Raw genomic sequence first — 284,416 nt, forward strand, 5'->3', positions numbered from 1 at the left:
AGTTGACTTGTCGTTGTCGATGGGGCAGTCGCTTTTGTTTTCAGTTGAATTGTGGTGGTCGGTGGGGCAGTAGTGTTTGTTTTCAGTTGACTTGTCGTTGTCGATGGGGCAGTCGCTTTTGTTTTCAGTTGAATTGTGGTGGTCGGTGGGGCAGTAGTGTTTGTTTTCAGTTGACTTGTGGTTGTCGATGGGGCAGTAGTTTTCGTTTTCAGTTGACTTGTGGTTGTCGGTGGTGCAGTCGTTTTTGTATTCAGTTGACTTGTGGTTGTCGGTGGTGCAGTCGTTTTCGTTTTCAGTTGACTTGTGGTTGTCGGTGGTGCAGTCGTTTCCGTTTTCTGTTGACTTGCGGTTGTCGGTGGTGCAGTCGTTTTTGTTATCAGTTGACTTGTGGTTGTCGGTGGGGCAGTAGTGTTTGTTTTCAGTTGACTTGTGGTTGTCGATGGGGCAGTAGTTTTCGTTTTCAGTTGACTTGTGGTTGTCGGTGGTGCAGTCGTTTTTGTTTTCAGTTGACTTGTGGTTGTCGGTGGTGCAGTCGTTTTCGTTTTCAGTTGACTTGTGGTTGTCGGTGGTGCAGTCGTTTCCGTTTTCAGTTGACTTGCGGTTGTCGGTGGTGCAGTCGTTTTTGTTATCAGTTGACTTGTGGTTGTCGATGGGGCAGACGCTTTTGTTTTCAGTTGAATTGTGGTGGTCGGTGGGGCAGTAGTGTTTGTTTTCAGTTGACTTGTCGTTGTCGGTGGTGCAGTCGTTTTTGTTTTCAGTTGACCTGTGGTTGTCGGTGGAGCAGTAGTGTTTGTTTTCAGTTGACTTGTCGATGTCGATGGGGCAGTCGCTTTTGTTTTCAGTTGAATTGTGGTTGTCGGTGGGGCAGTAGTTTTTGTTTTCAGTTGACTTGTGGTTGTCGATGGGGCAGTCGTTTTCGTTTTCAGTTGACTTGTGCTTGTCGGTGGTGCAGTCGTTTTCGTTTTCAGTTGACTTCTGGTTGTCGATGGGACAGTCGTTGTCGTTTTCAGTTGAATTGTGGTTGTCGGTGCGGCAGTAGTGTTTGTTTTCAGTTGACTTGTGGTTGTCGGTGGTGCAGTCGTTTCCGTTTTCAGTTGACTTGTGGTGGTCGGTGGTGCAGTCGTTTTTGTTATCAGTTGACTTGTGGTTGTCGATGGGGCAGTCGCTTTTGTTTTCAGTTGAATTGTGGTGGTCGGTGGGGCAGTAGTGTTTGTTTTCAGTTGACTTGTCGTTGTCGATGGGGCAGTCGCTTTTGTTTTCAGTTGAATTGTGGTGGTCGGTGGGGAAGTAGTGTTTGTTTTCAGTTGACTTGTGGTTGTCGATGGGGCAGTCGTTTTCGTTTTCAGTTGACTTGTGGTTGTCGGTGGTGCAGTCGTTTTTGTTTTCAGTTGACTTGTGGTTGTCGGTGGGGCAGTAGTGTTTGTTTTCAGTTGACTTGTCGTTGTCGATGGGACAGTAGTTACTGTTTTCGGTTGGCTCGTGTTTGTCGGTAGTGTAGTCGTTTTTGTTTTCAGTTGACTTGTGGTTGTCGGTGGTGCTGTCGTTTTCGTTTTCAGTTGACTTGTGGTTGTCGGTGGTGCAGTCGTTTTCGTTTTCAGTTGACTTGTGGTTGTCGGTGGTGCAGTCGTTTTTGTTTTCAGTTGACTTGTGGTTGTCGGTGGAGCAGTAGTGTTTGTTTTCAGTTGACTTGTCGATGTCAATGGGGCAGTCGCTTTTGTTTTCAGTTGAATTGTGGTTGACGGTGGTGCAGTCGTTTTTGTTTTCAGTTGTATTGTGGTGGTCGGTGGGGCAGTAGTGTTTGTTTTCAGTTGACTTGTGGTTGTCGATGGGGCAGTAGTTTTCGTTTTCAGTTGACTTGTGGTTGTCGGTGGTGCAGTCGTTTTTGTTTTCAGTTGACTTGTGGTTGTCGGTGGTGCAGTCGTTTTCGTTTTCAGTTGACTTGTGGTTGTCGGTGGTGCAGTCGTTTTCGTTTTCAGTTGACTTGTGGTTGTCGGTGGTGCAGTCGTTTTTGTTTTCAGTTGACTTGTGGTTGTCGGTGGAGCAGTAGTGTTTGTTTTCAGTTGACTTGTCGATGTCGATGGGGCAGTCGCTTTTGTTTTCAGTTGAATTGTGGTTGTCGGTGGGGCAGTAGTATTTGTTTTCAGTTGACTTGTGGTTGTCGATGGGGCAGTCGTTTTCGTTTTCAGTTGACTTGTGCTTGTCGGTGGTGCAGTCGTTTTCGTTTTCAGTTGACTTGTGGTTGTCGGTGGTGCAGTCGTTTTCGTTTTCAGTTGACTTCTGGTTGTCGATGGGGCAGTCGTTGCCGTTTTCAGTTGAATTGTGGTTGTCGGTGGGGCAGTAGTGTTTGTTTTCAGTTGACTTGTCGTTGTCGATGGGGCAGTCGCTTTTGTTTTCAGTTGAATTGTGGTTGTCGGTGGGGCAGTAGTGTTTGTTTTCAGTTGACTTGTGGTTGTCGATGGGGCAGTCGTTTTCGTTTTCAGTTGACTTGTGGTTGTCGGTGGGGCAGTAGTGTTTGTTTTCAGTTGACTTGTCGTTGTCGATGGGGCAGTAGTGTTTGTTTTCAGTTGACTTGTCGTTGTCGATGGGGCAGTCGCTTTTGTTTTCAGTTGAATTGTGGTGGTCGGTGGGGCAGTAGTGTTTGTTTTCAGTTGACTTGTGGTTGTCGATGGGGCAGTAGTTTTCGTTTTCAGTTGACTTGTGGTGGTCGGTGGTGCAGTCGTTTTTGTTTTCAGTTGACTTGTGGTTGTCGGTGGTGCAGTCGTTTTCGTTTTCAGTTGACTTGTGGTTGTCGGTGGTGCAGTCGTTTCCGTTTTCAGTTGACTTGTGGTTGTCGGTGGTGCAGTCGTTTTTGTTTTCAGTTGACTTGTGGTTGTCGGTGGTGCAGTCGTTTTCGTTTTCAGTTGACTTGTGGTTGTCGGTGGTGCAGTCGTTTTTGTTTTCAGTTGACTTGTGGTTGTCGGTGGGGCAGTAGTGTTTGTTTTCAGTTGACTTGTGGTTGTCGATGGGGCATTCGTTTTTGTTTTCAGTTGAATTGTGGTTGTCGGTGGGGCAGTAGTGTTTGTTTTCAGTTGACTTGTCGTTGTCGATGGGGCAGTCGCTTTTGTTTTCAGTTGAATTGTGGTTGTCGGTGTGGCAGTAGTGTTTGTTTTCAGTTGACTTGTGGTTGTCGATGGGGCAGTCGTTTTCGTTTTCAGTTGACTTGTGGTTGTCGCTGATGCAGTCGTTTTTGTTTTCAGTTGACTTGTGGTTGTCGGTGGGGCAGTAGTATTTGTTTTCAGTTGACTTGTCGTTGTCGATGGGGCAGTCGCTTTTGTTTTCAGTTGAATTGTGGTTGTCGGTGTGGCAGTAGTGTTTGTTTTCAGTTGACTTGTGGTTGTCGATGGGGCAGTCGTTTTCGTTTTCAGTTGACTTGTGGTGGTCGGTGGGGCAGTCGTTTTTGTTTTCAGTTGACTTGTGGTTGTCGGTGGGGCAGTAGTGTTTGTTTTCAGTTGACTTGTCGTTGTCGATGGGACAGTAGTTACTGTTTTCGGTTGGCTCGTGGTTGTCGGTAGTGTAGTCGTTTTTGTTTTCAGTTGACTTGTGGTTGTCGGTGGTGCAGTCGTTTTCGTTTTCAGTTGACTTGTGGTTGTCGGTGGTGCAGTCGTTTTCGTTTTCAGTTGACTTGTGGTTGTCGGTGGTGCAGTGGCTTTTGTTTTCAGTTGACTTGTGGTTGTCGGTGGAGCAGTAGTGTTTGTTTTCAGTTGACTTTTCGATGTCGATGGGGCAGTCGCTTTTGTTTTCAGTTGAATTGTGGTTGTCGGTGGGGCAGTAGTGTTTGTTTTCAGTTGACTTGTGGTTGTCGATGGGGCAGTCGCTTTCGTTTTCAGTTGACTTGTGGTTGTCGGTGGTGCAGTCGTTTTCGTTTTCAGTTGACTTGTGGTTGTCGGTGGTGCAGTCGTTTTCGTTTTCAGTTGACTTGTGGTTGTCGATGGGGCAGTCGTTGTCGTTTTCAGTTGAATTGTGGTTGTCGGTGGGGCAGTAGTGTTTGTTTTCAGTTGACTTGTCGTTGTCGATGGGGCAGTCGCTACTGTTTTTAGTTGAATTGTGGTTGTTGGTGGGGCAGTAGTGTTTGTTTTCAGTTGACTTGTGGTTGTCGATGGGGCAGTCGTTTTCATTTTCAGTTGACTTGTGGTTGTCGGTGGTGCAGTCGTTTTTGTTTTCAGTTGACTTGTGGTTGTCGGTGGGGCAGTAGTGTTTGTTTTCAGTTGACTTGTAGTTGTCGGTGGGGCAGTAGTGTTTGTTTTCAGTTGAGCTGTCGTTGTCGGTGGGACAGTAGTTACTGTTTTCGGTTGGCTCGTGGTTGTCGGAGGTACAGCAGTGTTCGTTTTCAGTTGACTTGTGGTTGTCGATGGTGCAGTCGTTATTGTTTTAGGTAGACTTGTGGTTGTCGGTGGGGCAGTCGTTTTCGTTTTCAGTTGACTTGTGGTTGTCGATGGGGCAGTCGTTTTCGTTTTCAGTTGACTTGTGGTTGTCGGTGGGGCAGTAGTGTTTGTTTTCAGTTGACTTGTGGTTGTCGATGGGGCAGTCGTTTTCGTTTTCAGTTGACTTGTGGTTGTCGGTGGGGCAGTAGTGTTTGTTTTCAGTTGACTTGTGGTTGTCGATGGGGCAGTCGTTTTCGTTTTCAGTTGACTTGTGGTTGTCGGTGGGGCAGTAGTGTTTGTTTTCAGTTGACTTGTGGTTGTCGATGGGGCAGTCGTTTTCGTTTTCAGTTGACTTGTGGTTGTCGGTGGTGCAGTCGTTTTCGTTTTCAGTTGACTTGTGGTTGTCAGTGGTGCAGTCGTTTTCGTTTTCAGTTGACTTGTGGTTGTCGATGGGGCAGTGGTTTTCGTTTTCAGTTGACTTGTGTTTGTCGGTGGGGCAGTCGTTTTCGTTTTCAATTGACTTGTGGTTGTCGATGGGGCAGTAGTGTTTGATTTCAGGGGACTTGTGGTTGTTGGTGGGGCAGTCGTTTTTGTTTTCAGTTGACTTGTGGTTGTCGGTGGGGCAGAAGTGTTTGTTTTCAGTGGACTTGTGGTTGTTGGTGGTGCAGTCGTTTTTGTTTTTAGTTGGCTTGTGGTTGTCGGTGGTGCAGTCGTTTTCGTTTTCAGTTGACTTGTGGTTGTCGGTGGTGCAGTCGTTTTCGTTTTCAGTTGACTTGTGGTTGTCGGTGGTGCAGTCGTTTTTGTTTTCAGTTGACTTGTGGTTGTCGGTGGGGCAGTAGTGTTTGTTTTCAGTTGACTTGTGGTTGTCGATGAGGCAGTCGTTTTTGTTTTCAGTTGAATTGTGGTTGTCGGTGGGGCAGTAGTGTTTGTTTTCAGTTGACTTGTCGTTGTCGATGGGGCAGTAGTTTTCGTTTTCAGTTGACTTGTGGTTGTCGGTGGTGCAGTCGTTTTTGTTTTCAGTTTACTTGTGGTTGTCGGTGGTGCAGTCGTTTTCGTTTTCAGTTGACTTGTGGTTGTCGGTGGTGCAGTCGATTCCGTTTTCAGTTGACTTGTGGTTGTCGGTGGTGCAGTCGTTTTTGTTTTCAGTTGACTTGTGGTTGTCGGTGGGGCAGTCGTTTTTGTTTTCAGTTGACTTGTGGTTGTCGGTGGTGCAGTCGTTTCCGTTTTCAGTTGACTTGTGGTTGTCGGTGGTGCAGTCGTTGTCGCTTTCAGTTGACTTGTGGTTGTCGGTGGTGCAGTCGTTTTTGTTTTCATTTGACTTGTGGTTGTCGGTGGGGCAGTAGTGTTTGTTTTCAGTTGACTTGTGTTTGTCGATGGGGCAGTAGTGTTTGTTTTCAGTTGACTTGTCGTTGTCGATGGGACAGTAGTTACTGTTTTCGGTTGGCTTGTGGTTGTCGGTAGTGTAGTCGTTTTTGTTTTCAGTTGACTTGTGGTTGTCGGTGGTGCAGTCGTTTTCGTTTTCAGTTGACTTGTGGTTGTCGGTGGTGCAGTCGCTTTTGTTTTCAGTTGACTTGTGGTTGTCGGTGGTGCAGTCGTTTTCGTTTTCAGTTGACTTGTGGTTGTCGGTGGTGCAGTCGTTTTCGTTTTCAGTTGACTTGTGGTTGTCGGTGGTGCAGTCGCTTTTGTTTTCAGTTGACTTGTGGTTGTCGGTGGAGCAGTAGTGTTTGTTTTCAGTTGACTTTTCGATGTCGATGGGGCAGTCGCTTTTGTTTTCAGTTGAATTGTGGTTGTCGGTGGGGCAGTAGTGTTTGTTTTCAGTTGACTTGTGGTTGTCGATGGGGCAGTCGCTTTCGTTTTCAGTTGACTTGTGGTTGTCGGTGGTGCAGTCGTTTTCGTTTTCAGTTGACTTGTGGTTGTCTGTGGTGCAGTCGTTTTCGTTTTCAGTTGACTTGTGGTTGTCGATGGGGCAGTCGTTGTCGTTTTCAGTTGAATTGTGGTTGTCGGTGGGGCAGTAGTGTTTGTTTTCAGTTGACTTGTCGTTGTCGATGGGGCAGTCGCTACTGTTTTCAGTTGAATTGTGGTTGTCGGTGGGGCAGTAGTGTTTGTTTTCAGTTGACTTGTGGTTGTCGATGGGGCAGTCGTTTTCATTTTCAGTTGACTTGTGGTTGTCGGTGGTGCAGTCGTTTTTGTTTTCAGTTGACTTGTGGTTGTCGGTGGGGCAGTAGTGTTTGTTTTCAGTTGACTTGTAGTTGTCGGTGGGGCAGTAGTGTTTGTTTTCAGTTGAGCTGCCATTGTCGGTGGGACAGTAGTTACTGTTTTCGGTTGGCTCGTGGTTGTCGGAGGTACAGCAGTGTTCGTTTTCAGTTGACTTGTGGTTGTCGATGGTGCAGTCGTTATTGTTTTAGGTAGATTTGTGGTTGTCGGTGGGGCAGTCGTTTTCGTTTTCAGTTGACTTGTGGTTGTCGATGGGGCAGTCGTTTTCGTTTTCAGTTGACTTGTGGTTGTCGGTGGGGCAGTAGTGTTTGTTTTCAGTTGACTTGTGGTTGTCGATGGGGCAGTCGTTTTCGTTTTCAGTTGACTTGTGGTTGTCGGTGGTGCAGTCGTTTTCGTTTTCAGTTGACTTGTGGTTGTCGGTGGTGCAGTCGTTTTCGTTTTCAGTTGACTTGTGGTTGTCGATGGGGCAGTGGTTTTCGTTTTCAGTTGACTTGTGGTTGTCGGTGGGGCAGTCGTTTTCGTTTTCAATTGACTTGTGGTTGTCGATGGGGCAGTAGTGTTTGATTTCAGGGGACTTGTGGTTGTTGGTGGTGCAGTCGTTTTTGTTTTCAGTTGACTTGTGGTTGTCGGTGGGGCAGAAGTGTTTGTTTTCAGTGGACTTGTGGTTGTTGGTGGTGCAGTCGTTTTTGTTTTCAGTTGGCTTGTGGTTGTCGGTGGTGCAGTCGTTTTCGTTTTCAGTTGACTTGTGGTTGTCGGTGGTGCAGTCGTTTTCGTTTTCAGTTGACTTGTGGTTGTCGGTGGTGCAGTCGTTTTTGTTTTCAGTTGACTTGTGGTTGTCGGTGGGGCAGTAGTGTTTGTTTTCAGTTGACTTGTGGTTGTCGATGAGGCAGTCGTTTTTGTTTTCAGTTGAATTGTGGTTGTCGGTGGGGCAGTAGTGTTTGTTTTCAGTTGACTTGTCGTTGTCGATGGGGCAGTAGTTTTCGTTTTCAGTTGACTTGTGGTTGTCGGTGGTGCAGTCGTTTTTGTTTTCAGTTGACTTGTGGTTGTCGGTGGTGCAGTCGTTTTCGTTTTCAGTTGACATGTGGTTGTCGGTGGTGCAGTCGTTTCCGTTTTCAGTTGACTTGTGGTTGTCGGTGGTGCAGTCGTTTTTGTTTTCAGTTGACTTGTGGTTGTCGGTGGGGCAGTCGTTTTTGTTTTCAGTTGACTTGTGGTTGTCGGTGGTGCAGTCGTTTCCGTTTTCAGTTGACTTGTGGTTGTCGGTGGTGCAGTCGTTTTCGCTTTCAGTTGACTTGTGGTTGTCGGTGGTGCAGTCGTTTTTGTTTTCATTTGACTTTTGGTTGTCGGTGGGGCAGTAGTGTTTGTTTTCAGTTGACTTGTGTTTGTCGATGGGGCAGTCGTTTTTGTTTTCAGTTGAATTGTAGTTGTCGGTGGGGCAGTAGTGTTTGTTTTCAGTTGACTTGTCGTTGTCGATGGGGCAGTCGCTTTTGTTTTCAGTTGAATTGTGGTTGTCGGTGTGGCAGTAGTGTTTGTTTTCAGTTGACTTGTGGTTGTCGATGGGGCAGTCGTTTTCGTTTTCAGTTGACTTGTGGTTGTCGGTGGTGCAGTCGTTTTTGTTTTCAGTTGACTTGTGGTTGTCGGTGGGGCAGTAGTGTTTGTTTTCAGTTGACTTGTCGTTGTCGATGGGACAGTAGTTACTGTTTTCGGTTGGCTCGTGGTTGTCGGTAGTGTAGTCGTTTTTGTTTTCAGTTGACTTGTGGTTGTCGGTGGTGCAGTCGTTTTCGTTTTCAGTTGACTTGTGGTTGTCGGTGGTGCAGTCGTTTTCGTTTTCAGTTGACTTGTGGTTGTCGGTGGTGCAGTCGTTTTTGTTTTCAGTTGACTTGTGGTTGTCGGTGGAGCAGTAGTGTTTGTTTTCAGTTGACTTGTCGATGTCGATGGGGCAGTCGCCTTTGTTTTCAGTTGAATTGTGGTTGTCGGTGGTGCAGTCGCTTTTGTTTTCAGTTGAATTGTGGTTGTCGGTGGTGCAGTCGTTTTCGTTTTCAGTTGACTTGTGGTTGTCGATGGTGCAGTCGTTGTCGTTTTCAGTTGAATTGTGGTTGTCGGTGGGGCAGTAGTGTTTGTTTTCAGTTGACTTGTCGTTGTCGATGGGGCAGTCGCTTTTGTTTTCAGTTGAATTGTGGTTGTCGGTGGTGCAGTCGTTTTTGTTTTCAGTTGACTTGTGGTTGTCGGTGGGGCAGTAGTGTTTGTTCTCAGTTGACTTGTCGTTGTCGATGGGGCAGTCGCTTTTGTTTTCAGTTGAATTGTGGTGGTCGGTGGGGCAGTAGTGTTTGTTTTTAGTTGACTTGTCGTTGTCGATGGGGCAGTCGCTTTTGTTTTCAGTTGAATTGTGGTGGTCGGTGGGGCAGTAGTGTTTGTTTTCAGTTGACTTGTCGTTGTCGATGGGGCAGTCGCTTTTGTTTTCAGTTGAATTGTGGCGGTCGGTGGGGCAGTAGTGTTTGTTTTCAGTTGACTTGTCGTTGTCGATGGGGCAGTCGCTTTTGTTTTCAGTTGAATTGTGGTGGTCGGTGGGGCAGTAGTGTTTGTTTTCAGTTGACTTGTCGTTGTCGATGGGGCAGTCGCTTTTGTTTTCAGTTGAATTGTCGTTGTCGATGGGACAGTAGTTACTGTTTTCGGTTGGCTCGTGGTTGTCGGTAGTGTAGTCGTTTTTGTTTTCAGTTGACTTGTGGTTGTCGGTGGTGCAGTCGTTTTCGTTTTCAGTTGACTTGTGGTTGTCGGTGGTGCAGTCGTTTTCGTTTTCAGTTGACTTGTGGTTGTCGGTGGTGCAGTCGTTTTTGTTTTCAGTTGACTTGTGGTTGTCGGTGGAGCAGTAGTGTTTGTTTTCAGTTGACTTGTCGATGTCGATGGGGCAGTCGCCTTTGTTTTCAGTTGAATTGTGGTTGTCGGTGGTGCAGTCGCTTTTGTTTTCAGTTGAATTGTGGTTGTCGGTGGTGCAGTCGTTTTCGTTTTCAGTTGACTTGTGGTTGTCGATGGTGCAGTCGTTGTCGTTTTCAGTTGAATTGTGGTTGTCGGTGGGGCAGTAGTGTTTGTTTTCAGTTGACTTGTCGTTGTCGATGGGGCAGTCGCTTTTGTTTTCAGTTGAATTGTGGTTGTCGGTGGTGCAGTCGTTTTTGTTTTCAGTTGACTTGTGGTTGTCGGTGGGGCAGTAGTGTTTGTTCTCAGTTGACTTGTCGTTGTCGATGGGGCAGTCGCTTTTGTTTTCAGTTGAATTGTGGTGGTCGGTGGGGCAGTAGTGTTTGTTTTTAGTTGACTTGTCGTTGTCGATGGGGCAGTCGCTTTTGTTTTCAGTTGAATTGTGGTGGTCGGTGGGGCAGTAGTGTTTGTTTTCAGTTGACTTGTCGTTGTCGATGGGGCAGTCGCTTTTGTTTTCAGTTGAATTGTGGCGGTCGGTGGGGCAGTAGTGTTTGTTTTCAGTTGACTTGTCGTTGTCGATGGGGCAGTCGCTTTTGTTTTCAGTTGAATTGTGGTGGTCGGTGGGGCAGTAGTGTTTGTTTTCAGTTGACTTGTCGTTGTCGATGGGGCAGTCGCTTTTGTTTTCAGTTGAATTGTGGTGGTCGGTGGGGCAGTAGTGTTTGTTTTCAGTTGACTCGTGGTTGTCGATGGGGCAGTAGTTTTCGTTTTCAGTTGACTTTTGGTTGTCGGTGGTGCAGTCGTTTTTGTTTTCAGTTGACTTGTGGTTGTCGGTGGTGCAGTCGTTTTCGTTTTCAGTTGACTTGTGGTTGTCGGTGGTGCAGTCGTTTCCGTTTTCAGTTGACTTGTGGTTGTCGGTGGTGCAGTCGTTTTTGTTTTCAGTTGACTTGTGGTTGTCGATGGGGCAGTCGCTTTTGTTTTCAGTTGAATTGTGGTGGTCGGTGGGGCAGTAGTGTTTGTTTTCAGTTGACTTGTCGTTGTCGATGGGGCAGTCGCTTTTGTTTTCAGTTGAATTGTGGTGGTCGGTGGGGCAGTAGTGTTTGTTTTCAGTTGACTTGTCGTTGTCGATGGGGCAGTCGCTTTTGTTTTCAGTTGAATTGTGGTTGTCGGTGGGGCAGTAGTGTTTGTTTTCAGTTGACTTGTGGTTGTCGATGGGGCAGTCGTTTTCGTTTTCAGTTGACTTGTGATTGTCGGTGATGCAGTCGTTTTCGTTTTCAGTTGACTTGTGGTTGTCGCTGGGGTAGTAGTGTTTGTTTTCAGTTGACTTGTGGTTGTCGGTGGGGCAGTAGTGTTTGTTTTCAGTTGACTTGTGGATGTCGATGGGGCAGTCGTTTTCGTTTTCAGTTGACTTGTGGTTGTCGGTGGTGCAGTCGTTTTTGTTTTCAGTTGACTTGTGGTTGTCGGTGGGGCAGTAGTGTTTGTTCTCAGTTGACTTGTCGTTGTCGATGGGGCAGTCGCTTTTGTTTTCAGTTGAATTGTGGTGGTCGTTGGGGCAGTAGTGTTTGTTTTTAGTTGACTTGTCGTTGTCGATGGGGCAGTCGCTTTTGTTTTCAGTTGAATTGTGGTGGTCGGTGGGGCAGTAGTGTTTGTTTTCAGTTGACTTGTCGTTGTCGATGGGGCAGTCGCTTTTGTTTTCAGTTGAATTGTGGCGGTCGGTGGGGCAGTAGTGTTTGTTTTCAGTTGACTTGTCGTTGTCGATGGGGCAGTCGCTTTTGTTTTCAGTTGAATTGTGGTGGTCGGTGGGGCAGTAGTGTTTGTTTTCAGTTGACTGGTCGTTGTCGATGGGGCAGTCGCTTTTGTTTTCAGTTGAATTGTGGTTGTCGGTGGGGCAGTAGTGTTTGTTTTCAGTTGACTCGTGGTTGTCGATGGGGCAGTAGTTTTCGTTTTCAGTTGACTTGTGGTTGTCGGTGGTGCAGTCGTTTTTGTTTTCAGTTGACTTGTGGTTGTCGGTGGTGCAGTCGTTTTCGTTTTCAGTTGACTTGTGGTTGTCGGTGGTGCAGTCGTTTCCGTTTTCAGTTGACTTGTGGTTGTCGGTGGTGCAGTCGTTTTTGTTTTCAGTTGACTTGTGGTTGTCGATGGGGCAGTCGCTTTTGTTTTCAGTTGAATTGTGGTGGTCGGTGGGGCAGTAGTGTTTGTTTTCAGTTGACTTGTCGTTGTCGATGGGGCAGTCGCTTTTGTTTTCAGTTGAATTGTGGTGGTCGGTGGGGCAGTAGTGTTTGTTTTCAGTTGACTTGTCGTTGTCGATGGGGCAGTCGCTTTTGTTTTCAGGTGAATTGTGGTGGTCGGTGGGGCAGTAGTGTTTGTTTTCAGTTGACTTGTGGTTGTCGATGGGGCAGTCGTTTTCGTTTTCAGTTGACTTGTGATTGTCGGTGATGCAGTCGTTTTCGTTTTCAGTTGACTTGTGGTTGTCGGTGGTGCAGTCGTTTCCGTTTTCAGTTGACTTGTGGTTGTCGGTGGTGCAGTCGTTTTTGTTTTCAGTTGACTTGTGGTTGTCGATGGGGCAGTCGCTTTTGTTTTCAGTTGAATTGTTGTGGTCGGTGGGGCAGTAGTGTTTGTTTTCAGTTGACTTGTCGTTGTCGATGGGGCAGTCGCTTTTGTTTTCAGTTGAATTGTGGTGGTCGGTGGGGCAGTAGTGTTTGTTTTCAGTTGACTTGTGGTTGTCGATGGGGCATTCGCTTTTGTTTTCAGTTGAATTGTGGTGGTCGGTGGGGCAGTAGTGTTTGTTTTCAGTTGACTTGTGGTTGTCGCTGGGGTAGTAGTGTTTGTTTTCATTTGACTTGTGGTTGTCGGTGGGGCAGTAGTGTTTGTTTTCAGTTGACTTGTGGATGTCGATGGGGCAGTCGTTTTCGTTTTCAGTTGAATTGTGGTTGTCGGTGGTGCAGTCGCTTTTGTTTTCAGTTGAATTGTGGTTGTCGGTGGTGCAGTCGTTTTCGTTTTCAGTTGACTTGTGGTTGTCGATGGTGCAGTCGTTGTCGTTTTCAGTTGAATTGTGGTTGTCGGTGGGGCAGTAGTGTTTGTTTTCAGTTGACTTGTCGTTGTCGATGGGGCAGTCGCTTTTGTTTTCAGTTGAATTGTGGTTGTCGGTGGTGCAGTCGTTTTTGTTTTCAGTTGACTTGTGGTTGTCGGTGGGGCAGTAGTGTTTGTTCTCAGTTGACTTGTCGTTGTCGATGGGGCAGTCGCTTTTGTTTTCAGTTGAATTGTGGTGGTCGGTGGGGCAGTAGTGTTTGTTTTTAGTTGACTTGTCGTTGTCGATGGGGCAGTCGCTTTTGTTTTCAGTTGAATTGTGGTGGTCGGTGGGGCAGTAGTGTTTGTTTTCAGTTGACTTGTCGTTGTCGATGGGGCAGTCGCTTTTGTTTTCAGTTGAATTGTGGCGGTCGGTGGGGCAGTAGTGTTTGTTTTCAGTTGACTTGTCGTTGTCGATGGGGCAGTCGCTTTTGTTTTCAGTTGAATTGTGGTGGTCGGTGGGGCAGTAGTGTTTGTTTTCAGTTGACTTGTCGTTGTCGATGGGGCAGTCGCTTTTGTTTTCAGTTGAATTGTGGTGGTCGGTGGGGCAGTAGTGTTTGTTTTCAGTTGACTCGTGGTTGTCGATGGGGCAGTAGTTTTCGTTTTCAGTTGACTTTTGGTTGTCGGTGGTGCAGTCGTTTTTGTTTTCAGTTGACTTGTGGTTGTCGGTGGTGCAGTCGTTTTCGTTTTCAGTTGACTTGTGGTTGTCGGTGGTGCAGTCGTTTCCGTTTTCAGTTGACTTGTGGTTGTCGGTGGTGCAGTCGTTTTTGTTTTCAGTTGACTTGTGGTTGTCGATGGGGCAGTCGCTTTTGTTTTCAGTTGAATTGTGGTGGTCGGTGGGGCAGTAGTGTTTGTTTTCAGTTGACTTGTCGTTGTCGATGGGGCAGTCGCTTTTGTTTTCAGTTGAATTGTGGTGGTCGGTGGGGCAGTAGTGTTTGTTTTCAGTTGACTTGTCGTTGTCGATGGGGCAGTCGCTTTTGTTTTCAGTTGAATTGTGGTTGTCGGTGGGGCAGTAGTGTTTGTTTTCAGTTGACTTGTGGTTGTCGATGGGGCAGTCGTTTTCGTTTTCAGTTGACTTGTGATTGTCGGTGATGCAGTCGTTTTCGTTTTCAGTTGACTTGTGGTTGTCGCTGGGGTAGTAGTGTTTGTTTTCAGTTGACTTGTGGTTGTCGGTGGGGCAGTAGTGTTTGTTTTCAGTTGACTTGTGGATGTCGATGGGGCAGTCGTTTTCGTTTTCAGTTGACTTGTGGTTGTCGGTGGTGCAGTCGTTTTTGTTTTCAGTTGACTTGTGGTTGTCGGTGGGGCAGTAGTGTTTGTTCTCAGTTGACTTGTCGTTGTCGATGGGGCAGTCGCTTTTGTTTTCAGTTGAATTGTGGTGGTCGTTGGGGCAGTAGTGTTTGTTTTTAGTTGACTTGTCGTTGTCGATGGGGCAGTCGCTTTTGTTTTCAGTTGAATTGTGGTGGTCGGTGGGGCAGTAGTGTTTGTTTTCAGTTGACTTGTCGTTGTCGATGGGGCAGTCGCTTTTGTTTTCAGTTGAATTGTGGCGGTCGGTGGGGCAGTAGTGTTTGTTTTCAGTTGACTTGTCGTTGTCGATGGGGCAGTCGCTTTTGTTTTCAGTTGAATTGTGGTGGTCGGTGGGGCAGTAGTGTTTGTTTTCAGTTGACTGGTCGTTGTCGATGGGGCAGTCGCTTTTGTTTTCAGTTGAATTGTGGTTGTCGGTGGGGCAGTAGTGTTTGTTTTCAGTTGACTCGTGGTTGTCGATGGGGCAGTAGTTTTCGTTTTCAGTTGACTTGTGGTTGTCGGTGGTGCAGTCGTTTTTGTTTTCAGTTGACTTGTGGTTGTCGGTGGTGCAGTCGTTTTCGTTTTCAGTTGACTTGTGGTTGTCGGTGGTGCAGTCGTTTCCGTTTTCAGTTGACTTGTGGTTGTCGGTGGTGCAGTCGTTTTTGTTTTCAGTTGACTTGTGGTTGTCGATGGGGCAGTCGCTTTTGTTTTCAGTTGAATTGTGGTGGTCGGTGGGGCAGTAGTGTTTGTTTTCAGTTGACTTGTCGTTGTCGATGGGGCAGTCGCTTTTGTTTTCAGTTGAATTGTGGTGGTCGGTGGGGCAGTAGTGTTTGTTTTCAGTTGACTTGTCGTTGTCGATGGGGCAGTCGCTTTTGTTTTCAGTTGAATTGTGGTGGTCGGTGGGGCAGTAGTGTTTGTTTTCAGTTGACTTGTGGTTGTCGATGGGGCAGTCCTTTTCGTTTTCAGTTGACTTGTGATTGTCGGTGATGCAGTCGTTTTCGTTTTCAGTTGACTTGTGGTTGTCGGTGGTGCAGTCGTTTCCGTTTTCAGTTGACTTGTGGTTGTCGGTGGTGCAGTCGTTTTTGTTTTCAGTTGACTTGTGGTTGTCGATGGGGCAGTCGCTTTTGTTTTCAGTTGAATTGTGGTGGTCGGTGGGGCAGTAGTGTTTGTTTTCAGTTGACTTGTCGTTGTCGATGGGGCAGTCGCTTTTGTTTTCAGTTGAATTGTGGTGGTCGGTGGGGCAGTAGTGTTTGTTTTCAGTTGACTTGTGGTTGTCGATGGGGCATTCGCTTTTGTTTTCAGTTGAATTGTGGTGGTCGGTGGGGCAGTAGTGTTTGTTTTCAGTTGACTTGTGGTTGTCGCTGGGGTAGTAGTGTTTGTTTTCATTTGACTTGTGGTTGTCGGTGGGGCAGTAGTGTTTGTTTTCAGTTGACTTGTGGATGTCGATGGGGCAGTCGTTTTCGTTTTCAGTTGACTTGTGGTTGTCGGTGGTGCAGTCGCTTTTGTTTTCAGTTGAATTGTGGTTGTCGGTGGGGCAGTAGTGTTTGTTTTCAGTTGACTTGTGGTTGTCGATAGGGCAGTCGTTTTCGTTTTCAGTTGACTTGTGGTTGTCGGTGGTGCAGTCGTTTTCGTTTTCAGTTGACTTGTGGTTGTCGGTGGTGCAGTCGTTTTTGTTTTCGTTTGACTTGTGGTTGTCGGTGGGGCAGTAGTTTTTGTTTTCAGTTGACTTGTGGTTGTCGATGGGGCATTCGCTTTTGTTTTCAGTTGAATTGTGGTTGTCGGTGGGGCAGTAGTGTTTGTTTTCAGTTGACTTGTCGTTGTCGATGGGGCAGTCGCTTTTGTTTTCAGTTGAATTGTGGTGGTCGGTGGGGCAGTAGTGTTTGTTTTCAGTTGACTTGTGGTTGTCGATGGGGCAGTCGTTTTCGTTTTCAGTTGACTTGTGATTGTCGGTGATGCAGTCGTTTTCGTTTTCAGTTGACTTGTGGTTGTCGGTGGTGCAGTCGTTTCCGTTTTCAGTTGACTTGTGGTTGTCGGTGGTGCAGTCGTTTTTGTTTTCAGTTGACTTGTGGTTGTCGATGGGGCAGTCGCTTTTGTTTTCAGTTGAATTGTGGTGGTCGGTGGGGCAGTAGTGTTTGTTTTCAGTTGACTTGTCGTTGTCGATGGGGCAGTCGCTTTTGTTTTCAGTTGAATTGTGGTGGTCGGTGGGGCAGTAGTGTTTGTTTTCAGTTGACTTGTGGTTGTCGATGGGGCATTCGCTTTTGTTTTCAGTTGAATTGTGGTGGTCGGTGGGGCAGTAGTGTTTGTTTTCAGTTGACTTGTGGTTGTCGCTGGGGTAGTAGTGTTTGTTTTCAGTTGACTTGTGGTTGTCGGTGGGGCAGTAGTGTTTGTTTTCAGTTGACTTGTGGATGTCGATGGGGCAGTCGTTTTCGTTTTCAGTTGACTTGTGGTTGTCGGTGGTGCAGTCGCTTTTGTTTTCAGTTGAATTGTGGTTGTCGGTGGGGCAGTAGTGTTTGTTTTCAGTTGACTTGTGGTTGTCGATAGGGCAGTCGTTTTCGTTTTCAGTTGACTTGTGGTTGTCGGTGGTGCAGTCGTTTTCGTTTTCAGTTGACTTGTGGTTGTCGGTGGTGCAGTCGTTTTTGTTTTCGGTTGACTTGTGGTTGTCGGTGGGGCAGTAGTGTTTGTTTTCAGTTGACTTGTGGTTGTCGATGGGGCATTCGCTTTTGTTTTCAGTTGAATTGTGGTTGTCGGTGGGGCAGTAGTGTTTGTTTTCAGTTGACTTGTGGTTGTCGATGGGGCAGTCGTTTTCGTTTTCAGTTGACTTGTGATTGTCGGTGGTGCAGTCGTTTTCGTTTTCAGTTGACTTGTGGTTGTCGCTGGGGTAGTAGTGTTTGTTTTCAGTTGACTTGTGGTTCTCGGTGGGGCAGTAGTGTTTGTTTTCAGTTGACTTGTGGATGTCGATGGGGCAGTCGTTTTCGTTTTCAGTTGACTTGTGGTTGTCGGTGGTGCAGTCGTTTTCGTTTTCAGTTGACTTGTGGTTGTCGGAGGGGCAGTAGTGTTTGTTTTCAGTTGACTTGTGGTTGTCGGTGGGGCAGTAGTGTTTGTTTTCAGTTGACTTGTGGTTGTCGGTGGTGCAGTCGTTTTCGTTTTCAGTTGACTTTTGGTTGTCGGTGGTGCAGTCGTTTTCGTTTTCAGTTGACTTGTGGTTGTCGGTGGTGCAGTCGTTTTTGTTTTCAGTTGACTTGTGGTTGTCGGTGGGGCAGTCGTTTTCGTTTTCAGTTGACTTGTGGTTGTCGGTGGTGCAGTCGTTTTTGTTTTCAGTTGACTTGTGGTTGTCGGTGGGGCAGTAGTGTTTGTTCTCAGTTGACTTGTGGATGTCGATGGGGCAGTCGTTTTCGTTTTCAGTTGACTTGTGGTTGTCGGTGGTGCAGTCGTTTTTGTTTTCAGTTGACTTGTGGTTGTCGGTGGGGCAGTAGTGTTTGTTTTCAGTTGACTTGTGGATGTCGATGGGGCAGTCGTTTTCGTTTTCAGTTGACTTGTGGTTGTCGGTGGTGCAGTCGTTTTTGTTTTCAGTTGACTTGTGGTTGTCGGTGGGGCAGTAGTGTTTGTTCTCAGTTGACTTGTCGTTGTCGATGGGGCAGTCGCTTTTGTTTTCAGTTGAATTGTGGTGGTCGTTGGGGCAGTAGTTTTTGTTTTTAGTTGACTTGTCGTTGTCGATGGGGCAGTCGCTTTTGTTTTCAGTTGAATTGTGGCGGTCGGTGTGGCAGTAGTGTTTGTTTTCAGTTGACTTGTCGTTGTCGATGGGGCAGTCGCTTTTGTTTTCAGTTGAATTGTGGTAGTCGGTGGGGCAGTAGTGTTTGTTTTCAGTTGACTTGTCGTTGTCGATGGGGCAGTCGCTTTTGTTTTCAGTTGAATTGTGGTGGTCGGTGGGGCAGTAGTGTTTGTTTTCAGTTGACTCGTGGTTGTCGATGGGGCAGTAGTTTTCGTTTTCAGTTGACTTGTGGTTGTCGGTGGTGCAGTCGTTTTTGTTTTCAGTTGACTTGTGGTTGTCGGTGGTGCAGTCGTTTTCGTTTTCAGTTGACTTGTGGTTGTCGGTGGTGCAGTCGTTTCCGTTTTCAGTTGACTTGTGGTTGTCGGTGGTGCAGTCGTTTTTGTTTTCAGTTGACTTGTGGTTGTCGATGGGGCAGTCGCTTTTGTTTTCAGTTGAATTGTGGTGGTCGGTGGGGCAGTAGTGTTTGTTTTCAGTTGACTTGTCGTTGTCGATGGGGCAGTCGCTTTTGTTTTCAGTTGAATTGTGGTGGTCGGTGGGGCAGTAGTGTTTGTTTTCAGTTGACTTGTCGTTGTCGATGGGGCAGTCGCTTTTGTTTTCAGTTGAATTGTGGTGGTCGGTGGGGCAGTAGTGTTTGTTTTCAGTTGACTTGTGGTTGTCGATGGGGCAGTCGTTTTCGTTTTCAGTTGACTTGTGATTGTCGGTGATGCAGTCGTTTTCGTTTTCAGTTGACTTGTGGTTGTCGGTGGTGCAGTCGTTTCCGTTTTCAGTTGACTTGTGGTTGTCGGTGGTGCAGTCGTTTTTGTTTTCAGTTGACTTGTGGTTGTCGATGGGGCAGTCGCTTTTGTTTTCAGTTGAATTGTGGTGGTCGGTGGGGCAGTAGTGTTTGTTTTCAGTTGACTTGTCGTTGTCGATGGGGCAGTCGCTTTTGTTTTCAGTTGAATTGTGGTGGTCGGTGGGGCAGTAGTGTTTGTTTTCAGTTGACTTGTGGTTGTCGATGGGGCATTCGCTTTTGTTTTCAGTTGAATTGTGGTTGTCGGTGTGGCAGTAGTGTTTGTTTTCAGTTGACTTGTGGTTGTCGATGGGGCAGTCGTTTTCGTTTTCAGTTGACTTGTGATTGTCGGTGATGCAGTCGTTTTCGTTTTCAGTTGACTTGTGGTTGTCGCTGGGGTAGTAGTGTTTGTTTTCAGTTGACTTGTGGTTGTCGGTGGGGCAGTAGTGTTTGTTTTCAGTTGACTTGTGGATGTCGATGGGGCAGTCGTTTTCGTTTTCAGTTGACTTGTGGTTGTCGGTGGTGCAGTCGCTTTTGTTTTCAGTTGAATTGTGGTTGTCGGTGGGGCAGTAGTGTTTGTTTTCAGTTGACTTGTGGTTGTCGATAGGGCAGTCGTTTTCGTTTTCAGTTGACTTGTGGTTGTCGGTGGTGCAGTCGTTTTCGTTTTCAGTTGACTTGTGGTTGTCGGTGGTGCAGTCGTTTTTGTTTTCGGTTGACTTGTGGTTGTCGGTGGGGCAGTAGTGTTTGTTTTCAGTTGACTTGTGGTTGTCGATGGGGCATTCGCTTTTGTTTTCAGTTGAATTGTGGTTGTCGGTTGGGCAGTAGTGTTTGTTTTCAGTTGACTTGTGGTTGTCGATGGGGCAGTCGTTTTCGTTTTCAGTTGACTTGTGATTGTCGGTGGTGCAGTCGTTTTCGTTTTCAGTTGACTTGTGGTTGTCGCTGGGGTAGTAGTGTTTGTTTTCAGTTGACTTGTGGTTCTCGGTGGGGCAGTAGTGTTTGTTTTCAGTTGACTTGTGGATGTCGGTGGGGCAGTCGTTTTCGTTTTCAGTTGACTTGTGGTTGTCGGTGGTGCAGTCGTTTTCGTTTTCAGTTGACTTGTGGTTGTCGGAGGGGCAGTAGTGTTTGTTTTCAGTTGACTTGTGGTTGTCGGTGGGGCAGTAGTGTTTGTTTTCAGTTGACTTGTGGTTGTCGGTGGTGCAGTCGTTTTCGTTTTCAGTTGACTTTTGGTTGTCGGTGGTGCAGTCGTTTTCGTTTTCAGTTGACTTGTGGTTGTCGGTGGTGCAGTCGTTTTTTTTTTTTCAGTTGACTTGTGGTTGTCGGTGGGGCAGTAGCGTTTGTTTTCAGTTGACTTGTCGTTGTCGATGGGGCAGTCGCTTTTGTTTTCAGTTGACTTGTGGTTGTCGGTGGGGCAGTAGTGTTTGTTTTCAGTTGACTTGTTGTTGTCGATGGGGCAGTAGTGTTTGTTTTCAGTTGACTTGTGGTTGTCGATGGGGCAGTCGTTTTCGTTTTCAGTTGACTTGTGGTTGTCGGTGGTGCAGTCGTTTTCGTTTTCAGTTGACTTGTGGTTGTCGGTGGTGCAGTCGTTTTCGTTTTCAGTTGAATTGTGGTTGTCGGTGGGGCAGTAGTGTTTGTTTTCAGTTGACTTGTGGTTGTCGATGGGGCAATCGTTTTCGTTTTCAGTTTACTTGTGGTTGTCGGTGGGGCAGTAGTGTTTGTTTTCAGTTTACTTGTGGTTGTCGGTGGTGCAGTCGTTTTCGTTTTCAGTTGACTTGTGGTTGTCGGTGGTGCAGTCGTTTTCGTTTTCAGTTGACTTGTGGTTGTCGATGGTGCAGTCGTTTTCGTTTTCAGTTGACTTGTGGTTGTCGATGGGGCAGTAGTGTTTGTTTTCAGTTGACCTGTGGTTGTTGGTTTTGCAGTCGTTTTTGTTTTCACTTGACTTGTGGTTGTCGGTGGTGCAATCGTTTTCGTTTTCAGTTGACTTGTGGTTGTCGATGGGGCAGTAGTGTTTGTTTTCAGTTGACCTGTGGTTGTTGGTTTTGCAGTCGTTTTCGTTTTCAGTTGACTTGTGGTTGTCGGTGTGGCAATCGTTTTCGTTTTCAGTTGACTTGTGGTTGTCGGTGGTGCAGTCGTTTTCGTTTTCAGTTGACTTGTGGTTGTCGGTGGTGCAGTCGTTTTTGTTTTCGGTTGTCTCGTGGTTGTCGATGGGGCAGTAGTTTTTGTTTTCAGTTGACTTGTGGTTGTCGGAGGTGCAGTAGTTTTTGTTTTCAGTTGACTTGTGGTTGTCGGTTGAGCAGTAATTGTTGTTTTCCGTTGACTTGTCGTTGTCGGTTGTGCAGTAGTTTTTGTTTTTAGTTGACTTGTGGTTGTCGGTGGTGCAGTAATTGTTGTTTTCCGTTGACTTGTGGTGGTCGGTGGGGCAGTAGTTTTTGTTTTTGGTTGACTTGTGGATGTCGGTTGTGCAGTAGTGGTTTTTTGTGGTTGTCTTGTGGTTGTTTTCGATTGACTTTTGGTTGTCGGTGTTGCAGTAGTAGTTGTTTTTGTTTGTTTTGTAGTTGTTTTCAGTTGACTTGTGGATGTCTGTTGTGCGGATGTGGTTATTTTTTGTTGATTTGTGGTTGTCGGTGTTGCAGTAGTAGTTGTTTGTTTTGTAGTTGTTTTCAGTTGACTTGTGGATGTCTGTTGTGCGGTAGTGGTTATTTTTTTTTGACTTGTGGATGTTGGTGGTGCAGTAGTAGTTGTTTTCAGATGTCTTGTAGTTGTTTGTGGTGGACTTTTTGTTGTTTTCTGCTGACTAGTGGTTGTCGGTGGTGCGGTAGTAGTTGTTTTCGGTTGTCTTGTGGTTGTTGATGTTGCATTAATGGTTGTTTGCAGTTGGCCTGTGGTTGTTGGCGGTTCGGTGGTGGTTGTTGTTGAACGACTTGTGGTTGATGTTTTTGTCGCTTCTGCCGATGCAAAACAAATCAAGTAAAAATACTCGATGAAAAGTATCTCCAACAGAATAAATGTCAAAAATAAAGCAATGTATTAAAAGTAAACCTGATTGTTTGCATCTTTTTGCTTCTTGCATGGAAAATATAAAATCTTGCATTATTCGGAACTTACCCGTCACAATCTCTTTTAGAACAGTTTGCAAAACGCCTTCAAATGCTGCAAAGGTGGTTGTATAAACTCTCGAAGGTGAATGCGCGATCGCCTGTAGTTGAACCAAGCTCACATTTGGTCCAATTCCAATCGTGTACACCCTAATTTTGTTTTGTAGGGTCAGCGCGTTGCTGTAAACAACAGATTTGGTTTCATATCAGCAATAATTTTGAAAACGTTTCGTCAAATCGAATGGGAATATTTGTTAAAGAAATGGTGCAAGTTATTCTGGCAAAAATCCAAAGGACCCCAGCTACGACAACACCAAAATACGTTTACTTTTTTTTTGGTCGCCAATGCGTCGCGACTTCCTTATTTTACGAGTTTTAATGAGTAAATTCATAGAACACTGGGTTTTAGTTAAATCAGTCCATATGCCACATTAGAGATAACCAAATCTATCTAAGGTAGCATTGTGTTCCTCCTTGATACGACGTTCTCGAGTCGTTGTAAAAAGTACTCACCTAGCATCAAGGTTTATAGTGTCAGTCACTGGATCGTCTGTCACTAAAACTACAAACTTCTCAACTGAATTTGGTTCAGACCAAAAGTAAACCTGTAAACACAAAACAATCCACGCTTTAACGAGATTACATTATTTTTAAAGTGCTCTAAAAGTAAATTATTCAGTTTTTACAAGAGTCATTGGTAAATAAAAATAGCCAACAGAAATGGATAAGCTATACTAGTTACATTTAGGCTACCCACGTTCACAGCTCGGTTAAGAACGGCTGCAGCGAATGAGTCTTTCGCCAACAGATGCGGCATGTTCGTGTTCACGGCATTGCGAACGCATGCAGTCGTATTGCAATCTCCGAACAGAAACGGTTCTTGGTAGAAAGCGTTGTTGAAAGGATTAATACTGCATAAAAATAGCTCTTTTTAAAACCCTTGAACCATTAGTTTCTAGATATACTTATTTAAATGTGGGTAAGTTTGTAAAGTACTTGTGTGAAGTTGGGTGGTAGACTGTAATTAATCAATGAAATCAGTAACATCGTAAACAGTACAGCAGAAAATCATTGTTAATATTGGGTTCAGAATTTCAAATTGCTTATTTATATGAATTTGTTTGTTCGTAAAGCAACGTTTTATTTTGAATGCACTAAGCGGGGTTGTGTTTAACTGATTAACAACAAAACATCAGGCAAACAGAATGTTCAAATTAATTTAACTCGACTCGTGTTGTTGTTGACGTTACCAAACATTTCAGCAGTTTATCAGTGGGAACAATGATGCCCCTAACCACGCACGTCACATTTTACCGAAACATAACAACAACATTAAAATACATAATAAATCGTTTCCCTATTACAACCACAAAAACTTATTCATCTACTTCCACCATTCCGAAGCCAAACAAAAGTTGGTTCGTATTCGCAATGGTTGGTTCATTGAACTTAAAAAGATCTCAATATTATTTTCACATTGCAATTGTGTGCATATAGTGTGTAACGACTTGTATGGGTTTCTGTGGAAGTTGGCTGCATAAATCATTCCTACTTGTTTAATTGTTTCCTTGTTTTTCTTTTCTATGTTACTATCACCTTAACTATCATTTGGGTGGATCCTGCTTATTTCCTGAATCCTGCGGTCAAAATTTAAGAACTGAGCTCGCCAAAGTGCCGGCTCAGTGGGGCGGTCATGCCTTGTCATGAGAATCAAATGCTGCGTAGTTTGCATTATCGTTATGATATGTATTTATTTTACGCCAATCTATGGTTTTCCAAATCGACAGTTTTAGCCAGGGGGGCCCAAACTTTTTTCAGTGAGGGTCAATTTTTTTCAGTAAAGTCGCCTACGGGCCAGTGGTTTTCTTAGTTTAAGGCAAAAAATTAATATGCAAATACACGACTACATAAAAAAACGTTTGTTTCCCAAACTGCTAAGGAGGACAGTGAACTTTCATTTCCGAAGAACTTTTATTTGTAGCAAAATGCCCAATCCGAACTCTGGCGGGACATGTGCAACACAACTTAAAGCCACAGTCGCGGGTCACTATTAATACCGCGGCGGGCCACTTTCGGCCCACGGGACACACTTTGGACTCCTTGGTATAAATGTTGTAGTTGCACATGTCCCGCCAGAGTTCGGATTGGGCATTTTGCTACAAATAAAAGTTCTTCGGAAATGAAAGTTCAAACGTAAAAGTTGCCGCTTTTACAAATTTTGTTGAACTCACTTTTGAAAGTCCTGATTTCCAAACTGAGCCATGGCTGCTTGTGTTAACCCAGATTCTAGTTGTAGAGACGGAGCCGCGTTGAAAAAAGCTTTCTTAAAAGTCGCGAATTCTGTGTCAGATATGGATGACATACTATCCACCAAGAACAAGACGTACTTGGTCGCTTCCTGGCCTGCAAAAAAAGCGAATGAAAACATAAGTTAGCGGGGTATTGTATAAAACTTCATAAACTGTGGACCCCTAAGTTTGTGGTTCTCCAAGATTTGTGGTAAGATTTATAAACAAAGGGGTGACATGGATTATTTTTCGTTTGAAATCGGTTCACAGAACAATAAAGTTTAAGAAGTCTTCGTATAAGGTATTTGGCTATAACAGAGGAATGACTGCTTATGTCAAAAACCTTTAAGTTATATATTTCCCTATGTCTTGTTCACGAATTTTCTTACAATTATCTACGTTATAAAGTGCACCGACCTGTAGATGGAGCTCCGACCAAGGGCTTAGCGGAGGATACACTTATTGCAATAAGTAAGTATGTCATAACAATTACGAGAATCAGCAAGATTGACCTCATCATCTCGGCGAGCACACAATACTGTCCCTATCCAGGAAAATATATGAATTAATTAGCTGCGGCACTTCAGAGGTCTTAGTTCTGAACAATCAACTTTTTAACTCAAAAATGTGTAGTTTTCATTGTTAAAAGATTTTTTGTGAACAGTTTTTACAATAGGCACGCCTTGTCGTTTTCTGCTAGTCAGGCGATGTTTAACACAAATAACGTTTACTGGTTTAAGCCCGCAAAACATTTGTTCCACGTAAAAAATTGGGCCAGCCGTAACGAGTACTACCGCATTAAAGCACAATCCCCACTGGGTATACGAAGCTATGAATCAGACAAGTGCAAACGGTAGCCCGCGGGTAAAATTCACGTTAGATGTTTCAAACTGGCCTGCCAGGAGTTGACATAAATTGGTTTTATTCAAGAAAACTATTCAAACTGCAGTTGTTGTCCACTCCAATTCCTGTTGTCCAAATTTTCACAATTTCTGACTCAACTTTTAGCTAAACGCTTTACAAAGTCACTTTATCACGCAAGCCCATATAAACTATGCTTCGTTGTAATACCACACTATGGGAAAAACATATTTACCAATGCAGTGTTGCCAAAAGTGAATGTGCAGCAAACAGACATTGACAAAACAATAACAAGAGCAAGGTGATTTGTTATGTTATATCATGAAAAACGGGAAAAAATCGAATGCGCTCTACACGCCAGTACAAACTACCTTACGTGCTAGACGAGCAAGTCCAACATTTTCCAATCAACATCGATCAGAACATGATGTAAATTTTTAAATACTTGCATTTCAACCGTTATTTAGTTGTCTTGCCTTCACCATTACCACAAGTAACAGAACACGGGCAATTCAGTGCAGACAAACGACCACAACAACTGGCAATGTGGACTATTAGGGGAAGGTTTCCATGCCTGGCAAGGATAGCGTCTATTGCTTTGGTATTGGATTACGTTTCTAAAAGTTCGTACAAAACATAGTGTGGCGTTCACCTTGGTAACTGCTGTGTTCGCTAAAAACTTGCTGGCTTTATTCCGCACTTAGTTCTACTGAAATGATACATTATGTGAAGATCGGCGCAACAAACAACGATAAAAATAATAACCGACATTTACAACAGTATATTGACTTAGTCCATGTTCACCAATGGTCTTTGGTATCTAATAGCAAACTATTTTCCTGGACGCAAGTGAAAGTTTGTATACGTTGAATCCGCTGGCCAACAAAGACTCAGTAACTCAGTAACAAGTCGTTTGTTTAACGTTGTTCATGATATATGTATATTTCGCCTGTGTTTACAGGCATCATCGGTATCGCTAAAAACGCAAACAACACATTTTTTGTGCGTGGAGTATAGTATTTTCATTCATTCATTCGTGCTCAACTGTGCGTCAACCGCAAAAATATGAGCCGTGATATGGTTTTGTGCACGGTCTAATATTTACACTGGCACTCCGCGTAGGCGCGGAGCTGGCGAAGTTGTGTCTAGACACGTTCCTAACCGCTGTTGTAACTGCAGATAAGGATTGGGTAGAGGGCATTGACAGGTTTGACCGCAACCACGTGGTAGTAAACCTCTATGTATGCGATTCCTGTTGTAAATGGTTTGCTGTGATGTTGTGGAACAATAGTAAACTATACTTCATTCGATCATGCGTGTCGTATTTTGTGCTATATCACGCTTGCCTGTAGCCGTGCTGGAAATTGTGCAGCAGTCCGTAACGAATATTGAACCATCCAAAATTCAAGCGAAAATAAGACCGGTGTCTGTTTTAGGTAATGATTTTGTTTATATTGATAAGTTTTGTGCAATGAATAATTGAATATACAGGTGGAAAAATAACAATCGTCGCCTTCGCAAATTAATGTCAACAAGGAATACTACTCACGGATTTGCTCATAATTCTGAGAAAAAAAAGACTGGCCCACACTGTTGTTAACATTGTCATGTTTGAAAAAAACATTTTATTTAAGAAAACTTTAAACTGCAGTTGTTGTCCACTCCAATTCCCGTTGTCCAAATTTTTACAATTTCTGACTAAACTCTGAGCTAAACGCTTTACAAAGTTACTTTAATACACGAGCCCATATAACTATGCTTCGTTGTAATACCGCACAGTGGAAAAAACACATCTACCAATGTGTTTTCAATCATGACAATGTTAACAACATTATGGGCCCGTCTTTTTATTTTCAGAATATTAACAAGTTACGGAAAAAAACTAAAAATGTTATATGTCCTCGACACAGCAAAATTTACTACACCATCGACTATTGCGGTTACAAAGCTTGAATATATTATCAACGGTACACAGAAACGACCTAAAACCAATTGAAGCTATTCCGCATTTAATTACACCGTACGAAACAATTTCTCCGTGACTTACATGAACATTATATGAAATAAAAACTAAAATTTTCACGATACAACTCTACGCAAAGCTCCCGGTGAAGTTGGTCTGCTAATTAATGTCTTTAATGTCGTTGTTGCAACTATTTCTTTTCTTCCAGCATTCGAATTCCACTTTCCATTCGTCGAAGTACTTGTTCCAGTCTTCTAACACCTTCGCATATGCACGAGAACAGGACTCTATTTGAACAAAACAAATTATTTAAACTTATTAGAACAGCAACAAAAAAGATTAAGGGTCACAGCTAGGGGTGCTGGATGACCTTAAATAGCAGAAGGTCTTAACCAAAATTTATATCTTACAGTTTCGCACTCGCTTCAGGTTCGTGGTTGTAGTAAACTACATATCCGACCATAATGATTCAGTATCTACGCACCCTAGGAGCAAAAGTTTTAGGGTTTGTTAAGTTGCAAAATTTAGATAACGCAATTTACTTTTTCAGTTGTTAAATAACTCAAGTGAGCTGTGTACAGTGTACACTGGTTAGCTAGGAAGACCCTCATGTTTTAGTCACTAGATGCGCGGAAAAGGCGCAACGTTTCAGTGTTATTGGAGCGCCGCAAGCTCACTTTAGTATTTCATTACATTTAATTCAATGTTAAACTGCGTGACCTTGCAATAGAGAATTATCGTCATAGGTCACCACAATACTCTGTCACAGGTGTAAGTGCGTTATCAGCTCGTGAAATTTAGGAACCACACAAGGTTATAATCTGTAAGACCAATGAAAACAACCTACAACTAAATCCAGCCCAACAACACGTTGAAATATTCTTAGATTTCAAAAATACCACCAGGCAGGGCCTTTCATATCATTGCTCTCAAACGAACTGACCCAAGGTATTTCAGTCAACACCAGCAATGACAAAAGCCTGGCCCATCCCTATTGGTCATAATGTTCAAAGGGGTTATTGACATGATATCCTATGCCTTTGATGGGAATTTTGTCATAAAGACACTGAGCTGCAGACAGGGCACTGTTTCGACCTAATGGTTTTAATCAGCTTTTGGTGTGATTTACTACGATCTTGTCAGCAAACTAGCTAAGCAAGACTTCCACTTTGTGGTGGTCACATAATTGGCTTGTTTCCGGCAGGTTGCACCTAGTTAAGATACTCAATGGTTGACGGCGACTGAATAGTATTTACGGTCGGTGGACCTGTCGGCAGCTCACTACAAAACCATTATTGGCTATGACACAATATTGACAGAATTTCGCAAGGCCAGCATAAAAAGTTTTACTTTAAAATGTCGCCCCACTTTAACAGAAATATATTTTTTTAAATATAGCTGCCTATTTTTCGATAAACACAAACCTACACTATTTATCTTATAGGAGGGGCCAGTGCGTTGTTATTTCCCCATCCTTTGTACGCCAATAATTCTGACAACTTCATTTAACTTTAGCGAACTAAACCAAAGCAACACAAATAGAAATCCTACCGCTGACGAGCAACCTGAAAACACTTTTTATATTTCAGGTGACTTTTATATTTCTGATTAAAATAAATAAATGGGTGGATGTCAGACACAAATACGTTTACCCATGCAAAAAAAGTAATAATTCTGTAACCAAGGAGGATAATAGGATGAGCACTCACGAATGAAACGTATTCTGACTAATATTTGTGCGAAATGAATAAAAGGTAGCACTTCCTGAAGCTCCATTGCCTTAATGTGCTTTTGGCTTTGAGTAAAGGCGTAGCAATTATGCGCTTTTCACTGCTTAATTTTACAGCTTTGTGAACAAAATTACCATTTATCTTGCATGGGACTTGTGTTATATCGCGATATTAAAAACAAACACGTTTCCCCAATTTTTTTATGCATCTTGAAGTAGCCTAGTCGAAAAGGCTGGGAGTTCGACTGTACGAAATAACTACAAGATGCGCTAACATGGCGCAAATCTGAAACGTAAATGCGACGTGTTGTGTGTAAAGGAGTTAATAATGACGAAATTGTGAACAGGCTTGTTGCTATCCTAACAGACTATGGCTTGTAACACGAACCAAAGTGTTGCACTGGAGGTTGCTCGCTTGTTGTTGCGGTGGATCTAGAGGATGTCGTTGGTGGAGAGGTTGTCGTTGGTGAAGGGGTTGTCGTTGGTGAAGGGGTTGTGGTTGGTGAAGGGGTTGTCGTTGGTGAAGGGGTTGTGGTTGGTTCTGTAATATTACGATTCGCAAACTGAAAATGCCATCAATTAAAAACTATAAACTTCATTTAGAAAACTTCCATGTTTTCATTATTTCAGAAAACTCAAACAGGGCAAAAAAAAATCAACGCCGGTGATTTATTAGTTTGTAGATTCGGTTATGTAACATTACGAAAGATCATTATGCTGGCATTGATTATCTGTTACTCGTTTTTTAGTTCCCAAAGTATATACTGATACGAAAAAGTCTACTGCAATCTTTTATCACCTTTTCTGCTGTGTTTGCGAAAACTTCGTACACGATTTTCACACGTATAGATTAGATTCATATTTAGAGGCAAAAGCTACATCATTGAGCGGCAGAGAGTAGTTTGGGTGGCACCCGAGCCTTAAGAACCGTTGGATACCGAGCAGTTTTTTGTCCATAGTGCGCTTAAAAAAGGCTCGCCTCGGTTTTTTGGTACTTAGTTGGGGGCCCAACTAAAATTGACGTTGAGTGAAGTATCACAGAGTGAAAAAGTATGCGCTTGCTAGTTTTACCTGCTAGTTTTTATCAGTGCTATACAGTTACCAGGCGCACTGGTGAGACTTTATAGGTCGAAACAGTGTGCACTGCTGTCTGCAGCTCATATGTTCATATAAATGGCAAAATATTACTTAAAAATGCATGTTTTTCATAGCGACAATCTTCAAGCTGGCTTACCCGGAATAATCTCCATTACAACTGATTGCAAAACGCCTTCAAATGCTGCAAAGGTGGTTGTATTAACTCTCGAATTGGAATGCGCGATCGCCTGTAGTTGAGCCAAGTCCACATTTGGTCCAATTCCAATCGCGTACACCGTAATGTTGTTTTCTAGGGTCAGCGCGTTGCTGAAAAAGTAAATTTGGATGTCAGGAACAAGACTTGTGATGTCCCTGATGACGTAAACGTTCCCAACTATGTCGTCACATAGTTATTTTGTTGTTAAATAAATTAACATTCGAGTTAGCTTGGAGTTATCCAATTCTGCTTAAAGTCTCCAATTAATTTTTCCAGCATTTCATACCTCGTCCATAAGTCGTTGTGAAAATACTCACCTAGCAGCCAGGTTTCCAGAGTCGATCGCCGGATCATCTGTGACCAAAACTAGAAACTTCTCAACAGAATTTGGAACCGACGAAAAGTAAACCTGTAAACACAAAACAAGCCACGCTTTGCCGACATTACATGATAGTGGGTGCTTAATGACAGAGGGTAACAGGATGTCCTGCATTAGGCGACTAATGCTGTTTGATGCGGCCACAAAACGAAACAGATAAATCATTAAATTCCGCAAAAACATATGTATGATATGAGTTCATGACAACTTGAATGTAAATAAAAATCTGGTACAAAATTAGTAACTGCAAGCGAGTAACCAATGCTGGATTAAGGGCCTGCTGAACCTAAGGCAAATGGTGCCATGTGGCCTTAATATACACGTATTGCGCTCACCTAGAATAAGGGTGAAACACGGTAACAAATTCGTGTATTTGTGAATGGCGCTATGTGCGGCACCATATAAGTACTGATAAAATACCTCTATCGTAGTCTTTCACCTAGTTACAACTAGCACACTCACGTTCACAACTCGGTTGATTGCAGTGGCAGTAAAGGTACTCGCAGCCAACAGATGCGGCATGTTCGTGTTCACGGCATTGCGAACGCATGCAGTCGTATTGCAATCTCCGAACAGAAACGGTTCTTGGTAGAAAGCGTCGTTCAGTGGGTTGATGCTGCAATAAAACAAACTTATTTAAGGTGGTGCATCGCTTTCCTTAACTCTAAACGACGTACCGCGAAAAGTCATACATAAGAAAAAAACATCATTTTTCACAGGCGATGTTTAATTATAGGCGAAATATCAGAAAAAAAAACACGGCAATGAAGACGAATGACTTAGGGTTTTTTCTTATACGACTTGTCGACAAAATCAGATACCCAGTCTTTGTTGCCCATAAGACTGTTTGTTGATTCAGATACTTCATGAATGAATGCTATCCCATTTACCACGAGCCATGCTTCTCAAAATGTTCGCACCCAATGCGACCAGGTGACAAGGTGTCAATATAAAATGTGCCATTCAATGTAATGACTTCAGTCATGTAAAAGGACCTGACCGGATGTTATTCGTCGTACTTGAGGGGCTGCACCATGTGTGAGAATCCTTTTATGCTTTCTATGTCGCCGATATTTTTGTTGCTGTGACGCATGGACGCCAACAACCCTTTTTGAAAAACTGATATAACTTAACTGACCATAGTAAACGCTCTTGCCCAAGCGATCGTTTCGATGTTAAGTGAAGGCGACGACCGATTTCAAAGTAGTTTTTCAAAGGTCTCCAAACATCAATTTAACGATCCTCGGCAATTTACTGGCGCAGTGAATTCCTCAACCACATTTCAGACAAATTAAATACTCGACAATAAACTTTTCCTATTCATAGTAAAGTTTACTCAGATTTCATGGGTGCGCGCGCTTGGGCTTTCAGCCCACAGGAATTGCGCAAACACAGAAATATTTTATAGATCACTGCAACTTTGTTTTTCCTGTGGTTATGTCGTCACAAAGGCCAAGTGGGGTGGGGGTGGGCTTCCACTGTAAACACATTGAAATCCGCGGCATCGGTTAACGGTCCGTCGTCGCGTCTCCAGCACGCGATGTAATACGGGTAATAAACGATGCGTTGATTCGGGATTTTCTGACTATTGAATAAGTTAAACCGCATGAAATTGAAAATCTTTTTGTAATACCCAACCGTCAGTGCCCACACAACTACATGCACCAAAGATTGCAATCCACAGTTGTTGCAAGTTCTTCTACGTAACCATTCCTTTACATCGCAGCCGACTTATGTAAAACGCCCTTGATCAAATTCAACTAGTTAACACTAATGGGGTTTAATTGATTGCGATATCGGTGAACCTCATAGTTAACGATGCATCTCTACATGTTGACTTACTTTCGGACGTCCTGATTTCCAAACTGAACCATGGCTGCTTGTGTTGACCCAGATTCAAGTTGTAGAGACGGAGCCGCGTTGATAAAAGCGTTCTTGTATGTCACGAAATCTGCGTTGGATATGGATGACGTACTATCCACCAAGAACAACACGTATCTGGTCGCTTCCTGGCCTGACGATAAAGCGAATGATAAAAGATACGATGGAATGGTTTTGTGTTGGACAAGGGTGTTAAACTTCAGGTGCTGTTGGCTTTATTTACCTGCCAAATTATTGCGCCGTTTGGATACCTTTTTATTTTATGATATAACGGTCATTTTTAGCTATATTTATTTGTAGCACTGTAGCATTAGTCATAATATTACGTTACGACGTCTTCGTAAACCTTTAAGTTAGTCACAATCAAATTTATTATTTCTTTGTCCCAACAAGCGCAACACCAACGAAACGCGGGTTTTGTTGTGCTTCGTATTGGCATCACAGCATAGCAACATCGGTATGGACGAGGAATTTTGATAGAAGGGTAAAAAAGTACCATTTGATCTCGTTAGTACAGCCAGGCCCATGAAGAGAATCAAGGCCAACTTCATTTTCACGGTAACAAAATATGCACAGCGTCCAGGTGAATCACAAAAATTACAATGGAATCCTGCAAAACCTTACAAATCTGTGCTGGGTTCTAGAGAAATGAAGTGGGCAAATGTTAAACCATCTAAGATATCTTTTCATACAACACCATGTACAAATCACACAGAACTTTTGTGTTAACAACAAACTTTAAACAATCCAGGCAACAGAAAATCTTAAATGCATTCTTGCGGACAACGCGCGTTTTCTTTTAAAATCAAAATTGTTGGAACTTTATCTTCGGCTGATTCTAACTCGACCTGCGCAGCTGTGACACAACAATATGCTGAATACGAACGCCGAGGTCCCATATTATCCAAAGCGTTGTGCTGCATTCATGTTCGTAAACGTGACCGCAAATTAAGGTGTAGTTTTTTTGAAAGGTTTTTCGTGTGAAGAAGGCTTTTCTCCTTTTCTGTCCGGTTAACATCATCTTATTCTGTGCACACAATGTTCCTTGTAGCGTTTTCTTGCTGTGTATTTACCCGATAGATCTTGTGGACTATACCAGGGCTAGCCAAACGAGAATTTTATGGTTACGATTACATTAATGTCACATAAACATAGCATTTGACTGCAAATGTCACAAGCCCCGCATCTGTACAGGCATACTGGGTGACTATATAAGTTCGTGAATTTTCTTAGTCGGTGCATTAAAATTGCTTTACAAGGAATGTCGAGAACCATATGACTGTCAAACATAATGGGTGCCGACATTTCATTCAACTGCAAGGGGTCTCGAGCGAATTAATGTTCTTCAATACACCGATCACAATTCGTTTTCTTAGAAGTTAGTCCCAACTCATACGAAGCTAAACTAAACCAGGTTTTACGCTTTCCGGAGATATAAGGCGCATCTCGTCGAAATGAAACCGCACCGTGTTTACCGCGTAATTCATTCACCCTGCCCCCAGGTCACACACCTGGCTGATAGCGGTTGTAACACCCTGCTCTCAACGCCGAAAAACGTCATTTATTCGCTCTAAACATCATTTTCAGTTGCAACATCCGGTTGGAAGGCAAAATATTATCATCGCTCAGACGCTGTAATGCTCTTAGCCTTCGCAGATTTTCGTCTGTGTTTATTTAACAAAAGCGAACGACACTTTGCGAGGTCGAGAACAATGAGCTCTCCAAAGTTCAAAATCGAGTTCAAAGGAAAGTTACGATAACAATTGTCCACAATTGACGTCACAATGTATTTTTCCTTACTTCTATGATGGTGTGAATTTTGCGATGTCAAATCTAATGTCAATCTGAATTCATGGCCCTCGCAATGCGGCCGTAATTTATGTTAACTTAAAAATGTTAAAGGCTGCTTCCCCCCACGCGAAACAAGCTGATTAAAGTCTAGAATTTAGCAAAAAATCACGTCACTGTCATCTTGTATCCTTTAGTATTAATATCCTGCAACATTGAACCCTCAGGGCCATACGTTTTGTACAGCCGACACGGTCCTCGAGCAAGGGTCATGGTATTATAATCCCTGGCAAGCGCCTTGACAAAAACTGAGTTGTGCAACGCCTTAACACCGAAACCTCCCGTTGGGTCGCAGTTATAAGATGGTGCAGGTTGTAGCGTTTTGTGACAAAAGTATCCAAAAACTGCACAAATGTCAGTGGAAAACACTAAAGAAGAAAGCGACTAATCCATGTATTTGTAAGGGAATTAACGTTTAATTGTTGATCGTTTAACTTCTTAATCCTGAACTTTTATCATAAAGTTATTTATATCGTGTTTCCAAAACCTTTTGTCTGGGGAACCTTGCAAAGTCATTTCACGTGACTAAAGACTTGACGAACAAACAAGATAATGGAACACTTTATATATATATTATTTTGATAATCCTGTCAGTCCTCTGGTGATCTGGGAAATACACAATACACCGGCTATACGCCCTCACGTGAAATGTCGTTTTGCAAACACGTATCTTCCCCTGTTTGCAATTGCGGTTAAAACCAAGGGACACAATCACTAGAGCATGTCATAGCACTGAAGAACACGATGTAACGACAGACGAAAACGGCTGTCTTCAAGTGGATTGGTGCGTGGCCGATTCCCCGTCTAGCGTCCAATTCAATGCGCCATTATAAGTTTTGAATCGCAACCGCCACCAAAGTTTATGGATCCGCCTTTGGATGAAACTGCATTGTTAATCGGATTTAATCAAAAGCATATTCCTACTCTGCCACCCCGTTCACCAAGTGTATTGCTGCACGCCAATTGCTATTCTTGCATTTTACTCAAAACCGAGACATATTTAAAACATAAACGTTGCCTTGAAATGTCGGTAAGCTGATTTACAAACATGAAGTGACATTATCGCAATACTGCAATACAACATTCTGTCGAACAACCACGCAGAAGTTTCATTGCTATCTAGTCTACAGTCTACACATGATATGCACTAAACGCTATTTAACTTCATACTAAACCCCACTCCATGGTCACGCCATGTTTTGATGTACTGTACTAGGCGATAAACGAACGATTAACAATGCAGTGTTCCAATACACGCCGCGTAACAAACAGGCATTGATAAAAACAATAGCAAAACCCGGAGATTTGCCACGTCATTCTGCGCAAAACAGGAAGAATAGATTGCGCTCTATTTGCCAGTACGCATCTCCTATATCCTTAACGTTGTCTCCCGCAGTCCGATTGTTTACCACATGCATATTTAGCACTCGGTGGCAACTAACCTGTACTCACGGTTTCTTTTCAGACATAAAATATAGTTAAAACCATATTAATGTAACGTAACGTTTTCAACAACTACAGCCGATAAATTGTCATGAGTAAGAACAGATTCTACAGCGTCTGCTGTGTCTCTTTGACACAAGGCCTGGATTCTATTTCAATAAGCGATACTGACGATGCCCACAAGTATAGCCCAATTACAGAACCCTGTGAAACAATTGGTTTCAAACAACTTTAAACTGATTTAATACAAGACTTGTCAAAAAATCTGCTGCTATATATGTCTTTATTGACTATAAAGCTATCAGGATAGTCTGACAATATGAACTCTGCAGGACTGGAACGTGTTAATAGTCCTGACTTTATCGCAAATCGACCGCGACGAATGATCCTATGACGACGATTTTTACGTCACAGCAGGCTTTGTTGACTACTGTGGAGAAAATGTTTCTTAACTTTGGCAAAGTTGGACTGAAAAACAAGTCCGTATGTCACCTTGCAATATAAAAAAGATATTCGGCACGCAGTGGAGCTCAGCCAACCCTTGTAGAAATGCACGGTTCCCGCTAAACCTCAACTTCGCCTCCAATTAAAAGCGTTCAGTTCAGTGTCCACGGTGGTTGCACTTTGTGTACAGACACCCTTTTTTTCGTTTCGAGGGAAGCAACCGGCTTCATATCCGCCACATTCCAACTGAGTTACTTGATGCGCTTTACGACAGGTGATATTGGCGGGTTCACGGTCACGAGGCGAGAATCAAACCTACTTCTTGTGCCTTAAAATAGATAAATTTCGGTGTATTTTTAAGTATTTGGATTAATTTACAGCGGATCTTTAAGTTTGGCAAAGTAGATGAGGACAAAATTTTGAGCGCGTAATGAATAGTAATCGTAAACCGAACTGCTACAAACAGCTTTGTTAAACTTTATTCGTTTCTCAGAATAACAAGGTCTTCGTTTTCATCGATTACATATTTTGCTTATTCGTGCATGCGCCTTGTCGGCATCAAACTGAGAAATCAGCGCGATACAAAAGATTGGCAAAAGGGCATGTAACCGTTTTGAAGTTTAATTTGAAAGCAGGCAATAACCCACGATGTTGTGATGAGCTTTTGAACGCTCTAATAACAATTTCAATTTAATGGTTTCTGGTTATTTGCTGGTTTTTGGTTATTTGCTGGTTTATGGTTATTAGTTGCATTGCGCCTTTCTCTACCAACAATCCCAAGATACTTGGTTTTAATTCTCTTTCTTTTAATATGCTGACCCTTACCACGAACCAACTTGCATCAACGAGTAAGGTAACATTGTCATACTACTTTAGCAAGTTTAGCGAACTTTTGCGACACATCTAGCATGATGTGACAATACGAAAAAAAAAGTTTTTTACTCAACTTATGAAAGTATAAAGTGCGCATGTGCGAAAGTATCATGTCCTTTATTGCCATATATGCCACAAACAAACTCAGTTACAGAACTCAACACCCACGTAACCCAATAGCTAACCAAAAGACACAAACATTGAAATTAGTTTGATTCTTTTATTAGATGCTTTATCATCCGTAGATTGGTACGTGTTCAAAAACAACAATAAAATGTTGGTAGTTTTAGTTCGCTACTGTTAATCATAGCTGTCTTTCAAATTAAATTAAAGCAAAATTTCTACACTGAAGTGCATCGGTTCGTTATATGGGGGATCGTTACATGTTATAACCCATAACAGGAGATATGAACCTAAGGCTTCAATTCTCCGTCGCTTTTATCTTTCCAAACAAATTCTCCGAATCCGTAACCAGGGCCGTAACCGTAACCGGATCCAGAACCGGATCCGTCATCTCCATCATTGGGATCAACTGGCCTGGGCAAGTTTTCGCTTTTCCACTGTTCAAAGACCGTGTTGTATTCCTTCCAGGCCTATTGCCATTGTTTGGCCAACTTCAGGTATTCTGCACTGCAACTGCTGGTAGCTGTAAAAAGTTAAAAACCAATGTATAAGATTTTTCTGTTGCTTGCAATAAATCAACTGACTTTATTCTTATTCTGAAACATTTTAGAAGTTTGTTTACACACAACACATAAGTACAATGATATTCTGGTGTATGTTTAGGTATAATTGTAGAAACTACCCGTTTCGACTTGACGTATCGCTAGGGCCGGCGTGTCGATTTGGTGAACTATGATATATCGAACCGCAAAACTTAAGTTTATCATCTTATTTTCATTGAATATTTTTAAGTTTTTTGAGGGTCTTTAGAATTAACTAAAGTGATAAAATTAAAACGAATTTAAATTTTCTTTTTATTAAAGATAGCTTTGTTACGTCATAGAAACAATTGAAGGGTGATAAATAGCTTTGCGTCGGCCCAGGGAAACCATCAACATAAAAATCAGTCTCAAAATGAAAAAATCTTGTCTAAAAAATTAGTAATTTCACTTTAATTTTTTATTCGGACCAAATGCAAAAATAATCAAAGCGATATCTCGAAAACCAGAATAAGATTTTGCCAATGAGCAAAATAAATTCGTTACAACCTGGTGTTGAATTTGAATTAAATCTTTCCGGTTGCCTTGCTTGTAGCTGTATGACTTACCCGGCTTGGGATAGTTCTTTATTTCATCCTTGTAGGTTGTTGCAAAGTTGTAGAGATACTCAACATATTCTTTCGGGGGCTTTGGGTAGTTTCCATCGCCGTACGCTAAATAATCGTGTGGAAAATATTGTCAAAAAGGCGAAAATATGAAATTCCACTGAATTTCTATACTATTTATGATATCACAAGTATAAGTGCTTTATTTTGCTGGCTAAAAAGGGTAGCAACAAAGGTAATTCACCGACGGTTTAAAATAGTTGGCTTGGACTGTGGTCTACCCTTTGGAATGCTCATCTCTGGTCGGTTTTTGATCGTAATTTACTGGAATTGGAATTGCGTGTGGTCCTTCATCGCCACCTGCTGGTGAAGGGACATCTGCAAAAAAAGCCGTAGGCCGAAATAATCGTATGGAAAATATTGTTATGATGTGAAATTCCACAGAATTTCTACTATTTACGGCATCGCAATCAAAAGTGCGTTATTCTGTTTGCTAGAAAAGGTAACTACAAGTATTTCACTGACGGTTTAAAATGTTTGCTGGGTTGGAATGTGGGCCACTGTCCGGAGAGCGGCGATTTAGTGCACCGGCTGTGTCAAACTTTAGTGCATCCTTTTCGCCATCTGCTGGTGACGGGGAATCTGCAAAATAAGAGAAAGTTTAACTTTTGCAGAAATGATCAACAAGAATTCCTACCCCTTGCGACAGTCAGGGCCAACAGTGTCGCAAAAGTTGCAAAATTTGTTAAAATAGTCATTGTTAATTCCTATAAGTTGTACCAATTCGATCAAAAACCTTTTAAGAAAAATCTATTAGAGGTTCGTAAAAATAGGAATCTTTTTACGTCGATACTTTATTGTAAACAAATATTGGTCTGCTCCAACTCGGTATTGGAATACACCAAAATCTTCAATATATGCTTCGTTATAATACCGCACAGTGGAAAAAACACATCTACCAATGTGTTTTCAATCATGACAATGTTAACAACAATATGGGCCAGTCTTTTTATTTTCAGAATATTAACAAGTTACGGAAAAAAACTAAAAATGTTATATGTCCTCGATACAGCAAAATTTACTACACCATCGACTATTGCGGTTACAAAGCTTGAATATATTATCAACGGTACACAGAAACGACCTAAAATCAATTGAAGCTGTTCCGCATTTAATTACACCGTACGAAACAATTTCTCCGTGACTTACATGAACTATATATGAAATAAAAACTAAAATTTTCACGATACAACTCTACGCAAAGCTCCCGGTGAAGTTGATCTGCTAATTAATGTCTTTAATGTCGTTGTTGCAACTATTTCTTTTCCTCCAGCATTAGAATTCCACTATCCATTCGTCGAAGTACTTGTACCAGTCTTCTAACATCTTCGCATATGCACGAGAACAGGACTCTATTTGAACAAAACAAATTATTTAAACTTATTAGAACAGCAACAAAAAAGATTAAGGGTCACAACTAGGGGTGCTGGATGACCTTAAATAGCAGAAGGTCTTAACCAACATTTATATCTAACAGGTTCGCACTCGCTTCAGGTTCGTGGTTGTAGTAAACTACATATCCGACCATAATGATTCAGTATCTACGCACCCTAGAAGCAAATCTCGTCAAGTTTTGGGGTTTGTTAAGTTGCAAAATTTAAACAACGCAAATTGGCAATTTACTCTTTCAGTTGTTAAATAACTCAAGTGAGCTGTGTACAGTGTACACTGGTTAGCTAGGAAGACCCTCATGTTTTAGTCAATAGATGCTAGGAAAAGGTGCCACGTTTCAGTGTTATTGGAGCGTCGCAAGCTCACTTTAGTATTTCATTACATTTAATTCAATGTTAAACTGCGTGACCTTGCAACAGAGAATTATCGTCATAGGTCACCATAATACTCTGTCACAGGTGTAAGTGCGTCATCAGCTCGTGAAATTTAGGAACCACACAAGGTTATAGTCTGTACGACCAATGAAAACAACCTACAACTAAATCCAGCCCAACAACACGTTGAAATATTCTTAGATTTCAAAAATACCACCAGGCAGGGCCTTTCATATCATTGCTCTCAAACGAACTGACCCAAGGTCATTCAGTCAACACCAGCAATGACAAAAGCCTGGCCCATCCCTATTGGTCATAATGTTCAAAGAGATTACCGACGTGATATCCTATGCGTTTGATGGGAATTTTGTCATAAAGACACTGAGCTGCAGACAGGACCTAATGGTTTTAATCAGCCTTTGGTGTGATTTACTACGATCTTGTCAGCAAACTAGCTAAGCAAGACTTCCACTTTGTGGTGGTCACACAATTGGCTTGTTTCCGGCAGGTTGCACCTAGTTAAGATACTCAATGGTAGACGGCGACTGTATAGTATTTACGGTCGGTGGACCTGTCGGCAGCTCACAACAAAACCATTATTGGCTATGACACAATATTGACAGAATTTTGCAAAGCCAGCATAAAAAGTTTTACTTTGAAATGTCGCCCCACTAAACAGAAAAAGATTAGCCGTGGTTAACGGCCAAAAAATTTAAAATATATAGCTGCTTATGGGACATTTCGAAAAAAACAAACCCACGCTATTTGTCTTATGGGAGAGGCCAGTGCGCTGTTATTTTCACTTCCTGTGTACGCCAATAATTCTGACAATTTCATTAAACTTTAGCGAACTAAACCAAAGCAACACAAATAGAAATCCTACCGCTGACGAGCAACCTGAAAACACTTTTTATATTTCAGGTGACTTTTATATTTCTGATTAAAATAAATAAATGGGTGGATGTCAGACACAAATACGTTTACCCATGCAAAAAAAGTAATAATTCTGTAGCCAAGGACAATAGGATGAGCACTCACGAATGAAACGTATTTTGACTGATATTTGTGCGAAATGTATAAAAGGTAGCACTTCCTGAAGCTCCATTGCCTTAATGTGCTTTTGGCTTTGAATAAAGGCGTAGCAATTATGCGCTTTTCACTGCTTAATTTTACAGCTTTGTGAACAAAATTACCATTTATCTTGCAAGGGACTTCTGTTATTTCGCGATCTTAAAAACAAACACGTTTCCCCAATTTTTTATGCATCTTGAAGTAGCCTAGTCGAAAAGGCTGGGAGTTCGACTGTACGAAATAACTACAAGATGCGCTAACATGGCGCAAGTCTGAAACGTAAATGCGACGTGTTGTGTGTAAAGGGGGTTAATAATGACGAAATTGTGAACAGGCTTGTTGCTATCCTAACAGACTAGGGATTGTAACACAAACCAAAGTGATGCACTGGAGGTTGCTCACTTGTTGTTGCGGTGGATCTAGAGGTTATCGTTGGTGAAGAGGTCGTTGTTGGTGGAGAGGTTGTCGTTGGTGAAGGGGTTGTCGTTGGTGAAGGGGTTGTGGTTGGTTCTGTAATATTACGATTCGCAAACTGAAAATGCCATCAATTAAAAACTATAAACTTAATTTAGAAAACTTCCATGTTTTCATTATTTCAGGAAACTCAAACAGGGTAACAAAAAATCAACGCCGGTGATTTATTAGTTTGTAGATTCGGTTATGTAACATTACGAAAGATCATTATGCTGGCATTGATTATCTGTTACTCGTTTTGAGTTCCCTAAGTATATACTGATACGAAAAAGACTACTGCAATCTTTTATCACTGCTTCTGTTGTGTTTGCGAAAACTTCATACACGATTTTCACATGTATAGATTAGATTCATATTTAGAGGCAAGAACGACAATCATTGAGCTGCAGAGAGTAGTTTGGGTGGCACCCGAGCCTTAAGAACCGTTGGATACCGAGCAGTTTTTTGTCCATAGTGCGCTTGAAAAAGGTTCGCCTCTGTTTTTTGGTACTTAGTTGGGGGCCCAACTAAAATCCACGTTGAGTGAAGTACCACAGAGTGAAAAAGTATGCGCTTGCTAGTTTTACATCCATCAGTGCTATACAGTTACCGGGCGCACTGGTGAGACTTTATAGGTCGAAACAGTCAGCACTACTGTCTGTAGCTCATATGTTCATATAAATGGCAAAATATTACTTGCATGTTTTTCATAGCGACAATCTTCAAGCTGGCTTACCCGGAATAATCTCCATTACAACTGATTGCAAAACGCCTTCAAATGCTGCAAAGGTGGTTTTATGAACTCTCGAATTGGAATGCGCGATCGTCTGTAGTTGAGCCAAGTCCACATTTGGTCCAATTCCAATCGCGTACACCGTAATGTTGTTTTCTAGGGTCAGCGCGTTGCTGAAAAAGTAAATTTAGATGTCAGGAACAAGACTTGTGATGTCCCTGATGACGTAAACGTTCCCAACTATGTCGTCACAAAGTCATTTTGTTGTTAAATAAATTAACATTGGAGTTAGCTTGGAGTTATCCAATTCTGCTTAAAGTCTCCAATTAATTTTTCCAGCATTTCATACCTCGTCCATCTGTCGTTGTGAAAATACTCACCTAGCAGCAAGGTTTCCAGAGTCGATCGCCGGATCATCTGTGACCAAAACCAGAAACTTCTCAACAGAATTTGGAACCGACGAAAAGTAAACCTGTAAACACAAAACAAGCCACGCTTTGCCGACATTACATGATAGTGGGTGCTTAATGACAGAGGGTAACAGGATGTCCTGCATTAGGCGACTAATGCTGTTTGATGCGGCCACAAAACGAAACAGATAAATCATTAAATTCTGCAAAAACATATGTATGATATGAGTTCATGACAACTTGAATGTAAATAAAAATCTGGTACAAAATTAATAACTGCAAGCGAGTAACCAATGCTGGATTAAGGGCCTGCTGAACCTAAGGCAAATGGTGCAATGTGGCCTTAATATACACGTATTGCGCTCACCTAGAATAAGGGTAAAACACGGTAACAAATTCGTGTATTTGTGAATGGCGCTATGTGCGGCACCATATAAGTACTGATAAAATACCTCTATCGTAGTTTTTGATCTAGTTACAACTAACACACTCACGTTAACAACTCGGTTGAGAGCTGCAGCAGTGAAGGTATTCGCAGCCAACCGATGCGGCATGTTCGTGTTCACGGCATTGCGAACGCATGCAGTCGTATTGCAATCTCCGAACAGAAACGGTTCTTGGTAGAAAGCGTCGTTCAATGGGTTGATGCTGCAATAAAACAAACTTATTTAAGGTGGTGCATCGCTTTCCTTAACCCTAAACGACATACCACGACAAGTCATACACAGGAAAAAAACATGAGTCATTCTTCACAGGCGATGTTTAATTATAGGCGAAATATTAGAAAAAAAAACACGGCAATGAAGACAAATGACTCAGGGTTTTTTCTTGTACGACTTGTCGACAAAATCATCACGAATGACTTAATCATATACCCAGTCTTTGTTGCCCATAGGACTGTTTGTTGATGCAGATACTTATGAATGATTGCTATTCGATTTACCACGAGACATGCTTCTCGAAATGTTCACACCCAATGCGGCCAGGTGACAAGGTGTCAATATAAAATGTGCCACTCAATGTAATGACTTCAGCCATGTAAAAGGACCTGACCGGATGTTATTCGTCGTACTTGAGGGGCTGCACCATGTGTGAGAATCGTTTTATGCTTTCTATGTCACCGATATTTTTGTTGCTGTGACGCATGGACGCCAACAACCCTTTTTGAAAAACTGATATAACTTAACTGACCACAGTAAACGCTCTTGTCAAAGCGATCGTTTCGTTTTTTTTAACGATCCTCGGGCAATTTACTGGCTCGGTGAATTCCTCAACCACATTTCAGACAAATTAAATACTCGACAATAAACTTTTCCCATTCACAGTAAAGTTTACTCAGATTTCATGGGTGCGCGCGCTTGGGCTTTCAGCCCACAGGAATTGCGCAAACACAGAAATATTTTATAGATCACTGCAACTTTGTTTTTCCTGTGGTTATGTCGTCACAAAGGCCAAATGGGGTGGGGGTGGGCTTCCACTGTAAACACATTGAAATCTGCGGCATCGGTTTACGGTCCGTCGTCGCATCTCCAATACGCGATGTAATACGGGTAATAAACGATGCGTTGATTCGGGATTTTCTGACTATTGAATAAGTTAAACCGCATGAAATTGAAAATCTTTTTGTAATACCCAACAGTCAGTGCCCACACAACTACATGCACCAAAGATTGCAATCCACAGTTATTACAAGTTCTTCTACGTTACCATTCCTCTACATCGCAGCCGACTTATGTAAAACGCCCTTGATCAAATTCAACAAAACTCAACACTAATGGGGTTTAATTGATTGCGATATCGGTGAACCTCATAGTTAACGATGCATCTCTCCATGTTGACTTACTTTCGGACGTCCTGATTTCCAAACTGAACCATGGCTGCTTGTGTTGACCCAGATTCAAGTTGTAGAGACGGAGCCGCGTTGATAAAAGCGTTCTTGTATGTCACGAAATCTGCGTTGGATATGGATGACGTACTATCCACCAAGAACAACACGTATCTGGTCGCTTCCTGGCCTGACGATAAAGCGAATGATAAAAGATACGATGGAATGGTTTTGTGTTGGACAAGGGTGTTAAACTTTAGGTGCTGTTGGCTTTATTTACCTGCCAAATTATTGCGCCGTTTGGATACCTTTTCATTTGATGATGTAACGGTCATTCTAAGCTATATTTATTTGTAGCACTGTAGCATTAGTCATATTATTGCGTTATGACGTCTTCGTAAACCTTTAAGTTAGTCACAATCAAATATATTATTTATTTGTCCCAACAAGCGCAACACCCACGAAACGCGGGTTTTGTTGTGCTTTGTATTGGCATCACAGCATAGCAACATCGGTATGGACGAAGAATTTTGATAGAAGGGTAAAAAATTACCATTTGATCCCTTTAGTACAGCCAGGCCCATGAAGAGAATCAAGGCCAACTTCATTTTCACGGTAACAAAATATGCACAGCGTCCAGGTGAATCACAAAAATTACAATGAAATCCTGCAAAACCTTACAAATCTGTGCTGGGTTCTAGAGAAATGAAGTGGGCAAATGTAAAACCATCTAAGATATCTTTTCATACAACACCATGTACAAATCACACAGAACTTTTGTGTTAACAACCAACTTTAAACAATCCAGGCAACAGAAAATCTTAAATGCATTCTTGCGGACAACGCGCGTTTTTTTTTATGAAATCAAAATTGTTGAAACTTTGTCCTTGGCTGATTATAACTCGACCTGCGCAGCTGTGACACAAAAATATGCTGAATACGAACGCCGAGGTCCCATATTATCCAAAGCGTTGTGCTGCATTCATGTTCGTTAACGTGACCGCTAATTTAGGGTGTTGTTTTTTGAAAGGTTTATCGTTTGAAGAAAGCTTTTCTTCTTTTCTGTCCGGCTAATATCATGTAGTTTTGTGCACACAATGTTCCTTGTAGCCTTTTCTATAGCTGTGTATTTACCCGATAGATCTTGTGGACTATACCAGGACTAGCCAAACGAGAATTTTATGGTTACGATTACATTAATGTTACACAAACATAACATTTGACTGCAAATGTCACAAGCCCCGCATTTGTACAGGCATGCTGGGTGACTATATAAGTTCGTGAATTTTCTTAGTCGGTGCATCAAAAATTGCTTTACAAGGAATATCTAGAACCATATGACTGTCAAACATAATGGGTGCCGACATTTCATTCAACTGCAAGGGGTCTCAAGCGAATTAATGTTCTTCGCTACACCGATCACAATTTGTTTTCTTAGAAGTTAGTCCCAACTCATACGAAGCTAAACTAAACCAGGTTTTGCGCTTTCCGGAGATATAAGGCACATCTCGTCGAAATGAAACCGCACCGTGTTTACCGCGTAATTCATTCACCCTGCCCCCAGGGTCACACACCTGGCTGATAGCGGTTATAACACCCTGCTCTCAACGCCGAAAAACGTCATTTATTCGCACTAAACATCATTTTCAGTTGCAACATCCGGTTGGAAGGGCAAAATATTATCATCGCTCAGTCGCTGTAATGCTCTTAGCCTTCGCAGATTTTCGTCTGTGTTTATTTAACAAAAGTGAACGACACTTTGCGAGGTCGAGAACAATGAGCTCTCCAAAGTTCAAAATCGAGTTTAAAAGAAAGTTACGATAACAATTGTCCACAATTGACGTCACAATGTATTTTTCCTTACTTATATGATGGTGTGAATTTTGCGATGTCAAATCTAATGTCAATCTGAATTCATGGCCCTCGAAATGCGGCCGTAATTTATGCTAACTTAAAAATGTTAAAGGCTGCTTCCCCCACGCGAAACAAGCAGATTAAAGTCTAGAATTTAGCAAAAAATCACGTCACTGTCATCTTGTATCCTTTAGTATTAATATCCTGTAACATTGAACCCTCAGGGCCATACGTTTTGTACAGTCGACACGGTCCTTGTCAAAAAACTGAGTTTTGCAACGCCGTAACACCGAAACTTCCCGTTGGGTCGCAGTTATAAGATGGTGCAGGTTGTAGCGTTTTGTGACAAAAGTATCCAAAAACTACACAAATGTTAGTGGAATACACTAAAGAAGAAAGCGACTAATCCATGTACATTTGTGAGGGAATTAACGTTTAATTGTTGATCGTTTAACTTCCTAATCCTGAACTTTTATCATAAAGTTATTTATGTCGTGTTTCCAAAACCTTTTGTCTGGGGAACCTTGCAAAGTCATTTCACGTGACTAAAGTCTTGACGAACAAACAAGATAATGGAACACTTTATATATATATTATTTTGATAATCCTGTCAGTCCTCTGGTGATCTGGGAAATACACAATACACCGGCTACACGCCCTCACGTGAAATGTCGTTTTGCAAACACGTATCTTCGCCTTTTTGCAATTGCGGTTAAAACCAAGAGACACAATCACTAGAGCATGTCATAGCACTGAAGAACACGATGTAACGACAGACGAAAACCGCTGTCTTCAAGTGGATGGGGCGTCTAGCGTCCAATTCAATGCGCAATTACAAGTTTTGAATCGCAACCGCCACCAAAGTTTATGGATCCGCCTTTGGTTGAAACTGCATTGTTTTGGTTGATTGTTAATCGGATTAAATCAAAAGCATATTCCTACTCTGCCACCCCGTTCACCAAGTGTATTGCTGCACGCCAATTGCTATTCTAGCATTTTACTCAAAACCGAGACATATTTAAAACATAAACGTTGCCTTGAAATGTCGGTAAGCTGATTTACAAACATGAAGTGACATTATCGCAATACTGCAATACAACATTCTGTTAAACAACCACGCAGAAGTTTCATTGCTATCTAGTCTATAGTCTACACATGATATGCACTAAACGCTATTTAACTTCATACTAAACCCCACTCCATGGTCACGCCATGTTTTGATATACTGTACTAGGCGATAAACGAACGATTAACAATGCAGTGTTCCAATACACGCCGCGTAACAAACAGGCATTGATAAAAACAATAGCAAAACCTGGAGATTTGCCACGTCATTCTGCGCAAAACAGGAAGAATAGATTGCGCTCTATTTGCCAGTACGCATCTCCTACCCTTAACGTTGTCTCCCGCAGTCCGATTGTTTACCACATGCATATTTAGCACTTGGTGGTAACTAACCTGTACTCACGGTTTCTTTTCAGACATAAAATATAGTTAAAACCATATAAATGTAACGTAACGTTATCAACAACGTTTAAACTACAGCCATTAAATTGTTGTGAGTAAAAACAGATTCTACAGCGTCTGCTGGGTCTCTTTGACACAAGGCCTGGATTCTATTTCAATAAGCGATACTGACGATGCCCACAAGTATAGCCCAATTACAAAACCCTGTGAAACAATTGGTTTCAAACGACTGATTTAATACAAGATTTGTTAAAAATCTGCTACTATGTCTTTATTGACTATAAAGCTATCAGGATAGTCTGACAAATAGACTCTGCAGGCCTGGAACGTGTTAATAGTCCTGACTTTATCACAAATCGACCGCGACGGATGATCCTATGACGACGATTTTTACGTCACAGTAGGCTTTGTTGACTACTATGGAGAAAATGTTTCTCGACTTTGGCGAAGTTGGGCTGAAAAACAAATTCGTATGTCACCTTGCAATATAAAAAAGATACTCGTCACGAATTGGAGCTCAGCCCACCCTTGTAGAACTGCACGGTTCCCGCTAAACCTCAACTTCGCCTCCAATAAAAAGCGTTCAGTTCAGTGTCCACGGTGGTTGCACTTTGTGTACAGACACCTTTTTTTCGTTTCGCGGGGAGCAATCTGCTCCATATACCGCCACATTCCAACTGAGTCACTTCATGCGCTTTACGACAGGTGATATTGGCGGGTTCACGGTCACGAGGCGAGAATTAAACCTACTTCTTGTGCCATAAAATAGATAAATTTCGGTGTATTTAAAGTATTTGGATTAATTTACAGCGGATCTTTAAGTTTGGCGAAGTAGATGATGACAAAATTTTGAATGCGCCTTATGAATAGTAATCGTAAACCGAACTGCTACAAACAGCTTTGTTAACCTTTATTCGTTTCTCAGAATAACAAAGTCTTCGTTTTCACCGATTACATATTTTGCTTATTCGTGCGCCTTGTCGGCATTAAACTGAGAAATCAGCGCGATACAAAAATTGGCAAAAGGGCATGTAACCGTTTTGAAGTTTAATTTGAAAGCAGGCAATAACCCACGATGTTGTGATGAGCTTTTGAACGCTCTAATAACAATTTCAATTTGCTGGTTTCTGGTTATTAGTTGCATTGCGCCTTTCTCTACCAACAATCCCAAGATACTTGGTTTTAATTCTTTTTCTTTTAATATGCTGACCCTTACCACGAACCAACTTGCATCAACGAGTAAGGTAACATTGTCATACTACTTTAGCAAGTTTAGTGAACTTTTGCGACACATCTAGCATGATGTAATAATACAAAAAAAAAGTTTTTTACCCAACTTATGAAAGTATAAAGTGCGCATGTGCGAAAGTATCATGTCCTTCATTGCCATATGCCACGAACAAACTCAGTTACAGAACTCAACACCCGCATAACCCACTGGCTAACCAAACGATTCAAGCATTGAAATTAGTTTGATTCTTTTATTAGATGCTTTATCATCCGTAGATTGGTACGTGTTCAAAAACAACAATAAAATGTTGGTAGTTTTAGTTCGCTACTGTTAATCATAGCTGTCTTTCAAATTAAATTAAAGCAAAATTTCTACACTAAAGTGCATCGGTTCGTTATATGGGGGATCGTTACATGTTATAACCCATAGCAGGAGATATGAACCTAAGGCTTCAATTCTCCGTCGCTTTTATCTTCCCAAACCAATTCTCCGAATCCGTAACCAGGGCCGTAACCGTACCCGGATCCATAACCGGATCCGCCATCTCCATCATTGGGATCAACTGGCCTGGGCAAGTTTTCGCTTTTCCACTGTTCAAAGACCGTGTTGTATTCCTTCCAGGCCTCTTGCCATTGTCTGGCCAACTTCAGGTATTCTGCACTGCAACTGCTGGTAGCTGTAAAAAGTTAAAAACCAATGTATAAGAATTTTCTGTTGCTTGCAATAAATCAACTGACTTTATTCTTATTCTGAAACATTTTAGAAGTTTGTTTACACACAACACATAAGTACAATGATATTCTGGTGTATGTTTAGGTATAATTGTAGAAACTACGATATGCGTTTCGACTTGACGTATCGCTAGGGCCGGCGTGTCGATTTGGCGAACTATGATATATCGAACCGCATATCGTAGCCTATATCGCAGAACTTAAGTTTATCATCATATTTTCAATGAATATTTTTAGTTTTTTGAGGGTCTTTAGAATTAACTAAAGTGATAAAATTAAAACGAATTTGAACTTTCTCTTTGTAAATGATAGCTTTGTTACGTCATAGAAACGATTGAAGGGTGAAAAATAGCATTGCGTCGGCCTTGGAAAACCATTAACATAAAAATCAGTCGCAAAATAGAGATATCTTGTCTAACAAATTAGTTACTTCACTTTCATTTTTTGCGGGCCGAATGAATAAAAAAATAGCTATACGCCTTACCAGGTTTGGGATAGTGCTTTATTTCATCCTTGTAGGTTGTTGCAAAGTTGTAGAGATACTCAACATATTCTTTCGGGGGCTTTGGGTAGTTTCCATCGCCGTACGCTGAATAATCATGTGGAAAATATTGTCAAAACGGCGAAAATATGAAATTCCACTGAATTTCTATACTATTTATGATATCACAAGTATAAGTGCGTTATTATGCTTGCTAAAAAGGGTAGCAACAAAGATAATTCACCGACGGTTTAAAATAGTTGGCTTGGACTGTAGGCTACCGTTCAGAATGCGGCTAGTTAGTGCATTGACTTCATGCTAAACTTTATTGCAGAACTATATCCTCACCATTTTGAATTTCCTCTTTCACTTGTTCCGGGTTGTTTGCGAAATACTTTATCACAGCTTGCAATTCATCTCTGGTCGGTTTTTGATTGTAATTCACTGGAATTGGAATTGCGTGTGGTCCTTCATCGCCACCTGCTGGTAAAGGGACATCTGCAAAAAAAGCCGTAGGCCGAAATAATCGTATGGAAAATATTGTTATAATGTGAAATTCCACAGAATTTCTACTATTTACGGCATCGCAATCAAAAGTGCGTTATTCTGTTTGCTAGAAAAGGTAACTACAAGTATTTCACTGACGGTTTAAAATGTTTGCTGGGTTGGAATGTGGGCCACTGTCCGGAGAGCGGCGATTTAGTGCACCGGCTGTGTCAAACTTTAATGCATCCTTTTCGCCATCTGCTGGTGACGGGTAATCTGCAAAATAAGAGAAAGTTTAACTTTTGCAGAAATGATCAACAAGAATTCCTACCCCTTGCGACAGTCAGGGCCAACAGTGTCGCAAAAGTTGCAAAATTTGTTAAAAAAGTCATTGTTAATTCCTATAAGTTGTACCAATTGGATCAAAAACCTTTTAAGAAAAATCTATTAGAGGTTCGTAAAAATAGGAATCTTTTTACGTCGATACTTTATTGTAAACAAATATTGGTCTGCTCCAACTCGGTATTGGAATACACCAAAATCTTCAATATATGCTTCGTTGTAATACCGCACAGTGGAAAAAACACATCTACCAATGTGTTTTCAATCATGACAATGTTAACAACAATATGGGCCAGTCTTTTTATTTTCAGAATATTAACAAGTTACGGAAAAAAACTAAAAATGTTATATGCCCTCGATACAGCAAAATTTACTACACCATCGACTATTGCGGTTACAAAGCTTGAATATATTATCAACGGTACACAGAAACGACCTAAAACCAACTGAAGCTATTCCGCATTTAATTACACCGTACGAAACAATTTCTCCGTGACTTACATGAACTACTTATGAAGAAAAAACTAAAATTTTCACGATACAACTCTACGCAAAGCTCCCGGTGAAGTTGATCTGCTAATTAATGTCTTTAATGTCGTTGTTGCAACTATTTCTTTTCCTCCAGCATTCGAATTCCACTATCCATTCGTCGAAGTACTTGTACCAGTCTTCTAACATCTTCGCATATGCACGAGAACAGGACTCTATTTGAACAAAACAAATTATTTAAACTTATTAGAACAGCAACAAAAAAGATTAAGGGTCACAACTAGGGGTGCTGGATGACCTTAAATAGCAGAAGGTCTTAACCAACATTTATATCTAACAGGTTCGCACTCGCTTCAGGTTCGTGGTTGTAGTAAACTACATATCCAACCATAATGATTCAGTATCTACGCACCCTAGAAGCAAATCTCGTCAAGTTTTAGGGTTTGTTAAGTTGCAAAATTTAAATAACGCAAATTGGCAATTTACTCTTTCAGTTGTTAAATAACTCAAGTGAGCTGTGTACAGTGTACACTGGTTAGCTAGGAAGACCCTCATGTTTTAGTCAATAGATGCGAGGAAAAGGTGCCACGTTTCAGTGTTATTGGAGCGTCGCAAGCTCACTTTAGTATTTCATTACATTTAATTCAATGTTAAACTACGTGACCTTGCAACAGAGAATTATCGTCATAGGTCACCACAATACTCTGTCACAGGTGTAAGTGCGTCATCAGCTCGTGAAATTTAGGAACCACACAAGGTTATAGTCTGTACGACCAATGAAAACAACCTACAACTAAATCCAGCCCAACAACACGTTGAAATATTCTTAGATTTCAAAAATACCACCTCCCTGCCTTTCATATCATTGCTCTCAAACGAACTGACCCAAGGTCATTCAGTCAACACCAGCAATGACAAAAGCCTGGCCCATCCCTATTGGTCATAATGTTCAAAGAGATTACCGACATGATATCCTATGCGTTTGATGGGAATTTTGTCATAAAGACACTGAGCTGCAGACAGGACCTAATGGTTTTAATCAGCTTTTGGTGTGATTTACTACGATCTTGTCAGCAAACTAGCTAAGCAAGACTTCCACTTTGTGGTGGTAACACAATTGGCTTGTTTCCGGCAGGTTGCACCTAGTTAAGATACTCAATGGTTGACGGCGACTGAATAGTATTTGCGGTCGGTGGACCTGTCGGCAGCTCACAACAAAACCATTATTGGCTATGACACAATATTGACAGAATTTTGCAAAGCCAGCATAAAAAGTTTTACTTTGAAATGTCGCCCCACTAAACAGAAAAAGATTAGCCGTGGTTAACGGACAAAAAATTTAAAATATATAGCTGCTTATGGGACATTTCGAAAAAAACAAACCCACGCTATTTGTCTTATGGGAGAGGCCAGTGCGCTGTTATTTTCACTTCCTGTGTACGCCAATAATTCTGACAATTTCATTTAACTTTAGCGAACTAAACCAAAGCAACACAAATAGAAATCCTACCGCTGACGAGCAACCTGAAAACACTTTTTATATTTCAGGTGACTTTTATATTTCTGATTAAAATAAATAAATGGGTGGATGTCAGACACAAATACGTTTACCCATGCAAAAAAAGTAATAATTCTGTAGCCAAGGACAATAGGATGAGCACTCACGAATGAAACGTATTTTGACTGATATTTGTGCGAAATGTATAAAAGGTAGCACTTCCTGAAGCTCCATTGCCTTAATGTGCTTTTGGCTTTGAATAAAGGCGTAGCAATTATGCGCTTTTCACTGCTTAATTTTACAGCTTTGTGAACAAAATTACCATTTATCTTGCAAGGGACTTCTGTTATATCGCGATCTTAAAAACAAACAAGTTTCCCCAATTTTTTATGCATCTTGAAGTAGCCTAGTCGAAAAGGCTGGGAGTTCGACTGTACGAAATAACTACAAGATGCGCTAACATGGCGCAAGTCTGAAACGTAAATGCGACGTGTTGTGTGTAAAGGGGGTTAATAATGACGAAATTGTGAACAGGCTTGTTGCTATCCTAACAGACTATGGATTGTAACACAAACCAAAGTGTTGCACTGGAGGTTGCTCACTTGTTGTTGCGGTGGATCTAGAGGTTATCGTTGGTGAAGAGGTCGTTGTTGGTGGAGAGGTTGTCGTTGGTGAAGGGGTTGTCGTTGGTGAAGGGGTTGTGGTTGGTTCTGTAATATTACGATTCGCAAACTGAAAATGCCATCAATTAAAAACTATAAACTTAATTTAGAAAACTTCCATGTTTTCATTATTTCAGGAAACTCAAACAGGGTAACAAAAAATCAACGCCGGTGATTTATTAGTTTGTAGATTCGGTTATGTAACATTACGAAAGATCATTATGCTGGCATTGATTATCTGTTACTCGTTTTGAGTTCCCTAAGTATATACTGATACGAAAAAGACTACTGCAATCTTTTATCACTGCTTCTGTTGTGTTTGCGAAAACTTCATACACGATTTTCACATGTATAGATTAGATTCATATTTAGAGGCAAGAACGACAATCATTGAGCTGCAGAGAGTAGTTTGGGTGGCACCCGAGCCTTAAGAACCGTTGGATACCGAGCAGTTTTTTGTCCATAGTGCGCTTGAAAAAGGCTCGCCTCTGTTTTTTGGTACTTAGTTGGGGGCCCAACTAAAATCCACGTTGAGTGAAGTATCACAGAGTGAAAAAGTATGCGCTTGCTAGTTTTACATCTATCAGTGCTATACAGTTACCGGGCGCACTGGTGAGACTTTATAGGTCGAAACAGTGTGCACTGCTGTCTGCAGCTCATATGTTCATATATAAATGGCAAAATATTACTTAAAAATGCATGTTTTTCATAGCGACAATCTTCAAGCTGGCTTACCCGGAATAATCTCCATTACAACTGATTGCAAAACGCCTTCAAATGCTGCAAAGGTGGTTTTATTAACTCTCGAATTGGAATGCGCGATCGCCTGTAGTTGAGCCAAGTCCACATTTGGTCCAATTCCAATCGCGTACACCGTAATATTGTTTTCTAGGGTCAGCGCGTTGCTGAAAAAGTAAATTTAGATGTCAGGAACAAGACTTGTGATGTCCCTGATGACGTAAACGTTCCCAACTATGTCGTCACAAAGTCATTTTGTTGTTAAATAAATTAACATTGGAGTTAGCTTGGAGTTATCCAATTCTGCTTAAAGTCTCCAATTAATTTTTCCAGCATTTCATACCTCGTCCATCTGTCGTTGTGAAAATACTCACCTAGACGCCAGGTTTCCAGAGTCGATCGCCGGATCATCTGTGACCAAAACTAGAAACTTCTCAGCAGAATTTGGAACCGACGAAAAGTAAACCTGTAAACACAAAACAAGCCACGCTTTGCCGACATTACATGATAGTGGGTGCTTAATGACAGAGGGTAACAGGATGTCCTGCATTAGGCGACTAATGCTGTTTGATGCGGCCACAAAACGAAACAGATAAATCATTAAATTCCGCAAAAACATATGTATGATATGAGTTCATGACAACTTGAATGTAAATAAAAATCTGGTACAAAATTAATAACTGCAAGCGAGTAACCAATGCTGGATTAAGGGCCTGCTGAACCTAAGGCAAATGGTGCCATGTGGCCTTAATATACACGTATTGCGCTCACCTAGAATAAGGGTAAAACACGGTAACAAATTCGTGTATTTGTGAATGGCGCTATGTGCGGCACCATATAAGTACTGATAAAATACCTCTATCGTAGTCTTTCATCTAGTTACAACTAACACACTCACGTTAACAACTCGGTTGAGAGCTGCAGCAGTGAAGGTATTCGCAGCCAACCGATGCGGCATGTTCGTGTTCACGGCATTGCGAACGCATGCAGTCGTATTGCAATCTCCGAACAGAAACGGTTCTTGGTAGAAAGCGTCGTTCAATGGGTTGATGCTGCAATAAAACAAACTTATTTAAGGTGGCGCATCGCTTTCCTTAACCCTAAACGACATACCACGACAAGTCATACACAGAAAAAAAACATGAGTCATTCTTCACAGGCGATGTTTAATTATAGGCGAAATATTAGAAAAAAAACACGGCAATGAAGACAAATGACTCAGGGTTTTTTCTTGTACGACTTGTCGACAAAATCATCACGAATGATTTAATCATATACCCAGTCTTTGTTGCCCATAGGACTGTTTGTTGATGCAGATACTTATGAATGATTGCTATTCGATTTACCACGAGACATGCTTCTCGAAATGTTCACACCCAATGCGGCCAGGTGACAAGGTGTCAATATAAAATGTGCCACTCAATGTAATGACTTCAGTCATGCAAAAGGACCTGACCGGATGTTATTCGTCGTACTTGAGTGGCTGCACCATGTGTGAGAATCGTTTTATGCTTTCTATGTCACCGATATTTTTGTTGCTGCGACGCATGGATGCCAACAACCCTTTTTGAAAAACTGATGTAACTTAACTGACCACAGTAAACGCTCTTGTCAAAGCGACCGTTTCGTTTTTTTAACGATCCTCGGCAATTTACTGGCTCGGTGAATTCCTCAACCACATTTCAGACAAATTAAATACTCGACAATAAACTTTTCCCATTCACAGTAAAGTTTACTCAGATTTCATGGGTGCGCGCGCTTGGGCTTTCAGCCCACAGGAATTGCGCAAACACAGAAATATTTTATAGATCACTGCAACTTTGTTTTTCCTGTGGTTATGTCGTCACAAAGGCCAAATGGGGTGGGGGTGGGCTTCCACTGTAAACACATTGAAATCTGCGGCATCGGTTTACGGTCCGTCGTCGCATCTCCAATACGCGATGTAATACGGGTAATAAACGATGCGTTGATTCGGGATTTTCTGACTATTGAATAAGTTAAACCGCATGAAATTGAAAATCTTTTTGTAATACCCAACAGTCAGTGCCCACACAACTACATGCACCAAAGATTGCAATCCACAGTTATTACAAGTTCTTCTACGTTACCATTCCTCTACATCGCAGCCGACTTATGTAAAACGCCCTTGATCAAATTCAACAAAACTCAATACTAATGGGGTTTAATTGATTGCGATATCGGTGAACCTCATAGTTAACGATGCATCTCTCCATGTTGACTTACTTTCGGACGTCCTGATTTCCAAACTGAACCATGGCTGCTTGTGTTGACCCAGATTCAAGTTGTAGAGACGGAGCCGCGTTGATAAAAGCGTTCTTGTATGTCACGAAATCTGCGTTGGATATGGATGACGTACTATCCACCAAGAACAACACGTATCTGGTCGCTTCCTGGCCTGACGATAAAGCGAATGATAAAAGATACAGTGGAATGGTTTTGTGTTGGACAAGGGTGTTAAATCCTTGGGTGCTGTTGGCTTTATTTACCTGCCAAATTATTACCCTGTTTGGATACCTTTTCATTTGATGATATAACGGTCATTCTAAGCTATATTTATTTGTAGCACTGTAGCATTAGTCATATTATTGCGTTATGACGTCTTCGTAAACCTTTAAGTTAGTCACAATCAAATTTATTATTTCTTTGTCCCAACAAGCGCAACACCCACGAAACGCGGGTTTTGTTGTGCTTCGTATTGGCATCACAGCATAGCAACATCGGTATGGACGAAGAATTTTGATAGAAGGGTAAAAAATTACCATTTGATCCCTTTAGTACAGCCAGGCCCATGAAGAGAATCAAGGCCAACTTCATTTTCTCGGTAACACAATATGCACAGCGTCCAGGTGAATCAAAAAATTACAATGAAATCCTGCAAAACCTTACAAATCTTTGCTGGGTTCTAGAGAAATGAAGTGGGCAAATGTAAAACCATCTAAGATATTTTTTATAAGATCAAAATTGTTGAAACTTTGTCCTTGGCTGATTATAACTCGACCTGCGCAGCTGTGACACAAAAATATGCTGAATACGAACGCCGAGGTCCCATATTATCCAAAGCGTTGTGCTGCATTCATGTTCGTTAACGTGACCGCTAATTTAGGGTGTTGTTTTTTTAAAGGTTTATCGTTTGAAGAAAGCTTTTCTTCTTTTCTGTCCGGCTAACATCATGTTGTTCTGTGCACACAATGTTCCTTGTAGCCTTTTCTATAGCTGTGTATTTACCCGATAGATCTTGTGGACTATACCAGGACTAGCCAAACGAGAATTTTATGGTTACGATTACATTAATGTTACACAAACATAACATTTGACTGCAAATGTCACAAGCCCCGCATTTGTACAGGCATGCTGGGTGACTATATAAGTTCGTGAATTTTCTTAGTCGGTACATTAAAAATTGCTTTACAAGGAATATCTAGAACCATATGACTGTCAAACATAATGGGTGCCGACATTTCATTCAACTGCAAGGGGTCTCGAGCGAATTAATGTTCTTCAATACACCGATCCCAATTTGTTTTCTTAGAAGTTAGTCCCAACTCATACGAAGCTAAACTAAACCAGGTTTTGCGCTTTCCGGAGATATAAGGCGCATCTCGTCGAAATGAAACCGCACCGTGTTTACCGCGTAATTCATTCACCCTATGCCCCCAGGTCACACACCTGGCTGATAGCGGTTATAACACCCTGCTCTCAACGCCGAAAAACGTCATTTATTCGCACTAAACATCATTTTCAGTTGCAACATCCGGTTGGAAGGGCAAAATATTATCATCGCTCAGTCGCTGTAATGCTCTTAGCCTTCGCAGATTTTCGTCTGTGTTTATTTAACAAAAGTGAACGACACTTTGCGAGGTCGAGAACAATGAGCTCTCCAAAGTTCAAAATCGAGTTTAAAAGAAAGTTACGATAACAATTGTCCACAATTGACGTCACAATGTATTTTTCCTTACTTATATGATGGTGTGAATTTTGCGATGTCAAATCTAATGTCAATCTGAATTCATGGCCCTCGAAATGCGGCCGTAATTTATGCTAACTCAAAAATGTTAAAGGCTGCTTCCCCCCACGCGAAACAAGCTGATTAAAGTCTAGAATTTAGCAAAAAATCACGTCACTGTCATCTTGTATCCTTTAGTATTAATATCCTGTAACATTGAACCCTCAGGGCCATACGTTTTGTACAGCCGACACGGTCCTTGTCAAAAAACTGAGTTTTGCAACGCCGTAACACCGAAACTTCCCGTTGGGTCGCAGTTATAAGATGGTGCAGGTTGTAGCGTTTTGTGACAAAAGTATCCAAAAACTACACAAATGTTAGTGGAATACACTAAAGAAGAAAGCGACTAATCCATGTACATTTGTGAGGGAATTAACGTTTAATTGTTGATCGTTTAACTTCCTAATCCTGAACTTTTATCATAAAGTTATTTATGTCGTGTTTCCAAAACCTTTTGTCTGGGGAACCTTGCAAAGTCATTTCACGTGACTAAAGTCTTGACGAACAAACAAGATAATGGAACACTTTATATATATATTATTTTGATAATCCTGTCAGTCCTCTGGTGATCTGGGAAATACACAATACACCGGCTACACGCCCTCACGTGAAATGTCGTTTTGCAAACACGTATCTTCGCCTTTTTGCAATTGCGGTTAAAACCAAGAGACACAATCACTAGAGCATGTCATAGCACTGAAGAACACGATGTAACGACAGACGAAAACCGCTGTCTTCAAGTGGATGGGGCGTCTAGCGTCCAATTCAATGCGCAATTACAAGTTTTGAATCGCAACCGCCACCAAAGTTTATGGATCCGCCTTTGGTTGAAACTGCATTGTTTTGGTTGATTGTTAATCGGATTAAATCAAAAGCATATTCCTACTCTGCCACCCCGTTCACCAAGTGTATTGCTGCACGCCAATTGCTATTCTAGCATTTTACTCAAAACCGAGACATATTTAAAACATAAACGTTGCCTTGAAATGTCGGTAAGCTGATTTACAAACATGAAGTGACATTATCGCAATACTGCAATACAACATTCTGTTAAACAACCACGCAGAAGTTTCATTGCTATCTAGTCTATAGTCTACACATGATATGCACTAAACGCTATTTAACTTCATACTAAACCCCACTCCATGGTCACGCCATGTTTTGATATACTGTACTAGGCGATAAACGAACGATTAACAATGCAGTGTTCCAATACACGCCGCGTAACAAACAGGCATTGATAAAAACAATAGCAAAACCTGGAGATTTGCCACGTCATTCTGCGCAAAACAGGAAGAATAGATTGCGCTCTATTTGCCAGTACGCATCTCCTACCCTTAACGTTGTCTCCCGCAGTCCGATTGTTTACCACATGCATATTTAGCACTTGGTGGTAACTAACCTGTACTCACGGTTTCTTTTCAGACATAAAATATAGTTAAAACCATATAAATGTAACGTAACGTTATCAACAACGTTTAAACTACAGCCATTAAATTGTTGTGAGTAAAAACAGATTCTACAGCGTCTGCTGGGTCTCATTGACACAAGGCCTGGATTCTATTTCAATAAGCGATACTGACGATGCCCACAAGTATAGCCCAATTACAAAACCCTGTGAAACAATTGGTTTCAAACGACTGATTTAATACAAGATTTGTTAAAAATCTGCTACTATGTCTTTATTGACTATAAAGCTATCAGGATAGTCTGACAAAATGAACTCTGCAGGCCTGGAACGTGTTAATAGTCCTGACTTTATCACAAATCGACCGCGACGGATGATCCTATGACGACGATTTTTACGTCACAGTAGGCTTTGTTGACTACTATGGAGAAAATGTTTCTCGACTTTGGCGAAGTTGGGCTGAAAAACAAATTCGTATGTCACCTTGCAATATAAAAAAGATACTCGTCACGAATTGGAGCTCAGCCCACCCTTGTAGAACTGCACGGTTCCCGCTAAACCTCAACTTCGCCTCCAATAAAAAGCGTTCAGTTCAGTGTCCACGGTGGTTGCACTTTGTGTACAGACACCTTTTTTTCGTTTCGCGGGGAGCAATCTGCTCCATATACCGCCACATTCCAACTGAGTCACTTCATGCGCTTTACGACAGGTGATATTGGCGGGTTCACGGTCACGAGGCGAGAATTAAACCTACTTCTTGTGCCATAAAATAGATAAATTTCGGTGTATTTAAAGTATTTGGATTAATTTACAGCGGATCTTTAAGTTTGGCGAAGTAGATGATGACAAAATTTTGAATGCGCCTTATGAATAGTAATCGTAAACCGAACTGCTACAAACAGCTTTGTTAACCTTTATTCGTTTCTCAGACTAACAAAGTCTTCGTTTTCACCGATTACATATTTTGCTTATTCGTGCCCCTTGTCGGCATTAAACTGAGAAATCAGCGCGATACAAAAATTGGCAAAAGGGCATGTAACCGTTTTGAAGTTTAATTTGAAAGCAGGCAATAACCCACGATGTTGTGATGAGCTTTTGAACGCTCTAATAACAATTTCAATTTGCTGGTTTCTGGTTATTAGTTGCATTGCGCCTTTCTCTACCAACAATCCCAAGATACTTGGTTTTAATTCTTTTTCTTTTAATATGCTGACCCTTACCACGAACCAACTTGCATCAACGAGTAAGGTAACATTGTCATACTACTTTAGCAAGTTTAGCGAACTTTTGCGACACATCTAGCATGATGTAATAATACAAAAAAAAAAGTTTTTTACCCAACTTATGAAAGTATAAAGTGCGCATGTGCTAAAGTATCATGTCCTTCATTGCCATATGCCACGAACAAACTCAGTTACAGAACTCAACACCCGCATAACCCACTGGCTAACCAAACGATTCAAGCATTGAAATTAGTTTGATTCTTTTATTAGATGCTTTATCATCCGTAGATTGGTACGTGTTCAAAAACAACAATAAAATGTTGGTAGTTTTAGTTCGCTACTGTTAATCATAGCTGTCTTTCAAATTAAATTAAAGCAAAATTTCTACACTAAAGTGCATCGGTTCGTTATATGGGGGATCGTTACATGTTATAACCCATAGCAGGAGATATGAACCTAAGGCTTCATTTCTCCGTCCCTTTTATCTTCCCAAACAAATTCTCCGAATCCGTAACCAGGGCCGTAACCGTACCCGGATCCATAACCGGATCCGCCATCTCCATCATTGGGATCAACTCGCCTGGGCAAGTTTTCGCTTTTCCACTGTTCAAAGACCGTGTTGTATTCCTTCCAGGCCTCTTGCCATTGTCTGGCCAACTTCAGGTATTCTGCACTGCAACTGCTGGTAGCTGTAAAAAGTTAAAAACCAATGTATAAGAATTTTATGTTGCTTGCAATAAATCAACTGACTTTATTCTTATTCTGAAACATTTTAGAAGTTTGTTTACACACAACACATAAGTACAATGATATTCTGGTGTATGTTTAGGTATAATTGTAGAAACTACGATATGCGTTTCGACTTGACGTATCGCTAGGGCCGGCGTGTCGATTTGGCGAACTATGATATATCGAACCGCATATCGTAGCCTATATCGCAGAACTTAAGTTTATCATCATATTTTCAATGAATATTTTTAGTTTTTTGAGGGTCTTTAGAATTAACTAAAGTGATAAAATTAAAACGAATTTGAATTTTCTCTTTGTAAATGATAGCTTTGTTACGTCATAGAAACGATTGAAGGGTGAAAAATAGCATTGCGTCGGCCTTGGAAAACCATTAACATAAAAATCAGTCGCAAAATAGAGATATCTTGTCTAACAAATTAGTTACTTCACTTTCATTTTTTGCGGGCCGAATGAATAAAAAAATAGCTATACGCCTTACCAGGCTTGGGATAGTGCTTTATTTCATCCTTGTAGGTTGTTGCAAAGTTGTAGAGATACTCAACATATTCTTTCGGGGGCTTTGGGTAGTTTCCATCGCCGTACGCTGAATAATCATGTGGAAAATATTGTCAAAACGGCGAAAATATGAAATTCCACTGAATTCCTATACTATTTATGATATCACAAGTATAAGTGCGTTACTATGCTTGCTAAAAAGGGTAGCAACAAAGATAATTCACCGACGGTTTAAAATAGTTGGCTTGGACTGTAGGCTACCGTTCAGAATGCGGCTAGTTAGTGCATTGACTTCATGCTAAACTTTATTGCAGAACTATATCCTCACCATTTTGAATTTCCTCTTTCACTTGTTCCGGGTTGTTTGCGAAATATTTTATCACAGCTTGCAATTCATCTCTGGTCGGTTTTTTATTGTAATTCACTGGAATTGGAATAGCGTGTGGTCCTTCATCGCCACCTGCTGGTGAAGGGACATCTGCAAAAAAAGCCGTAGGCCGAAATAATCGTATGGAAAATATTGTTATAATGTGAAATTTCACAGAATTTCTACTATTTACGACATCGCAATCAAAAGTGCGTTATTCTGTTTGCTAGAAAAGGTAGCTACAAGTATTTCACTGACGGTTTAAAATGTTTGCTGGGTTGGAATGTGGGCCACTGTCCGGAGAGCGGCGATTTAGTGCACCGGCTGTGTCAAACTTTAGTGCATCCTTTTCGCCATCTGCTGGTGACGGGTAATCTGCAAAATAAGAGAAAGTTTAACTTTTGCAGAAATGATCAACAAGAATTCCTACCCCTTGCGACAGTCAGGGCCAACAGTGTCGCAAAAGTTGCAAAAGTTGCAAAATTTGCTAAAAAAGTCATTGTTAATTCCTACAAGTTGTACCAATTGGATCCAAAACCTTTTAAGAAAAATCTATTAGAGGTTCGTAAAAATAGGAATCTTTTTACGTCGATACTTTATTGTAAACAACTGTTGGTCCGCTTGAACTTGGCATTGGCATGGACCAAACTCTTCAATATTTTCTGGCAATGATGGGACACGCATTTCTTCGCGTGCAGTGCAAAGTACGAGATATTTTCAAATCGCAAGGAAATTAAGCCACAAAACTCTATGTTGACCGAGGCCCTTTCTTTGCGGTTACCTGACATATCTGAAACCTTCCGACCACAGAATCGAGCCATAGCCGCAATTTTTACCGCATAGAACCAGTGATCCGTTGACGGAAATTCTTCTTTTTTTGTCTTTATCGTCGACTACATTTCAAAAGGATCTTTAATCCGTAACCACTTAAGTCACACACGGTTGATCGAGCAGCGTAACTGCAAGACTAATTACGCATAGTGTGCAACTCTAAAAAAAGCATCAAAAGAAAAGTTGTTGTGGCAACCCAACAATATCATTACGTCAGCAAAGGAACGATAGCATTTCCAATTAAATATACTATAACAAATCATCAATATACCATAAACAATTTTTATTACAGAACTTTACCTATCTTGTGCAAAAAAAGTCATATTATGGCAAAGCTGCAGACAGGGTGTGTACACGCACTGTTTCGACCTGTATAAGGTCTCATCAGTGCAGCTGTTAAAGTGGCACTGTGCTAGCTTCAACACTTTAACCTATCTTGTTTGTAGTTAGCTGACAAGCTCACCGCCGTCAGCGAACCAGCTGCACCGATGAGACCTATAGGTCGAAACAGGGTTCACATTTGTATGCAGCTTACAGAACAGAAATTCCTAAATGCATTCTTGCAGACAAAGCGCGTTTTTTCATAAAAACAAAAATGTTGAAACTTTGTCTTCGGCAGTTTATAACTCGGCCACGTCGATCAAGGCAAATATTATAATTTATTCTTATATGTTAGTTCTAACGCATACGAAGTTAAACTAAACCAGGTTTTGCGCTTTTCGAAGATATAAGGCGCATCCCGTGGAAACGAAACTGCACCGTGTTTACCGCGTAATTTATTCACCCTGCTGCTCCCAGGGTCACACGCCTGGCTGGTAGTCGCAAAAACACCCTGCTCTCAACGCTGAAAAACGACACTTTATTAGCACTAAACCTCATATTCAGTTGTAACATCCGGTTGAAAGGGCAACATATTATCATCGCTCAGACGCTGTAATGCTCTCAGCATTTGCAGATTTTCGTCTGTGTTTATTTAACGAAAGTGAACGGCACTTTGCGAGGTCGAAAACAATGAGCTCTCCAATGTTTAAAATCGAGTTCAAAGGAAAGTTACGATAACAATTGTCCACAATTGACATCACAATGTATTTTTCTTTGCTTATATGATGGTGTAAATTTTGCGTTGTCAAATCTAAAGTCAATCTGAATTCATGGCCATCGATATGCGATCCGCAATTTATGTTAGTTTAAACTTGTTATAGCCTACTTTAACCCAAGTAAAATAAAGCCGGAATTTTAGAATTTAGCAGAAAAACAGGCCATTATCATCTTAGCATTCATATCATCGAACCTTCTAAAGCGGACCCGGTCCTCGAGCAAGCGTCATGGGATCACCAAATCCTGGCTCGCGGCTTGTCAATTATTTTGTTCAGTGTCCACAGTGGTTGCACATCGTGCACAAACATCCTTTTTATCGTTTCGCGGGGAGCAACCACATTCCTTCATACAAACTGCGTCACTTCATGCGCCTTACGACCGGTGGTATTGGCGGCTTCAGGGTCGCGAGGCGAGAATCAAACCTACTTCTTGTGTCTTGAAACCGATAAATCCCGGTCTATCTTAAGTATTTGGATTAATTTACAGCGGATCTTTAAGTTTGGCAAAGTAAATGATGACAAAATTTTGATTGCGCGTTATGAATAGTAATCGTAAACCGAGCTGCTATAAACAGCTTTGTTAACCTTTATTCGTTTCTCAGAATAACAAGGTCTTCGTTTTCATCGATTACATATTTTGCTTATTCGTGCCCGTTGTCGGCATTAAACTGAAAAATCAGCGCGATACAAAAGATTGGCAAAAGGGCATGCAACCGTTTTGAAGTTTAATTTGAAAGCAGGTAATAACCCACGATGTTGTGATGAGCTTTTGCACGCTCTAATAACAATTTCAATTTAATAACTTTCTATGATTTCGTGATATTCACTTGCGTCTTTCTCTTGCAACAAATCGAGTACTAGATTTTGTTTTTCTTTCTGTTCTCAAAATATACTAACCGTTACCACGAACCAACTTGCATCAACGAGTAAGGTAACATTGTCATACTATGCAATAAGTTTAGCGAGGTAATGCGACACATCTAGCATAATGTAACAATACGAAAAATACTCTTTTACTCAACTTATAAAAGTATAACGTGCGCATGTGCGAAAGTATTGTGTCTTTATTGCCATATGCCACGAACAAACTCAGTTACAGAACTCAACACCCACGTAACCCACTAGCTAACCAAACGATTCAAGCATTGAAATTAGTTTGATTCTTTTATTAGATGCTTTATCATCGGTAGATTGGTACGTGTTCAAAAACAACAATAAAATGTTGGTAGTTTTAGTTCGCTACTGTTAATCATAGCTGTTTTTCAAGTTAAATTAAAGCAAAACCTCTACACTAAAGTGCAACAGGGGGATCGTTACATGTTATAACCCATAGCAGGAGATATGAACCTAAGGCTTTCTTTCTCCGTCGCTTTTATCTTTCCAAACAAATTCTCCGAATCCGTAACCAGGGCCGTAACCGTACCCGGATCCAGAACCGGATCCGTCATCTCCATCATTGGGATCAACTGGCCTGGGCAAGTTTTCGCTTTTCCACTGTTTAAAGACCGTGTTGTATTCCTTCCAGGCCTCTTGCCATTGTTTGGCCAACTTCAGGTATTCTGCACTGCAACTGCTGGTAGCTGTAAAAAGTTAAAAGCCCATGTAAGATTTTTCTGTTGCTTGCAATAAATGAACTGACTTTATTCTGAAACATTTTAGAAGTTTGTTTACACAGAACAATAAGTACAATGATATTGTGGTGTATGTTTAGGTATAATTGTAGAAACTACGATATGCGTTTCGACTTGACGTATCGCTAGGGCCGGCGCGTCGATTTGGCGAACTAGGATATATCGAACCGCATATCGTAGCCTATATCGCAGAACTTAAGTTTATCATCTTATTTTCATTGAATATTTTTAGTTTTTTGGGGGTGTATTTAGAATCAACTAAAGTGATAAAATTAGCCCAAAGATTTATAAACATAAAAATAAGTCGCAAAATAGAGATTTCTTGTCTAACAAATTACTTTCATTTTTATGCGGACAGAATGAAAAATAAATAGCTATACGACTTACCAGGTTTGGGATAGTGCTTTATTTCATCCTTGTAGGTTGTTGCAAAGTTGTAGAGATACTCAACATATTCTTTCGGGGGCTTTGGGTAGTTTCCATCGCCGTACGCTAAATAATCGTGTGGAAAATATTGTCAAAAAGGCAAAAATATGAAATTCCACTGAATTCCTATACTATTTATGATATCACAATTACGTTATTTTGCGTTATTTTGCTTGCTAAAAAGGGTAGCAACAAAGGTAATTCACCGACGGTTTAAAATAGTTGGCTTGGACTGTGGGCTACCGTAGTTAGTGCGTTGACTTCATGCTAAACTTTATTGCAGAACTATATTCTCACCATTTTGAATTTCCTCTTTCACTTGTTCCGGGTTGTTTGCGAAATACTTTATCACAGCTTGCAATTCATCTCTGGTCGGTTTTTGATCGTAATTCACTGCAATCGGAATTGCGTGTGGTCCTTCATCGCCACCTGCTGGTGACGGGGAATCTGCAAAATAAGAGAAAGTTTAACTTTTGTCGATATGATGAACAAGCATTCTTACCCCTTGCGACAGTCAGGGCCAACAATGTCGCAAAAATTACAAAATTTGCTAAAAAAGTCATTGTTAATTCCTATAAGTTGTACCAATTGGATCCAAAACCTTTTAAGAAAAATCTATTAGACGTTCGTAAAAATAAGAATCTTTTTACGTCGACACTTTATTGTAAACAACTGTTGGTCCGCTCCAACTCGGTATTGGCATGGACCAAACTCTTTTTTTGCTGGCAATGATGGGTCACGCATTTCTTCGCGTGCAGTGCAAAGTACAAGATATTTTCAAATCGCAAGGAAATTAAGCCACAAAACTCTATATTGACCCGAGACCCTTTCCTTGCGGGAACCTCACCTATCTGAAACCTCCCGACCAAAGAATCGAGCCATAGTCGCAATATTACGCATAAAACCAGTGACCCGTTGACGGAAATTCTTTGTCAATGCCGTAATAACAGACATTTTCCGTCCTTGTCCGTATTGTCGACTTTATTTCATCCTGCGTTGAAAAGGATCTTTAATCCGTTATCACTAAGTCACACACGGTTGATCGAGCAGCGTAACTGCAAGGGTAATTACGCATAGTGTGCAACCCTAAAAAAAGCATCACAAGAAAAGTTGTTGTGGCAACCCAACAATACGTTACGTCAGCAAAGGAACGATAGCATTTCCGATTAATTTCAAACAACGGTCAATTTTTAGTTAGATCCATTGTTGTACGCAGTGGGCCGATGTCACAATGTCACTAATTTGTGTTATCTTGTTTGATGATTGCTGGTTACGACCCCCAAACTCACGCGACGTTCTTTCTACTTCCATAACGCGCTGGTTTTTCACATTTATTCTCTGTACCTTTGGCCGTTTCTCCTTCTACTGTTGCTATGTGGTTATAGTGGATCACATCGGAGCATCAAGACTGGGAAAACGAGTGTTCTCAGTTATCTATAACAAGTCATTAATATACTTTGCCACAAATATTTTTAATTAGAACTTAACTTGTCTTGTTTCTAGTTAGCTGACAAGACAGCCAGGGCCCATACAGCTGCACCAATGAGACATGATAGATCGAAACAGGATTCACAAATGTATGTAGCTCAATGACCAAACACTGTTGGTCTCCAAGCAGTTGCATGGCCATAGTGTGTTTATCTCATTTTATCATAAACAATTCAAACTCATTTTATCACATGGGTAGCACAACAAAACATCAATGTGTTGTTGCAGGGTCACACACAAATACCACCCCTTCAACCAGAACTACACGGAATAAACAATCCTCTGTTCGCATACTGTTGTTACGTCACAATTTTAATTGTCACTATGAGTCGTCGTTGAAATGTAAATTTAAGATAACCAATGAATGTTGACCATCAAATGTTAACTGCCTGTCGGTTAATGGTGTTTATTGTGTAGGCTAGAATAGACACGAAGAGTAAAATAAATGTTTGTCAAATAATTTAGTGTAAATGGTCATGCCAACGACGGCGATATTATTACGAGCCCTATAGGTTGCTATACAAAAAAAAACGTGAAAAACTATAGGTTTTTATGACTATAAAGATTGTTGCAAGTGCAGCAGCTGTAAACGGCTATTGTAAATTTGAGATTTTGTTTTGTATTGCCCGGCTTGCAGTGTAAAGGTCAAACAAAGTACATCACGTTGTTTGCAAATTATAACTTTTTGCATTGAAAGTTATTAAATTCGTAAACATTGAAAAGCAATAATAACATCCATCATTAATTAAACAGTTGTTTTTTCCACACACGGTATATTCATACGATTTGCGCCGTGGGAAGCTGTGGGAAATGCGACTGATAACAGCATTCGATAAGGCTTGCGCAAACCGACATACTCAACAAATATGTCTTAGGCAGCGCTTGTGTTTAAACACGTGTTCGAGAGCAGAAAGGCAATGAATTTAATTGTAATCGAGGAACAACAGCCTATAATGTTTTATCAAATTTTAGATCAACATGTAATTGCGTAAGACACGTTGCAATGAGCAGCAAAAAGAAGCAAACTTTCTGACATAATTGCTGATTCATATTTGTAGTAAAAGCATCAGTAAATTAGGAAATTTAAAACAGCACTAGACGTTGCTTTTTGCAGACACAACTCGATGAAATGTCAATTACCTATGTTTAAGCTACTTTAATCTAATATGTTATGAAGAACCTTACTGATAGTGCGCGAAGCTTATGGTTTATGTTGATTTACCAACATGCTTGCTGGTAGGCAGTGGTACAAGTAAGCAAAGGAAGTCATAAAGTAATGCTTAGTGAGACGCCCAGCACGCAATATTAATAACAATTATTCATTGTTCAATCTACAATCATTTCATACCAGAATATTTTTTCTGCCCACCTACAGTTTTCGACAGAATTTTAACAAACAAACATATTTATTATTTTTGATAAAGCTTATTTTATAGGTTACCTTATTTCCGCTACGCCTCAGTGCGTAAGTGTTTCTTCGACCTGTCACTGGCAACCTAAATTGCGTAACATGGCGCCGTCATTTGTTTGCTAATATGTGTGTGCTTAACATTTGCAGAACCAACCGAAGTTGGGACACCAGCTGTTTACCTGCAAGAAAGTTTTCACTGGTCTGGTGCATTTTTTTTTGCTCTTTTCAGAATAGGATACAGCGTCGGTGCAGGTTTTATTGCTGAAAATGGCTGTCCATTCTCTAAAATTAAATTGTGGCACACTGATGCCAATCATTGGACTTGGGACGTGGAAGGTTAGTCACAAAGTAAAAGCATTCACAAGTTATGTTAGCGTCGAATTTTGCTTCTCTACACCATGGTGAAAAATATTATTTTAAGTAACATTACTTTTTACGTATAAAGTTTAGGTACAATAGCAAATTAAAGTTTTTGCTTTGACATATTTTTTGCGATAAGGGGATCACAAACTTTAAAGAATTAAATTGTGTTTCTTGTATACCTCCTTAAAACTATGGTATTTGTATATTTAGTCGAAACCCGGACAAGTGGAAGCGGCCGTTGAACGTGCGATCGACATTGGATACCGGCACATTGACTGCGCACTCGTGTACGGGAATGAAAACGAAGTCGGGGCCGCAATTCAGAACAAACTTAAGGAAGGAAAAGTGAAACGCGAAGACCTTTTCATTGTCAGCAAAGTGAGTTGGTGTTAGCATTGCAGGGACGAGAACAAATAAGTCTCACTGTAGACCTAAGCAAAAGTTAATAACTGATATAGGACACGATTAAACCATCACCACCAATCCCTAAAATTCAAGCAAGTATTCAGTTGTTTTAATTTGACCTTTTTTAGGTGATTTGGTACAATTTGCTGACGTAGCAATTTTTGTTGTGCTTGTTGTATTTCTCCTATTCTGTTATTTAATGAGTTTGGTTGTAATGGCTGTCTGTTAATATTTAGCTTTGGAACGTGCATCACGAACCTGAAGATGTCGTTGCAACTTGCAAGCAATCTCTATCCAACCTAAAACTTGATTACCTCGACATGTACCTTATGCATTGGCCGATGGCATATATTGTGAGTTCAACACGATGTACTAAAGTTTGTGATTAATGCAGTAAAGCCTCTGTGTCGGTAGCAACTATTGCTTCGAAGACACTATTTTTGGTAGTACGATATACGTGGTAGCATTGGGTATAGAATAATATGTTTAGTCACGTCCACGTAGCCATTAGTTACCTAGTACAGGGGCTCCCAGATTTGATTTAAGAGAAAGATGCTTGGTCAGAATTAAAAGGAATAATTTGGAACCAAGTGTTCATACTATGTGCTTGCGATTTTTTTTTAATACCTCATAGTATAATTTAGTTTAGTCGCTTTTTTACATTGTTATCAAACATTGTAATGAAATACATATACTCAGCGCATTTAAAAAAACAACTAAACAAATTTACATTGAATTACGGTAATTGCCCCAAAAACTGAAGTGGCACAGACCATACGCAAATGTTTGGAAACTCAAAATACACAGCGGATAAAGGGTTGTCGTATACGGAAATGAGGAATGCTTTTATTATATAGTTTTCTCATGTGCGTGTAACCTTTCAACTGCGTTTCTGGCTTCTTTATTTCCAACAAAGGGGACCTTGATGACATCTGTAGGTTTGTGCATTTCTCGTTTTATAACGTATCTTTTTCCAGAACAACCGCGGTTTGTTCCCAAAAGACGAAAACGGAAAGTTCATTGTGAGCGACACCCATTACGTTGAAACATACAAGGTTCGTAGACGTGAAAGTGTGGAAATTAATACGAAAACGTATGTAAAAGTATTGGAGCCAATAGTAAAAAAGCTGCACACAGCACCATTGTTTATTACCGATGAGACATGACAAATATAGTAACTCTACCACGTGCAAAATACATCTAAAGAGGCTTAAAATTATAGAGATAAAAGTTAATGCTACAAATCTGCTAGTAAGCATGGACGAGGCAAATGCTTCAAACACTATATACTGTGGTCATCATCAGTACAATGCACCATAGTTACTCTCTCTTTATATTAGGTCATGGAACAGTTGGTCGAGCAAGGTTTGGTGAAAAGCATCGGAGTTTCAAACTTTAACCAATACCAACTCGAAAAGTTGATGAAAGAATGTAAAATCAAACCTGCCAACAATCAGATCGAACTTCACCCGTATCTTGTACAAAAAGAGTTGGTTCAATTCTGCCAAAAGAACGGCGTCTCTGTTACTGCTTACAGTCCATTGGGTTCAGGCGACAGACCCTGGTATGTTGATGATACAATTGTGTGAACAGGCCATCATCAATTTAGTGGAAAAGCTCTTATGCTCAAACCGTTAAAAGTGAACAATATCTTGTGCTGATGAATTGATTTCGTGTTTCAAGGGCGAAGGAGGGAGAACCTGTTCTGCTAGAGGATCCAAAACTTCTTGCCATCGCCAAAAGACTGGAAAAAACTCCTGCCCAAATCCTCATCCGCTACCAGATTGAGAGAGGGGTCGTGGTGATTCCAAAGAGCGTCACTCCGTCCAGAATAAAGAGCAACTTCGAGGTATCCGCCATTATTATAAACATTTATTTGTGCTTTTATAGTGAACAACAGACAGGACCATTGTTACTTCCTAGTAGGTGCAGCTTTGTTGTGACTTACAACGATCTTTGCAGCTAAATAGCAAAGCAAGACTTCCACTATGTGGTGTCTACACTGCCACCGTCAACCATAGGGTACCAAACTACATGCAAACGAAGCATCCGCCGAAAACTAAACATTTGTTTGTGTGTAATGAGAAGCATTCAGTTAATAATTTACATTTTGCAAGTGCATGTTAATTTCAGAATTCAAAGCGGCCCTGAACGCTTATAGTAATTTGGCAGGCTTAATTGTGTTAGTACCTTGATTGTATTGTGTTACATCCGACAGACTTATACTTAATCTATATTATATCCCTATATATGATGGTGCAGTATTGATTTGACCTTGGACGCCCTTAGCAATTTTATAAAATTCGAATTTCTTTCCATCGTCCTACATTTGTGTTGGCCATCCACATGCTAAAGCGAATCTTTTTCCAAGGTCTTCGACTTCAAATTGTCGGCCGATGACATGAAAACTATTGAATCTTTCGATCACAATTTCCGTGGCTGCGGGTTGGAATGGTACGTTTGCTAATGAACTGTTACTTTGGTGCGTTTGGAATGTAAAAAGTCGTGCATGAAAATAGAATGATACACCTTGGTCTTCAAACATGCAATGCGATTCCTACTTTTGAAACTAATGCGCATGGTTTTTATACGTGAAGTATTCATAACGAAATGGAAAATTTAGTTTACAAAAGTACTTGTGAACTAGGCGACGGTTATTAAACCCCTTTTGATGTCTTAAAAGTAATAAAATTGTTTTGTTGCAGGGTTACTCATAAATACCACCCTTTCAACGAGAACTACAAGGAATAAACAATAGTCTGTTCGCATACTGTTGTTACGTCACAATGTAAATTGGTAAAAAGTAATTGTTGCCTATGAATTATTCGTGATATTTCGCTGAGATATCAATACAAATCAAGTGGGTCGAAATGTTTACTCCTTGTGGAAGTTGCTGTTTACCAGAGGTTTGGGTGACCTATTTAAACTGTTTGTCATTCCGATGATGCGTATTGTATACCTACAGTTGTAGGCAGAGTTTTTCACCAGCTTATTTTACAGGGTACCTTACATATGTCACGCCTCAGTGGGTTTATGTTCCAACCTGTTATCGACAACGTAAATAAGGCTTTGTTTGCCAATATAAATACACTTGAGGTTTACAACCAACGGACGAACTAAATGGTGGTATTCTTTATGCTTGCTGGAATTTTAAGTGCAATAAACGGAGTTAAAAAAAAAACATCGCAAGTACCAAAAAGAACTTCCAAGTTGACAAAACAACATTAGGATGAAACGACAAACATTCAACACAATACATTCTGCAACGATATTATTTTTGAAATGTTGTGTATAGGCGAAGTCAGTGAGGCAGAACGACCAACAACAGAAATTGAATCATTATTTCGTGCTTCCAAGTTGTGAATGTAAGCCGCTTTTAAAACTAAATTGGTATCACTTTGGCCGAACATGTACTTTAAGCATCATCGAGGAATTACTTGCATGTAAGGCAGTGACGTATTCACTTACATCACGGACTGCAGTCACATGCCTTGTGGCCGTTGAGGAGCGTCAGATACGTTCTTTCATAACTTTGTACGGCGGGTCATTGTTAGGAATCGTACAAGCAAATAGTTGTGTGTCAACGTTTCGGTTGCTGGGCAGCAACCTTCATTAGGATGTGTAAAATGTCTTATTTGAAACATGACGCAGCATTTTGTGTAAGGTTATATCACAGGGCAGAGGGGGCAACTGTGGGCTTCGAGGTCCGCACAGGTCCTGTACGTCATTGGGCATGGTTGTGAATAAAACAATTAAAAAAAAACAGTAAAATTACAAGCGTAAGTGCTACATATATACACAAGCGATTTTTTTCCGAAGAAAGGAGTCAGTAGACGAATATTTCACTCCTGGTACCCCTCTCTGAACGCATAGTACTTTTTGTGTTTCGCCCTGCAAGCAAAACATATTTACATATGAACGTAAAACATACAAAATATATTGATATTGCGCAACAGTTACTCACGAAGTGAAGGTGCAGATTCGAAGATGAGTCGTTATTTCTCCTATAAGCCTCATTTGTTCTTTGGACAGCTCGAAATCAAAAATCTGTTGATTGCACATTTACCGTTTATACATTGAATACTAAACAACATACCCAGTGAGCGGAGTGACGAAATTAACACTTTTATTCACCGAAGTTTCGCCTGACATTCAACCAGTTTCCTGTTCGTTCAAGGTCAAGCGGATCTTAACCAAAATGTGGCAACAAAGAAAAGATTTGATAACATCGATAAATATATGACCGAATCCGAATTTTCATTGCCGTCATAATTTGTTCCATTGCTCGTAAAAGAATAGTTTGTAATTTCACTGCAGCGAAATACTTGCACGCTTACAGTGGCGTATATGTGCGATTAATTTGCTCGTGTTTAATTCGTGCATATTTAATTTAGCAAGAGCTCAAACGTGACTGCAAAACCTCACCAAGAGCTTGATTTTACGATTCGAATAGTAGGGAAAAAAGGCTGTGATTCAGCGTTTTGACTGGGCTGCGATGCCAGTGAACCTTGTGACTTAATACGATAGCTGTGGTTTGCCAAGTAAGGGCTTTTCGCCAAAGGGCGATTCTGCTTTGTCATGCCACAGCATAAAGCACTTCCGCGTAGATAAATCCTAACGGCTAACGTTGTTAAATTTGAATGAAACCATATTGAATGTTGGATTCGCTTGCAATATACAGGTTCGGTCAAGTATTGAAATACGGCCCTTCTTATAATATTACGATTCAGTTTGACACACTCCTATCTAAAACGCTAGTTTAGTTCACTGTTTTAGCTTTGTTATTGTCGACGGTTGTGCATTTTTCGTGAACAATAAACGTATATACCTGGAAGTTACTGGCAATTCTTGATGGAGTAACACTTTTTGGCACAACCACAACCCCCCTTTGAATTTGGAATCGTAAAACGATTTGAGCAGGAGTTTTTTTTAATTCCTCTGCAATTTCCACTATGATGGGTTCTTTCAAAAGCACAGGATTACTTTTGGGTGCACTGATGAAATAAAATTATACCATATAATTTACTTGAATTAACTTGTTTACTTGAAGCCTTACAATGGATTGTCTCCGGATCCAAGAGGGCTGTATGCTGTAACAAACACTCCATTGTCTTTGCAGAATTTCAACAATTCTTCTTGAGCAAAATATGGGTGACACTCAATCTGGTTGTTTGCAGGTATAATTTTGCATTCATTTATAATCCTTTTAAGTTGGTATTGATTGAAGTTTGAAACACCAATACTTTTAACCAAACCCTCATCAACCAGCTTTTCCATTGCCTAAAAAATACTTTAAATATCTGATATGGAAAATTTTGTTGAGGTCAAACCTTCCAAGTTTTGACATAATCAGTATCCTCTTCTCCTTCTGGACTGTCCTGCATAATTATACATGAAAGACATTATACCATACTGCAGTATGGGGTGTAACCTTCAAATTTGATATTGCACAGGAAAGTAAACTTTAAACATGATATTTTGAATTATGCAGGTAAATGTTAATGTTAAAACAATAACACAGACTCATTTTACCACATTTAGTTATTAAGCAAGAGATCTTTTCTCAAGCAACTTCGGTTAGTCAGTCTATCTTGTTATGGAGCAACTTACCCCAAACGGCCAATGAATTAGGTACAAATCAAGGTATTGCAGTTTCAAGTTGGACAGAGTTTCCTTCAAAGCTGGAAGGACATCTTTTGGATGGTGATGAGAATTCCAAAGCTAAAGCCAGAGAGAAAAATGCATTTGAGACATATCGTTATTTAATTTAAGTTATAATTTTCTGCGATGCACTAAAAAGTGTGACATTCACACACAAAGGCACAAGTCTGTCTTAAGGGATTTGTTTGGTAATAATAAAAAATATATAATAAAAACAAACCACAACCGCTTTATGTCGTAAACAGTTTATCATGACAAGGGTTTTCATAGACATATTTAAACCGGCAGTAGAACCAGGGTTTTTAATAAAGTAGCATCACTTCACCTTGCTGACAATAAAAAGATCCTTCCTTTTGACTTTTCCCTGATTTATTTTCACTTGAATGCCGTCACCGACTTCAGTTTCATTTCTGTAGATGTAAGCGCAGTCGATGTGACGGTAACCAACATCTATGGCACATTCAACAGCTGCCTGCACTTGTTCCTTGGGAGACTGTAGAAAACATGAAGAATTCAAATGTATGCATGAGACACACGTACAACACTGGATAAGTTTCACAACAACTTTAAGAGCAACCACTAGCATGTGAAAACGTAGATCCACTGTGAAATAGAGAAATGTTTCGTAAAGCTGCAGAATCAACTCAAATAGTTAGCCACCTCTGTTGACTTATCCGGCCCAATCATAGAAAAGGCGGGGCCTGATTAGAAAAAATTATGGGCATAAGATTCACCGAAAAAAAACTATTCAAAAGTTGATAAATTTAACGTTTTTTTTTGTAAATTTGACGTTTTGATAAACTGTGGCTCCCCACCCAAAAAATAACAAGGGGCCCCATTTGCATTTGGTCAAACAGACAAATGTGCCTTAGTGACAGACATTCAGTAAGAAGGGATACAAAAAAGTATTCTATGTTTATTAGTAGGGTATTGTTTTTTATTTATAAGTTAGAGATATGCTCTATGCAATTGCAAAATTAATATCACATACCTTCCAGGTGCCCAATCCTATCATCGGGCACACATGGCCACTGTTCAGTTTCACCAACTTCACTGTATCAGCAGCCATTTTATCACTGCCTATGTTTTTGTATCTGATTTCGTATCTGAACAAAAATTGTCACAAGAATTGGGTTTTACTGCATTCTGTGCATAAATCGAAATAGTGTAGACCCGTTGAACATCTAACAACAGCCAATAAGACCTCAAATAGTGTTGCTGCAACACCCGTATTTAAACTTGCGACATGCACGAGAAAGGATATTCCTCGTACGCTGAGGATATCCTTAAAATTACTTATTTCTGGCATAACAACCAACAAGCGACATGCAAAGTCACATGTACGGACTACGGTGGCATCAGAGCAACAGGGGTGGCAGCATTTTAAGGCACATGTCACTAATTCTGAGCATGCCAACATGGACCCCGTGTTAACGAACAACTCACAAATGTTGACAACTGGTTAAGGCACAATCGACTTTCTCTCAACATTCGGAAAACAAAGTTCCTATTGTTTTCCCCTTCCACCTCAAGCACTGGCAATTTCACCGTCACCATTGGTCATGAAAAACTTTTGCGATCAGATAATATTAAGTACCTCGGTGTATACATTGATGACAAACTAACCTGGACAACTCACATTCACTATTTAGAAAAGAAATTGTCACAAGCATGCGGCACTTTTTTTCAGTTGCGAAATTATCTTGACGTTAAAACGTTGAGAAACGTTTACTATTCATTTGTATATTCCCATATTCAGTACGCTATCGGTGCTTGGGGTGGAGGATCGGCACTCTCACTGAAAAAACTCAACACCATTCATAATAACATACTCCGCTCCATAACCTTTAGTTCCTTTCAAAGCCATGTCACGCCATTATACAAGAAATTAGATCTCACAAAAATTAGAGACATTTACCAACTCGAACTGGCCAAAGTAATGCACGATTTCCATACCGGCAATCTACCGGCCCCCTACAACTCCTTATTTTCGTTAGTAGGCACAGTGCACGATCATTTCACAAGAAATGCATCGCAAAAGAACTTATTTCACCCAAGAGTTAACACCACCTTCGGCTTACGTATGCTAAAACATAGGGGCCCACAGATATGGGAGGAAATAAACCCTTCCATTAGATCGCTCTCCCGTCCATCATTTAAAAAAAAAATCCGCCAATATTTCACATCTCAGTATTAACTTCCTTTTTCATCCACCCTGTTAGCAGTCCGTTTTTCCCTTTTTTCTTGTAGTCCTCCTGTCGATTATTGCGTTTCTTCTGTCTTTTTTTTATGGTGTTTTTATTTGTGTTTTTATGTATATTCCACTGTACACTCTACGCCTAAATGAACAATTTACTGCCGTAGGATCCGTTGTTGTTTCAGACCTAGGAGCGCTGCACACCAACATCATCATCAGCAAGACCTACGATGATTCAACAAGCGCAACCTCCATACGATCCCGACCATCTCCAACCAAAACCACCACGTTTGGACTGTCCTCGGGACGTTAAGGTCTGTCGATGTGGATCAAAGGAAACGTTCTGAGAACCGAGTTGGCGTTTGCGTTTCGATGGGTTTTGCTTTGGCCAGCACGGCCGGGTGGCCACCTTTTCGTCACATGCAGCTTGTCGCAACCCATCACCTCCCAGTGCGACTGGCTGCGATCCTACGGCAGACGGTGATTCTCCGTGAGGAAATCATCTTTACATGGGTGCCTGACTCGATAACCTTTATGGTTTTATCGGTGCCCATGCCATTTCATTTCCTTGTATATTGTTCGTCGCGTAGTTGCTTTTCTCGCAAAATAAACATGATTTGATTTGATTAGTACCGAGGTTGAGAAGGTCCGCGACAAACTTCATTGGAACATTTGTGTTGCCTAATTTATTTTATTCTAAATTCCAATGGAAACATGATCAATTGTAGCAACACGTATTTATAGCCTTGTAATTAGATAAACCCGAAGGGACCCGCGACTACCTTGACGTTCGGTAAATAACCTATTTGATCAAATTATGTATTTGCGAAAATTCACAGAAGCATTGCAAATATTTCAGTCTTTTATTTATCATCTTTTGACAACAAACGCTAAAGAACAAATTTTTTTTCTGGTTTTTATTTTCAACAATCATGTAAAAACAAAACATATACGCACTGGAACTTAAATGGTCTTAATATTTTATTTTCTTGGTAAATTTTAGGATTTAAATTCTCTCACAGTAACCAAGGTGAAAATGACAAGAAATTTACACAAAGTGAAAGAAAACATGGTAAAAAACATGATATTCAAACACGAATCTATAACAATACACCCAATCCCTAGACATATAGATACAATTCATGCTTGGATGCGTATTATTCTTGATAATGATCCCTAAATGGATAATATTTCAATGATTCAGCCCTACAAAAATAAACATAAACAATTACAGACAAGTATTGTTTGACCTTAAAAATTTTAGTAACTGTTGCTAAATTACAAATTTAGCTATTCTATGTTCAAATTTCAAATCTTGTGAAATCAACTTGGATCACAATATTGCTACAATATATTTTTTTAATTATTGCATTAAAAATGTTTTGCTTGAACAACTTACTCATCGTATGTGCAAAATCTAACACTGACATCAATAGATCGTATCCTTTTCACATCCTCTTCACTTAACTCGAAGTCAAAAATCTAAAAATAGTGTCATCGACTAAGTAAAAATAAGGACAAATTAGGAGAAATTCGAAAGAATTTTATAGTTTTAAACATGCTTTGGCTTTCTGATTTCACATTTTGTTTTAATTTCCATCCTCATTACAAGATTTCAAATAGAGGAAATATTATGATACTAACATGAAGGTTGCTTTTAATTCTTGATGGATTGACACTCTTTGGGACAACATTTATGCCTCTTTCAATTTGAAATCGCAACAGAACTTGAGCTGGGGTTTTCCCAAGTTTCTCTGCAATATTTTTGATTACTGGATCTTCCAGCAGTACAGGAAGTCCCTTTGGAACACTAAAGCAGAAAAACAAATTAAAGTTTATACTGTTTCATGTGCAACAACGTTGAATTTACTATGGATTGTCTCTTGAACCAAGAGGGCTGTATGCAGTCACAGCAATTCCACTATTCTGACAAAACTGAACCAATTCTTCTTGTACAAGGTAGGGGTGGCATTCAATCTGATTGTTGGCAGGTTTTATTTTACATTCCTTCATCAGTCTTCCCAACTGGTACGGGTTAAAATTAGAAACACCAATACTTTTAACCAATCCTTCTTCAACAAGCTTTTCCATTGCCTGCATGGAAACACAATATACACAAATTTAATCACAAATATCTTTTTCAACCAACTACTATATATAAATGATTTTACAAAGTAAATGAACCTTCCATGTGTCTACGTAATCTACATTCTCTTCATAATCAACATTCGTCTGAAAAACAAACACATGATTAATAATGCAAGTTGATATATATACCCGAGAAAACTTGGTTAATGGATAAACCTAAATAACTTCAGCAAAACAACAAAATCGTTTACAGGCCGCATCTCTGTATTTCTATGGAAAAGACTTTCCCGGTTGGGAATTGCCCTTCTCAAACTCCTGCGTAACAGAGTAAAATTGTGTGTAACAATGCAATGGGTCATGCATGGGCGCCAGTGTTTTGGTTGAATGAGCGCAGATGAACAGGCTGTTGCCAGGGCGATTTTCAGCGTGTTTGGGGCAGTTTTAGTTTGTTTTTCAGGGCTATTAGTCAGGCAGTAAATTGGTAGAGGGTGCTGTTGTACATGTAGCTGAAAAACTACCCAAATATTGAGGTTGATTTTGTGAAAAAATGAATCAGAGAAAGTATGTTCAATTTGTGATTTTCTGTTAGTGCGGACCCTTGGCAAGGAATTGTGGCCAAATTTATAATCAAAATAACTACTTAAACTGCTCCCCCGGGGGCATTTTGACCCTCTGTTGGCCATTATTTTGGTCAAAAAAGCAGAAAAAAGTGTAGGTTTGTTTTGTGAAAAAATGAATCAGAGAAAGTTACCTCCATTTGCGATTAAGTGAAGCCACCAACCCTCCTGTACACAATTCATGAAGAATTAGATGTCTTGTAATTGTCTTGGGGCCCCACCGGGGCAGTTTGTACACCCCCTAGGACTGACAATTTAGCAGTTAGCCTTTGCAAAACCCCCCAATGTGCTGTCTTAATGCAGCTGCAATCAATTTTTTTTCTGTTCAGCAATAGTAGTACATTCAACAGCTGCTTTCACCTCTTGTTTAGAAGACTGCAAATTGTGGTAAAATTATTTGCAATGTTACCACAAAAATATGACTGTAAAAAAAATTTACGTAAATTAATGATTAAAGTGTTTATGTGTTTATCAAGAAGGTGCCTATGTATTTGGATGTAGGAGTACAAGTATAGTCAAGCAATTTTGTTTTTATACTTGTAATACATTAGTACAGCAAAAATGTAGCGATGTATGTACCCCAGATTGGAAAGTTTGTTTTATGCGCGGAGGATTTTGTTTCGGCGATCGTTAATTGTGCGGACGATTGCAACGTTTTTTCGTATGTTAATGCATTAGCTAATCAATATTGCCCGGATTATTAGTAAATTTTTGCAAAATTGTGCGGGGGATATATCCTCCGCGCACAACATTTTTTCCAATCTGGGTAGGCTACAGCAAAAATGTAGTGATGTATGTAATGTACCATATTTGCATCAATTCCTTTAAATTAAAAAACACACCTTCCAGGTTCCTAAACCAATCATTGGGCATTCATATCCGCTGTTGAGTTTTGACGTTTTAACAGTAGGTACAGTCGCCATTTTTGCTGTCATTGTTATGCCGAAAAATCGAATTTGCACCGTTCCTATCACTTTCAACACACCACTGCCCAAAGTACATTATAAAAATATGTTACATATTGAACTAAACTTTCTGTTGCTCCCGTAAATGCAACTGAAATTTACAGCAGAGACTACAATTAAAATTTACAGCAGTTGCATTTGCAAATCCTGCTGCAATCCAAACGCACGTGATTCAATCATGCATGACCATCATAGAAACAAATTTCTTCACTCGCACAGTCAAGCATGATATATAATATAAAAAAGAAAATAAACAACTTATTGCAAAAGAATATTTTTGTGACACGCTAGCTGTTAATGGCTGCCAGGACAATAGTGATGAAGTTCAACATGGGTTTGGATTTAAATGTTCTGGATCAACAAGAAAAGGTGTTTATTGTGTTTTACCTCAAACCAACGTATACGATTCAGTTGCTCAATGTTCGGACAGTTCTGATATTTGTTTCCTCAATGGACAGTTTAGATGTTTCCAGTGTTTGGACAGAAAGCTGATAGTTTCAAGGAAGCAAGTTTGTGACGGTGTAGTGGATTGCTTTGATATGTCAGATGAATGTTTGTGTGAAAATCAAATATTGTGTCGCGATATACGAGGAGATTGTCCCCAGAACCAAATGCATTGTAAGAACGATTCTACATGTGTGTATCTGGACAAGGTGCTGTGTAACACAAGTGTACAATGTGTTGACCAAACTAACACAAAACACTGTTCAACTGCTTCAGCATCAGTGCAAAGTGAGTGTGTAGCAGATGATAACATTTTTACACAGAGGAAAATGACGAACGAGTCCGTGTGCGTTTTAACTATGAATTTGTGGTTTGGATTACAAGGAAGAAACTTGGCGAAGCTCTTTTATCCGAGGTGGTGTGATGGAAATGTCAACGACAATATCAGAGTTACCGGAGAGAGTCTGTGTCCAAACAGGCATAAATGTTTTAACAATGATGAAATAAACATAGATAAACAAAAAGTATGTGATGGAATAATTGATTGTGACGACAAATCAGACGAATTTCTACAACTTTGTCGCAATACCCGTTACTACTGCAGAAGCAAAGGAAAGATTTCCATTGATAGAAATCATGTTTGTGACGGAATAATTGACTGCGATGACGCATCTGAAGAAAGCAAGTGTCGTTGTAAAAATACCAGGTTTTATTGCACCAATAAGGAACCTTTGTCAGTTGAAACAAAACTTGTACAGAACGGAATTAACGATTGCTTAGACGGAAGTGACGAATGTGTTGATTTATCTAACTAACGCATTTGCAGACATCAATGAAATGATCGCAAACCCAGTTTATCGAGGTATCTTCTGGGTGACAGGCATCTTAGCACTGGGAGGGAATATTTTTGTATTTGTTACCACCACACGCGAATTGATTAAAGTTAACAAAGACAAGAATTTGTTCATCAATACAAGTACTTTTATTCTTAATCTCTACGTAGCTGACATTCTCATGGGAATATATCTACTGGCAATCATAATAAAAGCGACTTCGTTTTCTGGATCTTATTGTTTGGTTGACAAAGAATGGAGGTCAAGCAGCTTGTGTCATGGACTTGGAGCACTTGCAGTTGTATCATCAGAAGCATCAACCTTTACTATGACAGCAATGACCACATTTCGGCTAATATCGGCCTTCAAACCTTTCCTTGTTCGAAATGTCGGTGTTGGTAAAATTGTGATTGCTGAACTATCTTGTTGGATATTCGCTGTTATGTTGGCGACCGTTCCTTTGCTCAGCGCAACTTCTGGGTACTTTGTTACTGACGTTTGGTTTCCTAATAACTTTTATGAAACAGATTTCGTGTCAAGAGAAAACATGTCGTTACTTGCACAAAGAATTTCCACATCAGAGCCAGAGTCTTGGTACGATGTTAAACGTACAATTGAAAACGCCTTTCCGCGTAACTCCATTAAAGGGGAGTTTGGATATTATGGTGAAACCAGCGTCTGTCTGCCACGTTTATTTGCAACAACCAATGAGTTTGCTTGGGAATATTCAACTTTCCTCGTCACAATCAACTTTCTTATGTTCGTCTACATGGTGGTTGCTTACTTCTTTATTTACAAGCGAAGCAAACGCATGCAAGGATGCAGAAGCACGGATGATAGCTCTAAAATGCAGAAGAGAATCACCAGGTTGATTTTGACCGACTTTTGTTGTTGGATTCCTATTTGTATCATGGGATTTTTGAGTGTTGGAGGAGTGAAGATGCCAGGAGACGCTTATGTGTTGAGTGCTTGTCTGTTGCTTCCGATCAACAGCGCCCTTAACCCCTTGCTCTACTCCAAAGCATTAGAACAACAAATGTCCAAGATGAAGAAATGGCTTGTTTCCAAAAGATCATCATTACATTTATCAAGTCGTTCGTCTCATTTAAGTGTTAGATACAACCCCCGTGTTGAGCAGGATGGTGGAAGGGTGATTGAGATCGTTGAATGAGTTAAATATTCTGGTTCGGTTGTTTTCATTGCGTTTCATTTAAGAATTAACGATTTGAAGATATATACTTGCGTCATATTGTTCTACTGCAAACGAGTTTCAAGCATTATAAAACCTGAAGTTCTGAAAATCCATCGCTCGCTTGTCAGTTTTTTGTTCAAAAGTTTTCGTAAAAAATACTTATTGTCAAAATGTGCAAAAAAGTTTAACGTAACTTCAGGAAATAATGTATCCGTGCTGTAATTTTTAACTTTTTGTCTAAAATGTGTTTATATCGGATGTACGTAGTCTGTGACGTGATTGTGCTTTCTTTAATATAACAGACAGAATATAAATTAAATCCTTCTATTTTTTCAATATTTCAGAAAGTGCGTGCATACAGACAATTGTTTCATCAAATCATAATATAAGCGAGTAAAATTTAGTAATTAAATGCAATTAGAGCTTTATTCTTCATAATGTTTAATATCTATTATGCCTCTCAAAACCACCGATGTTCCCCTCACTGTTTGCATCACTAATTGTAAAAAACATACCGTACTTATAAGTAAATTGAGTATTGAACCACATTTTCTGTTGCCTCTGAAAATTCAAAATTTTACAGCAGAAAAGTCAACGTTTTGCATTTGCAAATCGTGCTGCAATTCAAACGCACGTGATTCAATCATGCATGACCGAATTTTCCGCAATAGAAACAACTTTTTGCACCCATACAGTCAAGCATGACAAGAGGTTTACTTGTTTGTCATAGCGAAAACGAATAGAAACGTTTGCAATCTTGAATTCAATTCAAAATAATACATTGAAAAAAAGTCAAACAAAACGTTGCAGTTCAATTTTTCGATGCAAGTGGGTGAACCTGTGGTAACACGCATGTTTTCCCTGGCCTACTTCAAACCACACAGCTGCTCTAAAATAGTGAAACAATGGTATAATCTGCAATAAGTTCGTTGCAAGCGTTTATAATTTACAACCTAACATTGTGGACGTTCACACATAATTAATAACTCACTGCACATCGTCCCAGCGTAAACAAGTAAATTAAAATCGACCTAAAACAGTTTGAAGCAACTCTACTTCCACCAAACGCACACAGCAAAACTTTAAAAAACTATTTTTGCATAGCAAAGCAATTCTAAGCACCCATCATAGTAAAATTAAAAAGTGTAACACATTATATGAATGAAATTACGCTTATTACACTTTCAATCCAGCTAAGCTGTTTCACTCTCTGTAGTTTTCTGCAAATGGGTAATACTTGGCAGATGAAGATCTAAAAGGGTGTGTTTAGGTTTAGTAATGGCATTTCCTCTTAATAAAACATTACAATACAAAGCAACTTCAGTATTTTCTACAGAATACTAGGAAAAAATTAAGATCATGATTTAGAACAATGGTCAAAGGTTACGCGGTTTACTGAAGCACTTACGTTTTGAAACCGCAAACTCTTAATTTTGTTGTTATTGAACGAATCATCTTCATGTCCTCGTCACTCAAGTCAAAATCAAAAATCTGTCAACAAAAAATGCATTTCTAACAGTAATATACACTTCAATATGCTGGCTACATTGCTTAGATGCAACCAACTGTAGTCAACATGCAGATTTGTCTGTAAAACAGAGGTCTGCGTTCTTTGGTCGAAATTAGAACTTCTGACAGATGTGGATTATTTTACCTGGAAATTGCTCAGAATTCTTGATGGAGTCACACTCTTGGGAATGGAATTTATACCTCTCTGCAGTTGAAATCGTAGCAGTATCTGCGCAGCAGTCTTGCTGTGTTTCTTTGCCAGTTCTGTAATAATTGGATCTTCCAAAAGGACTGGATCTTTTTCTGTTGCCCTAGCAACAACAAAAATTCTTTGTCAAGGTTTCCGTCCATAACAACTCTCTAGTAATTACTTTTATGATTGTTTTTAAGTTTTAGTACTCACAAAATTAATTAATACATTCTACAGGTTTTACCTAAATACAAATAAATTGCATTAAATACAAATTACATGGTGTAACTGACAGACTCATGTCACACTAATAGATTTGTCACATTTTTCATTATAACGTCGTATAATTCAGCTAATTTCTGAGAAACAAACTTACCATGGGCGGCCTCTTGATCCTAAAGGGCTGTAAGCGGTCACAGAAATTTCATTCTTGTGGCAAAGCTGAACCATTTCATCCTGTACAAGGTACGGGTGAGACTCAAACTGATGGTTAGCTGGCTTAACTTTACAATTCTTCAGTAGTCGTTCAAGTTGGTATTGGTTGAAGTTTGAAATCCCAATGCTCCTTACCAAACCCTCCTCAAGCAACTTTTCCATTGCCTGCAGCACAATGGTACTATTTTATCCTCATTACATACACACAACATTATTTATCAAACCATAGATAAATATATATGTATATATATATACCTTCCAAGTCTCGACGTAATCAACTTCAGCATAGAGGAGATTTCCACCATCATCTTTAGGAAAGGTGTTATCACTTTTCTTGATGAATAATTATGAAAAAAAAACATTAAACATGTGAATCTCCACATCAAATGAGGTAAAAACAAATTACTATTGATGTTGCCAGGTATGTTTTATTGCTGCAATATGGCTCTTCTGGCAATAATTTTATTACATTAACATTCGGTTGCTATGCAACAGCCTTTATTAAGATGTGGAAAAGTAAATGTACAGAAAAACACAACATGATGTAAAAACAAGTTAAACCTAATTAAAATGCATTTGTTCTGTATAGTTGTTAAGATCAGATACATACTTTAAATGAAAATGGAGTGTGCATCAGGTAGAGATCAAGGTAATCGAGTTTAAGGTTGGACAATGACTGCATAAGGGCAGGTCGAACATCTTTGGGGTCGTGGTGAGTACTCCAAAGCTGTAACAAATGCTACCCTTAGTTGGGTATTGGAAATGTTTAAATCAGATAATTTAATTATTATACTGGAAAGACTTGTTGAAAATAAACAAGATTCGAATGTTTGGTATTTATGCATTGAATTTTTTATTTATTTATTATTTACATGAGTTTAAAAAAGAGTTGTATCAAATGATGACTCTGTGACCAAAACAACGGTTGATGGTGGTTAAAGTATACACAGTAAATGCATACCTTGCTGACCACAAAGAGATCTTCCCGTTTAATGTTATTTTCTTTTATCTTGTTTTCAATTGCCAAGCCAACATCTATTTCATTTTTGTAAGACATTGCATTGTCCACATGTCGATATCCAACATCTATCGCACACTCCACTGCTTTTTGAGCTTCACCGACTGTAAACTGCAAATGCAGTCATAAAAATATTAGTTGTGAGTTATGTGCACTGGCATATTTCTCACCATACACAAAGAACAACATTTTAATGAAAATTTACCTCAGTGTGCAAATGTTATTAAGATGTTAGTGCCTTCGCATGGTAATATTTTTGTGTTTAGTAGCTAGGTTTGTACCAGCTGGTTTGAATAGCAATTAGAAAGTAGTCACTTGGCCATGAATCATAACCTCATGTACCAACCCGGATACAAACCCCTGATTTAGATACAATTTCTTGTTAACAAGGTTAGATGATTGTGTTTTTTTTATGCAAAGAAAACAAACTTTCATTAACCAGGTTATGAGTAAAACACTTACGATTTAAAAGTATTACATATGTATAATCTTTAATGACCCCTCATTCGGTTAAAGCAATACTATTAGCTCAAAGGTTCAGAAAAAAGCACATACCAAACATGTTCCAAGTCCAATCATGGGCATAGTAAAACCACTGGAGAGTTTTATGCTTTGCAAAACCATGCTTAGTGGTGACAGTGCACTGTAATGTATTAAATTTTGTACTGTGTAACTACAAAGAGTAAGTCAACCTTTTTGAATGTTGTTGCAAAAATGTACACCAAAAATATAGCAATATATGCCAATTCTTGTTAGTGTGTTATTTGCAAGTATCAAAGAAAACAAAACATTTTTTAAAAGATTGTAATATGAACAATATTTTGAGAAAAAATTATCCTGTTACGCCGTAAAACGATTTTATTCGCGTTGAAAGTTTGCTGATATTTAGTTGACCACAATCACTCCGGATTTGTCTTCAAAACTTTTAATATAAACTTGAAAGTGTTTTAATAGGTATCTTATGGAGATTGGGTTAATATTATGGTGTTTACTTGTAAATTTCAGCACCTGCTACACCTAACCTACATAGTTTCCATAACCCGTGCGTTTCAATGCTGGGTTGTTTACAGACGTGACGAAACGCACTGCGCAATGACGCGAAACGACCAAAAAAACTGAAACTTCCTACAACATATTTTTGCCCTGATTTAAATATTGATTTAAATTCATTTCGAGGCATTGGACTTGGAGTTGGTAGTAGGATTCGTGATTATACTTGGACCAAGACGTTGTTGCCCAGGACCGATGTGTTACATATGGTGGCTGGGAGCACGAGGTATGACGAATACTTCCTAGAATGACGTCATACAATTAGTGTAACAGTCGAACTGCAGCGTCGTGCAATTACCACCAAACGGGTTTACACTATATGCTACATGCACGTCACTGTAACGAGTCATTTAAATGAAAAGTCGCCATACGTGTATACATGCTGTCAGTCACCGCCAATGAATGCGATGAGGTAAAGTGAATGTGTGGCTGTAAACGTTCATTAGTGTCGGTGAATCTTCATAAGTTTCAACAAGCTGCAACAAGAAAACCTAGAAATTTTAAGGGAAGTGACCTAAAGACAAAATGAATTTCAGGTGGCTGTTTGGTCTTGTCTTTGTTGCCTGTGTTCTGGAGTGTGCTTCGGGTAATGTTTTTATGCAACAATATGAATAATAAAACTTTTGAATAATACAGTAGAACTGCGTTAATCCGGATTAGGTTTATACTCGGAAATTCGCCAAATGCGTACGAAACTGGATTTGTAATCCGGATCTTCGACTATTTCGGATAAAAATTGTTTTCTGTTACATGTTTTATCATAAAGACCACTTATTACTTCCATTGCAACATCGATGGATTAACCGCCGATTCTTGCGCGTATAACGTAAAAGTCAATTCGCGCAATCCATTCTGGGCAGTCAGTGTGTTAAGGTCATAAATACATACAGTGTTTTATGTATCTACAGGTTACAAAGTTGACTTTAATGTTGAGCTAGAATTAAGGCGATTTTTAACAATAACCTACAAAATAGTCTTTAAGCAAGAGTAATCAGACAGTTCGGTATTCGCTTGATCCGGATAGATTTGTCGGATAAACGAATTGTGATATGAAATATTAAGAGAGAAGATTAAAATAAGGCTTTCAATTAGGCCTTGGTGACGGTTCGCCCAAACTTAATTATTGCTTCGGATTATTTCAAATTACAAACCATGTGATTATTGTTTGTTTTTATCATTCTTAAAACGTGCTTTACGACATTCTTTCAGCACAAATTATGTTGTACACGTACCACAACACGCCAATGACCTATGATGAAGCACAGAAGGTCTGCAGAAGTAGTGGACAGGCAGCACATGGTTTGGCTCGATTAGATTCAAACGATGAATACAAACAACTTTTGGACTGTTTCCGTTTTGGTCGACATGAAAAAACGTTAATTGGTAAGTTTCCATTAATTTGATGGAATATTAACAATTGTCTACTTTTTTTGCATTTTTTCAATCACTTTGTCTTATAGCCAGAAGTTTTTGATTTTTGTGTCGTATACTTTGAACTAATTGAAAAAATAATTGAGGGGCATGAAAAAAAATAATGAATCCTATAATATTACGTTTATAATTTGCATGGCCTAATGCACTTTTTTGCACTAGTACCTCTTTGGTAATTGGATTACAGACCAACCCGCCATATAAGCTATGATAATTTTAGCGCAAAACTAGTGGCCTTTAATTTATAGCCTAGTGTTAGTTGTTTAGTCAGTACTGACAAGTGAAAATATTTACCTGCTGAGATGGCCATACAAAAAATATTTTAGAGTGTGTGTAATACATTTTGTGCATGGAGAACACACCAATACGAGCAAATCCAATTTTTTAGGTCTTAAAGATGAAAAATGGGGCGATGGGTCCAAACCGATTGTTTGGATTCTTGGCCAATTATTCGGCCCTAAAAATATGAAATGTGTGAGGATCTTTAGAGCAGGCGATATCCTTAAATTTCAAAGGACGAACTGCAACCAGAGAAATCCCTTTTTGTGCTACAAAAACGGTAAAAGGTAGACCCTATATACCCGTTTTCTGAAAGTCTCTGTAACGGTTAACTTTAGTTTTCTTTATCCATGTTTTGTGTTGTTAACCGGTGAATCTTACAGAACACTCCACAAGTTTTATACACGACCTTCTTAAAACAGTTTCGAAATATGATTTGCTATTTCATCCTACATAATGGCTGGTATCCAAACGTTAAACAGCAGACTATTATTCCTTTGCAAGCTCAGTCGTATAGGCTTACCGTGTAACTTAATGATATGTTCTGGGGGAATGAAACCTTGGTATCAAAAAACAGTGTAGGGGATCCTGAAAAGGGGATGCTTTTAGTTTTACTGAAAAACACTTTTTCCCGCATGCTGTTTAGTTACCGACCCGGATGTTCAATACAACTCGTGTCATTCTTCTGGTGACCCCGAAGGATCAACCACAGCCCAGACGACCAGCCCAACACCAGCAACATCTACTACTGCACCAGCTTCCACACTGAATACGAACGTGCAAAATTTAGGTAAAGTCCAACGTATTTGTGAGTAAAGCAGGTTTGTTAGTAACAATTTCTAACGCTTTAAAAATAACCGCATTTTTACCGTTATTTGCAAACCACGTAAGGTAAAGACCTCCTTTATCTACATACATGCAAGCACAAAACAGCAAATTTTGTGTAGGACAGTAGATGTTTTACCCAAACCTATGCTAAAGCCAAGAAATATTGTGACTATAAATACTTCTAAACTAAATCTTAAATACTACTATTTACGAATTCGCCTTGATACATTCATGGTTGGTGCGGTCGAAAGTGCCGCGAATCTTTCAAAGAAAAATGTTTGAGAAAATGTTTGAGAACCATCTGGCTGATGAGGTTGTTAATTTCCAGTAAATTAGTTCACCCTTTTAAACCAATCCATAGCTGCTATACGTGCCAAACACGCAAAAAAAATCTATTAAACTAATAAATGCATTTTTCCGCTGGGATGAGAGCTATTTTACTTTTCTTGATCTTTCAGGCAATACAACCAACAAACGTTCGTCCATTGAGCAAGAGCTTTGTGCAATATCAGTTTTTCTATGTAATGCCAACAAGTCGCAGCATTACGTTGTCAACCCCAACCAACGCAACGGAACAGACAGAGCGTTGATCAACTGGGAATCGGCTGACTTACTGGGCGTAGATTCGCCGCACGATGTCAGTGTTCTCTTCCTACATACCGACGAGAGCGGTGAAGATCTCGAAGTGTTTCTCTCGGATGTTGATGCTGGGATTGACGTTTTGGAGTCAATCCAGCTTCAAATGCCGGTACCCCTGCGGTCGCTAATGACAATTAACTCCGTCAATTCAACACCCGTGAATTACACGATGAAAATATCCGATTCAAATCTAGCTTCGAAGCGACTGAGGAAGACGGCAGTGAGTGGAGGTCGTATCCAGGGAGCCAGAATGAAGTGCGTTTTTATCGACGAAACGAACAAAAAGTAAGCAAACTACAGTGATATGGCAACAGTTCGCTACGTGTACCCACGAATGACAATGTGTATGATATGTGTATACACGCAAAACCGGAAGCGAAATTACGAAAAATATACTATAGTGAATAATTAAAAAGCATTTATGAAGGTGAATTTGGCATTCGTGCATTAATACACGTGGAAAAAAATACAAGAATATGTTAACATTGTTCCAGGTTTTCAACTTTCGGTGTCACAACCCTAAATTCGATGGACAAGAATTTTATCTGTGTGTCCAATCATAGCACCGTGTTTGCGGCTTTGCTTATTCTGGATGTTGTTCAAATACCGACTGGTGTGAAGGTAAAGAAACAAACCGTAAAGAATGTTAAAACTATTGCCTTTTTCTATAACACACAAAGCACTATATTTGGAACTGCACGTTTCATAATATAAGTTTGGAAATCTCTCATTTTTTGTGAACTGCTAAAATGCACAATAAGTATAGGATAGAATCTCCAACAAAAAAACAAGAGTGGCAAATTTTTCTGTAATGTTCTTTCATATTTTAGGGAATTATACAAACAACATCATGTTGTAATGTAGGTGCGATTCTGCATACGATTACTGTGTATGATCTATAAACGTTTACAGACAGCGTCGTACGTCTTGGAGACCGCATCACTAGTTTCACTCGTATTGGCCATCGCCTTGTTGCTGCTAGTAAGAAAGAGAGTGAGATCGAACCGAACTGTTGTGCAAATAAACCTATGTGTGGCCTTGATTCTCCTTCACTTGTTAATCCTCATCGGTGATTCGGCTTTAAACTCAAAGCCTGTTTGTGAGATGACGGCTGTGTTGACGCATTACTTTATTCTCTGTTCAGGTGAGATTGACTTTAAACCTAATTTTAACAAATATAAACCTATTTCTCAACACAGCTATGTGGATGTTGCTCGAAGGAGTGACTCTGGCAAGAAAAATGTTTGGAAATTCTCTTAACGCAACCAACTCCAGCAAGGAAAGACTTGTAAAACTTCTTATTGGATGGATTTTGCCTGTAGTCATGGTTACCGTCTTCTCATTGGCTGGATTTCTCACTGGAAATTACATGGACACAAACCCACCCTTGCTCGATGGACTCACTCAAGTCAAACCCTACTCACAATGCTGGATCAAGAAAGACTCGTGGGTCCTGGTTGCAGGAGTGGTGGTTCCCCTTATTCTGGTGGTTGCGACCAACTTGTTGATTGCATTGAAAGTCGGAAAGTTCGTTTACGATATGAGCAAGAAAGCAGAGGATTTCAAAGCAACCAACGATCGACTTCGTGCTAATTCAAATAAGGTGGAAGCCGACTTGGTTCATGTCAAAGCAAGTTTTAGGGCTGTGGTGTTGCTGCTGCCAGTTCTGGGAATACCATGGACTTTCATGCTTGTACAAAGTAAGAATATGGGTTCAAAAACTGTTGATTACGTTACGTAAATTGTTTTTTTTTTCTTCACAGTAAACCACCCAGCCATGATGTACGTGAACGTGATATTGAACGGACTTCAGGGTTTCTTCCTTCTCATCATCTACTGTGTGATGAGCAAGGAGGTGAGAAAAGGTGTCGTGGATTCCTGGAACAGAAGCCAGATGACTGATTCCCTTAAACTTTCATCAATGTCACGTTGAAATTTTGCTAAGAGCGGTTGTATTTGATTGAACTGACAAATTTTACCTACGCTTTTTGTGTTTTTGACGTTTGTTTTGCACAAACATATTTACAAGACTTGTTCGCTTTGAAATAGACAACGAAAAAAAGTTGCCATGATTTAATCCATGCCTGTTTCTATAAAATTGTAAGTTTGTGTTAAAGCTTGTAAAAGGCCATTGCCCGTGTTGGAGGATGCTGTGACCAACCTGGTTGTTTACACTAGTTATGAGGATCATGTTGAAACCAGTTAATGTGATTAATGGGCAGCAAGTTATATTTGATTTGATAACCTTTCTAATGGCATGCGCTTCATTCGCGCTAATGATTACAGAAACCCTCTGACATCACCATGCACGTAGTCAATTGCACAGGTAACAGTTGGTATACCATGCAGACATAACGCAAACAAACACCTTTACGCCACGTAACGACCACTCCCGGAAGTGACGGCATGATCACTATATATTTGAACTGATTGATAAAGCCTCCTTAATTACTATATATTCACGTAGCAAATACAAAAAACATTAATCTTACTGCGTACTAGGAGGCCAAAAATATAATAAATATTTTCGTGACGGGTCATTTAGTCCAGCCAGCAGTCATATTGTGCAAGGTATGTTTATCGAAAGAGCCTTGTCAAATATTCATGTTGAGTTTCAAAAAAAAAATTGGATTTCGCAAGAATATGGACACATTCTGGTTGTTGTTATTGTTGTCGTTTCCTGCCAATGTGCTGATGACTGACTCAGGTAACTGTGCGAACAGAACTTGCTCAAAAAGGATGTGATTTGTGTTGCAACTTTTTCATAAAAGTGGAACGTGTTCAGATGTATTTCACCTAATTGTAAAATGTAACTTTTTGCTACGGAAGTGTAAAGATTATGTTAAATTTCTACAAGCAAGCTAATCTCCCAAATAGCGTACACTGTTTACAAAATATCCGTTGTTGTGAAAGAAACTGATCCGAACGAATAATAATAATGTAAAATGTGATACAAAGGTAATACTAAACGTCACAGAGCTATTAACGATAAACAAGAAGAGTGGTTTCAAGTCAATACTTGTCCGTTATCAGCAGTGCAAAATTAATTGCGTATTTGTGTATTTAGTTCACAAGTTATACACATACCACTGCGAAAAATTGTCCTTTGATGAAGCGCGAACATTTTGCAACAACAGCGGAAAACAATTGGCAAGAATCGACAGCGTAAATGAATTTGTGAATCTACAAACCTTTTTGAGCAGTATCAGGGTCCACCGAACCTACATAGGTATGTTTAAATTCTATGCTAGTTAATCGCAAGGGCTTTTTCTATTGTGACATTTTTTTTGCCACTTTAAAGTAGTAAACGGATTTCATGGGACAAAATTCCTTAATAGTAACATTGATAAATGCAATATTACGCCTTTTCCATCCACAGGTAAGGTTTGTTGTTTTATTCTACAGCGTCATTCAATTAGATTAAAACAATGAATGAGAGTGCTTACAAAGTGTCCAGCAAATGCGCAATGAGAGCCAGACACACAATCAACAGTTAACTCATAATGAACTTACGCACGCAGATGTTCGCAAATGGTGTGTCACAATGCATTACAGTGTCGCTTTAATGTCGTTGCGTCGCAAGCTTACATGGAGGTGTAATTGGAGGGATTTTATTTCCATATTAAAATGCAAAACGTTTAGCTCTTTTTTGGTGAAAAACGTATATTATCGTATTACGCAAGGGAATTCGTCCTATAAGCCGGTCAACATTTTTCGGATGCGCCTTCATCATTTTGTTGGAGATCATTTCGTCACACGGTTCAGAAAAGTTGGGAATCACTGTCTTGACATTCACTGTTTTCAAGTCAGCCTTTTCTGCACGTTTTAGACAATACTGTATTCTTTTAAACGGAGAGGTATAAAATTACTTTTAAATTCCTGACAGACATAAATTCATTTTTTTGCCTTGAATTTAGTCGCCACTTTATACCTACTATACAACGAATCATAGGTCGACAAATATAATTGGACAAATAATAACAACAATTTCATGGTGGGTATATTTGCAGAACGATCGCATAAAGAGAATACAAAAAAACTCAGAAAACGAGAAGTCAGTTTAAAAACTATTAAAGACAGAGTCACAAAATGTAGACGAAAGTACTTCGCCCTTGCGATTTAAATATTAGATGAATTAATGCTACAACTTTCCACACAAAAAACGCTTGTCCACCACATTTTTAGTTTTCTGCATTTTGTGTACTTGGATTAAAATTGAACGCATTGATTTGTTGTCAGGATTGAAAGATGAAACGTGGACGGACGGATCAACAATTGACGGTGCTTTGTTAGGGAAGCTCGCTGATTCCAGCAGTAAATGGGATAACAGGGAATGTTTGATCATCAAAACTAGTGATGACAAAAAACTCAAATATGAGGAATGTGAAAAAGATCATTCCTTTTTATGCTACAAAAATGGTATTTTATAAGTCATTAATTAGGAAAATATAAAACAAACTAATGTATGTTCAAACAAATCAGGCTACAGTAGGGTTTCTCATATTGTGTGCTGTAAAATGTGCTTAAGTGTGTCAAATGGGCAAGGTTTTACTAACTGACAATCATTTATAAAAGAGTTGTGTGTTTCTACTATGATGTTGATGCAAAACAAACTACATTCGAAACTGAAAGCTGTGGATAAGACAGTATGGGTGTCCTTATCGAAAAATACAGACTGGAGTAGGAATTACCGTGTTTGTTTAGTTTCGGATTGCACAGAAGTTTCATTTAGCGACTTACCTTACACTACAACTTGTGGCTCAAATGAATCAACCACAGCCCAGACCATTAATCCCACACAAACCGCTCATCGAGATACGGTCACTTATACCAACGCATTTACAACGGAAATGTCCACGACAAAATTGAGTGAAATTAATGCCACTGGAACCCATCACAACATGGCAGGGACATTTCCAGCAACCAAATCTCTAACAACACATGGTAAAGTTTTATAAAGTAGTTGTGTTTTTTTCCGTTAGTTACCGTACGTTAATCATTGTTCCCAACAAAAAATGCTTCCAAGTTTTGTCAAATAAAATTTTTTCGAGCTTGTCCAAACAGTAAGGGTTATTCCGTTTTGTGTGCAGACACGACATCAATCCCAGATAATTTATTGAAAACTGCTTCCACATCTGCGAAGATCATTGACCGAACGAGCAAGCGTGCAACACAAGTGACGTCACGTAAGCAAGCTTATTGTAAGACAGGAAAGCTTCAAAACGAATAGTCAAACGTTGATCATAGTTTTCTCGACTTTTTGTGCAATGAAAATACGTGAAATTACGTGTAACTCATTATTAAGGTAATAAATTCCTGCTCTATAAATTTCAGTGCATTAAATTTTAATTTTTAGACAGCGCAACCAATAAACTTCCTGCAGTTCTCCAAGAGCTTTGTTCAATTTCCACTGACCTGTGCAACCCCAGAACATTGCATCAGATTTATGCAAACATCCTCCCACACAATAATTCCCGTACATCACACGTCGAAGGGAATTACTCAATCCTTCTCGGAGTCGACTCGTCAAAGCCTCTGGACGTCTTATTCTCGAATGTTGATCCCCAAGACGAAATACTCGAAGCATTCCTTCCTCCAGTTGATCAGATTGTTGGGGTTTCAGGTGAAAACAATATCGCAGAGACGTTGCTTCCGTTGCTCTCACTCATGACGATCAACTCCGTCAATTCTTCGCCGGTGAACTACACGATGAAAATATCCGATTCAAATCTCGCTTCTGAGCGACTGACGGCAATGAGTGGAGATCGCATCCAGGGAGCTAGGATGAAATGCGTTTTCATCAATGTGACGAACAGCAAGTGAGAATGTACCAAAGTGTTGCTATACAAGTTCAAATCAACTTAACAAGTGTAACAAAGCGAAAAAATTTAACAAATTTCAATTAGACTACACAATATATCCCTAAACTTTGAAAAGGAAAGCCAAAGCTATAGGATTTCCTTTTGAAAGTTATCAACTCCAGATATTTTGCATCCAAATATCCCTAAACATTTTCAAAATAATTTTTTTTTTTCTTCGAAGGTTTTCGACTTTTGGAATAAAAACCTTAAGTTCGATGGACAAGAATTTTATCTGTGTGTCCAATCACAGCACCGTATTTGCGGCCTTGCTCATTCTGGATGTTGTGCAAATACCGACTGGTGTGAAGGTAAACAAACAAACCGTAATGTAAATAAAACAAGCATTGTCGTTTTTTCAGCACATAATTTACTGCAGTATTTAAGGCCAGCGTATGTCACTAAAGATTAAATCAATTCACCTTAATCGCATCAGCTCATCAAAGCCATTAATATATACCCCACGGAAGTTACCTGATATTAATTTTTCTTCTGACTCTTTTGACGTGATGTAGATGGATTGATTTCAGTCTGTTGTAATCGGATTTATTTTCAGTTTTGAAAACAGCATAATACTTTGTATTTCTGTATTTCTGATAAGTCTTAAAACCGGTCTTGTTTTTTAAGAACCAAATATTTCAGTAAGAGATTGGGTTGGCAGTACACACTATATTGTGAAAGCAGAAAAATTGTCCCAGCTTTAAACGTGATCTTGCACTGTCGGGTTAAAAAACTACTTTGCAACTGTGGCTCTGGGGTGCCACAGAACGCTTAATTTGATTAACGAGATAAGGACGCTTAATTTGACTAACGAGGTACTGCTATGCTTTTAATTCAAATAGAGTTAAATTAAGCAGTATTACGAACTTTACAGACCACGTCGTACGTATTGGAGACAGTGACGGTGGTTTCACTCGTATTGACGATCACCTTGCTGCTTGTGATCAGAAAGAGGGTGAGGTCAAACCGAACATTTGTGCAAATAAACTTGTGCGTTGCCTTGTTTATTTTTCACTTCTTCATCCTCATCGGTGATTCGGCTTTAAACTCAAAACCTGTTTGTGAGATGACGGCTGTGTTGACGCATTACTTCATTCTATGTTCAGGTAAGATTGACTTTAAACTTAATATTAACGAATGTTACACCATTACTCTACACAGCTATGTGGATGTTGCTCGAAGGAGTGACTCTGGCGAGAAAAACACTGGGAAATTCTCTTCATACATCCAACGCTAAGAAGGAAAGGCTTGTGAAACTTTTCATTGGCTGGATTTTGCCTGTTGTCATGGTTACCGTCTTCTCATTAGCTGGATTTCTCACTGGAAATTATATGGACACAAACCCACCCTTGCTCGATGGAATCACTCAAATCAAACCATACTCACAATGCTGGATCAAGAAAGACTCGTGGGTCCTGGTTGCAGGAGTGGTGGTTCCCCTCATTCTGGTGGTTGCGACCAACTTGTTGATTGCATTAAATGTCGGAAAGTTCGTTTACGATATGAGCAAGAAAGCAGAGGATTTCAAACCGACCAACGATCGAGTTCGTGCTGCCTCAAATGTAGTGGAGGCTAATTTGCTTCATGTCAAAGCAAGTTTTAGGGCTGTGTTGTTGCTGCTGCCAGTTCTGGGAATACCATGGACATTCATGTTCATACAAAGTAAGAAGATGGGTTGAACGACTGTTGATGGCGTTTCTTATAATGTTTTCTCTCTCTACAGTAAACCACCCTGCCATGATGTACGTGAACGTGATATTGAACGGACTTCAGGGCTTCTTCCTTTTCATCATCTACTGTGTGATGAGCAAGGAGGTGAGAAGAGGTGTTGTGGATTCCTGGAACAGAAGCCAGATGACCGATTCATTCAAACTTTCTTCCAGTTTTCGTTGAAATGATGCGAATGCTCTGCAAGTATTTTTAAACTTTGTACAGATTGAACTGTAGATAGGCTAGTATCATCTGTTTTTGTTTATTTATATCAACTTGCATTTCTCGTGATTTTGGCTGTTATACTTGATATTATTTTGAAACTTCTGTGTTTTGTGCTGCCCTCAAAAGTGAAATTAGTAGCATTTTCCTGAAAGGAAACACATAATTTTTATATTGCTTGCCTTGTACATATCCTGTCCCTTCCCATATATACTTCTCCCGAGCCTATGCCAGCTTTGCAAATTTTATTTTTGGAGAATTTTAGCCTTTTACGTGTTCTTTAACCCGGTGTTATTGCGTAATATTGAGGCTTTGTTAAACTTTGTTCAACTGGTGTCTTTTTACCGTCCCGCCAGATAGCCTATCTATTTAAATTAATGTCGGTTAAGAACAGTTTTCGAGCTGCAGTTAAATATAATTTTGTTGCAAGTTGTTTTGCGATTCGGTTTCGGTGTACATTACTTTTGTAAATAAATAAGAAAAAAAAACTGTAGTGCAGATACTCTTTGTCCACGTGTACTTCAGTGTCGCATCTCCTAAATTTGTTGTCCTAGATGCTGCTGACCTCCGCAAATTAATAACACAGTAAACAAATATTGGAATGGTGGGCAAATATATTTGCACCGAAAAGTAACAAACTTGACGACAAAACATTCCTTCATTCAACGCAACACAAAAATCCATTTACAGTCGAAGTTCAAGACCAACAACACTTCAAACGATAGAAGTCAAGAGTCCCGTCGAGCTTTACAGACGCATAAGCACATAAATGTATTGGCTTCTTATTCGTCATGAAACGACATGACCAGGGCATGGAGAAAAAAGTGAACCGTATATGTGGTATGAAAGACAGGGCGTAATTGCGTGGACTTTAAAGGATAGATTGAAATGCAATGGAAACTTACACACAACAATCAGTACCAGTGGCCAGAGGGTTTTTTTGTTGAATAGCTTGATTAATAAAAAGTTGAAAAGTACGGTCAACAACCACAATGCCCTTGTTGGTCCAGTTTACAAAATAATCGCCTTACTCTGTTCCTTCAGACGCTTTTCGTCGTCTTCTTCAAACTTGCAACCCCAAAGATCCAAAACATCGAGGTTGTGCACGCAAGCGATGATCGGATCCACACATCTGCTTGTCAGGTTATTCGAGGTCAAATTTAACTTCTTCATCTGAACGCAATGTACCTCGGTAACGTATGTACGAAATGTCATATTGACTGGCAAGATGGGTTATGGCATTGCTTTTCAATTCCCCCACAATAAAGGAGGGAATTTAGTATTTGCAACTGGAGTGGTTTGTTAATGAAATTGCTCGTAAGCTATCAATTGCGTGAGTTTCTCTGCTTAACGCACGAACATAATGTATTGACAACCTAAACCTCCGGCGGAGGACAGATATATTTTAGTAGCGGCCTCGTGGAACTGGTTCATCGCCTAACTCAAAGGAAAGTTAAGCATTAACAAGCTTTAATGTTTACCAAGCCTATACAACAATGCAATGCCAATATGTTTAAGGTGATAACGGGACAAACACCACCACGGTATATTAAGACATGAGTGTTGATAGCAGCTAAACGCACATGTATGTATCAAATTTAAAAAATATTTCTTTTATTGCCACAATCTTTGTTGTACATAGCCGTTGATAACATATTACTGCAGCCCACATTTGAAGTGTCAACACCATGCGACATGTTTTCACCGTGGCTTACCGGTTGCGGCAAAGTTTCAATTTTCGTCCACAGGAATTTCGCACCATTATCCCCGATTTCGCAACCATTCAGATACAGTTTGTTGGTGTTGTGGATGCAGTCTGCCAAAAACTCTGCTCCGGAATCTCCAATTGGATTGAAGGAGAGTATAAAGCTCCTCAACTTAATGCAACAAAGTTATGAATACAAAAACGAGAAGCTTTAAGCATTCAATCACGACATAGGAAATATAGCATTGCACAGGTCTAATAAATCTACCATGATAAGCTGAAAAGTTTAAAAAAAGTTTTACTGGTGTTTCGAGGGCTTGAATTTCGTCAGTCAGCTTTTGTGTTCCTACGCACGTGATGCCACAACTGTGGAGGTCTATGACTCGCAGCTGGTGAATGCAGCGGGAGAGAAAGGCTGCTCCCTCGTCTCCAAAATTGTTGCAGGATATATCGAGCTCTTTTAACTATGAAAGTGTTAACAGAAACAATAACCTTTGTTTAAAATGTCGTGTCCATTTTCAGGAAACAAAGCAATTGTTCTTATTGTTTGTTATTTTTGTTTGTTTGTAAATCTTCATAAATTTGTGAAAATGTTTTTCATAATTCATTCAGCTTTCAAATAACTTACAGGTGTGCGTGATTCCCTGATGTTTGACGAAATGCATTTTACTCCATCACAACCTATGTCGCAATCCCTGAGAGCTAGTTTGCTGAGGTTGGGGATGAATCTGATACAACGCGCAATGGAGCAAGTTGCAAAATCGCCGAGTTTGTTTTCATCAAGATGGAGTTCCTGAAACTAATCAAATACAAAAGTGTCTTTCGTATGCTTTGCACGATTAAATTGTGTAACGATTTAACATGTTTACACTTATTTAGGCATTTTTTTCTGAAGTAACAGACTTCAAAATTTCATAAAATAGACTCAATTAAAAAGGCGTACCAAAGAACTGCCCCCCTTTTGGATGACATGGGAGAGGTTTGTGATGTCCATGGATCGCAGCGAAGAACGGCCAAAGATTAGTTTTTCCTTAGAAAGTGAAGAAGAGACCTTGCGGGTTATTTGTTTTGAATCTGCTTCGAAAGCCCAACGACAACTCCTAAGAAGTGCTCCTCTTTTCTCCGACTGATCCTCCGAATCTCCTCCGTCTTCTTCTTCTTCTTCTTCTTCTTCTTCTTCTTCTTCTTCTTCTTCTTCCATTTCTTCATCCGAAACGTAATTTCTTAGCTTAATCTTTTTTGCTTTCCAATCTGCACGTGAACACTCTGGAAATACATTTTCCAGGTGGCTGAACACAGAACGATTGCAAATTTCCAAATGCAAATGTGGCAACATATTCGAATTTGTCCTCTTTAAAATGCTCAAGTTGGCGCGTGAACTCCTCAAGTGGCATAAACAGGTGGACAGCAGCAAATAAATTTCGCTTGCTTGCTTTGAGTGTTGCCCGTTCTTTTGCCTTCGTAAATAACTCCGCAGCAACTCATTCTCGTCACTGCGTCGCCTTTTTCCTTGAGTTTTTGCCTTGATTTTCCTCGGTGTACTGGATATGGACAGATCGACAGGGGGAATGGGTCCACCTACAAGTTCCATCAATGATGATGCTTTTCCAGCTATTTCGCGCGCGCGTTCCCTCAAGTCGTGTTTTAATCGGTTGCCTGAAAATAATAAAGTCACTACCTTCATATATGGTCCAAGCAAAGTATGCATATCATTCATCACTGTTTAGGAGTTGGCATATGATCAAGATAGACGCTTATTGTCACTTATGACAGATTGAATCAATCCCGAACTTTGAAAATGGGCTCATGATTTGCTACCTCCGAATTTTAACCATATTTAATTTATTCTGTTTAAATTAACATCATATATAAAAAGTAACACGTTATTGTTTTGTCATTGTATTCTGATCGCTCTGGACAAAAGAGTTAATAGTTTTGAGCGGTGTCAATAACATAAAACCATATTGATGTGTTTAACCAAATTCAAATTTATTTATTTTTAGGCCTTATTTTTTTAGGCCTATACTGATAACTTAATATCAAATTTGACACTAACTTACAGATTGATTCTGTTTCCGTTGGCTGTGGTGCTGGTTCTGTCACGTTCACTGCAGGTGACTCTGGTCCTTCGACTGGTTCTGTTACATGGACAGGGACTGCAGCTTCTTGATCGATGTTATGCTGGATAGGCAGGTGTTGTAATTCTGCCAATGACTGTAAGCTAGATAACAATGAAGATGGTGGTTGTAACTCTTCGTTCGACGTCGACGAGCCAATGATCGACAGGTTTTGAGAAAAGCTCGAATGCTGTGATAATTGCTGGATGCTGATGTTGAACACAGGTCCGCTTGTGTTGATATTGGTATCGCCGATGTGAGTCCCACTGCCTTCACCTTGAGATGAGATCTATTAAAATGGTATACCGTGAAAAGTGATTCTTTCAACACAATTAAACGCAATTTATACCAATTCTAATTCTCGCGTTTCCTCTTGCAAAGCTACTGGGAGGCTTTGTGGATAAGGAACAAGGTCGCTTGGTGGTTGGTTGGAAGTTGTTTCGCCGGGCGTTTGGCTTGAAGTAGGTTGAGATGAAGGCTCATTAAAACCATGATTTTGATTTGCTTGTGGTGGAACGTGATTCAGTGGGTGGGATGTGCACAGTTCCGGTGCAATATCACTGAGTACTTTGGCATTTGCTTGGAGAGCTGCACCCCACAGGCCCTCGGTGGGTCCTTGTTTGTAAGCAGCACCGGCAAGACGTTGGGTTGGACAAGTAAGGTGCGGAATATCACATAATTTGTAGTTTAAGTTTGATTGAGGTGTTTTTATCTCGGACTTATCAGAACTAGATTTATGTGAGCGGCTGCTGCTCATCATACAAGGCACAGATGGATCTGTTCCTGAAAGTGCTGATGACTATCAAAAACGACTGATCTTTAAATACGCACTCCTAACCCATGCTTTTTAGGACCTTTTATGACAATGTAAATAACATAACACCACTACCAGCAGGACCTAGAAATCAGCCTGATTGGTTAAGGATAAATGACTTTGCCTCATCTATCAAACTGTAAGCTTCATTTGAGCTTGATTTTATCTCATACGAAAGAAAAGTTCAGTTTCAAATCGTGCATTCGTTACTATCAATTCAGGAATAAATCGTCACAACACTGAATACGTAGCAAAGAAAAATGATTAATTTCCGCAATAGATTAGGCCTACAACTTTTAAAGATATTAACTATAATTTAAAAGAAGGCAATATAATTATCAGATATAAAGATAAACACATATATTTTTACAACATTCAAATTATCCGCCATATGCAGGTACACACCGGGCACCTAAGCGCGACCGACTTCTCTTTTTTCGTTCCGTAAAGTTTTCGCGGCGAAACAGACAAACAAGTTCGACACGCTTGACGGACGGTGTGACGTAGACGAGATAAAACAAAAGATTTTTTATTTTTAAGAGGTGTTTATATGACGTAGAAAGGTAGGGCAAAACGACATCTTTTTTCTGAGACCTTTAATATTTATGATAATGCATGTAGGCCACATGCTAATATTTATATCCAGACCACCTTCACTTTGTAAGCCCAATCTCACAATTAAATGAATTGTTTGTCAAAACCAAATTGTTGAGACTGACGGTCATTAGGCGGCTTATTTTGAGGGGCGATGGGGCTGACATAAAATCACTAATGCCAACTGAAATTTTGCTGTTTTTTTAAAACAAAATATTGTCCAACCGGCCACTTGGGGGCAGCTAGGTAACTGTAACGGGACCAACAACAAGCACAAAAAGAATTGCAATTCGCTTCAAGGCTGCTCTTTTAGCATCACTTTAACACCACACAGCACAAATTCATTAGCTCCAAAAATTTAATTGCATGAAATCAAATGAAAATCGATCAAAATACGTTAAAAATCGAAATACCATCTGCCTGTACATGTGTGCTCATTCAACATTACCATCCCACACATGGCACAAAATGTGGTGGTGACTATTAATCCAAATCTACTATAACAAGAGAAAAGTACCAAAGTCAACCCCCTACAGGATTTAATTAACATACCTCAGAATTTTTTTTTATATGATAACAGTATACCTGCACTGACCTGTAAGGATTATGTCTATTTTGCAAACCATTGCTACAAATAAACTCATAAAACATATTAAAATTCTTGTGTGGTGGCAAGTAATAGTGAAGTATTAATAGAAGTACAAAAGTTACGGAATGCAACAGCTGGGCTTTCTTCCCATTTGAAAGTGTACAACTTAAAAACATGTGAAAACCTTTTTTCCGGTTAAAAATAGAAACATATGAAGCGTAAGTCCACAAATAGTACACTTCTGTTGAAATAAAATTTCTGTTGAAATACTGATACAAATTTCAAAAGTGCAACAAGAAAAAAACAAGTTCACTTGTTATACAAAACCAATAAAAGTAAATACAAAAACAAAATTTTTGCATACTGGCTGCATATATAAGGTTAAAGCAGTGATTGCATATAAGTTTAATACAAAAGTGTGAACTAGAGGATGAGATTAAGTGCAGAATATAAAAAATGAGAAAAATACACAATACAAAAAAACAGCTGCTCAACAAAATCTTCATTCAGAGCAGCCTTCATCTGATGCTTGAAAAATTTTGTCCAATTAAGTGCTGTTTGTTATTTGGAACTGCATATGTTTGTTTTGTCAAACAAACAAACGTTTGACATTACTTGAAGGTTATGGTACTTTTGGCTTTTAATAACATGCACGCAGCATAACAAGAATTTGCATGCCAGGAATCCTATGCAGTGTCTGAGGATGGGTCAGCTTCTGAAGTAAAACAAAAGCTTACACAAGAAAATACATATTCCAGCATTTAGTTATGGAGAACAAATACAAGATTATTAAATTTTCTATAAAAAGCATGGAGCCAATAATATGAGTTTTGTGAGGTGCAGACAGATGGCGACTGTTTCAACCTATAAGGTCTTATCAGCGCAGCTTGGTGTGTTAATGGACAATCCTATCGGGCAAATGACCAGGCAAAGACTTACATTTACTATTCTTTGTATTAATATTACGCAACCTAATTTTTGAGAATTGTTAAATTTTGTATCTTTGTTATAACAATTACTTTGTACCAATGCTTAAAAGCTTTGCACACTTTATTGCTTACTTGCCTGGTAAATGTTCTGCGCTAGATGGATAACGACCTGAAAAATAGATATATTTGACAGTTTACAAGGAAAATAAAGATACCAACATTTCCACTTACCAATTTGTTGGTGTGATGTGTCTTGTTGGGTGCTGGGCCCTTGATTTACATTGTTACCAGCTGTGTTGAAGTTTGGGTTGGAAAAATTTCCACCATAAAACATGTTACCTAGCCTTTTCGAACCAAAAATCTATGTACCCACAGCACCAAAATAGCATTTGTTCTAAAACTAGCTGCTATTATCGACAAAGATTAAAATAAGAAATATACTTACTGACTGGTTGATTTGGTCTATTCCCCTCGGCAATATCAATCTGTAAAAATGTATAACAATGCCATTGTGCTCTTAAATACAATAGCAAATCTTACACATGGCGGAAAAGGGTTCTCAAAAAAGTTTCCTTCTTCATAGATAGGTGATTCATTCCACAATACCACAACCTCAAACTCAATATCTTCATTAAGAGTGCTTCTTCGCACAAGAAAAAACTGGCTTTCAGAAAATGGCCGTTTAAACATCTTTCTTAGAGTTTTGGATGTAGGTCTACACTGAACTCCAGAAGGCCATTTTTTCATTTTTAATGTTATGTCTTTAAACTTTGACCTAAATGCGGAAAAGCATAAACCAGCATAAAGGCACCTAAACATGTAAATTCTTACTTGATCTCTACGGTGTCGGTGAAGACGTTTTGTAGATCCTCTGGTTTGTCTTGAGAATATTTCCATAAATCAACACCAATGCTATCATAGAGAAAGATTTTCAAGACTCTCATTTTTGACCGTTCATCCTCAAACTTCTTGCGCAAGCGACAACTTAAGACCATGTGTTTTCTGTCATTTTTTTCACTGGATCCTGAATGGCTTTGGCAAATGCAGTTCATTACTAAATAGCATTGTTATTGGTGTAACAGAAACAAGACTTACTATGTAAAATGAGGGACACAAAACTGCAGGGTTTTCTGGTGTTGGTGATAAATGGGCACAACTGTCTCCCATTCCAGCCCATCAATGCTCTGTTTAATCTGAAAAACATATTAATAGCTCTATTTAATTTATTTTCCCCAAAAATATTGTTTAAATTTCATACAGGTACCATTTTTCCACAATACAACCATTTCTAGCAAAAAAATGTTTGAGTATGTGCAAGAACTGGGTTTACCAAAATCTGTTGGGGAACTTTGTAGAAGTAGCAGGTTGGCAAGGTTACTGATACTTCCTTGTTGAATTCTACATGACTTGGCTCACACTTCAACATTGGTGTTATTTGGTGCTGTAGATAGAGTATGTAAATTTTGTGTAGGTAAATGTTTTTCACATAAGTGCATAGTTACCGTTTCACTTTGTTTTCCATAATATGCAGTAACCTTTATTAATGTTGGTTTTTCTACAGCACCACATGGGAAATCAACTCCACATCCCAGAACTTCACATTTTCCACCATTTGGTCCAATAAGAGCTGATGTTTGTTCAATATAGTTATAGTTATCCTAAAAATATACTTTTGAGTATTAAATTGTGTAATAAAAATACAAACGTAACTTTTATGAGTAAAATGGGCCGAAAAAATAAAATTATCCTTTTTCAGGTATAAAATTTTAAGGCTGTGTGCAACATAATTAACTTTGGAACAAAATCAGGATTGTTTTTAAATCAGACCAACCCGATCTCTCAGTTTTTCCACTTGGTCAGCAACAGTTTTGATTCCAAAGTCAGAAGTTTTCCAAGTGTTTGCAGAATTGCCAACTTGCACATAATTTTTAATGTTATGCAAACAGCTGGCAACATGCTTAGCACCGCCATCACTGATGTCATTGTGTGCTAAATTTATAAAAGTCATCTGAAAAACAAATGCAAATTAATTGCTTGCCTACAATCACCTGGCCAAAGCAAATAATCACTGAATATGGCCTCTTTTTAACTGCTTCAGCCAAATGACCAGCACCGTTGCATGATATACCACAATTTCCCACATCAAGATTGTCAAAATTGTTTAAACATGTTGCCAATACTTTTGCACCACCATCTTCAATGTAGTTGCCATTAAGGTCTAATAGGTTGATCTGCAGTTTAAGTATTTGTAATTAACTTCATTTGTCTGGGATATCAGTATTGAACAATAAAACGTACCGGGTTAGCTCTACGCTGCAGCACATAGGCCAGATTTTCTAAGTCACAAAGAGAAACTGATGAATCACTGAGATCTAACTCATCAGGAAGGGATGAGGCAAGAGATGTTGTGATTTCAGCATTATTTGCTTCATGAACCCAACAACAAACTTTCTGTATGGTAGCTTTATTGGGTGGTTTGAGGTATGATTGAAGCAGTTTGGTAAGTAGCAACTTTTTTGAATGATAATCTTTAAAATTAAATCTGAAAGTGGTTGATTCCAAACACTGAATGTCACCCAACAATTTATCATTACATAATCCAAAGCAAAGTCTGGTGAAGTATTTCCATCCATCAGTTGTGAGTTTTGTGTATTTTTTTTGGAACTCATCTAAAGGCATGATCATCATCAGATAGATAACAGCAAAAAACTTTTGCCAGATATCATGCGAGAAACGTGAATGTTGATATGAATAATAGTTTACTCGTTTCCCAAAAAACATGTTATCTGCGCATTTATCAAGTTTGGCTTGTCTTAAATCATCCAAGGAGAAGTATTCCTTTTCATTTTCCGTCCCTGTCCAGGCAAGTTCTGCCAAGTTGTACACCATGATGCCTGGGTCTTCATCAAAATAGATTTGCAAATTCTGGACCAAAATTGCAGCAAGTATTGGTGAAAGCAAAACATTTTTTACTTCACTGTCATAGCGCATCAAGCAGTTCAGCAACAAAATGTAGTTGCATGGTACTTTGCAGCATTCTAATAAGAAAGGGTTTTGTTTTAAAATCTGCCTTATTGAATCATATTTTGCCCCACATATTTGTCGTCCAAGTTCTTCTTGTGAACTTGGAGGTAAACCAACAATTTCAAGAACAAATGTTGGTTTGTATAACTGATAAAGTTTGTTGAATGGACCAGGTCTTGATGTAAAAATCTTTCTGGATATTGGAAGCAAGTTTCCCTCAACCAACTGCCTTAAATAAACATCTGGTGTGTTTTTTGAATGCAAAGAAGGAATGGATTCAACTTTTTTTGATAGAAGATCAACTGCTTTTCCAACTCCATCAAAAATAATGAAAAGATCTGAATCAGTTGTAATTACCTCAAGTATGTCTGCTTCTCCTTTGGGTGTGTATGTTTGGTCAGGCAACAATGTACAAAGAAGAAACTGAAGAAATGTCACTTCCACATCAAAATCAATTTTGCTGACATCAACATAAAAGGAAAAAGACACATTTCCATACAAGTTATGTTTAGTCCATGTTTTTAGTAAAGATGTTTTTCCAATTCCTGATTGGCCAACAATAAAAATCCTATTTCCATGTTTTTGCACATATTCTTCTTCTTCTTCTTCTTCTGCTTTAGCTTGGCCCAACCCAAATCTGCGGGGTATATTTCTCAATACTGCCCTCTTTGCATCCACAAACATTTTGGTAGGAGAAATTCTATCATATTTTTTTTCTCTTTTAGAAGTAAAAGAAAAATTAAACAAATCATCAGGCATGATGTTGCGGACTATGGAAACTTCCACTGGTGTTATGGGACATTTTGATAAAATTGCAAGCGACAACTCTTTCTGGGCAATTTGTAGAACCTTTTCTTTCAACAACAACTTCAGTTGTTCGCCTAATGATTTTTAAAATAAAAATGATGTAATAAAGACTTCTTATACTTCACAACAAAAATATCAACTTCCCAAACAGAATTGTCCACAATAAACTTCATGCAATGTGTTAAATTAGGATTAGCGATATGTATGTTACCAAGGCAGCTGGAAATTGTGAAATAACAAAAAAACATTTTGCAAAGTGACAAAAACAAGTTTCCTTACAATGTTTTTGATCTTGTTTAGATGTGGATGTCAATGAGGCTTTTCCACAGCTTAAAATGACTGAATGCTGTTGTTTATAGGAAAGACCATGTTCCTTTGACAAAACCTTCAAAAATATAAAAGGTTTACAAACGTTCGAATAAACTTTCCATGTATGTGCCCACAGTTCCCGGCAACATTGCCACTTTGTCTGATAGTTCATTAACAGCTTGAATGGTTAGATTGCATCCTTCCAGTTCCAATTCATCAATGTTGTGGATGCAATGTGCCAGTGCATGTCCACCCATATCTCCAATATTGTTGTGGGAGAGGTTGAGTTTCTTCAGCTGATGGCAAAAAAATCTTTGCAATTATTAAAATAGGTTATTTGATACAATTAAAAAACAATCCCGTTTTACAAAAATGTGCAACCAAAGTACGGAAGTTGAAACAAAAAAATAAACCTGCTCGCAAGACAAAATTACATGAAAGCACAAAATAGAATAAAAATTCTATGACACCCGTAATGGCCCATTTCAGTAGTGGGATTCAACAAGTTTTAATGACCTAAATGAATCTGTTGTTAACAACCGAATGTGTGGACCTTTGATTTACTTTGAGCACTGTATTCCCGTGGTTAATATATGGTATGCTGCTAGTGAGATAAATGGTACTAAAATATTTGCATCCCACCACTTGCCCATTTCATCAATCAGCAGTGATTAAAATGTGAGAGAACTAAATTAATGATATTAAAATGTTTTTATAGTTTTTGACAATCAATCTTTTTGAACAGTCTACTTATTACAAAGTTAGTCCTACATACCGATAAAATATTATAAAAACATTATACAAACATTCTAAAATAAAAACTGTTTTGGCCCAAGTTATTATGGGTCAGTGACAGTGTGAAGATGCAATAAAAGCCCTTTTTCATAAAATCCACTGAATCCATGACATAAAACGTACTATAAACATTAGTATGTAAAATATTCAAAATTGTGGACTTATGAAATGCTACTGCTATGTCAAAAAGCTACAAGTTATAATTTGATGTTACAGTCACTGCTTTCATAAAAGCAAACAATATAATAGGCTCTTTGCTATACTCCATACTATCACATCTAATCCAAAACTAACAAAATATTTCAAAGGCATGATAGTTGCACAACATTCAAAGAAAAATTGCTTTACCCATTAGTATAGACAATATTCAAAATTGTGGAATCATGAAATCCTACTGCCATGTCAATAACCTTTAAGTTAAAATTCGATGTTACAGTCATTGCTTCCATAAAAGCAAACAACATAATAGGTTCTTTGCTATACCCCATACTATCGAATCTAAACTAATTCAAAATTTAACTTGTAGGTTTTTAACATCGCAGTTCCCATTCTATCAAATCCAATCCAAAACTACCAAAATAATTCAAAGGCATGATAGTTGCAGCACATCTAAAGCAAAGGGAAAAAATTAGTGCATGAGAAGCATGAGGTTGGCCACACATAATATATAAACAAACTTCGAGGTATTCAGCAAAAAAAACTTGCAAGAAAATAGATAAGTGATTTTTTGAAGTTCTGAGGAATTAGCAAGAAATTTTATAAAGTGTAGACTCTAATCAAATCATGCATTCAATTCCAGCAATCCTATTAGTTGGATTCCTAACAAAGAAATTGGAAAAAACAATTTTGTATCTATAAGAAGGTAAAAGACTTTGAAATGATACAAACATAAACTCAGTTAACAGAAGGACACACAAGCAGCAAAGTATGCAAATAAATCCAAGAACATTTAGATTATATTACATTTATAACACAAACAGTGATCTTACAGGTTCTGGCAACATTGCAATTCTGTGTGATAGATAATAAAGAGTACGGTGAGTTAAGTTGCATCCTTCCACTTCCAATTCTTCAATGTTGTTGATGCAATTTGCCAGTTTATGTCCACCCAGATCACCAATATAGTTGTGGGAGAGGTTGAGTTTCTTCAGCTGAAGGCAAAACAAAACATTGCAATCATTACATTAAGTTATTTGATACAATTAAAAATATTACAGTTTCACAAACACACAAAAATGTGCAACCAAAATATAAAAGTAGAAACAAAAAATATACAAAATATAATCAAAGTGCAAAATATATTGAAAACTAGTTGGTTCTTAGGGCACATTTGGTTGCTAACAACCGGCACCTACATGGACCGGTTGTTAGCAACCAAATGTGCACAGACCTATGTTTCACTGCGAGCACTGTATTATGCAGTTAATATATGACATGCTGCTAGTGAGAGAACAGATGCTATAATATTTGCATCCCATCACTGGCCCATTTTATCAGTCAGCAGTGATTAAAAAGTGGGGGAAACTGAAGTAATAACAACAAAACTTGTTTTTAGTGTTTTAGAAATGACCCTTTTGAACAATCGACTCATTACAAAGTTGGTCCTACATATTGGACAAAAAATAATTAAATCCTAAAAAGAAAACTGTTGTGTCCCAAGTTATTATGGGTCAGTGTGGAAATGTAATAAAGGTCCTTTTTCATAAAATCCACTGAAACCATAACATATAACATACTTTACCCATTAGTATAGACAATATTCAAAATTGTGGAACCATGAAATGCTACTGCTATGTCAAAAACCTGCAAGTTAAAATTTGATGTTACAGTCACTGCTTTCGTAACAGCCAACAATATAATGGGCTCTTTGGTATACCCCACACTATCAAATCTAATCCAAAACTAACAAAATAATTGATAGTTGCAGCATATCTGAAGAAATCGGGGAAAATGATGCATTAGAAGCATAAGGTTGGCCACCCCTGATATATAAAAAAACTTTGAAGTTGTTGGGAAAAAAAAACTTGCAAGAAAAAATGTATGAGAATTTTTTAAGTTATCAGTAATAAAAAGAAATTTGATAGAGTGTAGACTGTAATTAAATCATGTATTCAATTCCAGCATTCCTTTTGGTTGAATCATCAACAAAGAAATTAAAAAGAAAATTTTGTATCTATCAAAAAAGTAAATAGCTTTAAAATGATACAAATATAAACTTAGTTAACAGAAGTAAACACAAGCAGCATAGTCTGCCAATAAATGCAAGAACATTTAGATTATATTACAAACACAACACAAACAGTGATCTTACAGGTTTTGCAAATCTGTGTGATAGATAATGAGGAGTTCGGTGAGTTAAGTTGCATCCTTCCACTTCCAATTTTTCAATGTTGTGGATGCAATTTCCCAGCGCAAAACCACCCATATCTCCAATATTGTTGTGGGAGAGGTTGAGTTTCTTCAGCTGGAAGTAAAAAACATCGCAATTATCTCATTAGATTATTTGATACAATAAAAAATCCAGTTTCACAAACACACAAAAATGTGCAACCAAAGTATGAAAGTTAGAAGAAAAAAATAAACAGTACACATACAAAATAAAATGAAAGTATGAAATACAACAAAACTAAAATAATGACAATAAACCTTTCAAACAATCTACTCATTACAAAGTTAGTCATGCATATTGGACAAAAAAATTAAATCCTAAAAACATCATGTGAAGATCTTGAAAAGAAAATTGTTGTGGCCCAAGTTATTGTGGGTCAGTGTGGAGATGTGATGAAGAAATTTTTATAAAATCCACTAAAACCATTTTATAGAACATACTATAGCCATTAGTATAGATAGTATTAAAAACTGTGGAGTCATGAAATCCTACCATCTTCACATTCACATATTATATGTTTTTTCTAAATAACTGATGCAAAAAGTGACCAGAATATTCTGCTGCACACAAAAGGATGTCATGAACTGGAAAAGGTTAAAAAACACTGCTGAACAGAAAATGAAAAAATAATCGGGAAATGCCAACTAGGTAGTCATTTGCAATAAAATAATTCTAGTCAAAATAAAATAAGAAAAATATGCATTGAATGTTCTTTTGGGGCTCAAGCCTGTTCCGCATTACAAAAACATTGTGCAACAGTTGTGCATTTCTACAACAATACACACAAAGTGAAACCAACCTATGGCATTTTGCAACGCTACAGACAACACACTATAACCCAGAGATGCATTCTAATGAAATATCACTTGTAGCTAGAATTGGGATTACTGAAATTTTTAAATCTAATCTAAAATAAAAAGGGATGAGAGTTAGGACACATCTGAAAAAAAAACATTGGTGCATGAGAAGCATATGGTTGGCCACCCCTGATATACAAATAAACTTAGAGGTTGTCAGCATAAAAACCTTGGAACAAAAAAGTTGTGAATTGTGGCCCAAGTTATATTAGGTCAGTGTGGAGATGTAATAAAGAACTTTTTTCAAAAAAATTCACTGAAACCATAACACAAAACGTACTATAATAACCATCAGTATAGAAAATATTCAAAATTGTGGAATCAAGAAATCCTACTCCAAGTTTGATGTTACAGCCTGCAAGTATGATGTTACAAGTTGATGTCTAAAACCTAAAGTTGAAATTTGATATTGCAGTCACTGCTTTCATTAAAGCCAACAATATAAGCACAACAAAGCAAAATAAATTTAATTATCAAGGATGGAAAAAAGACTACAATATGATAGCTGTGATCAACAAGTATGGACCTGCACAGTGGGGCGATCCTGCCTTGTCATGCGAAAGCTTAAAACACTTCTTTGCTACTACTAGGTTAATGAGTCTTTTAATCCTTTTCTTAAACTTGGCATCACTGTGGTTTTATCAGAAAACCCCTTGACAAAAAGTTAACCAGTTTCAATATGATCAGATTGCTTGGCAATTGTAGTGTAATGGTTGTAACAGTGATTCAACTCTTAAGTTGTAGGTAATACAGAGGCCACAGATTTTGCAATGAAATGGGGAGAAGAGGTTTGTTAAACAACTAACCAAATATTTAGAAATTGGCCATAAACTTACAGAAACCATCTTCACATTAACATATATCTTTTTTCTAAATAAACAATTAAAATAGAGACCAAAATATTATGTTGCACACAAAAGGGTGTCATCAACTAGAGAAGGTTAAAAACACTGCTGAACAGAAAATGAAAAATTCTTTGTATTTTCCACATACGTTGTGCCCAGACAAAACAAAGAATTTAAATATTTTTTTAAAACGCAGACTAGGTAATCATTTACAACAAAAATTTTTACTGATGAGAAAAATTTGAATTGAACGTTCTTTTTTGGCCTTTGCCTATTATCCACTGCGAAAATATTTTGTAACTGTGGTTCAATTTTCTAGCAATATATACCAGGGTTAGCCAACCTATGGCATATTGTATCACTACAAGCAACACACTATACCCAGTGGAGAATAAAAAAACATGCCTCGTCATGACAAAAAATTAAATTCACTGATTTTCAGAAGAAAATTATAAAATAAATACATATCACTAGAACTGGGAATCCTGAAATTTTTTTCAAATCTTATCTAAACTTAAAATTCGAAGGCATGATAGTTGTGGGACATCTGAAAAGTGGGGAAATAATAATGTATGAGAAGCATAAGGTTGGTCACCCCTGATATATAGACAAACTTTGAGCTTGTCAGCACAAAACCTTGCAACAAAAAAAGTTATGTGAATTCTTTAAAAGGCTTTGAAATAATACATGCATGAACATTTAGAATATAATACAATTAAAATACAAACAGTGATCTTACAGGTTTTGGCAACTTTGCAATTTCATCAAATAGACCATTAACACCAAAGCCTTCTAGATCGCATCCTTCCAGTTCCAACTCTTCAATGTTGTGGATGCACTTTGTCAGTGCATACAAATCCCTATCTCCAATATAGTTGTGCGAGAGGTTGAGCTTTTTCAGCTAAAACCAAAAATATGTTACAATTATTACATTAGATTTTTCAAATTAAAATGTCGGAGAACTAAAAAATAACATAAAAAACAAATATATTTAGTGTTTAGACGGTGAACATTTTAAAGAATCTACTCAATACACCGTTAGTCCTGCATACTGGACAAAAAAAATTTAAATCCGAAAAGATTATGCAAAAATCCTAAAAAGAAAACTGTTGTGGCCCAAGTTATAACGGATCAGGGTGGTGATAAAATGATGAACTTTTGTCAGAAAATCCACTGAACCCATAACATAAAATGTACTATAACCATTAGTACAAACAATATTTAAAATTATGGAATCATGAAATCCTACTGCGATGTCCAAAATTTACAAGTTAAATTTGATGTTACAGTCACTGCTTTCATAACAGCCAACAATATAAGCACAACAAAGCAGAATAAATTCAATTATCAAGGATGGTAAAAGATATGTAATTAATACAGGGTGGTCAATGTAATTACTGCGAACCAAATGACTTCAATATGATAGCTGTGATGAACAAGTAAAACCTGCACAGTGGGGCGATTCTGCCTTGTCATGCAAAAGCTTAAAACACTACTTGGCTACTGTAAGGGTAATAAGTAATTTAATCTTGTTCATAAACTTGGCATCACTGTGGTTTTATCAGAAAACCACTCGACAAAAACTTAACCAGTTTCACTATGATCAGATTGCTTGGCGGTTGTAGTGTAATGGTTGTCCAATTAAATGGAGTGAATTTAGTCACAATGAGAATCCGTTGAAACAAACAGGGCCAAACTGATCATTACACATTTTGACAGTGATTCAACTTTATGTTGTTGGTATTGAAGAGGACAAAGATTTTTTAATGTAATGTCGAGAAGAGGTTTGTTAAACAACCAATAACATATTTAGAAGTTGGCCATACGGTTACAGCAACCATTCTCACATAAACATATGTATTTTTTCTAAATAAACGATTAAAAGAGAGACCAAAATATTATGTTGCACACAAAAGGGTGTCATGAACCAGAAAAGGTTAAAAACACTGCTGAACAGATAATTAAAATTTCCTTGTATTTTCCAGATACGTGGAGCCCAGAAAAAACAACAAAGATAGATAGTTTGTAAAATGCCAACTAGGTAATCATTAAAAACAAAATAATTTTACTCAACATTTGAATTGAATGTTCTTTTTGGACTCTTGCCTATTATCCACTGCAAAAATTTTTGGGACTATGGTTTAATTTTCTAACAATATATGCCAGGGTTAGCCAACCTATGGCATATTGTATCACTATAAGCAACACACTATACCCCTTAGATCAGTGGTTCTCAAACTGTGGTACGCGTACCCCTAGAGCTTTTCAAGTGGTACGCGATTTAGTCTACTCTATACAATTTGCCGCACTTTGCAGAAGCCAAAACCACTGCAAATACATGATGTAGGTTTTTTTATTGTGTATTTGTGACGCAATAGTATCAACGTGAAATTGTTGCACTGTTGAAGTAATTCTGACATCGTGTATACAACTGTGAAACAATTTCACGTTGATACTATTGCGTCACAAATACACAATAAAGAAAACCGACATCATGTATTTGCAGCGGTTTTGGCTTCTGCAAAGTGCGGCAAATTGTATAGAGTACACTGATTTTCACAAAAAAAATTATAAAATAAATTTAAATCACTTATAGCTAGAACTGGGAATTCTTTTTTTTTTCAATATAATAGTGTATGAGCAGCATAAGGTTGGTCATCCCTGATACACAAATAAAGTTGGGGTTGTCAGCACAAAACCTTGCAACAAAAAATGTTACGTGAATTCTTCATTAAAGCTATTAGGATAAGAACAGAAATCGATGGAATGTGGATTTTCATTAAATTATGTATTAAATTTCAGCATTCCTATTGGTTGAATTCCTAAGAAAGAAACTGGAAGAAAAGTTTGTACCTGTAAACTAAAAGGCTTTGAAATAATACATGTTTGAACTTAGTCACTAGAAGTAAACACAAGCAGCATAGTCTGCAAATAAAGAACATTTAGATTATATTACAATCACACCACAAACAGTGAACTTACAGGTTTTGGCAAATTTGCAATTCCATGTGATAGATAAAAAAGAACAAAGTGTTTTAGGTTGCATCTTTCCAGCTCCAATTTTTCAATGTTGTGGATGCACCCTGTCAGTGCATATCCACCCCCATATTCAATATTGTTGTGGGAGAGGTTGAGCTTTTTTAGCTGAAAGTAAAAGTTCATTATAATGAAAGGCGGTGTGATACAATTAAACTCAAATTTCACAAACACAAAAAACTGAACAACCAAAGTATCAAAGGTAAAACAATTATTACAACATACAAAATATAATGACATGGCATATGGCACCCAATAATTTTTTTCTTTAAACCAGCAGTCAAAAAAATGTGACAAATCATCACTAATTATTTATACACCTCTCCTATATCCAAATTTTGTGTTATAGATTTTGTTTAACATGCATTAAAAAGTATACTAGAAATATTCAGTTGTTGCGACAGTATGATGATTTTGCCATCACAAAAATAAAGTAATAAGAATAAACCACTACACTAGGAAAAATAACAGAAAATAATGTGTTTTGTGCATAATTAGTGGGGAGTGAATTGAGGAACGCAGAGAAATGTAAAAACCATTTTTTTTTGGGCAGAATTGTAAAAAATAAGTTCTTAGAGAAGAGTGTAAACATTGTGTTTGTTAGTCCCGAATATCGGATCATAGCAGTTAGATTTTGCCTCACTTCTTTGTGTAAACAGTGTGTTTGGAAATTTTGCTTCACTTCTTTGCGTTGTTCAGTTATGATGAGACATAAATTAAACAACTGGAACTCTCACAGGAGTGCAAAATACATAAATTTTACTCAATGAAAATGGGTTGTTCATAGCCAAGAAATGTCTATTAATATCAATCTTGCTTTACAGCTTTCCTTGCATGATAATAATAATTTCAAAGGTAGTCGAGAATGCTTGGAAGGTAAACTAGTGGTGATGTAAAGGCCGTGTGGTAAGAAAAAGATTTAAAAATATTGTAAGTAGGAAATAAACCAACTGTTGGATATCAGACAATTTGGTCAAAAATAAGAATCTGAGGTGTTTTTTTTTTTTAGGTTGATTAATTAGACTTCATCATTCACTGGATTCAATGTAAGAGAGCTGTAAAGATTTAATGGCACCTGCATGGAGGTTTTTCTGCACTTGAAAATAAACATCACGCTTCATAAAAACAGATAGTTCTCACTGGTTTTGGTAATCCAACAATCTTTTCACACAGCTCCTCAATATCCTTCACAGTAAGTTCACAGTTACTCAAATCAACTTCCTCCGTAAGGTTAGAAAAGTTGCTCAATGCTGCTTTTGAATTTATAACTTTGTTGCTGGATGATTTAGGCTTCTGAAAAAAGGTGACACACATAATCTTATATCGGAATGCCTGGGGTGACAAGCCCCTGTCTCGTCCAAAAATCTTTTTTGTAGCAACAAAATTATTTCTCTTAATCTTTCATAAAATAAATTTTGGATTTTTATCTATAATATGGTGACTTGACTATATATTGACTATCTAGGAGATGAACTAATGTAGCTGTGTCGAAGTGAAAGTAGTAGTATATTTCCAATGCAAAATCTGTAAAAATTTTTGTTTACAAGGTGAAAACCACCCCATTTGAAAAAAATTGTTGACAATGGTGCTTCTTAGTAGGGATGCATCGAAAATTCGGTTTGCCAAATTTGTTTTGGACAAAACTATGATTTTTACAATTCAGTTTTGGCTGAACATTTCAGCAAAATTATGCCAAAACTGAAAATGTTACAGCATGCATTGCTGATATGCAAGGTTTAGTATAGGTTAGAATCATTGTTTAACCTGTATAAATGTGTTCGATTTATTTGTTTATTGTCACAGAAATGATGAAAGTCAACTTTGTAGTTGGTATAACATTCGGGGTTATTCTTTAAGTGCCGATAAAAGAGTGGAGGATAGGAGTACATTCCATCCAGTATATACATGTTTTGTTAATGGATACCAAAGTTTTTTCAGCTGAATTTATATGGCATAAAAAATTGCATTTTCGGTGCTTTTCACCACAAATGCCTAAAAAAGTGAAATAAATCAGCAAAATTTTTTTTTTAATAGTTCTAGGACATTATAAATGTTTATCATCTTCAAATACAGCTTTTTTACCTGAAAGTATCCTTTTGACTTGGCATCCTTTCGACTTGAAATTGGCCTTTGTTTACTAAAATCCATAGGTAGCCCTAAAAATTTTCAAATTAAACTTTTTCCAAGGAGTTATAATGTTAACTACTAATGGTTGGCAAAGCGTTTTTAATAGTTTATGAAATGAATTCTCTGGGATAGGAACTCTTTAGGAAGACTGGTTTATTTACACCTAAGAGTGCCAAATCAAAAGAATTCAGTTCCTAGACATAAGACTGATACAGCACATTTAATATTTTAATACTCTATATAATAAGTAATACATTTTTTTTCTGCAGTTGGTTTGAAACTGGTTTTCTCCACTTTCATAAATGGTTTCCTTGAAAGGGTGGTTGGTCCATCTGTGAAAGTCTTTTCAGGAAAACGCCTGTTAATGTAAACATTATACACTGCTGGTTCCAATGTGAGAGATTCTTTAAAATGCTGGGTTTGTTCCTCTATGTCTGGTTGTGATGAAGTTTCCTTAAATCTCCTCTTTAAATTATCTTCAGATGCAAAATCAACAGAATGAGGTGTAGGACGAACAATTTTACTAGTTGTTGTAGTTTGTTGATCAGAATCATCCATTTTTCATATTAACCTGCAAAAATATATATTCAAAAGTTGTAACACCATCTAGTTTGTAATGGTTACCATTATAGTCATTGTTAAGGATGCACCGAAAGTTTGGTTTGCCGAATTTATTCGGCCGAAACAAGGTTTTTGCAAATATTAATAAAACATTTTTCCTGTATTCAATGCTGATACGCAAAGTTTAGAAAAGGTGAGAATTATTTTTTAAAGTGTACGAATGTGTTTGTTTCATTTGTTTATTGTCACAGAAATGATGAAAATCATGGTTATTCTTTAGGTGCCAATAAATGGCTAGATGCTGATAGGATTAGATCCAATGCAGTACATGTTTTGTTTAAATTTATTGTGTTTAGAGATGGATACCAAAATTAGTTTCTGTTTATTTGGTCAAATTATTTTGGCAACTTTTGCCGAATATTCAGTGTTAGCGGAATATAAAAATAGCTGTTTCAGTGCATCACTTATCATTGTGTTTATATCCACACCAAACACTTGGGAACTTGGCCTAAACATGAAGAAACCTGAGTTATTCATGTCCGAGTTTAAACGAAAGTTCACACAGACCCACATTAACAATAATGTATAGAACTCTGGGTTTGAGTGAACAAAAAACTTGCTGTACCCGCTTTCAAGGGCATTTTCTGTTCCTGCGCAGCTTCGGCCTTCATGAACGAATACACCCACTGAACCATAACTTGCAACCTATAGCAACTTGCCCTTCTGGAATCTTTTTTTATGTTTATGTGGGTGGAATGCAGTTCTGACGTTTGTCGCGATTGCATCATCAATATTAGTTGTTGGTCAAAATAACAAAACGCTTCTCCGCTATTAAATGGAGATGCAAATGCAAACATTATTGCAGCTTTTAGTTTATTGTTACTTTGCGCAATAACATGCGATGTAAATCATCAATAAATATTAGGAATAAATGCGCACTGACAAAACCATCCTGGTAGCTAGATCTGGGTTAACACGATACAGATATATTTGCGACTTGTGACTGTGCAAATACAACACGGGCCTAGGTATTTGATGCAACTTTTATTTGCAACATCATTGTTTACAACATTGGTGTTGTTAGGTTTAATAAAAAGAAGATAAAAAGAACAGAAATGTTTGCTAAGCAAAGTTTTAATGATTGCATTTTTATCTAAGCAATAACTATTTTTAATTCAAAATAGGGAAAGTACCCTTACAAAAATTTCAGAATGGTCTCAAACTTCGCAACGATAGTGCACAAAAAAAAGTGGAAAATGACTTCGGCTTTTAGTTCAAACGACGTTGAAGTACTTTCCCGTGGTGTAGAAGTAGATGAAGCCGCACCACTTGCAACGTCTTTGTGGGAAATGTATGAGATTTCACGCTGCGCAAAATATATCAAGGTTTGATTGTTAAACTGCAACTTGTGGAACGCACTGGCGCATAAACCATAAAGTATTGTCTCCGAGCAACTACTGAAATTGAAAATTTTGTCACACAGAGAGTTCATCTTAATTAAAATACAGGGTCTAGTGTACTATTGTACGTACCTATCTTCTAAAAATCGGGGAACCCCCAAATTACGTCACAATGAAGGTGGGGTCAAGTTATGACGTCACACCAAAAATTACGTCACTGTGACGTCACTAACCGAAGATATGCAACGACGAAGTTTCTCGCCCACACACACATACGCGGTTCTCCTGCAGGCACATGAAGGTCGGCAAAAGGCACAACAGCAACGAAGAAATACATTTTTACGCTTCATTGATTACATAATGAAACAAACCTGTGAGAAACTTGAAATTGGGTACGATCAACCACAAGGGTGCGTAAACCAACATATGAAAAAATGAAAGTCGTGGTTAAGGCGCTTTAGCGCCGTTGGCGGTAAACAAGTCCCAAAGTATACATCCATACGTACCAATAAAGGAGACGTCACACAAACTTTAAATTTGGTACAGACAACCACAAGGGTGACTACACCAACATACTAAAAAGTTAACTCGATACCACTTTATTGACCCTTTGTTTATTGACGACAAATATTTGTTTGTGACGTAACAATTACATTTAAAGTCGATTTTAATCCGTTCTCGAATATTATAAACAAGAGTCCCTCCTTGACAATCGAGCCCATTCTCAACACAATCCAACAAGTATTTCTCTCAAAAATCATCAAAACTTTAACCGACGTTAACACGCTTTAGCGACGTTGGCGGTAATAAGGTTCCATAGTGTACAATTCTACGTAACAATGAAAAAGACGTTGTATAAACTTGAAATTAAGCACAAACAACCAGAAGGGTTTCCACACCAACATACTAAAAAATTAACCCGATACCACTTTATTAACCTTCTCTAAATGAACGATAAACTTTTATTTGTGACGTAACAATTACATTTTAGGTCTATTTTATTCGGTTGTTGTATATTATAAATAAGAGCTCCTCCTTGACAATCGAGCTCATTTTCAACGAAATCCAACCAGTATTTCCTTCAGAAATCATCAAAACGTCAACCGAAGTCGACGCGCTTTGGCGACGTTGGCGGTAATAAGGTTCCATAGTGTACAATTGTACGTAACCATGAAGGAGACATTGTACAAACTTGAAATTTGGTACAGACAACCACAAGGGAGTCTACACCGACATACTAAAAAATAAACCGAATACCACCTAATTAACCCTTTCTTAATCGACAACAAACTATTGTTTATGACGTAACAATTACATTTTAAGTCTATTTTAATCGATTGTCAAATATTTTAAAAACGAGCCCCTCCTTGACAATCGAGCCCATTCTCAACAAAAACCAACAAGTATTTCTCTCAAAAATCATCTAAACGTCAACCGAAGTCGACGAGCATTAGCGCCGTTGGCGGTAATAAGGTTCCATAGTGTACAATTGTACGTAACCATGAAGGAGACGTCGTACAAACTTGAAATTTGGCATAAACAACCACAAGGGATCCTACACCAACATACTAAAAAATTAATCCGATACCACTTTATTAACCATCTCTAAATCAACAATAAACTTTCATTTGTGACGTAACAATTACATTTTAGGTCTATTTTATTCGGTTGTTGTATATTATAAATAAGAGCCCCTTCTTGACAATCGAGCCCATTCTAAAGAAAAACCAACCAGTATTTTTCTCAAAAATCATCTAAACGTCAACCGAAGTCGACGCGCTTTGGCGCCGTTGGCGGCAAAAAGATCCCATAGTGTACAATTGTACGTAACCATGAAGGAGACATCGTACAAACTTGAAATTTGGTACAGACAACCACAAGGGTGTCTACACCAACATAGTAAAATCTTAATCCGATACCACTTTATTAACCCTCTCTTAATCGACGACAAACTAGTGTTTATGACGTAACAAACATATTTTAGGTCTATTTTAATCGGTTGTCGAATATGTAAAAGAAGAGCCCCTTCTTGACAATCGAGCCCATTCTCAACAAAAACCAACAAGTATTTGTTTCAAAAATCATTAAATTGTCAACCGACGTTAACACGCTTCAGCGACGTTTACGGTAATAAGGTTCCATAGTGTACAATTCTACGTACCCATGAAGGAGACATTGTAAAAAACTTGAAATTTGGTACAAACAGCCACAAATGTGTCTATACTAACATACTAAAAAATTAACCCGACACCGTTTTATTAACCTTCTCTAAATCAACAATAAACTTTCATTTGTGACGTAACAATTACATTTTAGGTCTATTTTATTCGGTTGTTGTATATTATAAATAAGAGCCCCTTCTTGACAATCGAGCCTATTCTAAAGAAAAACCAACCAGTATTTTTCTCAAAAATCATCTAAACGTCAACCGAAGTCGACGCGCTTTGGCGCCGTTGGCGGCAAAAAGATCCCATAGTGTACAATTGTACGTAACCATGAAGGAGACATCGTACAAACTTGAAATTTGGTACAGACAACCACAAGGGTGTCCACACCAATATAGTAAAATCTTAACCCGATACCACTTTATTAACCCTCTCTTAATCGACGACAAACTAGTGTTTTTGACGTAACAATTACATTTTAAATCGATTTTAATCCGTCCTTAAATTTTATCAAGAAGAGCCCCTCCTTCACAATCGAGAGTACTTTTAATAAAATCCAACGAGTATATCTTTCAAAAATCATTAAAACGTCAACCGACGTTAACACGATTTAGCGACGTTTACGGTAATAAGGTTCCCATAGTGTGGAATTGTACGTAACCATGAAGGAACAACCACAAGGGTGTCTACACCAACATAGTAAAATCTTAACCCGATACCACTTTATTAACCCTCTCTTAATCGACGACAAACTAGTGTTTTTGACGTAACAATTACATTTTAAATCGATTTTAATCCGTCCTTAAATTTTATCAAGAAGAGCCCCTCCTTCACAATCGAGAGTACTTTTAATAAAATCCAACGAGTATATCTTTCAAAAATCATTAAAACGTCAACCGACGTTAACACGATTTAGCGACGTTTACGGTAATAAGGTTCCCATAGTGTGGAATTGTACGTAACCATGAAGGAACAACCACAAGGGTGTCTACACCAACATAGTAAGATCTTAACCCGATACCACTTTATTAACCCTCTCTTAATGGACGACAAACTTTTGTTTGTGATGTAACAATTGCATGTACTCCTCTTCTGGCATAAAATAACGTACTGTATTTCTTCGGCGTTTCGTCTGCCATGCGGCGAGACTTCATCAGGTATAATGCAAAAAGTGAACTGCACTAAAACACGCAGGGACACAAAAGAAAAAAGGACACCTTGACACCGCTTGTCAAATCACGTGCTAGAGGCAAAAACGCCAAACATTGCAGGAGACACAACAGTTACAACAAATTATTATAAACTGTCGGAAAGAAAGCACATTGTTCTTTGTCGTTGACGCACCCACTATTTTTGTGGATGTGAAGCAACTCAAGAAACAGCCGCTTGGAGTGGTCCAACTCCTTCTCCAGAACTTGGGCTTTATCGAAGACAACTTCGTGTCGCAATGTCACCGCACGCTTGGACAACGCAGTCTTGCTGGCATCTTTCGATGCGACATCAACAATTACAGTTTACAACTGTTTTGATCGACTCCTAATTATTATCAAGAAAAACTCCTCTTTGACAATCGAACCTATTTCCGCACTGTAATATTTTTATGTTATTTGAGATTTTCCAACTGCACCCTTGAGGTAATCTCCATGCAGTCGTTAGGGTTTTTTGCAGCAGGACCCTTCGCCATTAGCCATATTTTACCTGCACGAGAGTTAGGTTTTTTGCAGCAGGCCCCTTCGCAATTAGCCATATTTTACCTGCACGAGAGTTAGGTTTTTTGCAGCAGGCCCCTTCGCAATTAGCCCTATTCTACCTGCGCACATGCGTCTTCCGCAACGGGAACGCCAGTCTATCTGAAAAACTACATTCGTATAAACTGTTAAAATGTACCACATTAATCACACTTACATTTACACTTGATATTTTGGATTAGTGCTGATGGCCAGCACCAAATCATGGAAATAGTGCGACTTCGGTCGCCTCTGACGCCACATGAATTCGTCCAGGTACGTCGGAATATAGTCCCGATGGACACCATTTTTTGGCGTAACTGGCGTTTAGCCGCCGACCACAGGCTTTCTATGGTGTTAGTGTGGACGCCTTGAAATTTTCAAGTCATTTGAAGGCAGATACAGCAAATGACAGCCGTGCATCATCTTTTTGCAGAGGGCACGACCAACGCGCCTTCCGCGCGCAAAATGCGCTACGATGGTAACTGTGTGTTTCAATATTTGAAAAACGACAAGACTTAAACAAAAACTGTTTTGACAGGTCATCTCCGTCTGCATTGTAGTTAACTTGTTGAAAATTTCAAGTCATTTGAAGGCAGATACAGCAAATGACAGCCGTGCATCATCTTTTTGCAGAGGGCACGACCAACGCGCCTTCCGCGCGCAAAATGCGCTACGATGGTAACTGTGTGTTTCAATATTTGAAAAACGACAAGACTTAAACAAAAACTGTTTTGACAGGTCATCTCCGTCTGCATTGTAGTTAACTTGTTGAAAATTTCAAGTCATTTGAAGGCAGATACAGCAAATGACAGCCGTGCATCATCTTTTTGCAGAGGGCACGACCAACGCGCCTTCCGCGCGCAAAATGCGCTACGATGGTAACTGTGTGTTTCAATATTTGAAAAACGACAAGACTTAAACAAAAACTGTTTTGACAGGTCATCTCCGTCTGCATTGTAGTTAACTTGTTGAAAATTTCAAGTCATTTGAAGGCAGATACAGCAAATGACAGCCGTGCATCATCTTTTTGCAGAGGGCACGACCAACGCGCCTTCCGCGCGCAAAATGCGCTACGATGGTAACTGTGTGTTTCAATATTTGAAAAACGACAAGACTTAAACAAAAACTGTTTTGACAGGTCATCTCCGTCTGCATTGTAGTTAACTTGTTGAAAATTTCAAGTCATTTGAAGGCAGATACAGCAAATGACAGCCGTGCATCATCTTTTTGCAGAGGGCACGACCAACGCGCCTTCCGCGCGCAAAATGCGCTACGATGGTAACTGTGTGTTTCAATATTTGAAAAACGACAAGACTTAAACAAAAACTGTTTTGACAGGTCATCTCCGTCTGCATTGTAGTTAACTTGTTGAAAATTTCAAGTCATTTGAAGGCAGATACAGCAAATGACAGCCGTGCATCATCTTTTTGCAGAGGGCACGACCAACGCGCCTTCCGCGCGCAAAATGCGCTACGATGGTAACTGTGTGTTTCAATATTTGAAAAACGACAAGACTTAAACAAAAACTGTTTTGACAGGTCATCTCCGTCTGCATTGTAGTTAACTTGTTGAAAATTTCAAGTCATTTGAAGGCAGATACAGCAAATGACAGCCGTGCATCATCTTTTTGCAGAGGGCACGACCAACGCGCCTTCCGCGCGCAAAATGCGCTACGATGGTAACTGTGTGTTTCAATATTTGAAAAACGACAAGACTTAAACAAAAACTGTTTTGACAGGTCATCTCCGTCTGCATTGTAGTTAACTTGTTGAAAATTTCAAGTCATTTGAAGGCAGATACAGCAAATGACAGCCGTGCATCATCTTTTTGCAGAGGGCACGACCAACGCGCCTTCCGCGCGCAAAATGCGCTACGATGGTAACTGTGTGTTTCAATATTTGAAAAACGACAAGACTTAAACAAAAACTGTTTTGACAGGTCATCTCCGTCTGCATTGTAGTTAACTTGTTGAAAATTTCAAGTCATTTGAAGGCAGATACAGCAAATGACAGCCGTGCATCATCTTTTTGCAGAGGGCACGACCAACGCGCCTTCCGCGCGCAAAATGCGCTACGATGGTAACTGTGTGTTTCAATATTTGAAAAACGACAAGACTTAAACAAAAACTGTTTTGACAGGTCATCTCCGTCTGCATTGTAGTTAACTTGTTGAAAATTTCAAGTCATTTGAAGGCAGATACAGCAAATAATATTTAAACATTGTTCATTGCAACGGATTCCTGGGTGTATCAAGCCAGTTTTTGGTAAACTGCCTGTAAACTTATACATATCAGTATTTACTGCGTTATGAAAATGCCACAGCATGGCTTTTTACCTTACCTTATTTGGCCAAACCATAAGTTGAAACTATTACCTTGTTTGGTAATATCAACTTCATTATAAGGACGTTGATAATGGCCTTTGTTTCGCAATATCCCCTACACTTTTTCTCATTCTTTCAATGAAATAGCGAGCAATCTGCCATGTGGTTTTTATTGCAAATTCAACATGAATTCGTTGGTAGGCATAAATGCTCGGCAACTATCGCTCTGCGGAGCTTTGCTTTATGTGGAGGATGCGATTAAATTTGCGCGGCAGTACAGGCTGTTGGCCAACAGTCACTCTTGTGTCTGTGGTACGCTGATGATGGAACAACGCCTACGGGCAAGCAAAGATGGGATAATATGGAGATGCCCGGACCAAGTAAGGGTTAGGGTTGATTTGCATTTCCCGTTGTCTTCTCCAAATTTAGGAAATGCCCAGAAGAAGTTGCGTTAACATACACTTCCTATAGTTGCCTTCATGCTTGCAGGAATGTCGAAAACGAGTCTCCGTTCGGACAGGATCGTTCTTCGAAGGAAGCAACCTGTCCATGGTTCAACTGCTTACAATTCTGTACTATTGGGCTGAGGGACGGAGTCAGGAGGCGATCGAGAAAGAGGCAGAAATCTCTAACAAAATTTCTGTTGATTGGTGTGGATTTCTCCGAGAGGTGATGGTTTTACCATTTAAATAGGTTGTTTAATACTTATTTACAAGGTTTACACTGGCATCATGCAGATATGCACAGAGGACCTTCTGCGGAATCCATGCATCATTGGAGGCCCAGGACATGTCGTCAGCATCGACGAGTCCTTGGTTGCTAAGAGAAAGCCTTGCGCGAACGCCCAGGCTCGCCCGATTCCGCAGCAGTGGGTTTTCGGTGGCATTGATGTGGAAACCAAGTACTTTTTTAAAAGCGTGTTAATTGCATTTTGCACAGAACTATTTTGACAGGGACTGTTTTATGGAATTGGTTCCTTCGAGGGACCAAGTAACCTTGGAGGCAGTTATACGCCGACACATTTTGCCCGGCACAGAAATTTGGTCCGACGAGTGGCGGGCCTATAACAATTTAGGAAGTAACTTCACTTAAGTGACCAGTAGATGTAGTTTTTTTAAACGTGTGTTTTTGCATTTGTAGACATCGGATATACTCACAGAACAGTGAATCACTCTGTGCAGTATGTTACGTCACAAGGCGTCCACACTAACACCATAGAAAGCCTGTGGTCGGCGGCTAAACGCCAGTTACTCCAAAAAAATGGTGTCCATCGGGACTATATTCCGACGTACCTGGACGAATTCATGTGGCGTCAGAGGCGACCGAAGTCGCACTATTTCCATGATTTGGTGCTGGCCATCAGCACTAATCCAAAATATCAAGTGTAAATGTAAGTGTGATTAATGTGGTACATTTTAACAGTTTATACGAATGTAGTTTTTCAGATAGACTGGCGTTCCCGTTGCGGAAGACGCATGTGCGCAGGTAGAATAGGGCTAATTGCGAAGGGGCCTGCTGCAAAAAACCTAACTCTCGTGCAGGTAAAATATGGCTAATTGCGAAGGGGCCTGCTGCAAAAAACCTAACTCTCGTGCAGGTAAAATATGGCTAATGGCGAAGGGTCCTGCTGCAAAAAACCCTAACGACTGCATGGAGATTACCTCAAGGGTGCAGTTGGAAAATCTCAAATAACATAAAAATATTACAGTGCGGAAATAGGTTCGATTGTCAAAGAGGAGTTTTTCTTGATAATAATTAGGAGTCGATCAAAACAGTTGTAAACTGTAATTGTTGATGTCGCATCGAAAGATGCCAGCAAGACTGCGTTGTCCAAGCGTGCGGTGACATTGCGACACGAAGTTGTCTTCGATAAAGCCCAAGTTCTGGAGAAGGAGTTGGACCACTCCAAGCGGCTGTTTCTTGAGTTGCTTCACATCCACAAAAATAGTGGGTGCGTCAACGACAAAGAACAATGTGCTTTCTTTCCGACAGTTTATAATAATTTGTTGTAACTGTTGTGTCTCCTGCAATGTTTGGCGTTTTTGCCTCTAGCACGTGATTTGACAAGCGGTGTCAAGGTGTCCTTTTTTCTTTTGTGTCCCTGCGTGTTTTAGTGCAGTTCACTTTTTGCATTATACCTGATGAAGTCTCGCCGCATGGCAGACGAAACGCCGAAGAAATACAGTACGTTATTTTATGCCAGAAGAGGAGTACATGCAATTGTTACATCACAAACAAAAGTTTGTCGTCCATTAAGAGAGGGTTAATAAAGTGGTATCGGGTTAAGATCTTACTATGTTGGTGTAGACACCCTTGTGGTTGTTCCTTCATGGTTACGTACAATTCCACACTATGGGAACCTTATTACCGTAAACGTCGCTAAATCGTGTTAACGTCGGTTGACGTTTTAATGATTTTTGAAAGATATACTCGTTGGATTTTATTAAAAGTACTCTCGATTGTGAAGGAGGGGCTCTTCTTGATAAAATTTAAGGACGGATTAAAATCGATTTAAAATGTAATTGTTACGTCAAAAACACTAGTTTGTCGTCGATTAAGAGAGGGTTAATAAAGTGGTATCGGGTTAAGATTTTACTATATTGGTGTGGACACCCTTGTGGTTGTCTGTACCAAATTTCAAGTTTGTACGATGTCTCCTTCATGGTTACGTACAATTGTACACTATGGGATCTTTTTGCCGCCAACGGCGCCAAAGCGCGTCGACTTCGGTTGACGTTTAGATGATTTTTGAGAAAAATACTGGTTGGTTTTTCTTTAGAATAGGCTCGATTGTCAAGAAGGGGCTCTTATTTATAATATACAACAACCGAATAAAATAGACCTAAAATGTAATTGTTACGTCACAAATGAAAGTTTATTGTTGATTTAGAGAAGGTTAATAAAACGGTGTCGGGTTAATTTTTTAGTATGTTAGTATAGACACATTTGTGGCTGTTTGTACCAAATTTCAAGTTTTTTACAATGTCTCCTTCATGGGTACGTAGAATTGTACACTATGGAACCTTATTACCGTAAACGTCGCTGAAGCGTGTTAACGTCGGTTGACAATTTAATGATTTTTGAAACAAATACTTGTTGGTTTTTGTTGAGAATGGGCTCGATTGTCAAGAAGGGGCTCTTCTTTTACATATTCGACAACCGATTAAAATAGACCTAAAATATGTTTGTTACGTCATAAACACTAGTTTGTCGTCGATTAAGAGAGGGTTAATAAAGTGGTATCGGATTAAGATTTTACTATGTTGGTGTAGACACCCTTGTGGTTGTCTGTACCAAATTTCAAGTTTGTACGATGTCTCCTTCATGGTTACGTACAATTGTACACTATGGGATCTTTTTGCCGCCAACGGCGCCAAAGCGCGTCGACTTCGGTTGACGTTTAGATGATTTTTGAGAAAAATACTGGTTGGTTTTTCTTTAGAATGGGCTCGATTGTCAAGAAGGGGCTCTTATTTATAATATACAACAACCGAATAAAATAGACCTAAAATGTAATTGTTACGTCACAAATGAAAGTTTATTGTTGATTTAGAGATGGTTAATAAAGTGGTATCGGATTAATTTTTTAGTATGTTGGTGTAGGATCCCTTGTGGTTGTTTATGCCAAATTTCAAGTTTGTACGACGTCTCCTTCATGGTTACGTACAATTGTACACTATGGAACCTTATTACCGCCAACGGCGCTAATGCTCGTCGACTTCGGTTGACGTTTAGATGATTTTTGAGAGAAATACTTGTTGGTTTTTGTTGAGAATGGGCTCGATTGTCAAGGAGGGGCTCGTTTTTAAAATATTTGACAATCGATTAAAATAGACTTAAAATGTAATTGTTACGTCATAAACAATAGTTTGTTGTCGATTAAGAAAGGGTTAATTAGGTGGTATCCGGTTTATTTTTTAGTATGTCGGTGTAGACTCCCTTGTGGTTGTCTGTACCAAATTTCAAGTTTGTACAATGTCTCCTTCATGGTTACGTACAATTGTACACTATGGAACCTTATTACCGCCAACGTCGCCAAAGCGCGTCGACTTCGGTTGACGTTTTGATAATTTCTGAAGGAAATACTGGTTGGATTTCGTTGAAAATGAGCTCGATTGTCAAGGAGGAGCTCTTCTTTATAATATATAACAACCGAATAAAATAGACCTAAAATGTAATTGTTACGTCACAAATAAAAGTTTATCGTTCATTTAGAGAGGGTTAATAAAGTGGTATCGGGTTAATTTTTTAGTATGTTGGTGTAGAAACCCTTCTGGTTGTTTGTGCTTAATTTCAAGTTTATACAACGTCTTTTTCATGGGTACGTAGAATTGTACACTATGGAACCTTATTACCGTAAACGTCGCTGAAGCGTGTTAACGTCGGTTGACGATTTAATGATTTTTGAAACAAATACTGGTTGGATTCCGTTGAGAATGGGCTCGATTGTCAAGAAGGGGCTCTTCTTTTACATATTCGACAACCGATTAAAATAGACCTAAAATATGTTTGTTACGTCATAAACACTATTTTGTCGTCGATTAAGAGAGGGTTAATAAGGTGGTATCGGGTTAAGATTTTACTATATTGGTGTAGACACCCTTGTGGTTGTCTGTACCAAATTTCAAGTTTGTACGATGTCTCCTTCATGGTTACGTACAATTGTACACTATGGAACCTTATTACCGCCAACGGCGCCAAAGCGCGTCGACTTTGGTTGACGTTTTGATGATTTCTGAAGGAAAACTGGTTGGATTTCGTTGAAAATGAGCTCGATTGTCAAGGAGGAGCTCTTATTTATAATATACAACAACCGAATAAAATAGACCTAAAATGTAATTGTTACGTCACAAATAAAAGTTTATCGTTCATTTAGAGAAGGTTAATAAAGTGGTATCGGGTTAATTTTTTAGTATGTTGGTGTGGAAACCCTTCTGGTTGTTTGTGCTTAATTTCAAGTTTATACAACGTCTTTTTCATTGTTACGTAGAATTGTACACTATGGAACCTTATTACCGCCAACGTCGCTAAAGCGTGTTAACGTCGGTTAAAGTTTTGATGATTTTTGAGAGAAATACTTGTTGGATTGTGTTGAGAATGGGCTCGATTGTCAAGGAGGGACTCTTGTTTATAATATTCGAGAACGGATTAAAATCGACTTTAAATGTAATTGTTACGTCACAAACAAATATTTGTTGTCAATAAACAAAGGGTCAATAAAGTGGTATCGAGTTAACTTTTTAGTATGTTGGTGTAGTCACCCTTGTGGTTGTCTGTACCAAATTTAAAGTTTGTGTGACGTCTCCTTTATTGGTACGTATGGATGTATACTTTGGGACTTGTTTACCGCCAACGGCGCTAAAGCGCCTTAACCACGACTTTCATTTTTTCATATGTTGGTTTACGCACCCTTGTGGTTGATCGTACCCAATTTCAAGTTTCTCACAGGTTTGTTTCATTATGTAATCAATGAAGCGTAAAAATGTATTTCTTCGTTGCTGTTGTGCCTTTTGCCGACCTTCATGTGCCTGCAGGAGAACCGCGTATGTGTGTGTGGGCGAGAAACTTCGTCGTTGCATATCTTCGGTTAGTGACGTCACAGTGACGTAATTTTTGGTGTGACGTCATAACTTGACCCCACCTTCATTGTGACGTAATTTGGGGGTTCCCCGATTTTTAGAAGATAGGTACGTACAATAGTACACTAGACCCAAAATATACAGAAAGACATCACTATCCTTTATCCTAATCCAAACCCTGACCACCAACCCTAACTCACTGGATACCCAAACTTTCCCAACATGTGGTAGGTCTATTTAGAGGAACATTTTATTGCATTAAGGTGCTGTCTCATTAGGTACTGTCCAACAGCATGGAATTGGTGATTTAAAATAGCATGAGTATTATCACTCAAAAAGAAAAAACTTTTTGTCTTTTCTGGTGAAGGCCAGATTGGAATTTTTGTTTTTGCACGGAGGATTTTGTTTCAGCGAACGTTAATTGTGCAGACAATCGCAACGTTTTCCGTATGTTAATGTATTAGCTAATTAATATTGCACGGATTATCGGTAAATTTTCACTAAAGTGCACTGAGGATTTATCATGACATTTTTCCAGTCTGGTATAAAGGCACTGTTGAGATTTTTTGTTAAAAATTTTTCAACACTGACTTTTGGAAGTTTTCTCTCATCTAATCATATTTTAGTATTTTAATTCTTTTTTAGATTCGATCAAACCCTGTTATAATTAGCTGTAAATTCTTTTCATAATAACAATCTCTTACAACCTTATACACTTGTTTTGCAGGAAAGCAAGTCTTTGAAAGTTGCCCTTCAGTTTCCTGACTACATGTTAGGAGATGCTGCGAAAGTTGCCACACAACTACAAGATAATACAGATGCTGATGTTTACGTACTGGCTGATACTTCATATGGAAGGTAATAGGTTACATGCTAGGGATGTATTGACATTGCAAGTATTTTACTTTGTTATCATGTTTGAAACACTGTAATATTATGCACATTATTTCAACTATTTCACAAAAATATGATTTTTAAATTTATGCTTGCAAAAAATTGAACCACTTAAAATGAGACAAATGCTATGAAATCGAAGGGTAGTATTGTAATAAACTAACTGGAACATGTTAGAAATTAAAAGAAAATCACACAACTTCATGCTATGAGAACATGTCTTTTTGCAACACACCTATCAGTAGCATGTGAAAAGCAGTGGTCATAATGGTATGGTTTGTATATATAAATCAGCAATCTTTTTATAGTTATGATGTTGACGAAGTGGCAGCTCAGCATGTTAACAGTGACCTCATAATCCACTATGGCAAAGCTTCTGTGTTGGCCAACACAAAAACTCCAACCTTGTATGTATTTGGGAGAGGCAATCTTAATGTGGATCATGTGGCTGATGCATTTTCAAAGTGTTTTGTCGACAGAAATAAGAAAGTAATTTTACTTTCTGCTGTCTCCTATCTCAAGTCTTTAGGTGAGTTATGTACAATTTTGTATCCCTTTTGTTTTTAATGCTGGTAGTACCAAACAATTTGATATGCCATACAATTTATCATAATTTCAGTATTTTTTTATCTTCCTTAATGGATCTAGTATTTAATGAGAATAAAATGGACAAAAAGTAAACCACTAACATTTAGCTATTGTAGTTGCATTAATAATTATTTTAACTCTGTCACTATGTGGACTGTAACAGCCGTAATATTGATTGTACATTGCAAATTTGTCAATTGCTTTGCTTTGTTTTTGTTACAGAAGAATTGTTTGTCAAACTGAGCACAGAATACACCAATTTGTGCACAGCAAAGTTGAAGATTCCTCAACCACCAAAGTCCACCTCACCATCTGCCAAATTGATGAGGATTTTTGTACAAACTCCTGTCCTGATTGTACATGTGCTATCAAAAATCCCTCAAAGTCAACACAAGAAACAACTGACCAATCAGTAATGATTATTTAGTATCATCCTTTAGTTACAACTATACATCACCAATAAAAGAACAGCATTAAAGATGCAATATTAAAGGTGTACTTGAATAAAATAAAGCCTATTTTGTGCCAATGGCTTTCTGTTTGTTTACCATTAAATTTTTGGATTGAAATTTTTCTTTGTACTCCATAGGTCTTCGAGTTTCAGTCATTCAAAATCTCATTAAAGGAAGGTTTTGGTGTCGATGAATATTCACTCTTCTTTGTTGGAAGTGAAAAGAGTGAAATGTTGCGCAACTTCCAACTTCAACATCCAAACTGCCAGGGTTTTGTCTACAATCCCAATTCACTTGAATGCAACACGCTCTCCACCACAACAAACAAGTAAAGATATTTTATTAATGTTACAGATTTGGCTTGGCACTTTTTGTGTAATTTGATGTTTCCATAAATCCCTTTTAACATTAATCATCATTTTTTCATGACAGTTGCCACATATTTTTTGTCAGTTCTTGTGTAAAAGTAACATAATTAGTTGTTAGTATACATCTGTTATGTAGTCGTGGTTACCATAAAAATTTCCAATACATTCCAGGTTTTTGATGAAGCGTTATTTTATCGCCGAGAATATGAAAGATGCACAAACTGTTGGGATCCTTGTCGGTACGATGGGCATGGCTGGGTTTCGAGAGATCATCAAACACCTCAAAGAAATACTAAAGAAATCTGGCAAGAAAACGTACACCTTCGTTGTCGGAAAACTTAACCCACAAAAACTTGCCAACTTTCCTGAAGTGAGTAAGATATTTTGACATATCTTGTGCTGATATTTTGGTTTATTAGATCTTGTTTAAATCCATTGACATCCGGAGAGGGACAAGGGAAAAATTTACCTCTGAAAAAGTAATGCCTACTTATTGAGGTAGTGGTTTGAAAGCACCCAGAAAAAGTTGCCCAAGTTCAAACCATGAGTACATGAATGTAATTCATAAAGGCTTTTGTGGATGTAACTTGAACTGTAACCCCCAAAATAACAACACATAATAGGTCTTTTGAAACCAGGTTAAAAATCGTTGAATGCAGTACAAGCCACAATCAAACTTATTTATTGATAATCTAAACCTGTCACTTTCAAACATTTTGACCATCCCACACTAGAACCTGCTAATCATTGCTTATTGCTTACATGCTTTGCATTCTCAGTTAACTTAAAGGAAAACAGTGTGATAACACAGGGCAAACCAAGAGATTATTTTATTGTGTCTTAAACCTAAACCCACCTTACTGTTTTACCCCTCTACAACCATTGGGCATACCCCCCACTTTAAGAACCCCTACCAAAACCTTCGCTTGCTGACATGTAGCCGGTATATTTCTATAACCTGCTTGTTATAGATTGATATATTTGTGATGGTGGCATGTCCTGACGAAAGTATTGTTGACGCACGAGACTTCTTTAAACCGATAGCTACCCCGTATGAGGTTGAGGTCGCATGCAACGCTAACAGACAATGGGGAGAAACCTACGTCACCAATTTTACCGAACTACTACCTGGTAATTTTTGTTTGTTTATGCAAATAATCAGAGTAGATAATACAATTTAATTAGGTGGAAAACATTATTTTGAGTTCGCTCCGCACGAAGAATCTACCATGTCGCTAGTTTCCGGAAAATTAAGGTCGACTTCTGTGGAAATACCGGAAACCTCATCGGATGACCGACAAGTGGACACGATAAGGGAAAAGGCTCTTAGTGTATTCCATCCTTTTTCATCAGGTAAAACTTAGTGGTTAGATCAACTCGCAAATTTGTGTTGTCATCTGCTAAGCGACATTCGCGTAAAGTTTGCTTTTCAACAAACAACTCTTCCCCACTTGGTCTGCACAGTGCTCTGTTGCCATTTTGCTTCTAACAATAATAAATGCCAATGACATACTCGTAACGTACCGAAGTGACTTTAATCCAGCTTGGCTGCAATGTTCTTATGTCCTTTAATTGATATACGATAGCTGAGAACGCCAATTGAAGGCCTTCGCACTGCGGAAATCCTGCAATGGTGTGCGAGAGCATGCAACGCTTCTGCTCTAAAATCACCTGATGTGTTTGTTTTTAATATATTTCTAACGTCACAACCTGTATTGCATTCTACCCTGTTGTAGTCGAAATAACAGGCCATAACCTCTGAGTTCTAAACCCGCGCCTGTCACTCCTTTGTTGAATGTTATAGTTACAGATTTTGTCGAAAGACAGATTCATAAACAATATAGCCCATATGACTGCTTGGAATTTCATTAGAAAATACAGAGAAGTTATATGGGCCATTATATTTGTCTAAAATATTTTCTCACCTGCCCTAGTTTAAAAATTTGCAAACAATGGTTGCTATAATTAATATAATATATTTCCGCAGCACAATTTTACTCCGACCGAACTTGGCAGGGACTCGAACAAAAACTAGGCGAGACGCCGGTCGGTGACGCCAAAGAGGGTCGAAGCGGTCTGCCTACGACGTATACCCACGAACTGTGACGTCACCTTGCTTCTTGTTTATGGGGTTGTTTTGGATTGTTGAAGCATGATATCGCGGATTAACCTACGTCACGTATGACTTTTAAGTTTTGGCTTTTTTAAAATTTTGACAGGAGCTTACGTAGAAATATAAACTGCCATTTTTTTACCTTCCTTTACATGGATACGGTACAATAATGATTCTACTTGTCAATAGAAAAATAAGGTAAATCGTGTTTTCAGTGAGAAATCACAGGGCCATGTACAACTGTTTTCATCCAGACGCGAGGCTCGAAGAGTAGCGCACGACTGCTTGTCGCTAGGCACAATTACCCCCACTCGCAAGCTATCAAACGTCCAAAAAGACTTGTTTGCTGGACAGAATACCAGGGTTTGGGCTGTAGGTAAATTAAATATACGCAAATTATTTAACGTGCCGTATCAGTCTGATATGTCTACGAACTGAATTCTCTTGATTTGGCACTCTTTTAAGAAAACTGACTTTTGTATTCAAAAATGCACACTAGCTTGCTCGAGTTTCCCTCGCTTCATCAGGTGTAAATAAACACAATGCGATGCAACAAGCAAGCGCAAGATGGTCAAAAAAGGGCACTGCATGTGAAACGATAAGCTGCCGTTAGTTGGCGTCGTCGTGTTGCGGCATCGTTCCTGCGGCGTGCGGCTTCGTCGCGTTGATAATGACTCAAGAACCCCCAATTTCTGTTGAGACCATCTTTGATGGCGTTGAAGCGATTAATATGGCGTTGCTCGGCCGTTTTTTTTTTGAATACAAAAGTCAGTCTTCTTAAAAAAGTGCCAAATCAAGAAAATTTAGTTCGTAAATATACGCAGTGATTGCCTGCAAGTTCAACAGTAGACTACTGGCAGGTTTTAATGAGCGACTTATTTTTTTCAGACCGCAGATTGCATGCAGCACTCTATAAAGACTGCGTGTCAACAAAATGCATTGTGGGAGATTCGCGGTTACGGCCAAGCTGAAAGTCATATTTCACAAACAAATTCCTCTTTTCATGTAGCCCTAAATTCCTCGTGGACCGTTACAATGCCAATTCTGCCCATGCTAGAGACAAGTTTGATTTTTACTCCGGATCTGAGGACCTTGAATTATTTGCATATTATCCACATGTTTGTGTCATCATTGCTATATTTGTGTGTCATCCCAGCGCAACAATAAATTGGCGTAAATAATTGACAATTGTTCTCATGTAAAAACAAACTCAAGCTGTTCTTCACGCGAGAAGTTATAACCTGACAAGTTTCATTAAAATGTATGGAGTCGATTGTAGTTTATGCGTAGGAAATTTTGCTATTGGTTGTTCGCGTACGATTTCAGACCACAACGTAAGCAATTGGATACTACTATCTCCATCGCATTTGAGAATAAATGTTTGTTCCATGCAGACGTTTGAAACAAAACAATCTCCTCGTGCTTGTAAATGACGTACGTACAGTAGCTGACAACTACCCGGAAAGCATCTTCCGCCGTGGGGGTACTGTTGGCATTGACTTCATATCGTTAACTGGTTATTTATTGCGACATTAGTGACTGCAATTAACATGAATGCAATTCATTCTTAGTAGATTGCTTTTGGAGTTAATCATATTCACCCGTAAGTCTTGTTATTTTCTTTGTCGTTTTGATTTCGATTAAAAGGTTGCACAATCAGTACGTTTTTGTAACGATTTTGTAGCTACCAAGCTACAGCCGTTGAGTTCTGCAATATGTTCAATTGCGTGTGTGTGTTAAGCAAACCCTGTGTTAACATTGGGACTGGTAAGTGCCTGTTCATGCTATACCGTAAATTGCTTCTTCGGCTCTGGGCTGCCTGTGTTTGCAGTATAGTGCTTGGAACATTCAATATGATTACATTCTGTACTTATAGACGCAAACCTTGTAACGTAATAACTGTTTGGATTCACAAGGCTCAACAGAATACGCATATTTTAATCGGAAGGAACAACTGAGAATATTGTAGGTAGCAGGAAGCCGGGTATTTTGATCCGGGGAAATATTTGCCGTAAAAATTGAGTTCGCCTACAGCTTCCATCGTTGAAGTTTTAAGTTGCTCGGCAATTTTTTTCAAAAAGTTAATACGGCAGTGTTTTTTTTCACGTGATAGACGTCGGTGTATTATGAATAAATAGGACATTTTTTTTATTATTGCCATTGCAACTTACAAGTGAAAACATTTGCTTTTTCAGAAATGTAACTTGCCAAGGAATTTACTAAGCAAAGCAAACATTTTTTTATTGAAAAGCCATATGGTTGCCAAACCAATAAAACATATATGTGCTATATACACACATAACAAATTAGTTTAAACCCAACAAAAACAGTATAAATTCAATTGATTTTCGTCATCCAAAAATCAACACAAATTGCGAAGACAAATTAAACACCGACGGCGACGAGGGATCAGGAAAACCATACTTGGTTAAAAAAAACAATAACATGTTATTGGAAAGACTACAAGGTGACAATAAACTTTAAAAAAAACTATCTGTGAAGATATAGATTATAAAATGACAGTACATTTTAGACAATTTGCATAAAAAATACAGATAACTCATGAATACTTGCATAACTTGGTGCATAAAAGTTTACTGATGTGAAACTAAAACAACATGTTCACAATGAAATATTCTGCAACATAAACAAGGCACTTGGTTATATATCCCAACAGTAGGAAAGCTTGGAAAAAAAATTGCATGTAAAGTATAAACAGTACGTTCTGCAAAAGTAAGACAACCTCAAAACAAAGCAAACAAAAAGTTTCATCAGTGTGTACACCAGGTAATAAAAAGAGAAAAAAGATAATTCTGAGGGCGATAAAAACAAACTGCATTAACTGCATAGTTTCTTTGATAGAATTGTCATTGCACTATCGATGGTCTCCAAGTGCAGAAGTTAAAACAAAAGCTTAACTTGTAGAGCCTGTTGGTAAACAAATATTGGTTTTTATTAGTGTCAAATCAATTACAAAACTAACAGAAAATCGCCTTTCCATTCAAAGCGGTGGAAAATAATTTTACTTTAAATTTTATTGACAAAGGTTTGCACCTGTTAAAGGATCGGATACAGTTTTTGTCACATCACGACCTGCTGTGTTGACAGTGGAAATGGGACAATTTTCAAATGAATTTTCTGTATTTTGCAAAAAATACTGATTTAGTTTCATCAGATGTTATTTGCTACTTATATACACCAATGCAAAATGTTAGAAATAAGCCAACTTTTTCGGCTACCAACTAACAAAAGTTGTGTTCAGTTCAAAAATCAGAACTCTGTAGATACTTATTGCAGGTCTTGTTTACTTGTATGTGCTTTTAATGAATGTTTAACATACACCAAAAACTTAAGGCCACAAAACAGGCCTTCATGTATAAAAGATTTTTAACCACAGAAGTACAAATTATCAAGAAATGCATGTGTTTCAATTAACTTACTAATCATGGGCTGTGGTTCCTTCTCTTCATCCTATAAAAAATAACGCATATGCTTAAACTTGATGCAACATGTTCGTAATTATATTTATACCACATACAAAAATATTTTTCACAAAGGATTCCTCATATATCTTTTTTGTTTCCCATGTAATTTCAGCTTGAAACTGAAATTTTGTTAAAGGGCACAGAATCGGTTCAAGTTCTTCATTGCTTTGTTCAAGGACATATTGCTTTTGCTTGAACCGGAATTGATAAATGTCTTCTATTGATTGAGATTCTGGGAGACATTTGACACCAGGTGGACATGTGGAGATTGCTAATGATATGTTTTTGTACTTCGACCTGAAAGCAAATAAAAGGGCTTCATGTAAATGATAAAAGCAGAACATGTATTAGTTACTTGACTTTCACTGAATCTTCCAGAAGCATTTCCATGTCATTTTTGTGTTTCCTTTTCTGTTCACTAAGTTCAAAAACTAAAGCCCGAGACTTTGGTTTTTGATTTTTTGATAAATATTTGTGTGGCATCAGCAAGTAGACAAACATAATTTTTCTTCTTAGAAGCCCAGACAATACAAACCTGAATATATGCATATAAGGTTACCAATTTGCCAAAAAAGTGTACATAAGTTAAGTTCTCATGAGAAACATGTCTTACCATGAAAAATGTGACACAGCAAACTGGTGACTTCTCTGCTGTTGGTGGGGTATGGTGTCAACTAATTTCCATTCCAAACCATTTTTACTTTGCTTAATCTGAAATGCAATTCAGCTTGTCAATGTTTGTCTGAATTGATACTTACTCTTTTTTTTCCCACAAAGACAACATACTTCTTTACCAAGGAGGTTATATATTTCAAAATTTTACCATAATTTTTTCAGGGGTTTTTGAATAGTAGCAGGTTGGCAAAGTTATCAAAATGTCCTTGTTAAACTTTGTGTGGCTTGGCTGACATTTCAACATGGGTGAAATCAACATCTGCAAGGACAAAATTACTCATTACAAACACATCAAACAGTGCTAACAAACATGGCTGACCGGATTTTTTCCATAACAAGCAGTAAGTTGTATTAGTGTAGGTTTGTCTAGGGAGCCATTAGGAAATTCAATGATACAACCAAGAATGGAAAGTGTGCCGCCGGTTGGTTCAATAATTGAAGAAACATGTTCGATTGATACACTGTCATCCTAAAAATGTGAATACAAAAAAATCTAAATTTACTATGCATTCGTTAAAATAATTGCAATAACCCTGTTTACATGGCCAAGTTGACTTGATGCTCAAGTTAGCTTATAACGGGGTTATGTGATTTTAAAATAAGATGTACAAAAACGGCGAATTTGTATGGGATTTTAGGTCAGCTTGATTTAGGCTGTTTCCAGTCAGGCAGGCTGTAAGTTCAGACACATCACTAAATAAACAATCAATACTTCTGATATTAGCATGCAGATATAAGTTGTTGGCAGATAGATTACCATAGTATAGTTTTTTGAACCATTCAGCAAATATATCCTTGATTATAAAAAAAATCAATGTAAGTTTACTTTGGGAAATTTAATGCCCAAATGATGGTTTCACTAGAAAACCAACTTCAACATTGTCTTTTTTAATTGCAAAAAGAAATGAAAGACTGAATTTTCTTGTGATATATAGGGTTAAGCAACAACACCATTCTGTAAGCATTTGGTTAGAGTTTAAGTGAAAATTGTATGTTTACTTATATTAATTGTCTGTCTCTACAGAGTCATTTTTTAGGAAAAGCTGTCCTAATCCATAAAAATTAGTGTTCAAAAACAGTGGATGGAATAGTTTCATAGCAACCTAATGTTGAATAATTAAAAAGTAATTTTGAGACCAAATGAGCTATTTAGACAACATAAACTTGTGTTATGGTGTTCTTGTCATATTTGCATTATTCTGCAATAAACAGATTCTTTTTACTCTCATTAAAGATACTGCATTACCATATTTGCGTGTTAAATGCTTGATTGTTGTTCACATGAAACTTACATGATTAACATGCAGTGAAAATGAAAAAAACAACCAGAATGCATTGACCTGATCTGATATTGCACATCCGTCAGCAAAAAAAACAGTATACAGATGTGAAAAGCAAAAAATCTGGTTTGCCATGAAAGTTTCGTAAATTAACAGTTACCATAAAATATTTCATTGTGCATTGTATAAATTCACAAATGCAGAATTCATTTGATAGGGTTCAGTCATCAGTGTCTTCTTGATTCGCACCAAAATGGTGGTAAGAACAGAGGTATAGCAAATTAAACAAATCAGCTGTGCTTCTTTGAAAGCCAATTAAGGAAACGATGTAATTCAGTGACGAAACAACAGCAATTGTTTATGCTTTCCACTAAATAGTATTACAGCTTTTACAACAACTGTATCAAGGGTAATTTTATTGGTTTAGCAAAAAGTGACGTATGTGATCATCAACTTTAACCTGTTTCACGGGCCTCACACAGAGCCCTCGGGCCTCGTGTTTGAGATCCCGGATCTAAACCATCATGTTCAGGAAACTTATTGCAATATTTGTGCACTAGGACTTACCCTGTGTTGGAGTTTTTTGATCTGTTGTTCAATAATATTTTTTCCAACATTAGAAACTTTCCATGTGTTCACTGCCAGACCAATTTGTTCATAATTTTCAATGTTATGCAAACAATCAGCTACATGCTTAGCTCCATCATCATCAATATCATTGTGTGCAAGATTTATGAAATTCATCTAAAGTAAAAACACAATTCTACTAATTTCATTAAACTTTATTTACCCAACCTTTAACCATTAGCACCTTTGATTTATGAAATTCATCTAAAGTAAAAACACAATTCTACTAATTTCATTAAACTTTATTTACCCAACCTTTAACCATTAGCACCTTTGATATCAACACACAATACTAAAACGTATTTTTTTTTTCAGTCAAAGTTAACTTACATGATGCCTTTAAATTGGCTCTTAATTAAAAACTGATAACTTGAAGGATTGTCTAAAATTACCGAATAGAGTCTTTTCATAACCGCTAAGAAAAGGAAACTTGCCCCTTTTGATGTTAAGCCACAACTCTCTAGTTCAAGGGTGTCAAACATATTCATACAGGTGGCTAAAACTTTTGCACCACTGTCACCCACGTTGTTGCCATTGAGATTCAATTTCCTCATCTAAAATTACACTCAACTTTACTTCTTTTAGAAATAAAATAATGACAAAAAAAACTTTTTTAGTGTTTTGAAAATCTACTCATTACAAAGTTAGTCTTGAAAATTAGATAAAAAAAATCCTAAAAACAATACTGTCTTGGTCCAAGTTATTATGGGTCAGTGTAAAAAAATTAATAAAGGCCCTTTTTCATAAAATCCACTGTAACCATAACATAAAACATACTTTACCCATTAGTATAGATAGACACTATTAAAATTGTGGAATCATAAAATCCTACTGCTATGCCAAAAACCTACAAGTTAAAAATTGATGTTACAGTCACTGCTTTCATAAAAGCCAACAATGTAATAGGCTCCTTGCTATGCCCCATACTATTAAAACTAATCCAAAACTAACAAAATAATTCAAAGGCATAATAGTTGCATATCTGAAGGAAAGGGGATAAATTTTTGCATCAGAAGCATAATGTTGGCCACCCCTTCCTGATATATAAACAAACTTTAAGCTTGTCAGCAAAAAAAAACCTTATGTGAAACTTTTATTAAAGATATGTGAAAATTTTATTAAAGTTATGAGGAATTAGCAAGAAGTTTAATAGAGTATAGAATATAATTAAATCATGTATTCAATTCCAGCATTCCTATTGGTTGGATCTTCAACAAAGAAATTAAAAAGAAAATTTTTTATCTGTCAAAAAAGGTAAATGGTTTTAAAATAATACAAATATAAACTTGGTTAACAGAAGTAAACACAGACAGCATAGTCTGCCAATAAACGCAAGATTATATTACAAACAGCCATCTTACAGGTTCTGGCAACTTTGCAATTCCGTGCGATAGAGAATCAATAGTATCGGGAGTTAAGTTGCATCTTTCCATTTCCAATTCTTCGATGTTGTGGATGCAATATGCCAGTTCGCGCACACACCTTGGTCCAACATTGTTGTGGGAGAGGTTGACTTTCTTCAGCTGGAAGTGAAAAATACATTGCAATATTCACATTAGGTTATTTGATACAAATAAAAAAAATACAGTTTCAGTAAAACCTGTGCAGTGGGGTGATCCTGCCTTATCATGCAAAAGCTTAAATCACTTGTTGGCTACTACAAGGGTAATAAATCTTTCAATCTTGTTCTTAAACTTTGCATCACTGTAGTTTTATCAGAAAACCCCTTGACATAAAGTTAACCAGTTTCACTATGATCAGGTTGCAGTGATTGTTTGGCAGTGATAGTGTTATCCAATTAAATAGAGTCAAATTTAATGGTTATCCAATTAAATAGAGTGAGTTGTGTCACAATAAAAACCCGGGGAAACAAACAAGGCCAAACTGATTATTACACATTTTACCAGTGATTCAACTGTTTGTTGTTCATATTAGAGAGGCCACAGACTTTTCAATGCAATGGCGAACAGTTACAGCAACCATCATTACAACAACATATATCATTATTTTAGATAAGATAAAGAGAAACCAAAATGTTACGTTGCATGTGGCAGATCTGAAAAATGGGGAAATAATAGTGTATGTGAACCTAAAACATAAACAAACTTTGAGGTTGTTAGCACAAAACCTTGCTACAAAAAAAAACTTTGTAAATTCTTCTTAAAGCTATAAAGAATAAGAACGGAAATTGATACAATGTGGACTTTCATTAAATCATGCATTCAATTCCAGCATTCCTATTGGTTGAATTCTGGAAGAAAATTTTGTATCTCTAAGCTAAAAGGCTCTACAATAATACATGATTTAACTAAGAGGTAAACACAAGCAGCATAGTCTGCCAATAAAGAACATTGAGATTATATTACAATCATAACACAAACAGTGATCTTACAGGTTTAGGCAACTTTTTAATTCCATATGATAAATGACGAACATCAAAGTCTGTTAGGTTGCATCCTTCCAGTTCTAATACTTCAATGTTGTGGATACAACTTGTCAGCTCATCTCCTCCACAATATCCAATGTTGTTATGGGAGAGGTTGAGCTTTTTCAGCTGAAAGCAAAAGTCCATGACAATTATTGCATTAGGATTTTTCTTACTAAAATGTGGATGAACAAATAACATGATAAAAAACAAATATTTTTAAACAATCTACTAAATACAAAGTTAGTCCTACATAGTTTTACAAACACACAAAAATGAGAAACCAATGTATGAAAGATAAATCAAAAAAGTAAACATGCTCACAATACAAATGAAAGTACGAAATATAATGGAACTATGACACTCAAAAGAGCCGTTTTCAGTGGTGGGAATCAGTTGGTTCTTGGTATGCAATGACCTACACGACCTATGTTACACTTGGGAGCACTATATTCCTGCAGTTACTATATGCCATGCTGTTGGTGAGAGAAACGAATGCTAAAATATTGTATCCCCTGGCCCATTTCATCAATCAGCAATGATTAAAATGCGAGGGAAATTAAAATAATGAAAAATATATATATTTTTTTAGTGTTTTGACAATAAACCTTCCAAATAATCTACTCATTACAGAGTTAGTCTTTGAACCTTTCAGCACAAAACCTTGCAACAAAACATGTTATGTGAATTCTTTGCTGAAGCGATAAAGAATAAGAACGAAAATCGATAGAATGTGGACTTTCATTAAATCATGAATTCAATTCCAGCATTCCTATTGGTTGAATTCCTAAGAAAGAAACTAGAAAAAAGTTTTGTATCTGTGAGCCTAAAGGCTTTGAAATAATACATGCCTGATCTTAGTCACTAGAAGCAATTACACAAGCAGCATAGTTTGCCAATAAAAAACATTTAGATTATGTTGCAATCATAACACAAACAGTGATCTTACCGGTTTTGGCAACTTTGCAATTCCATGTGATAAATGAGCATCTAAGTGATTTAGGTTGCATTCTTCCAGTTCCAATTCTTCAATGTTGTGGATGCACTCTGCCAGTGCGTATCCTATCTCTTTATTTCCAATATTGTTGTGGGAGAGGTTAAGTTTTTTGAGCTAAAAGTAAAAATTCAATTCAATGAAAGGTGGGGTGATAACAGTGTGAATGTTAATCCTGAACAGTGAATCATATCAGTTATTTCTGTGTTAATTTTGCCTCACTTCTTTGTGTGTTCAGTTATGATGAGCCATAAATGGAACTGGAACAACTGGAAATCTCACAGGAATGCGAAAGACATAAATTTTTCACAATGAAAAAAAGTTGTCTGTATCCAACATAGATCTATTATTATCAATCTTGCTATACCCTTGTCTATACATGATAATAATAATTTTAAAAGTAGTCTAGCATGTGGTGATGAATAGGCTCTGTGGCAGGTCAAAAATTTAAAAATATTGTGAGTTCGAAATAAACCAGCTTATGGATGTCATACAATTTGGTCAAAACTAACAATTCTGGGCATTTTTTTTGTTTTTTAGGTTAACTTGTTAATCAATATCACGCTTCATAAAAAAAAATAATGTTTACTGGTTTTGGTAATCCCAAAATCTTTTCACACAGCTCCGTAACATCCTTCACAGTTAGTCCACAGTTACTTAAATCAACTTCTTCAGTAAGGTTAGAAAAGTTGCTCAATGCTGCTGTTGAATTAATAACTTTGTTGCCGGATGATTTTTGCTTCTGAAAAAAAGTGACACACATAATATTATATTGGAATGCCCAGTGTAACCAGCCCCTTTTTTGTCCAAAAATACTTTTTTGTAGCAATATGATTTCACTTATTCCTTTATAAAATAAATTTTGGATTTTTTTCTGTAAATATAAAATAATGTTTTGGTTTAGAAGCACAAACTAAACAAACAAGCTTGAACAACAAATAAGATTATTGACTATTTGGGGGATGAACCATTGTAGCTGTGTCAAAGTGAAAGTAGTATATTTCCCAATTCAAAATCTGCAAAAATTGTTTTTTACAAGGTGAACAACACCACATGTTGCAGTAGGTACCGTATTTACTCGCTTGTAAGCCGCCCTTGATTGTAAGCCGCATGCGACGGTGTTCAAAAATTAATATAAGCCGCCCTCGAATGTAAGCCGCACGGTAATGTTAAAGACAAAGTTTGGTGACCTACCACAATAATTGTCAACAAATCTGTCGTTTAAAATAGTCAGATACGCTGACAACCTTGGGCGATAAAACGTATTGGTACGATAGAGCGAGTTGAAGGTAAATTTCTTTAAAAAACAGAGTGCAGACAAAATATCGGCGTGACATTAAATAATGTAAGCCGCCCTCGATTGTAAGCCGCACAAACGGTAGGTTAAAAAACTTTATAAGCCGCGGCTTACAATCGAGTAAATACGGTATGCACAGAAAGTTCGGTTTGATGATATGCAAGGTTTAGTGTAGGTTAGAATCATTGTTTGAACTGTATAAATGTGTTCGTTTTTTTGTTTATTGTCACAGAAATGATGAAAATCAACTTTGTGGTTGGTGCAGCAGTTGAGGTGATGATAGGAGTGGACCCCATCCAGTACATGTTTTGTTGATGGATACCAAAATTATTACAGTTTATTCGGCTGAATTTATATGGCACAAAAAATTCTTGTTTTGTGCATCACTACTTTTCAGTATAATAGCTTGACAAAGTCAAAAAAACAGCAAAGTTTATTTTTTAATAGTTCTTGGATACTACAATATGTTTATCATCTTTAAACATAGCTTTTTACCTTAAAGTATCCTTTTGACTTGGCATCCTTTTGACTTGAAATTGGCCTTTGTTTACGAAAATCTTTAGATAGCCCTAAAATTTTTAAAATTAAACTTTTTATAAAGGGGTTATAATGTAATTAGTAATGGATGACATAGCATTTTTAGTAGTCTATATAATTAGTAATAACATTTTTTTTCTGCAGTTGGTTTGAAGCTTGTTTCCAATGTGAGAGATTCTTTAAAATCCTGGGTATGTTCTTCTATGTCTGGTTGTGGTAAAATGTTCTTAAATCCCCTCTTTAAAAGAAATTAAAAAGAAATTTTTTTGTCTATCAAAAAGGTAAATAGCTTTAAAATGACACAAATATAAACTTAGTTAACAGAAGTAAACACAAGCAGCATAGTCTGCCAATAAATGCAAGAACATTTAGATTATATTACAATCATAACACAAACAGTGATCTCACAGGTTTTGACAACTCTGCAATTCTGTGTGATAGAGAATCAAGAGTACGGTGAGTTAAGTTGCATCCTTCCAATTCCAATTCTTCAATGTTGTGGATGCAATGTGCCAGTGCATGTCCACCCCTATCTCCAATATTGTTGTGGGAGAAGTTGAGTTTCTTCAGCTGGAAGTAAAAAACATTGCAATTATCTCATCAGTTTATTTGATACAATAAAAAAAATCCAGTTTCACAAACACACAAAAATGTGCAACCAAAGTATGAAAGTTAGAAGAAAAAAATTAACATTACAAATACAAAATAAAATGAAAGTACGAAATACAATAAAACTAAAATAATGACAATAAACCTTTCAAACAATCTACTCATTACAAAGTTAGTCATGCATATTGGACAAAAAAATTAAATCCTTAAAAGATCATGCGAAGATTTTAAAAGGAAAATTGTTGTGGCCCAAGTTATTGTGGGTCAGTGTGGAGATGTGATGAAGAACTTTTTTCATAAAATCCACTGAAACCATTTCATAGAACATACTATAGCCATCACTATAGATAGTATTGAAAACTGTGGAGTTATGAAATCCTACCATGTTCAAATTCACATATTATATGTTTTTTCTAAATAACTGATTCAAAAAGTGACCAGAATATTTTGTTGCACACAAAAGGATTTAATGAATTAGAAAAGTTTAAAAAAACACTGTTAAAAATAAAATTTTGTATCCATCAAAAAAGTAAATAGCTTTAAAATGACACAAATATAAACTTAGTTAACAGAAGTAAACACAAGCAGCATAGTCTGCCAATAAATGCAAGAACATTTAGATTATATTACAATCATAACACAAACAGTGATCTTACAGGTTTTGGCAACATTGCAATTCTGTGTGATAGAGAATCAAGAGTACGGTGGGTTAAGTTGCATCCTTCCACATCCAATTCTTCAATGTTGTGGATGCAATGTGCCAGTGCATGTCCACCCCTATATCCAATATTGTTGTGGGAGAGGTTGAGCTTCTTCAGCTGGAAGTAAAAAACATTGCAATTATCACATTAGATTATTTGATACAATAAAAAAAATCCAGTTTCACAAACACACAAAAATGTGCAACCAAAGTATGAAAGTTAGAACAAAAAAATAAACATTACAAATACAAAATAAAATGAAAGTACAAAATACAATAAAACTAAAATAATGACAATAAACTTTTCAAACAATCTACTCATTACAAAGTTAGTCATGCATATTGGACAGAAAAATTAAATCCTAAAAAGATCATGTGAAGATCTTAAAAAGAAAATTGTTGTGGCCCAAGTTATTGTGGGCCAGTGTGGAGATGTGATGAAAAACTTTTTTCATAAAATCCACTGAAACCATTTCATAGAACATACTATAGCCATTAGTGTAGATAGTATTAAAAACTGTGGAGTTATGAAATCCTACCATCTTCACATTCATATATTATATGTTTTTTCTAAATAACTGATTCAAAAAGTGACCAGAATATTTTGTTGCACACAAAAGGATTTAATGAATTAGAAAAGTTTAAAAAAACACTGCTAAAAATTAAATTTTGTATCTATCAAAAAGGTAAATAGCTTTAAAATGATACAAATATAAACTTAGTTAACAGAAGTAAACACAAGCAGCATAGTCTGCCAATAAATGCAAGAACATTTAGATTATATTACAATAATACCACAAACAGTGATCTTACAGGTTCTGGCAACTTTGCAATTCTGTGTGATAGATAATCAAGAGTATGGTGAGTTAAGTTGCATCCTTCCACTTCCAATTCTTCAATGTTGTGGATGCATGTTGCCAGTTCATATCCACCCATATCTCCAATATTGTTGTGGGAGAGGTTGAGTTTCTTCAGCTGGAAGTAAAAAACATTGCAATTATCACATTAGATTATTTGATACAATAAAAAATCCAGTTTCACAAACACACAAAAATGTGCAACCAAAGTATGAAAGTTGGAAGAAAAAAATAAACATTACAAATACAAAATAAAATGAAAGTACGAAATACAATAAAACTAAAATAATGACAATAAACCTTTGAAACAATCTACTCATTACAAAGTTACTCATGCATATTGGACAAAAAAATTAAATCCTTAAAAGATCATGTGAAGATCTTAAAAGGAAAATTGTTGTGGCCCAAGTTATTGTGGGTCAGTGTGGAGATGTGATGAAGAACTTTTTTCATAAAATCCACTGAAACCATTTCATAGAACATACTATAGCCATTAATATAGATAATATTAAAAACTGTGGAGTTATGAAATCCTACCATGTTCAAATTCACATATTATATGTTTTCTTCTAAATAACTGATTCAAAAAGTAATCAGAATATTCTGTTGCACACAAAAGGATCTCATGAACTAAAAAAGGTTGAAAAAACACTGCTGAACAGAAAATAAAAAAATAATCGGGAAATGCCAACTAGGTAGTCATTTGCAATAAAATAATTCTAGTCAAAATAAAATAAGAAAAATATGCATTGAATGTTCTTTTGGGGCTCAAGCCTGTTCCGCACTACAAAAACATTTTGCAACAGTTGTGCATTTCTGCAACAATACATACAAAGTGAAACCAACCTATGGCATTTTGCATCGTTACAGACAACACACTATAACCCAGAGATGCATTCTAATGAAATATCACTTGTAGCGAGAATTGGGATTACTGAAATTTTTAAATCTAATCTAAAATAAAAAGGGATGAGAGTTGTGACACATCTGAAAAAAAAAACAATGGTGCATGAGAAGCATACAGTTGGCCACCCCTGATATATAAATAAACTTAGAGGTTGTCAGCATGAAAACCTTGGAACAAAAAAGTTGTGAATTGTGGCCAAAGTTATATTAGGTCAGTGTGGAGATGTAATACTTTTTTTTTTTTTCAAAAAATCCACTGAAACCAGAACATAAAATGTACTATAATAACCATCAGTATAGAAAATATTAAAAATTGTGGAATCAAGAAATCCTACTCCAAGTTTGATGTTACAGCCAAGTTGATGTCAAAAACCTAAAGTTAAAATTTGATATTGCAGTCACTGCTTTCATCAACGCCAACAATATAAGTGCACCAAAGCAAAATAAATTTAATTATCAAGGATGGAAAAAAGACTACAATATGATAGCTGTGATCAACAAGTATGGACCTGCACAGTGGGGCGATCCTGCCTTGTCATGCGAAAGCTTAAAACACTTCTTTGCTCCTACTAGGTTAATGAGTCTTTTAATCCTGTTCTTAAACTTGGCATCACTGCGGTCTTATCAGAAAACCCCTTAACAAAAAGTTAACCAGTCTCACTATGATCAGTTTGCAGCAATTGCTTGACAGTTGTAATGTAATGGTTGTAACAGGGATTCAATTCTAAGTTGTAGGTAATAGGGAGGCCACAGATTTTGCAATGAAATGGGGAGAAGAGGTTTGTTAAACAACTAACCAAATATTTAGAAGTTGGCCATAAACTTACAGCAACCATCTTCACATAAACATGTATCTTTTTTCTAAATAAACAATTAAAATAGAGACCAAGATATTATGTTGCACACAAAAGGATGTCATGAACTAGAAAAGGTTAAAAACACTGCTGAACAGAAAATGAAAAATTCTTTGTATTTTCCAGATACGTTAAGCCCAGACAAAACACAAAAGTTAGATAGTTTGTAAAATTCCAACTAGGTAACCATTTGTGATTAAATAATTTTACTCATGAGAAACATTTGAATTGAATATTCCTTTTGGGCTCTTGCCTATTACCAACTGCAAAAATATTTTGCGACTGTGGTTCAATTTTCTAGTAATATATACCAGGGTAAGCCAACCTATGGCATATTGTATCACTACAAGCAACACACTATACCCTTTAGATAATAAAAAAACATGCCTCGTCATGACAAAAAATTAAATTCACTGATTTCCAGAAGAAAATTATAAAATAAAAACATATCACTTATAGCTAGAACAGGGAATCCTGAAATTTTCTTCAAATCTTATCTAAACTTAAAATTCAAAGGCATGATAGTTGTGGCACATCTAAAAAGTGGGGAAATAATAGTGTATGAGAAGCATAAGGTTGGTCACCCCTGATATATAGAAAAACTTTGAGCTTGTAAGCACAAAACCTGGCAACAAAAAAAGTTATGTGAATTCTTCCAAAGGCTTTGAAATAATACATGCATGAACATTTAGAATATAATACAATTAAAATACAAACAGTGATCTTACAGGTTTTGGCAACTTTGCAATTTCATCAAATAGACCATCAAAGCCTGCTAGATCGCATCCTTCCAGTTCCAACTCTTCAATGTTGTGGATGCACTTTGTCAGTGCATCTAAACCCCAATGTCCAATACGGTTGTGCGAGAGGTTGAGCTTTTTCAGCTAAAACCAAAAATATGTTACAATTATTACATTAGATTTTCAAATTAAAATTTCGGAGAACTAAAAAATAACATAAAAAATAAATATACTTAGCGTTTAGACGATGAACATTTTGAAGAATCTACTCAATACACCGTTAGTCCTACATACTGGACAAAAAAATTAAATCCGAAAAGATTATGCAAAAATCCTAAAAAGAAAACTGTTGTGGCGCAAGTTATAATGGATCAGGGTGGTGATAAAATGAAGAACTTTTGTCAGAAAATCCACTGAACCCATAACATAAAATGTATTATAACCATTACTACAGACAATATTTAAAATTATGGAATCATGAAATCCTACTGCGATGTCCAAAATTTACAAGTTAAATTTGATGTTACAGTCACTGCTTTCATAACAGCCAACAATATAAGCACAACAAAGCAGAATAAATTCAATTATCAAGGATGGCAAAAGATATGTAATTACTGCAGGGTGGTTGATGCAATTACTGCGAACCAAATGACTTCAATATGATAGCTGTGATGAACAAGTAAAACCTGCAAAGTGGGGCGATTCTTCCTTGTCATGCAAAAGCTTAAAAACTACCTGGCTACTATAAGTGTAATAAGTCTTTTAATCCTGTTCTTAACCTTGGCATCACTGTGGTTTTATCAGAAAACCACTCGACAAAAACTTAACCAGTTTCACTATGATCAGATTGCTTGGCAGTTGTAGTGTAATGGTTGTCCAATTAAATGGAGTGAATTTAGTCACAATGAGAATCCGTTGAAACAAACAGGGCCAAACTGATCATTACACATTTTGACAGTTTTAACTTTATGTTGTTGGTATTGAAGAGGACAAAGATTTTTAGATGTAATGTCGAGAAGAGGTTTGTTAAACAACCAATAACATATTTAGAAGTTGTCCATACAGTTACAGCAACCATTCTCACATAAACATATGTATTTTTTCTAAATAAACGATTAAAAGAGAGACCAAAATATTATGTTGCACACAAAAGGATGTCATGAACTAGAGAAGGTTAAAATCCTTGTATATTCCAGATACGTTGAGCCCAGACAAAACAAAGAAGTTAGATAGTTTGTAAAATGCCAACTACGTAACCATTTGTAATTAAATAATTTTACTCATGAGAAACATTTCAATTGAATATTCCTTTTGGGATCTTGCCTATTACCAACTGCAAAAATATTTTGCGACTGTGGTTCAATTTTCTAGTAATATATACCAGGGTAAGCCAACCTATGGCATATTGTATCACTATAAGCAACACACTATACCCCTAAGATAATAAAAAACCATGCCTCGTAATGACAAAAAAATAAATTCACTGATTTCCAGAAGAAAATTATAAAATAAATACATATCACTTATAGCTAGAACTGGGAATCCTGAAATTTTTTTCAAATCTTATCTAAACTTAAAATTCAAAGGCATGATAGTTGTGGCACATCTGAAAAGTGGGGAAATAATAGTGTATGAGAAGCATAAGGTTGGTCACCCCTGATATATAGAAAAACTTTGAGCTTGTCAGCACAAAACCTGGCAACAAAAACAGTTATGTGAATTGTTCAAAAGGCTTTGAAATAATACATGCATGAACATTTAGAATATAATACAATTAAAATACAAACAGTGATCTTACAGGTTTTGGCAACTTTGCAATTTCATATAATAGACCATCAACATCAAAGCCTGCTAGATCGCATCCTTCCAGTTCCAACTCTTCAATGTTGTGGATGCACTTTGTCAGTGCATCTACACCCCAATGTCCAATATAGTTGTGCGAGAGGTTGAGCTTTTTCAGCTAAAACCAAAAATATGTTACAATTATTACATTACATTTTTCTATTTAAAATGTCTGAGAACTAAAAAATAACATAAAAAACAAATGTATTTAGCGTTTAGATGATGAACATTTTAAAGAATCTACACAGTACACCGTTAGTCCCACATACTGGACAAAAAAATTAAATCCGAAAAGATTATGCAAAAATCCTAAAAACAAAACTGTTGTGGCCCAAGTTATAATGGATCAGGGTGGTGATAAAATGAAGAACTTTTGTCAGAAAATCCACTGAACCCATAACACAAAATGTACTATAACCATTAGTACAGACAATATTTAAAATTATGGAATCATGAAATCCTACTGCGATGTCCAAAATTTACAAGTTAAATTTGATGTTACAGTCACTGCTTTCATAACAGCCAACAATATAAGCACAACAAAGCAGAATACATTCAATTACCAAAGATGGTTAAAGATGGTTAAAGATATGTAATTACTACAGGGTGATCGATGTAATTACTGCGAACCAAATGACTTCAATATGATAGCTGTGATGAACAAGTAAAACCTGCACAGTGGGGCGATTCTGCCTTGTCATGCAAAAGCTTAAAACACTACTTGGCTAATATAAGGGTAAAAAGTCTGTTAGTGCTGTTCTTAAACTTGGCATCACTGTGGTTTTATCCGAAAACCACTCAACAAAAACTTAACCAGTTTCACTATGATCAGATTGCTTGGCAGTTGTAGTGTAATGGTTGTCCAATTAAATGGACTGAGTTTAGTCACAATGAGAATCCGTTGAAACAAACAGGGCCAAACTGATCATTACACATTTTGACAGTGATTCAACTTTATGTTGTTGGTATTGAAGAGGACAAAGATTTTTTAATGTAATGTCGAGAAGAGGTTTGTTAAACAACCAATAACATATTTAGAAGTTGGCCATACGGTTACAGCAACCATTCTCACATAAACATATGTATTTTTTCTAAATAAACGATTAAAAGAGAGAACAAAATATTATGTTGCACACAAAAGGATGTCATGAACAAGAAAAGGTTAAAAACACTGCTGAACAGAAAATGAAAAATTCCTTGTATTTTCCAGATACGTTGAGCCCAGACAAAACAAAGAAGTTAGATAGTTTGTAAAATGCCAACTAGGTAATCATTAAAAACAAAATAATTTTGCTCAATATTTGAATTGAAATTCCTTTTGGGCTCTTGCCTATTATCCACTGCAAAAATTTTTGGGACTGTGGTTCAATTTTCTAGCAATATATACCAGGGTTAGCCAACATATGGCATATTGTATCACTATAAGCAACACACTATACCCCTTAGATAATAAAAAACCATGCCTCGTCATGACAAAAAAATAAATTCACTGATTTTCACAAAAAAATTATAAAATAAATTCAAATCACTTATAGCTAGAACTGGGAATTCTTAATTTTTTTTCAATATAATAGTGTATGAGCAGTGTATCAGTAAAAAAATGTGACAAATCACCACTAATTATTTATTCCTCTGATATATCCACATTTTATGTTGTGGATTTTGTTTAACATGCATCAAAAAGTATATATACTATAAATATTCAGTTGTTGCCAGTATGACGATTTTGCCATCATAAAAATAAAGTAATAAGAATAAACCACTACACTAGGAAAAATAACAGAAAATAATGTGCTTTGTGCATAATTAGTGGGGAGTGATTTGAGGAACGGAGAGAAATGTAAAAAAGAATTTTTTTTGGCAGAATTGTAAAAAATAAGTTCCCAGAGAAAAGTGTAAACAGTGTGTTTGTTAACTCCGAACACCGAATCATAGCAGTTAGATTTTGCCTCACTTCTTTGTGTAAACAGTGTGTTTGTTAACCCCGAACACCGAATCATAGCAGTTATATTTTGCCTCATTTTTTTGTGTAAACAGTGTGTTTGTTAACCCCGAACACCGAATCATTGCAGTTAGATTTTGCCTCACTTCTTTGTGTAAACAGAATGTTTGGAATTTTGCTTCACTTCTTTGCGTTGTTCAGTTATGATGAGACATAAATTGAACAACTGGAACTCTCACAGGAGTGCAAAATACATAAATTTTACTCAATGAAAAAGAGTTGTTCATAGCCAAGAAAGATCTATTATTATCAATCTTGCTTCACAGTTGTCCTTGCATGATAATAATAATTTCAAAGGTAGTTGAGAATGCTTGGAAGGTAAACTAGTGGCGATGTAAAGGCTGTGTGGTAGGAGAAATATTTAAAAAAATAAGTAAAAAATAAACCAACTGTTGGATGTCAGACAATTTGGTCAAAAATAAGAATCTGAGGTATTTTTTTTGTTTTTTAGGTTAATTAATTAGACTTCATCATTCACTGGATTCAATGTAAGAGAGCTGTAAAGATTTAATGACACCTGCAGGAGGTTTTTCTGCACTTGAAAATAAACATAACGCTTCATAAAAACAGATAATTCTTACTGGTTTTGGTAATCCAACAATCTTTTCACACAGCTTCGTAACATCCTTCAGAGTTAGTCCACAGTTACTTAAATCAACTTCCTCAGTAAGGTTTGAAAAGTTGCTCAATGCTGCTTTTGAATTTACAGCTTTGTTGCTGGATGATTTAGGCTTCTGAAAAAAGGTGACACACTTAATCTTATATCGGAATGCCTGGGGTGACAAGCCCTTGTTTCATCCAAAAATCTTTTATGTAGCAACAAAATTATTTCTTTTAATCTTTCATAAAATAAATTTTGGATTTTTATCTATAATATAGTGACTATTCAGGGGATGAACTATTGTAGCTGTGTAGAAGTGAAAGTAGTAGTATATTCCCAATGCCAAATCTGCAAAAAATTTTGTTTATAAGGTGAAAACCACACCATTTGAAAAAAAAATTTGACAATGGTGCTTCTTAGTAGGGATGCATCGAAAATTCGGTTTGCCGAATTTGTTTTGGACAAAACTATGATTTTTACAATTCAGTTTTGGCTGAACATTCCAGCAAAATTACGCCAAAACTGAAAATGTTACAGCATGCATTGCTGATATGCAAGGTTTAGCATAGGTCAGAATCATTGTTTAAACTGTATAAATGTGTTCGATTTATTTGTTTATTGTCACAGAAATGATGAAAGTCAACTTTGAAGTTGGTATAACATTCAGGGTTATTCTTTAAGTGCCGATAAAAGAGTGGAGGATAGGAGTACATTCCATCAAGTATATACATGTTTTGTTAATGGATACCAAAGTTTTTTCAGCTGAATTTATATGACATAAAAAATTGCATTTTCGGTGCATCACTACTTTTCACCATAAATGCCTAAAAAAGTGAAACAAATCAACAAAATTTATTTTTTTAATAGTTCTAGGACATTATAAATGTTTGTCATCTTCAAATGCAGCTTTTTTACCTGAAAGTATCCTTTTGACTTGGCATCCTTTCGACTTGAAATTGGCCTTTGTTTACTAAAATCCATAGGTAGCCCTGAAAATTTTCAAATTAAACTTTTTCCAAGGAGTTATAATGTAACTACTAATGGATGGCAAAGCGTTTTTAATAGTTTATGAAATGAATTCTCTGGGATAGGAACTCTTTAAGAAGACTGGTTTATTTACACCTAAAAGTGCCAAATCAAAAGAATTCAGTTCGTAGACATAAGACTGATACAGCACATTTAATATTTTAATAGTCTATATAGTAAGTAATACATTTTTTTTCCGCAGTTGGTTTGAAACTGGTTTTCTCCACTTTCATAATTGGTTTCCTTGAAAGGCTGGTTGGTCCATCTGTGAAAGTCTTTTCAGGAAAACGCCTGTTAATGTAAACATTATACACTGGTTCCAATGTGAGAGATTCTTTAAAATGCTGGGTATGTTCCTCTATGTCTGGTTGTGATGAAGTTTCCTTAAATCTCCTCTTTAAATTATCTTTAGATGCAGAATGAGGTGTAGGATGCACAAGTTTATTGGCTGTTGTAGATTTTTGATCAGAATCATCCATTTTTTATATTAACCTGCAAAAATAAATCAAAAGCTGTAACACCACCTAGTTTATAATTGTTACCATAATAATTATTGTGTTTAAATCCACAACAAACACTTGGGAACTTGACCTGAACCCAAAGAAATAGAAGCCTACAACACCAAAAACAATATTAAAATGAAATAAAATAACGTTTTAAACAGCTCTGCGAACTGAGATTTCTGATTTGTTGGCAAATTCAGTCTAACCTGAGTTACTCATGTCATAACTTAAACGAAAGTACACACACACACACACATTTTAACAATAAACCAGCGTTGTAGAACTCTGAGTTTGAGTGGCAAAAACTTGCTGTACCTGCTTTTGTGGGCATTTTCTGTTCCTGTGTACCTTCTGGTTATTGCCTCCATGGGCACATACAGATTCACTGAACCTTAATTTACTTCCTCATTTTGCTTTGTTTTTGTGATGCAGTCCTGACGTTTGTCGCGATTGTGTCATAACAGGAAGCTCTCCTTTTATTTGATTAATTGAGCTCAGTCAAACTAACAAAATGCTTCTACGCTGCTGAATGGAATGTAAACATTATTGTTCATAAAACAACACTACAGCTCAAGCTTTAATTTTACTATTATTTTGCATAATAACATGCGATGTCAATCAACTAGAAATATCAGGAATAAATGCGCATTGACAAAACCATCCTGGTTGCAAAATCTGGGGTAACATGATACATACATATTTTCTTTCAACTGTGCGAATACAACATGGGGGGCCACAAGCCACAGTATTTGATGCAATATTTATGACTGCACTGCATTTACAACATTGATGTTTTAGGTTCAATAAAAATTATGTAAAAAGAACATACATTCTAATTGTATAGGTTATTTGAATAAGCTAAGCTATTTGAATAACTATCACTGAATAGGCTGTTCAGCGACTTGAAATTACAACCAATGTCACCACATATATACTCCAAAAAAGCTGACTGGCACCACTCTAACAGCAAAAGTGAATATTTTACTAGAGCAGTTACAGCAGAACTAGATCTAGGCTACAGGTAAATTTAAATGACACAATTACAAATAATTACGGAAAGCCAAAAACATTCTTACAAAAAAAATTGATGTAATGGAAAGAACATTAAATCACACTCAAGATCAATAGAAGATAGTAAAAAAGGAAATGTGGAACTAGCAGAATACATTGAACACTTCAAAGCTTACATGGCGTCATACTTCTCAATGCACTTGAGCAGTATGGTCAAAGTGATTGCCTTGATATCAAAGGCATTCCCTACAATAAGGAAAAGTTCACAGATGAGATTGCAGTCACTGTAGCAAAAAAAAACTGGTGTACACATTACCAAAAGTGACATACCATATGTCATCACAAACCATATGTCATCACAACATAGCAACACCCATAAATTATAGCCAAAGAAAAAAATGTTATGATCTGTATTGGAATCGAGCAAAGCTACCCAAGACAAACATGGACAGTCTAGCTAGTAAAATATACATCAACTAAGTCTGACAAAAACAAACAGAAAAATCTTAAATACTAGAAGCCTTACATTCCAAAGAAATCAAGGATAAAAAACCAACTGGACCAAAAATGGATCAACATTGTTAAAAAAGGACGAGGTCTCTTCAGCCATTTGGACAAAAACGAAGATCATCTGAGGAAATTCAAGATCACAAACATTAAAAGAAACACTGAATCAAACTGAGTGGCTACCACATATAATCCCAAGGATGTCTTCGACCTCCAAAAAAAAACACTCATTGTTGATATTTTCACAAAACATGCATATTTTTATCTACATAAACAAGCACCCACTGGTATGACTACAAATATCATTGTAAATATTATTCTACACAAGAATTTGTAAAACCATCACTGTGCATGAAGTCAATTAGTTTAGTTGTTGAAACGTTGCCAATATTATACATGTTGAAAACAACTGTTAGCGTTTGCATAGGTACAAAGAGGAATATAAGGCCACAGCTTGGAAGTTTTTATTTGTATGTTTTTTTGATAACGTAAGCCCACATTTCATCCCTTTTAGTTACAAATATATTCAATATATTCAACAAAACTACAGAGCAAGCACTTTCGCAAAAATTCACATTAAGTGTTCCATAGCATTACACAATGGCACAAGCCAGGAAGCCACCGTATATGTAACGATTTGCGCCAACACTGGCATTGGTATTTTGCGATTCTTGACAGCAATTAAACTTAGTTTATACCTGAAAATTGTGTAATTTTTAAAAAAATTTTCACCCCCTCTTTAAAATATCCTGGATACGCCTATGACTAAAACAATACCGAAGGGAAAACATATATCACAAATTACTACAAATGACCCATTGATCATGGCATATACATTCAATACCTTTTTTACCAGCATTGGGAAAGATATGGCACTTCTTGTCCCCCCAACATCTAAATCACTAGCAGAATACCTCATAAATGACCCTTCACCATCATTCTTTGTCACGCTATAGAAATAAATGAATTTTTCAATACAATTGTACAGTTGGATGCAAATAAATCATCTGGTCCCTATGACATGCCTATAAAACTAGCAGCTCAAATTCTTTGCATTTTGTTTAATTGCTGCATTCAAACAGCAACTTAGCCAAGCTGCATCAAACTGTCACTAATACTGTTTTTTTTGTGTCATTTGTCAGACCATTTTCTTATTAGTGACTAATAACACCATTGTTTGAGGGATGGGACCAAGAAAATGTTCACAATTACAGACCAATACCGCTAATACCAATTTTGCTAAAAATTTTAAAATAATCCTACACAAAAGAATAATAGAATCCTTTGACCTAATTTCAAAATGGATTTAGACCCTGCCATTCCACCGACTTGACAGTAGTGCAAATTTATGAACATATAGCCAATTCCACAAATCGTACACAAAAATCCTGTGCAATTTTCCTTGACCTGTCATTGGAAGTCATTGGATACAGTCAACCACCAAACCATCCTGCAAAAATTTGAATTTTATAGAGTTCAGGGAAAAATAAAAAACTTTTCATGAAAACTATCTTACTTGCAGCTAACAATACACTGAAATTGCCAATTCCCACTCCAATGTCTGTGATGTGGTATGCAGAGTGATCCAGGAATCTTCTTTAGCACCCCTTCTGTTTCTCATTGATGTAAATGATTTGCCTTACGCCTCCTTATTCTTCACAGGATTGTTCGCAGATGACACATGCCTCATTATGTTACACAAAAACATAAGGGATTTGGAAAAAGCTGCAAACATTGAAATTGACAAAGTTAATCTGCAATCCAACAAGCTCACAGTTAGTTGCAAAAGAAACAAATTTATGCTCTTCGCAAACAGCAAAAACACAAACAATTTGCATTTCACGTTAAGATCCATGACACCACACTCGAGGAAGTTAACACCATTAAATACACCAAAGTGGCGCTAATCGACAAAACTTCACTCGAAACTTTGGCTACAGTTCCAAGGAAAAGACATTTCTATTACCAATGCATAGATTGCACAATATTTTGTATATCATAGCCAAATGTACAAGTGAAAGACTGAAGGTTTTTTAATCAGCTTTTCTCAGGTGGTTGACTAACTTTCCTGTTAAGCAAAGAAAAAAAGTGATGAGTGAAAAACTGTTTTTTTGGGCCGTGGTTATGAACAATATTCGGCTGGTAAACATATGTCCCTGCGAATCAAAAGACAAATTTGGTATCGTTGGAAAGGTTTTTGTGTAAGCTTAGCAATGGTTGTAGAATTGTCTTTCCCATCGAACTGTAGCCAAAGTTGCAAGTGAAAGACTGACTTTTTTCTTACCGTCTTAATTAATATTTGTTCGGCAAACATATAGCCCCCACGAATGAGAAGACAAACGTGGTATCATTGGAAAGGTTTTTGTTAAAGCTTTGCAATGGTTGTAGAATTTCCCATTGAACTGTAGCCAAAGTTATCAGTGAAAGACTGATTCTTGTCATGGCATTTGTGATTATTATTTGATCAGTAAACATATGGCCCCCACAAGTTAGGTATGGCTGTAAAGGGATCATAAAAAGCTTTCCAATGGTGGTAGAATTGTCTACCTGTCGACCTATAAAAAAGTAATGGCTTTATAGCAAAAATAACCATCACAAAAATCGTTCAAAATTTATAAATTTGAATGCAGCCAGTGCGGATAAACAAAGAAACTGGGAGACGAGCACTTGACCGTAGTGTTTGTTCCTGTGTAGCGGAAAATCAACTGCACTTTCATACCCCCTCAAAACAATGTGCTAAAATGCGGAGGGGGGTGTTCTGACACCAAAACCCCCTAGATCCACCACAGCATGTGAACGATGGTAACAGGCCCAGGAATGTTTTGGTAGATAAGGTGCAATTTACTTTAATCACAATAAAACTTAACTACTTTTTCCCAACAGTTAACTTCACACCACAAGCATGCGCATGGTTGCCAGATTTTTTTCACAAAACGTGCCAAATTTTACTTTTCAACACGCCCAATGTTAGTGTTTACAAATATAGCCTAATGTTTTTGTTGCTGCCAGGCATATTGTAACTTAATAATCTGTTCTTCTGGCATATATAAAAAAGTCAGTGTTTACACATATCATTAGGCGCACAGTTGGGTGCACTAGTCCAACAAAAACATAAAAGCGGAAAATTAAGACCGTGAGTAAGACATACGACTTGTGAAGCTGCATAATATACGATTTGCAAAACGATTATGACGTCATATTTCGTTAGTTGGTCACTTAAAGCGTTGGAAAACATTTTAAATTTGCAAAACACACCCAAATGCGCCCAATGAGCAAGGGGCCAAGGGCCACCCACTAAGCGTGAACACTTAACACAACACGCCCACAACGATCAACAAATCTGCATCGTGGGCTATAAAAAACGAATTCTTGTTGTATGAAAATTTCTTTTGCTTCGTTTTTTTGCAACTGCAAAATAATAGTCATTTTTCTTTTGTGCAATTAGTAAAACAGCCAACATATAAAAATGTCTTTTTGCACCGCACCCAAGAGTCGGTTTAGTATCAGATGACCAATTGCGGTTTTTAACGGCCCATCGTCACAATTCAATCTGTACATTTATCGCATTTACCTCTGCGAAGTTTTAATTGTTGTGGATAACTACGAAAATAATTTGATTTCAAATTGTATACTTGGGCAAAGTTATGAGCATTTTTAATTTGAAAAAGGGAAAGTACCATACAAAAATACAAGTCAGAATGACGTCAAACATTTAATGACGCAACGATAGTGCACAAAAAATAAGTGGAAGATGACTTCGGCTTTCAGTTCAAACGACGTTAAAGTGCTTTCCCGTGGTGTAGAAGTGGATGAAGCCGCACCACTTGGAACGTCTTTGTGGGAAATGTATGAGATTTCACGCTGCGCAAAATATATCAAGGTTTGATTGTTAAATATGTATTTGTACTGCAACTTGTAAACCACACTAACGCATAAACCCTGTATTGTCCCCGAGCACCGTAACTACGGATATTTAAGATTTTTCCACACAGAAAGTTCCTTTTAATATACAGAAAGACATCACTATCCCTTCCCTAATCCTAATCCAAACCTCGACCACCAACCCCAACTCGCTGAAAAAACAAATTTTCCCAGCCTGTTATATTTAGCGGAACCTTTCTAGACTTTGTTGATGCATAAAGCATTGTTTGCTATCTCACTAGGTACGGCCTAACAGCATAAAGAGTGGTGATTTAAAGTTGCATAACTATTTTCACTTCGAAAAAAGAACTTTTGGTCTTTTCTGGTGTAGGAAAGCCAGATTGAAAAATTTGTTTTTTGTATGGAGGACTTTTTTTGGCGATCGTTAATTGCACAGATGTATGCTACTTTTTTCGTATGTTAATGCATTAGCTAATTAATATTGCATGGATTATTGGTAAATTTTTGCAAAAGTGCGCAGAAGATAAATCCATTTTATCCAATATGGTTGGAATGGAAGGCACTGTTGAAATTTTTTTTAAAACCTGATGTATTAAAATTTTTTCAAGACAAAATTTTGCTAGTTTTTCTCCCGCCTTATCAGAAATAATATTTTATTATTTTAATTTATCTGTAGAATTGGTCAAATCCAATTATAATCAGCTGTAAATTCTTTTCATACTAACAATCTCTTACAACTTTATACACATGTTTTGCAGGAAAACAAGTGTTTGAAAGTTGCCCTTCAGTTTCCTGACTACATGTTAGGAGATGCTGCGAAAGTTGCCGCACAACTACAAGACAATACAGATGCTGATTTTTACGTACTGGCTGATACTTCATATGGAAGGTAATAGATTACATGCTCGGATATACTGCAAAAGTTTTATCATTAAATAATAGGTTGTTGACGTTGCAAGTTTCTTTATTGTTTCCATGTTTGAAACACTGTAATATTATGCACGATATTTCAACTATTTCGCAAAAATATTATTTTTTATGTATGCTTGCAAAAAATTGCTCCATTTAAAATGCGACAAATGATATGAAACGAAAATATTGTATTGTAATAAACTAACTGGAAAATGTTGAAAATTTAAAGAAAATCGCACAACTACATGCTATGAACAAATGTCTTTATGCAACATAGCTTTCATATAACGACAATAGCAGCACAGGAAAAGCGGTGGTTATAATGGTATGGTATAATTGGTAACATATACAAATCACCAATTTTTGAATAGTTATGATGTTGACGAAGTGGCAGCTCAGCATATTAACAGTGACCTCATAATCCACTATGGCAAAGCTTCTGTGTTGGCCAACACGAAAACTCCAACCTTGTATGTATTTGAGAGAGGCAATCTTAATGTGGATCATGTGGCTGATGTGTTTTCAAAGTGTTTTGTCGACAAAAATAAGAAAGTAATTTTACTTTCTGCTGTGTCGTATCTCAAGTCATTAGGTGAGTTATGTACAATTTGTTATCGCTGGTAGCACCAAACAATTTGATATGTTGTACAATTGATCACACCAATTTTTTTGGAGGAAAAAAATTCATTATTTTTAATCTTCTTTAATGGATCTAGTATTTAATGAGAATAAAATGGACAAAAAGTAAACCACTAACATTTAGTTATAGTAGTTGCATTAATAATTATTGTAACTACGTCACTATGTGGACTGTAACAGCCGTAATATTGATTCTACAAAAAAAATTTTTCAATTGCTTTGCTTTGTTTTTGTTACAGAAGAATTGTTTGTCAAACTGAGCACAGAATACACCAATTTGTGCACAGCAAAGTTGAAGATTCCCCAACCACCAAAGTCCACCTCACCATCTGACAAAATTGATGAGGATTTTTGTACAAACTCATGTCCCGATTGTACATGTGCTATCAAAAACCCTTAAAGTCAACACAAGAAACAACTGACCAATCAGTAATGATTATTTACTATCATCCTTTGGTTAGAACTATAAATCACCAATAAAAAACAACATAAAAGATGCAATATTAAAGGTGTACTTGAATGAAATGAAACCTATTTTGTGCCAATGGCTTTCTGATTGTTTACCTTTCAATTTTTGGATTGAAATTTTACTTTGTACTCCATAGGTCTTCGAGTTTCAGTCATTCAAAATCTCATTGAAGGAAGGTTTTGGTGTCGATGAATATTCACTCTTCTTTGTTGGAAGTGAAAAGAGTGAAATGTTGCGCAACTTCCAACTGCAACATCCAAATTGCCAGGGTTTTGTTTACCATCCCAATTCACTTGAATGCAACACGCTCTCTACCACAACCAACAAGTAATGTGTGGATATTTTATCAATGACACAGATTTCATTTGGTGCTTTTTGTGCAGATTTATATTTCCAAAAACCCTTTTTGGAAATATAAATCCTGTTTTTAAGGCCCTCAACTGTAATGCATCTAGCGACTGTTCCGCTTGTTTCCCAATGACCGTTGATGGGTCTTGTGACTTACATAGGGACCTAAAATTTTACAAAGTTAAAAAAAAAATTTTGCTCCCGGATTAGACTGTACAGAGCAAGGACTTGTTGGGCCTCCTGGAAGATCATATGACAAACAGGGGGGGTATAAACAGCCCTTGGGGGAGGGCTTTGACACTTTTTCAGCAACTAAATTTGATGCCATTGCATAGAGAAGAGTTGGAACTTACAAACAAATGCAAATGAGTGGGTAGTTGAACAATCCATTTTTCTGCAAAATCCAGTTCCATTTTTTGTTGCTCTTTTAACCAAAATACTAAGTAACCAGGGGGGCAAATGGCCCTAGGGGGGTGGCTAAACCATTTTTTCGGAGACTAATTTTGATCTAAATTTGTAGATATAAGATGGATCTTTCATAAAATCACAAATGATTGGACACTTAAACGATTCATTTTTCCACAAATACAGCCCTTTTTTTTGCTCCATTTTCAACATAATTTTCAGCAGCAGCCACCAGCAAGTAACTGCCTAATTGAAATAGCCCAAAACCCCACTAAAACTTCCCCAAACACCCTTAAATTCGCCATGACAACAGCATGCTCATGTGCGCTCATTCAACCGTAAATTTAACTTAAATATGTCACTGCTTTGCTTGCTGATGCATGTTCAAAATGTTTCTTGTTGATATGATTAATTTAACCCACATTTGAAAAATAAAGTTAATGATTTGTCCTTAAGCTTCAAATAAAAAAAATGCTTTGTGGTTTGGGTGATTTGTCATGAATTATGTACAGTTTCTAAAAATGAAAATTTTCCATATATTCCAGGTTTTTGATGAAGCGTTATTTCATCACAGAGAAAATGAAAGATGCACAAACTGTTGGGATCCTTGTCGGTACGATGGGCATGGCTGGGTTCCGAGAGATCATCAAACACCTCAAAGAAATACTGAAGAAATCTGGCAAGAAAACATACACCTTCGTTGTCGGAAAACTTAACCCACAAAAACTTGCCAACTTTCCTGAAGTGAGTAAGATGTTTTGACATATCTTGTGCTGATATTGTGGTTTATTAAATCTTGTTTAAAACCACTGATATCTGGAGAGGGAAAAGGGGAAAATTTGGCTCTGAAAAAGTAACAAATACTTATTAAGGTAGTGGTTTGAAAGCACCCAGAAAAAGTCGCCCAAGTTCAAATCATGAGTACATGAATGTTATTCATAAAGGCTTTTGTGGTTGTAATTTGAACTGTAACCCCTAAAATAACAACACACAGTTGATATTTGATACCAGGTTAAAAATCGTTTAATGCAGTACAAGCCACGATCAAACTTATTTATTGATAATCTAAACCTGTCATTTTCAAACATTTTGACCATCCCACACTAGAATCTGCTAACTGCTGCTTATTGATTACATGCTTTGCATTCTCAGTTAACTTAAAGGAAAACAGTATGATAACACAAGGCAAGCGATGAGATTATTTTATTGTGTCTTAAACCTAAACCCACCTCACCATTTTACCCATAGGCGCCTAGTTTTCATTTTTCCAGGGGGGGCGGCTATATTATGACGTCATAATTTGTTACCATGACGTCATCAAGTATCGAAAAACTGTGTTTGAATTTCAATGCATGAGGCGTATTAACCAAAAGGGTGACGTTAACGATGAACGCACGAGATCGGTCTACGACACGACCAATAAGTACCTGTTGGCATATCATATTGCGAGACTGACGTTGCAACAACCGATGTCAGTTACGCAAGCGAAACTAGGTCAACATGTTTTGTGTACGTCATGTAAGAAACACATTTTTTAGGTCTTTTTTTCTTAGAACGTTACGAATGCGACGAGTTACATGGTGCGGACAGACGCGCGTAAAGGCCACTCGTTTTTTTTGAAAAACCAGGGGGGGCGCCGCCCCCCCTGCCCCCCCGGACTAGGCGCCCATGATTTTACCCCTCTACCACCATTGGGAATACTCCCCACGAGAACCCCTAACCAAAACCTTCGCTTGCTGACATGTAGCCGGTATATTTGTATAACCTGCTTCTTATAGATTGATATATTTGTGATGGTGGCATGTCCTGACGAAAGCATCGTTGACGCACGAGACTTCTTCAAACCGATAGCTACCCCGTATGAGGTTGAGGTCGCATGCAACGCTAACAGACAATGGGGAGAAACCTACGTCACCAGCTTCACCGAACTACTGTCTGGTAATATTTTGTTTATTTGTGCAAATAATCAGAGTAGATAATACAATATAATTAGGTGGAAAACATTTTGTCGAGTTCGCACCACACGAAGAATCTACAATGTCGCTAGTTTCCGGAAAATTAAGGTCGACTTCCGTGGAAATACCGGAAACCTCATCGGATAACAGACAAGTGGACACGATAAGGGAAAAGGCTCTTAGTGTATTCCATCCTTTTTCATCAGGTAAAACTTAGTGGTTAAACCAGCTCATATGTTTTCCTCCGCTAAGCGACATGCGTTGAAGTTTGCTTTTCAACAAACAGCACTTCCCCACCTTTTCTATACAGTGCTCGGTTGCCATTTTGCTTTGAACAATAATAAATGTCAGTAACATGCTCGTAAGGTACTGAAGTGACTTTAATCCAGCATGGCTGCAATGTCATAATGTCCTTTGATCGATATACGATAGCTGAGAACGCCAATTGATGGCCTTCGCAGTGCGGAAATCCTGCAATGGTATGCGAGAACGTGAAACTCTTCTACTGTAAAATGATCTTGTGTTTTTGTTTTTTAATATATTGCTAACGTCACAACTTGTATTGCATTCTACCCAGTTGAAGTTGAAATAACAGGCCATAACCTCTTGAGTTCTAAACCCACGCCTGTCGCTCCTTTGTTGAGTGTTATGGTTACAGATTTTGTCGAAAGACAGATTCGTAAACAATATAGCCCATATGACTGCTTGGAAATTCATTAGCAAATACAGAGAAGTTATATGGGCCATAATATTTGTCTAACAGATTTTCCCTACCTGCCCTAGTTTAAAAATTTGCAAACAATGGTTGCTATAATTAATATAATATATTTTCGCAGCACAATTTTACGCCGACCGAACTTGGCAGGGACTCGAACAAAAGCTCGGCGAGACGCCGGTTGGTGGCGCCAAGGAGGGTCGAAGCAGTCTGCCGATGACGTATACCCACGAACTGTAACGTCACCTTGCTTCTTGTTAGGGAGTTGTTTTGGATTGTTGAAGCATGATATCGCGGATTAACCTACGTCACGTATGACTTTTGAGTTTTGGCTTTTTTCAAATTTTGACATGAGCTTACGTAGAAATATAAACTGCCATTTTTTTTTAACTTCCTTTACATGGATACGGTACAATAATGATTCTACTTGTCAATAGAAAAATAAGGTAAATCGTGTTTTCTGTGAGAAATCACAGGGCCATGTACAACTGTTTTCATCCAGGAGCGAGGCTCGAAGAGTAGCGCACGACTGCTTGTCGCTAGGCACAATTACCCCCCACTCGCAAGCTATTAAACGTCTAAGAGACTTGTTTGCTGGACAGAATACCAGGGTTTGGGCTGTAGGTAAATTAAATATACGCAAATTATTTAACGTGCCGTATCAGTCTTATATGTCTACGAACTATATTTTCTTGATTTGGCACTCTTTTAACAAAACTGACTTTTGTATTCAAAAATGCACACTAGCTTTCGCGAGTACCTCTCGCTTCATCAGGTGTAAATAAACACAATGCGATACAACAAGCAACCGCAAGATGGTCAAAAAAGGGCACTGCATGTGAAACGATAAGCTGTCGTTAGTTGGCGTCGTCGTGTTGCGGCATCGTTCCTGCGGCGTGCGGCATCGTCGCGTTCATAATAACTCAAGAACCCCCAATCTCTGTTGAGACCATCTTTGATGGCGTTGAAGCGATTAATATGGCGTTGCTCGGCCGTTTTTTTTTTAATACAAAAGTCAGTCTTCTTAAAAGAGTGCCAAATCAAGAAAATTTAGTTTGTAAATATACGCAGTGATTGCCTGCAAGTTCAACAGTAGACTACTAGCAGGTTTTAATGAGCGACTCGTTTTTTTCAGACCGCAGATTGCATGTAGCACTCTGTGAAGACTGCGTGTCAACAAAATGCATTGTGGGAGATTCGCGGATACTGCCAAGCCGAAAGTCATATTTCACATACAAATTCCTCTCCTAATGCAGCCCTAAATACCTCATGAACCGTTACAATGCCAATTCTGCCCATGCTAGAAACAAGTTTGATTTTTACTTCGGGTCTGAAGACCTTGACGTATGACAATACTCAAAGCTATAATTATTTGCATATTATCCACATGTTTGTGTCATCATTGCTATATTTGTATGTCATCCCAGCGTAACAACAAATTGGCGTAAATAATTGGCAGTTGTTCTCATGTAAAAAAAAAACTCAAGCTGTTCTTTACGCGAGAAGTTATACCCGGACCAGTCATGTTAAAATGTATGGAGTCGATTGTAGTTTATGCGTAGGAAATTTTGCTATTGGTTGTTCGCGTATTTATTTCAGACCACAACGTATGCAATTGGATACTACCATCTCCATCGCATTTGAGAATAAATGACGTTTGAAACAAAACAACCTCCCCGTGCATGTAAATGACGCACGCACAGTGGCTGACAACCACCCGGAAAGCATCTTCCACTGTGGGGGACTGTTGGCATCGACTTCATATCGTTAACTGGTTTTTATTGTGGCATTTGTGACTGCAATTAACGCGAATGCAATTCATTCTTTTAAAATTGACATGTAATGCATCTAGCGACTGTTCCGCTTGTTTCCCAATGGCCGTTGATGGGTCTTGTGACTTACATAGGCCCCTAAAATTCTACAAAGTTGAAAAAAAAAATTTTCTTCTGGATGAGACTGTACAGAGCAAGGACTTTTTGGGCCTCGTGGAAGATCATATGACCAACAGGGGGGTATACCCGGCCCTTGGGGGAGGGCTTTGACACTTTTTCAGCAACTAAATTTGATGCCATCGCATAGAGAAGATTTGGAACTTACAAAAAAAAATGCAAATGAGTGGATAGTTGAACGATTCATTTTTCTGCAAAATCCAGTTTCATTTTTTGATGCTCTTTTAACCAAAATATTGAGTAACCAGGGGGGCAAATGGCCCTAGGGGGGTGGCTAAACCATTTTTTTGGAGACTAATTTTGATCAAAATTTGTAGATATAAAATGGATCTTTCATAAAATCACAAATGATTGGACACTTAAACGATTCATTTTGCCACAAACACAGCCTGATTTTTTTGCTCCATTTTCAACATAAATTTTAGCAGCACCCACCAGCAAGTTACTACCTAATTGGAATAGCTCAAAACCCCACTAAAACTGCCCCCAAACACCCTAAAATTCGCCATGACAACAGCACGCACATGTGTGCTCATTCAACCGCAAATTTAACTTAAATGCGTCACTGCTTTGCTTGGTGATGCATGACTTTGCATTGTGACACAGGTTTCCCAGCACCAAAACTAATTTTCATAGAAATACCAATATGTGTACTAAATCGTCAAAACTTTTGGCAAAGAATGGTCCTCTGAGATGCTAAGCGTGTGGTGAAACAATGTACGAAAGGCCCCTTACCGACCACACACCTTGTATATATTCTTTGGCAAATCCCAAGTATGTTGTATGCTTTCACAAAAATAAAGCCTGTTAAAATTTTTTAAATGAAATACCCACTATGAGTAACATGCCCTGAAGGACGCATATTGGCCATGAAAATTAGTTTTGGTGCTGGGAATGCCCACCGTGTGGACCTGTGTCAGTGTCACAATGGAAATTCATGCATCACCAAGCAAAGCAGTGACGGATTTAAGTTAAATTTACGGTTGAATGAGCGCACATGTGCGTGCTGTTGTCATGGCGAATTTTAGGGTGTTTGGGGCAGTTTTAATGGGGTTTTGGGCTATTCCAATTAGGTAGTAACTTGCTGGTGGGTGGTGCTGAAAATTATGTTGAAAATGGAGCAAAAAATCCGGCTGTATTTGTGGAAAAACGAATCGTTTAAGTGTCCAATCATTTGTGATTTTATGAAAGATTCATTCCATATCTACAAATTTTAATCAAAATTAATTTCCGAAAAAATGGTTTAGTTACCCCCCTAGGGCCATTTGCCCCCCTGGTTACTCAGTATTTTAGTTTAAAGAGCATCAAAAAATGGAACTGGATTTTGCAGAAAAATGAATAGTTCAACTACCCACTCATTTGCATTTTTTGTAAGTTCCAACTCTTCTCTATGCAATGGCATCAAATTTAGTTGCTGAAAAATTGTCAAAGCCCTTCCCCAGGGCTGGTTATACCCCCTGTTGGTCATATGATCTTCCAGGAGGCCCAACAAGTCCTTGCTCTGTACAGTCTCATCCAGGAGCAAATTTTTTTTCAATTTTGAAGAATTTTAGATCCCTATATAAGTCACAAGACCCATCGGCACAGTCACTAGATGCGTTACAGCTGAGGGCCTTGAAAACCAGTTGTTTTCCTGGTCTACATTGTTACAACATCTTGTAGGCAAGATTGACAATGAATATAAAGGAAGCCATATCGACCACCCTGTAAGAATAAGCTTTCCCCAATTTGAGGATTTATGATGGGGTTACTAAAATGTTTAAAAATACTAGTGTATACAGTTAATTGAGGTTATGGTGCATATTTGTTATGAAATGACAATTGCAAGTTTGTTTTTAATGATTGGTTAAAAAAAATGATTGTTAATTATTTCAATATCATGTTACCCCTGTTTCATAATTCATCAGAATTGACTTTTCTTGATCTGTCATAACAACTGGTTTAGATTTTGGGCAATACAAGTGAGTGGACTGATCGAGCACTCATGGTTACTTGGTCGGTCATGATTACCAAAGAGACGCTGGTCGACAAAACTTTTTTTTCAGTCGACAAAACTTTAAACACACATAACTTTGCCGTTTCTCAATGGATTTCGATGATTTTTGCACATCTTGCATGGAATGGTAGTTTTAAAAAAAACATAACGATTTATAGGACGAACATTAATGTACATTGTCATAAAACTACTTTTACCGTGCGTCTATCAAGTCATTTCATCATCCATGCTGCGCCCTTTCTACCTCATCAAGACATGTGACAACAATCTTGTCATCACCTTTATCAACGTCATACGTCAACACCAACGTCATTTTTCAATTTCACCTGAACTCAATTAACTGCACTCGCCCTGACTACATATTCCATGCATATTCATCAAGTAACCAGGAGTGCTGGAAGGAGTCAACAAGAAGTCAACATACACTAAGAAGAGAAGTCAAAGAGAGAGAGTCAAAGTCAAAGACCGAATTAAAGGACATAGAGAACACAAGTCAAAGAGTAGATCAAGAAACAATTGGGTTGATTGTCATCTAGTTATAGGAGTTATTGTTTGGGAACCGAGTTGAAGCGTGGTTTGTAAGTTGTCGATGGTTTTTGTTTGTGTTCAACCATAGTATACTCTTAGAGTACAGTATACTATGGTTCAACGAAATAAATTGAAGGGGAAATCTTAAAGGTCTATAGTCTTTGTTTAAATAGTAACCAGGAGTCAGACACACGGCAGTGTTTTATTTTGCACTACGTTACCAGAACGGTCAGTGCAAATTTGTTGACTCGCCTCCGTGATACTTGAACGCGCAAATTAACCTTCTGATTTATAATCTGTTCAATTTATTAAATTAATTGCAAATATGGGTAATTTCTTGTGTCTAAAAATTATTCTGGTGTCGATTTTCTTTAAAACTAATCTACATTTTTGCTGCTTAATTGATTTAAAGTAATGCCCAACTAGGCCCCAAAATGCCCCCTAAGGGACAGCTAAGGCAATTGCCCTGCAATGATTTTCACTTAAATCGGTAGACAAGAGGAAAGACCAACAAAAAACAAGAAAAATTTGGTTCCATTCCTGCAAAACTCCACATACTCACGCTCAAAATATGTCTAAACATGTAATGTAAACTGGTCACGCAATCATATATTTGTATGTGCTGATTTGGCTGGCGGTGACATGATAAGAAATGCGGTTCTTGCAAACAACAGTTGAATTTTTAGTCTCTTTATACTCAAGGCATTTACAAAATTTTAACAACAAATACATAATACTGCAATGCATCAAAAAAACAATGTGAAAAATCAACGTAACAGTATGTGAGCTTTAGGCAAGAACATCCAAAAAATCACAGTTAAAATATGTTGCAAATAAACTACATGACATTACAAAATCTTGCATAATTTAGTATTTAATATTAACATTTGAAGCCAATAGATTTTCGCAAAACTTGCAACACAAACTTGATATACACAATAAATTCAGATATATACACAGTAACAAACAAAATAAAAAACGGGATACTAAAACAATATTAAAAATCAATTAATTATAGTTGGGATAACTTGGAACACAAATCGGTTATTTTAAAAATATGTAAAAAATCAAAGCATCACATAATGTACAAAGGCACCAAGACACAACAAAATAATAATAAACAAGTGCAACATAATCTTCGTGAAATTTTAACAAAGCTTTTAGCGTTTTGTACATTGTCACAGTTGAACACAAGTCACAAATTATCAGTCCATGCAGAATTGGCAACCACGGCACTAGTCACCTCAAACCTTACTAGGGGCGTGACGTTTCATACTTTGGTCCGACTTTTTAAAAAAAGGTGATTGTAGTTGCAAGGCTAGTGAACCATATGGCGCATATAAGAAAGCTGAGATAAAGGTCGTCACAGTCCAGTGACCCTGTTTTGTCATGCAGTCGTCTCCACTAAACATGTTTTACTGTGAAAGTTACTCAGCATCTGGTCTTGATGAGGGTCCAGCTTCAAAAAAAATATTTTATTTATTGTAAAACCACTTTAAACAAATTTCAAGGACTAGTTTTGTTGTTTTTATGTCAAAGAAAATGATGTTTTTTTACACAAAAAGTATTTTTACAGTAAATGATTTAAAAAAATTACAGTAATTAAAAGGGGTTAATCCTTTTTACCAACTAATGTTTATTTAGTTTAAGCAAGAAATAGTTATATGAGATGCATAAAATTACTCTATTTTAAGTCACTTACCTAACGAGGATTCCATGATTGGCGTAAGTGCTCCTGTAAAAAATGACAAATTATTTTGATGTTAAAATGACCTTTCTGTGCATTTGATGCTTCTTCATGAATGCTGGTTTTCTTATTTATGTCATTCTCAGCAAAATTCAATGTCGAATTATTGATAACACCAGAAATTGAGTTTTCTATATGTTTAAAAGTCACTTTGGTCATAAAAATAAATAAAAAATAGTGACATAGCACCTATGATTTTTTTTAAATCGATGACATCCTTAACCTTGATGTACCTTCAAAAAGGGCATATTTTGCCTTAAGAAAAATATTACTTTACAACAAATAAAACCCATTATCAAACTAGAAACCTTTTGCCCCAATTAATTGGTTTGAAAAATAATTTTAATTTAATCGTTTACTGGCTTGAAGATCATACATTTACAACTATACTACTGACAATTTAAAAGTAGATATTTGTTTGTTTACATACCTGTTGACCTTTCACCGATAGACAATTCATGATCTATAAAAAACAACAATCAGTAAATGTTAAATAATTGTCACTTTTTAGAAATTGGTGGCAGCAACAATTTTTTAAAAAGAGTGTAAGCAAACAACCTGACCAACCTGTATGTCTGGTTTTGGGGTAAATGGTGGTACTTTGACTTACATCTTTACCAGCAGTACTGAAAGTGGGGTTGAGAAACAATCCACCAGAAAATGAGGTACCTTCAAAAAGGGCATATTATGCCATGAGAAAAATATTACTACACAACAAATAAAACTAATTTGCAAACTAGAAAATAGTTTGGCAGATTCAAACCTTTCATACCAATTAAATTGTGAGATAATTAATTTCATATGCAATATGCTTACTGCCTGGTTTAAAGGATTGTTGTCGTTCAGCAGTATCAATCTGTAAAACACAAAACTGTGTATTTACATGTTTCGAATTGCAGTGTTAAAATCTTACGTGTGCAAAAAAAGGATTCTCAAAGAAGTATCCTTGTTCAAATATGGGTGAATCATTCCACAAAACCACAACCTCAAACTCAATGTCTTCGCCAAGTGCTTTTTTTTGCACAAGAGCGAATTGGGCTTCAGAGAAAGGAAGAGCAAACATGTCTCTAACATTTCTGGATGTGGGACGACAGATAACTCCAGCTGGGAATCTTTTTATTTTTAAAGTTATGTGCTTATACTCTGACCTAAATATAAAAAAGGTAAAAGTTGGATATTACAGTCGAACACAACAGAGTTGGTACTTCATCTCGAAGACACCGGTAAAAACATTTTGCAGATTTTCAGGTTTGTCTTGAGCATGTTTCCACAAGTCAACACCAATGGAATCAAACAAAAACATTTTTAGGACTCGGATTTTGGGTTGCTCATTTTCAAATTTATTGCGCAGGCGACAGTTCAAGGTGACTTTCTTGCTGTCTTTCTCTTTTGCAGATGCCGCTTCACTTTTGACAAGCAGGAAGATAGATGTTAGCCAAGTTGTGAAGTAGATCAAAACAACAGCAAGGCTTACTATGTAAAATGAGAGACACTAAACCGGTGAGTTGTTTGGTGCTGGTGACTTGAGAAATTAAGTGTGTTCCATTCTAGTCCATCAACGCTCTGCTCAAACTAACAAAGCCAACAAGTTTAAAAATTATTGTAAATGTGTTGTTAGCAATCAAGATGTCAAATATTGAGCGTACAACACAGCGATATGTGTCACATTACACAGTTAAATCAACTTTGATTACCATGATCTGTTTTGGGCTTTTGAAGAAGTAGCAAGTAGGCAAGATTATCAAAACATCTTCTTTGAATTTCACATGGCTCGGTTCGCATTTTAACATGGGTGTTATTTGTGCCTGTAGATGCAGTTGGGTAATTAACATGATATTGATAAGGCATATGTTTGTACGGAAAAATTTATACCGTTTCACTTCGTTTTCCGTAGTATGCAGTAACTTTTACCAATGTTGGTTTTTCCACTGCACCACATGGAAAATCAACTCTACATCCCAGAACTTCAAGAACGCCTGCTACTTTTGGTTCAATAACACATGATGTGCGTTCAATAAACAAGTAGTCATCCTAGAAGATAAGGGCATAGTGTTTCATTTGTGGAGTTTTATTCAGCAAAAATAAAATAACTATAACTGATAACTATAGTAAAAATACCAACCCGATCTTTTAGCTTTTTCACTTGATCAGAAATAGTTTTTGTCCCAATTTTAGAAGTCTTCCAAGTTTTTGCTGCATCACCAACTTGCTCATAATTTTCAATATTATACAAACAGCTGGCGACATGCTCAGCACCATCATCTCCAATGTTGTTATGTGCCAAATTGATGGAAACCATCTAGAATTAAGTGTCATTGATTAACTTGACACACCATAAGTGTTACATTGGAAACTGCAGCAGGAATTAGTCACATGATTACCGAATATGGTCTTTTTTTAACTGCTTCAGTCAAATGTTGAGCTCCAATGCATGTTACACCACAACTTTCCAGATCAAGTTGATCGAAATTGTTTAAGCTTGTAGCCAACACTTTTGCACCAATGTCTCCAACAAGGTTGCCATGTAGGTCCAATAAACTTATCTGCAAAAACAAGCTGGTCTGTTTTTTTCACATTGAGTACAAAATGCATAAACAAAATATCTAGGTGACAGACACATTCTTGGCAGTTACGGCATTAATCAAAGTGCTTTCCATATTGAGCAAACATTTCTGATGTAGTGGTTAATGTCATTTAAGGTACAGTAACTAAAATTTACCGGGTTAGCTCTATACTGCAGCACATATACCAAATTTTCCAAGTCACACAAAGAAACTGATGAATCACTGAGATCTAACTCATTGGGAAGGGAAGAGGATAGAGATGTTGTGATTTCAGCATTATTTGCCTCATGGGCCCAGCAACAAACTTCCTTTATAGTAGCTTTATAGGGTGGTTTAAGGCATGATTGAAGAAGTTTGATGAGTATCAACTTTTTTGCATGAAAATCTTTGAAGTTTAATCTGAAAGTGGTTGATTCCAAACACTGAATGTCATCCAACAATTTATCATTACAAAATCCAAAGCACAGTCTGGTGAAGTATTTCCATCTATAAGTTGTGAGTTTTGTGTATTTTTTTTGGAACTCATCTAAAGGCATGATCATCATCAGATAGATAACAGCAAAAAACTTTTGCCAGATATCATGCGAGAAACATGAATGTTGATATGAATCATAGTTTACTTTTTTCCCAAAAAACATGTTATCTGTGCATTTATCAAGTTTGGCATGTCTCAAATCATCCAAGGAGAAGTATTTATTTTCAGTCCATGTCCAGGCAAGTTTTGCCAAGTTGTACACCATGATGCCTGGGTCTTCATCAAAATAAATCTGCAAATTCTGGACCAAAATTGCAGCAAGTATTGGTGAAAGCAAAACATTTTTTACTTCACTGTCATAGCGCATCAAGCAGTTCAGCAACAAAATGTAGTTGCATGGTGCTTTGCAGCATTCTAACAAGAAAGGGTTTTGTTTTAAAATCTGCCTTATTGAATCATGCCTTGCCCCACATATTTGTCGTCCAAGTTCTTCTTTTGAACTTGGAGGTAAACCAACAATTTCAACAACAAATGTTGGTTTGTATTGCTGATAAAGTTTGCTGAATGGACCAGGTCTTGATGTAAAAATCTTTCTGGATATAGGAAGCAAGTTTCCCTCAACCAACTGCCTTAAATAAACATCTGGTGTGTTCTTTGAATGCAAAGAAGGAATAGATTCAACTTCTTTTGATAGAAGATCAACTGCTTTTCCAACTCCATCAAAAATAATGAAAACATCTGAATCAGTTGTAATTATCTCAAGTATGTCTGCTTCTTCTTCGGGTGTGTATGTTTGGTCAGGCAACAATGTACAAAGAAGAAATTGAAGAAATGTCATCTCCACATCAAAATCAATTTTGCTGACATCAACATACAAGAAAAAAGACACATTTCCATACAAGTTATGTCTGGTCCATGTTTTTAGTAAAGATGTTTTTCCAATTCCTGGTTGGCCAACAATAAAAATCTTATTTCCATGTTTTTGCACATATTCTTCTTCTTGTGCTATAGCTTTGTCCAACCCAAATCTGCGGGATATATTTGTCAATACTGCCCTCTTTGCATCCACAAACATTTTGGAAGGAGAAATTCTATCATATTTTTTTTCTCTTTTAAAAGCAAAAGAAAAATGAAACAAATGATCGTGCATGATGCGGACTATGGAAACTTCCACTGGTGTTATGGGACATTTTGATAAAATTGCAAGCGACAACTCTTCCTGGGCAATTTGTGGAACCTTTTCTTTCAACAACAACTTCAGTTGTTCGCCTAATGATTTTTAAAATAAAAATAATGTAATAAAGACTTCTTAGACTTAATCACAAATATATCAACTTCCCAAACAGAATTGTCCATAATAAACTTGATGCAATGTGTTAAATTAGGATTAGTGATATGTATGTTACCAAGGCAGCTGGAAATTGTGAAATAACAAAAAAACATTTTGCAAAGTGACAAAAACAAGTTTCCTTACAATGTTTTTGATCTTGTTTAGATGTGGATGTCAATGAGGTTTTTCCACAGCTTAAAATGACTGAATGCTGTTGTTTATAGGAAAAACCATGTTCCTTCGACAAAACCTTCAAAAATATAAAAGGTTTACAAACGTTCGAATAAACTTTCCATGTAAGTGCCCACAGTTCCCGGCAACAATGCCACTTTGTCTGATAAGTCATTAACAGCTTGAATGGTTAGATTGCATCCTTTCAGCTCCAATTCATCAATGTTGTAGATGCAATGTGCCAGTGCATGTCCACCCTCATCTCCAATATTGTTGTGGGAGAGGTTGAGTTTCTTCAGCTGATGGCAAAAAAATCTTTGCAATTATCAAAATAGGTTATTTGATACAATTAAAAAACAATCCCGTTTTACAAAAATGTGCAACCAAAGTATGGAAGTTGGGACAAAAAAATAAACATGCTAGCAATACAAAATTTAATGGAAGCACAAAATAGAATAAAAATTCTATGACACCCGTAATGGCCCATTTCAGTAGTGGGATTCAACAAGTTTTAATGACCTAAATGAATCTGTTGTTAACAACCAAATGTGTGGACCTTTGATTTACTTTGAGCACTGTATTCCCGTGGTTAATATATGGTATGCTGCTAGTGACATAAATGGTACTAAAATATTTGTATCCCACCACTTGCAAATTTCATCAATCAGCAGTGATTAAAATGTGAGAGAACTAAAATAATGACATAAAAATGTTTTTATAGTTTTTGACAATAAATCATTTTAAACAGTCTAATCATTACAAAGTTAGTCCTACATACCGATAAAATATCATAAAAAAGATTATGCAAACATTCTAAAAAGAAAACTGTTTCGGCCCAAGTTATAATGGGTCAGTGTGGAGATGATATAAAAAGCCTTTTTTCAAAAAAACACTGAATCCATGACATAAAACGTACTATAAACATTAGTATGGAAAATATTCAAAATTGTGGACTCATGAAATCCTACTGCAATGTCAAAAACCTACAAGTTAAAATTTGATGTTACAGTCAATGCTTTCATAAAAGCAAACAATATAATAGGCTCTTTGCTATACTCCATACTATCAAATCTAATCCAAAACTAACAAAATATTTCAAAGGCATGATAGTTGCAGAACATTCGAAGAAAACTTGGTGCATGAGAAGCATAAGGTTGGCCACCCCTGATATATAAACAAACTTTGAGAAAAACAACTTGCAAGAAAAAAGATATGTGAATTTTTTGTTAAAGTTATGAGAAATTAGCAAGAAATTTGATAAGTGTAGACTCTAATTATATCATGTATTCAATTCCAGCATTACTATAGGTTGGATCTTCAACAAAGAAATTAAAAAGAACATTTTGTATCAATCAAAAAAGGTTAATGGCATCAAAATAATACAAATATAAACTTGGTTAACAGAAGTAAACACAAGCATAGTCTGCCAATAAATGCAAAAACATTTAGATTATATTACAATTATAACACAAACAGCTATCTTACAGGTTCTGGCAACATTGCAATTCCAAGTGATAGATAACGAAGAGTAAGGTGAGTTAAGTTGCATCCTTCCACTTCCAATTCTTCAATGTTGTGGATGCATTTTACCAGTTCACATCCACCCTCATCTCCAATATTGTTGTGCGAAAGGTTGAGTTTCTTTAGCTGAAGGTAAAAAAAACATTGCAATTATTAAATTAAGTTATTTGATACAATTAAAAAAATTACAGTTTTACAAACACACAAAAATGTGCAACTAAAGTACAAAAGTAGAAAAATAAACATGCTTGCAATACAAAATATAACGAAAGTACGAAATAGAATTAAAACTAGTTGGTTCTTAGAATTTAGTAATCTACATGGACCGGTTGTTATCAATCAAATGTGTAGAGATATGTTTCACTGCGGGCACTGTATTCCGCAGTTAATATATGGCATGCTGCTAAAGAGACCGGATGCTAAAATATTTGAATTCCACCACCGCCCATTTCATCAACCAGCAGTGATTAAAAAGTGGGAGAACTGAAAAAATGTGAAACAAATTTTTTTATAGTCTTTTGACAATCTATTAATTACAAAGTTAGTCTTAGAAATTGGACAAAAAACTAGTGTTGTGGCCCAAGTTATTATGGGTCAGTGTGGAAATGTGATAAAGGCCCTTTTTCATAAAATCCACTGGAACCATAACATAGAACATACTTAACCCATTAGTATAGACAGTATTCAAAATTGTGGAATCATGAAATCCTACTGCCATGTCAATAACCTAAATAACTTGGGTCACAACACTTTTCTTTTCAGGATCATTGCATGATCTTTTTGGATTTAGTTTTTTGTCCAATTTCTAAGACTAACTTTGTAATTAATAGATTGTCAAAAGACTATAAAAATTTTTTTTCCTACTGCCATGTCAATAAAAGTTAAAATTTGATGTTACAGTCATTGCTTTCATAAAAGCAAACAATATAATAGGTTCTTTGCTATACCACATACTATCGAATCTAAACTAATTCAAAATTTTAACTTGAAGGTTTTTAACATCGCAGTCCCCATTCTATCAAATCCAATCCAAAACTACCAAAATAATTCAAAGGCATGATAGTTGCAGCACATCTGAAGCAAAGGGAAAAAATTAGTGCATGAGAAGCATGAGGTTGGCCACACATAATATATAAACAACCTTAGAGGTACTCAGCAAAAAAAACTTGCAAGAAAAAAGATAAGTGATTTTTTAAAGTTATGAGGAATTAGCAAGAAATTTTATAAAGTGTAGACTCTAATTAAATCATGCATTCAATTCCAGCAATCCTATTACTTGGATTCCTAACAAAGAAATTGGAAAAAACAATTTTGTATCTATAAGGGAAAAGACTTTGAAATGATACAAACATAAACTCAGTTAACAGAAGTAAACACAAGCAGAATAGTCTGCAAATAAAGAACATTTAGATTATAATACAATCACAACACAAACAGTGATCTTACAGGTTTTGGCAACATTGTAATTCCATTCAATAGAAAACTAAGAGCAGGGTAAGTGAGATTGCAACCTTCTACTTCCAATTCTTCAATGTTGCGGATGCACCTTTCCAGTTCGTTTCCCACCTTATGTCCAATATTGTTGTGAGAGAGGTTGAGTTTCCTCAGCTGGAAGGAAAAAAAAACAATGCAATTATTTTATTAAGTTATTTGATACAACAAAAAAATCCAGTTTCAAAAACACACAAAAATGTGCAACCAATATGAAAGTTGGAACAAAATAAACAAACATGCTAGGATCACAAAGTGAAATGAATTATGAAATATAATGAAACTTTGACAACAACAATAGCCCATTTCAGTGGTGGGATTCAAACTGGTTCTTGGAATTTTTGACGTAAACGAACTGATTAACCAAATTTGTGGACCTATGTTGCACTTCGAGCACTATAATCCCACAGTTACTATATGGCACAATGCTAGTGAGATAACAGATGCTAAAATATTTGCATCCCACCACTGGCCCATTTCATCAATCAGAGTGATTAAAATGTCGTAGAAATAAAAAAATGAGAAAAAAACTTTTTTTCGACATCCTACTGCGATTTCAAAAACCTACAAGTTAAAATTTTGTGTTACAGTCACTGCTTTCGTAAAAGCCAACAATATAAGCACACCAAAGCAGAATAAATTTAATTATCAAGATAGAAAAAATATGTAATTACTACAGGGTGGTTGTTGCAATTACTGGGAACCAATTGACTACAATATAAAAGCTGTGATCAAGAAGTAACGACCTGCGCAGTGGGGCGATCCTGTCTTGTCATGTAGAAGCTTAAAACACTTTTTGGGTACTACAAGGGTAATGAGTCTTTTAATCCTGTTCTTAAACTTGGCATCACTGTGGTCTTACCAAAAAATCTTTACAAAAAGTTAACCAGTTTCATTATGATAAAAAAAAGTTATGTGAATTCTTTATTGAAGCTATAAACATAAGAACGAAAATTGATAGAATGTGGACTTTCATTGAATCATGTAATAAATTCCAGCATTCCTATAACTGGAAAAAAAAATTGTATTTGTAATCTACAAGGCTTTGAAATAATACACACCTAAACTTAGTTACTAGAAGTAAACACAAGCAGCATAGTCTGCAAATAAAAAACATTGAGTTTATAATACAATCAAACCACAAACAGTGATCTTACAGGTTTTGGCAACTTTTCAATTCCATGCAATATTTTATGAAGATCATGGCGAGTTAGATTGCAACCTTCCACTTCCAATTCTTCAATGTTGCGGATGCACCTTTCCAGTTCGTTTCCCACCTTATCTCCAATATTGTTGTGAGAGAGGTTGAGTTTCCTCAGCTGGAAGGAAAAAAAAACAATGCAATTATTTTATTTAAGTTATTTGATACAACAAAAAAATCCAGTTTCAAAAACACACAAAAATGTGCAATTAATATGAAAGTTGGGACAAAATAAACAAACATGCTAGGATCACAAAGTGAAATGAATTATGAAATATAATGAAACTTTGACAACAACAATAGCCCATTTCAGTGGTGGGATTCAAACTGGTTCTTGGAATGTTTGACGTAAACGAACTGATTAACCAAATTTGTGGACCTATGTTGCACTTCGAGCACTATAATCCCACAGTTACTATATGGCACAATGCTAGTGAGATAACAGATGCTAAAATATTTGCATCCCACCACTGGCCCATTTCATCAATCAGAGTGATTAAAATGTCGTAGAAATAAAAAAATGAGAAAAAAACTTTTTTTTGACATCCTACTGCGATTTCAAAAACCTACAAGTTAAAATTTTGTGTTACAGTCACTGCTTTCGTAAAAGCCAACAATATAAGCACACCAAAGCAGAATAAATTTAATTATCAAGATAGAAAAAATATGTAATTACTACAGGGTGGTTGTTGTAATTACTGGGAACCAATTGACTACAATATAAAAGCTGTGATCAAGAAGTAACGACCTGCGCAGTGGGGCGATCCTGTCTTGTCATGTAGAAGCTTAAAACACTTTTTGGGTACTACAAGGGTAATGAGTCTTTTAATCCTGTTCTTAAACTTGGCATCACTGTGGTCTTACCAAAAAATCTTTACAAAAAGTTAACCAGTTTCATTATGATAAAAAAAAGTTATGTGAATTCTTTATTGAAGCTATAAACATAAGAACGAAAATTGATAGAATGTGGACTTTCATTGAATCATGTAATAAATTCCAGCATTCCTATAACTGGAAAAAAAAAATTGTATTTGTAATCTACAAGGCTTTGAAATAATACACACCTAAACTTAGTTACTAGAAGTAAACACAAGCAGCATAGTCTGCAAATAAAAAACATTAAGATTATAATACAATCAAACCACAAACAGTGATCTTACAGGTTTTGGCAACATTTCAATTCCATGCAATATTTTATGAAGATCATGGCGAGTTAGATTGCAACCTTCCACTTCCAATTCTTCAATATTGCGGATGCACCTTTCCAGTTCGTATCCCAACTCATCTCCAATATTGCTGTGAGAGAGGTTGAGTTTCTTCAGCTGGTGGGAAAAAAAAACATTGAATTTTTTTTTGTTAAGTCATTTGGTACAATAAAAAAATCCAGTTTCACAAACACACAAAAATGTGCAACCAATATGAAAGTTGGACCAAAATAAATAAACATGCTAGCAATACAAAATGAAGTATGAAATATAATCGGAGAAAAAGCCAACAAAATAATCGCAACAAAGCAGAATAAATTTAATTATAAAGATGGAAAAAATATGTAATTACTAAAGGGTGGTTGATGTAATTGCTGGGAACAAAATGACCTTAATATGACAGCTGTGATCAACATGTAAAACCTGTGCAGTGGGCAACCCTGCCTTTTCATGAAAAACTTGAAACACGTCTCGGCTTCTACGAGGGTAATGGGTAATGAGTCTTTTAATCCTGTTCATAAACTTGGCATTAGAAAACCCCTTCGACAAAAAGGTAACCAGTTTCACTATGTTTGGTTTGCAGCGTTTGCTTTGTAGTTGTGGTGTAATGGTTGTCCCACAAATCAGTGCAAGTTTTGTCACAATGAGAATCCGTTGAAACAAACAGGGCCAAACAGATCATTACACATTTTGACAGTGATTTAACAGTGTGTTGTTGGTATTTTAGAGGCCATAGAATTGATAATGCAATCGTGAAAAGAGCTTTGTCAAACAACCAATCACATTTTTATAAGTTGGCCATACAGCTACAGCAACCATCATCACATTAACATATATCTTTTTCATAATAAATGTTCCAAAAAGAGACTGAAATGTTATGTTGCACACAAAAGGGGGTCATGAACTAGAAAAGGGTAAAAACACTGCCTGAACAGAAAATGAACAATTCTTTGCATTTTTCAGATACGATGGGCCCAGAGAAAACAAGTTAGATTGTTTGTAAAATGTCTATATACAACACAATTACAACACAAACAGTGATCTTACAGGTTTTGGCAACTTCGCAATTTCACATAATAGATCAACAACATCACGGCCTGTTAGGTCGCATCCTTCCAGTTCCAATTCTTCAATGTTGTGGATGCACCTTGTCAGTAAATCTACACCCAAAAGTCCAATATCGTTGTGTGAGAAGTTGAGCTTTTTCAGCTTAAATCAAAAATATGTTACAATTATTACATTAGTTTTTTCAAGTTAAAATGTGGGTGAAATACAACAAAAAAAACAAATCTTTTTAGTGCTTGGACAGTAAATAGTTTGAACAATCTACTCAATACAAAGTTAGTCCTACATACAGGTTGTGGCCTAAGTTATAATGGATCAGTGTGGAGATGAAATAAAGAACTTTTTTTATAAAATCCGCTGAACCTATGATATAAAATGTACTACAACCATTAGCATAGACAATATTTAAAATTACGGAATCATGAAATCCTACTGCGATGTGAAAAGTTAAAATTTGATGTTACAGTCACTGCTTTCATAACAGCCAACAATATAAGCACATGAAAGCAGAATAAATTTAATTATCGAGGATGGTAAAAGATATGTTATTACTAAAGGATGGTTGATATAATTACTGCGAACCAAATGACCCTAATACGAAATCAGCAAGTAAAACCTGCACAGTGGGGTGGTTTTGCCTTGCCATGCAGAAGCTTGAAACACTTATTGGCTCCTACAAGGGTAATGAGTCTTTGAAACCTGTTCTTAAACATCACTGTGGTTTTATCAGAAAACCCCTTGACAAAAAGTTAACCAGTTTCACTATGATCAGATTGCTTGGCAGTTGTAGCGTAATGGTTGTCCAATTAAATGGAGTGAGTTTAGTCACAATGAGAATCTGTTGAAACAAACAGGGCCAAACTGATCATTACACATTTTGACAGTGATTCAACTTTATGTTGTTGGTATTGGAGAGGACACCGATGTTTCAATGCAATGTTGAGAAGAGCTTTGTTAAACAACCAAAAACATATTTAGAAGTTGGCCATAGAGTTACAGCAACCATTCTCACATAAACATATGTATTTTTTCTAAATAAACGATTAAAAGAGAGACCAAAAAATTATGTTGGACACAAAAGGATGTCATCAACCAGAAAAGGTTAAAAAATACTGCTGAACAAAAAATAAACATTTCTTCGTATTTTCCAGATATGTTGAGTCCAGACAAAAAAAATGTGAATTCTTCATTAAAGCTATAAAAATAAGAACGAAAATTGATAGAATGTGGACTTTCATTAAATCATGTATTCAATTCCAGCATTCCTATTGGTTGAATTCCTTTTTTTTTTTTTAGAAATTTTTTTAATTTCTAATCTACAAGGCTTTGAAATAATACATGCCTGATCTTAGTTACTAGAAGTAAACACAAGCAGCATAGTCTGCAGAAAAAGAACATTTAGATTATATTACAATCAAACCACAAACAGTGATCTTACAGGTTTTGGCAACATTGCAATTCCATGCGAAATATAATGAAGAGCATGGCGAGTTAGATTGCAACCTTCCACTTCCAATTCTTCAATGTTGCGGATGCACCTTTCCAGTTCGTATCCCACCTTATCTCCAATATTGTTGTGAGAGAGGTTGAGTTTCTTCAGCTGGAAGGAAAAAAACATTGCAATTATTTTATTAAGTTATTTGATACGATAATAAAATCCAGTTTCACAAACACACAAAAATGTGCAACCAATATGAAAGTTGGAACAAAATAAATAAACATGCGAGGATCACAAAATGAAATGAACTATGAAATATAATGAAACTTTGACAACAACAATAGCCCATTTCAGTGGTGGGATTTAAACTGGTTCTTGGAATTTTAAACGAACTGATCAACCAAATGTGTGGACCTATGTTGCACTTTGAGCACTATAATCCCACAGTTACTATTATGGCATGCTGCTAGTTTGATAACGGATGCTAAAATATTTGCATCCCACCACTGGCCCATTTCATCAATCAGAAGTGATTAAAATGTCGGAGAAATAAAAAAATGACAAAAAAACATTTTTGAAATTCTACTGCAATGTCAAAAACCCACAAAATGAAATTTGATGTTACAGTCACTGCTTTCGTAAAAGCCAACAAGAAAGCGCAACAAAGCAGAATAAATTTAATAATAAAGATGGAAAAAATATGTAATTACTAAAGGGTGGTTGTTGTAATTACTGGGAACAAAATGACCTCAATATGATAGCTGTGATCAACAAGTGGCAACCCTGCCTTTTCATGAAAAACTTGAAACACGTTTTTGCTTCTACGAGGGTAATGAGTCTTTTAATCCTGTTCATAAAAAAAATAGATAATTCTCACTGGTTTTGGTAATCCTACAATCTTTTCACACAGCTTCTCAATATCCTTCATAGTTAGTTTACAGTTATTCAAATCAACTTCCTCAGTAAGGGTAGACAAGTTGCTCAAAGCTGCGATTGACTTTATAACTTTGTTGCTGGATGATTTAGGCTTCTGAAAAAAGGTGACACACATAATATTAAAATGACACATGTAATATTATTCAGACAAAATATTTGTTTTATTGTCAGAAATGAAAATCAACTTGGCAGTCGGTGCAGCAGTCAAGGTTATTCTTTAAGTGCCAATAAAAGGATGGATTATAGGAGTGAATCCCACTCCGTACATGTTTTGTTGATGGATACCAAAATTATTAGAGTTTATTCGGCAGAGTTTATATGGCATAAAAAATTTGCAGTTTCAGTGCACCACTACTTTTCAGTATAAATGCTTGACAAAGTGAGATAAGACAGCAAACTTTAATTTTTTTTATAAGTCCTTGGATACAACGAAATGTTTATCATCTTTGAAAATAGCTTTTTTACCTTTATATTTAAGTATCCTTTTGACTTGGCATCCTTTTGACTTGAAATTGGTCTTGGTTTGCTAAAATCTTCAAGTAGGCCTAAAATTAAACTTTATATAAAGGGGTTATAATGTAATAGTAATGGATGACAAAGCATTTTTAATAGTCTGTATAATTAGCAATACATTTTATTTCTGGAGTTGGTTTGAAGCTGGTTTCCAATGTGAAGAGGTCTTTAATATCCTGGGTATGTTCTTTTATGTCTGGTTGTGATGAAGTTTTTTTGAATATCCTTTTTGAATTATCTTTAGATGCATCATCATCAATAGATTGAGGTGTGGAATGATCAAGTTTACTGGTTGTTGTAGTTTGTTGATCGGAATCATCCATTTTTTTATGGTAACCTACAAAAATAAATCAAAATTTGTAATTGTTACCATAATAATTATTGTGAGGGATGTAACGAAAGTTCGGTTTGCCAAATTTATTCAACCGAAACCAAGGTTTTTACAAATATTTGGTTTCAGTCGAATATTTCTGCAAAATTCGGCCGAAACCGAAACATTTTTGCCGTATTCAATGCTGATACGCAAAGTTTAGAAAAGGTTAAAATCATTTTTTAAACTGTACGAATGTGTTCGTTTCATGTGTTTATTGTCACAGAAATGATGAAAATCAACTTTAAGCAGTTTGGTATAGCAGAGGAGGTTATTCTTTAGGTGCCAATAAATGGCTGGATGCTGATAGGATTAGATCCAATCCAGTACCTGTTTTGTTTAAATTTATTGCGTTTAAAAAAAATGGATACCAAAATTAGTTTTTAATTTTGCTGAATATTCGGTGTCAGCCGAATATAAAAATAGCTGTTCTGGAGCATCACTAATCATTGTGTTCATATCCACACCAAACACTTGGGAACTTGGCCTAAACATAAAGAAATAGAAGCCAACAACACCAAAAACAATCTTATGAAACAAAATAACCGCGTAAGAGCACTGCCATTTCAGATTTGTTGGTAGACTCAGTCTAACCTGAGATATTCATATCCTAACTTAAACGAAAGTACACACAGACCCACTTAAACAATAAACCAGCTTTGTGGAACTCTGGGTTTTAATTAACAAAAAACTTGCTGCACCCACTTTTATGAGCTTTTCTGTTCCTGCGTAGCTTCTGGTAATTGCCTTCTATGGGCAAATACAGACCCACTGAACGATAACTTACAACCTAGCAACTTATTAGTTGTTATTTCATGTGATTAATGAAGCTCGGCTAAAAATAAATAAAGTACACACAAACCCACTTAAACAATAAACCAGCTTTGTATAGAACACTGGATTTGAGTAAACAAAAAACTTGTTGTATGCGCTTTCACGAGCGTTTTCTGCACCTGTGTAACTTCTGGTAATTCAATTGCCTTCATGGGCACATACAGACCCACTGGACCATAACTGGCAACAACCTAGTAACTTATTAGTTTAGCTATTCATGTGAATAATGGAGATCGGCTAAAAATAACAAAACGCTTCTACGCTGGAGAAAAAAATAACAATACACAGGTGTGAATGCAAACATTATTGTTCATAAAACGACCCTATGGCTCAAGCTTTAAGTTTACTATTATTTTGCACAATATCATGCGATGTAAATCAACTAGAAATATCAGGAATAAGTGCGCATTGACAAAACCATCATAGTTGCTAGATCTGAGGTAACGCGATTCGCACATATTTGCCTGTGACTGTGCGAATACAACACGGGGGCCATGGAATTTGATGCAATTTTTACGGCCGCATTTACAACATTGGTGTTGCTAGGTTCAAGAAAAAGAAGAAAATTGTGTTCAATTTGAATAAGCTAAGCTATTGAAGAATTATCACTTGGGTTATTCAGCGACCTGAAATTACAACCAATGTCACCACACATATACTCCAAAAACGCTGGCTGGCACCACTCTAACAGCAAAAGTGGAAAAAACAGATAAATTTAACTCAGTGCTGACAGAATTACAAATAATTGGGGAAAGCCAAAACATTCTTTCAAAAAAAATTGATGTAATGGAAAAAAGATTAAATCACACTAAAGAAGAACTGAAAATAGTAAAAAAGAAAATGTGGAGCTAACAGAATACATTACACAGGCTCAAGGCAAATCCTTGGCTTACCAAAGGAATCCTGTAATTAAAAAAACAAAAAAATAAACTTTATAGAATTTACACCAAACAAAAACCCAATGCAAAAACTACAAAACAAACTCAAACAAACTAAAATCAGTTATAAGAGCAGCAAAGATAAATTACTATCAAGACATGTTTAAACATAACAAATCAAATACTAAACAAACATGGAAACTTAACAACAAAACAACTACAAACAACACCAAAGGGAAAGTATATATATCACAAATTACTATAACAAATGGTACAGTGACCAATGATCCATCAATCATAGCAAATGAATTTAATACCTTTTTCACCAGCATTAGGAAAGATATGGCACCTCTTGTCCCCACACCATCTAAATCACCAGCAGAATACCTCATGAATAACCCATCACCATCATTCTTTTTCACGCTATAGAAATAACCGAAGTTTTTAATACAATTGTACAGTTGGATGCAAATAAATCATCTGGTCCCTATGACATGCCCATAAAACTAGTAAAACTAGCAAATTCTTTGCATTTTATTTAATTGCTGCATTCAAACAGCAATTTAGCCAAGCTGCATCAAACTGTCACCAATAATGTATTTTTTTGTGTCATTTGTCAGACCATTTTTTTTATTAGTGACTAATAACACCATTGTTTGAGGGATGGGACCAAGAAAATGTTCACAATTACAGACCAATACCGCTAATACCAATCTTTGCTAAAAATTTTAAAATAATCATACACAAAAGTATGACAGAATACTTCAAATGACCTACTGACCTAATTTCAAAATGGATTTAGACCCGGCCATTTCACCGACTTGAGAATAGTGCAAATTTATGAACATATAGCCAATTCCATAAATCATACACAAAAATCCTGTGCAATTTTCCTTGACCTGTAAAAGTCATTGGATACAGTTAACCACCAAACCATCCTGCAAAAATTTGAATTTTATAGAGTTCGGAGAAAAATTAAAACTTTTCATGAAAACTATCTTACTTGCAGCTAACAATACACTGAAATTGCCAATTCCCACTCCAATGTCTGTGATGTGGTATGCAGAGTGATCCAGGAATCTCCTTTAGCACCCCTTCTGTTTCTCATTGATGTAAATGATTTGCCTTACGCCTCCTTATTCTTCACAGGATTGTTCGCAGATGACACATGCCTCATTATGTTACACAAAAACATAAGGGATTTGGAAAAAGCTGCAAACATTGAAATTGACAAAGTTAATCTGCAATCCAACAAGCTTACAGTTAGTTGCAAAAGAAACAAATTTATGCTCTTCGCAAACAGCAAAAACACAAACAATTTGCATTTCACCTTAAGATCCAGGACACCACACTTGAGCAAGTTAACACCATTAAATACACCAAAGTGGTGCTAATCGACAAAACTTCACTCGAAACTTTGGCTACAGTTCCAAGGAAAAGACAATTCTATTACCAATGCAAAGATTGCACAATATTTTGTATATCATAGCCAAATGTACAAGTGAAAGACTGAAGGTTTTTTTGATGAGCTTTGCACAGGTTGTTGACTTATCTTTCCTGTTAAGCAAAGAAAAAAAGTGTTGAGTGAAAAACTGTTTTTGGGCCGTGGTTATAAACAATATTCGGCCGGTAAACATATGTCCCTGTGAATCAAAAGACAAATTTGGTATCGTTGGAAAGGTTTTTGTGTAAGGTTCGCAGTGGTTGTAGAATTGCCTTTACCATCGAACTGTAGCCAAAGTTGCAATTGAAAAACTGATTTTTTTCTTACCGTCTTGGTCGGTAAACATATAGCCCCCACGAATAAGAAGACAAGCGTGGTATCATTGGAAAGGTTTTTGTTAAAGCTTTGCAATGGTTGTAGAATTGTCTTTCCCATTGAACTGTAGCCAAAGTTATCAGTGAAAGACTGATTCTTTTCATGGCATTTGTGATTATTATTTGATCAGTAAACATATAGCCCCCACGAAATTGCACACAAGTTAGGTATCGCTGTAAAGGGATTATAAAAAGCTTTCCAATGGTGGTAGAATTGTCTACCTGTCGACCTATGAAAAAAGTAACGTCTGATTTATAACAATGCATATATTAATATCCATCACAAAAATCGTTCAAAATTTATAAATTTGAATGCAGCCAGTGCAGATAAACAAAGAAATCTGGGAGACGAACACTTGACCGTAGTGTTTGTTCCTGTGTAGTGGGAAATTACCTGCACTTTCATACCCCCTCAAAACAATGTGCTAAAATGCGGAGGGGGTGTTCTGACACCAAAACCTCCTAAATCCACCACAGCATGTGAACGATGGTAACAGGCCCAGGAATGTTTTGGTAGATAAGGCACAATTTACTTTAATCACAATGAAACTTTTTTCCCAACAGTTAACTTCACACCTCAAGCGTGCGCAGGGTTGCCAGATTTTTTTCACAAAACGTGCCAAATTTTACTTTTCAACACGCCCAATGTTAGTGTTTACACATATCATTAGGCGCACAGTTGGGTGCACTAGTCCAACAAAAACATAAAAGCGGAAAATTAAGACCGTGAGTAAGACATACGACTTGTGAAGCTGCATAGTATACGATTTGCAAAACGATTATGACGTCATATTTCGTTAGTTGTTTAGTTAAAGCGTTGGAAAACATTTTAAATTTGCAAAACACACCCAAATGCGCCCCATGAGCAAGGGGCCACCCACTAAGCGTGAACACTCAACACAACACGCCCAGTAAAGCGCCCAAGCAACTGTCAACAACGTGCGTGCGCAGCGCTAAAAAACAACGATCAACAAATCTGCACTGTGGGCTATAAAAAACAAATTTTTGTTCCAAGCAAATTTCTTTTGCTTCGTTTTTTTGCAACTGCAAAATAATAATCATTTTTCTTTTGTGTAATTAGTGAAACAGCCAACATATAAAAATGCCTTTTTGGCAACATCGCCGCACCCAAGAGTCGGTTTAGTATCAGATGACCAATTGCGGTTTTTAACGGCCCATCGTCAATATTCAATCTGTACATTTATCGCATTTACCTCTGCGAAGTTTTAATGTTGTGGATAACTACGAAAATAATTTAATTTGATTGTATACTTGGGCAAAGTAATGAGCATTTTTAATTTGAAAAAGGGAAAGTACCTATACAAAAATGCAAGTCAGAATGACGTCACACTTTTAATGACGGTACGATAGTGCACAAAAAAGAAGTGGAAGATGACTTCGGATTTCAGTTCAAACGACTTTGAAGTTCTTTCCCGTGGTGTAGATGTAGATGAAGCCGCACCACTTGCTACGTCTTTGTGGGAAATGTATGAGATTTCACGCTGCGCAAAATATATCAAGGTTTGATTGTTAAATATGTATTTTTACTGCAACTTGTGAACCGCACTAACGCATAAACCCTGTATTGTCCCCGAGCACCGTAACTACTGATATTTAAGATTTTTCCACACAGAAAGTTCCTTTTAATATACAGAAAGACATCACTATCCCTTCCCTGATCCTAATCCAAACCTCAACCACCAACCCTAACTCGCTGTAAAAACAAACTTTCCCAGCCTGTTATATTTAGAGGAACCTTTCTAGACTTTGTTGATGCATAAAGCATTGTTTGTTGTCTCACTAGGTATGGTCTAACAGCATAAAGAGTGGTGATTAAAAGTTGCATAACTATTTTCACTCCGAAAAAAAAACTTTTGGTCTTTTCTGGTGTAGGACGCATATTGGTATTTCTATGAAAATTAGTTTTGGTGCTGGGAAATGCCCACCGTGTAGACCTGTGTCACAATGCAAAGTCATGCATCACCAAGCAAAGCAGTGACGCAATTAAGTTAAATTTACGGTTGAATGAGCGCACATGTGCGTGCTGTTGTCATGGCGAATTTTAAGGTGTTTGGGGCAGTTTTAGTGTGGTTTTGAGCTATTCCAATTAGGTAGTAACTTGCTGGTGGGTGCTGCTGAAATTTATGTTGAAAATGGAGCAAAAAAATCAGGCTGTGTTTGTGGCAAAATGAATCGTTTAAGTGTCCAATCATTTGTGATTTTATGAAAGATCCATTTCATATCTACAAATCTTGATCAAAATTAGTCTCCGAAAAAATGGTTTAGCCACCCCCCTAGGGCCATTTGCCCCCCTGGTTACTCAATATTTTGGTTAAAAGAGCAACCAAAAATGGAACTGGATTTTGCAGAAAAATGAATCGTTCAACTACCCACTCATTTGCATTTTTTTGTAAGTTCCAACTCTTCTCTATGCGATGGCATCAAATTTAGTTGTTGAAAAAGTGTCAATGCCCTCCCCCAAGGGCTGGGTATACCCCCCTGTTGGTCATATGATCTTCCAGGAGGCCCAAAAAGTCCTTGCTCTGTACAGTCTCATCCAGGAGCAATTTTTTTTTTTCAACTTTGTAGAATTCCAGGTCCCTATGTAAGTCACAAGACCCATCAACGGTCATTGGGAAACAAGCGGAACAGTCGCTAGATGCATTACAGCCGAGGGCCTTGAACACAGGATTTCTCCTATCTAATACCCATATAGGTCCTTAAGGCGAAATGTCAAATTTTTTAAATGGTGAAATAGACATTAAATTTACACTGAAATATGTTTATTTATGTAAGTTAAACATCATAGGAGGATTTTAAACCAGCTCCAGTCATCAGTCGCCACCTAGTGACAAAAATGAATTTTTTCAATGCCCTAATGTACATAAAGTATGGGGTCTGTTGCTTGACTTTCAGCTTTCAAACAACTTGAAATATAGCTTAAAATGCAGGCATTTCCTCTATTGTCATTCCGCAACACATTTTGAGTCATTTATAACACATAGTTTTTGCAATGTATTGTTCATTCGTCATGGCATTTGTTGCATGTGCTGTCTTTCACAGCATCCATTCTTTTGTTGACCTATTTTGCAAAATCTTGAATTAAAGGCTTTTTCATCTTGTTTAGTCATAATACATGAAATATAATTATTTTGTGGCCTAAGTACTGTATTTATTGCCACAGAAAGAAGTGGTCCAATGCCGGTGGGTGATACTTCAGACGAAAGGATTCCAATAAACCCACTGCTGAAACTGCCGCAACCAACAATGTATTTCCTGTATGTACTGCACTTGTTGACATGTACAGTAGTTCCTAATTGTGTTTGGGCCATTAAATTTCAATACAAAACACTTTGCAAGGTCTTGTGGGCCACTTAACAGCACTTTTTTCATGTCATTTTCATGCTTTGGAGATAGCCATGATTTCTTGCCATTATGCATGTGACTAATTAGCCTCGAATATTGATTAATTGAAACTTTTGTTGTGTCATTGAGCATGTGTGCATACAAATGGGTGTTGCCATGACTGGTGCATGATGTTTCGGTGTAATTTATGTGAACCGCTTAAGGTCGGTGGCATCATTTTCTGCCTATTAGCTGTACTGCTTGTAGCCCTGCTGATAAGGCCATTTTCTGTTGTTTAGGGGGTGTTGGCAAAAACAGCCATAACTCTGGGATCGATGATCAACCAGGTGTGAAACTTCACATTGTGATAGGTGAATGTCCCATATACTTTGCGGCTTAGGCCAATTGGGAATCTGGTCCATTGACCTTCTATTGAAGGACGCATATTGGTATTTCTATGAAAATTAGTTTTGGTGCTGGGAAATGCCCACCGTGTAGACCTGTGTCACAATGCAAAGTCATGCATCACCAAGCAAAGCAGTGACGCAATTAAGTTAAATTTACGGTTGAATGAGCGCACATGTGCGTGCTGTTGTCATGGCGAATTTTAAGGTGTTTGGGGCAGTTTTAGTGTGGTTTTGAGCTATTCCAATTAGGTAGTAACTTGCTGGTGGGTGCTGCTGAAATTTATGTTGAAAATGGAGCAAAAAAATCAGGCTGTGTTTGTGGCAAAATGAATCGTTTAAGTGTCCAATCATTTGTGATTTTATGAAAGATCCATTTCATATCTACAAATCTTGATCAAAATTAGTCTCCGAAAAAATGGTTTAGCCACCCCCCTAGGGCCATTTGCCCCCCTGGTTACTCAATATTTTGGTTAAAAGAGCAACCAAAAATGGAACTGGATTTTGCAGAAAAATGAATCGTTCAACTACCCACTCATTTGCATTTTTTTGTAAGTTCCAACTCTTCTCTATGCGATGGCATCAAATTTAGTTGTTGAAAAAGTGTCAATGCCCTCCCCCAAGGGCTGGGTATACCCCCCTGTTGGTCATATGATCTTCCAGGAGGCCCAAAAAGTCCTTGCTCTGTACAGTCTCATCCAGGAGCAATTTTTTTTTTTCAACTTTGTAGAATTCCAGGTCCCTATGTAAGTCACAAGACCCATCAACGGTCATTGGGAAACAAGCGGAACAGTCGCTAGATGCATTACAGCCGAGGGCCTTGAACACAGGATTTCTCCTATCTAATACCCATATAGGTCCTTAAGGCGAAATGTCAAATTTTTTAAATGGTGAAATAGACATTAAATTTACACTGAAATATGTTTATTTATGTAAGTTAAACATCATAGGAGGATTTTAAACCAGCTCCAGTCATCAGTCGCCACCTAGTGACAAAAATGAATTTTTTCAATGCCCTAATGTACATAAAGTATGGGGTCTGTTGCTTGACTTTCAGCTTTCAAACAACTTGAAATATAGCTTAAAATGCAGGCATTTCCTCTATTGTCATTCCGCAACACATTTTGAGTCATTTATAACACATAGTTTTTGCAATGTATTGTTCATTCGTCATGGCATTTGTTGCATGTGCTGTCTTTCACAGCATCCATTCTTTTGTTGACCTATTTTGCAAAATCTTGAATTAAAGGCTTTTTCATCTTGTTTAGTCATAATACATGAAATATAATTATTTTGTGGCCTAAGTACTGTATTTATTGCCACAGAAAGAAGTGGTCCAATGCCGGTGGGTGATACTTCAGACGAAAGGATTCCAATAAACCCACTGCTGAAACTGCCGCAACCAACAATGTATTTCCTGTATGTACTGCACTTGTTGACATGTACAGTAGTTCCTAATTGTGTTTGGGCCATTAAATTTCAATACAAAACACTTTGCAAGGTCTTGTGGGCCACTTAACAGCACTTTTTTCATGTCATTTTCATGCTTTGGAGATAGCCATGATTTCTTGCCATTATGCATGTGACTAATTAGCCTCGAATATTGATTAATTGAAACTTTTGTTGTGTCATTGAGCATGTGTGCATACAAATGGGTGTTGCCATGACTGGTGCATGATGTTTCGGTGTAATTTATGTGAACCGCTTAAGGTCGGTGGCATCATTTTCTGCCTATTAGCTGTACTGCTTGTAGCCCTGCTGATAAGGCCATTTTCTGTTGTTTAGGGGGTGTTGGCAAAAACAGCCATAACTCTGGGATCGATGATCAACCAGGTGTGAAACTTCACATTGTGATAGGTGAATGTCCCATATACTTTGCGGCTTAGGCCAATTGGGAATCTGGTCCATTGACCTTCTATTGAAGGACGCATATTGGTATTTCTATGAAAATTAGTTTTGGTGCTGGGAAATGCCCACCGTGTAGACCTGTGTCACAATGCAAAGTCATGCATCACCAAGCAAAGCAGTGACGCAATTAAGTTAAATTTACGGTTGAATGAGCGCACATGTGCGTGCTGTTGTCATGGCGAATTTTAAGGTGTTTGGGGCAGTTTTAGTGTGGTTTTGAGCTATTCCAATTAGGTAGTAACTTGCTGGTGGGTGCTGCTGAAATTTATGTTGAAAATGGAGCAAAAAAATCAGGCTGTGTTTGTGGCAAAATGAATCGTTTAAGTGTCCAATCATTTGTGATTTTATGAAAGATCCATTTCATATCTACAAATCTTGATCAAAATTAGTCTCCGAAAAAATGGTTTAGCCACCCCCCTAGGGCCATTTGCCCCCCTGGTTACTCAATATTTTGGTTAAAAGAGCAACCAAAAATGGAACTGGATTTTGCAGAAAAATGAATCGTTCAACTACCCACTCATTTGCATTTTTTTGTAAGTTCCAACTCTTCTCTATGCGATGGCATCAAATTTAGTTGTTGAAAAAGTGTCAATGCCCTCCCCCAAGGGCTGGGTATACCCCCCTGTTGGTCATATGATCTTCCAGGAGGCCCAAAAAGTCCTTGCTCTGTACAGTCTCATCCAGGAGCAATTTTTTTTTTTCAACTTTGTAGAATTCCAGGTCCCTATGTAAGTCACAAGACCCATCAACGGTCATTGGGAAACAAGCGGAACAGTCGCTAGATGCATTACAGCCGAGGGCCTTGAACACAGGATTTCTCCTATCTAATACCCATATAGGTCCTTAAGGCGAAATGTCAAATTTTTTAAATGGTGAAATAGACATTAAATTTACACTGAAATATGTTTATTTATGTAAGTTAAACATCATAGGAGGATTTTAAACCAGCTCCAGTCATCAGTCGCCACCTAGTGACAAAAATGAATTTTTTCAATGCCCTAATGTACATAAAGTATGGGGTCTGTTGCTTGACTTTCAGCTTTCAAACAACTTGAAATATAGCTTAAAATGCAGGCATTTCCTCTATTGTCATTCCGCAACACATTTTGAGTCATTTATAACACATAGTTTTTGCAATGTATTGTTCATTCGTCATGGCATTTGTTGCATGTGCTGTCTTTCACAGCATCCATTCTTTTGTTGACCTATTTTGCAAAATCTTGAATTAAAGGCTTTTTCATCTTGTTTAGTCATAATACATGAAATATAATTATTTTGTGGCCTAAGTACTGTATTTATTGCCACAGAAAGAAGTGGTCCAATGCCGGTGGGTGATACTTCAGACGAAAGGATTCCAATAAACCCACTGCTGAAACTGCCGCAACCAACAATGTATTTCCTGTATGTACTGCACTTGTTGACATGTACAGTAGTTCCTAATTGTGTTTGGGCCATTAAATTTCAATACAAAACACTTTGCAAGGTCTTGTGGGCCACTTAACAGCACTTTTTTCATGTCATTTTCATGCTTTGGAGATAGCCATGATTTCTTGCCATTATGCATGTGACTAATTAGCCTCGAATATTGATTAATTGAAACTTTTGTTGTGTCATTGAGCATGTGTGCATACAAATGGGTGTTGCCATGACTGGTGCATGATGTTTCGGTGTAATTTATGTGAACCGCTTAAGGTCGGTGGCATCATTTTCTGCCTATTAGCTGTACTGCTTGTAGCCCTGCTGATAAGGCCATTTTCTGTTGTTTAGGGGGTGTTGGCAAAAACAGCCATAACTCTGGGATCGATGATCAACCAGGTGTGAAACTTCACATTGTGATAGGTGAATGTCCCATATACTTTGCGGCTTAGGCCAATTGGGAATCTGGTCCATTGACCTTCTATTGAAGGACGCATATTGGTATTTCTATGAAAATTAGTTTTGGTGCTGGGAAATGCCCACCGTGTAGACCTGTGTCACAATGCAAAGTCATGCATCACCAAGCAAAGCAGTGACGCAATTAAGTTAAATTTACGGTTGAATGAGCGCACATGTGCGTGCTGTTGTCATGGCGAATTTTAAGGTGTTTGGGGCAGTTTTAGTGTGGTTTTGAGCTATTCCAATTAGGTAGTAACTTGCTGGTGGGTGCTGCTGAAATTTATGTTGAAAATGGAGCAAAAAAATCAGGCTGTGTTTGTGGCAAAATGAATCGTTTAAGTGTCCAATCATTTGTGATTTTATGAAAGATCCATTTCATATCTACAAATCTTGATCAAAATTAGTCTCCGAAAAAATGGTTTAGCCACCCCCCTAGGGCCATTTGCCCCCCTGGTTACTCAATATTTTGGTTAAAAGAGCAACCAAAAATGGAACTGGATTTTGCAGAAAAATGAATCGTTCAACTACCCACTCATTTGCATTTTTTTGTAAGTTCCAACTCTTCTCTATGCGATGGCATCAAATTTAGTTGTTGAAAAAGTGTCAATGCCCTCCCCCAAGGGCTGGGTATACCCCCCTGTTGGTCATATGATCTTCCAGGAGGCCCAAAAAGTCCTTGCTCTGTACAGTCTCATCCAGGAGCAATTTTTTTTTTTCAACTTTGTAGAATTCCAGGTCCCTATGTAAGTCACAAGACCCATCAACGGTCATTGGGAAACAAGCGGAACAGTCGCTAGATGCATTACAGCCGAGGGCCTTGAACACAGGATTTCTCCTATCTAATACCCATATAGGTCCTTAAGGAAAGCCAGATTGAAAAATTTGTTTTTTGTGTGGAGGACTTTTTTTGGCGATCGTTAATTGCACAGATGTATGCTACTTTTTTTCGTATGTTAATGCATTAGCTAATTAATATTGCATGGATTATTGGTAAATTTTTGCAAAAGTGCGCAGAAGATAAATCCATTTTATCCAATATGGTTGGAATGGAAGGCACTGTTGAAATTTTTTTTAAAACCTGATGTATTAAAATTTTTTTTAAGACTGAATTTTGCTAGTTTTTCTCCCGCCTTATCAGAAATAATATTTTAGTATTTTAATTTATCTGTAGAATTGGTCAAATCCAATTATAATCAGCTGTAAATTCTTTTCATATTAACAATCTCTTACAACTTTATACACATGTTTTGCAGGAAAACAAGTGTTTGAAAGTTGCCCTTCAGTTTCCTGACTACATGTTAGGAGATGCTGCGAAAGTTGCCACACAACTACAAGACAATACAAATGCTGATTTTTACGTACTGGCTGATACTTCATATGGAAGGTAATAGATTACATGCTAGGATATACTGCAAAAGTTTTATCATTAAACAATGGGTTGTTGATGTTGCAAGTTTCTTTCTTGTTTCCATGTTTGAAACACTGTAATATTATGCACATTGTTTCAACTATTTCACAAAAATATTATTTTTTAAGTATGCTGGCACAAAATGCTCCATTTAAAATGCGACAAGTGATATGAAATGAAGATATTGTATTGTAATAAACTAACTGGAACATTTTGTAAATTTAAATAAAATCACACAACTTCATGCTATGAACAAATGTCTTTATGCAACATAGCTTTCATATGACGACAATAGCAGCACAGGAAAAGCGGTGTTTATAATGGTATGATTGGTAACATATACAAATCACCAATGTTTTTATAGTTATGATGTTGACGAAGTAGCAGCTCAGCATATTAACAGTGACCTCATAATCCACTATGGCAAAGCTTCTGTGTTGGCCAACACAAAAACTCCAACCTTGTATGTATTTGGGAGAGGCAATCTTAATGTGGATCATGTGGCTGATGCATTTTCAAAGTGTTTTGTGGACAGAAATAAGAAAGTAATTTTACTTTCTGCTGTGTCGTATCTCAAGTCATTAGGTGAGTTATGTACAATTTTTTATCGCTTTTATTTTTGATGCTTGTAGACCCAAACAATTTGATATGCCATACAATTTATCATAATTTTAGCATTTTTTTATCTTTTTCAATGGATCTGGTATTTAATGAGAATAAAATTGACAAAAAGTAAACCACTAACATTTAGTTATTGTAGTTGCATTGATAATTGTGGACTGTAACAGCCGTAATATTGATTCTACATTAAAAATTTGTCAATTGCTTTGCTTTGTTTTTGTTACAGAAGAATTGTTTGTCAAACTGAGCACAGAATACACCAATTTGTGCACAGCAAAGTTGAAGATTCCTCAACCACCAAAGTCTACCTCACCATCTGACAAAATTGATGAGGATTTTTGTACAAACTCCTGTCCTGATTGTACATGTGCTATCAAAAATCCCTCAAAGTCAACACAAGAAACAACTGACCAATCAGTAATGATCATTTAGTATCATCCTTTGGTTAGAACTATAAATCACCAATAAAAAACAACAACATAAAAGATGCTATATTAAAGGTGTACTTGAATGAAATGAAACCTATTTTGTGCCAATGGCTTTCTGTTTGTTTACCTTTCAATTTTTGGATTGAAATTTTACTTTGTACTCCATAGGTCTTCGAGTTTCAGTCATTCAAAATCTCATTGAAGGAAGGTTTTGGTGTCGATGAATATTCACTCTTCTTTGTCGGAAGTAAAAAGAGTGAAATGTTGCGCAACTTCCAACTGCAACATCCAAACTGCCAGGGTTTTGTCTACAATCCCAATTCACTTGAATGCAACACGCTCTCCACCACAACCAACAAGTAATGTGTAGATATTTTATCAGTGTCACAGATATGGCTTGGCGCTTTTTGTGTACTTTTAAGTTTCCGAAAACCCTTTTTAAGATGAATTTCAATGTTTTAAGGTTCATGACATTTACCACATAGTTTTTTTTCAGTTCTTGTGTAAAAGTAACAAAATTATGTATTTGTATACTTCTGTTATATAGCCCTGGTTACCAGGACATCTGATGTTGTAAAAATAGTTAGTATCTTTATAACAAATGGCATTTACACATTTGTAATTTAATTGTAGGTGTTAATGATTTGTCCTTAAGCTCCAAGTCAATAAAATGCTTTGTGGGTTGGGTGATTTATCATGAAACCTGTGTACAGTTACTAAAAATGAAATTTTTTTATACATTCCAGGTTTTTGATGAAGCGTTATTTCATCACAGAGAAAATGAAAGATTCACAAACTGTTGGGATCCTTGTCGGTACGATGGGCATGGCTGGGTTCCGAGAGATCATCAAACACCTCAAAGAAATACTAAAGAAATCTGGCAAGAAAACGTACACCTTCGTTGTCGGAAAACTTAACCCACAAAAACTTGCCAACTTTCCTGAAGTGAGTAAGATATTGTTTTTGTTTAAAACCACTGACATCTGGAGTGGGAAACGTGGAAAGTTTACCTTTTGTTAAGGTAGTGGTTTAAAAGAACATAAAAAAAGTTATCCAACTCCCCTAAATGTTTTTCTGTGGACGCCCATGTTCAAATCATGAGTACATGGATGTAATCATGAGGTTTTCAGGCTTGGCAGCCCAGGCAATGCAGCCCAGCTGGATCAGCCACTTTTTCCTGACAAGTCGAAGCAAGATTTGAAAAATCAAGCTCCCGGTGAGGTTTGAACTCATGACCCTGGGCTAACCAGGCCCAACGCTCTACCAACTGAGCTACAGGAGCTCAGTGGTTTCACGGGGTATATTGTGGCCAAGGTACACTGGTGCGCAAGCGCACAACTTGCCAGGCAACCTTCACATGATCCTGCCTATCATGCCATTGCATGAAATATTACTGCGTACATGGATGTAATTCATTAAAGGCTTTTGTGGTTGCGATTTGAACTGTAACCCCAAAAAATCTTTGATACCAGGTTAAAAATTGTTGAATGCCAAAGAAGCCACAATCAAACTTACTTATTGAAAACCTAAACTTGTCATTTTCAAACATTTTGGCCACCCCACACTAGAACCTGCTAACCGTTGCTTATTGCTTACATGCTTTGCATTCTCAGTTAACTTAAAGGAAAACAGTGTGATAACACAAGGCAAGCCAAGAGATTATTTTATTGTGTCTTAAACCTAAACCCACCTTACCATTTTGCCCCTCTACCACCATTGGGCATACTCCCCACTTTAAGAACCCCTACCTAAACCTTATCTTGCAGACATGTAGCCGATATATTTGTATAACCTGCTTGTTATAGATCGATATATTTGTGATGGTGGCATGCCCTGACGAAAGTATCGTTGACGCACGAGACTTCTTTAAACCGATAGCTACCCCGTATGAGGTTGAGGTCGCATGCAACGCTAACAGACAATGGGGAGAGACCTACGTCACCAACTTCACCGAACTACTACCTGGTAATATTTTGTTTATGTGTGCAAATAATCAGAGTAGATAATACGAGTAGATAATAGGGAAAAGGCTCTTAGTGTATTCCATCCTTTTTCATCAGGTAAAACTTAGTGTAAAGTTTGCTCTTCAACAAACAACACTTTCCCACTTGGTCTGCAAAGTGCTCGGTTTCCATTTTGCTTCAAACAATAATAAATGTCAGTAACATGCTCGTAAGGTTCCAAAGTGACTTTGCTCCAGCTTGGCTGCAATCTCATAATGTCGTTTGATTGATATACGATAGCTGTGAACGCCAATTGAAGGCCTTCGCGGTACGGAAATCCTGCTATGGTGTGCGAGAGCATGCAACTCTTCTGCTGTAAAATCACCTGATGTATTTGTTTTTAATATATTGCCAACGTCACAACCTGTATTGCATTCTACCCTGTTGTAGTCGAAATAACAGGCCATAACCTCTGAGTTCAAAACCCGCGCCTGTCACTCCTTTGTTGAATGTTATGGTTACAGATTTTGTCGAAAGACATATTCATAAACAATATAGCCCATATGACTGCTTGGAAATTCATTAGCAAATACACAGCAGTTATATGGGTCATTATATTTGTCTAAAAGATTTTCCCTACCTGTCCTGGTTTACAAATTTGCAAACAATGATTGACAATTGATTAAATATATTTCCGCAGCACAATTTTACTCCGACCGAACTTGGCAGGGACTCGAACAAAAACTAGGCGAGACGCCGGTCGGTGACGCCAAAGAGGGGCGGAGCGGTCTGCCGATGACGTATACCCACGAACTGTGACGTCACCTTGCTTCTTGTTTAGGGGTTGTTTTGGATTGTTGAAGCATGATATCGCGGATTAACCTACGTCACGTATGACTTTTAAGTTTTGGCTTTTCTCAAATTTTGACATGAGCTTACGTAGAAATATAAACTGCCATTTTTTTCAACTTCCTTTACATGGATACGGTGTAATAATAATTCTACTTGTCAATAGAAAAATAAGGTAAATCGTGTTTTCAGTGAGAAATCACAGGGCCATGTACAACTGTTTTCATCCAGACGCGAGGCTCGAAGAGTAGCGCACGACTGCTTGTCGTGCGCTACTCTCTCGCAAGCTATCAAACGTCCAAAAAGACTTGTTGGCTGGACAGAATACCAGGGTTTGGGATGTAGGTAATTTAAATATACGCAAATTATTTAACGTGCCGTATCAGTCTTATATATCTACGAACTGAATTCTCTTGATTTGGCACTCTTTTAAGAAGACTGACTTTTGTATTCAAAAATGCACACTAGCTTTCGCGAGTTTCCCTCGCTTCATCAGGTGTAAATAAACACAATGCGATATAACAAGCAAGCGCAAGATGGTCAAAAAAGGGCACTGCATGTGAAACGATAAACTGCCGTTAGTTGGCGTCGTCGTGTTGCGGCATCGTTCCTGCGGCGTGCGGCATCGTCGTGTTGATAATGACTCAAGAATCCCCAATTTCTGTTGAGACCATCTTTGATGGCGTTGAAGCGATTAATATGGCGTTGCTCGGCCGTTTTTTTTTTTAATACAAAAGTCAGTCTTCTTAAAAGAATGCCAAATCAAGAAAATTTAGTTTGTAAATATACGCAGTGATTGCCTGCAAGTTCAACAGTAGACTACTAGCAGGTTTTAATGAGCGACTCGTTTTTTTCAGGCCGCAGATTGCATGTAGCACTCTATGAAGACTGCGTGTCAACAAAATGCATTGTGGGAGATTCGCGGATACGACCAAGCCGAAAGTCATATTTCACATACAAATTCCTCTCCTAATGTAGCCGTAAATACCTCGTGAACCGTTACAATGCCAATTCTGCCCATGCTGGAGACAAGTTTGATTTTTACTCCGGGTCTGAAGACCTTGACGTATGACAATACTCAAAGCTATCATTATTTGCATATTATCCACATGTTTGTGTCATCATTGTTATATATGTGTGTCATCCTTGCGCAACATGAATTGGCGGTAAATAATTGTAAATTGTTTGAATGCAAAAAAAAACTCAAGCTATTCTTCACGCGAGAAGTTATAACCGGACAAGTTTTATTAAAATGTATGGAGTTAATTGTAAATTAGGCGTAGGGAATTTTAACTATTGTTTGTTCGCGTACGATTTCAGACCACAACGAAAGCAATTGGATACTACCATCTCCATCGCATTTGAGAATAAATGTTTGTTCCATGCAGACGTTTGAAACGAAACAATCGCCTCGTGCGTGTAAATGACGTACGTGCAGTAGCTGACAACTACCCGGAAAGCATCTTCCGCCGTGGGGGTACTGTTGGCATCGACTTCATATCGTTAATTGGTTATTTATTGCGACATTAGTGACTGCAATTAACACGAATGCAATTCATTCTTAGTAGATTGCTTTTGGAGTTAATCATATCCACCCGTAAGTCTTGTTATTTTCTTTGTCGTTTTGATTTCGATTAAAAGGTTGCACAGTCAGTACGTTTTTGCAACGATTTTGTAGCTACCAAGCTAAATTATTGCTACGCCATAACTATAAAGGCAGCCGTTGAGTTCTGCAATATGTTCAATTGCGTGTGTGTGTTAAGCAAACCCTGTGTTAACATTGGGACCGGTAAGTGCCTGTTCATGCTATACCGTAAATTGCTTCTTCGGCTCTGGGCTGCCTATGTTTGCAGTATAGTGCTTGGAACATTCTATATGATCACATTCTATACTTATAGACGCAAACCTTGTAACGTAATAACTGTTTCGATTCACAAGGCTCAACAGAATACGCATATTTTAATCGGAAGGAACGACTGAGAATATTGTAGGTAGCAGGAAGCCGGGTATTTTGATCCGGGGAAATATTTGTCGTAAAAATTGAGTTAAACGCCTGCAGCTTCCATCGTTGCAGTTTTAAGTTGCTCGGCAATTTTTTTCAAAAAGGTAATACGGCAGTGTTTTTTGTCACGTCATAGACGTCGCTGCTGGTGTATTATGAATAAAAAGGACATTATTTTTTATAATTGCCATTGCAACTTACAAGTGAAAACATTTGCTTTTTCAGAAATGTAACATGCCAGGGAATTTACTAAGCAAAGCAAACATTTTTTTTATTAAAAAGCCATATGGTTGTCAAACCAATAAAACATATATGTGCTATATACAACATAACAAATTAGTTTTAAACGCAACAAAAACAGTATAATTTCAATTGACTTTCGTCCTCCAAAAATCAACACTAATTGCGCAGACAAATTAAACGCAGACGGCGACGAGGGACCAGGAAAACCACACTTGGTTATAAAACTAATAACATGTTATTGGAAAGACTACAAAGGTGACAATAAATTTTAAAAAAACTATCTGTGAAGATATAGATTATAAAATAACAGTACATTTCAGACAAATTGCATAAAAAATACGGATAACTCATGAATACTTGCATAAATTGGTGCATAAAAGTTTACTGTGAAACTAAAACAACATGCTTACAATGAAATATTCTGCAACATAAACAAGGCACTTGGTTATACATCCCAACAGTAGGGAAGCTTGGAAAAAAAAACTTGCATGTAAACTATAAACAGTACGTTCTGCAAAAGTAAGACAACCTTAAAGGCAAAACAAAAAGTTTCATCAGTGTGTACACCAGGTAATAAAAAGAGTAAAAAGATAATTCTGAGGGCGATAAAAACAAACTGCATTAAAAGCATAGTTTCTTTGATAGAATTGTCATTGCACTATCGTTGGTCTCCAAGTGCAAAGTTAAAACAAAAGCTTAACTTGTAGAGCCTGTTGGTAAACAAATATTGGTTTTTATTAGTGTCCAATCAATTACAAAACTAACAGAAAATGGCCTTTCCATTCAAAGCGGTGGAAAATGATTTTACTTTAAAAATTTTATTGACAAAGGTTTGCACCTGTTAAAGGATCGGATACAGTTTTTGTCACATCACGACCTGCTGTGTTGACAGTGGAAATGGGACAATTTTCAAATGAATTTTCTGTATTTTGCAAGAAATACTGATTTAGTTTCATCAGATGTTATTTGCTACTTGCTCATAAAATATACACCAATGCAAAATGTTAGAAAAAAACAACTTTATCGGCTACCAACTAACAAAAGTTGTGTTCAGTTCAAAAATCAGAACTCCCAATTTAGATACTTATTGCAGGTCTTGTTTACTTGTATGTGCTTTTAATGAATGGTTAACATACACCAAAAACTCAAAGCCACAATACAGACCTTCATGTATAAAAGATTTTTAACCACAAGTAAGTACAAATTATCAAGAAATGTATGTGTTTCAATTAACTTACTAATCGTGGCCTGTGGTTCCTTCTCTTCATCCTATAAAAATAACGCATATGCTTAAACTTGATGCAACATGTTCGTAATTATATTTACACCACATACAAAAATATTTTTCACAAAGGACTCCTCATATATCTTTTTTGTTTCCCATGTAATATCAGCTTGAAACTGAAATTTTGTTAAAGGGCACAGAATCGGTTCATGTTCTTCATCGCTTTGTTCAAGGACATATTGCTTTTGCTTGCACCGTAATTGAAAAATGTCTTTTATTGATTGAGATTCTGGGAGACATTTGACCCCAGGTGGACATGTGGAGATTGCTAATGATATGTTTTTATATTTTGACCTGAAAGCAAATAAAAGGGCTTTATGTAAATGCTAAAAGCAGAACATGTATTAGTTACTTGATTTTCACTGAATCTTCCAGAAGCATTTCCATATTATTTTTGTGTTCCCTTTTATGTTCACTAAGTTCAAAAAATAAAGCCCGAGACTTTGGTGTTTGATTTAAATATTTGTGTGGCATCAGCAAGTAGACAAACATAACTTTTCTTCTTAGATGCCCAAACAATGCAAACCTGAATATATGCATATAAGGTTACCAATTTGCCAATAAAGTGTACATCACTTAAGTTCTCATGAGAAACATGTTTTACCATGAAAAATGTGACACAGCAAACTGGTGACTTCTCTGCTGTTGGTGGGGTATGGTGTCAACTAATTTCCATTCCAAACCATTTTTACTTTGCTTAATCTGAAATGCAATTCAGTATGTCATAGTTTTTCTGAATTCATATTTACTCTTTTTTATGCCCCCAAAGATTTACCAAGGAGGTCATATATTTCAAAATTTTACCATAATTTTTTCAGGGGTTTTTGAATAGTAGCAGGTTGGCAAAGTTATCAAAATGTCCTTGTTAAACTTTGTGTGGCTTGGCTGACATTTTAACATGGGTGAAATCAACATCTGCAAGGACAAAATTACTAATTACAAACACATCAAACAGTGCTAACAAACATGGCTGACCGGATTTTTTCCATAACAAGCAGTAAGTTGTATTAGTGTAGGTTTGTCTAGGGAGCCATTAGGAAATTCAATGATACAACCAAGAATGGAAAGTGTGCGGCCGGTTGGTTCAATAATTAAAGAAACATGTTCGATGGATACACTGTCATCCTAAAAATGTGAATTTTAAAAAAATCGATAGATAGAAAAAATGTCAGAAATGCGATTGCAAGAAACAGCCTTTGCAGGTCGGTAACCAACAGATCTGCCTTTACAAATCAATGTAATATTCCTAGGGCTCCAAAAGGAGTAACAGGCGATCACACCAGCATAGGATCTTTATTAAAGAAATATGAAAACAAAGTGATTAAAACGATATAAAACTGCTTTCTACAAAAAAAATCTTAATTCATTATGCATTTGTTAAAATAATTGCAATAACTCCGTGCATGGCCAAGTTATAACGGGGTTATGTGATTTTTAAATTAGATCTACAAAAATGGCGAATTTGTATGGGATTTTTGGTCAGCTTGATTTAAGCTGTCTCCAGACCGGCAGGCTGTAAGTTTAGACACATGACTAAATAAACAATCAATACTTCTGATATTAGTTGGCAGATAGATGACTATAGTATAGTTTTTCTAACAAATCAATGTAAGTTTACTTTGGGAAATATAATGCCCTAATGATGGTTTCACTAGAAAACAAACTTCATTCGTTATCTTTTTAAATTGCCGTGAAAAATGAAAGACTGAATTTTCTGGTGATGTCTAGGGTTAAGCAACAACACCATTCTGTAAGTATTTGGTTAGAGTTTGAGTAAAAATTGTATGTTTACTTATATTAATTCTGTCTCTACAGGGTCCTTTATTAGGAAAAGCTGTTCAAATCCATGAAAAAATCTGTGTCAGAAAAGGTGGATGGAATAGTTTCATAGCAACCTAATGATGAATAATTTGAAAATAATTTTGACACAAAATGAGCCAATTACAAAACATAAACTTGTGTTGTGGTGTTCTTGTCATATTTGCTTTATTTTGCAATATTTAATTCTTGATTGTTGTTCACATGAAACTTACATGATTAACATGCAATGAAAATGAAAACAACCAGAATACATTGACTTGATCTACCATTGCACATTCATTAGCAAAAAAAACAGTTGACACAAGTGTACAGATGTGTAAAGCAAAAAATACTAAAGTTGTTGGGAATTGTTCTTACTGTGATGTAAAATGTACATGGACAAAGGCCTTACAAAGGCCACTCGCCTTTTTCTCTTAAAAAAATGAGTCTCGAACTTCATGAAGAGCCAAATAAAGCTTACAAAGTAACTCGAGGGCCGCACTATGAGAACAATCCCTTTGTTGCAATTAAAAATGTCACCAAATGTTGGGCACAATAAGAATGTATGGTAATTTAGGTTTTTTTTAATGATGTGCAATGGAACAAGCTTAGGTTTGCCACCAAAGTTTCTTTAATTAACAGTTACCATGGTGGTAACAAAAGAGGTATAACGAAGTAAACAGGTTTGCTTCTTTGAAAGCCAATTAAGGGAACAATGGCATTCAGTGACGAAACAACAGCAATTGTTTATGCTTTCCATGAAATGGTATTACAGCCTTAACAAGACTGTATCAAGGGTAATTTTATTGGTTTGGCACAAAGCGACTTAAATGATCATCAACATTAACATGTTTCACAGAGCCCTCTGGCCTCGTGTCTGAGATCTCTGATCTAAACCATCATGTTCAGGAAACTTATTGCAATATTTGTGCACTAGGACTTACCCGTTGTTTGAGGTTTTTGATCTGTTGTTCAATAATTTTTTTTCCAACATCAGAAACTTTCCATGTGTTCACTGCCAGGCCAATTTGTTCATAGTTTTCAATGTTATACAAACAATCAGCTATATGCTTAGCTCCATCATCATCAATATCATTTTGTGCAAGATTTATGAAATTCATCTGAAGTAAAAACACAATGATACTAATTTCATTAAACTTTATTTACCTAACGTTTAACCATTAGCACCTTTGATATCAACACACAACACTAAAATGTATTTTTTTTCAGTTTACTTACAAGATGCCTTTAAAGTGGCTCTTAATCAAAAACTGTGAACCTTATGAATTTTAATGATCGTCTAAAATTACCGAATAGAGTCTTTTCATAACTGCTGAGGAAATGTAACTTGCCCCTTTTGATGTTAAGCCACAACCCTCTAGTTCAAGGGTGTCAAACATATTCATACAGGGGGCTAAAACTTTTGCACCACTGTCACCTAGGTTGTTGCCATTGAGATTCAATTTCCTCACCTAAAATTACACTCAACTTTACTTCTGTGCAACAATTTTTTGTGTAAATACAGAAAATAAACATGATTTTGGACTAAATGCCCAAACTCTTACCGGGTTAGCTCTATATTGCAGCACATAGGTGAGATTGTCTAGGTCACAGACGGAAAGTGATGAGTTACTGAGATCTAACACACTGGAAAGTGATGAGTCACTGAGATCTGACACACTGGAAAGTGATGAGTCACTGAGATCTGACACACTGGAAAGTGATGAGTCACTAAGATCTAACACACTGGAAGGTGGAGAGTAACTGAGATCTAACACACTGGAAGGTGGAGAGTAACTGAGATCTAACACACTGGGAAGTGATGAGGAAAGAGATGTTGTGATTTCTGCAACATTTGCTTCATGGGCCCAGCAACAAACTTCCTTTATAGTTTCTTTGTTTGGTGTTTTGAGGCATGATTCAAAAAGTTCAGTAAGTAGCAACTTTTTTGCATGAAAATCTTTAAAATTAAATCTGAAAGTGGTTGATTCCAAACACTGAATGTCACCCAATAATTTATCATTACAAAATCCAAAGCACAGCCTGGTGAAGTATTTCCATCCATCAGTTGTGAGTTTTGTGAATTTTTTCTGGAACTCATCAAAAGGCATGATCATCATCAGATACAAAGCAGCAAAACACTTTTGCCAGATATCATGCGAGAAACATGAATGTTGATATGAATAATAGTTTACTCGTTTCCCAAAAAACATGTTATCTGTGCATTTATCAAGTTTGCCATGTCTCAAATCATCCCAGGAGAAGTATTCCTTTTCATTTTCCGTCCCTGTCCAGGCAAGTTTTGCCAAGTTGTACACCATGATGCCTGGGTCTTCATCAACATAGATTTGCAAATTCTGGACCAAAATTGCAGCAAGTATTGGTGAAAGCAAAACATTTTCAACTTCACTGTCATAGCTCATCAAGCAGTTAAGCAACAAAATGTAGTTGCATGGTGCTTTGCAGCATTCTAACAAGAAAGGGTTTTGTTTTAAAATCTGCCATATTGAATCATATCTTGCCCCACATATTTGTCGTCCAAGTTCTTCTTGTGAACTTGGAGGTAAACCAACAATTTCAACAACAAATGTTGGTTTGTATTGCTGATAAAGTTTGCTGAATGGACCAGGTCTTGATGTAAAAATCTTTCTGGATATTGGAAGCAAGTTTCCCTCAACCAACTGCCTTAAATAAACATCTGGTGTGTTCTTTGAATGCAAAGAAGGAATAGATTCATCTTCTTTTGATAGAAGATCAACTGCTTTTCCAGCTCCATCAAAAATAATGAAAACATCTGAATCAGTTGTAATTACCTCAAGTATGTCTGCTTCTTCTTCGGGTCTGTATGTTTGGTCAGGCAACAATGTACAAAAAAGAAACTGAAGAAATGTCACCTCCACATCAAAATCAATTTTGCTGACATCAACATAAAAGAAAAAAGACACATTTCCATACAAGTTATGTTTAGTCCATGTTTTTAGTAAAGATGTTTTTCCAATTCCTGATTGGCCAACAATAAAAATCCTATTTCCATGTTTTTGCACATATTCTTCTTCTTCTTCTTCTTCTTCTGCTTTAGCTTGGCCCAACCCAAATCTGCGGGATATATTTCTGAATACTGCCCTCTTTGCATCCACAAACATTTTGGAAGGAGAAATGGTATCATATTTTTTTTCTCTTTTAAAAGTAAAATGAAACAAATCATCGTGCATCTTTCGGACTATGGAAACTTCCACTGGTGTTATGGGACATTTTGATAAAAGTGCAAGCGACAACTCTTCCTGGGCAATTCGTAGAACCTTTTCTTTCAACAACAACTTCAGTTGTTCGCCTAATGATTTTTAAAATAAAAGTAATGTAATAAAGACTTCTTAAACTTAATCACAAATATATCAACTTCCCAAACAGAATTGGCTATAATAAACTTCATGCAATGTGTTAAATTAGGATTAGTGATATGTATGTTACCAAGGCAGCTGGAAATTGTGAAATAACAAAAAAACATTTTGCAAAGTGACAAAAACAAGTTTCCTTACAATGTTTTTGATCTTGTTTAGATGTGGATGTCAATGAGGTTTTTCCACAGCTTAAAATGACTGAATGCTGTTGTTTATAGGAAAGACCATGTTCCTTTGAGAAAACCTTCAAAAATATAAAAGGTTTACAAACGTTCGAATAAACTTTCCATGTAAGTGCCCACAGTTCCCGGCAACATTGCCACTTTGTCTGATAGGTCATTAACAGCTTGAATGGTCAGATTGCATCCTTCCAGCTCCAATTCTTCAATGTTGCCGATGCAATGTGCCAGTGCATGTCCACCCATACCTCCAATATCATTGCGGGAGAGGTTGAGTTTCTTCAGCTGATGGCAAAAAAATCTTTGCAATTATCAAATTAGGTTATTTGATACAATTAAAAAACAATCCTGTTTTACAAAAATGTGCAACCAAAGTATGGAAGTTGGGACAAAAAATAAACATGCTCGCAATACAAAGTTAAATGAAAGCACAAAATAGAATAAAAATTCCATGACACCTGTAATGGCCCATTTCAGTAGTGGGATTCAACAAGTTTTAATGACCTAAATGAATCTGTTGTTAACAACCGAATGTGTGGACCTTTGATTTACTTTAAGCACTGTATTCCCGCGGTTAATATATGGTATGCTGCTAGTGAGATAAATGGTGCTAAAATATTTGTATCCCACCACTTGCCCATTTCATCAATCAGCAGTGATTAAAATGTGAGAGAACTAAAATAATGACATAAAAATGTTTTTATAGTTTTTGACAATAAATCGTTTTAAACAGTCTACTCATTACAAAGTTAGTCCTACATACCGATAAAATATCATAAAAAAGATTATGCAAACATTCTAAAAAGAAAACTGTTTTGGCCCAAGTTATAATGGGTCAGTGTGGAGATGTAATAAAAGCCTTTTTTCATAAAATCCACTGAATCCATGACATCAAACGTACTATAAACATTAGTATGGAAAATATTCAAAATTGTGGACTCATGAAATCCTACTGCAGTGTCAAAAACCTACAAGTTAAAATTTGATGTTACAGTCACTGCATTCATAAAAGCAAACAATATAATAGGCTCTTTGCTATACTCCATACTATCAAATCTAATCCAAAACTAACAAAACATTTCAAAGGCATGATAGTTGCAGAACATTCGAAGAAAAATTGGTGCATGAGAAGCATAAGGTTGGCCACCCCTGATATATAAACAAACTTTGAGAAAAATAACTTGCAAGAAAAAAGATATGTGAATTGTTTGTTAAAGTTATGAAAAATTAGCAAGAAACTTGATAAAGCGTAGACTCTAATTTAATCATGTATTCAATTCCAGCATTCCTATTGGTTCGATCTTCAACAAAGATATTAAAATGAAAATCTTGTATCTATCAAAAAAGGTTAATGGCTTCAAAATAATACAAATATAAACTTGGTTAACAGAAGTAAACACAAGCATAGTCTGCCAATAATTGCAAAAACATTTAGATTATATTACAATTATAACACAAACAGCTATCTTACAGGTTCTGGCAACATTGCAATTCTGTGTGATAGAGAATCAAGAGTACGGTGAGTTAAGTTGCATCCTTCCACTTCCAATTCTTCAATGTTGTGGATGCAGTTTGCCAGTTTACATCCACCCTCATCTCCAATATTGTTGTGCGAAAGGTTGAGTTTCTTTAGCTGAAGGTAAAGAAACATTGCAATTATTACATTAAGTTATTTGATACAATTAAAAAAATTACAGTTTTACAAACACACAAAAATGTGCAACTAAAGTACAAAAGTAGAAAAATAAACATGCTTGCAACACAAAATATAACGAAAGTGCGAAATAGAATTAAAACTAGTTGGTTCTTAGAATTTAGTAATCTACATGGACCGGTTGTTATCAATCAAATGTGTAGAGATATGTTTCACTGCGAGCACTGTATTCCACAGTTAATATATGGCATGCTGCTAAAGAGACTGGATGCTAAAATATTTGAATTCCACCACCGGCCCATTTCATCAACCAGCAGTGATTAAAAAGTGGGAGAACTGAAAAAATGTGAAAAATTTTTTTTTATAGTGTTTTGACAATCTATTAATTACAAAGTTAGTCTTAGAAATTGGACTAAAAATGAAATACTAAAAAGAAAAGTGTTGTGGCCCAAGTTATTATGGGTCAGTGTGGAAATGTGATAAAGGCCTTTTTTCATAAAATCCACTGGAACCATAACATAGAACATACTTTACCCATTAGTATAGACAATATTCAAAATTGTGGAATCATGAAATCCTACTGCCATGTCAAAAACCTACAAGTTAAAATTTGATGTTACAGTCACTGCTTTCATAAAAGCAAACAATATAATAGGCTCTTTGCTATACTCCATACTATCAAATCTAATCCAAAACTAACAAAACATTTCAAAGGCATGATAGTTGCAGAACATTCGAAGAAAAAAGGTTGTTGGGAAAAAAAACTTTCAAGAAAAAATGTATGAGAATTTTTGAAGTTATTAGTAATAAACAAGAAATTTGATAGAGTGTAGACTCTAATTAAATCATGCATTCAATTCCAGCATTCCTTTTGGTTGGATCTTCAACAAAGAAATTAAAAAGAAAATTTTGTATCTATCAAAAAGGTAAATAGCTTTAAAATGATACAAATATAAACTTAGTTAACAGAAGTAAACACAAGCAGCATAGTCTGCCAATAAATGTAAGAACATTTAGATTATATTACAATCATACCACAAACAGTGATCTTACAGGTTCTGGCAACATTGCAATTGTGTGTGATAGAGAATTCAGAGTACGGTGAGTTAAGTTGCATCCTTCCACTTCCAATTCTTCAATGTTGTGGATGCAATCTGCCAGCACAAAAGCACCCATATCTCCAAACTTGTTGTGGGAGAGGTTGAGTTTCTTCAGCTGGAAGTAAAAAACATTGCAATTATCACATTAGATTATTTGATACAATAAAAAAATCCAGTTTCACAAACACACAAAAATGTGCAACCAAAGTATGAAAGTTAGAAGAAAAAAATAAACATTACAAATACAAAATAAAATGAAAGTACGAAATACAATTAAAGTAAAATAATGACAATAAACCTTTCAAACAATCTACTCATTACAAAGTTAGTCATGCATATTGGACAAAAAAATTAAATCCTTAAAAGATCATGTGAAGATCTTAAAAAGAAAATTGTTGTGGCCCAAGTTATTGTGGGTCAGTGTGGAGATGTGATGAAGAAATTTTCATAAAATCCACTGAAACCATTTCATAGAACATACTATAGCCATTAGTATAGATTGTATTTAAAACTGTGGAGTAATGAATTCCTACCATCTTCACATTCACATATTATATGTTTTTTCTAAAAAACTGATTCAAAAAGTGACCAGAATATTCTGTTGCACACAAAAGGATATCATGAACTAGAAAAGTTTAAAAAATACTGCTAAAAATAAAATTTGTATCTATCAATAAAGTAAATAGCTTTAAAGTAACACAAATATAAACTTAGTTAACAGAAGTAAACACAAGCAGCATAGTCTGCCAATAAATGCAAGAACATTTAGATTATATTACAATCATAACACAAACAGTGATCTCACAGGTTTTGACAACTCTGCAATTCTGTGTGATAGAGAATCAAGAGTACGGTGAGTTAAGTTGCATCCTTCCACTTCCAATTCTTCAATGTTGTGGATGCATGTTGCCAGTTCATATCCACCCATATCTCCAATATTGTTGTGGGAGAGGTTGAGTTTCTTCAGCTGGAAGTAAAAAACATTGCAATTATCACATTAGATTATTTGATACAATAAAAAATCCAGTTTCACAAACACACAAAAATGTGCAACCAAAGTATGAAAGTTGGAAGAAAAAAATAAACATTACAAATACAAAATAAAATGAAAGTACGAAATACAGAAAAAACTAAAATAATGACAATAAACCTTTCAAACAATCTACTCATTACAAAGTTAGTCATGCATATTGGACAAAAAAATTAAATCCTAAAAAGATCATGTGAAGATCTTAAAAAGAAAATTGTTGTGGCCCAAGTTATTGTGGGTCAGTGTGGAGATGTGATGAAGAATTTTTTTCATAAAATCCACTGAAACCATTTCATAGAACATACTATAGCCATTAGTATAGATAGTATTGAAAACTGTGGAGTTACAAAATCCTACCATCTTCACATTCACATATTATATGTTTTTTCCAAATAAATGATTCAAAAAGTGATCAGAATATTCTGCTGCACACAAAAGGATGTCATGAACTGGAAAAGGTTAAAAAACACTGCTGAACAGAAAATGAAAAAATAATCGGGAAATGCCAACTAGGTAGTCATTTGCAATAAAATAATTCTAGTCAAAATAAAATAAGAAAAATATGCATTGAATGTTCTTTTGGGGCTCAAGCCTGTTCCGCATTACAAAAACATTGTGCAACAGTTGTGCATTTCTGCAACAATACATACAAAGTGAAACCAACCTATGGCATTTTGCATCGTTACAGACAACACACTATAACCCAGAGATGCATTCTAATGAAATATCACTTGTAGCTAGAATTGGGATTACTGAAATTTTTAAATCTAATCTAAAATAAAAAGGGATGAGAGTTGTGACACATCTGAAAAAAAAAACAATGGTGCATGAGAAGCATACAGTTGGCCACCCCTGATATATAAATAAACTTAGAGGTTGTCTGCATGAAAACCTTGCAACAAAAAAGTTGTGAATTGTGGCCAAAGTTATATTAGGTCAGTGTGGAGATGTAATACTTTTTTTTTCAAAAAATCCACTGAAACCAGAACATAAAATGTACTATAATAACCATCAGTATACAAAATATTTAAAATTGTGGAATCAAGAAATCCTACTGCAAGTTTGATGTTACAAGTTGATGTCAAAAACCTAAAGTTAAAATTTGATATTGCAGTCACTGCTTTCATTAAAGCCAACAATATAAGCACACCAAAGCAAAAAAAGACGTCAATATGATAGCTGTGATCAACAAGTATGGACCTGCACAGTGGGGCGATCCTGCCTTGTCATGCTTAAAACACTTTTTTGCTACTACTAGGTTAATCAGTCTTTTAGTTCTGTTCTTAAACTTGGCATCACTGTGGTTTTATCAGAAAACCCCTTGACAAAAAGTTAACCAGTTTCTCTATGATCAGTTTGAAGCAATTGCTCTACAGTTGTAATGTAATGGTTGTAACAGTGATTCAACTCTAAGTTGTAGGTAATAGGGAGGCCACAGATTTTGCAATGAAATGGGGAGAAGAGGTTTGTTAAACAACTAACCAAATATTTAGAATTTGGCCATAAACTTACAGCAACCATCTTCACATTAACATATATCTTTTTTCTAAATAAACAATTAAAATAGAGACCAAGATATCATGTTGCACACAAAAGGATGTCATGAACTAGAGAAGGTTAAAAACACTGCTCAACAGAAAATGAAAAATTCTTTGTATTTTCCAGATACGTTGAGCCCAGACAAAACAAAGAAGTTAGATAGTTTGTAAAATGCCAACTAGGTAACCATTTGTGATTAAATAATTTTACTCATGAGAAACATTTGAATTGAATATTTCTTTTGGGCTCTTGCCTATTACCAACTGCAAAAATATTTTGGGACTGTGGTTCAATTTTCAAAATATATACCAGGGATAGCCAACCTATGGCATATTGTATCACTACAAGGAACACACTATACCCCGTAGATAATAAAAAACCATGCCTCGTCATGACAAAAATATTAAATTCACTGATTTCCAGAAGAAAATTATAAAATAAATACATATCACTTATAGCTAAAACTGGGAATCCTGACATTTTTTTCAAATCTTATCTAAACTTAAAATTCAAAGGCATGATAATTGTGGCACATCTGAAAAGTGGGGAAATAATAGTGTATGAGAAGCATAAGGTTGGTCACCCCTGATATATAAACAATCTTCGAGCTTCTCAGCACAAAACCTTGCAACAAAAAAAGTTATGTGAATTCTTTAAAAGGCTTTGAAATAATACATGCATGAACATTTAGAATATAATACAATTAAAATACAAACAGTGATCTTACAGGTTTTGGCAGCTTTGCAATTTCATGTAATAGATCATCAACATCAAAGCCTGCTAGATGGCATTCTTCCAGTTCCAACTCTTCAATGTTGTGGATGCACTTTGTCAGTGCATCAAAACCCCAATGTCCAATATAGTTGTGTGAGAGGTTGAGCTTTTTCAGCTAAAACCAAAAATATGTTACAATTATTACATTAGATTTTTCTATTTAAAATGTCTAAGAACTAAAAAATAACATAAAAAAACAAATATAGTAAGTGTTTAGATGATGAACATTTTGAAGAATCTACTCAATACACCGTTAGTCCTACATACTGGACAAAAAAATTAAATCCGATAAATAAACGATTAAAAGAGAGAACAAAATATTATGTTGCACACAAAAGGGTGTCATGAACCAGAAAAGGTTAAAAACACTGCTGAACAGATAATGAAAAATTCTTTGTATTTTCCAGATACCCAGAAAAAACACAAAAGTTAATAGTTTGTAAAATGCCAACTAGGTAACCATTTATAATTAAATAATTTTACTCAACATTTGAATTAAATGTTCTTTTTGGACTCTTGCCTACTATCCACTGCAAACATTTTTGGGACTGTGGTTTAATTTTCTAACAATATATACCAGGGTTAGCCAACCTATGACATATTGTATCACTACAAGCAACACACTATACCCTGTAGATAATAAAAAACCATGCCTTGTCGAAAAAAAAAAAAAAATTATAAAATAAATTCAAATCACTTATAGCTAGAACTGGAAATTCTTAATTTTCTTTTCTAATATAATAGTGTATGAGAAGTGTATCAGTAAAAAAAATGTGACAAATCACCACTAATTATTTATACATCTCTGCTATATCCAAATTTTATGTTTTAGATTTTGTTTAACATGCATTAAAAAGTATATATACTATAAATATTCAGTTGTTGCGACAGTATGATGATTTTGCCATCATAAAAATAAAGTAATAAGAATAAACCACTACACTAGGAAAAATAACAGAAAATAATGTGTTTTCTGCATAATTAGTGGGGAGTGAATTGAGGAACGCAGAGAAATGTAAAAACCAATTTTTTTTTGGCAGAATTCTAAAAAATAAGTTATTAGAGAAGAGTGTAAACAGTGTGTTTGTTAGCCCCGAACACAGTATCATAGCAGTTATATTTTGCCTCACTTCTTTGTGTAAACAGTGTGTTTGGAAATTTTGCTTCACTTCATTGCGTTGTTCAGTTATGATGAGACATAAATTGAACAACTGGAACTCTCACAGGAGTGCAAAATACATAAATTTTACTCAATGAAAAAAGGGTAGTTCATAGCCAAGAAAGATCTATTATTATCAATCTTGCTTTACAGTTGTCCTTGCATGATAATAATAATTTCAAAGGTAGTCGAGAATGCTTGGAAGGTAAACTAGTGGTGATGTAAAGGCCGTGTGGTAGGAAAAAGATTTAAAAATATTGTAAGTAAGAAATAAACCAACTGTTGGATGTCAGACAATTTGGTCAAAAATAAGAATCTGAGGTATTTTGTTTTTGTTTTTTAGGTTAACTAATTAGACTTCATCATTCACTGGATTCAATGTAAGAGAGCTGCAAAGATTTAATGGCACCTGCATGGAGGTTTTTCTGCACTTGAAAATAAACATCACGCTTCATAAAAACAGATAATTCTCACTGGTTTTGGTAATCCAACAATCTTTTCACACAGCTCCTCAATATCCTTCACAGTAAGTTCACATTTACTTAAATCAACTTCTTCAGTATGGTTAGAAAAGTTGCTCAATGCTGCTATTGAATTTATAACTTTGTTGCTGGATGATTTTGGCTTCTGAAAAAAAGTGACACACATAATATTATATTGGAATGCTCAGGGCAACCAGCCCCTGTTTTGTCAAAAAAAAACTTTTTTGTAGCAATATGATTTCGCTTATTCCTTTATAAAATAAAATTTGGATTTTTTTCTGTAAAATATAAAATAATGTTTTAGTTTAAAAGCACAAACTAAACAAACAAGCTTGAACAACAAATAAGATTATTGACTATTTGGGGGATAAACTATTGTAGCTGTGTCAAAGTGAAAGTAGTATATTTCCCAATTCAAAATCTGCAAAAAATTGTTTTTACAAGGTGAACAACACCATATGGTGCTTTTCAGTAAGTATGAACAGAAAGTTCGGTTTGATGATAGGCAAGGTTTAGTGTAGGTTAGAATCATTGTTTGAACTGTATAAATGTGTTCGATTTTTTGTTTATTGTCACAGAAATGATGAAAATCAACTTTGTGGTTGGTGCAGCAGTTGAGGTGATGATAGGAGTGGATTCCATCCAGTGCATGTTTTGTTGATGGATAGCAAAATTATTACAGTTTATTCGGCTGAATTTATATGGCATAAAAAATTCTTGTTTTGGTGCGTCACTACTTTTCAGTATAAAAGCTTGACAAAGTCCAAAAAACAGCAAAGTTTATTTTTATAATAGTTCTTGGATACTACAACATGTTTATCATCTTTAAACATAGCTTTTTACCTTAAAGTATCCTTTTGACTTGGCATCCTTTTGACTTGAAATTGGCCTTTGTTTACGAAAATCTTTAGATAGCCCAAAAAATTTTAAAATTAAACTTTTTATAAAGGGGTTTCATGTAACTAATACATTTTTTTTCTGCAGTTGGTTTGAAGCTTGTTTCCAATGTGAGAGATTCTTCAAAATGCTGGGTATGTTCTCTGTCTGGTTGTGATGAAGTTTCCTTAAATCTCCTCTTTAAAAGAAATTAAAAAGAAAATTTTGTATCTATCAAAAAGGTAAATAGCTTCAAAATGACACAAATATAAACTTAGTTAACAGAAGTAAACACAAGCAGCATAGTCTGCAAATAAATACAAGAACATTTAGATTATATTACAATCATACCACAAACAGTGATCTTACAGGTTTTGGCAACATTGCAATTCTGTGTGATAAAGATTCAAGAGTAAGGTTGGTTAAGTTGCATCCTTCCACTTCCAATTCTTCAATGTTGCCGATGCAATTTTGCAGCACAAAACCACCCACATCTCCAATATTGTTGTGAGAGAGGTTGAGTTTCTTCAGCTGGAAGTAAAAAACATTGCAATTATCACATTAGATTATTTGATACAATAAAAAAAAAATCCAGTTTCACAAACGCACAAAAATGTGCAACCAAAGTATGAAAGTTAGAAGAAAAATATAAACATTACAAATACAAAATAAAATGAAAGTACGAAATACAATAAAACTAAAATAATGACAATAAACCTTTTAAACAATCTACTCATTACAAAGTTAGTCATGCATATTGGACAAAAAAATTAAATCCTTAAAAGATCATGCGAAGATCTTAAAAGGAAAATTGTTGTGGCCCAAGTTATTGTGGGTCAGTGTGGAGATGTGATGAAGAAATTTTTTCATAAAGTCCACTGAAACCATTTCATAGAACATACTATAGCCATTAGTATAGATAGTATTAAAAACTGTGGAGTTATGAAATCCTACCATGTTCAAATTCACATATTATATGTTTTTTCTAAATAACTGATTCAAAAAGTGACCAGAATATTCTGTTGCACACAAAAGGATGTCATGAACTAAAAAAGCTTAAAAAAACACTGCTGAACAGAAAATAAAAAAAATAATCGGAAAATGCCAACTAGGTAGTCATTTGCAATAAAATAATTCTAGTCAAAATAAAATAAGAAAAATATGCATTGAATGTTCTTTTGGGGCTCAAGCCTGTTCAGCACTACAAAAACATTGTGCAACAGTTGTGCATTTCTGCAACAATACATACAAAGTGAAACCAACCTATGGCATTTTGCATTGTTACAGACAACACACTATAACGCAGAGATGCATTCTAATGAAATATCACTTGTAGCTAGAATTGGGATTACTGAAATTTTTAAATCTAATCTAAAATAAAAAGGGATGAGAGTTGTGACACATCTGAAAAAAACAAAGGTGCATGAGAAGCATACAGTTGGCCACCCCTGATATATAAATAAACTTAGAGGTTGTTAGCATAAAAACCTTGGAACAAAAAAGTTGTGAATTGTGGCCCAAGTTATATTAGGTCAGTGTGGAGGTTTAATATTCTTTTTTTTTCAAAAAATCCACTGAAACCATAACATAAAATGTACTATAATAACCATCAGTATAGAAAATATTCAAAATTGTGGAATCAAGAAATCCAACTGCAAGTTTGATGTTACAGCCAAGTTGATGTCAAAAACCTAAAGTTAAAATTTGATATTGCAGTCACTGCTTTCATCAACGCCAACAATATAAGTGCACCAAAGCAAAATAAATTTAATTATCAAGGATGGAAAAAAGACTACAATATGATAGCTGTGATCAACAAGTATGGACCAGCACAGTGGGGCGATCCTGCCTTGTCATGCAAAAGCTTAAAACACTACTTGGCTACTACTAGGTTAATGAGTCTTTTAATCCTGTTCTTAAACTTGGCATCACTGTGGTCTTATCAGAAAACCCCTTGACAAAAAGTTAACCAGTCTCACTATGATCAGTTTGCAGCAATTGCTTGACAGTTGTAGTGTAATGGTTGTAACAGTGATTCAATTCTAAGTTGTAGGTAATAAGGAGGCCACAGATTTTGCAATGAAATGGGGAGAAGAGGTTTGTTAAACAACTAACCAAATATTTAGAAGTTGGCCATAAACTTACAGAAACCATCTTCACATTAACATATATCTTTTTTCTAAATAAACAATTAAAAGAGAGACCAAGATATTATGTTGCATACAAAAGGATGTCATGAACAAGAATAGGAAAAAACACTGCTGACAGAAAATGAAAAATTCTTTGTATTTTCCAGATACGTTGAGGACAGACAAAACAAAGAAGTTAGATAGTTTGTAAAATGCCAACTAGGTAACCATTTGTAATTAAATAATTTTACTCATGAGAAACATTTGAATTGAATATTCCTTTTGGGCTCTTGTCTATTACCAACTGCAAAAATATTTTGCGAATGTGGTTCAATTTTCTAGCAATATATACCAGGGTTAGCCAACCTATGGCATATTGTATCACTACAAGCAACACACTATACCCTTTAGATAATAAAAAACCATGCCTCGTCATGACAAAAAATTAAATTTACTGATTTCCAGAAGAAAATTATAAAATAAATACATATCACTTATAGCTAAACCTGGGAATCTTGAAATTTTTTTCAAATCTTATCTAAACTTAAAATTCAAAGCCATGATAGTCATGGCACATATAAAAAGTGGGGAAATAATAGTGTACGAGAAGCATAAGGTTGGTCACCCCTGATATAAAGAAAAACTTTGAGCTTGTCAGCACAAAACCTTGCAACAAAAAAAATTATGTGAATTCTTTAAAAGGCTTCAAAATAATACATGCATGAACATTTAGAATATAATACAATTAAAATACAAACAGTGATCTTACAGGTTTTGGCAACTTTGCAATTTCATATAATAGACCATCAACATCAAAGCCTGCTAGATCGCATCCTTCCAGTTCCAACTCTTCAATGTTGTGGATGCACTTAGTTAGTGCATATAAACCCCAATCTCCAATATTGTTGTGTGAGAGGTTGAGCTTTTTCAGCTAAAACCAAAAATATGTTACAATTATTACATTAGATTTTTCAAATTAAAATGTCGGAGAACTAAAAAATACCATAAAAAACAAATATATTTAGCGTTTAGACGATGAACATTTTGAAGAATCTACTCAATACACCGTTAGTCCTACATACTGGACAAAAAAATTAAATCCGAAAAGATTATGCAAAAATCCTAAAAAGAAAACTGTTGTGGCGCAAGTTATAATGGATCAGGGTGGTGATAAAATGATGAACTTTTGTCAGAAAATCCACTGAACCCATAACATAAAATGTACGATAACCATTAGTATAGACAATATTTAAAATTATGGAATCATGAAATCCTACTGCGATGTCCAAAATTTACAAGTTAAATTTGATGTTACAGTCACTGCTTTCATAACAGCCAACAATATAAGCACAACAAAGCAGAATAAATTCAATTATCAAGGATGGTAAAAGATATGTAACTACTACAGGGTGGTTGATGCAATTACTGCGAACCAAATGACTTCAATATGATAGCTGTGATGAACAAGTAAAACCTGCACAGTGGGGCGATTCTGCCTTGTCATGCAAAAGCTTAAAAACTACTTGGCTACTATAAGGGTAATGAGTCTTTTAATCCTGTTCTTAAACTTGGCATCACTGTAGTTTTATCAGAAAACCACTCGACAAAAACTTAACCAGTTTCACTATGATTCCGCATTACAAAAACATTGTGGAACAGTTGTGCATTTCTGCAACAATACATACAAAGTGAAACCAACCTATGGCATTTTGCATGGTTACAGACAACACACTATAACCCAGAGATGCATTCTAATGAAATATCACTTGTAGCTAGAATTGGGATTACTGAAATATTTAAATCTAATCTAAAATAAAAAGGAATGAGAGTTGTGACACATCAAAAAAAACAATGGTGCATGAGAAGCATACGGTTGGCCAGCCCTGATATATAAATAAACTTAGAGGTTGTCAGCATGAAAACCTTGGAACAAAAAAGTTGTGAATTGTGGCCCAAGTTATATGAGGTCAGTGTGGAGATGTAATAAAAAACTTTTTTCAAAAAATCCACTGAAACCATAACATAAAACATACTATAATAACCATTAGAAAAAAAATATTCAAATTGTGGAATCAAGAAATCCTACTGCAAGTTTGATGTTACAGCCAAGTTGATGTCAAAAACCTAAAGTTAAAATTTGATATTGCAGTCACTGCTTTCATCAACGCCAACAATATAAGTGCACCAAAGCAAAATAAATTTAATTATCAAGGATGGAAAAAAGACTACAATATGATAGCTGTGATCAACAAGTATGGACCTGCACAGTGGGGCGATCCTGCCTTGTCATGCTTAAAACACTTCTTTGCTACTACTAGGTTAATCAGTCTTTTTATCCTGTTCTTAAACTTGGCATCACTGTGGTTTTATCAGAAAACCCCTTGACAAAAAGTTAAACAGTTTCTCTATGATCAGTTTGCAGCAATTGCTCTACAGTTGTAATGTAATGGTTGTAACAGTGATTCAACTCTAAGTTGTAGGTAATAGGGAGGCCACAGATTTTGCAATGAAATGGGGAGAAGAGGTTTGTTAAACAACTAACCAAATATTTGGAAGTTGGCCATAAACTTACAGCAACCATCTTCACATTAACATATGTATTTTTTCTAAATAAACAATCAAAATAGAGACCAAATTATTATGTTGCACACAAAAGGATGTCATCAACCAGAAAAGGTTAAAAAAAAACTGCTGAACAGAAAATGAAAGATTCTTTGTAATCATTTATAACAAAATAATTTTACTCATGAGAAAAATTTGAATTGAATGTTCTTTTTGGGCCTTTGCCTATTATCCACTGCAAAAATTTTTGGGACTGTGGTTCAATTTTCTAGTAATATATACCAGGGTTAGCCAACCTATGGCATATTGTATCACTACAAGCAACACACTATAAACCGTAGATAATAAAAAAACATGCCTCGTCATGACAAAAAATTAAATTCACTGATTTCCAGAAGAAAATTATAAAATAAATACACATCACTTACAGCTAGAACTGGAAATCCTGAAATTTTTTTCAAATCTTATCTAAACTTAAAATTCAAAGGCATGATAGTTGTGGCACATCTGAAAAGTGGGGAAATAATAGTGTATGAGAAGCATAAGGTTGGTCACCCCTGATACACAAACAAACTTTGAGGTTGTCAGCACAAAACCTTGCAACAAGATATGTTATTTGAATTGTTTATTAAAGCTATAAAAATAAGAACGAAAATTTAATTCATGAATTCAATTCCAGCATTCCTATTAGTTGAATTCCTAAGAAAGAAACTGGAAGAAAAAATTGTATTTGTAATCTACAAGGCTTTGAAATAATACATGCCTGAACTTAGTTAACAGAAGTAAACACAAGCAGCATAGTCTGCAAAGAAAGAACATTTAGATTATAATACAATCACACAACAAACAGTGATCTTACAGGTTTTGGCAACATTGCAATTCCATGCGATAGATGAACAAGAGCATGGCGAGTTAGATTGCAACCTTCCACTTCCAATTCTTCAATGTTGTGGATGCACCTTTCCAGTTCGTATCCCACCTCATCTCCAATATTGTTGTGAGAGAGGTTGAGTTTCTTCAGCTGGTGGGAAAAAAAAACATTGAAATTATTTTATTACGTTATTTGATACAATACAAAAATCCAGTTTCACAAACACACAAAAATGTGCAACCAATATGAAAGTTGGAACAAAATAAATAAAAATGTGAGGATCACAAAATGAAATGAATTAAAAAAAATAATGAAACTTTGACAACAACAATCGCCCATTTCAGTGGTGGGATTCAAACTGGTTCTTGGAATTTTGGGCGTAAACAAACTGATTAACCAAATGTGTGGACCTATGTTGCACTTCAAGCACTATAATCCCACAGATACTATATGGCATGCTGCTAGTGAGATAACGGATGCAAAAATATTTGTATCACACCACTGGCCCATTTCATCAATTAGCAGTGATTAAAATGTCGAAGAATTAAAACAATGAGAATAAAACTTTTTGAGAAATCCTACTGCAATGTCAAAAATCTACAAGTAAAAATTTTGTGTTACAGTCACTGCTTTCATAAAAGCCAACAATATAAGCACACCAAAGCAGAATAAATTTAACTATTAAGATGGAAAAAATATGTAATTACTAAAGGGTGGTTGATGTAATTACTGGGAACAAAATGACTTCAATATGATAGCTGTGATCAACAAGTAAAACCTGTGCAGTGGGCAACCCTGCCTTTTCATGAAAAACTTGAAACACGTCTTGGCTTCTACGAGGGTAATGAGTCTTTTAATCCTGTTCATAAACTTGGCATCACTGTGTCGTATTAGAAAACCCCTCGACAAAAAGGTAACCAGTTTCACTATGTTTGGTTTTCAGCGATTGCTTGGCGGTTGTAGTGTAATGGTTGTCCCATAAATTAGTGCAAGTTTTGTCACAACGAGAATCCGTTGAAACAAACAGGGCCAAACTGATCATTACACATTTTGACAGTAACCCTGTTTACATGGCCAAGTCGACTTGAGCATCAAGTCGACTCATGACCGGGTCACGTGATTTTCAAATTCGATGCGCGAAAACGACGAATTTACATGGGGCTTTTAAGTCAGCTTAAGTTAAGCTGTCTCGGGCTGACAGGCTGTAAATTCAGACTCTGTACTAAATAAATTATCAATATTTCTAATCTAAGCATGCAGAGAAAAGTTATTGGCAGTTAGTTTACGCAAATGCTTGCTGCAAATTGGTCCTTGATTATAATGTGAGTTTACTTTGCCAGATATAAAAGATGATTTAACTAGAAAGCCTGCTGCAACCCATATTTTTTAAATTTCTGATTAAACTAAAAGGCTGCATTTTCCTGGAATGTGTTCACAACAACACCATGGTAAGATTATTCAAGTGAAAATTTCATGTTTAGTGGTATTAATTATCTCTGTCCTTCTTCACAGGATCCTTTTCAGAAGCTGTCTAATCCCGTAATCCCATGTACAAATGAGTGTCAGAAAAGACTGAATGGAATGTTTCATACCAGCCCAATGTTAATTAATTTGAAACAAATATACTGAAGATGTGATAGTTACATAACATAAACTTGTGTCATGGCATTCTTGTCATATTTGTTGTTTTTTTGACAAACAAAAGGTTTACATAAGCCTGCTTTTGTATTTTATGGTTGATTGTTGTTCACATAATCCTTGCATAAATAAGATGCAGTAGCCTAAATATGAATAAACAACCAGTTTGCATTGACTTGTTATATTATAGCACATCCAGCAGCAAATGAAAACAGTCAACACAAGTGCATTCTTCTTTCAAGCAAGTGTCAGCATTCCTGCAATGCATTTGTTTCCTTCAGGTCTCCAAAATGCAACTTAGGTCCTCAAAACGAATGTTGCTTTTTTGTATCTTGATGCTTGTACAATTCATTTAACACTTGCGCAGTATTTATCAAAATTAACTCGAGTAAGCACATCCTTCTCGCCCCTGCAGCATAGAGCATACTCACGTAGTTGTACTAGAACTAGTTTATTACTTTTAAGGTTTATTGTAAACAGCAAACCCTCAACGCACAACCTCATAAACAAATTACCTAATCCTAACTTCTTCGCGGCACTTGTCGCAACTGGGTTTATGCTGACTTAATCGCTTAAGCTGTCCCGTAAACCACTCTCCATGTAAGGCCGAGACGGCTTAAGACGCTTGCCCTTTTCTCTTCGCCGAAAACGAGAGAGTCGGATCGGCGAGTCAGCTTCGAAGCCGTCTTAAACCGTCATGTAAACGGGGTTAGTGATTTAACTTTATGTTGTTGGTATTGGAGAGGACACAGAATTTTAAATGTAATGGCGATAAGAGCTTTGTCAAACAACCAATCACATATTTATAAGTTGGCCATACAGTTACAGCAACCATAATCACATTAACATATACCTTTTTTTCAAAATAAATGTTCAAAAAAACAGACCGAAATGTTATGTTGCACACAAAAGGGGGTCATAAACTAGAAAAGGGTAAAAACACTGCTGAACAGAAAATGAACAATTCTTTGCATTTTCCAGATACGATGGGCCCAGACAATAAAACAAGTTAGATTGTTTGTAAAATGTCAACTAGGTAATTATTTAAAAATAAATTAGTTCAATGCTTTTTTGGGCTCTAACAAAAAAATATTACAACCGTGTTGCACTTTTGCAACAATATGTACCAGAGGTAGAATATCTATAGCATTCGGCATCATTACAGACTATGCTTTCTACCCCATGGATGAAAAAGCATGCATTTCTCATGAAAAATATCATTGATTTCCAGAAAAATGTATCAAAGAAATTCGGATCTCTTACAGCCACAACTAGGATTACTCAAATTTAAAATAAAATTAAAAAAGGATTCAACAATATGATAGTTGTGGGTTGTGGCACATCTGATGAACAACTTTGTGCATAAGAAGCATAAGGTTGGCCACCCATAATAATTATATAAACAAACTTTGAGCTTGTCACCATAAAATTCTTGCAAGAAAAAGGTATGTGAATTCTTTTTTAAAGTTATGAGGAATTAACAAGAAACTTGATAAAGTGTAGACTCTAATTAAATCATGTATTCAATTCCAGCATTCATATTGGTTGGATCTTTAACAAAGAAATTAAATAGAAAATTTTGTATCTATCAAATAAGTGAATGGTTTACAATGATACAAATATAAACTTGGCTAATTGAAGCAAACATAAGCAGCATAGCATGCAAATAAATGCAAGGACATTTAGATTATATTACAATCATAACACAAACAGTGATCTTACAGGTTTTGGCAACATTGCAATTCCTTGTAATAGATAATCAAGAGTGCCGGGAGTTAAGTTGCATCTTTCCACTTCCAATTCTTCAATGTTGTGGATGCAATTTGCCAGTTCGCGCCCACACCTTGGTCGAACATTGTTGTGGGAGAGGTTGAGTTTCTTCAGCTGGAAGAAAAAAAAACATTGCAATTATTACATTAACTTATTTGATACAAATAAAAAAAAAACAGTTTCAGTAAAACTTGTGCAGTTGAGCGATTCTGCCTTGTCATGCAAAAGCTTAAATCTTTTCTTGGTCACTAGAAGGGAAAAAGTCTTTTAATCCAGTTCTTAAACTTGACATCACTGTGGTTTTATCAGAAAACCCCTTGACAAAAAGTTAACCAGTTTCACTATGATCAGATTGCAGTGATTGTTCGGCAGTTGTAGTGTAATGGTTGTCCAATTAAATGGAGTTAGTTTAGTCACAATGAGAATCCGTTGAAACAAACAGGGCCAAACTGATCATTACACATTTTGACAGTGATTCAACTTTATGTTGTTGGTATTGAAGGGGACAAAGATTTTTTAATGTAATGTCGAGAGGAGGTTTGTTAAACAACCAATAACATATTTAGAAGTTGGCCATAAACTTACAGCAACCATTCTCACATAAACATATGTATTTTTTCTAAAAAAACGAATAAAAGAGAGTCCAAAATATTATGTTGCACACAAAAGGGTGTCATGAACCAGAAAATGTTAAAAACACTGCTGAACAGAAAATGAAAAATTCCTTGTATTTTCCAGATACGTTGAGCCCAGAAACAACAACAAACATAGATAGTTTGTAAAATGCCAACTAGGTAATCATTAAAAACAAAATAATTTTACTCAACATTTGAATTGAATGTTCTTTTAGGACTCTTTGCCTATTATCCACTGCAAAAATTTTTTAGACTGTGGTTCAATTTTCTAGCAATATATACCAGGGTTAGCCAACGTATGGCATATTGTATCACTATAAGCAACACACTATACCCATTAGATAATAAAAAAACATGCCTTGTCATGACAAAAAAACAAATTCACTGATTTTCACAAAAAAAATATAAAATAAATTCAAATCACTTAGAGCTAGAACTGGGAATTCTTAATTTTTTTTGAATATAATAGTGTATGAGCAGCATAAGGTTGGTCTGATACACAAATAAACTTGGAGGTTGTCAGCACAAAACCTTGCAACAAAAAATGTTATGTGAATTCTTCTTTAAAGCTATTAGGAATAAGAACAGAAATCGATGGAATGTGGATTTTCATTAAATTATGTAATAAATTTCAGCATTCCTATTTGTTGAATTCCTAAGAAAGAAACTGGAAGAAAATTTTGTATTTGTAATATACAAGGCTTTGAAATAATACATGCCTGAACTTAGTTACTAGAAGTAAACACAAGCAGCATAGTCTGCAAATAAAGAACATTTGGATTATATTACAATCACACCACAAACAGTGAACTTACAGGTTTTGGCAAATTTGCAATTCCATGTGATAGATGAAGAAGAGCAAAGTCTTTTAGGTTGCATCCTTCCACTTCCAATTCTTCAATGTTGTGGATGCACATTACCAGTTGATATCCACCTTCATCTCCAATATTGTTGTGGGAGAGGTTGAGTTTCTTCAGCTGAAAGTAAAAATTCATAAAAATGAAAGGTGATGTGATACAATTAAACTCAAATTTCACAAACACAAAAAACTCAACAACCAAAGTATCAAAGTTAAAACAATTAGTACAACATACAAAATATAATGACATGGCATATGGCACCCAATTATTTTTTTCCTTTAAACCAGCAGTCAAAAAAATGGGACAAATCACCACTAATTATTTATACACCTCTGCTATATCCAAATTTTATGTTATAGATTTTGTTTAACATGCATTAAAAAGTATACTAGAAATATTCAGTTGCGACAGTATGATTTTGTCATCATAAAAATAAAGTAATAAGAATAAACCACTACACTAGGAAAAATAACAGAAAATAATGTGTTTTGTGCATAATTAGTGGGGAGTGAATTGAGGAACGCAGAGAAATGTAAAAACCAATTTTTTTTTTGGCAGAATTGTAAAAAATAAGTTCTTAGAGAAGAGTGTAAACAGTGTGTTTGTTAACCCCAAACACCGAATCATGGCAGTTGGATTTTGCCTCACTTCTTTGTGTAAACAGTGTGTTTGGAAATTTTGCTTCACTTCTTTGCGTTGTTCAGTTATGATGAGACATAAATTGAACAACTGGAACTCTCACAGGAGTGCAAAATACATAAATTTTACTCAATGAAAAAGGGTTGCTCATAGCCAAGAAAGATCTATTATTATCAATCTTGCTTTACAGTTGTCCTTGCATGATAATAATAATTTCAAAGGTAGTCGAGAATGCTTGGAAGGTAAACTAGAAACTAGTGGTGATGTAAAGGCCGTGTGGTAGGAAAAAGATTTAAAATATTGTAAGTATGAAATAAACCAACTGTTGGATGTCAGACAATTTGGTCAAAAATAAGAATCCGAGGTATTTTGTTTTTGTTTTTTAGGTTGACTAATTAGACTTCATCATTCACTGGATTCAATGTAAGAGAGCTGTAAAGATTTAATGGCACCTGCATGGAGGTTTTTCTGCACTTGAAAATAAACATCATGCTTCATAAAAACAATTCTCACTGGTTTTGGTAATCCAACAATCTTTTCACACAGCTCCTCAATATCCTTCATAGTAAGTTCACAGTTACTCAAATAAACTTCCTCAGTAAGGTTAGAAAAGTTGCTCAATGCTGCTTTTGATTTTAAAGCTTTGTTGCTAGATGATTTAGGCTTCTGAAAAAAGGTGACACACATAATCTTATATCGGAATGCCTGGGGTAACAAGCCCCTGTCTCGTCCAAAAACCGTTTTTGTAGCAACAAAATTATTTCTCTTAATCTTTCATAAAATAAATTTTGGATTTTTATCTATAATATAGTGACTATCTAGGAGATAAACTATTGTAGCTGTGTCGAAACGAAAGTAGTAATATATTTCCAATGCAAAATCTGCAAAAATTTTTGTTTACAAGGTGAAAACCACACCATTTGAAAAAAAATATTGACCCTGGTGGTTCTTAGTAGGGATGCATCGAAAATTTGGTTTGCCGAATTTTTTTTGGACAAAACTATGATTTTTACAATTCAGTTTTGGCTGAACATTTCTGCAAAATTACGCCAAAACTGAAAATGTTACAGCATGCATTGCTGATATGCAAGGTTTAGTATAGGTTAGAATCATTGTTTAAACTGTATAAATGTGTTCGATTTATTTGTTTAATGTCACAGAAATGATGAAAGTCAACTTTGCAGTTGGTATAACATTCAGGGTTATTCTTTAAGTGCCAAAAAAAGAGTGGATGATAGGAGTACATTCCATCCAGTATATACATGTTTTGTTAATGGATACCAAAGTTTTTTCAGCTGAATTCATATGACATAAAAAATTGCATTTTCGGTGCATCACTACTTTTCACCATAAATGCCTAAAAAAGTGAAATAAATCAGAAAAAATTATTTTTTTAATAGTTCTAGGACATTATAAATGTTTGTCATCTTCAAATATAGCTTTTTTACCTTTTCGTAAAAGTATCCTTTTGACTTGGCATCCTTTTGATTTGAAATTGGCCTTTGTTTACTAAAATCTTTAGATAGCCCTGAAAATTTTCAAATTAAACTTTTTCCAAGGAGTTATAATGTAACTACCAATGGATGGCAAAGCGTTTTTAATAGTTTATGAAATGAATTCTCTGGGATAGGAACTCTTTAAGAAGACTGGTTTATTTACACCTAAAAGTGCCAAATCAAAAGAATTCAGTTCGTAGACATAAGACTGATACAGCACATTTAATATTTTAATACTCTATATAATAAGTAATACATTTTTTTTCCGCAGTTGGTTTGAAACTGGTTTTCTCCACTTTCATAAATGGATTCCTTGAAAGGGTGGTTGGTCCATCTGTGAAAGTCCTTTCAGGAAAACACCTGTTAATGTAATCATTATACACTGGTCCCAATGTGAGAGATTCTTTAAAATGCTGGGTTTGTTCCTCTATGTCTGGTTGTGATGAAGTTTTTTTCAATCTCCTCTTTAAATTATCTTTAAATGCAGAATGAGGTGTAGGATGCATAAGTTTATTGGCTGTTGTAGATTTTTGATCAGAATCATCCATTTTTATTTTATATTAACCTGCAAAAATAAATCAAAAGTTGTAACTCTATTTAGTTTGTAATTGTTACCATAATAATTACTGTGTTTAAATCCACAACAAACACATTTCAAACAGAAATAGAAGCCTACAACACCAAAAACAATATTAAAATAAAATAAAATAACGTTGTAAACAGCTCTGCGAACTGAGATTTCTGATTTGTTGGCAAATTCAGTCTCACCTGAGTTACTCATGTCATAACTTAAACGAAAGTACACACAGACCCACTTTTAACAATAAACCAGCTTTGTAGAACTTTGTGTTTGAGCGCAACCAGAGGGATGTAAGTTGACAAAAAAAATCGACAAAAGTTTGAACGCGGCTTACTCGGCGATCTTACGAGGTTGCGACTTACTTTTTTCAGACAAAAATAGATCACGGGCTGAACTTTCCAACGAGGGGAAAATTAAAAATTTACATTAATATTCGAATATGAATATGAAATGTATGCTTTGTCATTACCACAAGTAAACATCGATTTTTTTTGTCAACTAACATCCCTCTGGTCTTTCACAGGCGTTTTCTGCACCTGCGTAGCATCGGGTAATTGCTTTCATAGGCAAATACATTTTACAGACTTACTGAACCATAATTTGCTTCCTCCTTTTTCTCTGTTTGTGTGATCCAGTCTTGACGTTTCTCGCGCAGCTCTACATTGTTACATAGAGCTCCACATAGTTGCATAGAGCTTCACATAGTTGCACATAGCTTCACATAACTTCACATAGTTGCATATATACCGACGCATATAGCTCCACATAGCTTCACATAGTTGCACATAGCGACACATAGCTTAACATAGCGGAACATAGTTGCACGAGCACATTTTAGAAGCACCCTTCGTCGTCATACGCCCACATTGTTGAAGGGTCGCAGTTGGTTTGTCGGAAGATTTTGAAGGAATTGCATGACCGCAACATCAAACCTGTCCAGTAAAAGTCCCGGTGAGACAACATGCTGCCTGCAGGTCCTGTCGTAACAAAACCGAGATCTGTGCTGATCGATGAGACCAAATCTGTGAGATCACATTGTGATCTGTTAGATTGAAAACCATGATCTGTGAGATCGAAAACCATGATCTTTTTATTTGTAGAAAGAGTCGCAAATATATAGGGAGATATCAAAGACGAGGCATAAAGAAAGAGATAATTGCTGCCATTACGCGACAAAGGGGACTAAGAAGAAGTAGCGCTGGTTGAATAACGTAACGCAAGCGAGATAACTAGCGATGGCGCCAGAAAGACGGGTGTAAATGTAAAAGAGTAGAAAGGCCAAGTTTAAACAAAATATCAATAAATATTTGAATTACGACAAGCCAAAATCCCTACATAGCTTCCCCACCGGACAAGTGTTTTCCGAAAACTGATTCATGCTCGCGCAGTTATCCAAGTCCTCCCCATATAAAGTTGTCCGTCGTGGCATGCTCTCTGCATCTCTTGAAGTGCGTAGGTATAGATAACTTCATCGTAATGACGATTTTCTTTACGAAGCACGTGAAGTGGGAATTGACGAGCATTGCCACGGACTTCGTCTTTGTTGCTTGGACGTGGATGCTTCGATTTTGCGCCGCGGCTTAGGGGAAAACTTGTGGGGAATAGGCGCAGTCAATCGTCGTAAAAATGCGTTAAAACTGGTGAAATGGGTGAAGTTTAACTAAAGAAGGAAAAATGACACGAAAGAGTAAACTGTCGATTATGATTACTAAAAGGAAATGCGGTAATTTTACGCTAGTTTAGCTATACGCATGTCGGTAAACAAGCTTGCCAAATCATTAAAAACCATGCATGGAATATATCAACAGCACAACTTTTACCGTCTAAGCCCGTTGACCTTGACTGTGCCAACTGGTCAATCCCTAACTAAAAATAGAGCATGGACTTGATCCCTATGAGGCAAAAAAAATGTAAAAAATGCAGGCAGTGAAGAGGTGGCCTTGCCGCAATCACCGTGTAACGACATGCCTCTAGTGTCGTGCTTCTCGCGTTCGGAAGGCTTTCTAAAACGTCCCCATCGCGTCACTTTGGTCCGCTTGGTTAAGGCATGGAGACTTACCTGACATAAAATTATGTGAGGAAATATAACACGCAGTAAAAAAATCAAAAACTACCGTTTCGGCGACATGCGTTAACAAACCTATCCCAAAATTACCTGGAAGGGAAAAGTAGCAAATTTAAAAAAAACATTTTGTGACGAAAAGAAAGAAAAAATTAGTAGTTTAACATTATAAAACAAATATGCATTGACAAAACTATCCATAAAATAAATTGAAGGGGAAATCTTCAAGGTCTATAGCAGCGGTGCACAACCTGCGGCCGTACGGCCGCATGCGGCCGCGGACGCTATTTTTTGCGGCCGTGCACATTTATATGCAAATACATGCATTGGCGGCCGTCGTTGCTTCTGAAACTTGTTTTTAAAGCGGACTCAAGAGTTAAGCTTTAATTAGGCCCATTTTCATTTCCGCGTTGTACACATTCGTTCGCTGTAGCGAGTAGTAACTGTTGCAGCCACCGCAACTTTTGAATTACATGCGAGACCAAGCGAAACAATACGGATGGTGACGTCACAAAACATTGATAGCATGTCTGTAAATTGTCAATTGTCATGTACGCATGTACATTTGTCAAAAAGCAAAACAGTGGACTCAATCAGTCATGTCACTGAAACGCAAAAGGTTGCTAAAAGAAGAGAAAAGGGCGTTTAATCCCAAATGGGAGGTGGATTATTTTATGATGCAGACAGCAACACATACCATGAAGTGTTTAATTTGCAGCCAAATCGTTAAAACTGTAAAAGGGGATGATGCAAAGCAGCATTTTCAGCGGCATCTTTCACACGCCTATGCAAAGTTGGATGGAGAGTCTAGGAAGGTCTGTGTCGAAAATTTAAAAAAGCGTGTACGTCAGCAAACCGCTTGCATCTCGTCTTTCGTTCACTCCACCAATCATCGTTGCGAAGCTTCCTACAGAGTGGCATATCATCTTGGTGTTGCAGGAAAGCCTTATTCCGATGGGGAACTTGTTAAGCGATGTATCATGGACGTTGTGAAATGCATTCATCCCGGCAAAGAAATAGATTACTCATCGATTCCTCTCTCGCGCGCTACTGTGCAACGCCGGCAATCTGACATCGCTCAGCAGTTCAAGCTCTCTCTGAAAGCAAAAGTTAATAAAGAAGGAAGTTTACTTGCGCTCGCTGTTGACGAATCTACGGACAACAACGACTCTGCGCAACTGCTAGTCTTCGTTCGTCCTCTATCTACAAGTTTTGAGTTGTGTGAGGATCTTCTTTCAATGGAAACACTGGCTACGCGCACCCGTGGTGAAGACATATTTGATGCAGTCAAAAATGCCTGCATTCGATCCGGATTAGATTTAAAAAGTCTTCGTGGCATTTGCACGGATGGCGCACCTGTCATGACGGGTAAGCAACAAGGATTTGTGACAAGATTGTCAGATTACGTATGTAAGGAGCATGAAAATAACGAGCTCGTTAATCTTCACTGTATTATCCACCAGGAAGCATTGTGTGCCAAATCCGTTGCTTTAAGTAACGTTCTGAAAGACGTAAATGGTATTATTTTATTCATTCGGGCAAATGCTCTTCATCACAGGCAATTTCAAGAAATTTTAAGCTCAAGTGATACGTCAGCAGAGGATGTGCTTTATCACTCCTCCGTCCGTTGGTTGTCTCAGGGAGAGACGTCTTGCCGTGTTCTGCTTTTGCGAAAAGAAATAACAGAATATTATGGCTTTAAAAACAAGTACTGCCCCCTGATCAACGTTGACTTCCTCACATCTCTTGCTTTTCTGGTGGATTTTCTAACTCATGTCAACTATCTGAACCAAAGTTTGCAAGGAAAAACAACAACAGTTTGTCTCCTGTACAAAAAAGTACAAGATTTCCGGGACAAATGTTTACTCTTTAAAAGTCATCTAAGGCAACGCAATTTCTTTCATTTTCCGCAAGTGACAGCGCTGATTGACAGCAAAGAAATAAATGTTGGGAATATTCCAATCGATATATTTTCCGGCGTTTTCGACGGGCTGTTGGAGGAATTCGCTAACCGTTTTAAAGATTTTGAGAAAATTTCGCAAACAATCAGAATCGTTGCTTTTCCACATCTGGTGGAAACCGAAATTGCACCGTTACGTCTTCAAATGGAGCTGGTTGAGTTGAAAAATAACGAGCAGCTAGTCAAGAAATTTAAAGACGAAGAAGATTTGCTGGATACCTGGAAAAGTGCAGTTGAATATCCTAAACTGCAAGAATTGGCCAGAAAAACTCTTGTTCTTTTTGGAAGCACTTACGTGTGCGAAGCAGCGTTTTCAAAAATGAACTATTTGAAGAACAAGTACCGAACGCGTATGTTGGACAGCAATTTGGAGTCGGGTCTTCGTCTGATGATTTCAAACGAGCAACCTAATTTCGAAAGTTTGTCTATGGGCGTGCAAGAACAAGGCAGCCATTAAATACTTCAACTCTTCGTTACATTGTACATACGTAATTTGTAAATAATAAATAGTGCACAATTTTCAGGTATGGAATCATTTTCATTCCTTTCTTATATTGCTCACGTCAACTTGTCGAAATTATCAGGGGTATATAGTTGGAAAAGCAGTATATTCAACGGCGGCCGTTAGGACACAGTAGTGCGTGCGTTGCGGCCGGCAGTAGTAAAAAGGTTGTGCACCCCTGGTCTATAGTCTATTAGTAACCAGGAGTCAGACACACGGCAGTGTTTTATTTTGCACTACGTTACCAGAACGGTGAGTGCAAATTTGTTGACTCGCCTCCATGATACTTGAACGCGCAAATTAACCTTCTGATTTATAATCTGTTCAATTTATTAAATTAATTGCAAATATGGGTAATTCCTTAATTGTGTCTCTTTATCATCAAGGCTATTACATTTACAAAATTTTAACAACAAATACATAATACTGCAATGCATCAAAAAAACAATGTGAAAAATCAACGAAACAGTATATGAGCTTTAGGCAAGAACATCCAAAAAATCACAGTTAAAATATGTTGCAAATAAACTATATGACATTACAAAATCTTGCATAATTTAGTAATTAATATTAACATTTGAAACAAATAGATTTTCGCAAAACTTGCAACACAAACATTACATACACAATAAATTCAGATATATACACAGTAACAAACAATATAAAAAACGGGATACTAAAACAATATTAAAAATCAATCCATTATAGTTGGGATAGCTTGGAAAACAAACCTTTCATTCCAAAAATATATACAAAGCAACAAATAAGGTACAAAGGAACCAAGACACAACAAAATAATAATAAACAAGTGCAACATAATCTTCGTGAAATTTTAGCAAAGCGTTTTGTACATTGTCACAGATTATCAGTTCATGCAGAATTGGCATTGAAGGCACCAGTCACCCCAAACCTTACTGGGGGAATGAGTTTTCATAGTTTGACCAGACTTTTTAGAAAAAAAGTGATCGTAGTTGCAATTCACGTTACGACAAATATACAACAGCTGAGCACAAGGTCTACATAGCATGGTTATTCTGTTTTGTCATGCGAGAGCATGCAATCTTCTTCACTAAACATGTTTTACTGTAAAAGTTACTCAGCATCTGGTCTTGATGAGGGTCCAGCTTCTGAAAAACATTTTGTTTATTGTAAAGCCACTTTAAACAAATTTCAAGGACTAAAGTATTTTTAAAGTAAATGATTTAGAAAAGCGACAGTGATTAAAAGGGTCAATCCATTTTGCCAACTAAAGTTTATTTAATTTAAGCAAGAAATAGTTATGTGGGATGCATAAAATTACCCCATTTTAAGTCACTTACCTGATGAGGATTCCATGATTGGCGTAAGTGCTTCTGTAAAACATGTCAAATTATTTGATGTTATAATGAAACATATTCTCCAACCTTTCTGTGCACTTGATGCTTCTTTATGAATGCTGGTTCTCTTATTGATGTCATTCTCAGCAAAATTGAATGTTGAATTATTGATAACACCAGAAATTGAGTTTTCTATATGTTTAAAAGTCACTTTGGTTTTTAAAAATAATAAAAAACGGTGGTGATATATTAAGTAAAAAATATGGAGACAATACACAGAAAAATGTTCAAACACACAAGTAATTTTTTTAAACCTCCAATGACATCCTTACTAGTTTTCGAGGTTTCCTTTATCCCGACACCCTACAAACACAAATAATTTGTTAAAATAATCCTGAGTTTTTGCAAATTAAATTTACATACATCTTCTGGAAATGGATTTTCATAAAATTGCTTATTATAAACCTCCCTCCTCTTCCATGCAATTTTGATTTTGAATTTAAATTCTTCTTCAAGTTTTTGGTTGGGATTAGACCCTTTTATATCTTCCACAAGCAAGTAATTCTCTTCATTGTAAGGTAAGTTAAATATGTTTTTCACTAATTGGGCACTTGTTATGCACTTTGCATGTAATGGACACTTCGGGATTGATAGCTTGACATGCTTATATGATGCTCTAAATTAACAGCTAAATAAATAAGAAGCATGCAATTTATCAGAAAGCATCGTTACCTGATTTCCACTGAACCAACGTTAACACTATTTTGGCTTTCAGAATTAGACTGTGCCATTTCAACAGAATCACTTAATGCAAACACCAACACTCTTGTTCTTGGATTTACTTTTAAGTAGTTGTTTTTCAACCAGACATTCACAAACATGGTTTTCTTTTTAAAAGATCCAAATCCAACAAAACTTTACAAAAATGCACAATGTAAGTAAAGCCAAACACAAAAGCCAAAAAATTATTGATACTTCGTGAAATGTGACACAGAAAACTGGTAACTTCTTTGTCTCTGATGAAATTCAGTTGTAATTACTTTCCACTCTAAGCCATCAATACTTTGTTGAATCTAACGCAGACGAGCATGTAAGACACCATAAAAATACAAGTTTTAATATAGCAATGCTAAATATAAAGCCTTCTACAGTTAAAACAGATACCGTAATCTCTTTTGGGCTCTTGGAAAAGTAGCATGTGGGCAAAGTGACCAAAACTTTTTCTTTAAACTCAACATGACTTGGTTGGCACTTTAACATTGGTGTAAATTGCATCTGCAATTAAATTTCTTACACAATTGCATGAAATGCAGTAAAAAGATTTTTACCTTTTCAGTTTTCTTTCCATAATAGGCTGTCAGTTTAATTAATGTGGGTTGTTCCAAGCAGCCATCAGGAAATTTAACGGTGCATCCAAGAATGGAAAGTGTATCTCCTGTTGGTTTAACAATCCTGGAAATGTGTTTTACAATTGCATAATCATCCTTAAAGTAAAAAGAAATATAATTTAAACTGCTTGAGTTGAAACGAAATAAACATGCACAGCAATGTGTACCCGTTCTTTTAATTTACTGATTTGTTCATCAATAATTACTTTCCCAACAGCTGACAGTTTCCATGTGTTTGATGCAAGACCAACTTGTTCATAGTTTTCAATGTTATACAGGCAATCAGCTACACACTTTGCTCCATCATCACCAATATCATTGTGTGCAAGATTAATACAGTTCATCTAAATTCAAAAACTACAATTTTACTTCTATTATATAAGTTTAACTGAAAACCACAAAAGTATTTAACATGTTTGCATTGTCTTATGCAAGCTCATACAACACTTATAAATAACATAAAAAAGCCCCAAATTTACTTTAGATACGTGCCCAATGGCTTTTATTATGAACATAAAATCTTTTCTAAATTTACCAAATAAAATCTTTTCGTAACTGCTGAAGAAATGAAACGGGCCCCTTTTGATGTTAAGCCACAACCCTCTAGTTCAAGGGTGTCAAACATATTCATGCAGGGGGCTAAAACTTTTGCACCACTGTCACCCATGTTGTTGCCATTGAGATTCAATTTCCTCACCTAAAAATACACAAACCATTACTCTCACACAACAATTTTTTATGTAATTACAGAAAATAAACATAATTTTGGACTAAATGTCGAAACACTTACCTGGTTAGCTCTATACTGCAGCACATAGGCCAGATTCTCCAGGTCAGATTGAGAAAGTGATGAGTCACTGAGATCTAACACACCGGGAAGTGATGAGGAAAGAGATGTTGTGATTCCCGCAACATTTGCTTCATGGGCCCAGCAACAAACTTCCTTTATAGTTTCTTTGTTTGGTTCTTTGAGGCATGATTGAAAAAGTTTGGTAAGTAGCAACTTTTTTGCATGAAAATCTTTAAAATTAAATCTGAAAGTGGTTGATTCCAAACACTGAATGTCACCCAACAATTTTTCATTACAAAATCCAAAGCACAGTCTGGTGAAGTAATTCCATCTACCAGTTGTGAGTTTTGTGTATTTTTTTTCAAACTCATCTAAAGGCATGATCAGCATCAGATACAAAGCAGCAAAAAACTTTTGCCAGATATCATGTGAGAAATGCCAAACTTGAAGTGAATCAAAATCCTCATGCTCCCCAAAGAACTTGTCAACTGTGCCTTTATTAAGTTTGGCATGTCCCAAATCATCCAAGGAAAAGTATTTCTTTTCATTTTCAATCCCTGTCCAGGCAAGTTCTGCCAAGTTGTACAGCATGATGGCTGTATCTTCATCAGAATGGAGTTGCAAATTCTGGACTAAAATTGCAGCAAGCATTGGTGAAAGCAAAATATTTTTAACATTACTGCCATAATGCATTGAGCAGTAAAGCAACAAAATGTTGTTGTATGGTACTTGCCAGCATCCTAACAAGGAAGGGTTTTGTTTTAAAATCCCCCATATTGACTCGTATCTTGCCCCACATATTTGCTGTTCAAGTTCTTCTTGTGAACTGGGAAGCAAACCCACTAATTCAACAACAAATCTTGATTGGTGTAACTGTAAAAGTTTTTGGAATGGATCAGGTGTTATTGCAAAAATCTTTCTGGAAATTGGAAGTAACTTTCCTTCCAACAAATGACTTAGATAAACTTCTGGTTTGTTCTTCGAATCCAATAAAGGAATGGATTCAACTTCCTTTTTTAGAAGATCAACTGCTTTTCCAACTCCATCAAAAACAACAAGAACACCCGGATCAGTTTTGATTACTCCAAGTATGTCTGCTTTTTCTTCGGGTGTGTATGTTTGGTCAGGCAACAATGTACAAAGAAGAAACTGAAGAAATGTCACCTCCACATCAAAATCAATTTTGCTGACATCAGCATAAAAGAAAAAGGACACATTTTCAAACAAGTTATGTGTGGTCAATGTTTTTATTAAAGCTGTTTTTCCAATTCCTTGTTGGCCAACAATAAAAATCATATTTCCATGGTTTTGTGCACGTTCTTCAGTTTTGGCTTGGTTAAACATAAACTTGTTGAATATAGATTTGTTTAGTGCTTTCCTCTTTGCTTTTACATACATCTTGGTAGGAGGGATGGTATCATACTTTGTTTCTCTTTTATGAGAAAATGGAAACTTAAACAAATTTGCATGCATGTTGTGAATCAAGGAAACTTCGGCTGGTGTTATGGGACATTTTAATAAAAGTGAAAGTGATGACTGCTCCTGGGCAATTTGTAGAATCTTTCTTTCCAACAAAGACTTTAGTTGATCACCTAATATTTTTCAAAATCAATTATGTGTTTAAGTCTTCGTATACTAAGTCAAAAAGACATCAACTTCGCAAACAGTTGACAGTTGACTGTTTACATGTATTTGCATCGCAGTTGCAAAATGTGAAATAACAATGATACTTTACTTTTTTAAAAGTGACAAAACAATTTTCCTTACAGTGTTTTTGATGTTGTGTGGGTATGGATTTCGATGGGGTGTTTTCACATATCAAAATGTCTGAATGCTGTTGTTTATTGGAAAGACCATGTTCCTTCGACAAAACCTTCAAAAATATAAAAGGTTTACAAACGTTCGAATAAACTTTCCATGTAAGTGCCCACAGTTCCCGGCAACATTGCCACTTTGTCTGATAGTTCATTAACAGCTTGAATAGTTAGATTGCATCCTTTCAGCTCCAATTCATCAATGTTGTGGATGCAATGTGCCAGTGCATGTCCACCCAAATTTCCAATATTGTTGTGGGAGAGGTTGAGTTTCTTCAGCTGATGGCAAAAAAATCTTTGCAATTATCAAATTAGGTTATTTGATACAAATTAAAAAACAATCCCGTTTTACAAAAATGTCCAACCAAAGTATGGAAGTTGGAACAAAAAAATAAACATGCTAGCAATACAAAATTAAATGGAAGCACAAAATAGAATAAGAATTCTATGACACCCATAATGGCCCATTTCAGTAGTGGGATTCAACAAGTTTTAATGACCTAAATGAATCTGTTGTTAACAACCGAATGTGATGACCTTTGATTTACTTTGAGCACTGTATTCCCGCGGTTAATATATGGTATACTGCGAGTGAGATAAATGGTACTAAAACATTTGTATCCCACCACTTGCCCATGTCATCAATCAGCAGTGATTAAAATGTGAGAGAACTAAAATAATGACATAAAAATGTTTTTATAGTTTTTGACAATAAATCTTTTTAAACAGTCTACTCATTACAAAGTTAGTCCTACATACCGATAAAATATCATAAAAAGATTATGCAAACCTTCTAAAAAGAAAACTGTTTTGGCCCAAGTTATAATGGGTCAGTTTGGAGATGAAATGAAAGCCTTTTTTCAAAAAAAACACTGAATCCATGACATAAAACGTACTATAAACATTAGTATGGAAAATATTCAAAATTGTGGACTCATGAAATGCTACTGCAATGTCAAAAACCTACAAGTTAAAATTTTATGTTACAGTCACTGCTTTCATAAAAGCAAACAATATAATAGGCTCTTTGCTATACCCCATACTATCAAATCTAATCCAAAACTAACAAAATATTTCAAAGGCATGATAGTTGCAGAACATTCGAAGAAAATTGGTGCATGACAAGCATACCCCTGATATATAAACAAACTTTGAGAAAAACAACTTGCAAGAAAAAAGATATGTGAATTTTTTGTTAAAGTTATAAAAAATTAGCAAGAAACTTGATAAAGTGTAGACTCTAATTTAATCATGTATTCAATTCCAGCATTCCTATTGGTTGGATCTTCAACAAAGATATTACAAATAAAATCTTGTACCTATCAAAAAAGGTTAATGGCTTCAAAATAATACAAATATAAACTTGGTTAACGGAAGTAAACACAAGCATAGTCTGCCAATAAATGCAAAAACATTTAGATTATATTACAATTATAACATAAACAGCTATCTTACAGGTTCTGGCAACATTGCAATTCTGTGTGATAAAGAATCAAGAGTACGGTGAGATAAGTTGCATCCTTCCACTTCCAATTCTTCAATGTTGTGGATGCAGTTTGCCAGTTCACATCCACCCTCATCTCCAATATTGTTGTGCGAAAGGTTGAGTTTCTTCAGCTGAAGGTAAAAAAAACATTGCAATTATTACATTAAGTTATTTGATACAATTAAAAAAATTACAGTTTTACAAACACACAAAAATGTGCAACTGAAGTAGAAAAGTAGAAAAAAAAACATGCTTGCAATACAAAATATAACGAAAGTATGAAATATAATTAAAACTAGTTGGTTCTTAGAATCTAGTAATCTACATGGACCGGTTGTTATCAACCAAATGTGTAGAGATATGTTTCACTGCGTGCACTGTATTCCGCAGTTACTATATGGCATGCTGCTAAAGAGACTGGATGCTAAAATATTTGAATCCCACCACCCATTTCATCAACCAGCAGTGATTAAAATGTGGGAAAACTGAAAAAATTTTTTTATAGTGTTTTGACAATCTATTAATTACAAAGTTAGTCTTAGAAATTGGACAAAAAACTAAATCCTAAAAAGGTCAAGCAATGATCCTAAAAAGAAAAGTGTTGTGGCCCAAGTTATTATGGGTCAGTGTGGAAATGTGATAAGACCTTTTTTCATAAAATCCACTGGAACCATAACATAGAACATACTTTACCCATTACTATAGACAATATTCAAAATTGTGGAATCATGAAATCCTACTGCCATGTCAATAACCTTTAAGTTAAAATTTGATGTTACAGTCATTGCTTACATAAAAGCAAACAATATAATAGGTTCTTTGCTATACCCCATACTATCGAATCTATTCTAATTCAAAATTTTAACTTGTAGGTTTTTAACATCTCAGTCCCCATTCTATCAAATCCAATCCAAAACTACCAAAATAATTCGAAGGCATGATAGTTGCAGCACATCTGAAGCAAAGGAAAAAAATTAGTGCATGAGAAGCATGAGGTTGGCCACACATAATATATAAACAAACTTCGAGGTATTCAGCAAAAAAACTTGCAAGAAAAAAGATAAGTGATTTTTTAAAGTTATGAGGAATTAGCAAGAAATTTTATAAAGTGTAGACTCTAATTAAATCATGCATTCAATTCCAGCAATCCTATTAGTTGGATTCCTAACAAAGAAATTGGAAAAAACAATTTTGTATCTATAAGAAGGTAAAAGACTTTGAAATGATACAAACATAAACTCAGTTAACAGAAGGACACACAAGCAGCAAAGTATGCAAATAAATCCAAGAACATTTAGATTATATTACATTTATAACACAAACAGGGATCTTACAGGTTCTGGCAACATTGCAATTCTGTGTGATAGATAATGAAGAGTACGGTGAGTTAAGTTGCATCCTTCCACTTCCAATTCTTCAATGTTGTTGATGCAATTTGCCAGTTCATGTCCACCCAGATCACCAATATAGTTGTGGGAGAGGTTGAGTTTCTTCAGCTGAACGCAAAAAAAAACATTGCAATCATTACATTAGGTTATTTGATACAATTAAAAATATTACAGTTTCACAAACACACAAAAATGTGCAACCAAAATATAAAAGTAGGAACAAAAAATATAAATGCTCGCAATACAAAATATAATCAAAGTGCAAAATATATTGAAAACTAGTTGGTTCTTAGTATTTAGTAATCTACATGGACCGGTTGTTAGCAACCAAATGTGCACAGACCTATGTTTCACTGCGAGCACTGTATTCTGCAGTTAATATATGACATGCTGCTAGTGAGAGAACAGATGCTATAATATTTGCATCCCATCACTGGCCCATTTTATCAATCAGCAGTGATTAAAAAGTGGGGGAAACTAAAGTAATAACAAAAAAACTTGTTTTTAGTGTTTTAGAAATGACCCTTTTGAACAATCTACTCATTACAAAGTTGGTCTTACATATTGGACAAAATATAATTAAATCCTAAAAAGAAAACTGTTGTGTCCCAAGTTATTATGGGTCAGTGTGGAAATGTAATAAAGGTCCTTTTTCATAAAATCCACTGAAACCATAACATAGAACATGCTTAACCCATTAGTATAGACAATATTCAAAATTGTGGAATCATGAAATCCTACTGCTATGTCAAAAACCTGCAAGTTAAAATTTGATGTTACAGTCACTGCTTTCGTAACAGCCAACAATATAATGGGCTCTTTGGTATACCCCACACTAGGGGAAAATGATGCATGAGAAGCATAAGGTTGGCCACCCCTGATATATAAACAAACTTTGAAGTTGTTGGGAAAAAAAAACTTGCAAGAAAAAATGTATGAGAATTTTTTAAGTTATCAGTAATAAAAAGAAATTTGATAGAGTGTAGACTGTAATTAAATCATGTATTCAATTCCAGCATTCCTTTTGGTTGAATCATCAACAAAGAAATTAAAAAGAAAATTTTGTATCTATCAAAAAAGTAAATAGCTTTAAAATGATACAAATATAAACTTAGTTAACAGAAGTAAACACAAGCAGCATAGTCTGACAATAAATGCAAGAACATTTAGATTATATTACAAACACAACACAAACAGTGATCTTACAGGATTTGCAAATCTGTGTGATAGATAATGAGGAGTTCGGTGAGTTAAGTTGCATCCTTCCACTTCCAATTCTTTAATGTTGTGGATGCAATTTCCCAGCGCAAAACCACCCATATATCCAATATTGTTCTGGGAGAGGTTGAGTTTCTTCAGCTGGAAGTAAAAAACATCGCAATTATCTCATTAGATTATTTGATACAATAAAAAATCCAGTTTCACAAACACACAAAAATGTGCAACCAAAGTATGAAAGTTAGAAGAAAAATATAAACATTACAAATACAAAATAAAATGAAAGTACGAAATACAATAAAACTAAAATAATGACAATAAACCTTTCAAACAATCTACTCATTACAAAGTTAGTCATCCATATTGGACAAAAAAATTAAATCCTAAAAAGATCATGTGAAGATCTTAAAAAGAAAAATGTTGTGGCCCAAGTTATTGTGGGTCAGTGTGGAGATGTGATTAAGCTTTTTCATAAAATCCACTGAAACCATTTTATAGAACATACTATAGCCATTAGTATAGATAGTATTAAAAACTGTGGAGTTATGAAATCCTACCATCTTCACATTCACATATTATATGTTTTTTCTAAATAACTGATTCAAAAAGTGACCAGAATATTCTGTTGCACACAAAAGGATGCCATGAACTAGAAAAGGTTAAAAAACACTGCTAAAAATAAAATTTTGTATCCATCAAAAAAGTAAATGGCTTTGAAATAATACAAATATAAACGTAGTTAACAGAAGTAAACACAAGCAGCATAGTCTGCCAATAAATGCAAGAACATTTAGATTATATTACAATCATAACACAAACAGTGATCTTACAGGTTTTGGCAAAATTGCAATTCTGTGTGATAGAGAATAAAGAGTAAGGAGAGTTAAGTTGCATCCTTCCACTTCCAATTCTTCAATGTTGTGGATGCACCTTGCCAGCGCAAAACCACCCCTATATCCAATATTGTTGTGGGAGAGGTTGAGTTTCTTCAGCTGGAAGTAAAAAACATTGCAATTATCTCATTAGATTATTTGATACAATAAAAAAATCCAGTTTCACAAACACACAAAAATGTGCAACCAAAGCATGAAAGTTAGAATAAAAAAAAAAAAACATTACAAATACAAAATAAAATGAAAGTACGAAATACAATAAAACTAAAATAATGACAATAAACCTTTCAAACAATCTACTCATTACAAAGTTAGTCATGCATATTGGACAAAAAAATTAAATCCTAAAAAGATCATGTGAAGATCTTAAAAAGAAAATTGTTGTGGCCCAAGTTATTGTGGGTGTGGAGATGTGATGAAGAACTTTTTTCATAAAATCCACTGAAACCATTTCATAGAACATATTATAGCCATTAGTATAGATTGTATTAAAAACTGTGGAGTTATGAAATCCTACCATCTTTACATTCACATATTATATGTTTTTTCTAAATAACTGATTCAAAAAGTGACCAGAATATTCTGTTGCACACAAAAGGATGCCATGAACTAGAAAAGGTTAAAAAACACTGCTGAACAGAAAATGAAAAAATAATCGGGAAATGCCAACTAGGTAGTCATTTGCATTAAAATAATTCTAGTCAAAATAAAATAAGAAAAATATGCATTGAATGTTCTTTTGGGGCTCAAGCCTGTTCCGCATTACAAAAACATTGTGCAACAGTTGTGCATTTCTGCAACAATACATACAAAGTGAAACCTACCTATGGCATTTTGCATCGTTACAGACAACACACTATAACCCAGAGATGCATTCTAATGAAATATCACTTGTAGCTAGAATTGGGATTACTGAAATTTTCAAATCTAATCTAAAATAAAAAGGGATGAGAGTTGTGACACATCTGAAAAAAAAACAATGGTGTATGAGAAGCATACGGTTGGCCAGCCCTGATATATAAATAAACTTAGAGGTTGTCAGCATGAAAATCTTGGAACAAAAAAGTTGTGAATTGTGGCCCAAGTTATATTAGGTCAGTGTGGAGATGTAATACTTTTTTTTAACATAAAACGTACTACAATAACCATCAGTATAGAAAATATTCAAAATTGTGGAATCAAGAAATCCTACTGCAAGTCTGATGTTACAGCTAAGTTGATGTCAAAAAAGTTAAAGTTTGATATTGCAGTCACTGCTTTCATCAACGCTAGAAAAGGTTAAAAAACACTGCTGAACAGAAAATGTAAAATTCTTTGTATTTTCCAGATACGTTGAGCCCAGACAAAACAAAGAATTTAAATAGTTTGTAAAATGCCAACTAGGTAATCATTTATAACAAAATAATTTTACTCATGAGAAAATTTGAATAGAATTTTTGGGCCTTTGTCTATTACCCACTGCAAAAATATTTTATAACTGTGGTTCAATTTTCTAGTAATATATACCAGGGTTAGCCAACATATGGCATATTGTATCAGTACAAGACACACTTTACCCCGTAGATAATAAAAAACATGCCTCGTCATGACAAAAAATTAAATTCACTGATTTCCAGAAGAAAATTATAAAATAAATACATATTACTTATAGCTAGAACTGGGAATCCTGAAATTTTTTTCAAATCTTATCTAAACCTTAAATTCAAAGGCATGATAGTTGTGACACATATGAAAAGTGGGGAAATAAAATCCTAATGCGATGTCCAAAATTTACAAGTTAAATTTGATGTTACAGTCACTGCTTTCATAACAGCCAACAATATAAGCACAACAAAGCAGAATAAATTGAATTATTAAGGATAATAAAAGATATGTAATTACTACAGGGTGGTTGATGCAATTACTGCAAACCAAATGACTTCAATATGATAGCTGTGATGAACAAGTAAAACCTGCACAATGGGGCGATTCTGCCTTGTCATGCAAAAGCTTAAAACACTACTTGGCTACTATAAGGGTAATAAGTCTTTTAATTCTGTTCTTAAACTTGGCATCACTGTGGTTTTATCAAAAAACCACTCGACAAAAACTTAACCAGTTTCGCTATGATCAGATTGCTTGGCAGTTGTAGTGTAATGGTTGTCCAATTAAATGGAGTGAGTTGTGTCACAATGAGAATTCGGGAAACAAACAGGGCCAAACTGATCATTACACATTTTGACAGTGATTCAACTTTATGTTGTTGGTATTGAAGAGGACAAATATTTTTTAATGTAATGTCGAGAAGAGGTTTGTTAAACAACCAATAACATATTTCGAAGTTGGCCATACAGTCACAGCAACCATTCTCACATAAACATTTGTATTTTTTCTAAATAAACGATTAAAAGAGAGACCAAAATATTATGTTGCACACAAAAGGATGTCATCATCTAGAAAACGTTAAAAACACTGCTGAACAGAAAATGAAAAATTCCTTGTATTTTCCAGATACGTTGAGCCCAGACAAAACAAAACAGTTAGATAGTTTGTAAAATGCCAACTAGGTAATAATTTGTAATTAAATAATTTTACTCTTGAGAAACATTTGAATTAAATTGAATTTTTTGGGGGGGCTCTGGCCTATTACCCACTGCAAAAAATTTTAGACTGTGGTTTAATTTTCTAACAATATATACCAGGGTTAGCCAACCTATGGCATATTGTAGCACTATAAGCAACACACTATACCCCTAAGATAATAAAAAACATGCCTCGCCATGACAAAAATATAAATTCACTGATTTTCAGAAAAAATTTTTGGGAATCCTGAAATTTTTTTCAATATAATAGTGTATGAGCAGCATAAGGTTGGTCATCCCTGATACACAAATAAAGTTGGGGGTTGTCAGCACAAAACCTTGCAACAAAAATTGTTATGTGAATTCTTCATTAAAGCTATTAAGAATAAGAACAGAAATTGATAGAATGTGGACTTTCATTAAATCATGTATTCAATTCCAGCATTCCTATTGGTTGGATTCCTAAGAAAGAAACTGGAAGCAAATTTTGTGTCTTTAAGCTAAAAGGCTTGACTTAGTTAACAGAAGTAAACACAATCAGCATAGTCTGCCAAAAAAGAACATTTAGATTATATTACAATCACAACACAAACAGTGATCTTACAGGTTTTGGCAACATTGCAATTCCATGCAATAGATAACTAAGTGCATGGCCAGTTAGATTGCAACCTTCCACTTCCAATTCTTCAATGTTGCGGATCCACCTTGCCAGTTCGTATCCCACCTCATCTCCAATAGTGTTGTGGGAGAGGTTGAGCTTTTTCAGCTAAAAGCAAAATTCATTACAATGATAGGTGGTGTGATACAATTAAACTCAATTTTGAAAAAATATTCACAAACACACAAAACTGTGCAACCATAGTATCAAAGTTAAAAAAAATTAGAACACTTTAGCACCCCAATAATTTTTTTTTGTAAACCAATAGCAGTCAATAAAATGTGACAAATCACAACCAATTATTTATACAAACCTGCTGCAGCAAAATTTTACATTGTATATTTTGTTTAACATGCATTGAAAAGTATAATGGAGATATTTAGTTAAATCTTTTGTGACATTATGATGATTTTGCCATAATAAAATGCAAAAAAAGTTGGGAGTGAATTAAGGAGAGTGAGGGAATGTAAAATTTAGTTTTTTTTTATAGAATTGCAAAAAGTAAGTTATTAGTGAAGAGTGTATACAGTGTGTTTGTTAACCCTGAACAATGAATCATAACAGTTATTTCTGTGCAAATTTTGCCTCACTTCTTTGCATTGTTCAGTTATGATGAGACATTCAACAACTGGAACCCTCACAGGAGTGCAAAACACATAAATTTTACATAATGAAAAGAAGTTGACATAGATCTATTATTATCAATTTTGCTTCACAATTGTTCTTGCATGATAATAATAATTTTAAAAGTAATCTGGCATGCTTGGGAGGTAAGCTAGTGGTGATGAAAATGCTGTAGGGGGAAAAGATTTAAAAATATTGTAAGTTTGAAATAAACCAGCAGTTTGATGTCAGACAACTTAATCAAAAACAAGAATCATGGGTAATTTTTGTTTTGTTTTTCAGGTTAATTAATTAGACTTCGTTCTTCACTGGATTCAATGTAAGAGCTGTAAGGATTCAATGCCACATTATGCTTCATAAAAAGGATAATCCTTACTGGTTTTGGTAATCGAAAAATCTTTTTACACATCTCCGTAACATCCTTCACAGTTAGTCCACGGTAACTTAAATCAACTTCCTTAGTACGGTTAGAAAAGTTGCTCAATGCTGCTGTTGAATTTATAACTTTGTTGCTGGATGATTTTGGCATCTGAAAAAACGGACACACATAATATTATATTGGAATGCCCAGTGTAACCAGCCCCTGTTTTGTCAAAACTTTTTTGTAGCAATATGATTTCGCTTATTCCTTTATAAAATAAATTTTGGATTTTTTCTGTAAAATATAAAGTAATGTTTTGGTTTAAAAGCACAAACTAAACAAACAAGCTTGAACAACAAATAAGATTATTGACTACTTGGGGGATGAACTATTGTAGCTGTGTCAAAGTGAAAGTAGTGTATTTCTGAATTCAAAATCTGCAAAAACTTGTTTTTACAAGGTGAACAACACCATATGGTGATTTTCAAAAGGTATGCACAGAAAATTCGGTTTGATGATAGGCAAGGTTTAGTGTAGGTTAGAATCATTGTTTGAACTGTATAAATGTGTTCATTTTTTTGTTTATTGTCACAGAAATAATGAAAATCAACTTTGAAAAAAAAAGAAACCAGAACATTTAGATTATATTACAATCATAACACAAACAGTGATCTCACAGGTTTTGGCAAAATTGCAATTCTGTGTGATAGAGAACCAAGAGTACGGTGGGTTAAGTTGCATCCTTCCACTTCCAATTCTTCAATGTTGTGGATGCACTTTTCCAGTTCAAGTCCACCCCTATCTCCAATATTGAGGTTGAGTTTCCTCCGCTGGAAGTAAAAAACATTGCAATTATCTCATTAGATTATTTGATACAATAAAAAAATCCAGTTTCACAAACACACAAAAATGTGCAACCAAAGCATGAAAGTTAGAAGAAAAAAATAAACATAACAAATACAAAATATAATGAAAGTACGAAATACAATAAAACTAAAATAATGACAATAAACCTTTCAAACAATCTACTCATTACAAAGTTAGTCACGCATATTGGACAAAAAAATTAAATCCTAAAAAGATCATGTGAAGATCTTAAAAAGAAAATTGTTGTGGCCCAAGTTATTGTGGGTCAGTGTGGAGATGTGATGAAAAACTTTTTTCATAAAATCCACTGAAACCATTTCATAGAACATACTATAGCCATTAGTATAGATTGTATATAAAACTGTGGAGTAATGAAATCCTACCATCTTCACATTCACATACATAGGCATCGATTTTTTAACGTTTTGTAAAATATTGAGGGTGACATTTCCAGGTTTTAGAAACATGCAAAAAACATTTCAATTTGTTTCACTCGGTCTATTGCAGATTAAGTAATTATGAAATAACAAAGAAATCTATTACACAACAATGCCGATTCTTACAATTATGCTACAACAACGGCTAACAAGACACTTGTGTTTGTCAATTGTCATGATTGTGACAGTGATAATACAGGTCGTTTGAAACTAGCTTAACGCATAGTATAATATATGTGTTTTTTTGGGCAATAATTTTTAATTTAAACGAAATCCAGGGGTGACAATGCATACATTGCATACATTGTCACCCCTGTTTGTTCATGAGGGGTGACATGTCACCCCAGTCACCCCTAAATCGACGCCTATGTTCACATATTATATGTTTTTTGTAAATAACTGATTCAAAAAGTGACCAGAATATTCTGTTGCACACAAAAGGATGTCATGAACTAGAAAAGGTTAAAAAATACTGCTAAAAATAAAATTTTGCATCTATCAAAAAAGTAAATGGCTTAAAGTAATGCAAATATAAACTTAGTTAACAGAAGTAAACACAAGCAGCATAGTCTGCCAATAAATGCAAGAACATTTGGATTATATCACAATCATAACACAAACAGTGATCTTACAGGTTTTGGCAAAATTGCAATTCTGTGTGATAGAGAATCAACAGTACGGTGGGTTAAGTTGCATCCTTCCACTTCCAATTCTTCAATGTTGTGGATGCAATTTGCCAGCACAAAACCATCCATATCTCCAATATTGTTCTGGGAGAGGTTGAGTTTCTTCAGCTGGAAGTAAAAAACATTGCAATTATCTCATTAGAATTTTTGATACAATAAAAAAATCCAGTTTCACAAACACACAAAAATGTGCAACCAAAGTATGAAAGTTAGAAGAAAAAAATAAACATTACAAATACAAAATAAAATGAAAGTACGAAATACAATAAAACTAAAATAATGACAATAAACCTTTCAAACAATCTACTCATTACAAAGTTAGTCATGCATATTGGACAAAAAAATTAAATCCTAAAAAGATCATGTAAAGATCTCAAAAAGAAAATTGTTGTGGCCCAAGTTATTGTGGGTGTGGAGATGTGATAAAGAACTTTTTTCATAAAATCCACTGAAACCATTTCATAGAACATATTATAGCCATTAGTATAGATTGTATTAAAAACTGTGGAGTTATGAAATCCTACCATCTTCACATTCACATATTATATGTTTTTTCTAAATAACTGATTCAAAAAGTGACCAGAATATTCTGTTGCACACAAAAGGATGCCATGAACTAGAAAAGGTTAAAAAACACTGCTAAAAATAAAATTTTGTATCCATCAAAAAAGTAAATGGCTTTGAAATAATACAAATATAAACTTAGTTAACAGAAGTAAACACAAGCAGCATAGTCTGCCAATAAATGCAAGAACATTTAGACTATATTACAATCATAACACAAACAGTGATCTTACAGGTTTTGACAACTTTGCAATTCTGTGTGATAGAGAATAAAGAGTAAGGAGAGTTAAGTTGCATCCTTCCACTTCCAATTCTTCAATGTTGTGGATGCACCTTGCCAGCGCAAAACCACCCCAATATCCAATATTGTTGTGGGAGAGGTTGAGTTTCTTCAGCTGGAAGTACAAAACATTGCAATTATCTCATTAGATTATTTGATACAATAAAAAAATCCAGTTTCACAAACACACAAAAATGTGCAACCAAAGTACGAAAGTTAGAAGAAAAAAATAAACATTACAAATACAAAATAAAATGAAAGTACGAAATACAATAAAACTAAAATAATGACAATAAACCTTTCAAACAATCTACTCATTACAAAGTTAGTCATGCATATTGGACAAAAAAATTAAATCCTAAAAAGATCATGTGAAGATCTTAAAAAGAAAATTGTTGTGGCCCAAGTTATTGTGGGTGTGGAGATGTGATAAAGAACTTTTTTCATAAAATCCACTGAAACCATTTCATAGAACATATTATAGCCATTAGTATAGATTGTATTAAAAACTGTGGAGTTATGAAATCCTACCATCTTCACATTCACATATTATATGTTTGTTCTAAATAACTGATTCAAAAAGTGACCAGAATATTCTGTTGCACACAAAAGGATGCCATGAACTAGAAAAGGTTGAAAAACACTGCTGAACAGAAAATGAAAAAATAATCGGGAAATGCCAACTAGGTAGTCATTTGCATTAAAATAATTCTAGTCAAAATAAAATAAGAAAAATATGCATTGAATGTTCTTTTGGGGCTCAAGCCTGTTCCGCATTACAAAAACATTGTGCAACAGTTGTGCATTTCTGCAACAATACATACAAAGTGAAACCAACCTATGGCATTTTGCATCGTTACAGACAACACACTAAAACCCAGAGATGCATTCTAATGAAATATCACTTGTAGCTAGAATTGGGATTACTGAAATTTTCAAATCTAATCTAAAATAAAAAAGGGATGAGAGTTGTGACACATCTGAAAAAAAAACAATGGTGCATGAGAAGCATACGGTCGGCCACCCCTGATATATAAATAAACTTAGAGGTTGTCAGCATGAAAACCTTGTAATAAAACAGTTGTGAATTGTGGCCCAAGTTATATTAGGTCAGTATGGAGATGTAATCCTTTTTTTTTTCAAAAAATCCACTGAAACCATAACATAAAACGTACTACAATAACCATCAGTATAGAAAATATTCAAAATTGTGGAAACAAGAAATCCTACTGCAAGTTTGATGTTACAGCCAAGTTGATGTCAAAAACCTAAAGTTAAAGTTTGATATTGCAGTCACTGCTTTCATCAACGCCAGAAAAGGTTAAAAAACACTGCTGAACAGAAAATGTAAAATTCTTTGTATTTTCCAGATACGTTGAGCCCAGAAAAAACAAAGAATTTAAATAGTTTGTAAAATGCCAACTCGGTAATCATTTGTAACAAAATAATTTTAAATTTGAATTGAATATTCTTTTTGGGCCTTTGCCTATTACCCACTGCGAAAATATTTTGTAACTGTGGTTCAATTTTCTAGTAATATATACCAGGGTTAGCCAACATATGGCATATTGTATCACTACAAGCAGGGGCGTATCCAGAAATTTTTAAAGGGGGTGTCCAATTTTTTTTTAGGGAATTCCCCGATTTTCAGGTATAAACTAAGTGTAAACTATTGTGGGCGAGAATCGCAAAATACGAGGGACGGTGTTCGCGCCAATTGTCACAAAAACGGTGGCTTTCTGGCTTGCGCAATTGTGTAACGCTATGGAAAGTTTAACAACTAAACTAATTGACTTTCACGCAAGTAAACCGCTTGTCATTACAACATGGCCACTGAAAAACGACGTTTCGTCCTTGAACTGACGAAAAATGACACTTGTTTCGTAACAATGCAACATGTTTGGTAACAATGCCAAGTGTTCGGTAACAATACTCCCTGTTTGGAAACAATGGCGAATGCAACACGATGCGGTTTTTAGGTCAACGTCAAAGAAAATTTTTGGTTTTCACGCGGATTTTGACAAAAAAATACAGTGGCGTTTGTTTAGTTATCAAAAAAGACCAAAATATTTCACAAAGTTGGGGGTCCGGACCCATCGGACCCCCTGGATACGCCCATGACTACAAGCAACACACTATACCCCGTAGATAATAAAAAACATGCCTCGTCATGACAAAAAATTAAATTCACTGATTTCCAGAAGAAAATTATAAAATAAATACATGTCACTTATAGCTAGAACTGGCAATCCTGAAATTTTTTTCAAATCTTTTCTAAACTTAAAATTTAAAGCCATGATAGTTGTGGCACATCTGAAAAGTGGGGAAATAATAGTGTATGAGAAGCATAAGGTTGGTCACCCCTGATATATAGACAAACTTTGAGCTTGTCAGCACAAAACCTTGCAACAAAAAAAGTTATGTGAATTCTTTAAAAGGCTTTGAAATAATACATGCATGAACATTTAGAATATAATACAATTAAAATACAAACAGTGATCTTACAGGTTTTGGCAACTTTGCAATTTCATTTAACAGACCAGCAACACCAAAGCCTAGGCCGCATCCTTCCATATCCAACTCTTCAATGTTGTGTATGCACCTTGCCAGTATATCTACACCACAAAGTCCAATATCGTTGTGCGAGAGGTTGAGCTTTTTCAGCTAAAACCAAAAATATGTTACAATTATTACATAAGATTTTTCAAATTAAAATGTCGAAGAACTAAAAAATAACATAAAAAACAAGTATACATAGTGTTTAGACGATGAACATTTTAAAGAATCTACTCAATACACCGTTAGTCCATCCATATTGGACAAAACAATCAAATCCGAAAAGATTATGCAAAAATCCTAAAAAGAAAACTGTTGTGGCGCAAGTTATAATGGATCAGTGTGGTGATAAAATGAAGAACTTTTGTCAGAAAATTCACTGAACCCATAACATAAAATGTACTATAACCATTAGTACAGACAATATTTAAAATTATGGAATCATGAAATCCTACTGCGATGTCCAAAATTTACAAGTTAAATTTGATGTTACAGTCACTGCTTTCATAACAGCCAACAATATAAGCACAACAAAGCAGAATAAATTCAATTATCAAGGATGGTAAAAGATATGTAATTAATACAGGGTGGTTGATGTAATTCCTGCGAACCAAATGACTTCAATATGATAGCTGTGATGAACAAGTAAAACCTGCACAGTGGGGCGATTCTGCCTTGTCGTGCAAAAGCTTAAAACACTACTTGGCTACTGTAAGGGTAATAAGTAATTCAATCTTGTTCATAAACTTGGCATCACTGTGGTTTTATCAGAAAACCACTCGACAAAAACTTAACCAGTTTCACTATGATCAGATTGCTTGGCAGTTGTAGTGTAATGGTTGTCCAATTAAATGGAGTTAGTTTAGTCACAATGAGAATCCGTTGAAACAAACAGGGCCAAACTGATCATTACACATTTTGACAGTGATTCAACTTTATGTTGTTGGTATTGAAGAGGACAAATATTTTTTAATGTAATGTCGAGAAGAGGTTTGTTAAACAACCAATAACATATTTCGAAGTTGGCCATACAGTTACAGCAACCATTCTCACATAAAGATATGTATTTTTTCTAAATAAACGATTAAAAGAGAGACCAAAATATTATGTTGCACACAAAAGGGTGTCATGAACCAGAAAAGGTTAAAAACACTGCTGAACAGATAATTAAAATTTCCTTGTATTTTCCAGATACAATGAGCCCAGAAAAAACAACAAAGATAAATAGTTTGTAAAATGCCAACTAGGTAATCATTTATAACAAAATAATTTTATTCAACATTTGAATTGAATGTTCTTTTTGGACTCTTGCCTATTATCCACTGCAAAAATTTTTGGGACTATGGTTTAATTTTCTAACAATATATGCCAGGGTTAGCCAACCTATGGCATATTGTATCACTATAAGCAACACACTATACCCCTTAGATCAGTGGTTCTCAAACTGTGGTACGCGTACCCCTAGAGCTTTTCAAGTGGTACGCGATTTAGTCTACTCTATACAATTTGCCGCACTTTGCAGAAGCCAAAACCGCTGCAAATACATGATGTAGGTTTTTTTATTGTGTATTTGTGACGCAATAGTATCAACGTGAAATTGTTGCACTGTTGAAGTAATTCTGACATCGTGTATACAACTGTGAAACAATTTCACGTTGATACTATTGCGTCACAAATACACAATAAAGAAAACCGACATCATGTATTTGCAGCGGTTTTGGCTTCTGCAAAGTGCGGCAAATTGTATAGAGTACACTGATTTTCACAAAAAAAATTATAAAATAAATTTAAATCACTTATAGCTAGAACTGGGAATTCTTATTTTTTTTTCAATATAATAGTGTATGAGCAGCATAAGGTTGGTCATCCCTGATACACAAATAAAGTTGGGGTTGTCAGCACAAAACCTTGCAACAAAAAATGTTACGTGAATTCTTCATTAAAGCTATTAGGATAAGAACAGAAATCGATGGAATGTGGATTTTCATTAAATTATGTATTAAATTTCAGCATTCCTATTGGTTGAATTCCTAAGAAAGAAACTGGAAGAAAATTTTGTACCTGTAAACTAAAAGGCTTTGAAATAATACATGTTTGAACTTAGTCACTAGAAGTAAACACAAGCAGCATAGTCTGCAAATAAAGAACATTTAGATTATAATACAATCACACCACAAAACAGTGAACTTACAGGTTTTGGCAAATTTGCAATTCCATGTGATAGATAAAAAAGAACAAAGTGTTTTAGGTTGCATCTTTCCAGCTCCAATTCTTCAATGTTGTGGATGCACCCTGTCAGTGCATATAAACCCCCATATTCAATATTGTTGTGGGAGAGGTTGAGCTTTTTTAGCTGAAAGTAAAAGTTCATTATAATGAAAGGCGGTGTGATACAATTAAACTCAAATTTCACAAACACAAAAAACTGAACAACCCAAGTATCAAAGTTAAAACAATTTGTACAACATACAAAATATAATGACATGGCATATGGCACCCAATTATTTTTTTCTTTAAACCAGCAGTCAAAAAAAGTGACAAATCACCACTAATTATTTATACACCTCTCCTATATCCAAATTTTATGTTATAGATTTTGTATAACATGCATTAAAAAGTATACTATAAATATTCAGTTGTTGCGACAGTATGATGATTTTGCCATCATAATTATAAAGTAATAAGAATAAACCACTACACTAGGAAAAATAACAGAAAATAATGTGTTTTGTGCATAATTAGTGGCGGGTGAATTGAGGAACGCAGAGAAATGTAAAAACCAATTTTTTTTTTGGCAGAATTGTAAAAAATAAGTTCTTAGAGAAGAGTGTAAACAGTGTGTTTGTTAGCCCCGAACACTTAATCATAGCGGTTAGATTTTGCCTCACTTCTTTGTGTAAACAGTGTGTTTGGAATTTTGCTTCACTTCTTTGCGTTGTTCAGTTATGATGAGACATAAATTGAACAACTGGAACTCTCACAGGAGTGCAAAATACATAAATGTTACTCAATGAAAAAGGGTTGTTCATAGCCAAGAAAGATCTATTATTATCAATCTTGCTGTACAGTTGTCCTTGCACGATAATAATAATTTCAAAGGTAGTCGAGAATGCTTGGAAGGTAAACTAGTGGCGATGTAAAGGCCGTGTGGTAGGAAAAAGATTTAAAAATATTGTAAGTAAGAAATAAACCAACTGTTGGATGTCAGACAATTTGGTCAAAAATAAGAAACTGAGGTATTTTTTTTTGTTTTTTAGGTTGACTAATTAGACTTCATCATTCACTGGATTCAATGTAAGAGAGCTGTAAAAATTTAATGACACCTGCATGGAGGTTTTTCTGCACTTGAAAATAAACATCACGCTTTATAAAAACAGATAATTCTCACTGGTTTTGGTAATCCCAAAATCTTTTCACACAGCTCTGTAACATCCTTCACAGTTAGTCCACAGTTACTTAAATCAACTTCCTCAGTAAGGTTAGAAAAGTTGCTCAATGCTGTTTTTGAATTTATAACTTTGTTGCTGGATGATTTTGGCTTCTGAAATGCCTGGGGTAACAAGGCCCCTGTCTCATCCAAAAATCTTTTCTGTAGCAACAAAATTATTTCTCTTAATCTTTCATAAAATAAATTTTGGATTTCTATCTATAATATAGTGACTATTTAGGAGATAAACTATTGTAGCTGTGTCAAAGTGAAAGTAGTAATATATTCCCAATGCAAAATCTGCAAAAAATTTTTGTTTACAAGGTGAAAACCACACCATTTGAGAAAAAATTTTGACAATGGTGCTTCTTAGTAGGGATGCATCGAAAATTTGGCTTGCCGAATTTTTTTTGGACAAAACTATGATTTTTACAATTCAGTTTTGGCTGAACATTTCAGCAAAATTATGCCAAAACTGAAAATGTTACAGCATGCATTGCTGATATGCAAGGTTTAGTATAGGTTAGAATCATTGTTTAAACTGTATAAATGTGTTTGATTTATTTGTTTATTGTCACAGAAATGATGAAAGTCAACTTTGCAGTTGGTATAACATTCGGGGTTATTCTTTAAGTGCCGAAAGAAGAGTGGATGATAGGAGTACATTCCATCCAGTATATACATGTTTTGTTAATGGATGCCAAAGTTTTTTCAGCTGAATTTACATGGCATAAAAAATTGCATTTTCGGTGCATCACTACTTTTCACCGTAAATGCCTAAAAAAGTGAAATAAATCAGCAAAATTTATTTTTTTAATACTTCTAGGACATTATAAATGTTTGTCATCTTCAAATATAGCTTCTTTACCTTTTCGTAAAAGTATCCTTTTGACTTGGCATCCTTTTGATTTGAAATTGGCCTTTGTTTACTAAAATCTTTAGATAGCCCTAAAAATTTTCCAAATTAAACTTTTTCCAAGGAGTTATAATGTAACTACTAATATATGGCAAAGCGTTTTTGATGGTTTATGAAATGAATTCTCTGGGATAGGAACTCACTAAGAAGACTGGTTTATTTACACCTAAAAGTGCCAAACCAAAAGAATTCAGTTCGTAGACATAAGACTGATACAGCACATTTAATGTTTTAATAGTCTATATAATAAGTAATACATTTTTTTTCCGCAATTGGTTTGAAACTGGTTTTCTCCACTTTGATAAATGGTTTCCTTGAAAGGGTGGTTGGTCCATCTGTGAAAGTCTTTTCAGGAAAACGCCTGTTAATGTAAACATTATACACTGGTTCCAATGTAAGAGATTCCTTAAAATGCTGGGTATGTTCCTCTATGTCTGGTTGTGATGAAGTTTCCTTAAATCTCCTCTTTAAATTATCTTTAGATGCAAAATCAACAGAATGAGGTGTGGGACGAACAATTTTACTAGTTGTTGTAGTTTGTTGATCAGAATCATCCATTTTTCATATTAACCTGCAAAAATAAATATTTAAAAGTTGTAACACCATCTAGTTTGTAATGGTTACTATTATTAAGGATGCACCAAAAGTTTGGTTTGCCGAATTTATACATGTTTTGTTTAAATTTATTGTGTTTAGGGATACCAAAATTAGTTTCTGTATATTTGGCCGAATTATTCCGAATATTCGGTGTTGGCGGAATGTAAAAATAGCTGTTTCAGTGCATCACTTATCATTGTGTTTATATCCACACCAAACACTTGGGAACTTGGCCTAAACATGAAGAAATAGAAGCTGACAACACCAAAAACAATCTTATGAAATAAAAAACTGCGATTTCAGATTTGTTGGTAGATTCAGTCTAACCTGAGTTATTCATGTCCGAGTTTAAACGAAAGTTCACACAGACCCACATTAACAATAATGTATAGAACTCTGGGTTTGAGTGAACAAAAAACTTGCTGTACCCGCTTTCAAGGACATTTTCTGTTCCTGCGCAGCTTCGGCCTTCATGAACGAATACACCCACTGAACCATAACTTGCAACCTAGCAACTTGCCCTTCTGGAATCTTTTTTTATGTTTTTTATGTGGGTGGAATGCAGTTCTGACGTTTGTCGCGATTGCATCATCAATATTAGTTGTTACTTTATGCGATTAATGGAACTCGGTCAAAATAACAAAACGCTTCTCCGCTATTAAATGGAGATGCGAATGCAAACAATATTGCAGCTTTCAGTTTACTGTTATTTTGCGCAATAACATTCGATGTAAATCATCAATAAATATTAGGAATAAATGCGCACTGACAAAATCATCCTGGTAGCTAGACCTGGGTTAACACGATACAGATATATTTGCTTGTGACTGTGCAAATACAACACGGGCCTAGGTATTTGATGCAACTTTTATTTACAACATCATTTGGTGTTGTTAGATTTAATAAAGAGTAGATAAAAAAAACAGAAATGTTCGCTGGGCAAAGTTTCAATGATTGCATTTTTATCAAAGCAATAATTATTTTTAATGTGAAATAGGGAAAGTACCCATACAAAAATGCATGTCAGAATGGTCTCAAACTTCGCAACGATTGTGCACACAAAAAAGTGGAAGATGACTTCGGCTTTTAGTTCAAACGACGTTGAAGTACTTTCCCGTGGTGTAGAAGTAGATGAAGCCGCACCACTTGCAACGTCTTTGTGGGAAATGTATGAGATTTCACGCTGCGCAAAATATATCAAGGTTTGATTGTGAAACTGCAACTTGTGGAACGCACTGACGCATAAACCATAAAGTATTGTCTCCGAGCAACTACTGAAATTGAAAATTTTGTCACACAGAGAGTTCATCTTAATTAAAATATACAGAAAGACATCACTATCCCTTATCCTAATCCAAACCCTGACCACCAACCCTAACTCACTGAATACCCAAACTTTCCCAACCTGTTGTATTTAGAGGAACCTTTTATTGCATTAAGGTGCTGTCTCATTAGGTACTGTCAAGCATGGTGGTGATTTAAAATAGCATAAGTATTTTCAATCAAAAAAAAAACTTTTTGTCTTTTCTGATGAAGGCCAGATTGGAATTTTTGTTTTTGCACGGAGGATTTTGTTTCAGCAAACGTTAATTGTGCAGACAATCGCAACGTTTTTCCGTATGTTAATACATTAGCTAATTAATATTGCATGGATTATTGGTAAATTTTCACTAAAGTGCACTGAGGATTTAGCGTGACATTTTTCCAGTCTGGTATGAAGGCACTGTTGAGATTTTTTGTTAAAAATTTTTTAACAAAGACTTTTGGAAGTTTTCTCTCACCTAATCATATTTTAGTATTCTAATTCTTCTTTAGATTCGATCAAACCCTGTTATAATCAGCTGTAAATTCTTTTCGTATTAACAATCTCTTGCATTTTATACACATGTTTTGCAGGAAAACGAATGTTTGAAAGTTGCCCTTCAGTTTCCTGACTACATGTTAGGAGATGCTGCAAAAGTTGCCACACAACTACAAGACAATACAGATGCTGATGTTTACGTACTGGCTGATACTTCATATGGAAGGTAATGGGTTACATGCTAGGAGATGCTGCAAAAGCATAATAATGGGGATGTATTGACGTTGCAAGTATTTTACTTTGTTTCCATATTTGAAACACTGTAATATTATGCACATTATTTCAACTATTTCACAAAAATATGTTTTTTTTATTTATGCTTGCAAAAAATTGAACCACTTAAAATGAGACAAATGCTATGATATCGAAGGGTAGTATTGCAATAAACTAACTGGAATATGTTAGAAATTAAAGGAAAATCACACAACTTCATGCTATGAGAACATGTCTTTTTGCAACATAGCTTTCATATAACGACAATAGCAGCACGGGAAAAGCAGTGGTTATAATGGTATGATTGGTAACATATACAAATCACCAATTTTTTATAGTTATGATGTTGATGAAGTGGCAGCTCAGCATATTAACAGTGACCTCATAATCCACTATGGCAAAGCTTCTGTGTTGGCCAACACAAAAACTCCAACCTTGTATGTATTTGGGAGAGGCAATCTTAATGTGGATCATGTGGCTGATGCATTCTCAAAGTGTTTTGTCAAAGTAATTTTACTTTCTGCTGTGTCATATCTCAAGTCATTAGGTGAGCTATGTACAATTTGTTATCGCTTTTGTTTTTGATGCTAGTAGCCCCAAACAACTTGATATGCCACACAATTTGTCATAATTTCAGTATTTTTTTATCTTCCTTAATGGATCTGGTATTTAATGAGAATAAAATGGACAAAAAGTAAACCACTAACATTTAGTTATTGTAGTTGCATTAATAATTATTGTAGCTACGTCACTATGTGGACTGTAACAGCCGTAATATTGATTTTACATTGAAAATTTGTCAATTGCTTTGCTTTGTTTTCATTACAGAAGAATTGTTTAGCAAACTGAGCACAGAATACACCAATTTGTGCACAGCAAAGTTGAAGATTCCTCAACCACCAAAGTCCACCTCACCATCTGACAAAATTGATGAGGATTTTTGTACAAACTCCTGTCCTGATTGTACATGTGCTATCAAAAATCCCTCAAAGTCAACACAAGAAACAACTGACCAATCAGTAATGGTTATTTAGTATCATCCTTTGGTTAGAAGTATAAATCACCAACAAAAAAAGCAACATAAAAGATGCAATATTAAAGGTGTACTTAAAAGGAAATGAAGCCTATTTTGTGCCTCTGGCTTTCTGTTGGTTTACCTTTCAAATTTTAGATTGAAATTTTACTTTGTACTCCATAGGTCTTCGAGTTTCAATCATTCAAAATCTCATTGAAGGAAGGTTTTGGTGTCGATGAATATTCACTCTTCTTTGTCGGAAGTGAAAAGAGTGAAATGTTGCGCAACTTCCAACTTCAACATCCAAATTGCCAGGGTTTTGTCTACAATCCCAATTCACTTGAATGCAACACGCTCTCCACCACAACCAACAAGTAATGTGTGGATATTTTATCAATGACACAGATTTGGCTTGGCGCTTTTTGTGTACTTTTAAGTTTCCAAAAACCCTTTTTAAGATGAATTTCAATTTTTTAAGGTTCATGACAGTTACCGCATAGTTTTTTTTTCAGTTCTTGTGTAAAAGTAACAAAATTATGTGTTAGTATACTTCTGGTATATAGCCCTGGGTACCAGGACATCTGATGTTGTAAAAATAGTTAGTATCTTTATAACAAATGGCATTTACACATTAGTAATTTAATTGTAGGTGTTAATGATTTGTCCTTGGCTTCAAGTCAATAAAATGCTTTGTGGTTTGGGTGATTTATCATGAAACCTGTGTATAGTTACTAAAAATGAAAATTTTTTATACATTCCAGGTTTTTGATGAAGCGTTATTTCATCACAGAGAAAATGAAAGATTCACAAACTGTTGGGATTCTTGTCGGTGCGATGGGCATGGCTGGGTTTCGAGAGATCATCAAACACCTCAAAGAAATACTAAAGAAATCTGGCAAGAAAACGTACACCTTCGTTGTCGGAAAACTTAACCCACAAAAACTTGCCAACTTTCCTGAAGTGAGTAAGATATTTTGACATGTCTTGTGCTGATATTGTGATGTATTAGATCTTGTTTAAAACCACTGATATCTGGAGGGGGAAAAGGGAAAAATGGGAAAATTTGGCTCTGAAAAAGTAACAAATACTTATTAAGGTAATGGTTTGACGGCACATGGAAAAAGTCATTTCCCGCTCCCCCAAATGTTTTTCTGTGGACGCCCATGTTTAAATCATATGTGATTGTAATTCATTGAAGGCTTTTGTGGTTGTAATTTGAACTGTAACCCCAAAAAATAACAACACATACTAAATCTTTGATACCAGGTTAAAAATTGTTGAATGCCAAAGAAGCCACAATCAAACTTACTTATTAAAAGTAAAACTTGTCAATTTCAAACATTTTGACCACCCCACACTAGAATATGTTTACTGCTGCTTGCTACTTACATGTTTTGTATTCTTAGTTAACCTAAAGCTAAACAGTATGATAATTAAAGGAAAACCAAGAGATTATTTTATTGTGTCTTAAACCTAAACCCACCTCACCGTTTTGCCACTGTACCACCATTGGGCATACTCCCCACTTTAAGAACCCCTACCAAAACCTTAGCTTGCTGACATGTAGCCAGTATTTTTCAATAACCTACTTGTTATAGATTGATATATTTGTGATGGTGGCATGTCCTGACGAAAGCAACGTTGACGCACGAGACTTCTTGTCGCTAGTTTCCGGAAAATTAAGGTCGACTTCCGTGGAAATACCGGAAACCTCATCGGATGACAGACAAGTGGACACGATAAGGGAAAAGGCTCTTAGTGTATTCCATCCTTTTTCATCAGGTAAAAGTTAGTGGTTAGATCAACTCGCAAGTCTGTGTTGTCATCTGCTAAGCGACATTCGCGTGAAGTTTACTTTTCAACAAACAGCACTCCCCCACCTTTTCTATACAGTGCTCGGTTGCCATTTTGCTTCAAACAATAATAAAGGTCAGTAACATGCTCGTACCGAAGTGACTTTAATCCAGCTTGGCTGCAATGTCATTATGTCCTTTGATTGATATACGATAGCTGAGAACGCCAATTGAAGGCCTTCGTAGTGCGGAAATCCTGCAATGGTATACGAGAGCATGCAACGCTTCTACTGTAAAATGATCTGATGTATTTGTTTTTAATATATTGCTAACGTCACAACCTGTATTGCATTCTACCCTGTTGTGGTCGAAATAACAGGCCATAACCTCTGAGTTCAAAATCCGTGCCTGTCACTCCTTTGTTGAATGTTATGGTTACAGATTTTGTTAAATGACAGATTCATAAACAATATAGCCCATATGACTGCTTGGAAATTCATTAGCAAATACAGAGAAGTTATATGGGCCATTATATTTGTCTAAAAGATTTTCCCCACCTTCCCTGGTTTACAAATTTGCAAACAATGGTTGACAATTAATTAAATATTTTTTCGCAGCACAATTTTACTCCGACCGAACTTGGCAGGGACTCGAACAAAAACTAGGCGAGACGCCTGTCGGTGACGCCAAAGAGGGGCGGAGCGGTCTGCCGATGACGTATACCCACGAACTGTAACGTCACCTTGCTTCTTGTTTAGAGGTTGTTTTGGATTGTTGAAGCATGATATCGCGGATTAACCTACGTCACGTATGACTTTTAAGTTTTGGCTTTTTTCAAATTTTGGCATGAGCTTACGTAGAAATATAAACTGCCATACTGCCATTTTTGCTGCCAGGCATACTTATTAATCAGAATTGTTCTTCTGGCACTCAAGTTTCTAGTGTTTATTTGAAACTGACGTTTCGTCTGCCATCCGACGAGACTTCCTCAGGGTTATGTTTGCAATATTGCATCACGAAACGTCGGTTTCAAATAAACACTGGAAACTTGAGTGCCAGAAGAACAATTCTGATTAATAAACTGCCATTTTTTTCAACTTTCTTTACATGGATACGGTATAATAATGATTCAACTTGTCAATAGAAAAATAAGGTAAATCGTGTTTTCAGTGAGAAATCACAGGGCCATGTACAACTGTTTTCATCCAGACGCGAGGCTCGAAGAGTAGCGCACGACTGTTGTCGCTAGGCACAATTACCCCCCACTCGCAAGCTATCAAACGTCCAAAAAGACTTGTTTGCTGGACAGAATACCAGGGTTTGGGCTGTAGGTAAATTAAATATACGCAAATTATTTAACGTGCCGTATCAGTCTTAAATGTCTACGAACTGAATTCTCTTGATTTGGCACTCTTTTAAGAAGACTGACTTTTGTATTCAAAAATGCACACTAGCTTTCGCGAGTACCTCTCGCTTCATCAGGTGTAAATAAACACAATGCGATACAACAAGCAAGCGCAAGATGGTCAAAAAAGGGCACTGCATGTGAAACGATAAACTGCCGTTAGTTGGCGTCGTCGTGTTGCGGCATCGTTCCTGCGGCATCGTCGTGTTGATAATGACTCAAGAACCCCCAATCTCTGTTGAGACCATCTTTGATGGCGTTGAAGCGATTAATATGGCGTTGTACGGCCGTTTTTTTTTAGTACAAAAGTCAGTCTTCTTAAAAGAGAGCCAAATCAAGAAAATTTAGTTCGTGAATATACGCAGTGATTGCCTGCAAGTTCAACAGTAGGCTACTAGCAGGTTTTAATGAGCGACTCGTTTTTTTCAGACCGCAGATTGCATGTAGCACTCTGTGAAGACTGCGTGTCAACAAAATGCATTGTGGGAGATTCGCGGATACGGCCAAGCCGAAAGTCATATTTCACATACAAATTCCTCTCCTAATGTAGCCGTAAATACCTCGTGAACCGTTACAATGCCAATTCTGCCCATGCTAGAGACAAGTTTGATTTTTACTCCAGGTCTGAAGACCTTGACGTATGACAATACTCAAAGCTATCTTTATTTGCATATTATCCACATGTTTCTGTCATCATTGTTATATATGTGTGTGTCATCCTTGCGCAACATGAATTGGCGGTAAATAATTGTAAATTGTTTGAATGCAAAAAAAAACTCAAGCTATTCTTCACGCGAGAAGTTATAACCTGACAAGTTTTATTAAAATGTATGGAGTTAATTGTAAATTAGGCGTAGGGAATTTTAACTATTGTTTGTTCGCGTACGATTTCAGACCACAACGTAAGCAATTGGATACTACCATCTCCATCGCATTTGAGAATAAATGTTTGTTCCATGCAGACGTTTGAAACGAAACAATCGCCTCGTGCGTGTAAATGACGTACGTGCAGTAGCTGACAACTACCCGGAAAGCATCTTCCGCCGTGGGGGGACTGTTAGCATCGACTTCATATCGTTAACTGGTTATTTATGGCGACATTAGTGACTGCAATTAACACGAATGCAATTCATTTTTTGTAGATTGCTTTTGGAGTTAATCATATCCACCCGTAAGTCTTGTTATTTTCTTTGTCGTTTTGATTTCGATTAAAAGGTTGCACAATCAGTACGTTTTTGTAACGATTTTGTAGCTACCAAGCTACAGCCGTTGAGTTCTGCAATATGTTCAATTGCGTGTGTGTGTTAAGCAAACCCTGTGTTAACATTGGGACTGGTAAGTGCCTGTTCATGCTATACCGTAAATTGCTTCTTCGGCTCTGGGCTGCCTGTGTTTGCAGTATAGTGCTTGGAACATTCAATATGATTACATTCTGTACTTATAGACGCAAACCTTGTAACGTAATAACTGTTTGGATTCACAAGGCTCAACAGAATACGCATATTTTAATCGGAAGGAACGACTGAGAGTATTGTAGGTAGCAGGAAGCCGTGTATTTTGATCCGGGGAAATATTTGCCGTAAAAATTGAGTTCGCCTACAGCTTCCATCGTTGCAGTTTTAAGTTGCTCGGCAATTTGTTTTCAAAAAGTTAATACGGCAGTGTTTTTTTTCACGTGATAGACGTCGGTGTATTATGAATAAATAGGACATTTTTTTTATTATTGCCATTGCAACTTACAAGTGAAAACATTTGCTTTTTCAGAAATGTAACTTGCCAAGGAATTTACTAAGCAAAGCAAACATTTTTTTATTGAAAAGCCATATGGTTGCCAAACCAATAAAACATATAGGTATGTGCTATATACACACATAACAAATTAGTTTTAAACCCAACAAAAACAGTATAAATTCAATTGATTTTCGTCATCCAAAAATCAACACAAATTGCGAAGACAAATTAAACACCGACGGCGACGAGGGATCAGGAAAACCATACTTGGTTAAAAAAAACAATAACATGTTATTGGAAAGACTACAAGGTGACAATAAACTTTAAAAAAAACTATCTGTGAAGATATAGATTATAAAATGACAGTACATTTTAGACAAATTGCATAAAAAATACAGATAACTCATGAATACTTGCATAACTTGGTGCATAAAAGTTTACTGATGTGAAACTAAAACAACATGTTCACAATGAAATATTCTGCAACATAAACAAGGCACTTGGTTATATATCCCAACAGTAGGAAAGCTTGGAAAAAAAATTGCATGTAAAGTATAAACAGTACGTTCTGCAAAAGTAAGACAACCTTAAAGGCAAAACAAAGCAAACAAAAAGTTTCATCAGTGTGTACACCAGGTAACAAAAAGAGTAAGAAGAAAATTCTGAGGGCGATAAAAACAAACTGTATTAAAAGCATAGTTTCTTTGATAGAATTGTCATTGCACTATCGTTGGTCTCCAAGTGCAGAAGATAAAACAAAAGCTTAACTTGTAGAGCCTGTTGGTAAACAAATATTGTTTTTTATTAGTGTCAAATCAATTACAAAACTAACAGAAAATGGCCTTTCCATTCAAAGCGGTGGAAAATGATTTTACTTTAAATTTTATTGACAAAGGTTTGCACCTGTTAAAGGATCGGATACAGTTTTTGTCACATCACGACCTGCTGTGTTGACAGTGGAAATGGGACAATTTTCAAATGAATTTTCTGTATTTTGCAAGAAATACTGATTTAGTTTCATCAGATGTTATTTGCTACTTGCTCATAAAATATACACCAATGCAAAATGTTAGAAAAAAAAAAACTTTTTCGGCTACCAACTAACAAAAGTTGTGTTCAGTTCAAAAATCAGAACTCCCAATTCAAATACTTATTGCAGGTCTTGTTTACTTGTATGTGCTTTTAATGAATGTTTAACATACACCAAAAACTCAAAGCCACAATACAGGCCTTCATGTATGAAAGATTTTTACCACAGAAGTACAAGTTATCAAGAAATGTATGTGTTTCAATCAACTTACTAATCGTGGGCTGTGGTTCCTTCTCTTCATCCTATAAAAATAACACATATGCTTAAACTTGATGCAACATGTTCGCAATTATATTTACACCACATACAAAAATATTTTTCACAAACGACTCCTCATATATCTTTTTTGTTTCCCATGTAATATCAGCTTGAAACTGAAATTTTGTTAAAGGGCACAGAATCGGTTCATGTTCTTCATCACTTTGTTCAAGGACATATTGCTTTTGCTTGCACCGTAATTGAAAAATGTCTTCTATTGATTGAGATTCTGGGAGACATTTGACCCCAGGTGGACATGTGGAGATTGCTAATGATATGTTTTTATATTTTGACCTGACAGCAAATAAAAGGGCTTTATGTAAATGCTAAAAGCCGAACATGTATTAGTTACTTGATTTTCACTGAATCTTCCAGAAGCATTTCCATATCATTTTTGTGTTCCCTTTTATGTTCACTAAGTTCAAAAACTAAAGCCCGAGACTTTGGTTTTTGATTTAAATATTTGTATGGCATCAGCAAGTAGACAAACATAATTTTTCTTTTAAAATTCCCAAACATTCCAAACCTGAATATATGCATATAAGGTTACCAGTTTGCCTATAAAGTGTACTAAGTTAAGTTCTCATGAGAAACATGTCTTGCCATGAAAAATGTGACACAGCAAACTGGTGACTTCTCTGCTGTTGGTGGGGTATGGTGTCAACTAATTTCCATTCCAAACCATTTTTACTTTGCTTAATCTGAAATGCAATTCAGTATTTCATAGTTTTTCTGAAATCATATTTACTCTTTTTCATGCCCCCAAAGATAACATACTTCTTTACCAAGGAGGTTATATATTTCAAAATTTTACCATAATTTTTTCAGGGGTTTTTGAATAGTAGCAGGTTGGCAAAGTTATCAAAATGTCCTTGTTAAACTTTGTGTGGCTTGGCTGACATTTCAACATGGGTGAAATCAACATCTGCAAGGACAAAATTACTAATTACAAACACATCAAACAGTGCTAACAAAAATGGCTGACCGGATTTTTTCCATAACAAGCAGTAAGTTGGATCAGTGTAGGTTTGTCTAGGGAGCCATTAGGAAATTCAATGATACAACCAAGAATGGAAAGTGTGCCACCGGTTGGTTCAATAATTGAAGAAACATGTTCGATTGATACACTGCCATCCTTAAAATGTGAATACAAAAAAATCTGAATTCATCATGCATTCGTTAAAATAATTGCAATAACCCTGTTTACATGGCCAAGTTGACTTGATGCTCAAGTTAGCTTATAACGGGGTTATGTCATTTTAAAATAAGATGTACAAAAACGGCGAATTTGTATGGGGGTTTGGGTCAGCCTAAATTAAGCTGGTTCCAGACTGACAGGCTGTAAGTGCAGACACATCACTAAATTAACAATCAATACTTCTGATATAAGCAAGCAGATATAAGTTGTTGGCAAATAGATTACCATAGTATAGTTTTTTGAACCATTATATATCCTTGATTATAAAAAAAGCAATGTAAGTTTACTTTGGCAGATATAATGCCCAAATGATGATTTCACTAGAAAACCAACTTCAACATTGTCTTTTTTAATTGCAAAAAGAAATAAAAGACTGAATTTTCTTGTGATATATAGGGTTAAGCAACAACACCATTCTGTAAGCATTTGGTTAGAGTTTAAGTGAAAATTGTATGTTTACTTATATTAATTGTCTGTCTCTACAGAGTCATTTTTTAGGAAAAGCTGTCCTAATCCATAAAAATTAGTGTTCAAAAAGAGTGGATGGAATAGTTTCATAGCAACCTAATGTTGAATAATTAAAAAGTAATTTTGAGACCAAATGAGCTCTTTAGACAACATAAACTTGTGTTATGGTGTTCTTTTCATATTTGCTTTATTCTGCAATAAACAGATTCTTTTTACTCTCATTAAAGATACTGCATTACCATATTTGCGTGTTAAATGCTTGATTGTTGTTCACATGAAACTTACATGATTAACATGCAGTGAAAATGAAAAAAAAACAGCCAGTATGCATTGACCTGATCTGATATTGCACATCTGTCAGCAAAAAAAAAACAGTATACAGATGTGAAAAGCAAAAAATCAGGTTTGCCATGAAAGTTTCGTCAATTAAAAGTTACCATAAAATATTTCGTTATGCATTGTATGAATTCACAAATGCAGAATTCATTTGATAGGGTTCAGTTATCAGTGTCTTCTTGATTCGCACCAAAATGGTGGTAAGAACAGAGGTATAGCAAATTAAACAAATCAGCTGTGCTTCTTTGAAAGCCAATTAAGGAAACAATGGCATTCAGTGACGAAACAACAGCAATTGTTTATGCTTTCCACTAAATAGTATTACAGCTTTTACAACAACTGTATCAAGGGTAATTTTATTGGTTTAGCAAAAAGCGACGTATGTGATCATCAACTTTAACCTGTTTCACGGGCCTCACACAGAGCCCTCAGGCCTCGTGTTTGAGATCCCTGATCTAAACCATCATGTTCAAGAAACTTATTGCAATATTTGTGCACTAGGACTTACCCTGTGTTGGAGTTTTTTGATCTGTTGTTCAATAATATTTTTTCCAACATTAGAAACTTTCCATGTGTTCACTGCAAGGCCAACTTGTTCATACTTTTCAATGTTATATAGGGAATCAGCTATATACTTTGCTCCATCATCGCCAATATCATTGTGTGCAAGATTAATACAGTTCATCTAAATTCAAAAACCACAATTTTACTTCTATCATATAGGTTAAACTGTAAACCACAAAAGCAACAAGTTTGCATTGTCTTGTCCAAGCTCATACAACACTTATAAATAGCTTGAAAAAATACCACAGATTAATATTAGATGTGCCCAATGGCTTTTATTATGATCATAAAATATTTTCTAAAATTACCAAATAAAATCTTTTCATAACTGCTGAGGAAATGAAACTGGCCCCTTTTGATGTTAAGCCACAACTCTCTAGTTCAAGGATGTCAAACATATTCATGCAGGTTGCTAAAACTTTTGCACCACTGTCACCCAGGTTGTTGCCATTGAGATTCAATTTCCCCACCTAAAATTACACTCAACTTTACTTCTGTGCAACAATTTTTTGTGTAAATACAGAAAATAAACATGATTTTGGACTAAATGCCCAAACACTTACCGGGTTAGCTCTATACTGCAGCACATAGGCCAGATTGTCTAGGTCACAGACGGAAAGTGATGAGTAATTGAGATCTAACACACTGGAAAGTGATGAGTAACTGAGATCTAACACACTGGGAAGTGATGAGTAACTGAGATCTAACACACTGGGAAGTGATGAGGAAAGAGATGTTGTGATTTCTGCAACATTTGCATCATGGGCCCAGCAACAAACTTCCTTTATAGTTTCTTGGTTTGGTTCTTTGAGGCATGATTGAAAAAGTTCAGTAAGTAGCAACTTTTTTGCATGAAAATCTTTAAAATTAATTCTGAAAGTGGTTGATTCCAAACACTGGATGTCACCTAACAATTTATCATTACAAAATCCAAAGCACAGCCTGGTGAAGTAATTCCATCTACTGGTTGCAAGTTTTGAGTATTTGTTTTCAAACTCATCTAAAGGCATGATTATCATCATATATAAAGCAGCAAAAAACTTTTGCCAAATATCATGTGAGAATCGCCAATGTTGACGTGAATCATAATCTTCATGTTCTCCCAAAAACTTGTCAACTGTGCATTTATCAAGTTTGGCATGTCCCAAGTCATCCAGAGAAAAGTATTCCTTTTCATTTTCAATCCCTGTCCAGGCAAGTTCTGCCAAGTTGTACAGCATGATGGCTGTATCTTCATCAGAATGGAGTTGCAAATTCTGGACTAAAATTGCAGCAAGCATTGGTGAAAGCGACATATTTTTGACATAACTGCCATAATGCATTGAGCAGTAAAGCAACAAAATGTTGTTGCATGGTACTTGCCAGCATCCTAACAAGGAAGGGTTTTGTTTTAAAATCCCCCATATTGACTCATATCTTGCCCCACATATTTGCTGTTCAAGTTCTTCTTGTGAACTGGGAAGCAAACCTACTAATTCAACAACAAATCTTGATTGGTATAACTGTAAAAGTTTGTGGAATGGATCAGGTGTTATTGCAAAAATCTTTCTGGAAATTGGAAGTAACTTTCCTTCCAACAAATGACTTAGATAAACTTCTGGTTTGTTCTTCGAATCCAATAAAGGAATGGATTCAACTTCCTTTTTTAGAAGATCAACTGCTTTTCCAACTCCATCAAAAACAACAAGAACACCCGGATCAGTTTTAATTACTCCAAGTATGTCTGCTTTTTCTTCGGGTGTGTATGTTTGGTCAGGCAACAATGTACAAAGAAGAAACTGAAGAAATGTCATCTCCACATTAAAATCAATTTTGCTGACATCAACATAAAAGAAAAAGGACACATTTTCAAACAAGTTATGTGTGGTCAATGTTTTTATTAAAGCTGTTTTTCCAATTCCTTGTTGGCCAACAACAAAAGTCATATTTCCATGATTTTGTGCATGTTCTTCAGTTTTTGCTTGGTCAAACATGAACTTGTTGAATATAGATTTCTTTAGTGCTTTTCTCTTTGCTTTTACATACATCTTGGTAGGAGGGATGGTATCATACTTTGTTTCTCTTTTATGAGAAAATGGAAACTTAAACAAATTTGCATGCATGTTGTGAATCAAGGAAACTTCGGCTGGTGTTATGGGACATTTTAATAAAAGTGAAAGTGATGACTGCTCCTGGGCAATTTGTAGAACCTTTCCTTCCAACAAGGACTTTAGTTGATCACCTAATATTTTTTAAAATCAATTATGTGTTTAAGTCTTCGTATACTAAGTCAAAAAGACATCAACTTCGCAAACAGTTGACAGTTGACTGTTTACATGTATTTGCATCGCAGTTACAAAATGTGAAATAACAATGATACTTTACTTTTTTAAAAGTGACAAAACAATTTTTCTTACAGTGTTTTTGATGTTGTGTGGGTATGGATTTCGATGGGGTGTTTTCACATATCAAAATGTCTGAATGCTGTTGTTTATTGGAAAGACCATGTTCCTTCGACAAAACCTTCAAAAATATAAAAGGTTTACAAACGTTCGAATAAACTTTCCATGTAAGTGCCCACAGTTCCCGGCAACATTGCCACTTTGTCTGATAGTTCATTAACAGCTTGAATAGTTAGATTGCATCCTTTCAGCTCCAATTCATCAATGTTGTGGATGCAATGTGCCAGTGCATGTCCACCCAAATTTCCAATATTGTTGTGGGAGAGGTTGAGTTTCTTCAGCTGATGGCAAAAAAATCTTTGCAATTATCACATTAGGTTATTTGATACAAATTAAAAAAACAATCCCGTTTTACAAAAATGTCCAACCAAAGTATGGAAGTTGGAACAAAAAAATAAACATGCTGGCAATACAAAATTAAATGGAAGCACACAATAGAATAAGAATTCTATGACACCCATAATGGCCCATTTCAGTAGTGGGATTCAACAAGTTTTAATGACCTAAATGAATCTGTTGTTAACAACCGAATGTGTGGACCTTTGATTTACTTTGAGCACTGTATTCCCGCGGTTAATATATGGTATACTGCGAGTGAGATAAATGGTATTAAAACATTTGTATCCCACCACTTGCCCATGTCATCAATCAGCAGTGATAAAAATGTGAGAGAACCAAAAAAATGACATAAAAATGTTTTTATACTTTTTGGCAATAAATCTTTTTAAACAGTCTACTCGTTACAAAGTTAGTCCTACATACCGATAAAATATCATAAAAAGATTATGCAAACATTCTAAAAAGAAAACTGTTTTGGCCCAAGTTATAATGGGTCAGTGTGGAGATGTAATAAAAGCTTTTTTTCATAAAATCCACTGAAACCATGACATAAAACGTACTATAAACATTAGTATGGAAAATATTCAAAATTGTGGACTCATGAAATGCTACTGCAAGTTTGATGTTACAAGTTGATGTCAAAAACCTAAAGTTAAAATTTGATGTTGCAATCACTGCTTTCATAAAAGCAAACAATATAATAGGCTCTTTGCTATACTACTATCAAATCTAATTCAAAACTAACAAATATTTTAAAGGCATGATAGTTGCAGAACATTCGATGAAAAATTGGTGCATGAGAAGCATAACGTTGGCCACCCCTGATATATAAACAAACTTTGAGAAAAACAACTTGCAAGAAAAAAGATATGTGAATTTTTTGTTAAAGTTATGAAAAATTAGCAAGAAACTTGATAAAGTGTAGACTCTAATTTAATCATGTATTCAATTCCAGAAATGGGGAGAAGAGGTTTGTTAAACAACTAACCAAATATTTAGAAGTTGGCTTACAGCAACCATCTTCACATTAACATATATCTTTTTTCTAAATAAACAATTAAAATAGAGACCAAGATATCATGTTGCACACAAAAGGATGTCATGAACTAGAGAAGGTTAAAAACACTGCTCAACAGAAAATGAAAAATTCTTTGTATTTTCCAGATACGTTGAGCCCAGACAAAACAAAGAAGTTAGATAGTTTGTAAAATGCCAACTAGGTAACCATTTGTGATTAAATAATTTTACTCATGAGAAACATTTGAATTGAATATTTCTTTTGGGCTCTTGCCTATTACCCACTGCAAAAATATTTTGGGACTGTGGTTCAATTTTCTAGCAATATGTACCAGGGTTAGCCAACCTATGGCATATTGTATCACTACAAGCAACACACTATACCCTTTAGATAATAAAAAACCATGCCTCGTCATGACAAAAATATTAAATTCACTGATTTCCAGAAGAAAATTATAAAATAAATACATATCACTACTAGCTAAAACTGGAAATCCTGAAATTTTTTTCAAATCTTATCTAAACTTAAAATTCAAAGGCATGATAGTTGTGGCACATCTGAAAAGTGGGGAAATAATAGTGTCTGAGAAGCATAAGGTTGGTCACCCCTGATATATAGAAAAACTTTGAGCTTGTCAGCACAAAACCTGGCAACAAAAAAAGTTCTGTGAATTCCTTAAAAGGCTTTGAAATAATACATGCATGAACATATAGAATATAATACAATTAAAATACAAACAGTGATCTTACAGGTTTTGGCAACTTTGC

General features: G+C 36.7%; 18 protein-coding genes, 1 long non-coding RNA gene and 4 pseudogenes across 60 annotated transcripts in view; 10 read left to right on the top strand and 13 right to left on the bottom strand.

Annotated features, from left to right (window-relative positions):
- Positions 1-26,472: 26,472 nt before the first annotated feature.
- On the bottom strand, positions 26,473-32,523 carry LOC145898331 (collagen alpha-1(XXI) chain-like). Its single transcript, XM_082986763.1, has 7 exons — positions 32,384-32,523; positions 31,849-32,020; positions 30,469-30,622; positions 29,945-30,036; positions 29,568-29,737; positions 28,722-28,874; positions 26,473-26,891 (listed from the first exon to the last, which is right to left on the bottom strand). Exons 1-7 carry the CDS (start codon positions 32,436-32,438, stop codon positions 26,764-26,766), a joined length of 924 nt encoding a protein of 307 aa, XP_082842889.1. The 5' UTR covers positions 32,439-32,523; the 3' UTR covers positions 26,473-26,763.
- A 4,178-nt stretch (positions 32,524-36,701) lies between these two features.
- Positions 36,702-44,773, bottom strand: LOC145903423 (matrilin-4-like). Of its 2 annotated transcripts, XM_082991514.1 has the most exons (10): positions 44,634-44,773; positions 44,099-44,270; positions 42,750-42,903; positions 42,226-42,317; positions 41,849-42,018; positions 41,062-41,169; positions 38,288-39,174; positions 38,007-38,140; positions 37,766-37,870; positions 36,702-37,141 (listed from the first exon to the last, which is right to left on the bottom strand). In XM_082991514.1, exons 1-7 carry the CDS (start codon positions 44,686-44,688, stop codon positions 39,098-39,100), a joined length of 828 nt encoding a protein of 275 aa, XP_082847640.1. In that variant the 5' UTR covers positions 44,689-44,773; the 3' UTR covers positions 36,702-37,141; positions 37,766-37,870; positions 38,007-38,140; positions 38,288-39,097. The 2 variants fall into 2 exon arrangements, with proteins under 2 accessions (XP_082847640.1, XP_082847636.1); XM_082991510.1 differs by having other exon boundaries at positions 38,007-39,174.
- A 5,428-nt stretch (positions 44,774-50,201) lies between these two features.
- LOC145902137 (collagen alpha-5(VI) chain-like) lies at positions 50,202-56,978 on the bottom strand. Of its 2 annotated transcripts, XR_014402576.1 has the most exons (8): positions 56,840-56,978; positions 56,304-56,475; positions 54,958-55,111; positions 54,434-54,525; positions 54,057-54,226; positions 53,262-53,369; positions 51,174-51,376; positions 50,202-50,606 (listed from the first exon to the last, which is right to left on the bottom strand). XR_014402576.1 is itself a non-coding variant. In XM_082990011.1 (7 exons), the coding sequence occupies exons 1-7, from the start codon at positions 56,892-56,894 to the stop codon at positions 51,249-51,251; spliced, it is 879 nt and encodes a 292-aa protein (XP_082846137.1). In that variant the 5' UTR covers positions 56,895-56,978; the 3' UTR covers positions 50,202-51,248. The 2 variants fall into 2 exon arrangements, 1 of the variants encoding a protein (XP_082846137.1); XM_082990011.1 differs by having other exon boundaries at positions 50,202-51,376.
- Positions 56,979-61,298: 4,320 nt separating this feature from the next.
- On the bottom strand, positions 61,299-62,396 carry LOC145914802 (uncharacterized). Its single transcript, XR_014403398.1, has 3 exons — positions 62,288-62,396; positions 61,943-62,047; positions 61,299-61,403 (listed from the first exon to the last, which is right to left on the bottom strand). It is a non-coding gene; the product is annotated as an uncharacterized LOC145914802 (long non-coding RNA).
- A 3,007-nt stretch (positions 62,397-65,403) lies between these two features.
- Positions 65,404-67,090, bottom strand: LOC145911308 (uncharacterized). The gene is made up of 4 exons (XM_082998612.1): positions 66,814-67,090; positions 66,609-66,758; positions 66,273-66,377; positions 65,404-65,834 (listed from the first exon to the last, which is right to left on the bottom strand). Exons 1-4 carry the CDS (start codon positions 66,872-66,874, stop codon positions 65,602-65,604), a joined length of 549 nt encoding a protein of 182 aa, XP_082854738.1. The 5' UTR covers positions 66,875-67,090; the 3' UTR covers positions 65,404-65,601.
- Positions 67,091-69,407: 2,317 nt separating this feature from the next.
- Positions 69,408-72,839, top strand: LOC145917856 (aldo-keto reductase family 1 member B1-like). Its single transcript, XM_083003153.1, has 8 exons — positions 69,408-69,546; positions 69,784-69,951; positions 70,215-70,331; positions 70,956-71,033; positions 71,319-71,542; positions 71,662-71,827; positions 72,350-72,432; positions 72,684-72,839. Exons 1-8 carry the CDS (start codon positions 69,478-69,480, stop codon positions 72,727-72,729), a joined length of 951 nt encoding a protein of 316 aa, XP_082859279.1. The 5' UTR covers positions 69,408-69,477; the 3' UTR covers positions 72,730-72,839.
- A 256-nt stretch (positions 72,840-73,095) lies between these two features.
- On the bottom strand, positions 73,096-76,741 carry LOC145917740 (aldo-keto reductase family 1 member B1-like). The gene is made up of 8 exons (XM_083003013.1): positions 76,631-76,741; positions 75,965-76,132; positions 75,589-75,699; positions 75,309-75,356; positions 75,035-75,258; positions 74,807-74,972; positions 73,943-74,025; positions 73,096-73,869 (listed from the first exon to the last, which is right to left on the bottom strand). Exons 1-8 carry the CDS (start codon positions 76,706-76,708, stop codon positions 73,821-73,823), a joined length of 927 nt encoding a protein of 308 aa, XP_082859139.1. The 5' UTR covers positions 76,709-76,741; the 3' UTR covers positions 73,096-73,820.
- A 2,011-nt stretch (positions 76,742-78,752) lies between these two features.
- Positions 78,753-81,516, bottom strand: LOC145917033 (aldo-keto reductase family 1 member B7-like). Of its 3 annotated transcripts, XM_083002921.1 has the most exons (7): positions 81,384-81,513; positions 80,676-80,916; positions 80,021-80,068; positions 79,707-79,930; positions 79,481-79,646; positions 79,236-79,318; positions 78,753-79,042 (listed from the first exon to the last, which is right to left on the bottom strand). In XM_083002921.1, the coding sequence occupies exons 2-7, from the start codon at positions 80,679-80,681 to the stop codon at positions 78,994-78,996; spliced, it is 576 nt and encodes a 191-aa protein (XP_082859047.1). In that variant the 5' UTR covers positions 80,682-80,916; positions 81,384-81,513; the 3' UTR covers positions 78,753-78,993. The 3 variants fall into 3 exon arrangements, with proteins under 3 accessions (XP_082859047.1, XP_082859045.1, XP_082859046.1); XM_083002919.1 differs by lacking the exon at positions 80,676-80,916 and having other exon boundaries at positions 81,384-81,516; XM_083002920.1 differs by lacking the exon at positions 81,384-81,513 and having other exon boundaries at positions 80,676-81,152.
- Positions 81,517-82,045: 529 nt separating this feature from the next.
- Positions 82,046-83,954, top strand: LOC145917001 (uncharacterized; annotated as a pseudogene).
- Positions 83,955-84,653: 699 nt separating this feature from the next.
- On the bottom strand, positions 84,654-88,148 carry LOC145917017 (aldo-keto reductase family 1 member B1-like). The gene is made up of 8 exons (XM_083002918.1): positions 87,683-88,148; positions 87,071-87,238; positions 86,720-86,836; positions 86,365-86,442; positions 86,051-86,274; positions 85,630-85,795; positions 85,384-85,466; positions 84,654-85,227 (listed from the first exon to the last, which is right to left on the bottom strand). Exons 1-8 carry the CDS (start codon positions 87,749-87,751, stop codon positions 85,179-85,181), a joined length of 954 nt encoding a protein of 317 aa, XP_082859044.1. The 5' UTR covers positions 87,752-88,148; the 3' UTR covers positions 84,654-85,178.
- Positions 88,149-89,421: 1,273 nt separating this feature from the next.
- LOC145890430 (uncharacterized) lies at positions 89,422-92,502 on the top strand. Its single transcript, XM_082981504.1, has 6 exons — positions 89,422-89,560; positions 90,534-90,677; positions 91,174-91,639; positions 91,849-91,975; positions 92,267-92,409; positions 92,499-92,502. The coding sequence occupies exons 1-6, from the start codon at positions 89,422-89,424 to the stop codon at positions 92,500-92,502; spliced, it is 1,023 nt and encodes a 340-aa protein (XP_082837630.1).
- A 70-nt stretch (positions 92,503-92,572) lies between these two features.
- LOC145890438 (adhesion G-protein coupled receptor D1-like) lies at positions 92,573-93,287 on the top strand. The gene is made up of 2 exons (XM_082981516.1): positions 92,573-93,054; positions 93,118-93,287. Exons 1-2 carry the CDS (start codon positions 92,595-92,597, stop codon positions 93,285-93,287), a joined length of 630 nt encoding a protein of 209 aa, XP_082837642.1. The 5' UTR covers positions 92,573-92,594.
- Positions 93,288-93,916: 629 nt separating this feature from the next.
- LOC145907502 (uncharacterized) lies at positions 93,917-99,533 on the top strand. The gene is made up of 10 exons (XM_082994915.1): positions 93,917-94,061; positions 94,422-94,583; positions 95,594-95,773; positions 96,059-96,298; positions 96,445-96,540; positions 96,711-97,173; positions 97,397-97,523; positions 98,087-98,318; positions 98,374-98,874; positions 98,936-99,533. Exons 1-10 carry the CDS (start codon positions 93,959-93,961, stop codon positions 99,103-99,105), a joined length of 2,274 nt encoding a protein of 757 aa, XP_082851041.1. The 5' UTR covers positions 93,917-93,958; the 3' UTR covers positions 99,106-99,533.
- Positions 99,534-100,100: 567 nt separating this feature from the next.
- On the bottom strand, positions 100,101-104,172 carry LOC145908680 (uncharacterized). Its single transcript, XM_082996004.1, has 7 exons — positions 103,316-104,172; positions 102,910-103,255; positions 101,793-102,505; positions 101,478-101,648; positions 101,152-101,313; positions 100,860-101,021; positions 100,101-100,317 (listed from the first exon to the last, which is right to left on the bottom strand). Exons 1-7 carry the CDS (start codon positions 103,724-103,726, stop codon positions 100,156-100,158), a joined length of 2,127 nt encoding a protein of 708 aa, XP_082852130.1. The 5' UTR covers positions 103,727-104,172; the 3' UTR covers positions 100,101-100,155.
- Positions 104,173-104,731: 559 nt separating this feature from the next.
- Positions 104,732-164,594, bottom strand: LOC145916271 (uncharacterized). 22 transcript variants are annotated; one of them, XM_083002794.1, is made up of 33 exons: positions 164,016-164,594; positions 163,248-163,456; positions 163,021-163,138; positions 160,529-162,681; positions 159,898-160,202; positions 159,600-159,673; positions 158,665-158,817; positions 156,038-156,199; positions 154,228-154,383; positions 151,696-151,857; positions 150,839-151,000; positions 149,982-150,143; positions 149,703-149,811; positions 149,532-149,605; positions 119,095-119,247; positions 117,901-118,062; positions 115,658-115,819; positions 113,139-113,291; positions 111,817-111,978; positions 110,167-110,328; positions 110,003-110,108; positions 108,191-109,797; positions 107,962-108,123; positions 107,724-107,900; positions 107,395-107,550; positions 107,223-107,333; positions 106,988-107,085; positions 106,724-106,924; positions 106,433-106,667; positions 106,338-106,377; positions 106,124-106,231; positions 106,029-106,061; positions 104,732-105,678 (listed from the first exon to the last, which is right to left on the bottom strand). In XM_083002794.1, exons 5-33 carry the CDS (start codon positions 160,187-160,189, stop codon positions 105,650-105,652), a joined length of 5,523 nt encoding a protein of 1,840 aa, XP_082858920.1. In that variant the 5' UTR covers positions 160,190-160,202; positions 160,529-162,681; positions 163,021-163,138; positions 163,248-163,456; positions 164,016-164,594; the 3' UTR covers positions 104,732-105,649. The 22 variants fall into 22 exon arrangements, 19 of the variants coding, with proteins under 19 accessions (XP_082858920.1, XP_082858918.1, XP_082858917.1 ...); XM_083002792.1 differs by having other exon boundaries at positions 160,529-161,942; positions 163,021-163,181; XM_083002791.1 differs by having other exon boundaries at positions 162,576-162,681; positions 163,021-163,181.
- Positions 121,854-139,915, top strand: LOC145916499 (2-(3-amino-3-carboxypropyl)histidine synthase subunit 2-like; annotated as a pseudogene). The gene is made up of 11 exons (XR_014404719.1): positions 121,854-122,027; positions 134,566-134,696; positions 135,041-135,261; positions 135,543-135,732; positions 135,910-136,100; positions 136,312-136,510; positions 137,112-137,271; positions 137,326-137,493; positions 138,128-138,319; positions 138,469-138,629; positions 139,142-139,915. The product of XR_014404719.1 is annotated as a 2-(3-amino-3-carboxypropyl)histidine synthase subunit 2-like (transcript).
- Positions 164,595-165,462: 868 nt separating the features above from the next.
- Positions 165,463-172,727, top strand: LOC145916516 (2-(3-amino-3-carboxypropyl)histidine synthase subunit 2-like; annotated as a pseudogene). The gene is made up of 9 exons (XR_014404731.1): positions 165,463-165,611; positions 166,372-166,502; positions 166,897-167,117; positions 167,404-167,593; positions 167,770-167,960; positions 168,932-169,130; positions 170,165-170,324; positions 170,380-170,547; positions 171,178-172,727. The product of XR_014404731.1 is annotated as a 2-(3-amino-3-carboxypropyl)histidine synthase subunit 2-like (transcript).
- Positions 172,728-176,168: 3,441 nt separating this feature from the next.
- On the bottom strand, positions 176,169-238,863 carry LOC145916138 (uncharacterized). 9 transcript variants are annotated; one of them, XM_083002776.1, is made up of 33 exons: positions 238,757-238,863; positions 238,245-238,553; positions 237,941-238,020; positions 237,006-237,158; positions 235,809-235,970; positions 234,311-234,472; positions 230,939-231,100; positions 228,287-228,448; positions 225,758-225,919; positions 225,482-225,587; positions 225,356-225,417; positions 224,505-224,657; positions 222,825-222,986; positions 220,334-220,495; positions 219,482-219,643; positions 218,246-218,407; positions 183,302-183,463; positions 181,954-182,115; positions 181,790-181,895; positions 179,996-181,584; positions 179,658-179,819; positions 179,399-179,575; positions 179,149-179,307; positions 178,971-179,081; positions 178,751-178,848; positions 178,482-178,682; positions 178,190-178,424; positions 178,093-178,132; positions 177,844-177,945; positions 177,707-177,739; positions 177,303-177,407; positions 177,232-177,264; positions 176,169-176,988 (listed from the first exon to the last, which is right to left on the bottom strand). In XM_083002776.1, exons 2-33 carry the CDS (start codon positions 238,534-238,536, stop codon positions 176,957-176,959), a joined length of 5,811 nt encoding a protein of 1,936 aa, XP_082858902.1. In that variant the 5' UTR covers positions 238,537-238,553; positions 238,757-238,863; the 3' UTR covers positions 176,169-176,956. The 9 variants fall into 9 exon arrangements, with proteins under 9 accessions (XP_082858902.1, XP_082858904.1, XP_082858907.1 ...); XM_083002778.1 differs by lacking the exon at positions 237,006-237,158; XM_083002781.1 differs by lacking the exon at positions 234,311-234,472.
- LOC145916532 (2-(3-amino-3-carboxypropyl)histidine synthase subunit 2-like) lies at positions 196,478-209,520 on the top strand (annotated as a pseudogene). The gene is made up of 10 exons (XR_014404747.1): positions 196,478-196,607; positions 203,872-204,002; positions 204,391-204,611; positions 204,874-205,064; positions 205,244-205,434; positions 205,822-206,020; positions 206,881-207,135; positions 207,719-207,909; positions 208,060-208,212; positions 208,725-209,520. The product of XR_014404747.1 is annotated as a 2-(3-amino-3-carboxypropyl)histidine synthase subunit 2-like (transcript).
- A 2,366-nt stretch (positions 238,864-241,229) lies between the features above and the next one.
- LOC145913614 (general transcription factor II-I repeat domain-containing protein 2A-like) lies at positions 241,230-243,047 on the top strand. The gene is made up of 2 exons (XM_083001340.1): positions 241,230-242,576; positions 242,631-243,047. The coding sequence occupies exons 1-2, from the start codon at positions 241,230-241,232 to the stop codon at positions 243,045-243,047; spliced, it is 1,764 nt and encodes a 587-aa protein (XP_082857466.1).
- Positions 243,048-243,243: 196 nt separating this feature from the next.
- On the bottom strand, positions 243,244-268,400 carry LOC145916235 (uncharacterized). 3 transcript variants are annotated; one of them, XM_083002788.1, is made up of 29 exons: positions 268,247-268,400; positions 267,580-267,893; positions 267,275-267,354; positions 266,368-266,568; positions 265,171-265,332; positions 262,929-263,087; positions 260,377-260,538; positions 259,526-259,687; positions 258,267-258,419; positions 257,605-257,757; positions 256,551-256,712; positions 253,323-253,484; positions 252,481-252,633; positions 251,221-251,382; positions 249,856-250,017; positions 248,518-248,679; positions 248,354-248,459; positions 246,587-248,178; positions 246,374-246,493; positions 245,964-246,140; positions 245,737-245,892; positions 245,573-245,683; positions 245,384-245,481; positions 245,141-245,323; positions 244,832-245,084; positions 244,741-244,771; positions 244,496-244,600; positions 244,412-244,444; positions 243,244-244,219 (listed from the first exon to the last, which is right to left on the bottom strand). In XM_083002788.1, exons 2-29 carry the CDS (start codon positions 267,878-267,880, stop codon positions 244,185-244,187), a joined length of 5,496 nt encoding a protein of 1,831 aa, XP_082858914.1. In that variant the 5' UTR covers positions 267,881-267,893; positions 268,247-268,400; the 3' UTR covers positions 243,244-244,184. The 3 variants fall into 3 exon arrangements, with proteins under 3 accessions (XP_082858914.1, XP_082858912.1, XP_082858911.1); XM_083002786.1 differs by having other exon boundaries at positions 243,244-244,216; positions 246,332-246,493; XM_083002785.1 differs by having other exon boundaries at positions 246,332-246,493.
- Positions 268,401-268,966: 566 nt separating this feature from the next.
- LOC145903969 (2-(3-amino-3-carboxypropyl)histidine synthase subunit 2-like) lies at positions 268,967-275,428 on the top strand. 4 transcript variants are annotated; one of them, XM_082992171.1, is made up of 10 exons: positions 268,967-269,121; positions 269,816-269,946; positions 270,332-270,540; positions 270,822-271,012; positions 271,192-271,382; positions 271,770-271,968; positions 272,607-272,790; positions 273,419-273,609; positions 273,972-274,132; positions 274,636-275,428. In XM_082992171.1, the coding sequence occupies exons 1-8, from the start codon at positions 268,993-268,995 to the stop codon at positions 273,535-273,537; spliced, it is 1,353 nt and encodes a 450-aa protein (XP_082848297.1). In that variant the 5' UTR covers positions 268,967-268,992; the 3' UTR covers positions 273,538-273,609; positions 273,972-274,132; positions 274,636-275,428. The 4 variants fall into 4 exon arrangements, with proteins under 4 accessions (XP_082848297.1, XP_082848319.1, XP_082848311.1 ...); XM_082992193.1 differs by having other exon boundaries at positions 273,972-274,128; XM_082992185.1 differs by having other exon boundaries at positions 274,011-274,132.
- Positions 275,429-276,006: 578 nt separating this feature from the next.
- Positions 276,007-284,416, bottom strand: part of LOC145916483 (uncharacterized) — a 19,209-nt gene continuing 10,799 nt past the window's right edge. Inside the window, exons 9-22 of the mRNA XM_083002809.1 lie at positions 284,399-284,416; positions 282,412-282,573; positions 282,248-282,353; positions 280,415-282,072; positions 280,160-280,321; positions 279,796-279,972; positions 278,271-278,420; positions 278,100-278,210; positions 277,889-277,986; positions 277,638-277,811; positions 277,336-277,579; positions 277,239-277,269; positions 276,841-276,924; positions 276,007-276,714 (exon numbers count right to left, since the gene is read on the bottom strand). The exon at positions 284,399-284,416 is cut by the window's right edge and continues 144 nt beyond it. Coding sequence (XP_082858935.1) covers positions 276,701-276,714; positions 276,841-276,924; positions 277,239-277,269; positions 277,336-277,579; positions 277,638-277,811; positions 277,889-277,986; positions 278,100-278,210; positions 278,271-278,420; positions 279,796-279,972; positions 280,160-280,321; positions 280,415-282,072; positions 282,248-282,353; positions 282,412-282,573; positions 284,399-284,416 — 3,189 coding nt within the window. The 3' untranslated portion in view covers positions 276,007-276,700. The remainder of the gene's footprint in view (positions 276,715-276,840; positions 276,925-277,238; positions 277,270-277,335; positions 277,580-277,637; positions 277,812-277,888; positions 277,987-278,099; positions 278,211-278,270; positions 278,421-279,795; positions 279,973-280,159; positions 280,322-280,414; positions 282,073-282,247; positions 282,354-282,411; positions 282,574-284,398) is intronic.

This window comes from Ascidia mentula, chromosome 1, assembly GCF_947561715.1.
Source record: "Ascidia mentula chromosome 1, kaAscMent1.1, whole genome shotgun sequence".
Taxonomy (NCBI): Eukaryota; Metazoa; Chordata; class Ascidiacea; order Phlebobranchia; family Ascidiidae; genus Ascidia; species Ascidia mentula.

Excerpts from the sequence above, each read along its gene's own strand:
- LOC145917740 (XM_083003013.1), bottom strand. The coding sequence starts at position 76,708 with ATGGCTGCTGATACAGTGAAGTTGGTGAAACTGAACAGTGGCCATGTG. Across the intron at positions 75,700-75,964 it reads ATCTTTTTATTGTCAGCAAG|CTTTGGAATTCTCATCACCA; the intron begins GTGAAGTGATGC and ends CTCTGGCTTTAG. Across the intron at positions 73,870-73,942 it reads CGAATCTGCACCTTCACTTC|GGCGAAACACAAAAAGTACT; the intron begins GTGAGTAACTGT and ends TTTTGCTTGCAG.
- LOC145913614 (XM_083001340.1), top strand. The coding sequence starts at position 241,230 with ATGTCACTGAAACGCAAAAGGTTGCTAAAAGAAGAGAAAAGGGCGTTT. Across the intron at positions 242,577-242,630 it reads TTGACAGCAAAGAAATAAAT|GAATTCGCTAACCGTTTTAA; the intron begins GTTGGGAATATT and ends GGGCTGTTGGAG.
- LOC145916271 (XM_083002794.1), bottom strand. The coding sequence starts at position 160,189 with ATGGATGATTCTGATCAAAAATCTACAACAGCCAATAAACTTGTGCAT. Across the intron at positions 158,818-159,599 it reads AGTCAAAAGGATACTTTCAG|AAGCCTAAATCATCCAGCAA; the intron begins GTAAAAAAGCTG and ends ACCTTTTTTCAG. Across the intron at positions 118,063-119,094 it reads TTGTTGGATTACCAAAACCA|CTAAAAAAGCTCAACCTCTC; the intron begins GTGAGAACTATC and ends TTTTACTTTCAG.
- LOC145916138 (XM_083002776.1), bottom strand. The coding sequence starts at position 238,536 with ATGGATGATTCTGATCAAAAATCTACAACAGCCAATAAACTTATGCAT. Across the intron at positions 238,021-238,244 it reads ACCAACTGCGGAAAAAAAAT|GGCTATCTAAAGATTTTAGT; the intron begins GTATTACTTATT and ends GAAAATTTTCAG. Across the intron at positions 178,849-178,970 it reads AAAGCCCAAAACAGATCATG|TTTGAGCAGAGCGTTGATGG; the intron begins GTAATCAAAGTT and ends TGGCTTTGTTAG.
- LOC145903423 (XM_082991514.1), bottom strand. The coding sequence starts at position 44,688 with ATGAAGTTGGCCTTGATTCTCTTCATGGGCCTGGCTGTACTAAAGGGA. Across the intron at positions 44,271-44,633 it reads TGTACTAAAGGGATCAAATG|GCCAGGAAGCGACCAGATAC; the intron begins GTAATTTTTTAC and ends CTTTATCGTCAG. Across the intron at positions 41,170-41,848 it reads TGTAATGGAGATTATTCCGG|AACCAACCACAACCCCTTCA; the intron begins GTAAGCCAGCTT and ends GTAATATTACAG.
- LOC145907502 (XM_082994915.1), top strand. The coding sequence starts at position 93,959 with ATGTTGAGTTTCAAAAAAAAAATTGGATTTCGCAAGAATATGGACACA. Across the intron at positions 94,584-95,593 it reads GGTCCACCGAACCTACATAG|GATTGAAAGATGAAACGTGG; the intron begins GTATGTTTAAAT and ends ATTTGTTGTCAG. Across the intron at positions 95,774-96,058 it reads CTTTTTATGCTACAAAAATG|TTTCGGATTGCACAGAAGTT; the intron begins GTATTTTATAAG and ends GTGTTTGTTTAG.
- LOC145890430 (XM_082981504.1), top strand. The coding sequence starts at position 89,422 with ATGACCTATGATGAAGCACAGAAGGTCTGCAGAAGTAGTGGACAGGCA. Across the intron at positions 89,561-90,533 it reads ACATGAAAAAACGTTAATTG|TTACCGACCCGGATGTTCAA; the intron begins GTAAGTTTCCAT and ends CATGCTGTTTAG. Across the intron at positions 90,678-91,173 it reads TACGAACGTGCAAAATTTAG|GCAATACAACCAACAAACGT; the intron begins GTAAAGTCCAAC and ends TTGATCTTTCAG.
- LOC145917017 (XM_083002918.1), bottom strand. The coding sequence starts at position 87,751 with ATGGTTTTGCAAAGCATAAAACTCTCCAGTGGTTTTACTATGCCCATG. Across the intron at positions 87,239-87,682 it reads TTGGACTTGGAACATGTTTG|TTTACAGTCGGTGAAGCTCA; the intron begins GTATGTGCTTTT and ends CTGCATTTGCAG. Across the intron at positions 86,443-86,719 it reads ACACTCCATTTTCATTTAAA|AAAAGTGATAACACCTTTCC; the intron begins GTATGTATCTGA and ends TTATTCATCAAG.
- LOC145917856 (XM_083003153.1), top strand. The coding sequence starts at position 69,478 with ATGGCTGTCCATTCTCTAAAATTAAATTGTGGCACACTGATGCCAATC. Across the intron at positions 70,332-70,955 it reads ATTGGCCGATGGCATATATT|AACAACCGCGGTTTGTTCCC; the intron begins GTGAGTTCAACA and ends ATCTTTTTCCAG. Across the intron at positions 71,828-72,349 it reads GAATAAAGAGCAACTTCGAG|GTCTTCGACTTCAAATTGTC; the intron begins GTATCCGCCATT and ends TCTTTTTCCAAG.
- LOC145917033 (XM_083002919.1), bottom strand. The coding sequence starts at position 81,476 with ATGACAGCAAAAATGGCGACTGTACCTACTGTTAAAACGTCAAAACTC. Across the intron at positions 79,319-79,480 it reads GAATTAAAAGCAACCTTCAT|ATTTTTGACTTCGAGTTAAG; the intron begins GTTAGTATCATA and ends CACTATTTTTAG. Across the intron at positions 79,043-79,235 it reads AGATTTTGCACATACGATGA|GGCTGAATCATTGAAATATT; the intron begins GTAAGTTGTTCA and ends TTATTTTTGTAG.
- LOC145916235 (XM_083002785.1), bottom strand. The coding sequence starts at position 267,880 with ATGGATGATTCTGATCAACAAACTACAACAACTAGTAAAATTGTTCGT. Across the intron at positions 245,893-245,963 it reads TCAGTAAATTAAAAGAACGG|GATGATTATGCAATTGTAAA; the intron begins GTACACATTGCT and ends TTTTACTTTAAG. Across the intron at positions 245,684-245,736 it reads ATGGAAAGAAAACTGAAAAG|ATGCAATTTACACCAATGTT; the intron begins GTAAAAATCTTT and ends ATTTAATTGCAG.
- LOC145903969 (XM_082992171.1), top strand. The coding sequence starts at position 268,993 with ATGACTTCGGCTTTTAGTTCAAACGACGTTGAAGTACTTTCCCGTGGT. Across the intron at positions 271,383-271,769 it reads CTCTCCACCACAACCAACAA|GTTTTTGATGAAGCGTTATT; the intron begins GTAATGTGTGGA and ends TATACATTCCAG. Across the intron at positions 271,969-272,606 it reads AACTTGCCAACTTTCCTGAA|ATTGATATATTTGTGATGGT; the intron begins GTGAGTAAGATA and ends TACTTGTTATAG.
- LOC145898331 (XM_082986763.1), bottom strand. The coding sequence starts at position 32,438 with ATGAAGTTGGCCTTGATTCTCTTCATGGGCCTGGCTGTACTAACGAGA. Across the intron at positions 29,738-29,944 it reads TCTGGAAACCTGGCTGCTAG|CAACGCGCTGACCCTAGAAA; the intron begins GTGAGTATTTTC and ends TTACTTTTTCAG. Across the intron at positions 26,892-28,721 it reads ACCTCCAGTGCAACACTTTG|AGTCCTGTTCTCGTGCATAT; the intron begins GTTCGTGTTACA and ends TTGTTCAAATAG.
- LOC145890438 (XM_082981516.1), top strand. The coding sequence starts at position 92,595 with ATGTTTGGAAATTCTCTTAACGCAACCAACTCCAGCAAGGAAAGACTT. Across the intron at positions 93,055-93,117 it reads GACTTTCATGCTTGTACAAA|TAAACCACCCAGCCATGATG; the intron begins GTAAGAATATGG and ends TTTTCTTCACAG.
- LOC145902137 (XM_082990011.1), bottom strand. The coding sequence starts at position 56,894 with ATGAAGTTGGCCTTGATTCTCTTCATGGGCCTGGCTGTACTAAAGGGA. Across the intron at positions 56,476-56,839 it reads TGTACTAAAGGGATCAAATG|GCCAGGAAGCGACCAGATAC; the intron begins GTAATTTTTTAC and ends CTTTATCGTCAG. Across the intron at positions 54,526-54,957 it reads CTCTCAACCGAGTTGTTAAC|GTTTACTTTTCGTCGGTTCC; the intron begins GTGAGTGTGTTA and ends TTGTGTTTACAG.
- LOC145908680 (XM_082996004.1), bottom strand. The coding sequence starts at position 103,726 with ATGATGAGCAGCAGCCGCTCACATAAATCTAGTTCTGATAAGTCCGAG. Across the intron at positions 101,022-101,151 it reads TTCAAGCCCTCGAAACACCA|TTGAGGAGCTTTATACTCTC; the intron begins GTAAAACTTTTT and ends TGTTGCATTAAG. Across the intron at positions 100,318-100,859 it reads TTGAAACTTTGCCGCAACCG|ATGAAGAAGTTAAATTTGAC; the intron begins GTAAGCCACGGT and ends CATTGCGTTCAG.
- LOC145911308 (XM_082998612.1), bottom strand. The coding sequence starts at position 66,874 with ATGACTTTTTTAGCAAATTTTGTAATTTTTGCGACATTGTTGGCCCTG. Across the intron at positions 66,759-66,813 it reads GGCCCTGACTGTCGCAAGGG|ATTCCCCGTCACCAGCAGGT; the intron begins GTAAGAATGCTT and ends CTTATTTTGCAG. Across the intron at positions 66,378-66,608 it reads GAAAGAGGAAATTCAAAATG|CGTACGGCGATGGAAACTAC; the intron begins GTGAGAATATAG and ends ACGATTATTTAG.